The sequence below is a fragment of the Pleurodeles waltl genome, chromosome 3_2 (assembly GCF_031143425.1).
Source record: "Pleurodeles waltl isolate 20211129_DDA chromosome 3_2, aPleWal1.hap1.20221129, whole genome shotgun sequence".
Lineage (NCBI taxonomy): Eukaryota > Metazoa > Chordata > Amphibia > Caudata > Salamandridae > Pleurodeles > Pleurodeles waltl.
This window is the reverse complement of record NC_090441.1, coordinates 172,987,154-173,275,511: the sequence shown is the minus strand read 5'-3', so window position 1 is coordinate 173,275,511 and position 288,358 is coordinate 172,987,154. Positions and strand designations below refer to the sequence as shown.

General features: G+C 46.6%; 1 protein-coding gene across 1 annotated transcript; it reads right to left on the bottom strand.

The window, feature by feature from the left end:
- Window positions 1-95,456: 95,456 nt before the first annotated feature.
- Window positions 95,457-236,851, bottom strand: SLC11A1 (solute carrier family 11 member 1). Its single transcript, XM_069227100.1, has 15 exons — window positions 236,592-236,851; window positions 202,444-202,562; window positions 201,325-201,447; window positions 196,652-196,771; window positions 192,888-192,994; window positions 185,519-185,589; window positions 184,393-184,460; window positions 180,465-180,620; window positions 156,172-156,330; window positions 147,207-147,293; window positions 144,827-144,946; window positions 133,127-133,276; window positions 128,416-128,489; window positions 116,818-116,971; window positions 95,457-107,221 (listed from the first exon to the last, which is right to left on the bottom strand). Exons 1-15 carry the CDS (start codon window positions 236,611-236,613, stop codon window positions 107,096-107,098), a joined length of 1,656 nt encoding a protein of 551 aa, XP_069083201.1. The 5' UTR covers window positions 236,614-236,851; the 3' UTR covers window positions 95,457-107,095.
- Between the last annotated feature and the right edge of the window lie 51,507 nt (window positions 236,852-288,358).

Here is a 288,358-nt window from a genome sequence, read left to right as displayed (position 1 = left end):
CATCCATGGCAAATGCATAATCTCACTTCACCAAAAGACACAGGCCCTCATTCCGACCCTGGCGGTCATAGACCGCCAGGGTGGCGAATGACGGAAGCACCGCCAACAGGCTGGCGGTGCTTCATTCGTCATTCCGACCGCGGTGGTACAGCCGCGGTCGCCCAGCCGGGTCCGGCGGTTTCCCGCCGGATTTCCCCCGGCTGGAAGAATCCTCCAGGGCAGCGCTGCAAGCAGCGCTGCCTTGGGGATTCTGACCCCCTTCCCGCCAGCCTGTTTCTGGCGGTTTTCACCGCCAGGAAGAGGCTGGCGGGAACGGGTGTCCTGGGTCCCCTGGGGGCCCCTGCACTGGCATGGGCAGTGCAGGGGCCCCCTAACAGGGCCCCAGCCTGCTTTTCACTGTCTGCCTAGCAGACAGTGAAAAGCGCGACAGGTGCAACTGCACCCGTCGCACACCTGCAACACCGCCGGCTCCATTCGGAGCCGGCTTCAGTGTTGCAGGCCTCTTTCCCGCTGGGCCGGCGGGCGGTACCTTGGGTAGAGCCTGCCGGCCCAGCGGGAAAGTTGGAATGGCACCAGCGGTCTTTTGACCGCGGTGCGGCCAAATGGCCGTTCCCGCCAGGATTGCGGCGACCGCCGCCCGCCGGGGTCGGAATGACCCCCACAGTTTCTTCAGAAAAGGATATCACATTTGTTGAAGTCGTACTGCTCCTCTTTAAGTATGTATGGCTTCAGGTCTGGAGAATACAACAGTTTTAGTCTTGTGGCATTTTTCCACAATTTCATCTTTCGGATATTTGAGTCTGGGGAGAGGTGAAGGCTTTAGGAAGCAGCGCAAAGATGTTTCAATAATGTACTTGTTAAGACTGTCTCCCACATTGTCGACAGTGTCGCGTCTGATTGGAGGCTGTTGGGATGGAAGAGTCCATGGTGAGGGATGGGCACCTCCTACCCTGAGGGTCGCAGCTGCAACGTTATCTGGATCCTTGGTACCAATGTTTGGTCAGGGGCGAGCACGGATCTTGCATGTGTGCCATGACTTAGGCCTGTGTGACGGATTGTGGTCTTTTTAAAGTGGGAGGGGCACACAATGAGCGGCCTTCATTTTTTCACAAGTGTTTTTTTAATTGACATTTTACATATGTATACAAAACAGGCACAATATACAAAGTATACAGGATACCCAATCCACCCAGTAAGTAGATATTGTAGGTAAGCTGGTCAAACTATTACTGGGTAATCAACCACCCAACAACGTCCCTTGTGCACCTCGATTACATTACAGGCCATGTATGTATCTTAACAAGTACCCCAATATGGGATTAAATGACATACCTGTCTGCTATTTAGAACCACTTGAAGGTAATGTTATAACAAAGCCAAGCTGGGGCACAAACATATAACCCCGGGCTCCGTGGAGAGCCCACTCCTTCGTTCATGTTATGGGTGGTAAATCATCTCTCTATCCCACAATCAACAGGAGCAACCCGGGGTGAGTTTTAGTAGGCAATGACATATTGATATCACAACATAAGGTCTGGATTTTGGGAGAGAGCGGGCTGGGGAGGGAGGCTATTGGGATGCCACCATAGTGTGGAATCCAGATATGTGTGCAAAAATTAACTTCAGTAAATGTAGTATGTAGTAGTCATGTGGGATTGGCAATAGAATTTGAGATGTTTCGGGCAGAGTGGTCAACCTGTCCGTCAGGGAAGCCCGTAGTTTCTCTGTCTAAGATTTTCATCGGAGTGGTAAATGTTCACGCCCAAGTATCGGAAGGTGTCGGGGTGTCATTGGAATGATAAGTTAGGCAATGATTCCCACTCCAGCTGATATAGCTGTCGCCAAGGGAACCAGACAGATTTCGCCCGATTCGGCCACAGGCCAGATATCCTCCCAAAGTAATTCAGTGCTCCTATGATGTCTGGGAGGGTTATTCGTACATCCCTGAGATACAGAAGCGTGTCTTCTGCGTATAGCGAGATGATTTCCCAAGAATTGCCACTCAATATCCCCCATGTGTGCCTTGCACGTAGAAGGCCCACAAGAGGATCTATAGCCAGTGCGAAAATGATCAGCAAGCTTAGTGGAACACACACTGGAGGAAGGGGAAGCCAGGCTCTTCTGTGCACTTTAAAAGGGGTCTTAGATTCTGTAAAGGTCATTATTCAGTAGGGCCTGGGCACATTATCAGAGAGATGATGGGGCTGTTAAGAACAGAGAGTCATAAAGAGCACAGCTGGGGTCTTTGTAAAATTGTTTTAGGCATTTATCAGTGGGAGTGCCATTTAGGTGTTATTCTTTAGTCATTCCAGTGGCCTGTGTTGTGGGACTACCAAGATTGGAGTTGCTGCTGCCAGTTTAGACTGCTTCCTGGACAAAAGGCAGGACAGAGGAGTGTGCACACTAAAGTAGGTAACACCCCCAGCACGAATTTCAAAGATTGAGACACTAAATCATATCTGTGCCTAGAAACGGATTATATATAGGGGAGATTGAGTCTTCCAAATTGTCATACTGTAGGTGTACATCACCTTGTTGGAGCTCAACACAACCTCTAGCTGTTGTGGAGGGTCATGGTCCGCTAGTATCTGTGTAGGGTGAGGGGACATCGCTCCCAGAAGAATCAAACCCACTTCCCCTGGAGCACCAGCATCTGGTTCCCTGCTAAGACCAGAGGATCCTGTGAGGAGGAGAGTACCTGGAGGAATGAAGGTCCTGTTAGGATCCTGTTGAGTGGACCTCCTAGCAAAATGTAAAATTCACAGCCCAGCTGTGGGCACCACACAGTGAGGCATAATGGCCGTCGATCTGGTACCTCCCTGTGACCACAGAGGACCATCACCCTTTGGACCCCTATGATCAGAAAGGGCTGTTTGTGACCCCTGTATGCCAGGTGGAGTTGAGAGAGGGCCCTCTACCCTGTGCCGCACGTAAAGTGAACCTTAATGGATGGTGGCCTGTGCAACTAGAGTACTCAACAAGAAGCCACTGCTGCAGCTAGAATCAGGAGGACTTACAGTGCAATCGGAGGAGTGCCGTGGATGTCTTGCCACCTTGTCACAACGAGGAGACAAGCACTCATCGCCTGGCATCTGCTTATGTTGACCACTATGCTCCCAGGCCTTCTGTATCAGAACATCATTGGGAGTGTGGCAACTATAAGGGAGCTATAGCAGCATAATAAGCATATTACAATACTGAACTGAATCCAGCCAATGAAAAGTTTGTCTTGCACCAAGCATCATGAAAAGAAGGCAAGTCAACTGACAACTTCTTTGCCAGGCAGTGAGAATTCACAAGCACTTGCACAGGCATGCCAATAAAGAAGTCTAATTGCAACTAATTCAAGGCTGCAGATCGTCAGCACTAGGGGCCAGATGTATCAAAGGTTTTTACCCATTCTATGTCTATGTGAAAACGTGTTCATACATATGGCCCTAAGACACTGCATAATGTGAGAACCTCTGATGGCACTGAATGACATACTTATTTTAGGAAGGTGCCACGAATTCCCTAATGAAAGAGGAGCAAACGTGGCATATGGGCTCGCACACATGAAAGTGAAAATAGAACCAGATGACAACAGAACATTCTAAACTGAGTCAAACCACACACTCAATGAAGCTTAAGCAGATGAGACAGCGGGCTCGGGAAAAGACCACCATGTGGATACAATGGAAGTGAGCCACACTGCAGCAGAAAGCCCAGTGCAAGATAAATCACAATGAGCACGAGGAAGTTTAAAACATTTTGCTAGAGAGTGGCAGAAGGGACTGCACAACCGGGAGAGGTTTAATACCAATGGTCCCAAGAAGAGAGAGTTCAATGTCAGAGGAACAAGAAAATCCTCCCCCCCCTTCTCTAGCGGCAAGAGTAAGACCTGAGGCAGGTGAGACAAGGCAGAGGAAGAGGATGAAGATCAGGCGGCGTAGGTTGGAGCCGACCTGCTCTAGTTTTCTTTGTTTTTCTTTTTCTTCCTGAGAGGGACTGCATACCCTTTCTGTCATCTGTTTGCATAGTATCACTAGACTGCCCTGTGCCAAAAATACAAAAAAGTTGGATGCAGGTCAGTTGGTGTTGTGTGACTGAGGGGGTTGGTCAGCAATGGGAGTCTAGCCACCTGTGGGGGGTTGGGCGCAGGGCCTGGTCTCTGAAGGCCATGCATGTCAGTGTGTTGGTCACTGGTGGGGGATTGGGCTCCCGGGGGGGTTGGGCGCAGGATTTAACCACAGGCCAGGCCCTGCGTCCAACCCCCACCATGCATTGCCAAAGGGCGAAAGATGTGCACAGCTGGGGATTTGGATAGTTAGGTTTGGTAATAAAATCTTACTTCATGTTAAAACAAACCTAGAAATGTACTGAAAAAAACAAAAGTTAAAGCAACATTTTAGTTGGGCATGGTAGTAGCTTACTTTACATGAATTTTTTTTAGAAATTCACTGAAAAAACATTAAAATTACATTACATTTAGGTGAAAAAGTGTCAGTTAAAATACCATTTTAAACTAGGTTTAGGAACTAGAAATACAAAATCAGCCCCTATATTGATATAACTGATAAACCAATGGTTAGTGAAGCTCTGTTTGGGTTCAATACTGTGCGCACCTTCTAGCAACTTAGCGTTTACCTCATGTGAGCTGTCAGAGTCACCTACTCTAAAATATTCAGAGGTACTGAAACAATGTCTAACACCAAACGCTCTAGATCTCAAAGCTGTAATCATATACTAATTTTAATAATAAATTTAAACACCAGTTTTTGGTAAAACTGTAGTGTCCTGTCTTTAGAGAAATCACAATTTCTGGAATATTGCAACCTCTGTGACAGGAAAGTCATCGGGTTACACTTTCTAAAACAATTCTTAAAAATGACCCTAGTAATCTTAGTTTAATCTTATTGTTAGATTGAGAGGGAAAATGACATTACAAATCATTGTTGGGCCACCTTCAGGAAAGGATTAAGCAAGCGGATTAGGGTTGGCTCATCAACCACAAATAACACGGTTGCACTAGAAAACTACCCATTAGCGGGTAAAACTTTATATCTGCATGGTAGATTACTCGGCAGAGCTAGACATGAGCTATTGTGGATTAAGTTAGTATGAATAGGTATCAGTCCAATTCTTTAAAAAATAATCCAGGTATTCTGCAGCAAAACAGGGGTAAGAGTCTATGATGGAAGAAGAGAAGCCAGCACAGACTGTCAACAGTCATAAGGTTGACTATTTAAAGTCTAATGAATACTTAGGAGTTCTATTTACTACAACTTTGTATTGTATTCCTCAATTTACAGCTGTTGTCTAATGAGCTCAAGCTATTACTCTAGACCCTAGGAAGATAAGAGCTTTGGTGACTGGTCTGAGGATCCTTTCCTACATGCCTTCTAGGAATGAGAAGCTTAGTATTGTGTGTCTGCAGTTCATACTGCACAGTTTATAGATGGTTATGGTGGATTGAACATGCTACATTGAGACATTTATTTAAGCTCAGAGGCGTGACTTGTCGTGCCATAGCCATGTTAATATTAGAACCGTGTAGCCTATCTGTGGCGTATGTTGCTGTCAAAACTGCACGATCCTGCAACCTGCAAATACAACAGGCTGAACAAAGCTCACTGTCTGACTCAATCCAGTCAGAAATGTATTGCGGATAACCCAAAAAGGTTAGTTTACTACAAAATAAACAAGAACTAGCCAGGCCGTTTGACTTAAGTTCTGTTTCTGAAGATGCCAGATCTTATATGAAGAAGTATTTACTGTTAAAACCCCAAGGATATGTAAGACCTAAGGACCTTGAAACTAAAAGACTTCTGGAGGCTAATCTCCATTAACCTGTCTCTGTAATTTTATTGTACTACTTCAGGTTAAACTTTAGTTAACTGAGCTATATAAGTTACTGTGACATAGTCATTAATTTATCGTAATTTTGTGCATGGAGAACCGACAGAAGACATTCAATTTATGTGTTGCATTTAAATATTTCCATGTTTAAACCAGGCTACCTTAATTTTATTTTGCTGTATTGGGTTTTGTAGTTAAGACGGCAAAATAAAATTCAGTTCAATGTATAGCTTTAATAACAGGCACCAGGGGAGGATGTAAAACAATCTCTGCATACTGCCAGACTGTCTGTAGCTGGAGGTGCAGGATCCAAGCTCTTTCCATACGTCAATAAACAAAAAATCAGCCAACATTCGGAAGCCTTGCATGAAAAGGTACAACCTTACTGGTTCTGTATCAGCTGAGAAGGTAATTAGAAATGAATACTGCTAAACATGTGTAATTGATTAACTCATAGTCAGAAAGGGCTACCACATGTGTATAAAGTCTGAAAAATTTTCATTTTGGTCTAGACCCCTCAGGTTTGTGATATCATTTTTTTTTTTTAAACATCTTGTTTATTTTTTTCAGCACAGATACTTGACAATAAATTCTGCTAATGCAATAACAGGATTCAGCTGATCTGTAATAACATGATACATTAACAACAACCTAGGTCTAATTACATCTATCAGGATTCACATTCTTTAGTACACAACTGTATCAAGAGTTGTAAGTAGTGCTGTGAACAGCAGCTTTTTGATGGAAGTAGTTCCCCTTTTTTCACAATCAACGTGTGGCGGTGGGGTGCAGTGTAATAACTTGTGTTATTGCATGTGCTCCGATTGTTTGTTTGTTCCTTGTGGAGCGCGCAAGCCCTGACCTTTCCCCCATCATGTCTGGTACCATAGATGCGCGATCCCGCAGTGTTTTTAGGGCCCATCGGCATTCCCATCTCAACCTTGCCATTTAACCCTTACTGTATGCTGGGTCAATGTCAGTCTACTGGTGCATTCTCGCTGGGTGTATTTTGTGTGATTATTTTTCTATGTGTGCGGGGCGGTGTTCGGGAGACCCTCCTCCCCCGGTCTTTGTATTATTATCGGGATTCATGGTGGGCGCTCGTCATTTTTTACCTCTAACCTAGCGACAAATGTTTCCCAAGCATCGCTTCCCGTGTGTGTCTGACCTCTGTCTTGCAGCCTGTGTAGTACTTGATGCTCCGTTCGCGCCCAACGCAATGTCAAGGCCCGCCACATTTTCAGTTCTGGTGCTTTAGGGGCTTTCCAGTTCATTGCAATCAATCTTTTGTACATTATGAGAGCTAGGTCTGCAAACCTATGGATGTATCTGTGCTTTTTTTCCTTTATTCTAACACCCAGTAAGAAGGATCTGGGGTCTAGCGGGAATAAATGGTCTGTTATTTCTGAGATATCAGCTACTACTTCCCGCTACACCTCCTCTAAAGGACCACACTCCCAAACCATGTGATAAAAGTGGGCTGACGGGGAACCGCAGCGGGGGCATAAAGGGTCAGACTCAAGGAACATGCCCCTCAGACGGGCTGGTGATAGGTACGTCTGATGGATTTAATTGAATTGGGTGTAACGGAACCTAGGGTTCCTTGACACCTGTCGAGTGTGATAGAGGGCCTGCGACCAATCCTCAGGTGATAGCTGGTTCGGTAGAACAACGTTCCATCGCCCCCTTACATTTGCCAAACCAGTTTCGGGGATCTATTTAAGACTTTATAGATATTTGTTATGACTTTAGTTTGACTGTCATATAGCAGCATATGGTGTAGTGCAGGGGAGATAGCTGGTTCCCGGTCGCCCGACAACCATGCCTTCTTGGTTTAATGGCATATAGAATAGTATGCTATAAATTGACCTGTTCCCACTGATGTGAGGTCTTTTATGGACTCAAATGACATTAATACGCCTTCCTCAAAGCAATCTCCTACTGTTAATATCCCTGCTTCTGCCCAAGCAGCAGTGGAGTACGTTCTGGATGTGTTGACCATACCAGGGAGTTGCCCTAGGGGAATAAGGGGAGAGTATGGGGACTTCATGCGTCCCTTTTGTATATACCGTTTCCAGCATTCATGTGCAGCTATCATTAAGGGATTACTGGAGGCACCTTTCGCTAAGTTATTCGACAGCCATGTAATCAGCGGCACGCCGTGCAGCGCGTGTTGATCAATACAGATTCTGCTGATTTGGGTCTGTGTATCCAATTTAATATCCATTGCAATTGCTCGGAAGCAAAGTAAAGTTCGAAGTTAGGGGCGCCCAACCCACCATCACTTAATGGTCGATGCAGGGTGGTGAGTGCTACTCGAGTCCTGCCCTTTCCCCATATAAGTCCCAGTAGTACTGTATTTAATTAGCGGAAAAAGCTTTTAGGCACTGCGACCGGTAATGCCGCAAAATAATAAAGAAGGGAGGGGAGTAATAACATGTTCGCCACCACCACTTTGCCTAGCGGCGACAGCGGTAATGAGCACCAGAAGCGCAGGGATCCCTTCATGGAGTTCAGCGCCCGGCCCAGGTTGCCATCTCTCAAATCCCCGGGTTTATGATAGATGTGAAATCCTAGGTATTTGAATGTATCAAAACACCACCTCAGGCGCCCCTTTGGAGCAGTCTTCCTCGCCTCCATAGGCCAATCAGTCAGTGGGAACACACAGGATTTATCCCAGTTCACCACTAATCCCGATATTCTCCCATAATCGTCTATCAGGGAGATCACTGAAGGCATCGTTTCGCTTCCTCTATCCACGTATATCAATACATCGTCTGCATATAACGAGATAATGTGACGAATTCCAGTTCTGTGCAACCCCCATTGCTCCCCCACCGCTCGCAACCTAGACACCAGTGGTTCCATCGCAATGGCGAACAACATGGGAGATAGCGGACACCCCTGCCTGGTTCCTCTGCTAATGGGGAAGCTATCGGATATAATGCCTCCCGTTTTCACTCTAGCCCTGGGTTCAGCATATAATGTCTGCACCCAGCGTATGTAGCTAGGGCTGAATCCCATGTCATGCATAGTGGCAAACAGGAAGTCCCAACCTAGTGTGTCAAATGCCTTCTCGATGTCTAATGACATTGCCACATTATCGTATGCCCCGGCGGAGTATCCCCAATGATGCTGAGCAGTCTACGGATATTTAAGAATGTATTGCGCTTTGGGATAAAGCCGTTCTGGTCTTTGTGTATTAACCTATGTATTATGGGGCAAGCCTGTTTGCCAGAACTTTACCCAAAATTTTGCAATCTAAGTTTAGGAGAGAGAGCGGTCTATATGACCTAACGTCTGCAGGGTCACGGCCTTGCTTAGGAAGGACCACTATCATTGCTTCTCTTTGTGAAGGCGGGAGCAGACTGCAAGACCACGCCTCCTCAAACACTGCCAACAAGTGGGGTTTCAGGTGTTTCGAGTAAGTGGTGTAATACTCTATTGGCAAGCCATCTATTCCCGGCGCTTTATTTCAGGACATCTGTGCTATGGCCACCTCAAACTCCTCCATTTTTAGAGGAGCCTCCAACGTCTCTTTATCTAGTTGTGACAACTGTGCTAGGGGCACCCCCCAAGAAAAGACCCCAGTTGTTGGGTAGTGCATGTAGTTTGCCCTCTATACAAGCCTGTGTAGTAGTCCTTGAACGCTTTATTGATCGCTTCCTGGCTGGTGGCCATAGTTCCATCAGCCAGGCGTATAGTCCCTATAGGAGCTTGCTGACGATCCTCACGAAGGAGCCATGCCAACAGTCTCCCCGATCTGTCACCTTCTGTTTGTAAGCGTATCAGGTGGTAGTTGTAATCGTGTCGGCGAAGCCATAAATCCGCCTCGTCATATTTTGTGCGTATATCTCTGAGTTCTGTGTATGGTGCCCCGTTTTGAACTGTCGCAACTTCCAGCTCTCATTTCTTTCTCCAGCTTGGCAACCTCAACATGGAGGGTGCGCCGCACTCGCCAAGTAGCCAATAGACAATAACCCCGAACGATAACTTTATGAGAATCCCACTCCATCGCTCTTGTTTCTGTAGAGCCCCTATCTGTTTCCCAGTAATGTCTTATTGTTGTATTCAATTCTTCACTAAAAGCCTGATCCTGGAGGGCCTCCACCTGCAAGCGCCAAGTGGGGATCACGGAACGTCTCCTACCCCATTGTAGTGTCATCATTAGCGGAGAGTGATCAGATAGTGTTTTGGCCAAGTATCCAGAGTCCTTAATTAGGGAGCATATATCTGGGGTCCCCCGTATAATATCTATCCTGGGGTATACCTTGTGGGGTGCAGAATAGAATGAGTATTCCCTTTGCGTCGGGTGTCCGATGCGCCAGATATCATATAGTCTCATGTCTCCCGCCCATGTCAACAGTGGACTAGTGACTCTCCCATGTGTCAACCTGCCCAGGGGTGGAGTTGATCGCTCCAGCAATATATCCGGTGTACTATTAAAGTCGCCCCCCCACACGGCCGGCGCTTCGGGATTCACTAGCAATGCTGGTGTCAGTGTGTGTAGAAATTCAGTTAATGCGCTGTTAGGGGCGTAGATCCCTATTATCGTGAGTTGTCTGCCATCTAATTGCCCCTCTATTACCACATATCTGCCCCCTTGATCTATCCTATGGGTGTGTTGGACATAAAGTACCCCCTGTGCTATCCACACCAGTACTCCCCTGCATAGGCCGAGTACGATGTGCCTAAAATCTGTCCTCCCCAGCGCCCCCTTAGTGCGCCCAAATCAGCCACCAATAGGTGTGTCTCCTGTAGGATGGCAATATGTATCCTTTGACGTTTGAGGTGGGTGTGAATTAGGTGTCTCTTGCCCTGCGCTGCCATACCTCGCACGTTCCACGTGATTATGTTGTATTCATGCATAGGGTGGATTGCACCCTGAACCGTGTACTGTTGTAGAATGTTTGTGCGTGTGTTATGATCCGGATTTCAGTTCCACCACAAATTGTTCTGTTCCATTACTGAGATTCATTGTAAACTAACAGCTGTAGTAGAATACTTTGCAATTTAGGTAGACCTAGTGAACATGAACAAAATCTTTCCCACCCTCTACCCACCCCCTCAAACCCTCAACAACTATGGTATACTTGTACTTTTCTAACTGCCATCTTTGATAGCAAAAAACACAGCACACTTCTAACATTGAAAAACTGTATCCATATGGATAACTTCTGGGGAGTCATGTTAATATTTGGAGGTGGCCCTCATAAGGGGCCCCCAACATTGAAGCAGAAAATGAACGTGTCGACGCTCCCGGGGTGTCTGGCCTCTCTATCACTTTGGGCTCAATATTGTATGCTACAAGTGTACAGAAAGAGAAGTCTAACCAGCTAATACTTATATTTAAAGGCAGTGTCTTTCCTGTCTTGCTCAGCCCCTCAGTCTCAGGGTTCCATTGTAATGCTGTGGAGCTCAATAAGGAATGAGGCAGTTCCACCGTTCTTTCCTCTGGACAATCACAATGCATGTGCGGATCTGGGTGTGAGCTTCGGACCCCTCAGCGCCTCCAGAACCGTCGAGTTGGAGCTAGCCGAGTCTGAGTCCATATGGTCAATTAGATTAGCCTGTAGCACACCAAAGGAGTTTTGCGTGTGCAAAGTCGCTTCCTTCAACACCTTTGCTCTCTTGGCCGCAGCTTGTTTTTCGGAAGGTTGTGCCTTTGAGCGCTTCCTGGGTCTCCTCTGTGCCGGCGATGTGATCCATGCATCACAATCCCCTGTCCCCTCCTGGGGCTGTGCCATACCTTTGGCGTGCATCCATGTCCAAGCATCTTCAGGGGTGGTGAACACGTGTGTTCGATCATCCGAGATCACTCTCAGTTTAGCAGGAAACATCAGGGGATATTTAATATTGTGCTTGCGGAGGCGCTGTTTGATTTTCATGTAGGAATTGCGTTGTCGCTGTACTTCTTGGGTGAAATCCGGGTAGGCAGTGATAGAGGAACCCTCGTATTGAACAGGGCCTTTACTGCAAAAATGTTGAAGTATTGCGTCCCGATCTCTGTAGTTTAGGAATCTTGCAATCATCGGTCTAAGCGGTAGCCCTGGAGCTGGTTGTCTCCCCGGGACTCTGTGTGCCCTTTCCACGGAGAAAAACTTTGATGGGGCACCATGCAGTACCTCTTTGATCAGCCATTGCTCCAGAAATAGTTCGGAGTTTTGCCGTTCCGATCTTTTGGGAAATCCCAAGAAGCAGACATTATTGCGGCGTGACCTGCCTTCAGCTTCCTCAGCACGTCTCCATAGGACCTTCACCTCAGAGTCCAAGCGTTGGATTTGCTTCTGGTTCTCTGCGACCAATGGGTCCAGCCCGCCCAGCGTGTCCTCCACTGTTCCGACTCTCTCCATCAGATTATGGTGATCCACCCTTAGTAGGTTAAGGTCTTGGGATACTGTGTCAATTCAATTTTCTAACGAGGATTTAGTGTCCATGATCACTTGCGGAATTTCTCGAATTGGGTCGAGTGGGCTTGTAGCGTGGTTTCTAGGGATTATAGGCTAGGCATTGTTTGCTGCCCACCCGGTAGTACCGCGGGTACAGGACGTTCCTGGGCCTTAGCTGTCTTGGACTTCCCCGCCATGACCTCCGCTCAGTATCTCTCCACCGTGGTCTGGATCAATGCTCCAGTGCGTGGTTTGCGCATCAAGTTTCCCCAGGAGATCTGCACCCACGATCCAGTGGAAAATCACTCCATACGGGCCAGCCCACTCCGCATCAACAGAAGTCACCACGGATAGTGGGGTTCATAGTTCAAAAAGCGCCCTTTTTTGCGACAACAGTGGTCAGTGTTAAGGCCGATATCCCTATCAAAACGGCCTAATCATTCTGATTAGTTTATAGTATTGGGGGACATCCCAGTGCCCCAGTTCGGTGAACAGAACGCCCTCTCCGTTTCCTATGTGGGCCAGTGCCTGGGCCCCATCCGGTTAGCCATGGTAGCTCGGTGCCTCCACTTCAGGCCCTTGGGTCCACGTGTGTGCTCCCCGTAGTCTTGGTGTGTTCAACGAAGGATGAAGGGTGGGGAAAAGATCCACACTGCGCCACTGTGCATTGCTCCAGGGGCTGTTGTAGTGCCCTGTTTGCCTCTACCTCGCTTTTCCCCGGGTCCCTGTCGCAGGGTGTCTGGGGGGGGAGAAGGGCCTCTTAGCTGGTGTCAGCCCCCCTTGCTGGTGACCCCACCGGCCACTCACCGCACCCCCCTGGTGTCCGAAGTCGTCAATTCCCTGGGTCGCGATGAACCACAGGGTTCCGCCCCTTGGCGTCCTCCGCGTACGCGAGTCCCAGGCTCCGGCGGTTGGCAAGGCCTCTTCTGACCCGGAGATCCTTGGGGACGTGTCCGTCACTCTGCGACGCCTCTCCACCCCTCAATCGGCTCCCGAGGGGCTCCGCTGGACTGCGCCTACGATCATTACTCCTCCGGGAGCACCGCACAGGATTTTTCATTGGGCCCGGGACGGAGCCTACGTTTCAGGCATCTGTCGTGGCCGCCATCTTGGCCACGCCCCCCAGGTTTGTGATATCATAGTATGCTTAAGCCAAAGGCATCGCTGATGCTCTCGGATAAAGAATGTTTGCTGCCTACCAGCCAGGGATGAGTTATAAAGCCAGTTCCGAACAATATGAAGTCCATCTTTACACACAGAGAAGGATTATTTACAAATGAAGAAAGTTCAAGGTTGCCAATCCACCCTGAAGTGCAAGCCAGGAAATTCACCCAAAAGTCAGATCATATAATAGAGATTGCAAAGAACCCCAAAGTAATATCCAGGGATGAGAACGCCTCTGTCAACTCAAATGTTAGAGTTCATGATTCTACCATTAAGAAAAATCTAAACAAGAATGCGATTACTGGAGGGGTAGCGAAGGGAAAACATATTCTCTAAGAGAAGAATATTGCTGTACTTCTTAGATGAAGAACATGAATTCTACAGCACTATCGTCCAAAAAGATAAGACCAATGTGGAGTTGTTGCACCATGACCTAATTGCCATAAACCAAACCCTATGTGTTTGGTTTTCCTAAGGGAGCCAGACAGGGAGTAGTACCACGCCATCAGCCCTGATGATCACCAGGTATACAATCTGGCTCAATTATTGGTGTTGCACCAGTAATCCATACCTTCTGCATCAGCGGTAGTAGAAGGGCACCGAGATAGACAATGAGAAATTTTGTCTGAGGCAATCACTCCGAGGTTCATCAAGATGGGGGGCTCCTTTAGCAGTGACAGTTGACAAATACACAGAAACATATAATGGATCAATTCATAGATGAATAGATGGAGCTGCTGCCACCTTCCAGCACATAGCGATGCAGCACTTCACGAGCACCAGAGCCAGGCTCTGAAACCAAACTAATTTCTTAGTCCTCATAGTCACCACCCAGTATGGAGAAGGCAGCGCACTGTGTCCTGCGGGAAAGGGGAGGCTGTAATGTCGGAGATACATTGGGCCACCTCCCGTGAGAAGGTAGCAATCACCGGGCAGGCCCATACAATATGCAAGAAGTGAGCATCAAGCCACTGACATCGAGGGCAGACCACTCTGACTCCTGTGTCCTTTTTTCCCTAACCTATCTGGAGAGAGGTAGGTGTGGTGTATGTAATTGAACTGAGTGAAACTGAAGTGGGCATTCCTTGTAGCCGACATAATTGATCTCAGGCATCTCCTCCGGTCCGGTTCCGATAATTCTTTCACTAGCTGTTCTTTTGATCACTACCTTGGTGCGCGGGTGCCTGTGTTAATGTGATGACCAAGCAAGGCTCCGAAAAGACCAGATATTGCTCATCCCCTGGCAGTTGATGTCACATCATTTCCAACATTCCTGCCACTGAAGGTAAGCCACCATTGGGGCCCCACATCTCGCTCGTCATGCTGTGTATGGCAGAGTACAGCATAAGTTGTCCAGGGTCCAGGTTCCCACTAGACACCAGATCCTCAATGCGTGCATCCTTTCCTCTGACACCACATCACCCCACTTCATATAATCTGCCTCAGTCCAGTTTCTGACCAGGTATATCAACGGCAAATCCTATAACGCAGAGAAGCCCAGAGTGGCAATCCTGGCACCTAGGGCACCCCCTCCTACCTCGGTGAATGTACTTCCTCCAGCACCATCCCGCCACTTTCAATAGTACATTCTGGATAGTACAGTAAGGAGGATATCCTAAAAACCACTCCAGCACCGGTGTGCCCTGAACATCATAGCCGAGTATAGCCGAGTATCCCCCACTTAGGGCAAGATGTGCCGCTCAGCCAGTACAAGGGCCACTGGAGCCGTGCCGCAGCGTAATACAGTTCATAATCAGGCACACCTAGGCCCCCATCTTCCAAGGCAGAATACAGTGTGGCTACTGCAAACCTATGGCGCTTGTTTACCCAGATCAAGGAGGCTGGTAGCCTTTGTACTTTCAGAAAGCATGATTCTGTTAGCACTATCAGCAGCACCGCAAAGAAATAGAGAAGCCACAGGATGATCAACATTTTCGCTATGGGCACTCTGCCCATGTGTACAAAGACAACTGCGTCCAAAAAGCTTGCCATATCAACATAATCACTTTGCCCAGATTACTCTCTACCAGGTCATGTTCTCTGTGGTAGATCTGAATCCCGAGGTACGTAATGGACTCATATTGCCAAGTCAGGGGGCCTAACACTCCGTCTGATGCCTAAGTTCCGGTGTCTGCAACAGGGGGACAAACATGACCTGCCGCAGTTGATGTGAAGCCCCGAGAGGTACCAAAAGTCATCCAGGACTTCTATGACATCTAGAAAAACAGTAGGGTCCACCGTCTAATATACCAGGGTGTCGTCAGTGTAAATGAATACCATATGAGGACACCCCTCAACCCATACACCCCACCGAACAGCCTTGGCACACAACAGACAGGCTACTGGCTCCATTGCCTGGGCGACCAATACGGGGGATAGGGAACATCCCTGCTGAGTGCCCCACCCGATAGCAAAGCTGCTAGAAATGATTTCACACCCTGGCCAGTGAAGCCCAATACAGGATACCTATCCACTTATAAAACGTCTGCCCCAACCCTAGTTTATCCATCCCTGACTGCAAATAGGACCATCCCAGTGTATCAAATGTCTTCTTTATGTCTACTGATGCCAAACAGCAATGTGTGTCAGTGCGGCGTGCCTAATCCATAACACAAAATAAGCGCTGGATGTTCAAGAACATATTTCTAGCAGGTCTAAACCCGTTCTGGTCCTGGTGGACTACTCGGGACATGGGGGGGTCAACCTGTTCGCCATTACCTTTGTTGATATGCATAAAAACAATGTCAGTGTACATCATGATATGTGCCAGCATAACAATGAACTCACTTTGCTATTGCCGATTCCACCCAACCTGACCTCCCTGTCAACCCTGAGCCAAAAGTACATGGTTAAGCAGACCCTGCGACCCAGGGATGAAGCAACTGATTGACATATCACAAATCGGGTGACACGTAGCCCATTGGCAAACGTGCAAAACAGGAAAGACCCAGATCGATTCCCCAGAAAGGCAGCAACACCACAAAGGCCCGAAGAAATTGGCACAGTTGGACAGAGGTGTATGTGTTCCCAAAACACTTTATCAGTTGGTCGGATTTATGGCCTCATGATTAGGCCCGGATTCCTTTTTTGGAAGAATGTATTCAATTGTTTTATTGCACCTCAAGACAATTCATAAAAACACACTCAAAACTCTGTAAATTTGAGAGACAGTCATCAGACCCTGACTCTGTACTGTGCTCTCCTGGCCATTAGGTTTAATTATACAGACTGTTCCTGCTTTGTCAGATGCCTCTTGTCTTTCATTTATTTAAGGTAAATCTGCATTTGAGCAACACCTTGCCTAACACCTTGTAGTCAAAGTTGAGCTATTAGAGGGGGCGGTAAGATGCCACCTCTATAGGATCTCATCCGGGTTTTGGAAGCACTACGATCAAGGCCTCCCTCATGGAGTCAGAAAGCCGGCTGTGATCCCTGGCCTGTTCATATATCCGCAGGAGCCAGCTGCACGCGGTATGTGGTGTAGAACTCTATTGGCAGCTCATCAGTGCCCAGCGTCTTGCCCCTGGCCAATTGCTTAATGGCCAGTGTGATCTCCTCAAGCATCAATGGGGCGTCTAGTTCCTGTTTACTCAGAGGATCCAAGAGAGGTGTCCCAATTGCCGCCAAATAAGCCCCGATCTCCTCCCGGCTCACTCCCCCTGGGACCCTATACAGTTTCCTGTAGTATGCCTCAAATTCCATATCCATAGCTGGCTGAGAGTTGAGGAATCTCCGTCTTCAGCCCTTTCCTCACTGCATACTGTGTAGCCATGCATACCTCTCTTGTCATCATCTTGAAGGTGTCCCATTCCACCACCAGATCTGTGGCTGATCAAGTCATTGTCAGTAAAGTATCTGTTGATGTATTCCCCCACCAATGTCTGGAAGACTGAGTTCGCCAGCGCACTGGCTGCAAATACCATGTGGGTATCACCAGTCGGGGCTGCCCCCTCCCGAAAGACACCAACAGTGGATAGTGATGAGAGAAGGTCCTGTCCTGGTATTCTGTGTTATTGCATTTGCCCAGCAGAGACCCACCGCCATTCATCAGTTCAATCTATGTGTGGAGGGCATGCAGTACTGAGTAATGGGAGTACTCCCTCAAGTGTGGGTGTAAGACTCACCAGAAATCGACCACTTGCATGTTCTATGCCCACTGCTGCAGTTGTCTAGTGGTGGCATGCGACTGTGCTCCCTGTAGGAGTGGTGTGGATCTGTCACAGGTTAGATCAGGGATGCAATTGAAGTCCCCGCACTAGAAGACCGGGGACATTGCTGACCTGAAAAAGGATGGAGTAAAGGAGGTGAGGAAGAGTGGTTGTCCCACATTTGGGGCATGTAACATCGCCAGCGACAATGGCTCTCCATCCAGGGAGCCCATCACCATGACATAATGGCCTTCCAGATCTATCCAGGTATGTCCCATCAGGAGCCACCCACAGCTAGACACCACTAGCACAGGCAGAGTAATTAGTGCCATAGGTCATGCCTTGCCAACGCCTGTGCAGCCTAGTAAGCTCCCCCCGCCATCAGGTGGGTCTCCTGCAAGCAGGAAAACTGGACCTGGCACCACCTGAGGTGTGAGTGTATACTGTACTACTTGCGGTAGGGCTCCATCCCTCTCACATTCCAGCTCATAATATGGTATTCACATGTCCCCATTGGAGCTGCGTGTATCATGCATCTGCCCGCCCTAAGCGCATTGCGAAAGCTTGGTGGGTAAGGGATCGAACAGAGCACTGGGAAGAAACCAAACAAAACAACAATTTAAACAATCCCCAACTAACCCACAACCCTGGCTGCACCATCAACCGGTAACAGCCAATCAGTGCCTTTAATGATTTGGAAACCAGTACATAATCATCACTTGTTCGGGATGAGCCACTGACACCCCTTATCATCCTAATTCCCACCGATAAAATTGCAGAAACTCTCCCCTCGCACCACGTCACAGGCACACAGAGGCCCTCCACCCTGTACCCCTGTAAACAGCCCACCACACATCAGCACCCCTAAGAAAAAGATATCAAGTTGTTCATGAAGACACCAGCGAGTCAACAGTTATTGGTGTTGTAGGAAGCTGGCCTGGTGTGTGGTGGGTACCTATGGTACTTACACCTTATACCAGGTCCAGGTATCTCCTCTCAGTGAAGTGTAGGCAGTGTCTAGAAGCCAGGCTCTCTAGAGGTAGCAGTGGATGAGCAGCCAAGGCTTATCTAGGAGACATGCAGAGCTCATGCAATACCACTACAGTCACACAGTACTTACACACAAGAAAGAAAACACTTGGTTGTACAAAAATAAAGGTACTTTATTTTTGGAACACAGTATCAGGAACTACTAGAGAGGCAACCCTCCAATAGGAGGTAAGTAAATACTATATATATATATATATATATATATACACACTAATAAACAGTAAGGGGCATAAAAAGGTTAGAATACAATGTAAAATAGCAATATGCAATAGTAGCCCTAGGGGGAGCCCAAACCATATATTGAGAAAGTGGAATGCGAACACAGGGCCCCCACCTAGGTAAGTAAATCGTGTAGAGGGCAGCTGGGAGTACTAGGAAACCACACAGGTAAGTAATGCAGTACCCCCCCAGCGACCAGGAATGCAGGAGTAAAACACTGGATTTCCCCCAAACCACCCCAAAGGATGAAAAGAAGAAAAAGAAGACACCCAGAACAGCCTGCAAGAAATCAGCGGTGGATTACCGAAGATGGAGACCTGTGGAGAGAGGGGACCAAGTCCAGAAGTTTCTGTGAAGTCCAGGGGGAGTAAGAGATACTACCCACTTAGAGGTACCTTTTGGAGTTGGTCCACGAAGAAGGAATATAGGACAGCACTGCAGCACAGAAACTGGAGAAGAGTTCCTGATGCATGCAAACAGTGTACCACACTGGAAGCTGGATTGCAGATGGGTGTCAGTGAAGGATTTCCACCAACAAGCCTTGGCAAAGGTAAATTTGCGGTTGGAGGAAAAGCGGTGCTGCCGGGGACCAGCAAGGCCCAGAAGGACTTACCCAGGAGGGGGAGTCACAGGGAACCCTCTGCATAGCAGAAGGCCCACAGGAGCAGAGGCAGCACCCACAGGTGTCCCACAGGACAGGGACACAGAAGTCACAGAAGCAGCCCAGGCAGCACCACAGAAGTTGCTCCCTTGTCGCCGGAGGACCACGCAGAGGCCCAGAAGTTGCAGGAGGGAGTGCTGGGGCTACACGTCACCTGAAGTTCCCCTTGGAAGTGAAGCAAACAAGCCTTGGCAGCTGCAAAGGACACCGTGCACGGGGCTGCTGTCTTGTGTGGAGTGGAAAGGACTTACCACCACCACAGTGCGACAGCTGGTAGTGAGGACCAAGGGAGACTCTCTGGAACACCACCCATGATGCAGGACCCACGCCACTCAGGATGAGGGGAGATCCAGCCGGTCATCGATACAGCCAGGTCCCTGTAGTTACAAGGGAGTGATGCCTTCACCCCAAGGGAGATTCCTTCTTCTTCTGGTGCAGGCTGAAGAGTTTCAGTCTTCTGAGGATGCACAGCTAGGGAAATGTTACAAAGCTGGCAGGAGTTCCAGATACAATGTTGCAGAAGAGTCTTCCTCGTGGATCTGCAGCTTGTTGATTTCTGGAGGGTCCAGTTGAGGTTCCTGAGGCCAGAAGTCGAAGCAAAGGTTGCAGAGGAATCCTGCTGGAATCTTGCAAGCCAAATCTGAGGACCCACCCCAGAGGAAGACCCTAAATAGCCCAAAGAGGGGGCTTAGTCACCTAACCAGGTAACTACCTATCAGAGGATGCCTCTGACATCAACTGCCTGGCCTGGCCACTCAGATGCTCTCAGAGTTCCATGCCAACCTTGGAATCAAGATGACAGAACCTAGGGACCCACTGGAGGAACTCCGAGCACCACCCCTGGGTGGTGATGGACAGGAGAGTGGCCACTCCTCTTTCCATTGTCCAGTTTCACACCAGACCAGGGACTGGGGGTCCCTGAACCAGTGTAAACTGGTTTATACAAGGAGGGTACCAAATGTGCCCTTGAAAGCATTGCCCGGTGCTTGGGGAGGCTACCCCTCCCAAGCCTGTAACACCTCTCCCAAAGGAAATCCTTTGTTCTGCCTTCCTGTGCTTGAGCTTCTCAAGCAGCAGAGGGCAGAAACCTGTCTGAGGGGTGGCAGCAGCTGGGCTGCCTGGGAAAACCCTGTAAGACTGGTGGTAGCAATGCTGGGGGTCCTCTAAGGAGCCCCCAGAGTGCATGGGATCATACTTCCAATACTTGCAACAGTATTGGGGTATGATTCCAACATGTTTGATACCAAACATGCCCAGCTTCGGAGTTACCATTATGTAGCTGGACATAGGTAGTGACCTTTGTCCAGTACATATATAAAATGGTGTCCCTGCACCCACGAAGTCCAGTAAAATGGGGCTGGAGTTTGTGGGGGCACCTCTGATAGTGCAGGGGTGCCCTCACACACAGGTACCTGCACCCTGCCCTCTGGGCTGAGAGGGCCTACCATAGGGGTAACTTACAGTGACCTAGTGCAGTGACCTGTAGTGAAACTGGGTGCATGCACCTGGTTCACGCAGACTGCAATGACAGGCCTGCAGAACCCTTTGCATGGGCTCCCTATGGGTGGCAGAATAACTGCTGCAGCTCAGAGGGATCCCCTGGAACCCCAATACCCTGGGTACCTAGGTACCATATACTAGGGACTTACATGGGGGGACCAGTGTGCCAATTGTGGGGAGAAAAATTTACAATTTGGAGGAGAGAGCAAAGTTACTGGGGTCCTGGTTAGCAGGAACCCAGTAAACACAGTCAAACACAGTCACACACAGTCAAACATACTGACAACAGGCAGAAAATGGGGGTAACCATGCCAAGAAAGAGGGCACTTTCCTACGGGTGTAACGTGAGGGCCACCACAAAGTTCCGCCTGAATCTCCATCTCCCCGTCTGCCCCTCCCACCACCTCCTGAGCCTTGGTTGGTTTGCCCCAAATGTTCCTGGCAGAGTGCTGCCGGGACCTCTGAGTCTTCCAGTCTCACCTCTGGTCCAGTTGGGACATCTGCTGGAAGCTCCTTGCGTTTTTGAGCCATGTCCACACCTTGGTTGGGGATAAGTAGAAAAGCATCTCATCACCAAATAGGACCTTGAGCTTCACTGGATACAACAAGGTGTATTTGAGTCCCAGGGCCAGAGGTGCCGCTTTACATCCTGATATAACACTCTCTGTTTGCGGACATCCAACGTATAGTCTGGGAATATTGTGACATTAGTGTTCTGGATAGTGCTCTTTGTTCTGGTGATTTATAGAATATTGTCCTAATCATTGAAAGTTAAAGTCTGGTGACTACAGAACCCCGGTGGGGCTTCAGGCACCGGGGGGAGAGGTCCAGTACTTTATGCACTCCCTCTACTACAAAGAATGTGGATGTCTTACCCCATAACACATGCTTAGTGAGCCAAGTCTCCTGACACAAGTCCATGCTTGGTGCCTGTGCACCTACGGGCAGTTCCACTACCCTGATATTGTTCCTTCTGGAGCGGCCCTGTGCATCATCCAGCCTGGCCCCTGAAACCTCTTTGTGGGAGGGGCTCGATCTGTTGGTGATGCTCTGCCAGGTTCATTTCCACTTCTTGCACCCTGTCCCTCAGCTTCTTGTGGGCTTCTTGGAGGAACCCTACGTCGATCACAAGGGTGTCCAGCTTTGGCTCTAGTGAGGCCTTAAGGATAGTAACAGCAGTCAGATGTTCCGTAAATTTCTCTGTGTGGTCATGCAGAAGAGGGCATTCTTGATCACAGGTCGTGAAAGCATCTGAGATCCCTCCCTGACGCTGGCGGTCTTCACCTTAGACATGCTTGCGGTCTATTTTGGGATGGGCTTCTCTCCCCCTGCGCGGGTCCTCTGTCCGCCCAGTACTCTGCACAGGCATGTCCTTCTGATGAGCTCCACTGCTCACCTCTGATGTCAACCCAAGACCGTGTTCCTCAGCAAGGGAGGAGACAGCCCTGCAGTGGCCCGGCACTGTGGCCGATATCACAACACGTCTCGCTGTTACCTCTCACGAGGTGGTCTCCACCGGGTCCCTCACCAGTCGTGGGCCTCAGCTTCCAGTGTCACTGTGGTAGCAGTGCATTCCCGCTCACTCCAATGCCACCAATGAAGCAGTGCAGTTATGCTGTTTTCTTATGGAGGGCAATTATAGAACCTCAAGCTCACCAGGCTTCAGGAGCTGCCTGCACGCCTGCCAACATCGTCCACTCGTCGCACGCACAGGGCACCACCATCTCCACGTCACTCGGGCTCCATCACAGCCATCAACGGTATAAGCGGGGCCTTTTCCCTGCCTACACGATGCTGGTGATGGTCAGCGCCAACGAGTTATTCTAAGTGGAGACTATGAAGACATACACAATAAAAATCCATTACAGGCAGCGGCAGCAAGGACAATAGGTTTCTCAGATAATAATCAATCGGCCACTCTTAAGCACCAAATACCAAGTGTGTCCTGCCCACCACAACCTGGGGCGTCTGGCAGTGGTCTCCAGGCGCGCGCACAGTCTTCTCGCCTTACAGCATTTTGTCTCCAGAGCCGGTCTGTTCCAGACCCACTTTTCCTCAGTAGCAGTATTATGCCCCATTGCGGGCTGAGGCTCTCAGGCAGTCCTCCCTCTTGAGTTATCGCCCTCTGCACTCTAAGGGCTCTAACGAGTCTCACCTGCCTGCGCATTCCCAAGTTCAGCTCGCCCAGGCTTACGCAACCCTATCTTCCTTTAGTCTCGTCCGCCTGAGTCTCCTTTGAGTCTGGCTCCTCCCTCTAGAAGGCCTTGGTTGCCCTGATCATCTATGTAGGCCCCCTCTTAACTTTGGCTCGCCCGCCCAGAACGGGTCATGGTTGTCACACCATCAGGTTGCACCCACCTCTTCGACTCCCCTCTGGGGCTCAGGGATCCCCTATGTAGCAGCAGGAGGACAGGAGCCTGCTGCTGTGATTGCGCTGTGCTGCTGCACCCCTTCATACTGTCAAACCCTTTCCGCAACGTACTTCAGGTCGTAGAGTGCCAGTTGAGGGGGCACCAGGTTTATGGGGCACTGCATATGGCCACGATACGAGGGGATTTAGAATGGGTATCTTCAGAAGTGGGTCGGAGCTCACACTCAAATGACTGTCCGGTCCGCCATCTTAGACAGGCCCCATAAAGTGGACCACTTGACACTGTTTCCTGTTGCACAGGATATCATGATGGTTGCTCAGGGTTCCCAAAAGACACAGGGGGTCATTCTGACCTCGGCGGTAAAAGGCCCTTACCGCCGGTCAGAAGTCCGCCATACTACCGCCGCGGCCGCGGTAAACCGCCACGGTCATTCTGACCACCAACTGTGAAACCGCCAACAATCCAACATCCAAGGAAGGCCGCTGCATCAGCGGGCCGCGGAAAACTGGAGATGACCAAACCTCCACCGTCACGCCAACACAAACACGCCCATGCCATTCTGACCCACGAATCCACGCGGCGGTCTTTCAACCGCGGTATTCCATTGGCGGTACACACCGCCACGCTCAAAATACACACACAGCACCAAAACACAGCCACATTGGACAATTTGAAATACGCACACCTGAGACACATACAAACAACACTCCCACACATCCAATCAACTATAAAACACACACCCACATCACCCACAAACCCCCACTAGTTGGAAATCGGAGCGAAGGCGAGAGAGAGAGAGAGATAGAGAGAGCGAGCACAGCACTAGAAAACCCCAACACACACAGGAACCCAACTTCATCACCCACACCACATCTACGCACACATCACCACGCACATCACCACAAACACCACCCCACACCTCATCCACACCACCCCATGGCACCCCAAAGACACCCAAGGTTTACTGACCAAGAACTCCGGGTCATGGTGGAGGAAATTATGAGGGTTGAGCCCCAGCTCTTCGGCACACAGGTGCAGCACACCACCATAGCAAGGAAGGCTGAGCTATGGCAAAGGATCGTAGACAGGGTCAACGCTGTGGGACAGCATCCCAGAAATCGGGAAGATATCAGAAAGCGATGGAACGACCTACGGGGGAAGGTGCGCTCGATGATCTCCAGGCACAACATCGCTGTGCAGAAGACTGGCGGCGGACCCCCACCCACTCCACCCCAATTACTAGGCATGGGAGCAAGAGGTGGTAAACATCCTGCATCCTGATGGCCTCGCTGGAGTAGGCGGAGGAATGGACTCTGGTAAGTCGAATCTCAACTACTTCACCCCCCCCAACCACCAGCATGCCAACCCCCCCACCCCCCTCACCCCCAAACCCAACCCCCGAGCACACAACCTCCCTGCCAATGTCTCACCAGCACAACCCACCCTAAACAACACCAACCCCTGAATGCCAACACAAACCATAGACAGCCACCACCAAAGCATGACCATTGCACATACCCATACACCCCCCCCCCCCCCACCACCCTCACTACACCTCCCACAAGGGAATGCCAGCACTGGGGGACAAGGGCACTCAAAATGCACGACATGGCACGCACAGAAACAATAACCATACTCCTTTACCCCTGCAGGGCCCGAACGCCAACACACCGCCACGGAGGGTCCAGATTTGTCCATCCCACCCCCAGAACAGGCCCCCAGTGAGGACAGCAGCTCTGTCGACCTAGAACCTGATGACCAGCCCGGACCATCGGGGACCTCTGGACAGTCGGTTCCCCACACACAGACACAGGCCACAGCAGACCCAAACCCCTCTGGGAACACCAGCACAGCTCCCACCCAGCGGGCCCATGCCTCTGTCTCGCGGACGCGTCAATCAGCGGTGTGTCCGCCACTACAGGGCACCCAGGCTGACCCAACACCCCAACAACAACAGGGACCTGGGTGCAGTGGTAGTGAGCACACCATCCAGGGGACAGAGGCCCGGGGAAACAGGGCAACTGGGAGGGCTGCTGTGCGACAGGGGGGGGAGGACAGGCCCAGGGAACCGACTCTCCAAGAGGCCCTCACCACCATCATGGGAGCATACCATCACTCCCAGGAGACGATGGCGACGGTACTGGCCAGGTTCACCGAGATCCAGGCACAGCAGGAGGAACGGTACATGGGGTTCAGCAATGAACTCCGGAACATCGCTACCGCTATGGGGACCATAGTCCAGGCCCTCAACCGGATAGAAACCACATTGCGGGACCATGTGGCACCGCAAAGGGCCCCTATCACTAGCCAGGAACAGCCTACCACCTCCGCCGGCGCTAGTGGTCAGGAGGCCCCCACAGAACGACGGGCCACCAGAACCCCACCTCCTGCTGAAGAACAACCACCCCGCAAGAGGAACCTGAGATCTCAAAGGAAGACAGAGTAGGATGCCAAGTCCCTCGCCAGCCTAATATCCCCCCGGATGTCATTCCACCGTCCCACAGTGTCACCCTGTCCAACCTTGAACTGCCCCTGCTCCATCCTTCCACAGGCATATGGACAATGCACCTGTGCGACCGAGAACTAGACTCTGCCATGGACATAACTCCACCCTCACCCATCACCGTTTTAATATCATGTACCAATATCTAGCACTAAAAATAAATCACTCATTGCACTGAAATCATTCAGGAGTCAGCCTGTATTATTTACAAATGTATAACACATTACTGATCAATAATGTTCTGTTATTCTTGTGATGACAACATACCAGTGTCAATAAGCATTAGTCCATGGGCCAACCAAGCAGAAGTCACGCAGTGGGTCATACAGCACTGAAAAGGGAAGGGAAAATCAAACATCAGTTTAAAGGAACTGGGGAGAAATACACAAAGTAAAGATGCAGGGGGCTTTCAGTAAATGTTAAATGGCGTGGGTGATTCTTACCTGTGTGCTACTGAAAATACTGTTGGATAACTCTGTCCCTGTTGTCTGGGTCGTCCTCTTCGTCTTCCTCCTCTTCACTCTCCGCAGGCTCCACAGCTCCTTCAACACCACCATCTGGACCATCCTCCTGCAGGAAAGGCACCTGACGTCGCAATGCCAGATTGTGAAGCATACAGCAGGCCACGATGATCTGGCACACCTTCTTTGGTGAGTACATCAGGGATCCCCCTGTCATATGCAGGCACCTAAACCTGGCCTTCAGGAGGCCAAAGGTTCTTTCTATGATCCTCCTAGTTCGCCCATGGGCCTCATTGTACCGTTCCTCTGCCCTGGTCCGGGGATTCCTCACTGGGGTCAATAGCCAAGGCAGGTTGGGGTAACCAGAGTCACCAATTAGCCACACACGGTGTCTCTGTAGCTGTTCCATCACATAAGGGATGCTGCTATTCCGCATCACATACGCGTCATGCACTGACCCAGGGAACTTGGCATTCACATGGGAGATGTACTGGTCAGCCAAACAGACCACCTGGACGTTCATCGAATGGTAACTTTTCCTGTTTCTGTACACCTGCTCATCGTCTTTTGGGGGTACTAAAGCCACATGGGTCCCATCAATGGCACCAATTATGTTGGGGATATGTCCAAGGGCATAAAAATCACCCTTCACAGTGGCCAAATCAACCTCCTCAGGGAATACAATGTAGCTCCGCATGTGTTTCGTCAGGGCAGATAACACTCTAGACAAGATTTTTGAAAACATAGGCTGAGACATTCCAGATTACATGGCTACTGTTGTCTGGAATGAGCCACTTGCCAAAAAATGGAGGACTGACAGAACCTGCATTAGAGGGGGAATTCCTGTGGGTTGGCGGATGGGGGACATCAGGGCTGGCTCCAGCTGGGCACACAGTTCATGTATAGTGGCTCGGTCAAGTCGGTATCGTAGTATGATATGGGGTTCTTCCATTGTCGACAGGTCCACCAGCGGTCGGTACACGCGAGGATTCATCCGTCTCCTCGCAAGTCCCAGCGGACGGTGCCTAGGAAGGACAACATGGAGCACAGAGTCAAGCAAATCACAGGTACGTTCACCACAGCATGCATAGCACACGATTATCTATGTATTGAAAGGCGTGTATGAGTGGCAATGCTAGGCCTAGGCCTGTGTGACGCAGTACAAATTATGCCATGTGGGCCCTTGAAATGGCGGTTGCCTGACCTGTGAAGTGGACAATGGGATGTGAGGTCAATGCGCTGGCGTGGCACACCGTGGCGGTAGGCGGTCGAAGACCGCTATACGAAGCCGCATTGGCTAACATTGAAGCCTATGGGTTTCAGGAGACAATGACGAGGTGCGCCGGCGGTCGCGGTACGCACCGCCGCGGTACGCACCGCCGCGGGCGTGACCGCCATTTTCTATCTGCTTAATCACTCGAGACCTGATCATCCACAGGAGAGGACCTATACTGCAAGTGCTGCTGTGACCTCGGTCTGGAAGTGACAATGGCTGCTGCGACTGGGGAAAGGGCCCCTGCCTTCACGTCTGAGGAGTTGGAGAAACTTGTGGATGGGGTCCTCCCCCAGTATGCGTTACTCTACGGTCCTCCAGACCAACAGGTAAGTACACTGGGTGCACATTGAATGGGCTAGGCCTGTGTGGAGTGGGGTGGATGTAAGTTGGTGGGGTGGGGGGCGAATGAGGAGTGCAACGCACGACAGATGAGAGCATGTGCCATATGGCAAGGTTGGGGAGGGGGGGCCAATCGCATCTAGCATGCAGAAAATTTATGAATTTTTCCTTCCCACCCTGTACATGTCAAATAGGTCAGCGCCCATCAGAAAGTGGACATTTGGCGTGCCATCGCCAAGGAAGTCCGGGCCCTGGGGGTCCACACAAGACGGGGCACCCACTGCCGCAAGAGGTGGGAGGACATCCGCCGCGGGACCAGGAAGACCGCCGAGTCACTGCTGGGCATGGCCTCCCAACCTAGGAGGGGTGCCAGTCGTACCCTGACCCCCCTGATGTCCCGGATCCTGGCGGTGGCCTACCCTGATTTGGATGGGCGCTTGAGGACATCACAGCAGACACAAGGGGGTGAGTATCAGCACATTCTGCTATATCTCTGTGCAGTGGAGGCGTCTGGGTGGGGGAGGAGGGTTGTGGGTGACATTAGGCCAGGGCGCTTTCTGTAGTGTAGTCCTCTCCTTTAGGCATGGCCCTGTGCTCCCGGCCCCCAACTCTGTAGGGTGACAAGTACAGCTATCGATGGTCCAGCATCACACATGTGCGCGTTTGTCGTCTCTAGACCTGTTGTCCTAGTCAGAAGTACTGAGTAGTGTACCCCGAATGCGCGGCTTAGTGCATGAGGCTCCTGTGTCTGTCCTCTCCGCCAACGGTGTTGACATTGCATGCACTCAACCTGGTCTTCGTTTTTCTCCCCCCACCCTTCTTCTTCATCTTCTTGTGCATGTGTGCATTAGCATCATCAGGCGGAGGAGAATTGGCATCGGAGCACGAGGGAGCTGCAAGTCACAAGGCCCCGGTGGGACCAGGAACAGACACCGAGGGCACCAGTGATCCGGAGGGCGAGGGGAGCACCACTACGGGGACCGGTGGTGACACCAGCGACAGCGACACGTCCTCGGATGGGAGCTCCCTAGCGGTGGCGGCAACATCCGGGCCCCCCGCCTCTCCAGGTACAGCCGCCACCCAGCGCACCAGCCCGCCCTCCCAGCAGCCCCTCAGCCTATGCTCCGTGCCCGCTCGCCCAGGAAGGTGGGCGTCTCCTTCGCCCCAGGCACCTCAGCCCCTGCCCCTGTTACCCCTGCTGCCCTCAGTGAGGAGGTCATTGACCTCCTTCAGACCATCATTGTTGGGCAGACTACCCTTTTGAATGCCATCCAGGGGGTAGAAAGGGAGGTGCATCGGAGCAATGCCTACCTGGAGGGCATTCATTCGGGTCAGGCTGCCCATCAACGATCGTTCAATGCTCTGGTCTCAGCACTGACGGCAGCCATTGTCCCTGTTTCCAACCTCCCTCTTCTGACTGCCTCCACCCTTTCTCTGTCTCCTGTTCCTCAGCCTATCCCATCCACACCATCAGACCAGCCTGCACACACCTCAACACCCAAGGGCAGCTCATCCAGACACAAGCACCACAGAACCCACAAGCATTCACGCAAGCAACACCCAGATGCAGACATTCCAACAGTCACTACCACCTCTGTGTCCCCCTCCTCCTCGTCTCCCTCCTCCCTCCCTGTGACGTCTACACTCACACCTGCATGCACACCACCATCAGCCAGTGCTTCCATCACCAGCACACCCTCCAGTCCAGTCCGCACACGTGCAGTCACCACCCCCACTACCATTTACACGTCCCCTGTGTCCTCTCCCACTGTGTCTGTCACCCCCTCTTCCAAGACACACAAACGCAGGCAGACACTCACCCAACAGCCATCCACCTCACGACAGCCTCCAGCACAAGCACCTGCACCCAAAGACAGCACACCTGACTCTCCTGCAACCACATCCTCTTCCTCCACTCCCATCACCACTTCTCCTACCTTTTACCTTGGTCCCAAGAAAGTTTTCCTGGCTAATCTTGACCTCTTTCCCTCCACTGACCCACCCCCTCCCTCTGCAAAGAGTCCCAAGAGCACCTCAGCCACCACCAGCCCAGCTTCGAGTGTCACTGTTGTGCATGGGTTCTGGAGTCCACCCTTTGCCAGCAGTGACACTTCCATCAGCAGCAAGGGGACAGCCAGCCCCCCACCAGGCAAGAGGACCAGGAAGCTAAAGGGCCGCCGTGAGAGGACTGACACGGCTGCCCCCAAGGAGCAAAGTTCGCCCACTTCACCAGCCACAACATCTAGGGGAGGCAAGGGCCCGAGAGCCCCATCTAAGGAGCGAAAGGGCAGCAGGGCGGAGAAGTCAGCCAGCAGGAGCGCGGAGCAGGAGGGGCCCACAAGCCCCATCCCGGGTGTTAGGAAGGACACCAAAGGGCCCAGGACTCAGTCACCGAAGGGTCCAGCAACAGCACGGTCGGAGGGCGACTGAGCAGGGAGTCCAGGCCAGGTCTGGGTCCCTTGACCAACTGGACGAGCACCGCTGAAGAGGGCCCCGCCGGGCAGAAGAGCACCGCTGAACAGGGCCCCGCCGTGCAGAAGAGCACCGCTGAACAGGGCCCCGCCGTGAAGAAGAGCACCGCTGAACAGGGCCCCGCCGGGCAGAAGAGCACCGCTGAACAGCGCCCCGCCGTGCAGAAGAGCACCGCTAAAGAGGGCCCCGCCGGGCAGAAGAGCACCGCTGAACAGGGCCCCGCCGTGCAGAAGAGCACCGCTGAAGAGGGCCCCGCCGTGCAGAAGAGCACCGCTGAACAGGGCCCCGCCGTGAAGAAGAGCACCGCTGAACAGGGCCCCGCCGGGCAGAAGAGCACCGCTGAACAGCGCCCCGCCGTGCAGAAGAGCACCGCTAAAGAGGGCCCCGCCGGGCAGAAGAGCACCGCTGAACAGGGCCCCGCCGTGCAGAAGAGCACCGCTGAAGAGGGCCCCGCCAGGCAGAAGAGCACCGCTGAACAGGGCCCCGCCGTGCAGAAGAGCACCGCTGAACAGGGCCCCGCCGTGCAGAAGAGCACCGCTGAACAGGGCCCCGCCGTGCAGAAGAGCACCGCTGAAGAGGGCCCCTCCGGGCAGAAGAGCACCGCTGAACAGGGCCCCGCCGTCTCAAGCACCGCTCCGCTGGGCCCCGCCGTCTCAAGCACCGCTCCGCTGGGCCCCGCAGTCTCAAGCACCGCTCCGCTGGGCCCCGCCGTCTCAAGCACCGCTCCGCTGGGCCTTCCTGTCAAGCACCGCTCCGCGGGGCCCCGCTGTGTCAAGCACCGCTCCGCTGGGCCCCGCCGTCTCAAGCACCGCTCCGCTGGGCCCCGCCGTCTCAAGCACCGCTCCACTGGGCCCTTCCTGTCAAGCACCGCTCCGCTGGGCCCCGCCGTCTCAAGCACCGCTCCGCTGGGCCCCGCCGTCTCAAGCACCGCTCCGCTGGGCCCCGCCGTGTCAAGCACCGCTCCGCTGGGCCCTTCCTGTCAAGCACCGCTCCGCTGGGCCCCGCCATGTCAAGCACCGCTCCGCTGGGCCCCGCCGTCTCAAGCACCGCTCCGCTGGGCCCCGCCGTCTCAAGCACCGCTCCGCTGGGCCCTTCCTGTCAAGCACCGCTCCGCTGGGCCCCGCCGTGTCAAGCACCGCTCCGCTGGGCCCTTCCTGTCAAGCACCGCTCCGCTGGGCCCCGCCGTCTCAAGCACCGCTCCGCTGGGCCCTTCCTGTCAAGCACCGCTCCGCTGGGCCCTCTGTCTCAAGCACCGCTCCGCTGGGCCCTTCCTGTCAAGCACCGCTCCGCTGGGCCCTTCCTGTCAAGCACCGCTCCGCTGGGCCCCGCCGTCTCAAGCACCGCTCCGCTGGGCCCTTCCTGTCAAGCACCGCTCCGCTGGGCCCTTCCTGTCAAGCACCGCTCCGCTGGGCCCCGCCGTCTCAAGCACCGCTCCGCTGGGCCCTTCCTGTCAAGCACCGCTCCGCTGGGCCCCACCGTCTCAAGCACCGCTCCGCTGGGCCCTTCCTGTCAAGCACCGCTCCGCTGGGCCCCGCCGTCTCAAGCACCGCTCCGCTGGGCCCTTCCTGTCAAGCACCGCTCCGCTGGGCCCTTCCTGTCAAGCACCGCTCCGCTGGGCCCCGCCGTCTCAAGCACCGCTCCGCTGGGCCCTTCCTGTCAAGCACCGCTCCGCTGGGCCCCGCCTGTCAAGCACCGCTCCGCTGGGCCCCGCCGTCTCAAGCACCACTGGCACAATGACAGTGCCGGATCTGTCTCGAGCTACTGTTCACGGTTCACTGTGCCCACCATGCCTCCTCCTTGACCGGTGGAGACTGTTATCCACCTGATGGACTGTGGCTTTGCACTCCCCAGGATGGCAGAGTGGGCAAGCCACCCACTGTAGAGACTTGAGAGACTGTGGCTTTGCACTCCTCAGGATGGCAGAGTGGGCAAGCCACCCACTGTAGATACTTGAGAGACTGTGGCTTTGCACTCCCCAGGATGGCACAGTGGGCATGGTGGCCCCTTCGTGGATCTGGCGTCGTGGACTCATGTGGCTGTGGTGCCCCCACCCTTCCCTTCCCCCTGAGGTGCCTGTAGTTTTGTCATCAGATGCCCCTGCAGTGTTCTCTCCAAAGGACTCAGGTCTCCTGTGTGGGCTTTGCCCTTGTGTGGATACACTTTGGCCCACGGACACTTGGAATATCGTTAGATGTGCAGGACTTATTGCCTCGGTTTATCGTATGCACTGGATATTGAATTGATTTTTTGGAATTGTTATTGCTATTTGACAGTGACTTATCAGTGGTTTTTATTTCCCATAAATTTCGAGTCACAATTTAATTATGTCCTTGCTTTTTTTACGGGGGTTTGGGTGGTGTCACTGTGACTTGTTGCTCTGCATTGGTGTGTACATGGTTTGGGGGGGTGGGTGTATCGCGTATGTGTGCACGTAACCTTTCGTCCTCCCCCCTCCCCTGTGTCGTAGGTGCAGTACTCACCGTTGTCGTCTGCGCCGGCGTTCGTACTCGTGGTAGATGAGCTGGTAGACGAGAGCAGGTAGGATGTTTAATTCGGGTTCCATGCTGTCCTCCTTCCTCGTGGAGTGCGTAGAGGTGCGCGTTTTCCCGTTCGTAGTCTGTTTCCGCCGTGTTTTTATCGGCGGTGCTCCCGCCCCGGAAAAGGTGGCGGATTGGCCGGTCAGAATAGTGTGGGCGGTACATTGTCTGCCGCCTGTCTGTTGGCGGTGACCGCCGCGCTGTTTGTCGGTCCCGCCGTGGCGGTCGGAGTGTTAAGGTGGCGGGCTGTGTTGGCGGTTCCCGCCAGGGTCAGAATTCCATTTTTTGGACCGCCGGCCTGTTGGCGGGTTGGCCGCCGCTTTATCACCGTCCGCCAGGGTTAGAATCACCCCCACAATGTGTTGCCATTAGCTTACAGTCAGAAAAGGATTACTGATGAAGTGCTTGATGTGACACAACTATAGGTGGTCTGCCAGATCTTGTCTCTGTAATGGAGTCCCTTTCTCTGTCCCTGTATCAGGTCGAGGGCAGCCCTCATTTTCTTCAATATGATGGTGACATTCTCCACAGAAGTAGTTTGTATATATTTGTGTAGTCAGCAATTACTGCTAAAAATGTAGACTGTCAGGGAGACCGCCACAGTCTATGGTGACCATTGCTCAAATGCTACACAAGGAACCTTGACTGACTACAGGAGCAGGAATGCAAAGGGTACCAGATTCACGTGGCACATTCCCTCACCAGAACCTCGACTAGGATGCCTCGATGCAGAAACCAAACTCTTCCCCAGAGACAGGCTTAAGACTTCATGAATCGTTGATGCCCAGTATTGGCAAGCTGAAGAGCATGGCCTAGTAAGGTATTAGGGATTACCAGGCTGGAACCCCACAGTGAGAGTTTTACTGGGTGATGGCCAGTTCAGTAAGGGTTTGGCTGTCTCTTTGCAAAAGGTTTGGTATTGCAATACCTGTCTACAGTTACCATCACAGACAGTATTGGTGGCAATTTGTTGATGCAAATCATCTTGCAATGATGTGAAAATGTCTGACAGGGACATGGGAAGAGACGTTCAACCTTCTACTATCGTCCTCAGATATTCTTCTATTCTCCTCTTCTTAGCTATCTTCCAGGTGGAAGGGCAGGGGTGATTGGACAGATATCTGAATTTCAAGCTGAAGTATTCACTTTTCCATACCTGGATATGGCTTTGAGGCAGGGCCTTGAACAGAGATACTAGTGTATTGTGGCCTGTGGTGATTTCAGATAATTGTCTATACGCACAGAGGCATGTTATGGCATGTTTCTCAATCTGCGAGTAGCATTGTTCCACTGGAGTGAGAGCTTGACTGATTAATCTGACCAGGAACCACTTAGTACATTCTTGCTTTTACAGCACAAAACACGCAGCCTATTGGGGCTTGCATCTACAACCAGTTCAGTAGGCTTCTTAGCATCATAGTATTTTAAAATGGTGTCACTGGAGAATGCTTCTAAGAATGCTTGTTGGTGGATCTTGTACCACTCCAAGCGAGGGCTATAGTCTTAATGTGTTAATCTGAGATCAATAGGAGACTGGAGATACCCGTTCACCCCAGGCTGTTGGTGCAAGTAGTGCAGGTCAGAAAGGTGCTAGGAAGCCAATTGCTATTGGGTGTCAATGGAATGATTTAGCAAGGGTTTGGGCAAGGACCTCCTCTTTTTTTACTCTCCCATGCATACCTAGTGGATTTAAGGGGTGAGCTAGATGAGTTAGGCTGGATAGTTGAGTGGAAACGTAGCAGTGGGCTTGTCAACTGTTATAAGGTAGTGTAGACACATAGGTAGTGGGAAGGGCTTTTAGTGTGATATAGGGTAGAGATGAATAGGTGATTTTGGAAACCCTATGGGTGTTACAGGAGGAAAAGTAGAGTGACTTGATAGCACTGGCAACAGAGGTAGAGGAAGGGACAGTAGACTTGAGCAGGCACCTTTGACGTTGGCTCAGGCGGTGTGTTCACCTCCATACACCTGCATCACATCTGGTAGATGGGAGTCAGACAGTTAGAAAGGCAAGGGTCTTTGTGGCTGTGGCATGGCTCAAGGCTGGATTGCAGAAGAGAATGGAGGACAGGGCTGGGAGCTTCCAACCCAGGGCCAGCTGGATCTCTCACCTAGGGCCCGGTCAGAGCTTCTTCTCCTGGACAAGCAGAGGAGGCCTGCCTGGGTCTTTGGGTCCTCGACAGGGGCACTTTGAGACATTGTGGGACAGTTAACGGAGCCCAAGATCTTCCATCCTAGATCCCACTGGAGCTCTGACCCAGGTCCTCTTCAAACCTTCTTTTCCCAGGCAAGGAGGGGAGACCTCACCAGGCCTGTGGGTCCCGGTCTATGGCACTCTGAGGCATGGCCAGTCAGGGAATGAAGCCCAGGGGTGGGATTATCCACCCCTTTGCTCCCTGGCACTCTGACCTGGAGCCGGATCAGAGCTTTTGAAGCCGGATAAGCTGGTGAGATTTCCCAGGGCTGGTGTGTGGCCCCGCCCTGGGCACTTTGCGACACAGCAGGCCAGAGAATGGAGCCTAGGGTCTTGTGCTCCCACTGCTAGGCCCTGCGGGGCTTTCTCACAGGGCCAGGCCAGAGATTCTGAACCCAGATAAGCAGGGGTTGGCCACTCCGGGCATGCATGTTCCCGTCCGTGGCACTTTGAGACACAGCGGGCCAGCAAACGGAAACTGGGGCCAGGGTCTTCCACCTCTGGGCCTTCTGTGGCTCAGTTTCTGAACCCGGACAAGAAGAGGAGGTCTCCCCAGGGCTGCCGGTCTCCATTCTAGGCACTTTGTGACACAGCGGGCCAGAGAAAGAAGGGCAGGGCTTGGGTCTTCGATCCCTGGGAACGCCACAGCTCTGTCTCAAAGCCTGGTCAGCGCTTCTGAACCCAAACGAATAGATGAGGCCACCCCAGGCCTTCATGTCCCTGTCTGTGGCACTTTGAGACTTGACGAGCCAGGGAGTGGAGCCCAGGGCCAGGGTCTTCCACCCTAGGACCGGGTGGGGCTCTGACCCGGGTCCTGGTCACAGCTTTCAAACCTGGACCAGTAGGGAAGACTTTCTTGGGCTGTGGGTCCCCATCCTGGGCACTTTGTGACACGGCGGCCAGGAGAAGGGAGCCCAGGGGTCGGGGTTTCTACCCCCCTGGCCAGCCAGAACTCTGACCTGGGGGTCCTGTCAGAGCTTCCTATCCAGGCAAGCGGGGGAGACCTCCCTCAGCCTGTGTGTCCGAATCGTGAACACTTTGCGACATGGCACACAGAAACCGGTTGCTGGGATTTCCTGTGCTCTAATTGGATTCAAACTTCAAATGAGCCCTCATTGAGACTTCCAGGGCAGCTTGCAATTCTGAACACTGAGCAGCAGATACCATGTTTTGTTTATTTATTTTAAGTATAAAACCATTGACTCTGTCATCGCACATTTGCACCACCTTTGTAGCCGTGGTAAAGGACCCCTAATTTGAAGTACACTGAGGCCTTCTGGTAAGAGTAGCAGAGTGGCTGGGGAGTGGAGGTATAGGAACTTATTGTTGCTTTCCAACTGTGTGTTCTAGAGGTGATTGGCCAGGGAGATGGGGCAAACGTGGTGTTGGATGAGATCCAAAATGGTAGGCAAGCTGCAGAATGCGCCAGTGCCTTTGGGGCCCGCAGAGATGCACAGTGAAAGTGCCCATGCGGGAATGATGTGGCTCCTCTAGTTTGACAGGTGAGGCTGCAGGGCAGGTCATGTAGCAAAGCTGCAGATGGTGAGTATGGAATCAGTCTAGGGCAGTGGTCCCCAACCTTTTGACTTCTGTGGACCCCCACTTTATCATTACTGGATCCCAGGGACCCCCACTGAATCATTATTGGAATCCAGGGACCCCCCACTGAGTCATTACTGAAAGCTGGGGACCTAATCTGTTAATATTATTTAAGTTTCTAAGTAGTTACAGACCCCCTAAGGAGGCTTTGCAGCCCCCGAGGATCCCTGGACCACAGTATAGGAACCACTGGTCTAGGGGATTGAGGGGGTAGGACAGGTAAAGGCTGGAAAGGTGTGGCTAGGGAAAATATGGGAAATGTGAGAAAGCTGCTTATGTGCTAAAGCAAAACAGAAGTCAGAGGGAGGCGGAAGTGAAGTAATTAGGGCAGGATTAGAAAGCAGAAGTTTGGAGTGGAAGCCAGGTGGGGGCAGTTCAGGAAAGGAGTTTGAGCATGTTAAAGGCTTAGGTAGATGGGTTTGGAAAATTAGGAATAAAAAGACAGTAGGATGGGAGAGTAGAGAGTCTGAAGCTGATAGAGGGTCAACTGGGTACAGGGATCTGCCAGGCCTCAAAGGGACATATGTGGTTGGAAGAGAGGAGCAGGTAAGTAGGTGGAGAAGCGATGGTTGGTGCATGCCAGCAGATTATGGGGTGGCTCACTTACATTGGCCCAAAGAGAAGGATAGGTCTGAGCAGATTCACGCAACCAGCAGTAGCTAACAGATGTGCAAGTTTCTCGGATGTTGAGATTTGTCGGGGCTCAATAGAAGAAGGGTTACCACAGCAACAAGATGGGGCAGTGTCAGGGGTTAAGCTGGCATCCCTGAAGACAGGGAAGAATGATTATGAGAATTAAAATGGAAAAAGGAGAGTCAGAATTGAGGATCTAAAGACTAGAGAGAAAAGGGCAAAGGAAGGGTAAAAAATATTCTTAAATGGGTTTCACAAATCCTTTCGGGACAATTTAATGTAGGCCACTAAAGAGAACTGACATTTAAAGTTGCTGCACAAAGATGTTATGGCAAGTAGGGGTTTAAGAAGTAGGAGTTGCTATAAGCATCCATATACAAGGTACTGATGACAAAAAAGAAAAAGTATTCTCTGTGCTCTTTAAATAAATGGATGTTATTTGAAAGGCTTCTGTAAATGTTGGTGGTTTACTGTCGGTGGGATATGATGAGGAGTTCAGGGTGTGGATGGCAGAGGATGAAGTGGTCTTGTGCCATGAGTTGGATCAGGACTTGTGGGTGCAAAGGATGGCACCTACAAGTTTGGTAGTGATTTCAGTGAGTGGACTGCCACTTCCCTAACAGCCGTTTCTTGTGTGCTGGCAGGTCTGCTACAGAAGTGGCCAGAAATGGACAATGTAAAGTGGAGAGTGCCGAGTATCTATCAGGGGCATTTGAAATAGGTTTTGTGGCAGGCGTAGATCTCCCCAGGCCTGGAAGTCCTCATCTGTGGCCAGTCAGGAAATAAAGCCCAGAGTTGGGAGATGGAGCCTGGTCAGAGCTTCTAAACAGGATAACCTGGGAAGATCTCCCAGGGCTGGTGGGTGACCTCAGCAGGCCACAGAATGGACCTAATTGGTCTAATGCAAATCTGGGGGTTGGGAGTGGTGGGATTGGTCATGGCAGCAGAGAAGAGGAAAGTGTTTCAGTGGTGTTGAAGAAAAATGCTCCTACTCTGGGTTAACAATATAGTTTGATGTGAAGGTTGCATTACTGTCTGAATAAAGTAGCAAATGTTGTACGGTGGGGAGGTTTTATATCTGGTGTCAGACTGGGCTAAAACAGTCTCTGAATAAATACCTCGGGCAGTGAATTGAAACTCTGTACGTACATGGCTGGAGGTGGTTAGGAATAAGTTTGGGAAGGACATTGGGCCAAAGAAGGTAGTTAGTCCATGTGGTGTGTGGATGTGTAAATTTATCTCTCCATTGGGACAAGTGCTCAAATCAAGAGGGCAGCTTGGTCAGATGTGCTAGTGTGTTGGTTGCAATGATGTTGGTCAGACATTGCAGTATTGGTGCAGAGTTTGCAAAGTGTGACATTAATTCTTCATATTGCTCGTCCATTATTGCTGGTGCATCTTCAGTTGGTGGGTGTTCAGTTTGATGGACAAATTTACATGCACGAGGATCTGGGTTGCTTGATTCTGTGCATTATGTTTGAGACTTTTACATTTTACTACAATGTGTTTTCACTGTTTTGGTCTGGTAACACATTTGGATGATTTCTATTTTGTGGATAAGGTGGATTCAGACGATTCTGTGGTAGTGTTTGGGGCATTTGTTGAGACGTTGGAGCATTTTTGGGTGCCTTGTGGCTTCCTTGCCTATCCACGATGTCAGGACCTGTGATATTTATCACTCCATTAAGACTCTTTGCCACATGTCCAGCCCAGTGTACAACCAGTGTAGCCCTAGTGTATTTGTAAAACCCATGTCCAATCAAAGGTCTACATTGTGTGGAGATATATCACAAAACTGTAGGACACATACCTTCTAAATTTATACACAACAGGCTGTTGTCCCCTTGGACACCTAAACCGTGCAACACCATTGGCCCTCTTGCAGGTTTCGACCTCAGCACTCTTAGTTGAGCCATCTTGTGGTGCTAATTTCCTATAGTTCTAAACCAATGGCAGATTGCTGAACTCTTGCGAGAAGTGCGGTGCAACAGGTATTTAAATCACACAATTGCTCAGCTTTGTGTCCCATCTGAAGATGATCTCACATTTGTAAGCTCCTCATCTACCTGATGTTATTGATATTACTGGTTTCTCTCTGCTCAATAACAGGAGTCTCTTGGTTGGTTTCGCATGGTTCCTACCGTGAGCTTTGATAGAGAAGTTCTTTCCGGTTTCAACATCCAAATTTTATGGACACAAAAAGACCAAGGAAGTTCAGTGATCATCTAGAAACTAGAACACCGGCCTATGAGGCATGCATGCAATCTATAATACAAGGAGTCTGGTTACTAATGCAAAGGATACCATTGAACGGCGAACCTGACACCGTGGTGTACAGTGCGGTGACTTCAGACCTAATCATACTACTCTTGGAATACAAGTGATATAGAATAACAGAAGAGAAGTACCTGTGGATTGCCAGCATTGAGCCTGGCACTAATGTTGTCTCTCTTCAGTAAGACTGTTGAATATGAAATGGTTCAACCTCCTTAACTCAGAGACGTTGTCAGTGACATTGCACAACAGAACAAACAGGTGTGTGAAATGGGTATTTCAGAAAGTGTTCCATGATAGGTGATTGCCAGATCTGTGAAAATATATAAGATATAACCTTGATGGATATTCTCTTATTTATCTTAACCTTATGCTTAGAATGGAAGCTGACACGGTGAGAACTTCATCAGGTGATTGATCCTGCATCCCAGGGTACAATATGCCATTGAGAGCTGTGAGAAGGAACAGGCTTCCATCTTGAAGACATCCTCCTCCCCTTCCCTGCCCCTCCCCGCTTCTTCTAGGGTGGCAACTAAACCTTGGAGCAGCATCATAGAAGGATAGGAAGGCAGCTGGAATCTACATCATGTTTGCAGCATAGGCTCGCAGGTTAGTGGTACAGGTCTGACAGATGCCCAGCAGGTGCTCAAGCACAGTCCTTCAAACTCAAACATGCTCCACTCGTGCTGGGACATGTTTGTACCACTTGGTGAAAGGCTTTGTGTCTCTGGAGACTGCACTACAATAGGTGCATAAACCCACATTTAGAAAGCTACATTTCCTATCAAGGCGCAGAACTCTTGTGATGTTCGGACATGCTGCTCGCCGTTTTGCGATTTTGAGTATACTGTTCCTTGTGGTTCTAAGCATACTTCTAGGCAATCAAGATACTTTGTTGCTGGATCTGAGACCTTCTTTGAAGTTGAAGCTGAATATAGAGAAGTGTTTCAAGGAATTTTAGTGTATTTGGAAATTAATTTGAATAGTTTAAAAAACGGAGACACCTTGAAGTAGTATGAACATATTTTTTTGCACATTTAAATACTAAACTACTTGAGGAACGAGAAGGATCCACAACTCCTTTAAAGACTGTTTGTAATTTCACAATGCATTTACTCTCCTTAAGATAATGTTGTGTGCTTAACAAAGTCATTCATTGGTATTAGTGTCAACTATAGGATCCTGACAAATGTTTGTTTACATTACTGATAAAACATAACATTGAATGTCTAGCAGAACCAGAGAGGGAGTAATTACAAAGCAGTAGGAAATTACCTTTATTAGAGAAAGGGGTGAGATAAAGCCGAGCTCAAGCAATGACAAATACAGACATATTCATTTTGTGTCAGTTCCAGGAATGTCAGACTTTCATCAACAGCCTAGAGAGTTGTAGGCATTGGAATATTCTGGAGGTATTTAAAAAATATATATTTGTTATTGGTTTATCAAACAACAAACATGAACAATTGCAGACCTATAAGCAATGTCATGGGGGAGGGAGTGGAATGACATCCATCGGGCACTCCACAGGTCACAGCAAAGTACATGAGTATTTTAAAGTTCAGGCTGCAGTCTCACGAGGACAAAACATCCAGCTGGCCCATCCCCAAAGGGACAAGCCATTCTTATGGGGTAGGCTATTGCCCGCATGATACGTGACGGTGTGCGGAAAAATAGCCACGGTTAATTCATCATATAGTGCTCTGCAGTATAGTTTTTTTTGTTTTGTTTTTTGAAATATTTTTATTGTTTTCAAACAGCACAGGGTCATAAACCGATATCAGTTGCGCCATTACATTAAAAAAAATAGTGGGATACAGTTTCACAGCTGTAATAAAAGAAATAACATCATATATCCATTAAATAGTGGCATCTCAAACCTCTGCAATCAAACACATATCCTTTTAGGGGTGGTGGACCTGTGCTATATTCGAAGTATAAATAGCCGTCTATTAAGTCAGTCCTGCCAAATTTCGTTGCCCTCAATCTTATCTTCATTTACAATGCCATTAGATGACTTCACTTATTGTAAGGCCCTTGTGCAGGAAGTGAGGGGTTAAAAAAAAACAACAACTAGGTGATAGAAGGGGAACGAACAACAACTATAAAACGTGCTTGGTGTATATGGATTAAGTCAGTAACAGCCTTTAGCCAGTTCTTCTTTGGGACTCTAATCTCTAGATGCAGATAGGGGAGCCAGGGGAACAGGTGGGTGGGCAGTTCAGGATCTGCACCTTTTATATAAGGGTCAACTTGTATTTACCGTGTGCCTACAGGGTGACTGATTACCAGAATCCCATAACGATCTCAGAGGGCACTGGGAAGCCAGCTGGGGTAATATATAGTGTTCAGACGGAGAGGGTCATAGTTGGAAAGAATATCCGTGTGTGATTGGTCGTGAGAACTTATTGTGTAGTGGCGGTTTATGTAGTGAGTGTGCCTATTACCGGTTGGGACGATCTAATTTTGTTGATGTTCCCATTCTCCCATGAGGTCAGTTTGTCTTCCAGTTTCCCTAAATAGGTGTCTCACAGCGTTACCCTTCCACCCTCACCTCGAGTACGTCTATCTTGTTCCAATGCATTAGCTTCTGCTCGTAGCCAATCTTGTATATTGGGAGGTCGGGGTGCCTTCCACGACATAACAATAAGCCGCTTAAACAGCGCTAAGGCGAGGTCTACAAATTTCAGATAGTGTTTAGTCTGTTTGCTACAGTATAGTTTGTAATGTAGTTGAGTGCACGCTTGTGAGATATATCACTTTGTATTGCTAATATGTGAGAGTATGTAGATAAAGAGATGTCTCAGTGTAAAGTAACCCCTGTCATGATGGGTAAGTGTCATCCTTAGCTTCTCATTTCGTCACAAGCGTGTCCCAGCTTTCACTATCCGTATGTAGTTGGCCTTTATCCCACATTGAGCGTATGATGCTTGCCTCTGTTTTTACCCATCCCAGGACTGTATGGGGTCATTTAGCAGTGTCCGGCAGAGTTTGTGCCTTCAGGTGCGTGGCTATTTGTCTTTTGAACAAAACAAATGCCAGATCAACGAATCTGTGGAGATATTTGTCCTTTTTGGCTCTGGGCCATGCTCCCAGTAGGCATGATTCAGGAGTAGGGGTCAGTGGGTGCTCTGTGATCTCTGCAATCTGGGCGGTAATAAGGTGCTATACATTCAACAGTGGGGGACACTCCCAGACCATGTGGTAAAAACCCTCCATTGCTAACCCGCATCTTGGGCATTGGGGTGTTGAATTGGGGACCATGCGGTTGCTGCGGTGGGGGATAAGTAGGCCTGATAGTATAGTTAAACTGTGTGAACCTAAACCGGGGGTTGCGGGAGACATCCCGTACGTGGCGCAGTGCTCCTGCCCTTTTGTTAAGGTTAATTGGTGTGGAAGGACAGCATTTCACTTGGCAACTGCTTCCTCCATGAGCGCCCCAGTGTTGGTGTTCAATTCTGTGTACAGTAGTGATATAATTATTTTCTGGCCTATATCCGAAAGCAATGTGTGCACAACAGACGATTGCAGCGGTTCCGCATCCGTGGCTCCCCGTGTCTTATGTAGACATCGACGGATAGCATAATAAGTCAGGAAGTGGCCTGGCCCCAAGGAGGCAAGCTCCATGATGTCCACAGAGGAAATGATAGTTCCGTCATTGAAGAGATCCCCTAGTGCCGTGATCCCCCATTCGATCCAAGGGACTAGGTCATGTTGTGCAGTTAGGTTGGACCGACCTGGCATCTCTGATATGGGGATCAGAGATGAATATGGAGGGGCGCTAGTTGTACCCCGCAAAATCGGACCCAGCACTTTCAGGCAATCCACATCATATGTGGGAGTGCCACCCAATCTCTCTTGCACCATCTTTTGTTCTGCACTAGGGGAGTCACTAAGCCATCGCAGGTGCCACTGCAGTTGTCCCCCCTCCGCAAGTGGGCGTTGGATAGTAGTTAATGTCACTCGCCGTCGGCCCTGTCCCCATATTAATTCTAGTAATGGGCCATTCAATTCTCGAAAATAGCTCCTAGGAAAAAATATAGGAAGGGCTGCAAAAAGTAGAGCAATCTAGGCAGCATTAGCATCTTAGCTATTGCCACCTTTCGTAGTGGCGAGAGTGGTAAGGAGTTCCAAAAGGGGAGAGATCCACTAATCAAGCGAATCGCCTGGCCCAAATTGCCATATTTAAGAGCCTCTGTAGTGTGGTATACTTGGATGCCCAGGTATTTAATGGACTCATGAAACAAGGGCAGACAATGCTCCGGCTATACATCCCTAAGGTGTGAGGGAATCAGAGCCAGAGGGAATAAACAGGACTTCGATCAATTCACCGTAAGACCTGAGAGCCGTCCGAAGGTGTCCAGTAGGTTCGTCAGGTTCGGTAAGAAAGTATGTACATCTCTAAGATATATCGAAGCGTCGTAATATTCTGGAGGTATATCATTTGTATAGCATGTGTTAGATAGCTTTATGTAGGCCCTCAATAGATGTCTCAATCTTGTCTTTAGATACCAACTACAACCCAGTAGACATCAGTGCCTAGCAGAGCATCCAGTATGAGTGGAGACTTCCAGTGCCTCTGTTTTCTATCATAGCCTATTCTTGTTTTCCCCTGGTCTAATACTAGCCACATATTCCTATTGTTTAGGTTTGGCTGTCGATACCGATAAGTGAGGATGAGTTCCTCACTTCCATTGAATACTGATTTCAGGTTAGGTCATTCTGGCAAGCTCAAGCCCGCATATTACTTTATTGTGTATCAAGCAAGTCTCCATCAAAATGGAAGCACAATTACACAATGCACCCTCCTCAGCTCCTTGAGACCCTCACGGGTGAGTAGTGCGCTTTACAAATTTCTGATTGATTGATTGATTGATAGAGACAAAGTGCAAGTGTTGTTGCACTTGATCACAGAAGATTTAAGTGTCAAGAATTATGGAGTGGAGGAAATTACTGAGTTTACCAGGGCATTTGAATTTTGCATCCCATCTTGTTGGGGCTGTTGGAATATTTTCTGGATGGATCAGTTTGGCGATTTGTGGATCGGTTCTGCCACATCGTGGGGTGCGATTAAAGCTGGCAGTAAAGGTGAACTTGTGGATTTGGGCAGCATTTCTGTATCATTTCAATGGTGTCACTAAGTGGACATTGATTGATGGAACAGGGCTGAGGATTGAAATCCATGCACATGTACCAGAAGCAGGGGTTTTCGGTTTGTATTTGCAAACAAAATAGTGTAGGGCGCAATGGTCGAAGGAATGGCTGAGGCTCGGGCACAATACAATTTTCTTTGAATTGTTTCTTCGTTGCATTTGGTTTTGTATGGACCAGCACAGGCCAAAAAGGTCACCTTTAACATGGGTAATGTGACTGTGGTGCTGGTGGTGAATAGGCAGACACTGTGGCATGAAAGGTTGCTGCAGGTGTTTGTTTTGGGGCGCAAGACCCACAATATTTTTGATATGTGAAGAATTACATCATTGGAAAACACACAATCATTTAGTGAACCTAAGCATTAGCCTGAAAGTCTAAAGTTGTTTACAGAGAGAGAGTCCCTTCTTAGGGCGTGAAACCTTCACCCACCAGTGGTGGCATGCTTCATCATCGGCTTCCCTCTTCGTTCAGAACAGGTATGTCACCCATTCGAGCAAACTCCCAAGGACATTTTATTGTTAACATGTGAATAAAATCACCTGAAAGCTGGCCTTTTTCCCCTTTATTCCGGATGCCCTTAAGATTAACAAGCATTTACAATGCAATGGGTCTCGCGTTTGCTCGAGTTAGAGCTATTATTGCTGTAAATTCCTAACTGGACTTTTCTTGTCATGCAAACTGAAAATAAAAAGTAAAACAGTTGACATAAGCAAGCCGATTCAAAGCGCCACCCCCACCATGAGCGCGAAGGACAGACACAAAAGGAAAAAGAAGTTCGCTCGCAGTCAAACGTATCGGCAAACATGCAATTATCCATGTGACAGGGTCAATGTCCAAGGCGGTAACAAAAGCGCCCCAAGGTGGGACAAACGTAAAGCATTTCCCATGATAACAAAGGATTTTTGAAAGGCAATCTCATGAACAAGTGATAGTGATGGGCGTGCCGTAGGCGTGGTTAAAAGCCAAAATACATACCAACGCGTCAGAAAAACAGCGCTTGAGCACGGCTATGCTCGACCTAATCATGAGAAATAACGTTGGAGGACATCTGCTTTGTCAACAAGTTTGGGCCACTACCACAAGCCTCAAATTAATCTATGGCTTGTGTCTGGACCCTAGGATCTCTAACCTCTGACCCGCCTATCTCTAATCTGATTTGTGTGCCATATAGAAAGAAAGTGGGAACTCAAAGATACAAAGTGTGATTGTTATTACGACTCATGTCTAAGGGCCTCATTATGACCCTGGCGGGCGGCGGAGGCCGCCCGCCAGGATCCCGCCCTCCAAATTACCGCGCCGCGGTCAAAAGACCGCGGCGGGTATTACGAGTTTTCCCCTGGGCTGGCGGGCGGTTCCAGTTAAACCGCCCGCCAGCCCAGGGGAAAACGACCTTCCCACGAGGATGCCGGCTCGTAATCGAGCCGGCGGAGTGGGAAGGTGCGACGGGTGCTACTGCACCCGTCGCGTATTTCACTGTCTGCAAGGCAGACAGTGAAATACATTTGGGGGCCCTCTTACGGGGGCCCCTACCGTGCCCATGCCATTGGCATGGGCACGGCAGGGGCCCCCAGGGGCCCCGCGACCCCCCCTACCGCCATCCTGTTCATGGCGGCTTTCCCGCCATGAACTGGATGGCGGTAGGGGGGGTCAGAATCCTCATGGCTGCGGAGCGCGCTCCGCAGCCATGGAGGATTCCAATGAGCAGCGGAAAGTCAGCGGGAGACCGCTGACTTTCCGCTTCTGACCGCGGCTGAACCGCCGCGGTCAGAATGCTCATTGGAGCACCGCCAGCCTGTCGGCGGTGCTCCCGTGGTCGGTGGCCCTGGCGGCCACCGACCGCCAGGGTCAGAATGACCCTCTAAATGTCTAAATAGTAACAGGAACAATTACTAAGAAGACACTTGTACTACGTGTTGAAATGGATGTACCTTCTTGTTAATAAGTGTTTCTTTTACTATTTTTCCAGGTCTGTTCCACAGTGCATGTACCGAAATGCGAGTGTCTAATAATTACGCTTTGCCTATTTAAGTTCCCACCTTCTCCCTACATGACATTAGGAATCACAAAGTCCTGGCAAAGGCCACAGATGCATTTTAGAGTTGCAGACGGGGCCGAAACATGTTGACCAAACAGTCATAGGCATCTATGAGTCTTTTCTCCAACATTGCTTCTGCTTCTTGCAAGGGCTACTGGAATAAAGATGAATTAACTTACCTTTCAGGTAGTTTTATTCTTAAAAAAATATGTTCACTCTCCTATGGATTCAGAAATATAGGAGTTTGTGATAAGAGCTCCTTGACAGCCTTTTAGGGGTGGTGACATACCCGTTCCAAAGTAGGTGGGAACCCAGTGATGAAGCATGCCACCACCGGTGGGTGAAGGTTCTGCATCCTAGGAGAGGACTCTTTTTCTGGAAAAAAATGTTGACTTTTAGGTTAATGTTTAGGTTTGCTGTATTCCTGAGTGTTTTCAAAAGATTTCATTCTTCACTCCCCACAAATGTTGAACCCAACAAACTATATTGTGGGAAATGCACCCCAAAGAAACACCTGTAGCAACCTTAGGAGTCTTTCATCCCAGCAAAACAGTCATGGCACCATTCACATCCTAAGAAATGACTCTTACTGGAAAGCCCTTGTGACTTCCAGCTCAGTGTTTAGGCTCACAGTATTCCTGTGTGTTTTCCAATGATCCCATTCCCCCCTCCCCAGAAATGTTGTATCCAATAAAATATTTTGTGGGACATACTCCCAAACAAACACCTGCAGTAACCTCAGGACTCTTTCATCTCATGACGTCTGCCTATTCACCACAAGCAAAACAGTCCTACCACCATTGGCTGGTCAGGGTTTCACACACTATGAAAGGATTCTTACTGCTAAACTCTTGTGACTTTTAGCCTAATCTTTAGGTTCACTATATTTCCTGTGTGTTTTGTGGTGTATTTTTCTAGGGCGTGTAGTGAACCATTAACGCCTCTTCTCCCGCTTTTTGTGAGTAAATAGCATGAAATCACTGCTCATGATCTCATCTGAAGTGATAGAGGTTCTCTGATTTGATGTGGGAGGCAGAGCAGATGAGGATATTGATGTCAGCAGAGTTGTGGGTGCAGGTAGAGCGAGGATGTTCCATTTGATCGTCAGATCTTTACTGGAATCCATGAGGAGGGCTTTCTGGCAAGTAGATGAGAAGATGTGTAATGGGCTGGGATGCTGTGATGAGGAGGGATGATGCAATTTATTTTATGTTACAGTTGATTGACAAGAGGTTGTTACCAGACACAATTCTATGGAAGTTGGAAGGGATGTCCTTTTATAGTTTGCTCAGGAGGTGGGGAAGATGGGCGTGGTAGTGCATCATTGCTAGAAGGCTAGGCCAGGTAGACGGTGGGCTTTAGGTTGAGAATGTCTGTAACAATAGCAGGTTTGCTGGGGGTGATGAAGAGTGCATGCTCATGTGGCTGGAAGATAGCCATGTTTAATTATGACATATGCTGGGGATGTTTTTTAGGGCCCTTTGGGTCCTCAGAGCTACCAGAAAGAGAGCAGAAAGAAAGGGTGCAGATAGGTGATATTATAAGAGGAGACCACAATATACTAATGCAGTGGTTTCCAACCTTTTGACTTCTGTGGAACCCCATTTTATCATTAATGGAACCCGGAGGCCCCCACTGAATCATTATGGGAATCCAGGGACCCCCTTCTAAATCATTACTGAAATCTGGGCACCTAATCTGTTAATATTATTTAATTTTCTAAGCAGTGGCGGACCCCCTGAGGAGGCTTTGCAGACCCCCAGGGGTCCCCGGACCACAGGTTGGGAACCACTGTACTAATGCATTTGAAGAAGTCTAAGATGAATCAGGTGGGTTGACGTAAACATATGGTCCTGTGGGAGTCGGGGAAGCAGGGATGTCCTCTGTGATTAGTTTGTTAGAATATTAAGCTGGATGGGTGAAGTAAGGGGGCCAATGGGCACACAGTTGCTAGTTTCCAATCATGAAGGGCATAGATGTTGGGGTTGGCAAGGCTAAGGCTGTGCCAAGATGAACTGGGGATGTACTCTTTCTGCGCAAGGGCTGCGACGGAGGCCTGTAGAATGGGACTTTCAGAAAGACAAGTTAGGGCTGTAAGGCGGTAGAGGCCAATGTGTGCATTGTGGTTTATGAGATTATTCACGGTGGGGAAAGGGCAAAAGTGATGGTTTCCATCATTTAAGGCACCGACTTTGTGTATCTCTTTGCTGTGCAGGTTGTGGTCAAGGCCCAGAAGAAGAAGGAGTTAGTGTTTGGATTTGCAGACATTGCTTTGTGAAGTGCGCAGCACGTCAGGCAGAGAAGCGGCCACCCAGGGGATAGTCGGGCTGTGCATAGAGAGGATGCGAGTAGATTGGTAGGGCAAAGGGAGATCTTTGGGGTCAGCTTCTGCTTACACTTATTGAGCTGCCGGGTTTGTTTCTTTTATACTTGGGGGATAATGATCTGATGCAGTTGTGGGGCCTGGTGTTGCTTTCAGTAATGAGGATGGATTTGTTGCAGTCGAATAGGCATCAGTAAGGGACGTGAATTGTTAGGATGCATCTGGTCCTGAGGTGGAAGTGGTGCTGGGTGTGAGAGCCAATGACCATAGACAAGATGAGTGGGAAGGTCATTAGGGATAGAGGACATTCTGTAGATCTGAAGGGTTTCAGTTGTGGGGGCATAAAAACATGATGGGGCATATCTATGACTTTGTCACACACCTTGCTGTGCTGCACTGACTGAGGGAAAGGACAGGAATGCACCGTATTTAAGTCAATACAGTGCATTCCTGTCCTTTAACCCTGTGCTGGTGCCCTTTTGACAGCTTAGCACCAATGCAGTCACCCTTACACCATAGTGCAAGGGTGTCTGTGTTGCATTTAGGATTATTTTTGTGAAGGAAGGGGCACTTTCCTGCACAAAAACAATCCTCTGAGGCATATTTCGCCATCTATATGTGTTGTGGAATGCAGCACACACCGAAAGAGGAAATAATGAAGAGAAATAAATATATTTCTCCTTGCGCCGCCCCCCCTCCAAAGGTGCAGCATTTTGGCACATTTCCAGGTTACTAGTTCTGGTAAATCTGAGAATGCGTCAAAATCCATGTGAGTTGCTGGAGCCAGGCAGGGCCTTGCAAAGTTGCCTTAAGTGGCTTCATAAATCGCATTTAAGGCTTGCGTCACGCATGTACCACATTGTGTGGTGCAAACACTAGGCAAACCTGCTCATAAATGTGCACCTAGTTTGAGAATTATAACATATTCAGCGACGATGAGGTACATTTCTCCTTTTATGGACAATAGAGTATAAATGCTAGGTACAAGGGAGGAAGAGGGGATGGGGAGTTGGAGGAAAAGTTGTAGGGCTAAAGCTGGGGCAAAGTTGGGGTCAAAAAGGGGTGGTGGCACACCCGTATAATGCTTTTCCTGAGCGGCCTTTTTAGGAGAAGGTAATGGGGTGATAGAAGGGTTGGCCGGCTTCCAGAGTGTGGGGAGCAGTGGAGGGGGGCAGAAGTAACCAGGGAGGCTCTGAAAATTGAGAAAGAAGGTTAGACGAAAGGGAGAAAGACAGGTAAAGACAAAAAAGGACTTAGTTATTGACTGGTTTGGTGGTGTTGGGGGGAAAAGGTAGTTTTAAGGGTGAGGGGAGTTAGTGATGTTAATTACGCTAGTGAGCTGGGAGACTTGATATCTTTTCACATCAAGCTAGCATTTCTCATATTTATGCCGCCTCTCCTGCGGTGGAGGTTCAGCTCACCGGGCCAGCCTGGTCGTAACGGGCATTGGGCATTTCTCCAGGTGGCTGGAAGGGTGGGGGGGGTCGCTTTTGTTACTGGGGGGGCAGGTTTGTAGCAGTGCAACAGCTTTAAAAGCACCGCAGAGTTCCTTCTATATTCATCAGTTTTCAGGCAACAATAAAAGTGCCAAGATAGCTCAGGTGATTAATGTACCTGCTGGAGAGAAATCTGAGTTTTTGTCTGGTGGCAGTTTTAATACACGATATTTTATGTGCATAGCTGAATGGAATACTGTTTTTGTCACGGAGATCCTTTTGTTACTGTTCAGCTCATAAGTTACAATCATAATCTAGCACAGGGAGCTATGAACTGCATGCGCTGCATGCAAACTGCATGGTAGAGATGAGAACATTATGCATTGCATTCAGGATTGTTTTTGTGCAGGAAGGGACACCTTCCTGCACAAAACAATCCCCTGAGGCATATTCTCCATCTATGTGTGCTGCTGAATGCAGCAGACATATACAGGGGAAGTGATGAGGAGAAATAAATATATTCCCCCCCATTTTCCTATTGTCTGAGTATTCTAATTTTGATAAAAAGGGTTGGTCTGGTTCGAAATTAATTGGTATTAGTAAAGTCAATCCTAACCACTGTTTTACATTGCAAATGCTGAGTTTATGCTTTCCTAGACCAGGCACTCTTAAAAAATGCTTACCAATATGGATGACGTTAATCCTATACATTGTAGTCCCCTTTGTCTTATGTAACATTTTCTATACACTGATTTACACATATATGATGCATTGTCTCTTTATGCCTGCGTGATGTAAAGCGCTCTGACACCCTACACTGGTAAGAGAGGCGCTACAAAACAAATGAAGTCCATGTGAGACAGGGACCATGGGGAGATGAGAGGCCTTGTTACAGGGTGATGGTGAGGGAATCATGGAAGAACCCCAATAAAGATTTCTGTATCCTGTGCACTGTAAGGATATCATTTACTGGGGTTTAAAAAGTAATACACTTGAATACATAATGACAAATGTGTTGTAGAATGCACCGTTTTTGCCATTTGTTTTACAAAAGGTTTTGGGGAGGAGAACCCCTCCAAGCCTCATTGTAGTGGTCATGCTCGCTCGATGTGCCCCCTACGGGGCTGGTCTGGCTGCTTTGGGTTCCATGGTCCTGGTTGTGGCCTGCACTGAGTAAGTTCCTGGACACCTCAGGCCTGGGACAGAGAGGCCAGTGCGGTTCATGGACAGCATGGACTTGGGTTCAGATTAGCACTGAGGTCTGAGCTCAGGAAGTTCTCTCTTGCTGACACTAGGCCAGGTCTGTCTTCAGGAGGGGCACGAGAGAGGCGTCCTAGAGTGCGATCCTTAAAGGGCCAGCAGCTCGGAGTGAGAGTGGACACCACATAGCCTCCCCGGTGTGGCTCTGTCCAGCGCTTTGACTGCTTAGAAGCCTTTTCTTGAAAGGAGGAGCCCCTTGAGGTGCGTGAAGAAACTGCAGTGCACACAGCGGAGGTCTGCACCCCTCTCAGGCCGATATATTCCCACATTCATTCGAGACACCTGCATATGTTATTTGTTTTTATTTGTTAAATGCATGTTTAATCCATTGTAGGCTAAGTATATTAGGAAACAGTTATTTTGAGCATTTAGTTTCATTTTACTAAGGGTATGTCTCATGGTGTCATACACCATAGGCGGCATCAGTGCAAGCGCGCCACACATGGCAGTTACTGCACCAGCGGGAGCCCAGGGAGCTGCCACTGACCGTCTTTGAGTTCTCTTATCAGATGCCTTCAAAGTCAGCAAAGAGCGTCACACCATGATGGGGCGAGCAAGAGAATTGTTGGTGTGCAGAGGAAGAGACAGTCCCAGCAGAAAAGAAAACCTTTTTTACTGCACAGTGTACAAGCTACTAGTCAGGAGGACTGAACTCACCTGGAGTTCTGCCAGAAGCTCTGGAGACCTCAACTGAATTACTGACTCAGATTTTAGTGTGCCCTCTGAGGCATTGCTACTGTATTTAGAGGCCACATGCACTATACTGTACCCAGTTCTGCTGGGCTGTCTAGGGTACTATGCCAAGTATTGGCTTCACTTCTTGATGCCTCACCCAGAGAATACGTACTACATCTAGAGACCCTATACTTCCCATCATGTCCCCCTTTGGAAGCCATCTTTTGAGTTTTAGTATTCAATGAAGGAGTCTAACTCTGCCATGTTGAGTCCCAATTCTCCCCACCTCTAGCATATTGCGTCCTGTATTGAAGTCCACATCCTGAGTGTTGGGTACAGTTTTAGAGACAAACTCTGGTCTATTGTGTCCTGTTCCGAATGCTCACTCTGACGTATTGTATTCAGTCCAAGAGGTCCCCTCTGGCACATTTCAGTAAGTATCCCTTCAACCATTGTGTATCATTTGACTTCTGCAACCTTTCAGTTGAAAATAATCTACATTTAAGACCCTCTGTCCTCTGAAGAACCTGGTACCCAACGGATGCTGAATACAGACCTTTGTCCCTACATGCCGAAGTGTGGACACAGTGTAGATGACGTCAAGCTGTAACACCAAGGATGCTGCACACCCCAATTAGCCCTGTGGATGTGAGAAATAATGATTGACAGGTTTCTCCAGTCTACATTTGTGCTACGCATGGAGGTCAGTGATGCTCTAAACTCATTTTCTAGTGTGAATTTAACACCTGTAGCCTCTGGGCCACCTGCTTGATTAAACTTTTAGAAATGCTGCATTTTTACTCCTGCGGGTACGTATGATGCATAGTCAAGCAGGCATCATAAGCAAAACCTTTTGAACTCTTAGCTTCCTACACTTTGAAAACATCAATTTGAAACATGTTCGAGTGGGACTCAACTTGATGATGTCAACATTTGCACACTGGATGTATGGTTGGCTCCTACCTGTTGGGCCTCAGTTTGTGAGTAGGCACTGCTAAGTTGAAATGCAAAATCCTAAACAGGCTGGCAGTAAAAATAATGGGATTTTGACCCTGGCGGTTACCGCCATCCAAGACCGCCACTTTAACACACCGACCGCCAGGGTGGTAACGGCTGCTGGGCTGGAGATTTCAGTCTCCAGTCCGGCGGCCGTCACAATCTCACCCTCGGGATTACGACCTGGTCTACCGCCATGGTTTTCGTGCCAAACTTACCGCCACCAAAACCATGGCAGTAGGCACTATCACACAACCACACGCGCACCCATATACACACATGCATACCCACACACCGCAACACACACCAACATACCTTGTCACACACATGCATTCACAACACACAAAACTCACAATCACTCATTCACGCATGCATCCAACGCGATTCACACCCGCCTGCACCCCCCCCCCACATACACACAACACCCCCCACCCCTCTCTCCAGTCAGAGAACCCGACTTACCTGCTTGCAGGGGGTCCTCCAGCAAAACACCGCCAGGCCGTATCATTGGTCATGATATGGTCGGCGGTGTTTTGCTGGCGTGGCGGTGCTGCTGTCAGCAGCGCCACCTTACCGCTGTCCGCCGCCGTGACCGTTGGCAGTGTTCTGCCAGCATTCTGGCGGAAACCGTCGGCGGTCATGATACGTGTAGACGGCTGGTAGCCACGGCGGCGGTATGTTGGCGGCCGTCGCCTTGGTGGTAGGCGGTCAATACTGCCAATGTTGCAATGAGGGCCATAGTGATAGCAGCTGGCGAGGAAAGAATGCGCAGCCAGAGATAGAGGGGAGTATTTACGGTTTATGGCGCAGAGCAGTGTATTAAGTCACCCCTTCTGCACTGCCCTACGTCACAGGAAAGGGGGAGGAATGAAATGTATCTATGGCATATGACGCATTCCTGATCGGCAGCCTAACGCCAAAGCAATCACCCTTGCACCATGCTGCAAGGATGCCTGCGTTGCATGCAGGATTGTTTTGTACTGAAAGGGACACCTTCCTGCACAAAACAATCCTGGGAGGCTTTTTCCTCTTTCATATGTGTGCTGCAAAATGCAACTCACATAGAAAGAGGAGAAAACAAGGAGAAATAATTATATTTCTCCCCTTTGTGCCTCCCCCGGGAGGTGTAAGGCTTTGGTGCATCCACAGGTTCACAAAGTCTTATAACTCTGGGAATGGGACAAAATCCATGGATGTTGCATGGAAACACCCACTGCAACGCCCATGGAATGTCTCCATAACGCTGAGTAAGGGAATACAGTGATTTGCGCTGCCTTGCCTTACTCCATATTTATGAGGTCATGCAAAGCTATGCAAAGTGGCTTTGAGTCGGCTCATAAATACCTATTAGTGGTTTGCATCATCATTGTGATGCAACAGTGGCACAACGGCCTCACAAATGTGGGCCACCGTCTCTTCTATACCTAGTGGAGCTGTGAGGCACAAATGACGTACTACCATATGGGCTTCAATAGGTAAGCTTGAAACCTTTAGTGCAAAGGTGTTCTATGAGAGGGATAATTCATCCACTGCTTTTACCCTCCCACTGCACTATCACTTCTGGATGGGTGTAAATAAAGCACTGGCATCCTTCTGTGTTGAGTGTGTTACTTGTTTCTCTAGAGCGTGATGGAGGATTCACTTCTCATCCTGGCTGGAGCTCTCCCTTCTTCTCCAGAGCTTTGCACGCTAATGAATCAGATACTGAGGGTCGCCATCACCCGGATGGGACATGAGGAGCAAACACGACCTGACTGAAAACTGCAGACTACAGGGTTCACTTCACCGTTCAGAGCACCTGCCCACAGACTGGCACTGCCACTTCCTCAAGGATGTATCATTGCATGGTGCATTGCCAATGCTTATTAGACTGTCACTGATGTACGACCATGAGCCAGACATGGGCTACAGAACACCTTCCACCAGTGCTCAATTTGTTAAAGAATAAGTGCTAGGGATCAAAGTTTTTCTCAGAAACCCGCAGCTGGCACTATCAAAAGTCAGGTGGTAGGGTGTGTGGCCGAGCCAGCAATAGAATCGGACGTGTAGTTCAGAGATCCCCATCCGAATGCTGTAAATGTGGCCAATATCCTGACCCTGCGCTGAATGGAGCACTTCTCGCTGTTGCCCTCCCCGCCGGAGGACTCATCGATGAGGAGAAGACCAGCTGTGGACCTGTGACGGGCTAGATTGGTGGGAAGTTTGTCCCATGGAGGAACAAAGATGGCAGCTGACTCCTGTGACTAGGGCAGCTGCTGTGGGAAGCGCCGATTTTAAATACTGTGATGCTGGCCCGACTGTCTTGGAGATAGCACCTTGGGGGCCTGACTGCCTGGGCTGACACAGTGCCCAGAAGATCTTGGGCCTTGCTCCGTAGAGACACCTGCGGAAGCGAGGCGCCGAAGGAGGAGTGGCGGTGAACGAGCCACATCGGGAGGCCAGACTTACCTTCTGGAGCCATTCCCTAGCAACAACAGTGGAGCTGAGAGGAGTGCAACATGTTCCACCCCCGTCCTTGCTTTAAAGCCCAGTGAACGCCACAGAGGGGCCCAGATGCACCATAAAGACAAGAAGGTCGCCGCTGGGAGCCTTTGAGGTGGCCGCAGCCACGGCTGCCCTGCAAGGACGGGCCTTCCTCTGCTCAGCGAGGCCGAGGACCCCAATAAAGGTACTGTGGGGGCGAGAAGGTGGTGGGAAAGGGGCTGTTGTGCTACCGGCACAGGTCAGAGATCTAACTTTAAGAGGCTGTGCACTAGAAAATTGTACCCTCACCGGGAAGAGAACTTCAAGAGGAACCGCTGAGGGCGAGGACAGACTAAACTGTGCCCCCGTCAAAGCGACACTAAACATTGGGTCTTATCTGGGGGACTGAATGTTGCACTGGTGAAGCCACTGGCCTGGAGATCCCTGACAATTTAAGGTCCTCTCCCCCATGTGTCTCGTGTGGAGTCGTCTGAGGGGCAAGAAAGGGGCCCCAGTGTAATACTGTGCTTCCAGGGGCTGTGGTCAAAGCACGAGGGACCAGAGAGGTGCCCTTAGATGGTGCATCTCATGGGGTCACACAAGAGAAAGTAGAAGACTCTGAGCTTTGGCGGCTCACACCACCACGACATTGGATGCAATCAAGGATACAAAAACGACACTAGAAGCACCAATTGCGACAATAGTGGGGGAAGTGAGACTCCTCAGAGAGGATCAATGACAGAGACCGAGGGCACTTTAGAAACCAAGGTACCACTGGCGAAAGACCTCAGTCAGAGCATCACCACCATGGGAAAAGAACTGAAGACTTTGGTCATCAAACATGAAGATGCGGAGAGCAGATCTTGGCGTACAACGTGAACAGGTGTGGGTTCCAGAAAAAGTAGAGGGGCCATTACTGAAACTTTATGTTGAGGACTGGCTGAGCAGCACAGTTTTGGGGAATACTCCTCAAAATTCTTCTCTGTGGAACATGTCCACAGAATCCCAGCAAACTCTTCATCAGGGTACGCCCTCATTGAATTATTGCATTATTGATGAACCTCCGGGACCGATTGTGATTCTCCAGGCAGTGAGAAAATAGGGACGATGGATGATTGACAGCCAAGAAGTTAATCTATATCCTGACAACACCGCCTTGGTCCAACAACAGAGAGGTGCCTGTGTTCTGATGAAAAGAGCCACGCACCAGCTAAACTTGAAATACACACTCCTCTACCCATCAAAGCTGGGGGTGGAGCACGGGTGGAGAGCTCACTTTATGACTACTCCCCAGGAATCCTGGGCGTGGCTCAAAACACAAGGACTCCATCATGATCGCTTGTTGGAAGCACAACAGGGAGACAGGTGGAAGAGGCAGGTGGGCAAGCGCAGGAATACCAAGTGATGTATTAGAGCCACTCTGACGCAGAAATAGACCAAAGATGACACTGATGACGGCAGACCAGCTAGGCGAGACCGGTCCGGCACATGAATGAGCCTGATGTGGGCAGCCTGGTACTGAAGGTGGTCCCCGGTGGGGAAAGATCCTCTGGCCCACTTAGGAACGGGAGCTTGACTCTTTTTGGAATTACCTTGACGATGATGACAACTGGCCTCACCCCAGAAATTGACTCTTACATTGTTGAATTGTTTCTCAGATTTGGGGGTTATACATACCGTGAGTTTGGGGGGGTTGGTTAATTTGACAATCTCAGCACGGTAAGGTGGGGTGGGGGACAGTTGTGGGCTTTGTTTCCATCTTTATTTCCCAGTTTGTTTTTACACTACGGTACAGATGCAAGCTCAGTTCATTCAGTCACAGGTCTTAAGTGAAATGATGGGTTGGAGAATAGAGGGATGCAATGATACAACCTAAGCAGTTGTCAAAAGTGACATGGAATGTAAATGGATTGGGTAATAAGGTTAAAAGAGGACTGGTCGATAAAGCACTGTGTCGATACAAACCTGACATAGTCTACCTGCAGGAGACCTATCTTGTGGATGCACAACACCAAGGTATGGAACTAGGGAAGTATAAGTTAATCGGCCACCCACAGTATACTTCCGGCTCATTCATGGATCTCTCCTGTTCCACACGATTCGCCCATGGATAGAGCCACACGGTGCTATACCGCGATCCTGGATGAATATGATGGCATCTCTCTGCTATTATTTAATGTCTGGGCACCTCCTGGGTTACAGTGAGCCACGCGTCAGTGGGTGGGGGTTGTACTGACCGATGCACCACACGTACACACTATAGGTTGGGGAGACTTCAATTTGGTTTTCGACATGCACCTGGATAGGACCAGTACTAAGACGGGGGGGCTCTACAAGGGGCAGACTGGAGGGCTTTGTACAGGCATTGGGATTGTGGGATGTGTGGGGAGTCCTGCACAAACAAGCCAGGGGGTACTCCTTTTACTCTGGTTCCCATGGTGTCCACTCCTGGTTGGATTATTTATTCATGACAACGGATCTAGTGTCTAGTTTTGGGAAGGCACAGTATTTAGCTCGAGGCATCAGTGAACACTCCCCACTTAGAGTAAGACTGACCTTAGGGATGAGTGCAACCAGGAGACGCTGGAGGATGGAGACTTGGCACCTCACAAATGAGACCGTTGAGCGCCTGGAGAAGGCCTCTCAGCATTATTTTGATGATAATAAAGAGTTGGTGCAGAGCTGTGTGGTTCTCTGGGAGGCAGATAAGGCTACTATTAGGGGAGTCCTCATTGTCGGGGAGATTGGGACCGGAGGAAACAGCAACAGAGACTGACCACCCTGGAGGGCGAACTGTTGACACCAGAAAAGGAATACGCTGCCTCCACAACTCCCAAAGGAAAGAGGGCGGTGACCCAAAAAAGGAGAAATACCACGCGGCTGGCATTGATGAGGCCAAGACAAGATGCCTGGTAAAACAGAAACGCTTATATGAGGCCAGAAGCAAAGCCGGTAATCTGCTTTCATGGATAGGGAGAAGGGAAAGAGACAGCATGTTTATCAGAGAACTGTACGTCAGTCGCAGAGGTGGTGCAAGATAGCCATAGTATAGTGGAAGAGTTTGCGACACAATTAGTTAAGCTTTATGATAAATAGCTGATGGCTCCTGAAGGGGAAATTCAGAGCTTCACAGCCAATTGCCCTATGGAAAGATTATCCTCCACCAAAGCACAGAGTTGGAGGCAGACATATCAGTGGAGGAGGTGTCCCTAGCGATGAGTCAAATGCAAGCAGGGAAGACCCCGAGCCCTAACAGGTTTTTGGAGGAATTCTTCTGCAAATTTAATAAATGGATGCCTCCCCGCTTGTGTGCTGCCTTCGAGGACGCATTTAAGGTAGGAGAGCTCCTAGCTGACATGCATTCTGCAATGATTATCCTGGTCCCTAAGCCCAGTAAGCTCAGGGACAGATGTGAATCTTACCACCCAATCTCACTGTTAAATAGGGATCTTAAAATCCTGGCCAAACTCTTAGCTGACAGATTGAAGAAGGTAGTGACTACCTTGTGGCATTTGGATCAGGGCGGCTTTAAGCCGGGTCACACAACTGCAGTGAATCTCCACAGGCTCTATAACAACCTAGCTTTGGCAGAATCTTCTTCCACTGCTTGTGCTATTGTTTCATTGGAGGCAAATAAGCCTTTTGACTCTGTGGAATGGGCATTTCTGTTTGGTGTCTTGGAGAAGTTGGGCTTTGGTTTCAAATATCAAAGATGGGTCTGATTTCTCTGTGATAGAACCAGCACTAGATTGAAGGCTAATGAGTGAACTTCTCGGGAGTTCAGGTTATATAGCGGCACAAGACAAGGTTGCCCTTTGTCGCCAATGTTATTTGCATTGGCGAAATAGGGACTGGTGAACTGAATACCAGTGCATGCGCAGATATAGGTATGGCCGGGCTGCTTAGCTAGAGAGGAGTGAATTTCCCTAAATGCGGATGATATTTTGCAATATTTAATCCATGTACCTTCAACGATTCGATGCCTGAAGTATAACTTTCAGGTTTTTGGGAAAGTCTTGGGGTTTGCTATTAACTGGGACAAATCCTTACTGTTCCCAATGGACAACTGGGACCAGAATCAAACACTGACCCTACCACTCAGAGTGGAGATGGATAAATGTAAATATTTGGGGATTTGGAATACCAGACTGTAGGAGGCTGGACTGGCTTGTAGTGAGTACCAAGGGGTACTTGCACCTTGCACCAGGCCCAGTTATCCCTTATTAGTGTATAGGGTGTCTAGCAGCTTAGGCTGATAGATAATGGTAGCTTAGCAGAGCAGCTTAGGCTGAACTAGGAGACGTGTGATGCTACTACAGTACCACTTAGTGTCATATGCACAATATCATAAGAAAACACAATACACAGTTATACTAAAAATAAAGGTACTTTATTTTTATGACAATATGCCAAAGTATCTTAGAGTGTACCGTCAGTGAGAGGATAGGAAATATACACAAGATATATGTACACAATACCAAAAATATGCAGTATAGTCTTAGAAAACAGTGCAAACAATGTATAGTTACAATAGGATGCAATAGGGACACATAGGGATAGGGGCAACACAAACCATATACTCCAAAAGTGGAATGCGAACCACGAATGGACCCCAAACCTATGTGACCTTGTAGAGGGTCGCTGGGACTATTAGAAAATAGTGAGAGTTAGAAAAATAACCCTCCCCAAGACCCTGAAAAGTGAGTGCAAAGTGCACTAAAGTTCCCCCAAAGACAAAGAAGTCGTGATAGAGGAATAATGCAGGAAAGACACAAACCAACAATGCAACAACAATGGATTTCCAATCTAGGGTACCTGTGGAACAAGGGGACCAAGTCCAAAAGTCACAAGCAAGTCGGAGATGGGCAGATGCCCAGGAAATGCCAGCTGTGGGTGCAAAGAAGCTTCTACTGGACAGAAGAAGCTGAGGTTTCTGCAGGAACGAAAAGGGCTAGAGACTTCCCCTTTGGTGGACGGATCCCTCTCGCCGTGGAGAGTTGTGCAGAAGTGTTTTCCCGCCAAAAGAACGCCAACAAGCCTTGCTAGCTGCAAATTGTGCAGTTAACGTTTATGGATGCTGCTGTGGCCCAGGAGGGACCAGGAGGTCGCAAATTAGACCAGGAGGTAGAGGGGACATCAAGCAAGACAAGAAGCCCTCTTAGCAGCAGGTAGCACCCAGAGAAGTGCCAGAAACAGGCACTAAAAGGATGCGTGAAACGGTGCTCACCCGAAGTTACACAAAGGAGTCCCACGTCGCCGGAGACCAACTTAGAAAGTCGTGCAATGCAGGTTAGAGTGCCGTGGACCCAGGCTTGGCTGTGCACAAAGGATTTCCGCCGGAAGTGCACGGAGGCCGGAGTAGCTGCAAAAGTCGCGGTTCCCAGCAATGCAGTCTAGCGAGGTGAGGCAAGGACTTACCTCCACCAAACTTGGACTGAAGAGTCACTGGACTGTGAGGGTCACTCGGACAGAGTTGCTGGATTCGAGGGACCTCGCTCGTCGTGCTGAGAGGAGACCCAAGGGACTGGTAATGCAGCTTTTTGGTGCCTGCGGTTGCAGGGGGAAGATTCCGTCGACCCACGGGAGATTTCTTCAGAGCTTCTAGTGCAGAGAGGAGGCAGACTACCCCCACAGCATGCACCACCAGGAAAACAGTTGAGAAGGCGGCAGGATCAGCGTTACAGAGTTGCAGTAGTCATCTTTGCTACTATGTTGCAGTTTTGCAGGCTGCCAGCGCGGTCAGCAGTCGATTCCTTGGCAGAAGGTGAAGAGAGAGATGCAGAGGAACTCGGCTGAGCTCTTGCACTCGTTATCTAAAGTTTCCCCAGAGACAGAGACACTAAATAGCCAGAAAAGAGGGTTTGGCTACCTAGGAGAGAGGATAGGCTACTAACACCTGAAGGAGCCTATCAGAAGGAGTCTCTGACGTCACCTGGTGGCACTGGCCACTCAGAGCAGTCCAGTGTGCCAGCAGCACCTCTGTTTCCAAGATGGCAGAGGTCTGGAGCACACTGGAGGAGCTCTGGACACCTCCCAGGGGAGGTGCAGGTCAGGGGAGTGGTCACTCCCCTTTCCTTTGTCCAGTTTCGCGCCAGAGCAGGGCTAAGGGGTCCCTGAACCAGTGTAGACTGGCTTATGCAGAAATGGGCACCAAAAGTGCCAATGAAAGCATTTCCAGAGGCTGGGGGAGGCTACTCCTCCCCTGCCTTCACACCATTTTCCAAAGGGAGAGGGTGTAACACCCTCTCTCAGAGGAAGTCCTTTGTTCTGCCATCCTAGGACAAGCCTGGCTTGACCCCAGGGGGGCAGAAACATGTCTGAGGGTTTGGCAGCAGCAGCTGCAGTGAAACCCCAGGAAAGGCAGTTTGGCAGTACCAGGGTCTGTGCTACAGACCACTGGGATCATGGGATTGTGCCAACTATGCCAGGATGGCATAGAGGGGGCAATTCCATGATCATAGACATGTTACATGGCCATATTTGGAGTTACCATTGTGAAGCTACATATAGGTAGTGACCTATATGTAGTGCACGCGTGTAATGGTGTCCCCGCACTCACAAAGTCCGGGGAATTGGCCCTGAACAATGTGGGGGCACCTTGGCTAGTGCCAGGGTGCCCTCACACTAAGTAACTTTGCACCTAACCTTTACCAGGTAAAGGTTAGACATATAGGTGACTTATAAGTTACTTAAGTGCAGTGTAAAATGGCTGTGAAATAATGTGGACGTTATTTCACTCAGGCTGCAGTGGCAGGCCTGTGTAAGAATTGTCAGAGCTCCCTATGGGTGGCAAAAGAAATGCTGCAGCCCATAGGGATCTCCTGGAACCCCAATACCCTGGGTACCTCAGTACCATATACTAGGGAATTATAAGGGTGTTCCAGTAAGCCAATATGAATTGGTAAAATTGGTCACTAGCCTGTTAGTGACAATTTGAAAGAAATGAGAGAGCATAACCACTGAGGTTCTGGTTAGCAGAGCCTCAGTGAGACAGTTAGGCATCACACAGGGAACACATACCTATAGGTCACAAACTTATGAGCACTGGGGAACTGACTAGCAGGGTCCCAGTGACACATAACAAACATACTGAAAACATAGGGTTTTCACTATGAGCACTGGGCCCTGACTGGCAGGATCCCAGTGAGACAGTGAAAACACCCTGACATACACTCACAAACAGGCCTAAAGTGGGGGTAACAAGGCTAGAAAGAGGCTACTTTCTCAAACAGACGCTTGGATCTGTAGTGTGACATTACCTTGGCCCACCTACCGGTGCACTTTGACCAGGATGTGAGGCACTGGCAGTCATTACTGATTTCCCTGATGGGAGGATCGGCAATGTTTAAAAGGCTGGCTCTCTCCCATTTTCTTTTCATTTTACAAAACTCACCTTACATAATCCTGGGTGCACTCTTTACAGGAGTTGAGGTATTGGTGCGCATCCTGATTTGGGTGGGCAGACAGCTGAGGGTAGCACTGTGAATCCTCCAGAGGTTCAAATTTTAAGGGGGTATAGCACTGCCGAATATCTGCAAATTTGACTAGGCAGCGCAAGCCTGTGTGGTTAACCAGTAGGCGTTTGCCCACTGGGACGATGCAGCATTTTGGGCTGAGCATCTGGTCCTGGGTAATAGAAGTTATCTATGCTGGCTGTACGTGGTCAAAACATACTCAACAATATGCCCAGCAAGGGAGCTGGCGGTTTGGACATGGAGGAGGGTAACTGGGGAAATGGGTTGGTCTAACCGATTGACCCTGAGCACGCCATTGTGGGACGGGTCCAAACTCCCAACAGTAGTGGATTTGAAGGGATTCTGAGGCGGGGACACCATATGTATTTCCACTCTGGCGGAGGTGTGGGATGTTAAGGGAGTAGTCCTCTTTGGCCATTTACGGAAGGAATACCAGATACCTAATACACAGAGGCTGAAATATGCTCAGCTGAGGGCTGCTCTTCAGCTGAGTATCTCAGCGGATATGGAGACGCAGGAGGATTCTCTGCTGGAGTTGAGATTGCTGGATGGAGTAGTACAGGAGAAACTGATTTCTTTGACATATGGTACAGCCTCCCTTAACTGACCTGTGGGAAAAATGGATGCGAGAATCTGGTGACTTTGAAAAGGATGCTTGGCGGGAGGCACTTATGTTCCCGGCAGAGGCGGCCATTCCTGCATCTTTCTGCCTTATTCAGCTTAAAATTCTACATTGTGTCTACTACACCTGTAAGTGACTTCATGGGCTGGGTGGGGCGTCCAGCGCTGACTGCCTTCGGGGCTGTGAACAAGAGGGCACATTTTACCAAATGCTTTGGAGCTGCCTCAAGACTGAGACTTTTTGGGCGGTGGTAAGAGAGCCGTTGGAGAGTGCTACTGGGACCCCCGGGGTCTTCAGCCTGGTTTGGCACTACTGGGTATCTGGGAGCAGACTGACCATGCACAGTATCAAAAACTACTGGTTAACCTCAGCTGCATGATGGCACAACGAGATATTGCTAGAAAGTGAGGCTTGGGGATGATTCCTCAACATCAAGAATGGTCAGATGGTATGGACCATTGTCGAATACTGGAAAGGGAAATCTATCGGGGAAGAGGTTGCAAACGAAAATACAAAAGGATGTGGGGTAGCTGGGACACTGAGATTGGTTGGTGTGGGTAATCACACAGGGATTGTCGGTTGCCTCAGCTAGAGTGCATAACGCTGGGGAGGGGCCTCTTGGGCTGGAACTATGGACTGCTGGAAGTTTATTTGGGGGTGTAATAGGGTGCCGAATTGAATTGAACATGATGTATATTATGCAGTCAAAAGATAATGTACTGTGGGTGGAGGGGGAGAGTTTTTATTTTCTTGGTATGTTGTTAATTCGCTCTGCATATAACCAATAACAATATATATATATTTTTTAAGTCGGTGGTAAACACCAAGGCTTTGTAGTCTTGATTCCATCTCATGCCTCTTTAATCCTCTGCCAGACACTACCTTCCCTCTTGATCTCACTCTACTGAACTGTAGGTTCTTTTTCAACCGTGCTCTCTCCCTTTGCACGGTTTTTATGTCTGTCTCTTCCTACTTCTTTTCCTTTTTATGTTTCTCTCTCTCCTGATCTGGATGAAAGACTGTTGAGGAAAAATAAATGTCAGTCCCCAAAAATGAGTGCCCGTGTGTAGGAGGCTGACCTGGCTTGTAGTGGGTACCAAGGGGTACTTACACTCTGTACCAGGTCCAGTTATCCCTTATTAGTGTAGAAGGGGTGTTTCTAGCAGCTTAGGCTGATAGAAGGTAGCTATAGCTGAGCAGCTTAGGCTGAACTAGGAGACATGCAAAGCTCCCACTATACCACTGGTGTCATATGCACAATATCATAAGAAAACACAATACACAGATGTACTAAAAATAAAGGCACTTTATTTTCATGACAATATGCCAAAAGTATCTCAGTGAGTACCCTCAGTATGAGGATATCAAATATACACAAGATATATGTACACAATACCAAAAATATGCAGTAATAGCAAGAGGAAGTAATGCAAGCAGTGTATAGTTACAATATATTGCAATAGGGGCACATAGGTATAGGGGCAACACAAACCATATACTCCAAAAGTGGAATGAGAACCACGAATGGACCCCAAACCTATGTGACCTTGTAGAGGGTCGCTGCGACTGTAAGAAAACAGTGAGGGTTAGAAAAATAGCCTACCCCAAGACCCTGAAAAGTGGGTGCAAAGTGCACCTAAGTTCCTCAGAGAGCACAGAAGTCGTGATAGGGGATTTCTGCAAGGAAGACCAACACCAGCAATGCAACAACAATGGATTTCAGGACGAGAGTACCTGTGGAACAAGGGGACCAAGTCCAAGAGTCACGATCAAGTCGGGAGTGGGCAGATGCCCAGGAAATGCCAGCTGTGGGTGCAAAGAAGCTTCCACTGGATGGTAGAAGCTGTGGATTCTGCAAGAACGAAGAGGGCTAGAAACTTCCCCTTTGGAGGATGGATGTACCACGTCGTGAAGAAGCTTGCAGAGGTGTTTCCATGCAGAAAGACCGCAAGCAAGCCTTGCTAGCTGCAAGGGTCATGGTTAGGGTTTTTGGATGCTGCTGTGGCCCAGGAGGGACCAGGATGTCACCAATTGCGTGAGGAGACAAAGGGGGCGCCCAGCAAGACAGGGAGCCCCCACAGAAGCAAGCAGCACCTGCAGAAGTGCCGGAACAGGCACTACAAAGAGGAGTGAACCAGAGCTCACCTGAAGTCACAAAAGAAGGTCCCACGACGCCGGAGGACAACTCAGGAGGTCGTGCACTGCAGGTTAGAGTGTCGGGGACCCAGGCTTGGCTGTGCACGAAGGAAATCCTGGAAGAGTGCACAGGAGCCGGAGCAGCTGCAAATCACGCGGTACCCAGCAATGCAGTCTAGTGTGGGGAGGCAAGGACTTACCTCCACCAAACTTGGACTGAAGAGTCACTGGACTGTGGGAGTCACTTGGACAGAGTTGCTGAGTTCCAGGGACCTCGCTCGTCGTGCTGAGAGGGGACCCAGAGGACCGGTGATGCAGTCTTTTGGTGCCTGCGGTTGCAGGGGGAAGATTCCGTCGACCCACTGGAGATTTCTTCGGAGCTTCTAGTGCAGAGAGGAGGCAGACTACCCCCACAGCATGCACCACCAGGAAAACAGTCGAGAAGGCGGCCGGATCAGCGTTACAAGGTCGCAGTAGTCGTCTTTGCTACTTTGTTGCGGTTTTGCAGGCTTCCAGAGCAGTCAGCGGTCGATTCCTTGGCAGAAGGTGAAGAAAGAGATGCAGAGGAACTCTGATGAGCTCTTGCATTCGTTATCTAAAGAATTCCCCAAAGCAGAGACCCTAAATAGCCAGAAAAGGAGGTTTGGCTACTTAGGAAGGAGGATAGGCTAGCAACACAGGTAAGAGCCTATCAGAAGGAGTCTCTGACGTCGCCTGCTGGCCCTGGCCACTCAGAGCAGTCCAGTGTGCCAGCAGCACCTCTGTTTCCAAGATGGCAGAGGTCTGGAGCACACTGGAGGAGCTCTGGGCACCTCCCATGGGAGGTGCAGGTCAGGGGAGTGGTCACTCCCCTTTCCTTTGCCCAGTTTAGCGCCAGAGCAGGGCTGGGGGATCCCTGAACCAGTGTAGACTGGCTTATGCAGAGATGGGCACCATCTGTGCCCATCAAAGCATTTCCAGAGGCTGGGGGAGGCTACTCCTCCCCAGCCCTGACACCTTTTTCCAAAGGGAGAGGGTGTAACACCCTCTCTCTGAGGAAGTCCTTTGTTCTGCCTTCCAGGGTCAAGCCTGGCTGGACCCCAGGAGGGCAGAAACCTGTCTGAGGGGTCGGCAGCAGCAGCAGCTGCAGTGAAACCCCAGGAAAGGTAGTTTGGCAGTACCCGGGTCTGTGCTAGAGACTCGGGGGATCATGGAATTGTCTCCCCATTGCCAGGATGGCATTGAGGTGACAATTCCATGATCTTAGACATGTTACATGGCCATGTTCGGAGTTACCAATGTGACGCTGTACATAGGTAGTGACCTATGTACAGTGCACACGTGTAATGGTGTCCCCGCACTCACAAAGTCCGGGGAATTTGCCCTGAACGATGTGGGGGCACTTTGGCTAGTGCCAGGGTGCCCACACACTAAGTAACTTAGCACCCAACCTTTACCAGGTAAAGGTTAGACATGTAGGTGACTTATAAGTTACTTAAGTGCAGTGGTAAATGGCTGTGAAATAACGTGGACTTTATTTCACTCAGGCTGCAGTGGCAGGCCTGTGTAAGAATTGTCAGAGCTCCCTATGGGTGGCAAAAGAAATGCTGCAGCCCATAGGGATCTCCTGGAACCCCAATACCCTGGGTATCTCACTACTATATACTAGGGAATTATAAGGGTGTTCCAGTATGCCAATGTGAATTGGTGAAATTGGTCACTAGCCTGTTAGTGACAATTTAGAAAGCAGAGAGAGCATAACCACTGAGGTTCTGGTTAGCAGAGCCTCAGTGAGACAGTTAGTCATCATACAGGGAACACATGCAGGGCACACTTATGAGCAATGGGGCCCTGGCTGGCAGGGTCCCAGTGACACATACACGAAAACAACATATATACAGTGAAATATGGGGGTAACATGCCAGGCAAGATGGTACTTTCATACACTGTGGGCCCCACTTACAACCACCAGCTTAAATTGTGCGCAACCTACCACACAACACAAGTGGTCTGTTGGTTAAAAGGTGTATTGTCAGCCTACAGTGGGCATAGAGACCACCTATTTCTTACCATTGGTTGGCTTTACTGTCAGTATAATTTGCTTTCTTCTTATTCGTTAGCTTGTGAGGGCTTTCCGTCATCTTCTTCTGTTTGTCACATTTTACTGCTTGCTTTTCAAGGACTACTTTTTTGCTTTGAGTTAATCACTCCATGAAACTGCATGTGTTTTTCAGCTGTCTCCCTTGAGTACTTGCTCTCGTGTACTTCTCCCCTTCATTGCTTTCTCAAGCGTGTGCTTCTCCTCTGCTCACTCCATGTTGCTCTCTCATCAATTGAAATGAAATGAAGTTTATTATGCATAGTTATTAAAAACCGTAGTATACATCAACTCATTATAAAAGAAAACGCTATAGCATCTTACTGTAAAAAATGCCCATACATTACAAAGGTTAATATTTTTTACAATAAGAATAATTATCTACTGAGCTTGGAGAAGAGGACCTGCAGTTTAAGAAAGTAGGATCTCACAGGATTCAATTTTTTTGCCGCAACCTTTAAACATTTTGTAAAATTACAGTTCAGAGGAATGTCTGCTGCCTTAAGGCAAGCTATCACCTCTTGTCTGCATGAGCGAATGCCTCGCTGGTTACAAAGTACCCTCAGCAGACTCCCCCTCGCAGAAAGCAACCCCGGGGTGATGCAACTTAAATGAATACTCTTTTCTTCCCCCCACTACACAGTCTGCAGCAGACAGCTTTCAGACCCCATAGCCAGGTCATTGTGTGAGCAAGTCCAAGGAAAAGGCCAAAATGGTACCCAACGAAGGATTCTTTTAGGTGTTCGGGCCACCTGCTTCTAAATACCATTGGTGTTTAAGAGTTTTATATTTGTTTAGGATCATCCAAGTGTGTGATCCGGCTGAGAGGATTCCTTTATCTATTGAATCACATATTTTGCTCATACTCACCCTTCATTGCTTTTTTAAAGGGGTCAAATGACAGAGGTTTTTCCCATAGACATCAGGATCATCCTTTGCCAGATCTGAATACTGCGGGGATGTCGCCTTAGTGCTTGTTTGAACCTTTTCCCAAAGAGCTTGGCACAGTCGATTGGTGGTCAATGATTTTATTCTTTCCAGACATTGATGTAGGCTCCTTTCCTTGTGATTACTTGATTTAATAGACCAAACTCTAGTCTTACCTGGAGTCGGAGGGAGATGTAAGTGTAATCTAAATATTTTCATAAGGATCGCGTTTGTAGTTACTGAGGGCCAGATGTATCAAAGCTTTTTGCATTCGCAAACGGTGCGAATGTCAGTTTGCAAATGCAAAAAGCCAATTCAGAATGTATCAAAGGTATTCTGAATGCAATTTTAAGGAATCGCTAAAATAGCGATTCCTTAAAATTGCGACTCTGTTTAGAGAGTCACAAATTGCGACTCTCTAAATAAGAAATCACAAATAAGGAATCCTTATTTTCTATTTCTAAAGCACATGTATGAAGCAATTCCTTAATGTGAATTGGGCATTAAGGAATCGCTATTACCACCAAGTTGAACTTGGTGGTAACCATGTGCAAATTTTAAAATGCATTTAAAATGTATTTTTAAAATTTACATATAAAGCACACATGCCCTTTTGGCATGTGTGCACCTTACATGTTGTTGAAAAATGTTTTGGGGTGCAGCCGAGGGGGCCTTAGGCCCCCAGCACCCTGGACTTTGCATTTCCCAAAATTGCAAATTCCAGTTAGGAATTCGCAATTTGGGACATGCAAAATATTTGCAAATATGGGCCGACAGGCCCATAGATGCGAATGGGGGCTGTATCGCAATTTGCGATTCGGTAATAGCATTTGCGATTTTTAAGAAATCGCTGTTACCGAATTGCAAATATGATACATCGCATTTTGCGAATCAGAAATAGCGATTTCTTAAAAATTGCTATTTCCGAATCGCAAAAGGCCTTTTTCATACATCTGGCCCTGAGTCTCTACCTCGTAGCACCTTGCTGCCGGAGTGATACTCAAAGGAAGTTTCGCACCTATTACCTTTAGTAAAGGCAAGTAATTTGGTCCGTCTAGCGCCCTCTGCTGGGTGTGAAATGCAAAGAGTAGATTATCTCCCTTCCTCTGCAGGTCCAGCCCAATGCTGACAGAAGGAGCCCTTGTCATTGAATAGTATTCCAAGGTATTGGTGTGTTCTGCCCGACTCCAGTTGTTGCCCTCGTAGGTACCATTTGTGGGTTTTCTCAGTCTTGCTGCTCACTTCCATGGTCTTTATCCTATTCTCATTTACAGCCGTCCCACTGACTGTTGAACAGTGCGATGAGACGTTGCAAGCTGATTTTGGTTTGGCTTAGAGTATGACATCATCTGCGTAAAGAAGGCTGGAAATGTGCATATTGCCTAGTTTGGGGTTCATTTTGCACTCTGCTTGGGCACACATATTTTAGTTTAGCTTAGACCTGTGCCCTTTTACATACATATGGACTCTATTCAATTGTATTCATTTTTAGTTAGTCTGTTTTTAGCGAGGATGTTTTTTTTTCTAATCAGCTGTAACTTGAAAGCATAGCAATTATTATTTTGTGCACAACATTTCACCATGTACCCATGTCCAAGGTTGACGAGTCTGAGTACATGATAATCCAGCTAGCAATTGTTGCCACAAGAGTTTGTAAACAGTCCAACACTCAGGCACTTGCCCACGTTAGTCCTTTTCACGGAACAAAATATGTTTCTTATAAAAGCACTGTACAACCCAAGGGACAACAGGGAGGTAATTCCAGCCAGGATTCAGTCCATGCTGCTTGCCATTTCATTGCTGACCTCAGCCCTGTCTCTACAGCCTACCCCCGGAGATGGCAGGCAGATCCCTATCCTTCAGGTAATGGGGGTGGGTGCTCCTCTCCTGGGCTAAGGGCTAGATTTACAATAAACTGAAGCAGTGCAGTGCTGCACCTAAATCAGCAGTGCTGCGCATGTTTTGAAATGCAGGGATGTGCCGTATTTACAAGAATGTGGCGTACCCCATTTGTGTCCCCCTGTGCGGGTGATAAATTTAGCTGCCAGCGCCAATGCAGGCATTCTTGCACCATAATCCAAGGGCGTCTGTGTTGAGGGGATTGTTTTTTTTATGTGCAGGAAGGTGTCCCTTCCTGCACTTAAACAATCATTCATGGTGGTTTTGCTCTTTCTATATGTGCAGCAGAATTGGCACACATAGAAAAAGCAAAAACAAGGAGAAATGAAAGCATGTCTTCTCGTAGCGCCATGGTAACTCCACCCCTGGGGTGGCGTTAATTTTTGGCACTACCACAGATTTACATATTCTTGTACATCTGGGGCAGCGTCAAAAGCAATGGGTGTTGCAGTGGAATGCCCAAACAATACCCATTGCACGCCCTTCTGCCGCAGAAAACTGCGTCGGGCCCCATATTTACACTGGGCGTTAAGCTATGCTCTCACTTAGGAGCTAGGGGTTAGGTAAAGTCCTTCTATGTATGTTATTCCAATATGTTGGGACTGTTTATTTTCTTCTCCCTGGTCACCACCATGCTAATACTCTTATGCCTCATTGCCCTCATATAGTTTATCGTAGATTGCAGTCTTTCCAATAAATATATCGAAAGACATCCTGCATCTCCTTATTTGGCCTCTGTGTGTATGAGACCTTTTGCTACCAAGAGAAAGGGGTGAGACTTGTCGACCACGACTTCCCTTGAGAAGCCGTAGGGTGTCATGTTTCAGGCTGCCACAAATCACCTTTTCTTCCAGGTTTTGGTGAGGTGTTGCTAGGTAGCTGAAAGGGTTGGGCCGACAGCTGCCAAGACAGTGTGCGATTGACTCAGTCACCCACAAACGGTGCTGCTTCTGCCCCTAATCCAGTCGTCTCACCCTAACAATTGGAGTCCTATGACAGAATGTTCTGACCGACTCCAGTTGTTGACCTTGTAGGTTCCATTTGTCTGCATAGAGAAGGTTGGAAATCTGCATATTGCCTAGTTTGGGGTGTGTGTGCATTCATTGTGTCCAGGGCGAGGGACAAGTCGACTAAGAAAAGAGTCAACAGATAAGGAGTAAGGACATAGCCTTGCTTTAGGCCCTGGGAGGTTTCAATTCTCCTTAACATATAGGAACCATCTCGAATTTGCACTCTAACCCAGGTGTCCGTATGTAACACCTTTTAAGAGGCAGGCAGAAATACCCCAGCTTGACAGTTTCTTCCAAAGGAGGTTACGCTACACACAGTCAAAAGCCAACTTCAATTCAATTCAATTCTATTTGTGTTTTGGAACTCAACTGAGGTCCACATAAAAATAATCAATAAAGATAATGCATTCAGACAAAAGTGTTAAAACACATCAAGAACAAATACTGTGATAAAATTCCATGAAGTGCACAATGATGCTTGTCATAAGTGTTCAAATTGCAAATTGCAAGGATCCAATATAAAATACAGAAGACAAGAAGAACATAATAGGCAAAACTAAACTTTTCACAAATGACAAATTTGCAGGCTACAATGATCCAATATAAAGTGCAAAGGACAGGATTATAAAATAACAGAAAACAGGCAAAGTGGGAGCATCTTGTATGCAAGAGAACTAAAGCGATTTCATTACTGCAACCCAGATTTGTAAAATACTTTAAAAAAACATTTAAACATTTTTGCACAAGCCATTTCAGTGGAAGGGGCAAACCAACAGAGTTTAGCATCAGCAGCCGAAGTTATATTAAGTTTAAGAAAAATGGGTTTCAGGAAACAATGTAATGCAAATTGTAAATTTAGGCAGACAAAAATAACATGATTCAAATTTTGGACATGGGAGAGGCAAGGCTCACCAGACTTCCCCTCCCTCAGGTTTCCCTCCCAGGCTTCTATAATATTGTGTTGCAGAAGTAGATTCAGCTTTAATAATAAGATAACTCTACATTCCCCCACGCAAAAGATTCCATATGAGATATTGTTGAGGTTGTTTATAAATACTGCTACCAACTATTATTTCACTTCTCGCAGACTGACTGCAGAGTGAGATATCTCTACTCCTACTCGCTGCGAACAATGACCTCTTTAACACATTTTTCAACACAGCTTTCGGAAGAGGGAAAACCTCAACCTATGAAAGTTGAAACATTTCCAAGGCTTGCAAAAATGTGGTATAAAAAGTGCTTTTCCCTCTCATAGTTTGAAAATTTCAAGCTTCAAAGCGGCACGCAAAGGGCCAGTTTCCCCGCCCAATATATTATTCCTCAGAGCCACTGCCAACGTAAGCACAAAAGTTGAAGGTAACCCAAATTCCAACTGAATAGCTGAGGGGGAGGCCATGGAGTTCAGATTACAAATTTAGTGCTGAATAATCCCCTCTGTTTTTCAAAAAAAGCCCAATAACGAACATCCATCACTTCACAAGCATAACTCAAAGTAGGTGGAAACTTTACCTTGTACGCTAATAAAACATGTGAAAAGTGCCTCTGCCCACGGCATTTAAACAATCATCGAATGACAGAGGCCTGCGCCAGTGCTTTACTTCTGCAGTGATATAATGGAACAACACTACAATTACTAGAAGAAAGTCTATCAAGATAAGGGTAGAACTGCACTGTTTCCATCCCAGAATTTCCCAAAGTCCAACTGAACTTTTCTTTAGTTTCACTCTCCCAGTTTTAAAGATCATAACTTTGCTCTTTGCAACATTTATCTTTGAAAAATGCTCCTTAGATTATTTTTCTAAACCACCTGGCCGTCTTTGAAGACCTATTGGTGTTAAATCCAACAAGATAACATCATCCGCATAAAGGAGACAACGCAACTCGCATCAGCCCGAGTTTAAGAGGGTCTCCTTTTACGGAATCAACTGAGCGAGGCAGATCATGAGTATAGAGGGAAAAAAGCAGCGGCCCTAGCAAACGCCCCTGCTTTAAACCCTTCTGTGTAGCCATTATCTTGGATAACTCACTCTCTTCCCCCATCAGAACATGGGTCCAAGTGGAAGAGTGCAAAGCAATAATTAGCCTCAAAGGTGAGCCGGGATCCCTAGCACAGATAATTTTCTTCACAGTGTTGTCCGGTCTACCCTATCGAATGCTGTGGAGAAATCAATAAAGGCAGTGGCATATCCCTACTTTTGGGGTACTATTATATCAGCGTCTGAATGGCAGTAATATTATTAATAGTCCCTAAATTCTTTCGAAAGCCCGCCTGTTCGGTTGGAATAAGGTTATTTCCAAATGCCCAATCTTGGAGATGAGAAAGCAGACTTTTAGCAAATAATTTACCAGTCGCACCCAGAAGAGCAATTTGTCTGTTATTGGCCAGAGAAGACTTTGAACCTTTTTATATAAGGGGGCAATAATGCTACCTTTCCAGGAGGGTGGAATATCCCCTGACAGATAGCAATGAAATAGAGGACATAGAAAAGAAGCCGTACAGCTGACTCTTGTTTTATAAGAGTAATTGAGATTTCATCAGGGCCCATAGTTCCTGAAGTACAAGCACTTTTAAGGTATCCCTCAATCTCCTTTTGGGTAGGTAGGCCGAATAACTCCAGAGTTTCTGTTTTATTACTAAAAACAGGATGGCTACAATTGCTTGAATTACTTGCATATAAATCTGAGCTATACAATGCTGTGGCATCTTCCGAAATCAAGATAGCCTGAGTCGTAACTCTAGAGTCACAGTATCTAGCTATTAACTCCCAATATTTACAAGAATTACATGAGACGGCTGCTTCCCTCAAGCTAATCCGCTTCTTGTTTTCCTCCCTTCTATGCTCTGCTGTGTGTATTCTCGTTCTCACCTGCTTATGACAATTATTCTCCCTTTGTCTAGAGGCTAAAGCAAGCTTTAATTGTTTTCTCACAAGACAATTTTTTTATTTAGCTTTTTTACAGCCCACGTGAACCACAGATCAGGCTTAAGATGATGAATCCTTTCTTTACCCAGTAGAGTCTTAAAGAATACCATCTGCTCTTCAAAACCAGGAGACTGGATCACAAGAAGAGAAGACAGGTGGACGTGAACATGCGTATTCCAAATTTTGGCCCAAGAGCTTCATACCAGCATGAGACCGAAAAGCATGCACGTTAGTTTTATTATACTGTGCAGAGATTTGCATTAGATTCCAGTCATCTAGAGCCAGGAAATCTAAATCAAAAGATGCAGTGAGGTTTCCATGATGGCTCAAATCAGCCTGCAAAAATTGCAGTTCAGTACAAGCATTAAAAACTTGATAGGACACCACCATACAATCAATTAAGGACTGTCCTCAATGACAACAAAACATGAAAGAAGCTGGAGAATCATCAGGGCACCGACCATTCAAGGACACAAATTTGTTAGATCTCAAACTTTCTAAAAAACAAATACCCCTCTTATCGACTCTAATTTTTTTCGGGTAGGACCACATCAGGGATACCCCAAACCTCGTCCATTTCAGAATCACTAAAAGTCGTGCATGCCGAGTTAGACACCATAGGATTAAAGTTGCCAACAATTATTATTCAAGGATATTCCTCCATATTGCTTATGTTGCACACAAAGGAAAGCATAGAGTTGACTACCGAGTCTTTTGCCTTACCAGGGGGGATGTAAACATTTGCAAGCAAAAAGGATGACAACCCACCACCCCCATTAGTAGCTGACAACTTTAAAGAAAGGCATAGATTGGAGGGGTGCACACATACCTTTGGATTCCAATTAAAATAGTTTTGAAGCAACATGGCAATTCCCCCACTTGCATGACCTTCAGCAGAAGGAGTTGTTCCACATGAGTACACAAAGTAATTCTCAACTGAAAAATCAGTACAAACCCAAGTTTCCTACAGACATATAATTGACGGGATTAGGCGCTCAATAAAATTCAACTTTACATTAGATTACCCTAGGCCTGCCATTTTCCAGGAGGAAAATTTTCTGTAATACCTGGAGCTTAGCATTCATTCTAGCTCCATTCGATGAGCCGGCTAGCGAGTTCCAAGAGGAGGACTCATCTTCCCCCCGAGGGGTCCAACCCCTCACAGTCTCCTTTCCCACAATGCTTATTGCTCTCCTCCCCACGTCCTTCTCTACAGAGATGGTTATATCTTTCAAGGTAACAGATCCCATAGAACGGACATCCTGTACAACATTCTGAGAGTTCCGCAAGGAGTGATCGTAATTTAACTCTTTACACAATTCAACACAGATAACATCAATCCAAATCAATCCTTCTCTTCCTAAAGTGGTCAGAATTCTCCAAGATCAGTGATACCACGATCCTAGAGTAGAATGTTACTCTTGAACATGGGAGAGTGGCAGATGAATTAATGCACATGATATCAATATCATTAGTTGTAATCAATCTCAAAGCCTCATATTCCCACAGCGAGTGCAAGATGAATTGTCTATTCATAGGACCAAATTCCACATCAAACAGAGATACAAAATCCAACATGTTAGAGCTTGGACAGAACCTTCCTCACCCCCAATAGATTTACTAACCACTGACTGGGGACCAGCAAAGGAGTTTGGGAGTTGTGGAAAAAAGGGTTGCGCCTCACTATTAAGAGGTCTAGTGGCCGTTCGATTGTCCCAATTGGACCAAATCTCCTGATAATGTGCCTGAGCTGGCAACACTAAACCCTGACTTACCCCTGAGGAGGCCCTGCAAGATTTACTAGCGCAAGGGCCTTCATTGCCACCAACCACCCCACTCCCATAAACTTTCAATGACCTGTTTATGACTTCTCCGTGGCAGGCCCCCCTTTAGAGAGAATAAACCCCAATTCCTGGCGGGAAATGTTTAACCAGGTCCGTCCAGGCCAAAATTGGATTCAGGCTAAACAGGAATTTCTAGCCCACAAGGCACAGACCTTGAGTTGGGAAAGGCGTCATTTGGATTAAATGGGTTTCCAGAAGACTCCGAACTTAAAGGGTCGACTGGAACATCTGCAAACCTTAATTTCCTGGACTTACATTTAATAATGCGCCTTTTCTTTGTCCTTTTTCCCTTTAACGATTTACTCTGGGACCTGCTGGGTGGATCAATTTCCCCAGGGGAGCCCCGTTTGCAGAGGCTGGTGTTGGGGCAGCACCAGTGTGAAGAGGAGGGGATAGAACCCCCACCTCTTTATTAAAAATCGGATACACTGGTGAAGGCTTCCCCATTCGCTGGCCCATTAGGTCTTCCCGATCGGGCCCATGAAATATATATTTTAAAGAATACCCATTATAGTCATCTAGGGCCATATGTACAAACACATTTTCCCATAGACACAGAATGGGCAAAACTGCTTGCTACATCTGGCCCCCAGTTTTTTTTTTGTTTTTTTTAAAACTTTTTTTATTTTATTTTTTTAAAATATTTTTATTACATTTTTGCTTTAATTCTGTTTCCAACATTTACTAGTCACATTATATAGGTATATTAAATCAATAACGTTGCTGATACACAGTTTAACACATTAACTTGACAACTTAACTGAGGTCATTATCGCACATTAAATGAGGAGTACAGAAATGGTTCCTGAACAGTCGCTCGCCAAGATGTAAATATGGGCACTTTTCCACTACATCAGGTATATACTCTTGTGGAACTGGCGCTTATGCGCTGCGTGGGGGAGGATCTAGAGCGGAGGGGGTGTGCGTGTTGGGTGTGGGGTATATGACTTGCGTTTTGTTGTGGAAACACAGCTCCTCTGTGGGCGATCGTTATGGATCACCCTTGGCATACATTCAGGCGCAGGGAGGTGCCAATCATTCCGGTGATTCTCATTTAAAGAGTCCCTAGTTGGGCAGGGTGGAAGGCCGTCAGGGCTGACTACTATTTGCAGTTGTTCGTGTGCATTAGTTCAAGGCGGTTTCTCGTCGCTTTTGGCGTCTAGTCTATCTATCAGGATCTCCCACGCCTCACTGCCCGTCTGCCGGGGTCCCATTTTTGTGTTCCTTAGCACCATCAACTCTGCGCTGGCCCATCTTAGTGTCGTGTTGTGCCAGGACGTCAGGTCCGGGGCGGTGGCCGACTTCCAGTTCATTGCTATCAATCTCTTGTACATTACGAAAGCTAGATCAATAAACTTATGTAGGTGCTTGTGCTTTTTGTTTCTATTTCTCAGGCCTAGCAAACAGGATTTAGGCTCTACTGTGAGTGCCAGGCCCGTCAATTCAGATACCTTTTCCACTATTGCGCTCCACTTTACACGCATTAGGGGGCAGTCCCATACCATGTGGTAGAAATGTGCCAGCGGGGCTCGGCACCTTGGGCAAGCTGGGTCCGAGATGGGGAACATACTTTTAATCCTGGCTGGAGAGAGGTACGTTTGGTGTAGATAATTTAGTTGCGTATATCTGAACCTAGGGTTTCTCGATACTCCCTTAGTGTGTAGTAGGGCACAAGGCCATTCCTCCTGTGTGATCGGGAGTGGGAGCACCTCGTTCCACTTAGTTAGTGCCTTCCCCAAAACGGGTGCTGTTTCTTTATTCAGTGCTTTGTACAGGTTCCACACTATTTGCGGTTGGCTGTTGTATTGCAGCATATGGTGTACTGCAGTGGAGGTCGTGGGTTCCTGTTCTCCCGACCCCCACATCTTCCTTATAGTGTGGCATAGGGCATGGTATGTCATAAATTGCCCTAGGTTTACTGCTGTGAGGTCGCGTATTTCTTCGAAGGTCATTAATTTCCCTTCTTCGAAGCAATCGCCAACCTTCTCAATGCCCGCCTCTGCCCATACCGCCAAGGACCTTCCTCTGTCTCCCCCAGCCCAGCCCGGGAGGGCCCCTAGTTGCACTAGAGGGGAGTAGGGGAGCGCGCGGCGTCCACCCTGAATATACCTCTTCCAGCATGCATGCGCCACCTGCAATTGTGGTTTGCCAGCTATTCCCTTCGGGGCTCCGGCTGCCATCCATGCGACCAATGGTGTGCCACTCAGGTTGGCCAACGCCCCTGCCGACTCCGCTAATGTGGGTCTATGTATCCCGTCTAGTACCCACTGGAGCTGGGCAGCCGCATAATAACGCTCGAAGTTTGGGGCACCCATGCCTCCCTCGGCTACTGGGCGCTGTAGTGTGGTGAGGGCGACACACGTTCTGCCTCCTGACCAGATGAGTTGCAGCAGTGCACCGTTTAGTTCACGGAAAAAGCTCTTGGGGACTAGGAGTGGCAACGCAGAGAAATAATATAGGAGCCGGGGGAGTATCAGCATATTTGCTATTGCAACTCTGCCCATTGGTGACAATGGCAACTTGCCCCAGAAGCGAAGTGATCCCTTAATGGAGGCAAGTGCTCTCCCCAGGTTACCGTCTCTGAGGTCCTCCGATTTATGGTATATTTGGACCCCCAGGTATTTAAATGAATCAAAGCACCATCTCAGGCACCCGGACAGGGTTGTAGCTCGGTTTGACAGTGTCCGTGCGACAAGGGGAAATACGCACGATTTTTCCCAGTTTACTACCAGTCCGGACATTGTGCCGAACTCGGCAAGGAGTGTCATTACTGATGGTATTGTCTCGCTTCCGTTACGGAGATATATTAAGGCATCGTCTGCGTACAGAGATATTATGTGTCTCGTCCCGTTCCTTAGTATGCCCCATTCCTCCTCCTCGATCTCAGGCGAGTGGCCAGGGGTTCCATGGAGATGGCAAATAGCAGGGGGGATAGGGGGCATCCCTGCCTAGTGCCTCTTGCAATCGGGAAACTTTCGGATACCATTCCGCCTGTTCTAACCCTTGCTTGTGGCCCGGAGTACAATGTCTGCACCCATTGTATAAATTTTGGGCCGATTCCCATTTCCCGCATGGTATCGAATAGGAAATCCCACCCCAACGTATCAAAAGCTTTTTCTATGTCCAATGATAGTACCATTTCGTCATATGCCCCTGAGGGGGTGCTTCCCATCACTCCCAGTAGTCGGCAAGTGTTTAGGAATGTATTTCGTTTGGGAATGAAGCCGTTTTGATCTTCGTGTATCAGTGTGTGGATGACAGGGGCAAGCCTGTTGGCCAATATTTTGCCCAGAATTTTACAGTCGGTGTTTAATAGTGATAGTGGTCTATATGATTTGACATCTGTGGGGTCCCGTCCCTGCTTGGGCAGGACCGCTATCACTGCTTCTCTCTGTGCGGGGTGTAAAATCCGTGCGTTTAGCGTATAGGTTCGTGTAGTAGTCCCTGAACACCCTATTTATATCTGCCTGCGTGGAGACCCACTCATTGTTGTCTAGTTTTATAGTCCCTATTGGGGTCTGTTGCTGGGTTCCCTTTAGGAGCCAAGCCAGCAGTCTGCCCGACCTGTCCCCCTCAGATTGTTGACGCATTAAATGATACTTATAATCATGTTTGCGGAGGCGGGAGTCCGCTTCTTTGTATTTTATGCGTGTTTCTTTTAGTGTGGCATATGGTGCTTCATTACCGGCTATCGCCACTTCGAGTGTTCTCAGTTCCTTCTCCAATTTGCTTATCTCCGAGTGTAGGGCGCGCCTGACACCCCAAGTGGATGCCATGCAGAACCCTCTTACCACCGCCTTGTGTGCCTCCCATTCTGCTGCTCTTGTATTTGTGGAGTCAGAGTTGACTTCCCAGTAATGCTTTAGTGCTGTGCCTAGTCCCTCTGCGTAGGCCTGGTCTTGGAGCGCTTCTGGCTGCAGCCGCCATGTGGAAATTACCTGGCGGGTCGCACCCCAACCCAGGGTTATTTTGAGAGGGGAGTGGTCCGACAGTGTCGTAGCTAAATATTCTGACACCTTCGTCAGCTCGCATATGTCAGTGGTGCCCCAGAATATATCTATTATTGTGTGCACCTTGTGTGGCACAGAATAAAATGAGTATTCTCTCTGTCTGGGGTGTTGTATTCGCCAGAGGTCATGGAGTCTCATGTCGTCCGCCCATTTCTGTAGTGGGTTCTTGGTGCTTCTGGATATTACTGCTGATTTAGGAGGAGCTGATCTGTCCAACTCTACGTCAGGAAGACAATTGAAGTCACCCTCCCATATGGTGGGCGCTGCTGGGTTGTCTAGTAATGCCGGGGTGAGTGACTCCAAAAATCTCACCTGCGCATTGTTGGGTGCGTATATCCCTATGAGAGCTAATTGTGTCCCATCTAGGTGACCTTCCACTATCACATACCTGCCCCCTGTGTCAATCTTGTGCGAGGTTCTGGCAAACGGGACACCTCTTGCTATCCAGATCAACACCCCCCTGGCATACGCTGAGTGTGTTGTGCCTGTGACCTGCCTGCCCCATTTCGTCTGAATCTCTTGCAATTCATCTTCCATTAAGTGTGTTTCTTGTAGGATAGCTATGTGGGCCTTTAGGCGCTTGAGGTGTGCATGCACTTGCGCTCTCTTGCTCGGTGTGGACATTCCCCTTACATTCCATGTAATTATCTCATATTGTTGTGCGTGTGCGACGATTTGTTGAGCCATATTTCCCTGTGTGGTGTCGTGTTCATTTGCTCCCTCTTGGGTCCTATTTCCTTCCAGCTGTCTGCGCATTTTACTAGGTCTTTGTCTAAAGCTGGCGAGCGCGTTAGTGTACCCTGCTGGCAGTGTTGACCTCGTCTAACCCCTTTAACTCCCACTATCCCACCCGCCGTGTTTACTAATCCCTCTAACTGATTGCTACCACTCAAACTTAAAGAAAAAAGGAAAAAAAGTAAGAAAAGAGCCCCATCTTTGTTGCTTGGTGGGGTCAGTATCCGTTCGGACACTCGTGGGGGGGCACTCATTCGGGTCAGGTGTGTCACCTGTGCGGAGCACACACCCTTCCTCAGACCTGGTCTGTGAATGTGCACGTGCATTGGGGTGAGCACCCCTGGGAGGGCCCTCTCATTTATCCGTCCCCCCTCCCCCCTTTTGCTGCCTATTGCGCTTATACCCCTATGATCACTGGTGAACAGTTTAAAAAGATACTTTTCGGAGCCAGTGCGGTTTGTGTTACGATTCCTGCTTTAGCCGCTTTGGGATTCTGGACTCCTAGTGTCCTGTCCGGTTTCTGACAGTCTCGCTTTTACTGCATTGTCCAGTTCACAGTTCTTCTGCTGTTCTTGGAGTGACATCTGGGCCCCTGAGCGCTTCCGTGATTGTTGAGGTTGAGTTGGTCGATTCCGAGTCTGATGCAGATGTAGGGGTTGTCCGGAGTGTCTCAAAGGGGTTTTGCATGAGTATCGGAGTTTCTTTTAGTATTCTCGCTCTTTCTTTTGCCGCCTGCTTCTCAGTGGGCTGGCCCCTTGAGCGTCTATTGCTGCGTTTCCTCGTTGCGGTGGTGGTCCATTCCTCCTCCTCGGGTGCACCCTCGTTTGATTGCGCGATGCCTTTGGCGTGCATCCATGTCCAGGCATCTTCTGGGGAAGCGAACATATGCGTGTGGTCGTCTAAGCTCACCCTCAGTTTAGCTGGAAAGAGGAGAGCGTACTTAATGTTGTGCTCCCGGAGTCGTTGTTTGATTTTCACGAAAGAGTTCCGCCTGTTCTGTACCTCTTGAGTGAAGTCCGGGTATGCGTGGATCACTGCATCCTCGAATTGAAATGGACCTTTATTGCGGAAACGCTGTAGTATCAGGTCGCGATCCCGGTAATTCAGGAGTCTCACTATTAGAGATCTAGGAGGCTGACCCTGGAGTGGAGGTCTGCCCGAGATTCTATTTGCTCGTTCTACCGAGAAGAACTTGGAGGGGGAGCCATTCAGTACCTCTTTGATTAGCCATTGCTCTGCTGTTTGTTCCGGGTTTTGTTCAGGGGGGAATTCTGGGATCCCCACTAGGCGAATGTTGTTACGTCTGGATCTGCTTTCTGCTTCTTCGGCCCGTCTCCAAAGGATCTTCACTTCTGCGTCCAACCGTTGTATTTGTTTCTGATTGTCTGTTACTGTTGGACCTGTCGCTGTTAGGGTATCCTCCGTTGTTTTCACCCTCTCTGGCAATTTCCGGTGGTCCACTCTAAGTAGATGTAAGTCTTGCGTTACTGCGTCTATCTTTTATTCTAAGGAAGATTTAGTGTCCATGATAGCCTATAGTACTTTTTCGAATTGCGCCGAGTGCGTTTGGAGTGTGTTTTCGAGTGATTGCAAGGTTGTATTTTGCGGTTGTTCAGTGTGCGCCAGGCCCGGCGTATTTCGCTCCTGGTTCTTTGACGTCCTAGATTTCCCAGCCATTTCTTCTCCTTACGGATGTCGCGTTCGACCAGAGATGGAAGGACTGATTGGATATAACTTTCGGTGGCCGTGTGTTTTCAAGTGCGACTATGCTTCTTCCAGGATGTGGCGTCTTTTTTGCGGGGCTTCTTCGTTTACTGTGCGAGGCAGGCCCAAAGAGTGATGTGGGATGGCGCTGTGACTCCTACGGCAATTATGAGAGGGGGGGTGGGGGGGAATCGGCCCACACCCCCGGGGATGCCCCGGGCCCGCGGGTCCGGCGGGGCACAAGATATTGAGTGTGTGAGCTCCTCGCCCCCTGTTAGGTGCCCCTCGCGATGTCCCCCTATGGGAGGGGGAGACCCAGGGGGTCCGCGCTGTCTGCGTGGGAACGCCTCCGTCCACTCACGATTCGAGGACAAGTCTCTGGGTGCACTCCTGCGTGGAGGGGAAAAGGTGAAGAAAGGTCCGTCCCCGTGTTGGGCACCCCCAGCCGGTCCCCGCTGGGGCCGGGTGCCGTCTCCCACAATCCCCGCGTGCAGGAGGGGGGGCGGAAAGGGGATGTAGCCGCCTGCGTGCGGCAGGCGTATCGCACTTCACCCCGGTCACAGGTGAGCGCCCCTTATGCCGTGCTCCCCTATCACCGGGGCGGTTCCCCCTCACCAGCCCGCGGTCTCCAGACCGAGCGCTGTGGGCCGGGTCACAACTCCGAAGCCAGTTTCAGCTCCGCGCTGCAATCTGTAGGTAGGGAGGGGGAGCGGTGTGCGGCGGTCGGCAGAAGGAGGCAGAGGAAGTCCGCTCCAGTGTAGTGCCACGCTTTGGCAGCGGGTGCGTCGTCGGGGCCGCAGATGCCACCCAAGGAGGGGGAGGGGAGGGGGGGAGAAAGTCCCCTCTCTTTTGCTTGATTTCGCCGATCTTGCTCACAGCAGGATCGGCCCGGGTTGAGGCGTGGGGCTCCTGCTCTGTTCGTTGCTAGGTAGGGAGGGTGGGGGAGGGGGGGGAGCAGAGCGCCGCCCCCGGCAGCCAAGGGCCCAGGAGGGCCGGACCAGCACTTGGACCCCCACGTTTCACCAATGTCCCGGGGCTCTGAGACTTCCAGCCGCCGCAGCCCCCTCCTCACCTGTTCCCGTCGTTGGGATCGGGCGCCGCTTTGCCGGGCGCCTCCTTTGTGCCGCCGGAGTCCCACGATCGGGTCGACGTGGCTCCAGCCGCGCTCAGGCAGCGATTCATCTGTTCCTCGGGTCCAGGGCCGCCCCGGGGGCCGGCACGTATAGCCCTTGTTGATGCGCCCTGCCCGGGGGTGCCCACCAGGATTTATCATCCAGGCCCGAGTCGGAGCTCCTTTCTCAAGCGTCTGACTCGGTCGCCATCTTGGCTCCTCCCCCATCTGGCCCCTAGTTATTTACTTGTTACTCCATTAAAAAAAAATACCATTTTCTTTTAACCTCCCGGTACCAGCGCTACTAACTTGAATAGCCTGTGAGGTCAACTCTTTTGCCCTTTAGCCTTGCATATTGCCGCAGCCTAAAGTAGTGAGTTGTTGAACCATCAACAGTATAGAGAACAGCACATCCAGCACATGGTCAGAACTAGAGACAGACCTTTCCAGCAGGGATAAAATAGATGACATAACTTTCTCAATGCAGAACATAATTTCAGATCAACCCTTCCCATTACCTTCCCCAATTTCTGTCAGATTGCTGTGCAAATTCTTGTGGACCTTCAAATACCATGGAATCACAATTTACTACATTCAAGGAGTTCATTGAGTGCAATGCTTATGAAGAGTTCACCAAAACCAAGGAATGCCCTAAAGATGGAGTACTACAATACAGTGCCAGCGGAGAGGGGCGGCTGTGTGGACACTGCGAAGTCTGACCCAACTCGCCCCCCTCCAGGTCGGCAAGTGATTTCAGGCACGCTTCCCTCTGCAAATCTTTGTCATTTATGATACTAACATCAGGCAAGGTGTGTCTTCAGACATAGGGGGTCCTCAGCATGGCCCTCAATGAAGCTTCCACAGCCAGGGGAATTCAAGGGAGCTGGATAAGTAACTTGATCGTGCAAACAAACTGGCGATTCCACCTGGTCCCCTCTCAAAGCCAGTTCCAGTTTCTTTGGCGAGACATTTTTGGGGATGAATTCAGGGCAAGTGTTTATCAAATGGACTGACGAGCAAATAAATGATACAATCTCCGGTCTCGTAGTACCCGGCTCATGCTCACTGCCATGGTTAGACTCCTTTGAAACACCTCCTCCGTTTACTGTGCCAGAGGGACTGCACAGTTGTTCAGAATTCCACATTGCTGTACAAAGTTGAGCGGTTTGAATTCCCTCATCTATATGAAACCTCTGTGAGGGAAGAGAGTCTGAAAGTAGACCAACAGCTTGCCCTTTTTCCATGGCCTTCGTCTTTCCTTCCCCCTCTTTGGGATTTGATAATAAGAAACTTGAAATGTGAGAATAAGACTTCAAATAAGACAATCAGGAACTTCTTCGACAAATGTTTTTTTTTATCTCAAGGGATAGTTGGAGTCACCAATCAAATGGTCAGATCATAATTTCCTCACTGTCATTTTTCTGTTGCTCAAGAGAGGATGGATGTGTGAGTGGATCCAACAGCTATGGCCACAATCCCCTGTGCTCCACTCAAACATCCTCTGGGTCAACCTTGAGGATTTGTAGCCACTTGCTGCTTGCCCGGGTGACGCATAAGGAAGGTGGGGGCAGGACCCCCTGGTCAGGTAATATGGATATAAAGGGCAAAGGACAGAGGTGGGGAGCAACCATGACCTGCAAGCCACACCCGGACCTAGCCAGGCCTCTTCCGTAGACACAGGGCTCAACCACAATGCAGCGGTCACTAAACCACCTCTCCTCTATTTGCCCTTTGCTCTTCCTCGACCCCCTTCAACTACTTCAGGCACTCATTACACCTCCTTGAGCTACTCCTTATTCTGTTCCAAAACTTCCAACCGCTCCACGTGCTCCAAGTGCTCAAACAACATCGCAGCCCCTACCAAAGTCCCAAAGTTGAAACCAAGACCAGATACGCCAAGGAATGATGCCCACAAGAAATGATGCAAGTGTTATTGGAGTGATTTTATCAAGGCCCTCTCCTCCTTGGGGCCCAATTACGAGCCTCATACAAGATGCTTTCAAACTCCTTCAAAGTCCCATATCCATGGGCGGAATACCGCCAGAGCCAAAGCCACAAACCAATCAAAATTACTAGGACTGCGCCTGCCGCACACCACCACTCCAACTCTTACCACTTTGACTGTTTAGCATCTCTGCCTCTAATTTGCACCCGACGCCTAATGATAACCAATGGCCAGTACAGTGCAATGCATTCATTGTGTCCAGTGTCCAGTGAATGGCTGGTAAGAAGAGCCTCAAGAACCTCAGGGCAACTTCGTAGCAGAGGGCTCAGTAGCCAGTGACGGGGCAACAACCATCGAAAACAGGTACTCAGAGCCTTGGATAAAGCGAGTAAAATGTTGGTTGTCGTACCAGGTCCTTGTACAAACCCTGTCTGATTTGGAGGGATAGTATGTTTCTTTTCCGTCAAGCACAATAAATCCATTAGAAAAAGCCCTGCAAAGAGCCTTGCCTCAGTGTTCAGCAGCGCAATTAGGAGGTAGTTTTCCAGTAGATGACGGTCGCCTCCTTTAAAGACTGGTGTGATTATGGAACCTTTCCAGGAGTCCAGGATAGTTTTGAATTGAAGGGCACTGTTGAAGAACTGCGAGGCTGGCTGTCCAAAATGTGCGATCAGACGTGTACAAAGCTTGAGGATTTCCATTTGGGCCTGGTGTCCTGTCTCATCTGCTCTTTCGAATGTATGTACATATTTGTGCATCAGAGAATCCAGATGCAAGGTTGTCTGAAGTTGTAAAACTTATTATTGAGTCTTCACAAGCTAGCTGTTGGCTGGGAGAGGCTCTAGCCACTGGCAGTGAATTAAAATGCTTTGTCAAGAAGTCCACCCAACTCGAGTCTGCTAAGTTTGAACTTGAGACTGCCGATGGAGGCCTGTTCAGATTACTGACCATTCTCCAGAAGTCTCTTGAGTTTTTCTTTTTACTAAGGTACAGTGCTTTTGTCCAGAAACTTTGTTTTATCATTATTTTCCCCTCCCATATTACCCTTCAGTATATTTTGTTTAAAAGTTTCAGGTTGGTTTCGATCGCAAGGTTCCCCAGTTGGCTCCTGGCCTGTCTTAGAATCCTGTTGCAGTTGCTCCTTAGAATGTGGCTTAAAGCAGATACTTTGCTAATTTTTTTTTGAGTTGATAAGGCTTTGGTTTTTTTTTTGTCAGACAAGTCTCAATAATACCGCTCTGTAAAAAGTGACAGTTCTATTACCGGTTTGAGGAAATAGTTGTTAAAGCCGTGCCTGACGAGGCTGGAGGCGGTGGCCCCAGTTGACCCAACTGTGTCTTTCCACCAGTGAAACCTCCTTTAGTTTGTGGTGCCAAGATTTCCTCGCAAGGATTTTGCCTGCTGGTAGAGCATGCATTGGGTACTAAGTTCTATAAATTGTTCCCTGTGGTCGCTTTCCCCGTTTTTTTAACCTGATATGATGCGATTAGACAGAGTAGGGGTAGGCTTACGACTGTGTAATCGATTGTGGAGCACGAACTAGCAGAATAGAGGTTCACGCTGGTGGAGAGTCTTGTTGGTATCTCCTGCTCAGTGCTCTTAGGCCAAGAGATTCAAGGTCTTTTACTAGTGTCACGCCGTTGCATTCCTGGGTCTGCAGCTTGTCGGTCCGGCGGTCTGGTAGGCACTACCCAGAGAAGGTCCTGCCGCACTGTTTGATCCTCTCGGATGAAAGGGGACAGCAGGCTCATATTAAAGTCGCCTGTGACTAGGATTTCCAAGAATGATGGATCTTGTGGGCTTGCTAGTATAGTATTTACCAGTTCTGAGGGCATTATTTTCCTGGCTTGAGAGTGTGTGGTTGTAAAGGTTGTTCTGAAGGAGGGATGTCTGTGCTTCATTGTGCCATTTATGAAGTCTGACTATTAAAATGTTGTTGTCATCTGACTCCACCAGCTCGCTTTCCGTCTTGAGTACTGCTGCTATGAAAATAGTCAGTCCCCCCTTTGGGCGGCCAAATATCTTTGCTTTAAGCACCGGGCTGTAGTAGCCAATGAAACTGTCCATTGGGAACAGTCGAGCTGCCCATGTTTCTTGTAGGAGAATGATTTGTTGTTCCCCTGCGAGATTTATTAGCGGCTGATTGTGGTTTTGGTGTATGCACTGTTTATGTTCCATGAGCACATTTTCATGGTTGCTGTTGGCCTTGGCTTTGACGTTGATGCTTGCTGAGATGGCTGTACTTTAGTACAACAGGAGCGACTGCTAGCCAGTCTAGGTTTAGGTGAACAGAACTATATTTACTGTTTGGCAAGTGTATTTTTTGTGCCTGCGAACGTACGGGAGATGGGGGAACCATTTTGCCAATTGGGTTCTTGAGAATTGAGCATACTGGTTTGTTGTCATTTTGGTCTCGCACCGAGAAAGGCTGTTCTGGGGGGACAAGCAGAGCTGGATAGGCTATTAAGCGGGGCTTGCTAATCCTAATACCCCAGTTTTGGAAGCATTCTTTCTTCTGGAGAACTTTCCTAAACAACCGACTAGAGGCCCAAGTCACAAGTGTTGACTCTTGCATTTTATCTTCCATGGTAGCCAAGAATTCGACAGATTCGAAGTCAGTCGTGGAGGTTTTTCAACGATGGAATCACCTGTAGGGACTTTAATCTGTTACCTCAGTTGAGAATATCGTCTCTACTCCTTGACTGGTATGCTGGAGTAAAATTATTTGATTACCGTAAGCTAAGGGGCCATGTGGCTGACCGAGATTATGTGGGCCTGGACTGCAAGAACCCTTAGTAGATCATTTTCGGTCTTGGGAGAGGCCGATGATTTTGTCAGAGGGCTAGTGACTGCTAAAGTACGAGGCTGGGCCAGTTGGGATTCGTCAACCTTGGGATTAGCTGTTCTAAGTATAGGTTGAGATGGCTTGACAGTGATTCCTTCTTGGACCTCCTCAAGGGCTGCCTTAGGCTCTTGATGGGAGCATGCCTCCTTTCTTTGGGACCTACCACACAGGCCTGGCTTCTCTAGAGAACTCGAGTCTCTGAGAAGTGAGGCATGGGCTAGGATAAGGGCCCAGCATTATTCAAGGGGTGGGCCACTTCGAGGTATTGTCCCCGGCTTTTTGTCAAATAGGGGATAGGGTTTTATTTTTTTTTACAAGACTTTATAGAATTGACTTCTCATCAGTGGGTTTGAATTTCAATGTTGGCCATTTTGCTTGGGCTTGTGAAGGAGAAGGAGATTGTTACTAAAATGCTTTTTATTTTGATTCTGGCCTTGCACTGTTTCTTCCTTTGTGTTTATTTTGTCATTTGTTTCTCTAATTGCTCTGGGGCGGTGGCTAGGAGTTATGGCAGCCTCGTATTTAAATTAAGGGCCTCATTGGTAGAGTTGCCTGGCTCCTCCATAAGGATGATTTGTTGATGAACTCCCCCGTGCCTGTTTATCCTGTGTTTATGTTGCTGTGACCACTCATCATGCCATGTTCTTGAGTCGATTGTGCTAGAGAAGCTTGGTCCTTTTTACTGCGTGGGATATCCAGGTTTAGTTTTAAATCTTCCATTAAGGAGGTCAGAACATCTGGGATAGTAGCAAGCTTTTTGATCAAAGGGGCACAGATACAGTCAATGTAGGTTGTTGCAGCATGGTTTTGTACCCGCATTATCAGGTTAAGTCAACCAGCTTCTGGTCAATCCCGGATACCGATTTTGCCATGACATTTAGCAAGTGTACATGGAGGTCCATTTTGTTTGACTGTTGGGTGAACATGTCCAGTGTCAGTTGAGATGTCCTGAATAGAATATCCCATACAGTCCCAGCTCCTGTTGCTAATCTTAACCTTTGCCTTAGGGGGGACACTGTGTTGTTTTTATCTGGGCTTTTGGAAACTGCAGGGGAACCTACTTGAGAACCAGGGTCTCTTTTGAGGGATGTGGTTTTGAGCTTTCTTTGTGATAGCATTATTGGTTGGCCATGGGGTGCTCCAGCAATTGGTTTCCCCCCTCCTCGTGTGGGAGTGTGTCATTTGCCCCCTGCCCTGGCCTTGCTGGAATTGAATTACAAGAGTATGAGTCGTTGGTCATTTGCGCCCTAGATAAATTAAAAATGGGTCAAGATTAGTTCAATATGAGCCTGGGGCTTGTCTGCTCCAGTTGCCCTGCTGCAATGTGATGAGCGTGATTTTGATCTTCCTGGTGTAGTTGTGATTCCCGCCTTTTGCCAATTGTTACTCTGACCTCAATTGGTGGTGGAGCACCATTTCTCAGTAGCGGTCTTGAAGATATTTGGGGTAGGGGTAACTGGGTGAGGTTTGTGGGGACAAGGACCTTAGTGAGAGCAACTCTAGGTCTGTTGTTGGCCTCCGATAGGCCTCCTTATTCTCTCCCTCCTCGGGGTTGGTTACTGCGGCCTTGGTCCCAACACTTGCTCCAGAGTTGTGGCTTAAGCCACGGCAGGAGCTATTAATGCTTATAGTTGGTGAGACTGGAGCTGGGAGGATATTTGTGTCCCCTGAGATGGAGAAGATAGCCCCGACTGGGTCCTTTAGAAAATCAAACGTATGTGAAATTTTTGTGGCTTTCTCAAACATCTGGGACACTGGTGAAATTGATGACTGGTTCTCCCATGCCGATATTTCCTTAGTGCTCTTTGCTGTTAACAGTGATTGTAGCTTTCTCTTTCTCCTTGCAGGGGTCTGAGACACCTTTTCATGCCCTGGCCGCATGTTGATCCTTTTGGAGGTTGCTGCCTTGTGGGCACTCTGCTAGGGTTGCCAGGGGTTTAAAGAGGTTTAAAGGGCACCTTACGGTTAAGCATTGGTTTTAGCTTCTCTTTCAGGGGCTTCCTTTTGAAACTTCATTCTTATTCAACCCCTAGGGGCATAATTACAAGAATGGGAGGATTATTACTTGATTGATAGTTTGATAGTGTAGAGCTAGCGTAGAGCCGGTAGGGTGACCAGGATGGCTGGTGCGCAGGGAACTGTGGTGAGATTCTCAGAGTTGCAGGAGGTGGCAGATTGTAAATTGAAGGATTGAAAAATCCAAAGAGGTAGATTTAATGCGGAGTGATATGTCAGGGCAGGGCAGATACCAGGTGCGCACAAGCTGCAGTGACCTATCACAACCCACCTTGTGTGCTGCACAGTGCCCACAGCCTAGAGCAAGTTTGCTGCCCGTTACCCTCTTCCAGGCATCTCGCGCCAAGCTCCGCTGCTGCCTGTCAAGCAGATATGTAAAATATGCCGCCTATCGCCAGTCGCAAGTTGGTCAGGTTGCGCCCCACTCCTCATCAATCTTCCTATTGATGTGCTTGGTCTTCTTTCCTTCCTTTATGCTGGAGGCAACGGGGAGGGTTCCCGAGGGGGTAGCTGTGCTCTGTACATGGCACGGAGCTTGCTGGTTGTCTGCTGGTGGGCTTAAATGCTACAGAGTATCTGGGTCATCGTGAGGGCATACAGGAGGAGGAGGAGGTTGAGGTGCAGACTCATTAAGTAGACTCTTAGAGTGGGCTCAGGGAGCGATGGGCCGCTGTTGCTTCTGCAGGTGCTGCCTTCTCCCCGTGGGCCGTGCTGCCTTCCCAGCACGGGCTGCAGTCAGCAACAACCTGCACTGCGGGGAGGACCCGAGCACACTCACTGTTTAGGTGGACACTGGCCGCCGGACACTTTATGGACCCCATGCATCTCAGCTTTTCTCTCGGCATCTCTCAGCGTTGTTCTTCCTATGCTCCGTGGCTTGCTCTGACAGCTATGAAAGTTCTGCGTGATCTGTGTGCTCTGCTCGACAGACAGTTTGCACATGAGTTGCTTTTTCCTTTCTACCACCGCCCTCCATGTTACTCCCATCCCCCGCCCTGTGTGTTGTTTTCCCCAACCACACCCTCTGTGTTGCTTCCCCCCACCCATATCCTTTGTAATGCTTCACCCCACTGCGTTCTTTGGGCTGCTTCCCCCACTCATGCTCTCTGTATTGCTCCCCCACCTGCACATCAAAAAAGTGGTAGCTATCTTATTTTTTATTTACAGGTCCAACTTGGTAAATAAAAAGGTTTGTGTTATTTTGAAGTCACACATGTCACAGCCGCCACATCATCTTTATTCATGCCACACAACTTTGGGGATGCTGCACAACATTGCTAAAAACCATTGGCAAAGCCAATGGGTCCCAAAGGCGAACCTATGTCCTTGGCAATGCTTGTTATAAATATAATTTTAATTTCAGGAAGACATTCGTGTATAACACATTGCATTTGTGGGATGAGGTTGGGCTCTGGGAGAGGAATTTCTATCTCCCCGAGACAAACACAGTCATTGAAGGAATCTTCCCCACCCCACCAGCCTCTGTAATGTTTTTAATACGCTCAAAGTCTGATGAATGTTCTGTCCAAGACCCCAAGCTATATATCTTCAGATGTTCTGGAGATGCTGTGGTCATGTAATTTGTCAGACAGGATTCCCTGTTTTGAGCAGTCAGGGAGCATTACTTGATAGATCCAGCCCTCAAGCTCCAATGCGAAGTCTGAACATTTCCAAACCTGTGTGCTGCACACACCTCAATATTTGCCAATTTGTTGAAAATATCATCAGAAAGGTGCAGGTGCCTGAGAAGGAAGCAGAGTTATGTACTTGACCTGGGAAACCTCTGGGCATCATTCTGAATGCCCCAGGGAAATGATGCAGTAAAACTGCACCTGGAATTACCATTCAAAAGGGTTTGGAGTTTGCAGTAACTTGTGCAATCACTTTTCCTCTAACATGGAAATCCTAGACCATTGAAAGACATCTGAAGGGGGTCTCATGGGATGAGCTGTTTGATATGGCAAAAGAACAAAGCCACGAGACCTGAATAATGCAGAGCCAACAGACAAACCTTGCGCGAGCAACTGCTCAAACAAGTTTTGTAGGTCAGAATGAGGTATACCATGAACAATCAGAAGTTTGCACACTGATTTCTGCATGTTTTGACTTTCTTAGCAGTTTTCCTGTGCATAAGTCATCAGGTTTTTACTTGTTAAATGTGAACAGAGAAAATGACCTGATATGTGGGTTTTCGTGCTCAATAGGTGATCCTGATTCAGTTGGAGATGCAATATAGTCTCCTACACAACCACAGTGGTCACCACAGTACCAGGCTCTCCACTTAAGAACAGTAATTTGACTGTTTGGAATATGGCTGGCAGTCCACCATGTCAACACAGGCATCTGTCACTGTCGTTCTGGCAAACGTCTTCCTGCCACACCTGACGATTACAGCCAACAATGCGGAAATAGTCTTTCCAAAAGTGCTTCGGCGGGTGCGGGTTAAGCCTTTTCTTCAAAACCCGAAATGCCGACTCGCTGTCATGCATGGCAGATGGTGCCCATTTTTAGGGTCGAGCCTGCTTTGCATGCGCTCACGCATGCGTATAGCAGGGAGACTCTTATGTATTTAGAAAAGGGCTCCGAGCCCTGTCAACTTCACGTCAGTGCTTTTTATTGGTTCGTGGGCTTCCCTAATTAAATCGGCTTTCTTTCATTAGTCGAAGGCACGCATACGTCATGCCTTTTCCGGTGGCTAGCCCTCCTCGAGCGCAGCGACCAAGTACAGAAAACATGCGAGGCTCGCTGTTTTCCATCGGGCTTGTGGACTTTTTTTTAAACTAATTTACGAGCCCGATCTCGCTTGGCAGAAGTCGAGCGCTTTACCTACTTGATTTCACTTTTTCGGGTTACGTGCATAAATGCACTTTTGCCCGATAGGTGAAAAGTCGGGTTAGGAGTTTACAAGGCAATCGGCTCTAACACGAGCAAACGTGAGACCCGCTGCATTGTAAATGCTTGTTTGTTTTGTTGTTTTTCTGTTTGAGACTGCCAGGCTTTTCCCATGTCGAGAGCAGGATAAATACACAGTGGAAGGACCGCCATGCATGATACGGACCTTCTGACATGCATTGACCATCAGCCAGGAAGCAGGCAACCAAGGTTTTTTTTTCCGGCTGAAGCTTCTCCAGCAGAAACCTGGTGCTTTGCCCACCTCTAAGTGGAGCAGGAAAACCACGTTTGATGAACATGGAATCTCTCGCTTTTTTACGGATGCCCCCCATATTCAAAACACCACATGATCGAATATATTTTTCATTATCTTCTGCCTGGCCAATGCAAATATCATAATTCTGAGACATTCAGATCTAGGCCCATATTTATAATGGGTTTGTGGTGCTCTTCCTCCACATGGGGGGCTCAAAACCTAGAATGGTATTGACCAAACCATGCAAGGCCACCTTGCGTGGCCCTGCGTGGCTTGATAAATGTGGAGTAACTCAAGGCAGCGCAAGTTGCTGCCTCACGTTACTCCTTCCCAGTGATGCATTCCATGGGTGGAGCGTGGGTGTGTCTACGCATCCACCCAGGATCTTTGGCGCATTCCCAGATTTACCATAAGAGGTTGACGTGAGCGTGCGTCAAAATGCACAGAGTAAATGTAAGGAGTAGAAAAATGTTTATTTCTCCTTGTTTTTCCTTATTCTACTTGTGTTGCATTCTGCAGGACACACAGAAAGAGGAAAATACCTTTGAGAATTGTTTTTGTGAAGGAAGGTGCCCCTTCCTGCACAGAAATAATCCTGCCTACAACGCAGGCACCCTTGCACCATGGCGCCAGGGTGCCTGCGTTAGTGCTAGACAGCACATTGTTCGCCAGCGCAGACAGAGAGTAGGAATGCCCTGTATAATTTTAAATAAATCCAATGCATTCCTGCCCTTTCACGCAACGCAGCAAGGCGGCTTGCTGCATTGCCCTGCGTGAAAATTTGATCAATATGCCCCGAAACATATAGGGCTTCCAATCATCTTATCACAAAGCAGAGTGAATCCGGATGGGTCTTGAGATCATCTGTGCAGGTTACAATCATATACATTATAATAACAACATGTCATTTGAATTTCTGATGAGTGAAATTAATTTACAAACTTACAGCACATGCTGGTTTGGCGCAATCAACAGAAAAAATACTCCATCTCATTTCCAAACTGTAGAATTTACAACCTGTTTTGAACTTTCCATTCCTAATCACCACACAGCCAAACCTTCTCACAATACACTTTATTTCATGATAGACAGTTCCTTGTCTTAAATTGTCACATACAGATATTGCACTCAATGAGTATTCTGATGTTTAATTTATCTTTGGTGTATTGTTGCACTGCCATGTCTTACTGATACATTGTTGCAATACTGGCTTTTTATATTGCTGCAGTGCTCATTGCTGTATTTCATATAATTCATACTTTAAGTGCTTTAAATTAAGATGATTCACAGTTTTGATTTTTGCTGCCTATTTCTGGTTACTGATGTGTCTTTTGATTTACTTTCCATGAGTTTTTAGAGTTCTTTAGAAATTGTGTCCTTGTCATATTTATTTTGGTTACTGCGACACTTGCCATCGTGAGATCTATTATAATGCATTCATTAAATCACAAGTGCATGATTTCCTATCATGTTCTATGATAAACAATAAGGAAGTTATTTATAGATCTGTTTCCAATATATTCATTATAACATATTTTGTTATTTCTTTTTTTTACTTTACCTCACCACAATCAGTGCTTTAAATGGAAATAAAGAAGTGCAGGTACTCTTCTTTTGAAATTAAGGAAGTGCAGGTACTCAGTACCGGAGAGCACCTGCCCTTTCAAAGCACTGACCACAATTGAATCATTTTGCTATAACTGCTGTGAAATAAGCTTCTGTTACTCTATATTGAATGCCGCAGTCTAAAACCCAGGGCCTCGTTTACAAGAATCTGAATCATCGGCTCTGATGCATCAAATATTTTGCGCTGTCCTACAACCCCCCAACGACGCCATGGATGCGCTGTATTTACACTACAGGGCTCCATGGCCCACTTTTTCACAGAAATTCTGACGCATCTGTGGCACTAACCTCATGCATTGCTGGACTAGCGTAAAAAAAAAAATGACGGTACTCCAGCAATGCCAGAGGACCCCCATTGAGAAAAGCCCTGCGTCAGTTTAATACCTGCTCTGAGCAGGCGGTAAAATTCTGATGCAGTGAAGTCACAGAACGATGCAGCAAAATGTAAATTTCACTGCGTCAGTTCTGAGTGTTTTTTTGCCCAGGAATGCCTACCTTACATACATTATACCTGACACAGGTATTATGTGACGCAAGGCTTTACAAATAGACACATTGGGCCCAATGCATCAGTTTGTAAATGTGGAGCAGTGTGGAGCACTGGGTGTGCCACCGTTGTGTCAAAAAACAATGACACAACGGTGGAGCAAAGGCTTTGTAAAGGAGGTCCCCAGAGTTTAATAAGCAGTTGCTCTGGAATCCTTCATAACTGAACTTCTGAACAGCATTAACTGCTACGTGCTCTTATTATCCGCTTTCAAATACGGACGTCAAGGCTAAGCGCTGCCTCTGTGTTGGTCGCCGCTCTAATAAAATGAGCACATCTGTTCCCTGGCCGCTGCCAGAATGGTGCTCTCGACATCCTCGAGCCGAGCGTGTAACTTGCGCTAGTACTTATGAGGTAAGTTTGGGCTGAAAGGTGGGTGGCGTCTCTACATGCGGGGGAGAAAGCATATGAGTTCAGCATCCAGTGCGTTGTTACACCCCAGGGACCTTTTGAGGTCTCTTTAATGTTTTTTTTAACCATGATTCCAATCCATTTATCGCTATTGTTTATCCTGGTCAACTATATTTATTCCCAAGGCAATATCGTGGACTAGTATTTCCTGAGTGAATTTACGGGGAAAACGTAAATCCCATTTTCTAGGACACAACATCTTTATCAGGGGTCAGTAGAGGTGGACGTTAAATCCAGAGATTAAGGCAATTTTGCATATGCAGCCTACCTCACTGCCTGTGGTGTGACAAATGCTACGGTTACGTTGTGGCGCAATCCAGGTCTCGGCTAACGTGGGGGTGGCTGAACCCGTCAGCCATGGGGATAGTGGGTCTTCTCTTCTTGACATGCCACTGCTTGAAGTGGAAGCAAAGTAGCAAATGCTCATGTCCCTTCCTCTGGTAAAACACCCAGGTCATGAAAAGCTGAAGGTGGTGATTAAAAGGGGCGTGGCAATTATCATGAGTTCTGTTTTATATGTCATTTTAAGGGTCACTGCTCCGAGGAGGCTGGAATCCTGATTTAAGTTATAGCGTCTCTTGCGGCGCTGGTATATCTAATCTAGGTGCGAGGAGACGGGACTTAACTCAGAAGGGGTGTGGCCATCTGACAGTTTTGAGTTTGATGAAAGATACCTCTATTAGCTACTGACATTGACCATAACATGCAGTAACACAATGTACTGATAATGTACATCACATGCAGCTATTTGTCCAGGTATGTCAGTCTAGAGTAAGAGCTCAGATACCCCCTGTCTGCATACCAGTTTTGACATTCAGCATTAATGGATGAGTTCCATGATGTCTTGAGATTGTCAGACTGATGCTGCCAGCAACTTCAATGCTGTGTCAAGTGGGTACATATTCATATAATTGTCATCATCAGGTTCATTTCCAGCACTAGCTCACCTTGCAATACTTCAAAAAAGATGGGCAATAACATTTACAAATATTTAAAATAAATATTAGATCTGAAAATAAATGGGACCCTTAGGACTGGGTACTTTATATTTTCAAAAGTTTAAAACATTGTCTCTAGCCACTTCCTGTGCTGCAAATAAGTGAGCTCCTTTGAGGAGACTCCTTCTTAGGTGCTAAACATGCAGTAGGTTGTGTGGTACTCAAACAACGAAGTTATTCTGCAAACTGATATTTTTTCTCAAGAGCCTGAATATAGGTTTGCTGGGTTTGGCCATAACTATGGGAAAAGGCAGCGCAATTGGCTGACTCAGCTTCACATTATTGTTTTTTAAACTTTGCAAGCTTTGAATGCTGAGATGCTTAGTTCAAACATAAAAAAGAGTGATGCTGTTGGACTTGGTCCTCTCTGCAGGGTCACCCCAAATGTTTTTCCTTCACCCCTCCTATTTTCTGAAATTCGTTTTTGTTGGCTTCAAGACTCTGTGCACTGTACCACTTCTAACCAGTGCTAGAGCGCTTGTGCTCACTTCTTTAAACATGGTAAAATGGGCTTACATCTGATTGACACATTTATTTTACTCATAATCCCCTAGTTAAGTGGCACTGCATGTACTCAGGGTCTGTAAATTAAATGCTACTAATGGGCCTGCAGCACTGATTATGCCACCCACTTAAGTAACCCATTTAAACCATGTCTCAGGCCTGCCTCTGCAACTTTTGTGCAGTTTTGAATTTCCATTTCGACCTGGCAAATAAACCTATTGTCAGGCCTATACCTTCCTTTTTAAGACATATAAGTCACCCCTAGGGTAGGCCCTAACCAGTCCTCAGTGCAGGGTGAATTGTATTTAAAAAGTTGGACATGTACATTTAAGTTTTACATGTCCTGGTAACTAAAGTGAGGCCTACCTCTTATATAGGATAACATTGGGTTACCTTGTTACATTCAATAAGTGATAACGTTTGTTTGGGAACAGGTAGAAATCTCAAGTTGTAACTGAAATTAATTGTAATTTAAACCCCCTCTTTAATGGTAAAGTTGGAGTTTAAATCGCGATTCTGAAAATGCCACTTTTCGAAAAGGGGCATTTTCTTGTTCTAACCATTTGGTGCCTGCAGCCTGTATCCCGGGTCACATGACTAGTTTGGCAGTTGACCTTTGTGTATTCTTCCCAGACATTGACACTAAGGAGGACTAGATGTTGGCAGGATGGGCCAACCTGCCAGGATAAGAGGAGTAAGGCTGTGCACGGCCCCACTTACATTTTAAAACAGCTGCTTCAGCACATTTACAAAGGGCTTTGCTCTAGCCTTTTGTCACCAAAGACAACCTGGTAGCAGGGCAGAGGGGAAGGAAATTCCAGAACCATCTAAGGGGGTGGGGCTGCAGAAGTTTCTCCAACTGCAAAGCTGGTACCAGGTATAAAAATAAGACCCTGAGACCCACTCTTCAGTTCATTCCTGGACATGTGGATACTACAGAAGAAGGACTGCCCTATTGCCAGAGGACTGCCCTGCTGCTTGAGGCCTGTCTTGCTCTCTGAGATTGAAGACTGGACCTGCTTCCTTCATCCCAGGCAGAGTGACTCCAGTGGTCACGTGGCTGACCTCCTGTTATGTGCTACAGACACACAACAAGGTCCAGAGGCCTCCCTTCAAATGCTCCTCTGACCTGCTGCACTGATCTATCTGAACCTTGGTGGTGTTGGAAATGGCCTTTCTGCAGGGTCACCCCAAAACCCTTTGCCTTCCACTTTCTCTTTTTCTGACCTCATTTTTGCTGGCTTTAGGACTCTGCACACTTAATCAGTGCTAAAGTGCATTTGCTCTCTTGTTAAAACATAATGACATTGCTCATACCCAATTGGCTTATTTAATTTACTTGCAAGTCCCTAGTCAAGTGCATTACATGTGCCCAGGGCCTGTAAATTAAAATGCTACTAGTGGTCTGTAGCACTGGTTGTGCCACCCACATAAGTAGCCCCCTAACCATGTCTCTAGCCTGCCATTGCAAGGCCTGTGCGTGCAGTTTCACTGCTACTTCGACTTGGCAATTAAGAGTACTTGCCAAGCCTTAAACTCCCCTTTCTCTACATATAAGTCACCCCCAGGTAGGCCCTAGGTAGCCCATAGTCAGGGTGCTATGTAAGTAAAAGGCAGGACATGAACATGTGTGTTCTATATGTCCTGGTAGTGTAAAACTCTTAAATTCGTTTTTACACTGCTATGAGGCCTGCTCCTTTCAAAGGATAGCATTAAGGCTACCCTCGTATACTGTTTGAGTGGTAGATCCTGATCTGAAAGGAGTAGGCAGGTCATATTTAGTATGGCCAGAATGGTGATACAACATCCTGCTTAATGGTGAAGTTGGATTTTATATTACTATTTTAGAAATGCTACTTTTAGAAATTGAGCATTTCTCTACACTTAAATCCTTCTGTGCCTTCCAATCCATGTCTGGCTCGGTTTAGTTGACAGCTCCCTTGTGCATTCACTCAGACAACCCCAAACACAGGATGCTCAGTCACACTTGCAAACATCTGCATATTGAATGGGTCTTTCTGGGCTGGGAGGGTGGAGGGCCTGACACTTACATGTCAAAGGACAGTAGCCTGCCCCCACACAAAGGACTGCCACCCCCCTACTGGGACCCTGGCAGACAGGATGGGAACTGAAAGGGGACATTGTGCACTTCTAAGCCACTCTTTGAAGTCTCCCCCACTTCAAAGGCACATTTGTGTATTTAAGCAGGGTCTCTGACCCCACCAACTCAGACACTTCTACTTCACAGACACTTCTGAGGTAGACACTCTACTTCATCAAGACACTTCCTGGAGAAGAACCTGAACCAGAACCTGCAACCTGTCAAGAAGAACTGCCTGGTGGCCCAAAGGATTCACCTGGCTGCTTTTCTGAGAGGGACTGCTGCCTTGCTGTTGCCCTGCTGCCTTGTTGCTCTCTGGCTGTGCTGAAGACGTGCTCTCCAAGGGCTTGGATAGAGCTTGCCTCCTGTTCCCTGAAGTCCCAGGACCAAAAAGACTTCATTCCTGCAAGAGAACTCCCTGTGCGACGAAAATCGACGCGCAGCCTGCAAGAAATGACGCACAGCCTGCATTGTGGTGAGAAAATCACTACACGCCAAAATGGAACGAAGCAGCCCGACTTCGCAAGGAGAAGAGCGATGCAGCGCCAGCATAGCGTCTGGAAATTTGACGCACGGGCCACTGGATCGACGCAAAGCTGAGCTGGAACGACGCAGCCCGACTTCCTGCGAGAAATCGACGCAACGCCTGCCGTGTGATAGAAAGTTCCACGCAACGCTCACCGGATCAACGCAGCCCCTGTGACTTCGTCCTGCCAGCGCCGGATTTCAACGCATCGACCCCATGGTGTCCGAAAACCCCGCAACCTGAAGAGGATCCCAGTCTACGTGCCAGAAATTAATGCAAAGCCTGCCCTGCGTGAAAACTCAACGAGCATCATTTGTGTGCGCTGGAAAAATCAACGCACACCTCCCCGTTTTACACGCACCTCCTCCTCTGCGGCCCCTTTTGGAGAATTTGAACGCAAACCAGGTACTTTGTGCTTGCAAGAGACACTTGTTGCTTTTTAAGACACTAAAGACACTTTATATCATTTTGCAATGATATTTCCACATATACTTATTGCATCTTAATTGTTTTGACCTGCATCTTACCAGATAAATATGAAATATTTTTCTAAACACTGTGTGGTGTATTTTTGTGGTGTTCTACTGTGTTATTTCATGATTTATTGTACAAATACTTTACACATTGCTTTGTGTGTTGAGCCTGACTGCTCAGTGCCAAGCTACCAGAGGGTGGGCACAGGATAATTTAGATTGTGTGTGACTTACCCTGACTAGAATGAGGGTCCTTGCTTGGACAGGGGGTAACCTGACTGCCAACCAAAGACCCATTTCTAACAGGTGGCATCTGTTGGAGTGAGTTCCTGATCCCTAAGTGATGCCTCCCCGTGTCCTGTACCCTTTGCTGACTTCAGTTGAGCTCCCTCTATGAAGAAAAGGAGAAATTGTGAAGTGTTGAGCTCACCGTGACCATAAATGGGCCCATTGTCGCCAAGATCTTGATCCCCATGACGACTGCATAGCAAAGTCCTGGTATACCTGACTCTTCACGCTGCAGTGACCGGCAGCAATGGCTGGCAACACCAGATCTGCATTTCATGCTACAGCGACAGCAGCCCGTGGTGAATGCCAACATGAAGCTCCAACATAAATAGTTTACACATTCACTCTAAGTGTGCCCTGATTGTTTTTGTTCCAAGCTATCAGAGGGCTCAGTAATGACCGTCCATAACTCCTCAAGAGTATATTCACGCTACAACAATAAGCGTCTCTGACTCCTGCCTGCTCATCGTGCTACAGCAACGACCATCTGCAAGGTTGTCCTTACTCCTTGCAGCCTGCTCCACTTCAAACTGGACTCTCCGCACCGGACTTTGTGAAGATAACTTTTTCAGCTGGACTAACCTACTTCGTGTATCCGGCCCTTCCAGTCCCTTCAGCCTCAGCTTGTGACGTTCCCCCGGTGTAGCACAACCAGATACCCACGAGTGGCGCTTTATGCTTTTGGGCACTATACTTACCTAAAACTTTGAAATTGCATATCTCCTGTTCTACTGATTGGCTCTTTGGCGTTTTGGTCTCATTTTATTTATTAAATTTTACTCTATGTTTCTAAGTTGGTGTGGGATTTTTTGTGGTGTTTTCACTTATTTATTGTTTGTGTGGAGCATAAATAGTTTACGCATTCACTCTAAGTGTACCTTGAGTGACTTTGTTCTAAGCTATCAGAGGGTCAGTCACAGGTTAATTTAGTGACTTTTGTGGTTCACCCTGACAAGGATTGTGGTTGTTGTTTGAGAGGGTTCTCACCCCCAATCAATTATCCAATTCCTCATAGAGGCATTATAAAGAGGTGGGAACCAGCAGTTTGTGGACCCCTCCTCTGAGCCGCCTTTTCTCAGAGCCTGTTCCGCAGTTGACACATTGCATGATGGAGATGGCCAGAATCAGCAGCACATTAGTTCATGTCCCAAGATATCCAGGCCTATGTGGCCGCACATCCTACAGCAAGAAATCACCACCTGCGGTGGGCAGGCTAAAGTTCACCGCAAAGTCTGAGAATTTTGACCACATTCGCAATAGATGAATGCTCGCAACTTTTTAAGCAATTTGTAAGCTTTATCTGCCCCTGATCCTTAGGCCTAATGTGTTAAGATGCTTGGTCCCGAGACTGGAGTGTCCAAATCCCAATCTAAGTTCTACAGATGTTGCTGTGCAAGTGTGTGGGCTCTGTCATGCCAAAGCATTCTTAAATGATTCAGGGGCATTTGTAGTTCATACTGTTTTCCACTTTCAACTAGTAAAGTTATTGTGATTCAGGGACATGGTGTGTACCACGAAGTCTAGGGCAAATGGCCAAAGCCCTTGTTCTGGGCTGACTGAGCCTTACCCGTAAGAGCCTTTGTAACACATAGATAAAAGCCTTGCTGGAGTTGAGCTTTCAGTTACCCAAGGGGCAAGCCACCACCTTACAAACGTCTGGAATCATGGCATGAATACCCTATCTAAGAGATTTCTTTGCATCATTTCTTTCAGCACTTTTAACGCCTGCTCAGAGTAGGCATTAAAAGGAGCCTTCCATTGGTTACAATGGGCCTTTTGGTGCTTTGCAGGATTAGTGTCAACATTTTTTACGCTAATCCTGCGAAGTGTCGTACTAGCGTAAAACATTCTGACGCTAGTTCCCTAACTACCGCCAAGGGCCACCGTATTTTAAATATGACGCGCACATGGTGGCATTAGGGGGGTGCTAAGGGCGCAAGAAAAGTGGGGCTGCACTGTATGCAGCCCCACTTTTCTTAAATATGCCTCTTCTTATGCAATCCGCCTCAAAGTACAATGATTGAATGTCTTGGGGGTGTTTGAGCTGTAACAAGCTCTCAAGACACTACTTTTCAGTATTATGTAGGGAGGTCACAAGGGCACTGTATTGGTCTGTACATCTGTGAGAATTACAATAATGTGTGTGTCCTCAGCTTCTCAATGAGAAATCAGCCTATGGCTTAACCCACTATATCAGAGATGCATAGGGGTCCAACAGAATCAGTTGGGCTACATAGCCCTAATCCATGATTTCAGGGAGGCGTCAACCTCATCCAAGAGTGACAGCTTGGTCGACAGAAGCCAGAATGTCAGCAAGCTTAATGATTTAAGATAGGACTAAAATCCCTTTCTTGCATTCTAGTCTATTTATCAAATACCCCAGTGTTTTCATCAGCCAGAGTGATAGATGTGTGCATTAAGCCTTAAGTTCAAAGTTTCTGATCTTGGTCAAGTGAATCTGCCATTCTCCATTCAAAGATCGATTAAAGGAGTACCATTGAGTTGGGTCATAACAACAACTACTGTTTGAGCATGTTCAGAGCATTCAGGTTGTGGTGACTGAGTGACATTTTTATCATCTTGTAATGACTTTAGATGGCTAATTATCTCTTTTTGTACTTACAATGTTGACCTTCGCTGAACATGGACATTTAATGCTCATGACTATCTTTTATTTAATGGTGGGTTCAACTATTTAAAGAACCATCTACGCTGCACTGGATTTGCTACTCAGTCCTCAGAGATAAGCCTCCAAAACAGATCAGAACTGCTTTGTCTAGTTTCATCGCTACATCAACATCCCCTCACAGAACACAAGGTGGTGGCTAGATTGTTGGCTCTGGGTCCATGAGACCTGCCTGGTAATCCCAGCTACCCAATTTAACTACATTTTGACATGTTACACACACATCTGTATCTACCCGTGCTTCACTTCCCGTATGTTGCAAAATTAGTAGCACTGCGACTGACCTTGTCCCAATTGTACCTAGACATGTGGAGGTATTGGTTTGTCAAAATATCTCTCAGTAGTTCAACTGGCCTTTTTCTGTGGAATGGACCTGTTGCTATTTGTCCCAGTTTCCTGATAGACTTCTCCTCCTCTGGCTCAAGTTCAAGTGCAGGCATGAAGGAGACAATGGCCTTAATTTGAAATTTTCTCCTGAGGTAGAAGGTGTATGCCCTTGAGAATGAATCAAAAGTGAACAAGTGGCCAAGGTGACACCTAGTGGCCAGTCAGAGTATTGCACTGAGTGTGGTTTAGCAAGTCTGCAGTCTGCCTCTCCACCATAGAGGTCACGGTGGTATGTCTTACTGCTTAGAACGTAAGGGGTGGAAAATGGCAGCTGTCACACAAATATCAGGGACCCTTGAAGGGCAGACTCAGTCTATCATCAATACAGTGGTCTGTTACGGAGAAGCCAAGGGGCAAAGTATTTTTTGGCGTCGGCTATAAAACTGGAAACATCATATATATTTGGCATTGGATTCTTACATTGACATCTCCTCACAGAACCCAGCTACCTGTTGACTGTATCTTTGCCTTAGACCCCGTACAGCACTCCACTGCTTTTGGCTAGGTTCACACTATAGAAATATCATATACATCCATACATCGTGTGTCAAGGTTGTTAAGCTAAACACTCACAGTAGCTAGTTTGCTGTAATCTGATTGGCGTTGACTACTTGGCCTCTTGGCGCTGTTGTGATGTTGCATCTTTTCCTTAATATTTAGTAGCCTAAGCGTAGCGCCAAGTGTATTATGCATTATTAGTTCTGCAGCATACAGTACACCTGTGTATTGGTACATCGGTCTGCCTGTGCCTGGTGGATAGTGAAAGGTGTTACAGAAGAGGCGGACGGGCCTTGCAACCTTCCACCCAATCTGTGCCCCTGTAATGTTTGCAATGATTGCAGATACTGTCATCTACTCCTTGTGTGAGTCTTCTTAAACTGTGAGCCATAGGTAGCCATTGGAGCTGTTCCAAAGCTGGGCGCGGGGGGATCGGGCCTTGCAGCCTTCTGCTGATCCCAGTGTGGCCTCCATGGGTCATGCATCCATTGGTGTGTTAGATCCAACATCTACTGGGTGCATGTTTGTCTTCGGCATGTGTATGTGCAGGTATCGCCTTGGCTGATGGAGTTATTCGCTGTCCTGCCACTGAAGCTTGTTAGACCGCACATGGCACAAGAAGTTGGTGTAGTGAAGGTTGTGTGATAGTGTTGGATGTTGCTATGATACAGTGTCAAGCTTCAGGTCTGCTTGAGGTCTGCAGCATGGTAGAGGATGTTTATAATAATGTAAGGTGTTTTGTAGTGAGAATATCACTTCCAGTGGCCCCCTTCATTGTGGGTGAGCCATGAAGGCTTAGGTTTCTATACATGGTGTGCAGTAGTGCTGTGATCGGTATTGTGCATGATGTGATGTAGGGCCATGTGATTGGGTGGGTGTCAATATGTTTTCCTGTCCATGGTGCAGTGGGATTGGATCTGGTGATGTAGTGTGTGAGATGTGGTGCCCTGAGTTGCCTTGAGCATGATGATGCTGCATGGGGTGGGGTAAAAGTGTTTTTAATATACCTGCTCCATAGGTCTGACTGTGACATGAAGGTCACTTTTTTTGAACATTCATTATAGCAACTCAGATTTTTAGCCTTTTGAGATCAGCCCAATTAGTAATGTTTAGTTGGGTAATAGTGCAATCTCTTTTTAGTGCCTAGATACCCTGAGTTCATGTGTCATTTAATTTGCTGTGATGTCATCAGGTGGCTGAGGAGCATGTAATGCTGCTTCTGTTACTTTGGTGAACTGTATGCCACAGATGTTATAATTACATTACTATATACATGTTGCTATAAAGCCGCACAACAGTGGCCTACAGGGTTATAAAAATACAATGATTACAACCTCTTTAACATTCATCTGCAGCAGGTCACTCCACCATCTTGTTTCAAGGGCATTCTTGATCTTTGTGCCCTTGAAGTCCTTATTTAATTTCTGCCAAACTGCTCCACGGTCTCCTTTTTGTGTTTTCTGGTGCTCTTGAGGCAGCTTGACTCTTGCCAGAGAATGCATGGGCTTAGAATCCATATTCACTGCAGCCATTGTTCAGTAAAATCCATCTGTTTCTAGTCCACAGTCCCACCACTTAAATGTCTGTGGCTGAGGGGGGCGCAGTGCTTCTGTGGGGCTGAAGGGACAAGGTGTGTTCACAATCCGGATGGTTAGTATGCACCTGCGACACCGTCCTCTGTACGCACAAGCGGCTCTTGGTGGAGTCCGTATATGAACTGAGAATGGCACCCAAAGGAAAGGAAGGTGGCTCCGTGTGCTAAGCAGCAGATCCACAACTGGAGAAGGCAAGAGGGGAAGAAGTCAAGAGGAGAGGGTTAGTGAACAGGTGCTGGAAAAGAACCAACTCTTAGGGCTCACAGGCATGTCTGAAAGGTCACACATTTCTTTTAACTTTTCTCTCATCTCCTAGTAACTAAGGCCACTAGGGCATTAAGGTTTATGCGCTGCAGCACGTCTTTGGCCATACCCACTATCTCCGTGATGACCTATATCAAGAAACTGGGTGGGAGTCCACACAGTAGACAAGTGTATTGGCGAGCCACCAACATGGCAAAGGCAAGTCAGTCTGCACCCGTCCTTGCCCGGATGTGCCAATCACCTGTCATTCTGTTCCGATTCCAGCTCAGTTGTCAACTCACCTCACTTAGGGCCTGATTTATACTTTTTTAGTGCAGCATTTGCGTCATTTTTTGACACTAAAGTGGCGCAAAATTACAAAATTCAATTATATTTTGTAGGTTTGCGCCACCTTTGCGTAAAAAAATGACGAAAAAGCGGTGCTAAAAAAGTATAAATTAGGCCCTTAATGTTCTAGCCGACTCCACAATTTCAGGCCCAAAGTTAGATCTTGCGCTAGCCATCATCTTTTTCCAAATCTCTCTACTGTGAGCTCTCTTGTTTTTAGTGTCTTTCTTCCTTGAACAGTGGTTCTAGCAAATTTGCCTCTCCCTTTTCCACAATCAATACAATACAATGCAATGCAATAAAACTTATAAAGCAAACAGCTGCCAAACAGGCATCCTGGCTCTAAAAGCAAGGAAGAGAACCCAACACTCCTCAGTTATTGAATAGCCAGGTCTTTAATTGTTTCCAAAATTGGCACTCATTAGAGATGTGACTCAGGAATAGAGGGGACTCATTTCATGCCTTTATGGCTAGATAGGTGAAAGAACGCCCACCCTTGGTCTTATGGCAGAACCTGGGAGTGGTAATCAAAAGGTCATCCCTAGATCTAAGCTCATGAGGTGGCTTATAAGGAACAAGCCTTTTACGTAAGTAATTAGGAGCCACCCTGTGAAAGGAGCGATAAGCAATGGCCAGAGCTTTGAAGATGATCAGTTTCTCAATCGGGGGCCAGTGTAAGTCTTTGGGACGAGCCAATAATACGTGGTGTCTTGGCACATTCAGGATCAATCTAGTGGCGGCATTTTGTTCAGTTTGCAGATGTTTAATCAAATAGCCAGCAAGGGCTAGAAACAAAGCATTATCATAATCAAGACGTGACATGATTGTTGCGTGTACAATAGTTTACCACGATGCAAGCGGGGCAAACTCTAATGACTCTAATGAAAGAATGGAGCTCCTGAATATACTTTTTAACCAGCGTGGACTTTGGACATGTAGGCAGGCTGTGATGGCATATTGCAAGTCAACCGACACCTTGTTGAATTGTAATTTTACTACGTTATTAGTTGCAGAGCCGAAAAAATTGAATAATAGTGGAGAATAATTTGCTCTGAAAAAAAGGTTAGGATTAACAATGATTGCATTGTAAAAACTGGTTTTATAATGGGGCTTTATTGATTTTCTTTGGCAGAATGTGTTTTTATATTATATTTGCACTTTAGATAATATTGGAATGCACTTAAGAAAGCTCCGGCCGATGCCTGAAAATTGTTGTTTGAAAATTATTTCCTTATGGAATGATTTTTGGAAAAATGTTGGATTTGAGTAACTGTGGTACTGTAAGATTTTAATCAATCAATCAATAAATATTTATCTTTATTTTTATCTAATGTCTCCTTCAAAGAACGTAGCAACAAAAAACACACCCCTGCAAGCGATGTAATATGGAGGGGGGAAGGAAAGCCTATTGTCAATATCAACTCCTCTCCTTCTAACTGCTACCTTACTAAATGCAGAGCTTTTTCCAAACACCAAATTGATCTCTTCAATTTTATCACCTCTGCTCAACCTGATGTTTTATTTTTGACTGAGACGTGGCTACATGGCGCCTCACCCTGGATATTGCAACAACAGGGCCACTGGGTTATGCCTTGTCTGGCCAGAAACACACTGGGAGGGGGGGTGGTGGCCTTGCCGTCGTTACCCGATCATCTATTAGCTGTGTGATAACACCCTAACTTTTCATTATCCACTTGTAGACATTGGTATTTATGCTCAACTTAGCTCTACCTTCTCACTTGCTGGGGCTCTGATTTACCGCCCACCGGTCTTAAAGATAATTTCTCTGCTAAGCTCCTGACCCTGCTAGCTCCCTTTATTCTTGCACTGGCTATGCTCTGATTCTAGCAGACCTGATTTTCCACTTTGACATTGAGGCTAGTGTTAAATCCTTCAATAGTCCCCAAAACAGGAACATTATGTTTTATGCCTCAGACACCACATCCACATCTGGTATCCACAAGCTGCAACCAGTAGTGGCCCAGCTTCATAAGATGTGTGGAATACACAACATCTGAAAGTTCTGCCAACACATCCTTAGAGCATGGTTACCTCAAAACATTTGTAAGTGCATGCCAGATGCCATAAATCTACCCTTTATACAATAACTTAAAATGGCACATGCACAGGTGTGTGATCAATTGGTCTACATAAAGAAACAACACTTACAAAATAACAAAACTAACAGTACATTTTCTATACATTTCTACTCTTTCATTGTTAATCATTACAAGTACTACAAGAGTACTGGAACAACTTGGAATAAGGGTAGCTTTGTTGCTCAAGCAATAGTGTTTTAAGAATGTTGGAGTTTTTACAACTCTAACACCTTTCTTTGGTTCCACACCTGTCTGAGCCTTCTCATCCTCTTCAAAACCTTAAGCATACTTCACAACAACATCAGATCTTTCATTCTCTGCAACCACAGCCCTGCTACGATGTCAAGTTCTCAAATCCTGTGTCTTTACTGCAATTGTAAATAATTTGATCACACAGGTTTGGAGTATTTGGACCCATCTTTCAATCCTTTAAGGTTCTTTAATCTGACCATATCACCCACTCCCAGCTCTGTTACTTTTACAACTCGTTTCATGCCAAAAAAAAAAATCATTGAATTATCTTCAACCTTCCACTCTCTCTCTCTCCAGAAATCATTCAATCCTTTATTCCCACACTTCTCATTCATCCATGAGGGACATAACATTGAATTAGGTTTCCTTCGCTTGAGCAGTTCAAAATAACTCTATGCCTGAATGTGGGGGCAATCTATATGCGTCTAACCTCAGCAAAAGTGACTGCTTCCAATTTTTAACACATGTTTTAGATAGCTGAATATTCTCAGTGAGAACACTATTAAACAGTTCAACCATACCATCAGCCTCTGGGTGATGCAGAACACACTTCTTATGTCTTATATTAATCTCCTTTAAGAAATCTTCCATCTCTTTAGACACTAGTTCCACTCCATTGTCGGTTAGGATTATTTTCGGTAGCCCCTCTCCTGAAAACTTCACTGAATAATGTAATCACTGTCCTTCTACCAACATTATTGACTATACAAACCTCTGGCCATTTAGAGCCATATCGAACAACACAGTTATATATATGTTGCCTTTTCTCCTAGCTAAAGGTCCTAGAATATCCATCACTACATCGTGCCACAGCTCTTCAGGTGCACTCCTAGTTCTCATAGGCTGTGTTCTTGGCTTGCAACTTGTGTCACTTTGTAGACATTCTATGCATTCTGTAACTGTTCTTTCCACTTGAATACCCATTCCTGGCCACCGATAATTCAATGTCAATCTGGTCTTAGTTTTACTGATACCAAGGTGTCCCTGATGTGCCACACTTATAAACTTATCTCTGACAGCACCAACTAATTTAGATCCTCTGTAATATCAACCCATCCTGCTCAGCCATTTTGTTTCTTACCTCCTAAAGTTTTTCACACTGTTGGCTGCATTCCCCTTTATTTCTCCAACCTTTTTTTATTTTATTTGTCACTTCCAATTGCACTTCATCTTTGCGTATCGCTTCTTTCCATTTTTCTTCACTCATTACACCCTCCAAGATTTTACATACTTTGATATCCTCACTAAATTCACTATCATCTTCGTCTTCTACCTCATCATGACTAACTCCAGCCAGACTAGATAAGCAATTGGTTACACAATTACATGCTAATCTTATGTATTCCACTGTAAAGTTAAAATACTGTAATGCTGTGGCCCAACTAGGTATTCTTCTTGAAATAACACCAATGTATTTCCTAACAAACACTTGTGATCAGTCTTATTGCAAATATGCCACCCCTAATTAATTTTTTTTTTCGTCACTGCCCAGAATATGCATAAGGCGTTTTTCTTGATGATGTAATATTTTAATGTAGCTCTTCTCAAGCTCCTAGAGTAAAACATAATAGTTCTTTGTGCCAGAAAATTCATCTTCGCTCTCTTACCCACTCAAATCTAAAATCTTTTAAGAACAATCTCTTATGCTTTGTATGATCAACAAATCTGGGAACAAACTTATTATAATATTTAGGCATCCCCAGAAACTTCATCAGTTAATCTTTGCTCTCTGAACTTGGTAACTCACTTATTGTCCTCACTTAATCAACTTTAGCTGTAATCAAATCCTTAAGGTAAATTAGTTCTTGCCATTTAAAGTTATATTTAGAACTTTTCAATGTGAGACCTTTATCCCTAAATCTAGTGAGAATTTGCCTGAGTTTCTCTTCAGTAGAACTTCCATATATCAAAACAACCTCCTGATGAATTTTGATGCCCTGGATTCCCTTCAGCACATGTTCCATTGCTCTTTGGAAAAATTAAGCTGCCACAATAAGACAAAAGGGCATTTTTTATGAATACTGCTAAAGGAGTAACAAATGCTATGAGTTCTTTGGGCACTTGTGATGTTTATTTGATGAAATGCAGGGATTAAATCCAACATCAGAAATATTCTGCCACCTTTTATAGAGGATACTAATTCTGATACACTTTGGAGCAGATACCTGTGGCCTTTAACACACTTGTTTAATCCTCTGATATTGATACATAGTCTCACTTCACGTGAGGATTTGCATGCCACCACCATATCGGCCAGCCACTCTTGCCTCCACCTACTCTATGATGCCTATCTCCTTCAGTGTCTCTAACTCCACTAGCATGGCATTCTGTACTGCTACCAAGACATTTCTTACTTTACTCAACACTAGAACAGCATCATCTTTCAACACAATCTTATGGGAAAAAACTCTGATACTTTCTAATTCATCCCTAAACACCTCAAGGAATTCACTAAAAATGCAAATGGTTGTGTGTTCGGTGAAGTCTTTATCACACCTCACCTTACTGACTTTCTCTAAGTGTCTTAGGCGGGTGACTATTGGGATCTAAGATCAGACACATTTCTTTTTTATGGATTCAGCTAACAATGCTATCAACTTTAGAGAAAACGTACATTTTCTCTGTGGTGTATCTCCCATGAAATTCTAACTTACTATTAAAATATCCTTCTAGTTTTATAGGTATGCCCCATATGCTGATGCTCATGTATCTGGTTTGAAAAGCATGGTGGTATTCTTCAACTTCCTTTGGTAGATCATTTTGGGAATTAGTTATCTTAGCACCAAAATCAAAAAGCATTTCTACATCTGCACCTGAAACTTTGGCCACATCCCTGGGAATATTTGTGTTCCGACCATCATTTGCAATACGATTTCTCCACAATAAAAATCATTACATGAGGTCTCGTTCTCAATTTCAATCTCTCTGATTCCTTCTTTGTACCCTTTTATTCTACACTTTTTCGCATAATGTCCTTTCTTTTCACATGTTCTGACTGTCACATTCTAAGCTGGACATTATATATTGTCAGCAAAGTGTTCAATACTCCCAGTCCTGTAACATTTATGTGTACCTTCCTTTCTGTCCCTCTCTGTAGAAGTTTTTTTTTAATGCTTTGTACTTTTTCAACATGCCCATCATGTTGTTTGATCTCCTCCACACATGCCATTAAATGATTGATTTTCTGTGTTAGAAACAATACTTCAGTAAGATCAGGATTGGGTTTTTTGGGCATAACTTATTTCTCACCCTTTCTGTGTTGTAACTCATAATAACTTGACCATCTATCCTTTCTCCTTGCAAGGTACCATATTTACACAAGAAGGGTAATTTTTGAAAATCAGTGAAAAAACGTTCAATCGTCTCAACGTTCTTATGTAGTTTCTTACCAAAGTGGTACCTCTCAAGTATTGAGTTATCTTTGGGTAAGTAATGGAGGTCAAGTTTTTTCATACAAATATCATACTCATTAAGACTGGCTGACTCTTTATTGCTCAAATGTGGAAGATGATCAAAAACACCCTGTCATTCTGGTCTGAGACAATGTAGAAGTAGTGACGTTTTCCTCTCAGCACTCAGGGAAGTGCCACATACTCTAGCATAATGACAGAACACTTTCTTACACTTTGTCCATTTGAATATGGGTTCTCTCGGCGAAGTGAGAAAGAAAGGCTGAGCTGTAACATGTTACATGTTGCTCAACTGTACAGCAAAACACTATCAACCAAGATTATGAAGATCCTTAATAAGCAAAACAAGGTAAATATGAAAATCTACTAATTCACAGGGACACAGAATGACTAATTCACATATCAAAGTTAACTATGGTATGTTATAGATCTCCTGCAGACAAATTAATCTGACACTATAAAACAAAGGTGAGTATGATTAATCACCACATTCATAGACTAAACAGGATTTACATACATACAACTATTCTGACATTATACGTAAATATGGTCAGTATGAACATCTGGGCTCCACAAGCTGCGACCCAGTACCAGACCGTTCTCATAAGATGCATTGAATACATAATATCATGACATTCTACCAACACATTCTTAGCGCATGCCAGGTTACCTAAAACACATTCTTATGTGCATGTTAGATCCCGCAGATAGCTCTGACACTACCACTTTAAAGACTTAGCCTCAACACTTGGGCTTCCTCTTCTTCTGAAGCCCCCACCCACAGGGACGGACATCCTCTAGATCCCCCCTTCTGTAACCACCCTTCCATTATTGCAGAACCCCTATTCCTCTGGGATGGACTAATCATTTAGCCATTGCTTTTCTATTACCAACTTCACCTGCCCCAAAACCCATGGTGGCCAAAAATCTCACAACATGGTGTAGACCTTGGTCCCAGAGTTACTCTACTAACCTGATCTCGGCACTCTACTCCATTCCCTTAACTTACCAAATGGACCTCTTCGTATCTGCCATCTCTTTCAACATGTGGATACTGAGAGCCCTTAATACTATTGCACAGTGCAAATTACAGGTGAATCATTGTACACACACTTCCACCCCTTTACATTCTAAACCACCAACCACCAAGTGCGACTGTAAGAAGTGGTCACCCTGCAGCTAAAGCATTCTATTGAGCCTCCATAAAATACAAAAATAAATAAATCCCTGTCTTATTCTTCAAGGCAGAACTAGCCCTGAGGGACTACCTTGCTTTCTTTCTTCGATCCTCTTTCTGACAATGTAATTCATACTCTCCTTTCCACCAACACAGGTTCTATTTTGGATTCCTACCCACCTCACATCTTAATCTCCATCTGGTTTCCAGCCTAAGCACAATATAGTCAAACTTGTTGCCTGCCACCAATCACCTTAGAATGTTCTTACTTAAAGACACTCTGTTGCCCTTACCCTGCCTGATCTGCCAGCAAATTTCATCATGATTTCCCACTCTTTCAACTAGTTGTCTATAGGAAGGCTTGCTCGTGATACCCTGAAACCGGTCCGAGGATACTTGTTTCCAGTCCATGGAGGACCTGGCCTGGTTCGGGCTGGAGTAGCCCTGACCGATCTGATTTACATATGGCTGGGTCAAGACTGATTTATATATGGCTGGGTCCAAACTGGGGTGGCATGGTGAGCAAAAGAATTGATGGATTAAACCCAGATCTGTGACTGAGGGTGAATGTTTGATTAGTTCCACATTCTGTCCCTCATTTCTGTTTGTTTGCTTCTGTTTAAATTCAGGTCATTCATAGTCATGTGGTGCTTCTCAGGACTCGTCCCTGGGATCCATCCTTTTCAATATCTACATTTTCCCACTGGCTGCCCAAGTGCAATCTTTTGGTTTCAACTTGAGGCCAGATTTACAAACCTTTTGTGCTGGGCTTGAGGTGCAAAAATGTTTTTGTTGGATTTAATTTCCAGCACAATACAAGGAAAGTTTCCTAAAAGTAATGCAAAGCAACGCAGAGCATCAGAGGGGCATTAAATGGGCAGTACATGGGTGCTCCTATGCTACCACCCATGCTTTTTGATGTAAAAACACTATCTATTAACAATAGACATGGTTTTGTACAAGATAGCAGCACTTTGAAGCAGGGGCCAGAAGGAGAGATACTTTTATTTCTCCTTTCTTTTCTGACTTTGCATATGGGCTGCACTGTCCAGCACACATACAAAGTAGGAACAGTTTTGCAGTTTGTCTAGGCATAGTAATTTATATTGGAAATGTTTCCTTCCAGTACAAAGCCTTGCTAAACTCATGCAGACACCCTTGCTCTATGGTACAAACGTGTGTGTATGCCAAGCAGCAGCCTGGTTGTGTGCCGGTGCTAGGGAGGGTTACCCCTGTTGAGGTAACATTATGCCAGAGACGGTCTCTACTACACCTAAAAGGTCATACTTGTACCAATGATGTCAACATTAAGACAGTGAGAATCACCTTATGCCGAGGCTGCAATGATGCCCAATTTGTCCACAATACACTCAGGGGACACTTTGTGCCAGAAATTGTTAGAGTGCCCACAACATCCCACTCTGCCCCAACACATGCCAGGGCCATCTTTAGGCCTACAAACCTCACAATATTAGAGGAGAGGACTACCTTATGTAGGGGCACCACAATGCCTAGAGTGCTGGCCACATGAAAAACCTTAATCTAGTGGTTGAATTTAGATCCCACGCATTTTCCCCAACCACCAGTGATCTAAAAGGATATAACTTTTGTGGGTTTTCAGTATTATTTAAGGTTGGACTAGGGAGAGGTAAACACACTAATCGACTGGTTGCAGGTAATCCTGATAGTTACACCTGGAGGTACTTAAACTATTCTTCTCTCTGTTTGTCTGTTCTGCATCGTCTTTCTCAATGCTTAGAAAAGTGGCAAGGTCATAGATTTCACCTTTGCCACAACCACCTTTGATATTCAGTGGTGACTCTTGACTGTCTGATTGCTCATGGAGTGGTGTAAGTCTCACGTACATCTAGCTTAACCATTTCATTTACTAGGTTTTATTTGTTTTATTACTGACATAAACCTCCCTATTTGCATGCTATTGGTATATTTTATTAGGCATCAAGTTGCATCCTTGCATATGGGCAAAGAGAATGCTGTGCAAATAAAATAGATAGTGATTGATAGTCAAATAACTTACGTACACTCACATGAATCATAAGCAACAAGTGAGACACCCATAAAAAGATATTGGAATACACATATATTGTTGCCATGCCATCAATGGGCATGTAAAACGCAAAGGTGAGAGAATGACCTTTGTCAATTTCTCACTGCAGGACAGAATTAGGGTAATTACATGAATAGGTACCACTCAAGTCCAACACACCCCACACATTAACATCTCATACCAGGTAGATGTTGAAAATCAGGTAGAAGAAGAGGATGAATCCAGCAGGGATGTAGTAGGCGATGCTTCCCAGCTCCTGGATGTAGACCACCACAAAGTACATATTGATGACAAGGACCAGAGAAATGATGAGGCTGGCCACCACTTTCCCAATACTGTGGAGAAGAAGGCAGGAGTAAGAAGAAACATGGTCACCATACACCTTTCCAACCCTCCCGCAGAACTTTATCAATCACTACTTCTGTGGTCACTGTCAACAATGTGTGAATGTACAACCACCCCAAAGTCCTTTAAATAATAACCAGCACTTCAATGGTTTAACATAACCAACATGCAAACGTCCAACCACTTCTAAACGTTAAAATAATAACCACCAACTCTATGGTCGCTGTTGCCACCATATGAATGTGTAATGACCCTGAAGACCTGTAAATAAACACCAGCACTGTGGTCACTAGCACCACCAAACAAATTTTCAACCACCTCGAAGACCTTTGAATATTAATTGCTGCTTCCATTGTCATCATCACCACCATATAAATGCCCAACCACACTGACATCCGATAATTACCACAACCATTGTGGTCACTAATCACTGCCATAAGCATGTCCAACCACCCTGAAAATGTTTACATAATAATCGCCTCTTCCATAGTCATTATCACCATTGTAAGAATACCCAACTTCTCTAAGGACCTCTAAACAACCACCACCTCTGTGGTGACTATAGCCATTCTACAAATATCCAACAAACTGGAAGACCTTTAAATCATAATCATTGCCCCTATGGCCATTATCCCTACTATACAAATGTCCAACCACCTTGAAGACCAGAAAATAATCACCACCATCTGCTTCACCATTATCCCCACCCTACAAATGTGCAGTCACCCTGAAGAACTTTAGAGAGTTACCAACAACGCCTGGTCACTATCACCACCGTACAAATGTTCAACCACCTTCAAAATTTTAACATAATCACCTACAGCGTCATCATCACCACCATGCAAATTTCTAACCACACTCTAACAAATAACCACTGCCATCATCATCACATAAATATTCACACAGTCAGAAGACAACAATGACAACAGCATATGCCACAATGTTCACACTCCCTGTTGGAGACTTAACAAAATTACTTTCATCGGCAAAAACCTCTTCGTGCCAGAATTGAAGGGTGGATTTTTGTCATTTTGCCCCTGCTTGAACATTTTGATATCCTTTGGAAATTTCTCTTTCGACAGAAGGGATTTTTCTGTGCAAAAGATAATGCAAAATAGGTTTCTTTGTTCAAATGTAATAAAAAGGCACCTTCAATATTGCCACGAGCAAAGAAATTGTTCGAAAATGGTGTAAAGTTTATTTAGGGGTTTTCAGTGCAAAAAGCATAGACGTTTTTCTCTGTGCTACAGAAGGTAGGACATTTTACAGTTGTAGGAGGCTTGCTTGGCTTATAGTGGGTACCTAGTGGTACTTACACCTTGTGCAGGTCAAGTTATCCCTTATTAGTAGATTAGTAGTGTTATAGCAGCTTAGGCTGATAGAGGTAGCTATAGCAGAGCAGCTAAGGATGAACTAGGAGACATGCAAAGCTCCTACTATTCCACTTATATCACTTAGCACTATATCATATGAAACCCAATACTCAGAGTTACTAAAAAAAAAGCTACTTTATTTTAGTGACAATATGCCAAAAGTATCTCAGAGGATATACTCCCTTAGGAGGTAAGTAATATACACAAAATATATACACAAACCAAAATCAGGCAAGTAAACAGTTAGAAAAGTAGTGCAAACACTGTAGGACACAATAGAATGCAATAGGAGACAATAGGCCTAGGGGCAACACAAACCATATACTCCAAAAGTGGAATGCGAACCACGAATGGACCCCAGGCCTAGTGTAGTGTGTAGAGGGTCACTGGGAGTGTAAGAAAACACTAAGGGTGTCCAAGATACCCCACCCCAAGACCCTGAATAGTAGGAGTAATGTTACCCAATTACCCTAGAAAGACAGTAAAGTCGAGATAGGGGATTCTGCAAGGACAACAACTGACTGCAAAGCACTGAAGACGGATTCTTGGACCTGAGGACCTGTAAAGGAAGGGGACCAAGTCCAAGAGTCACGCAAGTGTCCGGAGGGGGGAAGGAGCCCACTAAACCCCGGATGAAGGTGCAAAAGGGCTGCCTCTGGGTGGATGAAGCTGAAGATTCTGCAACAACGGGAGGTGCCAGGAACTTCTCCTTTCGTCAGAAGATGTCCCATGGCGTGCTGGAGGATGACGAGTTATTTTCATGCAGAAAGACCACAAGCAAGCCTGCTAGCTGCAAGAGTCACGGTTAAAGGTTTTGGGCGCTGCCAGGGCCCCGGAAGGACCAGGAGGTCTCTCCTTAGAAGAGGAGACAGAGGGGACGCTCAGCAACACAAAGCGCCCACGCAGAAGCAGGCAGCACCCGCAGAAGCACCTGAACAGGTGTTCAGAAGATCTGAGCATGACGGTCGACTCAGCACAACAAAAGGGGGTCCCACGGAGTCAGAGTCCAACTCAGCGAGTTGGGCAATGCTGGACGGAGTGCTGGGGACCTGGGGTAGGTTGTGCACGAAGGAAGTCTTGCAAAAGTGCACAGAAGCTCTAGCAGCTGCAGTTCACGCAGTACACAGGATTACTGTCTGGCGTGGGGAGGCAAGGACTTACCTCCACCAAATTTGGACAGAAGGGCCACTGGACTGTTGGGGACACTTAGACCCAGCTCCTCTGTTCCAGGGACCACGCTCGTCAGGATGAGAGGGGACCCAGAGGACTGGTGATGCAGAGGTTTGGTGCCTGCATTGGCAGGGGGAAGATTCCGTCGACCCACGGGAGATTTCTTCTTGGCTTCCAGTGCAGGGTGAAGGCAGACAGCCCTCAGAGCATGCACCACCAGCCATCAGGATGAGGCGCTACAATGTTGCTGGTAGTCTTCTTGCTACTTTGTTGCAGTTTTGCAGGCGTCCTGGAGCAGTCAGCGGTCGATCCTTGGCAGAAGTTGATGAGGGAAGTGCAGAGGAACTCTGGTGAGCTCTTGCATTCGTTATCTGGTGAGATACCCACAGGAGAGACCCTAAATAGCCCTCAGAGGAGGATTGGCTACAGAGAAAGGTAAGCACCTCTCAGGAGGGGTCTCTGATGTCACCTGCTGGCACTGGCCACTCAGAGGTGTCCATTGTGCCCTCACACCTCTGCATCCAAGATAGCAGAGGTCTGGGACACACTGGAGGAGCTCTGGGCACCTCCCCTGGGAGGTGCTGGTCAGGGGAGTGGTCACTCCCCTTTCCTTTGTCCAGTTTCGCGCCAGAGTAGGGCTGGGGGGATCCCTGAACCGGTGTAGACTGGCTTATGCAAGGAGGGCACCATCTGTGCCCTTCAAAGCATTTCCAGAGGCCAGGAGAGGCTACTCCTCCCAGGCCCTTCACACCTATTTCCAAAGTGAGAGGGTGTAACACCCTCCCTCAGAGGAAATCCTTTGTATTGCCTTCCTGGGACCAGGCTGCCCAGGCCCCAGGGGGGCAGAAACCTGTCTGATGGTTGGCAGCGGCGGTAGCTGCTGAGAAAACCCCCGAAAGTTAGTTTGGCAGTACCCGGGCTCTATGCTGGAGACCCGGGGATGCATGGTATTGTCCCCCCCAATACCAGAATGGCATTAGGGTGACAATTCCATGATCCTAGACATGTTACATGACCATGTTCGGAGTTACCATGGTGACGCTACATATAGGTATTGACCTATATGTAGTGCACACGTGTAATGGTGTACCGCACTTACAAAGTCCGGGGAAATAGCCCTGGACAATGTGGGGGCACCTTGCCTAGTGCCAGGGTGCCCACACATTAAGTAACTTTGCACCTAACCTTCACTAAGTGAAGGTTAGACATATAGGTGACTTATAAGTTACTTAAGTGCAGTGTAAAATGGCTGTGAAATAACGTGGACGTTATTTCACTCAGGCTGCAGTGGCAGTCCTGTGTAAGAATTGTCTGAACTCCCTATGGGTGGCAAAAGAAATGCTGCAGCCCATAGGGATCTCCTGGAACCCCAATAACCTGGGTACCTAGGTACCATATACTAGGGAATTATAAGGGTGGTCCAGTGTGCCAATCAGAATTGGTCAAATTAGTCACTAGCCTGCAGTGACAATTTTAAAAGCAGAGAGAGCATAAACACTGCCTAGCAGGATCCCAGTGACAAAGGCAAAAACAAACATATATACAGTAAAAATGGGGTTAACATGCCAGGCAAGATGGTACTTTCCTACAACAGTGTCTCGTGTTATTCTATGGGCTGTACTGACCTGCCTTGTGGGAATATCTGTGTCAGTCAGCTGGTGGGTCAGCAGTTAACGATTAATGATGTTACAGGGTCAAGGGTTGTATTTACAGTTCGGTGAATGGAATACTCTGTCACAAATGTGGCGGATCTCACCCCGCAGCATTAAAAGTACAATATAGCCTATATCACTCGTAATATGGTGGACAGGATATCTGACTCATTTAGAAAGATAATTGTGCCCGCCAAACAATAAATACGACCCCCTACTATGTTTGATGATGTCAATATAATTTGCAAATACTTTTTTTCACTTTATGCTGTAGATGGCGATGGCGAGGCCGTGTTTATATTTAAATTTTTAGCAAATGGTTTTTCATGCTTCTTAGAGTTTTCTTGCATTGTGCTGCTGGGGAGGGAGTGTAATTGTAGTGCATGATGTACACGTTTTATATTTTTTAATTTTTTTGTGTCAGTGATGTGGGTACAGAGAAGGACTTTCAATACCAATGTATATAGACTGGCTGCAAAACAAAGCAAAGTGACACCCATAGTAGGGTTAGTGCAGAAGAAGGGAGAGGGGGCACAGAGAGGGGTGGGGATATGACATGACAGGCCAGCTTGTTAATGGAAATTGACCATGATGTGCTAATTAGGTATAATGGAAACTGGTCAAGAGATATTAAGAGATATTTAGCTCAATAAAAATCAGTTTTTCCTATAGACAAGTTATCAAGTTGCTGTTCTATTGACAAAACGATCCTTCATGTAAAGTATGGATCTTATAAAATCAATATCTGGAAGTGCATCTATTCACATATGACTACAAGTAAAGCAGAAAACATTTATTTGCAGGCGTGCTGCCAGTTTGATCAGCAAATGATAAGTAGTGATTGATAATTTTATGGATTGTTTTTATCTTTGAATAATAAAAATTACAAAACTTACTTAAGAGCCTAGGTCCCTGATTGCAAAAAGTTGGAAAATCCATAAAGAGATTCCTGACAGCTGGAATTATTGTCACTCGCCAGTATCTCCACATGGTATTCAATCTGTTACAAGTTTGACCCTTCGGAATGGGGAATAACTTCACAGATATTGGAGAATTCTGCAGGTATTCCTTACTCCAAGGTATTTAACGCGCCCATTTAGCACCTCCTCTATATGCTCCTCCCTTGCTGTCGAAAGAAGTCGGACAGGAACAGGGAATGTAGCAATTTTACCGGCCACAGTGGGCCTGGTGCTCCCGCACTTGGGAGAATTGGGTGCAAAAACACTAGTCGGAGGGAGATCATGCACTGTGTGGCTCGTAATCAGACCCTAAGGGCATTAAACAACAGGTGACAATGATTAAACACCCCTCAGTACTAGTTTCATAATCTTTTTATCATAATAATATATATCAGTGGGGTCAGGAGTCTCTGGTATGATTTTTTGGTAAACTTAATTTTCTGTTTCACAGAACTGATAGATCAGAGCAAAAATATTTCCATATAGGTAATCCTAGGTTCCTTTATGAGACCTGCCACCACCGTGAAGTAATGTGACTGAAGAATATATTAACCCTGCACCACTTAAGTGCAAGTTATAGCTCGTAGCTGACACGTTTTCAGACTGCTCATGTGTGACATTTCCAGAATTTAAGGGTAAGCATGGGTGACATTCTACTATCAAATTGTTGACACCCTGAGTGACACCTTAATGCATCTCAAACTAAGCAATGAAGTCCAGGTCAAGAGATAAATACCAGAAATGACCCCCTTTTGACCATTCTGATGCTCTACAAAAAAGCCCTGAAACTGCTGCAAACAGGTCTCACATTTGCTCAAGTTAGAGCTATTAGCGTTGTAAACTCCTAAACGGACCTTTCTTGCCACATAAAATGAAAATGAAAAGTAAAACAGTTTTCACATAAACGAGCCGACGGCCACCGTGAAGCGTGAAGGCACAGAAAAGGAGTCAGAAGTTCGCTCGCAGTCAAACGTATCGGCAAAAGTGCAATTATCCATGTAACAGGGCCGATGTCATTCAAAGCGCTTGACTAGTGCCCAGCGAGATACCGCTGCCTACGAAATAAAAATAAAAAGTAGTCCAGAAACCATACGGAAAACATGGAGCCTCATATGTTTTCAGTAGTTTAGCGGTGCGCTCAAAGAGGGCTGAACACCTGAAAAGGGATATTGTATGCATGCCTTTCACAAATTAAATCAAGCAAATTGTAAAAGGTAAGCCAACGAACCAACCAAACTGATGGGTGTGCGGTGGTTGTGGTTAAAATCCCACAGAGAGATTACAACAGGGACAGAGCACTAAAAAGCAAGGTAGTGACTTCATAATAAAGGGAGCAGGAAATTAGATTCAGAGGAGTATATTTCAGGGTTGATAGGAGTGTGTGAGGTGTGGAGGTGAGAAATAACCATTACCATAGAATTGTTAACCAATCAATCAATCAATCAATCAGTATTTGTAAAGCGCGGCTACTCCCCCGTGAGGCTCTCAAGGTGCTGGGGGGGAGGCACTTCATCCGAAGAGCCACGTCTTGAGGTTCTTCCTGAAGATGGTGAGCGACGGGCTTTGTCTGAGGTGCAGGGGGGGGTTGTTCCAGGTCTTTTCTGCAGTGTAGGTGGAGGATCATCCCCAGCGGTGGTTTTGCGGATGCGAAGGATGGTGGTCAGGGCCATCTGGGCAGAGCGGAGGGATCTGGACGGGGTGTGGAAGGAGACGCGGTGGTTCAGGTAGGCTGGTCCTGCGTTGTGTATGGCTTTTCACTTGTGGGTGAAAAGTTTGAAGGTGATTCGCTTCTCGACCGGTAGCCAGTCGAGGGTCCTCAGGTGTTGGGAAATGCGTTCTCGGTGAGGGAGGTCCAGAGTGAGTCTGGAAGTGGCATTCTGGATGAGTTGTAGTTTTTTGATGTTCCCAGTTGAGATGCCGGCATAGAGGTAGTTACCGTAGTCAAGCTTGCTAGTGACTAAGGCGTGGGTGACCGTCCTGCGAAAGTCAGCTGGGATCCATCTGAAGATCTTTCGAAGTTCGCAGAGTATTTGCCAGCAAAAGGAGGCAACAGTGTTTACCTGGCAGGTCATGGATAGGGAGGAGTCGAGGATGATTTATAAGTTTGTAATGCTCAGTCGGTGCAGGGGGGGCAGTGAGGGATGTGGGTCGCCAGGAGTCGTCCCAAGCTGAGGTGGCATTTCTGACAATGATGAGCTCAGTCTTGTCAGAGTTGAGCTTGAGGCAGCTTCCTCTCATCCAGGTGGCAACGGCTTCCATTCCTGAGTGGAAGTTCCTTTTGGCTGTGTCTGGGTCTTTGGTGAGGGAAATGATGAGATGTGTGTCATCGTCATATGACACGATGTTCATACCATGGCTTCTGACGATGGCAGCGACAGGGGCCATGTATACGTTGGACATGGTGGGACTCACTGAGGATCCTTGGGGGACTCCACAGTTGACTCCTGTGGATCTGGTAGTGTAGGGCGGGAGTCTGACTCTCAGCGTCCTCCCGGAGGGGAAGGAGTGGATCCATTCCAGGGCTCTTCCGCGGATTCCTATGTTGTGGAGTCTGGTGCGCAGATCGGCCAAAAGTTTCTTCAGGAGAGGGCATATTTTGGCATGTTTCCAGGCTTCGGGGAAAGTGTCCGTGTTGATTGAGCAGTTGATTGTGTTCCGGAGCTCGGGGCGATGGATGCGCTGGCTCTGATTTATATGTGGTGCGGGCAGGTGTTCGAGGAGGGTCCGGAGTGGGTGCTCTTCATGATGTTGACTGTTTCCTCTGTGGTGAGCGTGGACCAGCTGTGGATGGTCTGGGTGGGTTCTGGGGGGGTGGGTTGGTCACAGGTTCCGGTGCCTGGATTTTCCGGGAGGAAGCTGTTGGAGATGTCCTGGATCTTGTGGTGGGAAAAGGAGGCGAGTCTGTCGCAGAGGTCCTGCGACGGGGGATGCTGGTGACTTCAGAGGGGGGATCTGTGAATTTGTTGATGACTGAGAAGAGTTCTTTCGAGTTGTGTGCAGAGGAGTTGAGGTGCTCCTGGAGTGTGTCTTTCCTTGCGTTCTTGATTTTTCATTGGCGGGCGGCGGTTGTGGCTCTGAATGAGGCGAGGTCTTCGCTGGTTTGGCTGTTCCTCCATTTTTTCTCGAAACATTTTGTGGGTACGCTTTGATTCTTGGTTTCTGGTGGTTAACCAGCTGGCTTTCTTAGGTATGCGTTTGGCCGATGTCAGCCGAAAAGAGGCTAGAGTGTTGGCGCAGTCAGTGATCCATGCGTTGAGATTGCGTGCCGCTGCGTTGGTGTCGTCGGAGGGAGGAGGGAGGGATTTGGCGAATGATGAGGTGAGTTGCTTGTTAGTGATTTTGTTCCATTCCCTGTGGGGGGGCGGGGGGCGCGGGTGCGGCTGCTGGGTGCAGTGATTGTGAAGTGTATGCAGCGGTGGTCTGTCCAGTCTGGGGTGGAGATGGTCTCGATGGTGATTCGGTTGCTTGAGATGAAGATGGGGTCCTGTGTGTGTCCTGCGATGTGTATGAGTGTGGAGACCAGCTTGTGAGGCCAAGGGTGGCGAGGTTGTCGAGTAGAGCATTGGTGTTTGGGTCGGTAAGGTACTCGAGGTGGAAATTCATCTCACGAGGAGGTAGTCGACTGACCCAGGGCCTGGAGGGTAGCGATGTCTACAACGTCATCTATGAAAGCTGGGCGGGGGCCGTGTGGCCTGTAAACCAGGGTGCCACGGATGGAGGAGATGTAGTTGGAGTGGACCAGGAAGTGAAGGTGTTCCATGGTGTTGCAGTGTTCTTCTGGGACAGCCTTGACACGTAGTGAGGACTTGTGTACGATGGCGAGTCCTCCGCCCGGGCGGGAGGGAGGTCCCTCCTTAGGATGCTGTAACCGTCGGGAATGGAGATGGAGATGGCGATGGCTGGACCCGAGGTGGGTTTAGTCCAGGTCTCAGTAAGGAAGGCGATGTCCAGTCGGGCGGTATTGATCAGGTCCCAGAGTTGAGTGGCGTGTTTGTGGAGGGAGCGGATGTTCAGGAGCGGGCAGTTGATGGGGTTGTGGAGGTTGTTGGTATCTTTGTGTGTGGAGAGTACCTTCGGTTTGTTGAGGCTGATGCTGAAGTTGCAGTTCCTGCAGGTGAAAGGTCCATGGGTGTCCTTGGGGGAGATGGTGCAGCAGTTATTGAGACGTCTGGTGTTGAGGCGGAGGAGGGTCTCGGAGTCGTAATGGAGGCAGTCCAGGGGGTGGTTTAACGGAGATCCAGGGTTCGTGGCTGGGCGCGGTCCAGGCGCAGACGGGCTTGCCTTTGGCGCGCCAGTGGTGCGCCCGCTGCACGCATCCACCATTAAGAAGGGGAGAGGGGTAGGGGGAGCGGTCATCTGGGAGGCAGGAAGGTGGGAAAGGTGCTTTGCGGGGGGTGATGGGCAGAGGAAAGAGGGGAAAAATGAAAAAGGAATAAAGGAAAAACAAGAGAAAAAAAGAGACAAGGCGGAAAAGCAAGAGTGAAAGAATGACAGAGAGAAAAAAATATTTACTTGAGATGGCCACTAGACCACTAGGGATGAGGCGCCGGGATGAGCCTGCGGGTGGAGGAGGGCCTCGAACTGAGTCAGGAGACTCAGTTCGTCCCAGCAAAAGGCAGAGGCAGCAGTAATAGCCAGAGGAGCTTGGGAGGGCAGCAGACGCCCTCTAACAGCACTGCGGCCGCCATTAAGAAGGGGAGGAGGCTGAGGGGAGCAGTCAGCTGGGAAGTGGAAGGGCAGGAAAGGTGCTTTGCAGGGGTGGGGGGGCTGAGGAAAGAGGGGAGAAAGGAAAATGAAATAAAGGAAAAACAAGAGAAAAAAAAGAGAAAAAGGCAGAAAAAGCAGAGTGAATGCACCTGATTGCCCATGTGCTAGGGAAGACATGAGGGGGTGCGTGGGGCAGCCGAGGAGACCCTCTTGCACAGGCTTCGAGACCTAAAGCCAAGGAATTGCATAACTCCTTGTTCACATTATCCTAAGGAATTCGGTATTACAGAATAATAAAGAGTCATTCAGTTCAAACCTAAACCCATACCTCATAAAATTATCCCCAACGAGGGAGAGTGAAAATGTGCTTATTAATAGACATAACTTCCAAGCAGAAAGCAAAACCGCAGATTCTCAGACAGCTTAAATCTGCAAATACCTGTTCCGCCACACCTGGATAGCAGGCTGACTAAGTTAACAGAAACAGGAATGTTAAAAGATCATTTATTAATCTGGTTTGATATAATGCAAATGCCTCATTCATACATGAGTGTGTGCTTTTATTTTTAAGAAACAAATATGCCAGTGATGGGGGGTGCAAAAAGTAATTGACCTCCCCCAATGTTGGCCTGACTTGTGGCAACTTAAGTAAAATGTTAGTGGTACATGTGTCCAGTGTCACTGCGTGCTGCTGTCTCCACTTGTGCAGTTGTGGTTGAGGAGGGCGGGCCGGGTCCCTGGACAGCAGGTAGTGGGTACTGTATAGGAGTTTCATTAGAGTACATAACATGACCAGGCCCAGGCTCAGACGGCCTCTATGGAGACCCAGCTCTCCTTGACCTGGGCTCTGCTAGCACTGGTTGGCTACCCAGAACCACCACTAGAACTTAAGCTGTAGCGCCTCCTCTGGCATACTAGGAGCTAGCGTTTTTTGTGCCGTGATGCATACATCAGCACGATCTTAAGGATTTTGGGGGCCCTGGGCCAAACCTATTTTGGTGGCCCCTATTTGGAACAGCTTTGGATTTATTATCCACTTTTGTGCCCTCTTTGTCCACATCACTGACAGTGCACAGGGGCACTCCTCCAAATTATAAATGTGTTTACATCTAATGTTCTGGGATAGTGACATGTTCTTTCACTATTGTAACACAGCAGCAGCTCACTAATATTACTGCAAATAATCTCTGTGACCCCTCTCGTTTGTCATATGTGAGGTCCTGGTTGATCTGAAACCAAAAAATCTTAAGGATGGTACATGCAAGCGAAGCATAGTATTTCTCTGCAAAATGTCTGTAAAAGACTCTCACACATTATCTGCATTTAAAATAAAGGAAAACGGGATCTAAAACAATCAGTTTGAGAATTATTCAAGGTCATTAGAACCAGACTCTTCCCAACAGAGCTGGCTCTATGGGGGCCCCCTGAAAAGCTGGGCCCTGTGCCAGAGGCCACTTTGCCCATGCCTTAAAAAATCTCTATCCAGCACTAAAATGCGTTACTCTAACCCGTGATGCGTGGTATTGGCAGGACTGCCCCCCGTTCCCTGCATCCCTCTCTTCACTCTACTTACATCCCGTTGGTGAAGTCGTGCATCAGGGGCCGCATGCTCGTGAAGGTCAGAATCGGGAAGAGAGCGAAGGGCAGCTGGGGGAGAGAGCAGCAAAGGTCAAAATGTGTAAAATCCTTTTACACCATGATAATAGTCAACAATATTACTCAGCAATAGTAATTGTGGTCTTTATTTCGTCCTTCAACCCCGCTTCAGTTATGCAAGTCCTGGAATGAAAAATGTTACTACTGGCCAACCCAATTCTACTTATTTTACTTGGGGCGGCGCCTTCGCAGTGGTGAAGCGTTACCCCACTGGCTCGGACAGGACGTGGTAATGCTGATAGCAATAACAGGGGGAGTGAGCGTGCACATGCAGCAGGCAGGACGTGGTAATATTGATAGCGGTAACAGGAGGCATCAGCGTGCACATGCAACAGATAGGACATGGTAATACTGATAGCGGTAACAGGAGGCATCAGCATGCACATGCAACAGATAGGACGTGGTAATATTGCTAGCGGTAACAGAAGGCGCCAACATGGACATGCAACACATAGGACGTGGTAATATTGATAGCGGTAACAGGAGGCATCAGCGTGCACATGCAACAGATAGGACGTGGTAATATTGATAGCGGTAACAGGAGGCATCAGCGTGTACATGCAACAGATAGGACGTGTTAATACTGATAGCGGTAACAGGAGGCATCAGCGTGCACATGCAACTGGCAGGACGTGGTAATATTGATAGTGATAACAGGAGGCATCAGCGTGCACATGCAACAGGCAGGACGTGGTAATATTGATAGTGGTAACAGGAGGCATCAGCGTGCACATGCAACACATAGGACGTGGTAATATTGATAACGGTAACAGAAGGCATCAGCGTGCACATGCAACAGGCAGGACGTGGTAATATTGATAGTGGTAACAGGAGGCATCAGCGTGCACTTGCAACACATAGGACGTGGTAATATTGATAGCGGTAACAGAAGGCGCCAGCATGGACATGCAATGGACAGGATGTGGTAATATTGATAGCAATAACAGGAGATGCCAGTGTGGACATGCAGCGGACAGGACGTGGTAATATTGATAGCAGTAAGATCAGGCCCCAGCGCGGATATGCAACGGACAGGACATGGAAATATCTTGATAGAAATAACAGGATGTGCCAGCGTGCACATGCAACGGACAGGGAGGTGGTAATATTGATAGCAATAACAGGGGGCACCAGCATGGCCATGCAACGGACTGGGCGTGGTAATATCAATATCAATTACAGGAGGCGTCAGAGTGCACATGCAACGGACAGGATGTGGTAATATTGATAGCAGTAACATCAGGCAGCAGCGTGGATATGCAACGGACAGGACATGGAAATATCTTGATAGAAATAACAGGATGTGCCAGCGTGCACATGCAACGGACAGGGGGTGGTAATATCGATATCAATTACAGGAGGCGTCAGCGTGCACATGCAACGGACAGGACGTGGTAATATTGATAGCAATAACAACAGGCACCAGCATGCACATGCAATGGACAGGATGTGTGTAGGAGGCTGGCCTGCGGTGTGGTGGGTACCTATGATACTTACACCTTATACCAGGTATCCCTTATTAGTGAACTGTAGTCAGTGTCTAGAAGCCAGGCTCTCTAGAGGTAGCTGTGGATTAGTAGCGAAGGCTTAGCTAGGAGATATGCAAAGCTCATGCAATATCACTGTAGTCACACAGTACTCACACACATGAAAGAAAACACTCAGTGTTACAAAATTAAAGGTACTTTATTTTGGTGACACAGATACCAAAAATACCATAGAGGCTATACTCCCTTAGGAGGTAAGTATTACACAAATTATATACACTAGTATGCAGAAATAGGCATAAAAACAGATAGAAAACAGTTCAATTGCTGTAAATCACAATAGAGAGAAATAGGCCAAGGGGGAGCACAAAACATATACTAAAAAATTGGAATGTGAAAGTCGGTCTCTCACCTACGTAAGTCTAGTGTGTAGAGGGGAGCTTGGAGTACTAAGAAAGCCTAAAGGTAAGTACTAGGAAAGCAGGAAGACATCACAGTAAGTTTCCTAGAACACACACAGAGAAGAAAATAAGAATTATGCAAAACCCAGAAGAGACTGCAAGAAACCAACAGTGGATTCCTGGACCAACGGACCTGTGGAAGAAGGGGACCAAGTCCATGAAGCACAGAATAGTCCAGGAGGGGCAGGAGCCCCTACCCAGCAGACTGACGGTGCAATAAGTGAGTCGATGTGGAAGAAGGAGAGTCAGCACTGCACCCAAGAAGACGAAGTTGAGTTCCTTGAGGATGCAAGTGATGTCCCACCTCAAAAGGAGTATTGCAGTTGGGTTGGCGACTTCGGATTCCGCCAACAAGCCTTGGCACATGCAAAACTTGTGGTTAGCAGAAAGTGGAGCTGCCAGGGACCAGGAAGGACCAGTTGGACTCTACGCAGGAGGGGAAGTCAGAGGGGTCCCTCAGCAACATAGCTCACAGAAGCCCAGGAAGCACCCACAGGACGGGGACACGAAGGTTGAGGAAGAGACCCACGCAGCACTACGACAAAGAGGAACCACTCAGGAAGCTGTACTTCACAGGATGGAATGCTGAGGGCCAGAGCTTCAAGATGCCTGAAGATCTTGTGGAGAAGTTGCCAACAAGCCTTGGCAGCTGAAAGGGACGAGGTGCCTGGGGGTACTGTCCTGCGTGGGCAGGCAAGGGCTTATCTCCACCCAAGTTGAACAGCTGGAAGAGAGGACCGTCGGGACCACTTCAGTCCACCACCTGTGATGCAGGATCAATGCAACTCATCAGGAGAGAGGATCCACACAGCCAGTCTTCAATACAGTTGGTGCCTCCTGAAGCAGGGAAGTGACTCCTTCACCTCAAGAGACATTCCTTCTTCCTTCTGATGCAGGCTGAAGACGGGCTGTCTTCAGAACTTCAGAGGATGCATGACCGGGGAAATGTTGTAGTTGCTGGAAGGAGCCATGGATACTATGTTTCAGAAGGCATCTTGCTTCTTTGTTGCAGCTTGCCGGGTCCTGAAGCGTACAGATGCAGTTTCTTCGGTCAGAAGTTGAATTGGAGGGTGCAGAGGAATCCTGCTGGAGTCTTGCAATCCGAATCTGAGGAACCACCCAAGAAAGAGACCCTAAATAGCCCTGAAAGGGGGATTGGTCACCCAGCTGGGTGACCACCTATCAGGAGGGGGCTCTGACGTCACCTGCTGGCACTGGCCACTCAGATGCGCCCAGAGTTTCCTGCCACCCTTCAGTCCAAGATGGCAAAACCCAGGGACCCTCTGGAGGAGCTTTGAGCACCACCCCTGGGGTGGTGATGGACAGGGGAGGGGTCACTCCCCTTTCCTTTGTCCAGTTTCGTGCCAGAGCAGGGACTGGGGGGTCTCTGAACCGATGGTGACTGGTTTATGCAAGGAGGGCACCAAATGTGCCCTTCAAAGCATTGCCAGTGGCTTGGAGAGGCTACCCCTCCCAAGCCTGTAACACCTATTTCCAAAGGAAATCCTTTGTTCTTCCTTCCTGGGCTCGAGCTTCTCAACAACAGGGGGGCAGTAATATGTCTGGAAGGCAGCAGCAGCTTGGGCTGCTGGGAAATCCTCAGAAGGCTGTAATGGCAATACCGAGGGTCCTCTAAGGAGCCCCCAGAGTGCATGGGATCATACAACCAATGCTTGCAAAAGCATGGGTGTATGATTCCAACATGTTTGATAAAAAACATGCCTATGTTCGGAGATACCATTATGTAGCTGGACACAGGTATTGTCCTATGTCCAGTACACGCATAAAATAGTGTCCTCGCACTTACGAGGTCCAGGAAAATGGGCCTGGAGTTCGTAGGGGTACCTCTGCTGGTGCAGGGGTGCCCTCAGACACAGGCACTTTGCATCCTGATCTCTGGGCTGGAAGGCCTTCCATAGGGGTGACTTATAAGTGACCTGGTGCAGTGAAAAGTGGCAGTGAAAGGGTGCGTGCACCTTTTCACGCAGGCTGCAATGGCAGTCCTGCATAAACCTTTGCTTGTGCTCCCTATGGGTGGAAAAATATATGCTGCAGCCCATAGGGATCCCCTGAAACCCCAATGCCCTAGGTACCTAGCCACCATATACTAGGGACTAATAATGGGGCACCAGTGTGCCAATTGTGGATGAAAAACAGAGTTTTGGGATAGAGAGCATAATCACTGGGATCCTGGTTAGCAGCATCCCAGTGAACACAGTCAAACACACTGACATCAGACAGAAAAAGGGGGTAACCATGCCAAGAAAGAGGGTACTTTCCTACAATGTGGCAATATCGATAGTACTAACAGGTGGCCTCAGCGTGCACATGCAATGGACAGAATATGGTAATATTGGTATTAATGACAGGAGGCACCAGCGTGGACATGCTTCGGACAAGATGTGGTAATATTGATAGGAATTACAGGAGACGTCAGCCTGCACATGCAGCAGACAGGACATGGTGATATTGACAGCAATAAAGGCGAGGTACCAGCATTATTAGGCAATAAACGGGAGGCGCCAGCATGCATTAGCAATGCAACTGAGGAACCACTATTTTCTGCAATAAAGAGAAAGTGCCAGTATTCATTGGTGATGGGCCAGAGGCACTATTTTTGCTGATGATGAATGGAGGTGCCACACATATAGACAATGGGCACTGAGGCCAGGAGACTCACCAGAATGCTCTGCAACACATTCATAAGGTCGTTCAGCTCCGTCAAGTGGTTCATATCTTGGAAAGCAGCCACCAGGATGGTGGGCAGAATGGCGCAGGAGCGGGTGAAGAGGACGCGGTAGAACCGAGACCACTTGAGCTTCAGAAAACCCTGGGGGGGGACACAAAAAGAGCCACACGCTATAAACCAAGAAAGGAACCAATAACACAATGAGCCCTGCCAGTGATACCCCAGTCACAAGTCAGTGAGTATTGTGAGGCGATCAAGCCTTCAATAATTCCACATCACAGTTTCAATAGTATTATCAGTCTCTTGCATCTGTGTGGGGGGGGATGCAGCATGAGGTCGCTGGGCCTGGTCAGAACTAGCAAGACAAGAATCAGGTCAGTAGCATCCACATGCATATCTCTAGCCAGACACATTAGCTGGTTGGTTCATTTAGTTCTTCACTGGTCATCAGAGGGACAACTCTCTACAAATTACTTTCTCTGTGACAAAAAGAACAACTGCTATTGTGAGTGGTGTTGTGACTGACTCTTCCTCAGCCTTAGCAGCCTTTTAGATACATCAGGACATTCTAAAATATGCTAATGTTTCTGTAGGTCAGGAGGCATCTGCATCAACCTCCCATGCCTGACTCTGCTGCTTCTTGATTGTCCTCGTCCAACAATCCTGACCAAAGATAATGTTCTCTGGGATGAACAAGCGTCAGAGAAACAGATCTGGGAGCATCAAGGTTCAATCATCCATTTGTCCAAAGAGAGCACCAAACTGGCTTCTTTGCGTCCTGATGTCATGAAGACTAACATATTCAAACTGCTTGAGTAGTTTGGTCAACCTGAGGGCCACATTACAAACAGGCTCAAGGATCTGTATCCAGGCAGCCAATCAAAACACAACACTGCAGGGCCATGCACTGCCTGATCTCCTACTGTGACAATTTGACCCAAGTCCATGGATTGTACGAATAACTGAGCATCACTGACAGCACATACCTTAGCGTGAAAGTAGAAGTATATCCCTGCGGTTTGCTTAGATGTGCACAGAACCACAGCAAAGAAAAGACCTGACATCTTGGAACTGGGGCTTGGCTCGGAATTCCCACTTATGTGTACCACTAAGGGTTCGAACCTTATATATTTCCACAACATGGAACTTTATGATTCCGGTGAGCAGACTTCTGCCCTCCCACTGACCAGTTAAACCTTCCCTCCTGACCTCTTCTTTACCCCAATGATGATCTGTGGAAACTGAATGAGCAAAAACGAGTATACAAAAACTTGAGTAGGTGTTAATAATCCCAGTAATTACCGGGGAGATTTCTGGATCCCCCAAGACAGCCCATGGTGGGGCTTTGATCAACAGGATGGAAAGAAAGTGGCCAAGGGCCTGATTTAGATCCTGGTGGAGGGGAATACTCTGTCACAAACGTGGCAGATATCCCGTCTGTCTTATTGCGATCCCATGATATCCTATGGAGGTCATAACAGGGTGGATGAGATATCCGTCACGTTTGTGAAAGAGCATTCCCTCCGCTAAGATCTAAATCCAGCCCAAAACAGTCTTTAACCTATTTCTCTTCAGTGACTGAAGACAGATTGCTCAGAAGATTGTCAAAGAACGTTCTAGCTAAACTCTCAGTGGCTGAAGGGGATCTTGCCATGCTTCAGATTCAGTGACTGAAACTGGTCTGCCCATATTCCAGATTCAGGGTCTGAAGATGCACTACTTTGAAACCGGTCTTGGGTTGCTTGGGTCCTCACCTGGCAGTTCGGGTTCGACTGTTCCTACTGGAGCAGGACCAAGACTGATTTGCACAAGGAGGGCCTCTGTCTAAAATGGCACAGTGGGTGAAAAATTATGGCCTGAAATGCGGCCCAGAGCAATTGTCAGTGGATGAAATTAATTCAAGCATTCCTTCCACCACCTTGTTGTTTTTGCAGAATTTAGTCAAGGCAGGCCCTAGGCTCAGTAAGATAAATTAATCGGTTTTAATAACTGAAGACATCCTTGAAAGATTCTAGTGCCAGTTAAAAAAGATCTGAGGACTGTAGATGGTCAGGACGGGTCCTAGACTGAAAGTGACTAAAGGTTAAGTGGTCAAAGTCTAGAGTCAGTTACAAAAATTGTTTTTCATGTGCTAGTCAAAGTGACTGAAGATGGTGCGTCTGAAAGAGTACTGCCATGGTTGAGTCCTAGTCTTGATGACTGGAGATGTTGAAATAAGTTCCAGGGCTCATATTTATGAGACCCGTGTGCCACCGTTCTGTCACTTTTTGTGCAATGGTGGTGCAATCCACAAAAATTATATTTATGAAGTTACGCAAAGCCACTTTGTATGGCTTTGAATGGCCTCATAAATATGGAATCAGGCAAGGCAGCACAAATTGCTGCGTTGCCTTACTCTGCGCTAAGGAGGCGTTCTATGGGTGTTGCAGTGGGTGTTCCCACACAACACCCATGGATTTTCACACATCCCCAGATTTACAAGACCTTGTAAACCTGAGGATGTGCCAAAACTAAAATGAGGAGAAACATCACTATTTCTTCTCAGCTTTTTCCTCTTCCCATGTGTGCTGCATTTTGCAAGATTGTGTTTGTGCAGAAAGATGCCCCTTCCTGCACAAAAACAATCCGGCCTGCAAGTCAGATACCCTTGCACCAGGGTACAAGGGCACCTGCGTTGGCGCTGGGCTGTTAAAACGACTCCAGCGCAGGGGGAATGGACAGGAATACACTGCATTGTATAATACGGCGCATTCCTGCCCTTTCGCTGTAGCGTAGGGTAGCGCTGCAAGGTCAGCTGCTGCGCTGCACCAAATCTCATAGATATGCAGCCAGGTGTTTGGAGGTCCTGCTACACCCCAGCTGCGGCTCTGCTTTACTACCCGCCCAGACAGCAGGTAGGCCCATTTTGCTTGCTTGTGTTAGGGCTTATGCTCAGCTTGCTATGCCACTGTCTGTTGTGCAAAAAGAGGGCGTGGCTTAGCAATGGGCCGAGGAGCTTTCATTTCACTGATTTGCAAACAGTTGCTAGTGAAGGGATAATTGTCAAGTTTCAATGGAATAAATGCGAGGTTGCATTTATCCTCAAACTCAGTGACTGCCAGCCTCAGACATCACGTGCTCAAATGTTCACAAGAGGGAAAGCACCTTTCGGAGTAGAGAACACGAGAAGACCCATGATTCTGCTTCCTTGACATTTTTGGGTGTAGATGATTTTGTGTTTTATGGTTTTAAATGCATGTATTTTTGGACTTTGGTGAAAGACTACAGCAGATAGCTATGATAAAAATGGAATAAATGAATGATTCAATCAACCATGCGTTAAGAATGGAAAGGACCTTTAAGTTTATATAAGTACTGTTTTGATATACCCAGAATTTCTGATTTAAGAGCTGAAATATACAGTAATCTAATGGGTAGCATCTTCTGACCTTCCCAACCCAGAGACCAAGAGAAATGTAACAACATCTGTGGGTGTTTGTGTGTGCGTCTGACATTACACAAATTAAGCTGGAATTTTACCCAAATAAGTGTTATCCTTGCCCTGCAGCCTCATTCTCTGATTTCAGAAGAAACCCTTACTGCCTTGTTGCAATCGAGCATGGGAAAGTCTCAAAATATCTGCTACTGTGTATTATCCTTTGAGGCCAATGGATGGCGCCATTGTCCAATGCTGAAGTTGTCTATGCCCCTCATGTCAGTACTCTGCAAGACCTTCATTACAAGTTCCTCAGAAAGGTGTGCTAACTTTACAATGATTCATTTACCTAGACTTACAGTTCCATCACATTTTTACAATGCAATTTTATTTCATTTTTTTGCATGCTTTCACTGTCAATAATGTTTTTAACTATGGTGTATTCTAGTTAAGGGAGGAATGTGTTCTACTTAAATAATATCATTAAGTTTACAATAAGGTTCAAAAAGTGATATGAGGCAAAGAGTGGGAAGCAATCCAGATAATTAAGCATTTCTGATTTATCTGAATACTAATTTGATTCTATTTATTCTGGGATTATTAAAGTGCCATGGCGCAAAGTGTGAGAAGAAACGTCTATAAAAATTACATTTTTCTAATGTATTATTGTTTCTTTTCTTGCAGCAATTCTTTCACAGTTGAGTTGAAATGGACCAAATAAATAATATGGGGGCACAGGGTGGACAGTAACTGTATGTAACATGTAATATTTATTAGATGATCATTACGTTGTAGAACAGGTGATTAAATTAATATTTATTTGAAGTTCAAGCAATTTAAGAATGGGTAATTAAATTGTTAAGAGGTAAGGGTGTTGAGTAATTTAATTAGAAACCATTAAGTATCAGAAAATTCAAATAACCATGCAATTTTTGTTTAAATTAATTTAATTTATGTTAAGTATATTTTAAGAAATTGTGTTCTATTTATGAATGGGTTAATTAAGTGATATAAGTGCAAAGGGTGGGTAGTAATTTAACTGGAGCATCTTACTTATATTGCATTCTATACATAGATTTTTTTATCCGATTTTTGGACAATTAATAATGTAAATATAGGGGCAAAGGTTAGGTAGTACATTAATTTAGAATTCATTACTTAAAGTTAAATTAAAAAATAGAATCCTACTTTTTTTTGTTAAAAAGAATATTGTTCCGTTTTGATCCAGGATAAAAAAATATATAAGATTTGAAGATAATGTATTAAAGCATAATATTGTATTTACAATTAAAAAAAACAGTATATGGTAGTGTTTTTTTGTACAAAACATCCTTAAAATGCACTGCTTACTGACTCTGAACACAGCTGTAGAATGTGCACATAGAATTTTGTCAACATTGTCACCGTTGTATTATATTACCTACTGTCATTCGCTACTAGGCACTCATAATTAGAACCTAGTTTCCATAGGAAAAGTGTTTTTTGTTTTGCTTTGGGGGGAAAACAAATGTCTAACTGTTGAAATACTTAGCACAAGCCTTGGTAATGGCCAACGTAAAGAAACAGCTGTATAATGGTGACACATTAAATAGGCTTAAAACAAAAGCTAACTGATATGCAATCAGACAACTGATAGGCGGATATTGTATGGACTGTCATGCTAGAGTGCATCACCTGATAATTGATAACAAGGCCAACACCACCACCCAATGGGCCACTGCTATTATCAGATATCTGCCGCAATTTATTGGACTGTGAAGTGCACAAACAGGGCAATCCGAAATATCCATGCACCAACAATTCTTGTTGATAAGCATAAAGCATGGCTCAACCATTTCAACAGGAACCTACAACTTCCAAGTGCACCTGCTTGTGTAGTGTCCAACTCTCCTTCAAGTCGTAGCCACCCCCATGGAAATCACGCAGTTGTGGCCGATCAAGCTGAGGATGGTCGAGTTAACCACCTCCTCCATTGCCTGGTCCAGACTGTGAGCCGTGTGTTGCAGGGTGTGGTAGCCACTGCAGCCCACAGGCAGCTAGGGGTCTGAGACTGTAGCTGTGGGTAGGGTGGCTGGGCAGCAGGGAAAGCGGGGCCGCCGCTGTCATGAATCCTTCCCTGACTCCCCCTCCCTGAGCTGCCGCCGTGTTGCGGGGACAGGGGTCAGAAATGTGCTGCTACAGCTAACAGAACATGCGTAAGCTCCAGAGTCACCAGGGGGCGGGTTCAAAACCAAAACAGAGATTGGTCGGGATTAGGCGTGGCCCAGAAGCTAAATGACAGATACAGGTGAGAAGAGAAAGAGCAAACGTGTGATCCAAGGGAGAATGGGCTGATTAAAGCCTGGGACTCAGAGCTGAGTGAGGAAATTAGCTGAATGCATCAGCCAACAGGGACGCAGAGTGAGCTCAAGCTTATGAACTAAGTGAGCTGAAGAATGGAGAACTTTGGGGTGACGTTTGGCAAAACTCAGGGAGCTCTGTAGCTGGAGTGGAGCTTACCGTCCACCCATACCAGGAACCCCATCCCCTGAGGCCGTGCCAAAGTTGAAAAAGGAAGGGGGCACACAGCCCCCCTCCCTGAACCGCTTTCTGTCCCGGGGACCGCATCCCCTGGGTCCCGGCCATTTTAGTAATTGGGACAGGAGCCCTGGGGACTCCATCCCCTGTGGCCCGGCAGCAATCTAAAAAGGGAGGGGCCCACGCAGCCCCCTCCTGGAGCCATTAATGGCTCTGGGGAACCCACACCCCAGGGCCAGCTCCTGCTATGTCCCTATTGCCCACCCCCAGGACATAGCGGTTTCCCTGCCCCCATTGGCATAGGCAGGGAAACCTGTGCTCGCTCTCACTTGACAGGAGCAATTTCAGCCAAGCGAGAGCAAACATGAAGTACGCTCCCAGCTGGCGGGAGCGTGAAAAATGCCCCCCACCCCACCTGCTGGAAGCGGACTTCAGATCTGTTTCCCTGCCCGCAGTGATGTGGGCAGAGAAACAGATCTGAATACTGTTCCCACCCACAGGGAGCAGCATTTTTAGCTGCTTCCTGTGGGAGGGAGCAATGTCGGCTGCTGCTGAAGACGGAGCCTGCTGGAGCTGTGGGGGCCTTGGGGTTCCCCCTGCAGCCCCCAACAAGAATATGGTGGGTGCCCTGGGTGGGCACAAAGTCACCCAACTTTAATTGGCTGGGCCCCAGGGTATGAGGTCCCCCGGGCTGACATTGACTTGGGAAAGGGGGCTGTGTGCCCCCCTCTCTGCTTACAATATGGCCAGGCCACGGGAGATGGTGTCCCTTGGACTGAAATATGCCAGGGGAGGGGGGCTGATGCCCCCTCCCCGTAAATCCTGTGGTGGCCCAGGGAGGGGACCACATACTCCCCTCTCTTAAAAATATGTACCGGGCCGCGGGGGAAGGGGTCCGGGAGCCAAATTCATCCCAGAGAGGGGAACACATGCCCCCCTCTCTCATAAAATGTGCTGGGTCACAGGGGATAGGATGCCTGGGAGAAGAAATAGCCTTGGTGAGGGGGGCTGCATGTCCCCCTCCCGGGGTGGCTGCCTTTGTGACTTTGGGGGGTTTGCCACAGGGCCTGGCTACAAGCCAAGCCTTGCGGACAACCCCCTGCTGTGCACGACCAAAGAAAGTCCACGTAATGGGGTTGGCTGCATGCTGCGGCCAACCCCCCACTGTGCACTGCCGAAGGCAGTGGCGGTTGGATTAACGTATTGTAATTAAATATTACTTTATGCTAAAGAAAACCCTAAGATAACTATAACAGGTGCCCTCAGAATGCACTGCTAATTACCACAGTTATTATATCACTCGTGACATCTTATATGACATCATTGATAATATCACTGCAACACTTGCAATAAAATTATTGATGAGAAAACTATGCATGGTGGGAGCGGGTGGTATAGTTACTGCAGGGCACAAGTTATAGTTACTTGAGATAACGCTAACTATAACTGATGAATTTCTATGGTTTTGTGTGTGTAAAATCCCAACCTAACTCTAATGTCCTTGTAACCTTGGTTTTTTTCGTGAATTTCTATTGTTATGGGCGAGCACAAAGCGCTCCCTCCATTCTGTAATCTCTCTTTAGGCTTGAAACCACACCCATGGCACATCAGTCACTTACATTGGTTCATGGGCTTGCCTTTTAAAATCCCCTTGCTTTCATTTGTGAAAGGCATGCATACGTCAAGCCTTTTCCGGTGTTTATCCCACCTACACAGCACCGGTAAAGTACCAAAAACATGCGAGGCTCAATGTTTTCAGCCTGGAGTCCAGACTACTTTATCTGTTTATTTTCCACGCAGCTCGATCGTGCTGCATTTTACATAGCGCTGCATTTTTTTTTGCTTTACAACGCTAATAGCTCTAACTCGAACAAATGCGAGACCCGTTGCATTCAAAATGCTTGTTTTTTAATTCTAATTGCAAACTATATTGTTCCTGTAACCTTTGGGTTTTTCAGTGAATCTATAAATAGATGTTACCTACTGGCGGTCGTCAGTAGGTAGTTATGGTTAGGGCCTAGTTTCCCTTGAAAAAGTGTTTTTGACTTGGCTACATCTTTGGCATCGTTTGACGAATCTTTATGAAATTTTCCAACAAAAGTGTGCTCCAGGGTCTTGTTGTGCATGGAACCTTTCGGAATGATCCGTTAAGCAGGGGCTGAGAAAAAGTGTGGGTCAAAAAAGTGTGTTTCCCTTGTTAATTCCCACATACTCTTTAGACAAACCTGCAGCCTGAACCACTGGACGGAATTACAACACATTTGGCAGAAAGGTAGCTTTTGGTCTGCAAATCACCTGTTCTTTATTTGGTGTACATCCATTCCATAGTTGTAGAGAAAATAAAGGAAATCCAGATTTGTATATCTGGGCAGAGGCTAACCACAGATCTCATGGCGAGATCTGATTGGCTGTCAGCGCTTCAACCAGGAAGTGGGCAAATATACATGGTACGCATGTGAAATGCATCGTAGTGAATGGCAGGTTTTGAGGGACACAAAAAGGAGAACGTATAAAGGGTGTAAATAAATTTTAATTACAATAAAAATCATTTGTTAATGGTAACATACTAATTTTAGGAATTGTGGTGTGTTCCAAGGTGATTTTACCCTGCTGTTTTCTCATGATTTTCCCATAGAGGTTATGAAAGGTGCTTTAGAAGCTAAAATTAGAGCATATTTTGTGTACGTTCACACTATCTTTCTCAGCCATATGAGAAAGCAGTCAGACATTCTCAGTAAAACATGTACTTCCAACAGGAGCAGCCTATCAGGTGATTCCCTTGTGCTCTACTGCAGCCTCCCGGAGTGTTCTAAAGAACAACTAGAGCGCTAATAGTGTTACTTATGACAATAGTGTGGCACAACAGAAGCCATCTTGATTGAATCAAACTGGTAAAACTTAAAACATTTAATATAGAAATGAACAAAATGATGGGGTTAATTTTGTCATAGAAATGATGGTTAGTGCTGTAGAAAGAAATAACAGGACATGTTTTAAGTGAGTTCTCAAATATCTTCCTCTTCTATTTCATTGAGACATTCTGACACACGGACTGAAACATTCACTTTCAACACCAGCAGCAGACTGCCAGTTACCTCCCAGATGGTCAGCAGCATAAGGTGTTCTAATGTGCAACTAGAGTGCTAACTTTCTGAATTTATGCCAAAAATGTGGCAACTCTGAATGCTATATTGATGGAATCAAAGTGGAAGACTGAAAGCGTTGTCTAGTGACTATACTCCAGTAAATAAGGAAATCAGGGCGCTTCATAACAAAAAAGTCTCCCAAGATGGCCACCAGAGAAAAAAGAGCCCAAATGCAGCACACATATCACCCAAATGTGGCCCATGTATAGCCCAGTGACAGAAGTGTGAAAATCACTTAATATTTTAGCTTTTTTGCAGTTTGATATAGCACAGACTTGACCCGAAGGTATTGGAGGGCTTTACATGGGCATCAGTTACATTACACAAAGACACATTTATTTTGGTGCATAAAGATAATAAATAATTTTAAAGTGCTTTTTCGCTATTTGAGAACTCAGAAATTATGTCCTTTTTTTAGAGCACTAACCATACTTTCTATGGGACTAAGACCCTCTCATTTTTATATTTTCTAAAGGAAATGCTTTAGGTATTACAGTTTTGATTACATCAAGATGATGTCACGTCTGCCACATTGTTGTAATAAATATAGAATGTCAGCAATCTAGTTGCTCATTAGAATACTGTGGGGAAGCGGAGGTCAGGGGCAAGGACTCGGATAATTGAGGGCAGGGAGAAGCATGCAGAGGCAGCAAGTTGATCACGTTGGGTAGGCGGGAGGGGCAGTGGCAAAACAACGGACTATGCAGGGCAGGGGAAAGGGGGGCAAGGGTAACAAACCAACCACGCAGGCAAGAAAGGCTGTGGCAATATAACAGACCATTGAGGGCAGAAGAGAGAGGCAGTGGCAGTACAACCATACATGCCAACAGACCGATTCAGGCAGGAGACGCCCAATGTGTTTAAGCCCAAAAGGGCTTTATTTTTGCTGTCTAAAATCTCCTCTTTTTCAATGTAAGTCAATGAGGAAAATCAATTCTGCAGTTTTTTTTTCTAAATCTCCCTCTTACCAAGTTTAAAATGTTGTCAAGTATGGTATTTGGTACATTGGATGACGGAGGGCAGGAGGGATGGGATAGGGACATGGACTCAAATAACAGAGGGCAGGAGGGAGATGGGTAGGGGCACCAAACTGACCATATAGGGCAAGCGTCTGAGGTTGCACTAGTACAATACACCACACAGGGCAAGCGGGATGGCAGTGCAGCACAACGGACCATGGAAAGCAATGGGGAGGGGGAAGGGCCATGCACATGGACAACAGAGAGCAGAGGGGGAAAGAGGCAAGGGCAAAAAGCTGACCATACCGGACTGACAGGAGGACAGTTGCAGCATCACAGACCATGAAGGGCAGGAGGGAGGAGGCAGCGGCAGCACTTCAAACGATGTAGGGCAGGAGGGATGGGGCTGGTGCATGGACTTGGACAACAGAGGGCAGGGAGGAGGTGGATGGGGCAGCAAGCTAACTGTTCAGGGCAGGCAGGAAGGGCAGCGGCAGAAGAACAGCCACACGGGGCTGTAATGAGGGAACAGGGGCATGGACTTGGACAAAGGATGGCAAGGAGGAGGGAGGTGGGAGGTGTAAGCTTGGGTAGTGCCAGGCCAGGCCCTGCATCCAACCCTCCCTCCCCACCATGCAATGCAATGGACATCTTACTTAATGTTAAAAAAACTCCTAGAAATTCACTGAAAAAAAAACAAAAAGTACAAGAACATTATCATTAGGAAATAAACCTTTTTTTTAAACTTAAAAATTCACTAAAAAAGCAAAGGTTAGACGGATGTTATAATTAGGTTCAGGTTTTACACACACAAAGCCATAGACATTGATCTGTTATAGATAGAGATATTTCAAGTAACTGTAACACGTGCCCTAAGGTAACTATAACTGGCACCCTCATTATGCAATGCTAAACACTCTAGTTATTACATCACTCGTAACATCTTCTTTGACATCATTGATAATGTACTGTAGCATTTGCAGTAAAATTACTGATGAGGAAACTGTGCATGGAGAGGGCATGAGTTATAGTTACCTTTGGGCACGAGTTACAGTTACTTGAAATGTAAAATAAACATAAAATGCTTTATTCCCAAAAGAGATGGTGCAGGCAGACAATTATTTTTATTAGCACCAAGCACTGTGCACCTCCCCAATGGTGTGCTTGATCGTCTTGACAGCTTTGTCTTGACAAATCCTATAACACAGGTTCACAATTTTAAAATGGTTGCACTACGTAATAAAAGCTGAATGCATTCTGGGATGAAGGAAATTGTGTCTTCATGATATGGAGATTAGCATATGTTTCTGTCGTCATAATATGGAGGTTAGCACATGTTTGTTGCCTCATGATATGGGGTTTAGCATATGTTTGTGTCGTCATAATAAGGAGAATAGCATGTAGTTTGGAGTTGCAAACATTCAGGTCGATTGAGACTTAGACACATTGCTGAGAGAGTGACTCCCCATCTCCTGTTAAGTACCCTGCAGCGCCAATGACCAAAGCAGGAAAGGCTCATTGTCATTCTTATGTTTAGCGCTAGTGCAGTGCCTTGATGACAGGAGTCATGGGAAACTCTGTGGCAAAAATAGCAACACAAACATAAATAACTAATAAAATGCATGTTAGCAACACACCTTTGGAAGACTCTCACCTCCATGACAAACTGACCCGCGTAGGTGCCAGTCATTGTTGAACTTTGACCCGCAGCTAGAATTCCAACTGCCCAGATGTAGAGGGCAGCAGGGCCGAAGACACACCCCAGAATAACACCCTGCACAAGGGGAAGAAACAGTGAAGTTACCCAAGTGACCCACACCTTTGTGGTGTGAGAAGAGGCATGCAATCACAAGACATAACCAACAGCGACAGGGGGTGACCAGCAAAGAGCTGAGGTCACCAACAGAGCCGTGAGATGGCCAGTACAGGATGTGACCAGCAGAGACATGAGGTGACCAGCATAGAGCCGAGGTGACCAACAGAGACAGAGGTGACCAGCAGAAACAGGAGGTGACCAGCAGAGAGCTGAGGTGACCAGTGGAGGTAAGAGGTGACCAGCAGAGATAGGAGGTGACCAGCAAAGAGCTGAGGTCACCAACAGAGGCGTGAGATGGCCACTACAGGATGTGGCCAGCAGAGACATGAGGGGATCAGAAGAGAGCCGAGGTGACCAACAGAGACAGAGGTGACCAGCAGAGATAGGAGGTGACCAGCAAAGAGCTGAGGTCACCAAGAGAAGATTGAGGTAGCCGGTAGAGACAAGAGGTGACCAGCAGAGACAGGAGGTGATCAACAGAGGGGTGAGGGGACCAGCAGTAAGGTGAGGTGACCAACAGAGACTTGAGGTGCCCGATAGAGAGGTGAAGTTATCAACAGAGACATGAGGGGTCCGGTAGAGAAGTGAGTTGACCAGCAGAGACATGAGGTAAAGAGCAGAGACAGTAGGTAACAAGCAGAGAGCTGAGGTCATCAACAGAGGAGTGAGATGACCAACAGGGAGCAGAGTTCACCCACAGAGAGGTGAGGTGGCCAGTACAGAGCCGAACTGACTAGCAGAGTACAGAGGTCACCGATGAACCTAGGAGGTAACCAGCAGGCAGCTGACATGAGAAACAGAAAATAGAGGTGAAAAAAAAATAGAAGAGATGAGCACATAGAGAGCGAGGTCACCAATAATGAAACAAGCATGCACAAAGGAGAAGAGGAGACCAGGAGGGGCTAGAGATAATGCAAAGAGAGAAGAGATGGCCCAGAGAGAAGATATGACCAACAATGAGAAGTCTAGATATAAAGGGAACAGGGCCGCAGATGCAGAATGACAGTTTGCAAAACGTGACGTGGAGAGGGGAGGTGACCACGGAGAGTTGAAGTGACCAGCAATTAGAATATAAGAAGCGACCTGTAGAAAGAAGCTAGGACTATCAGAGCAAGATTAATGGTAATCAGCAGAGAGATGATCTGGCTAACAAAGAGAAGGGGAGATAAGGAGAGCGAACAGGTGACCATTAAAGAGAATCTGAGAACAATAGAGAAAAGGAGACTCACGTAGAAGAGGTGATGAGCAGAGAGATGGGTGACCAGTAGAGAAAAGTGGAAATGAGTAGAGGCAAGAAGACACCAGCAGAACCAACAGGTGGATGCAGAGAAGGTGATATCAGTAGGAGGGGAGAGTAGACATAGATGACCCAAAGGAGGAAGGGACCAGTCAGTGATGACCAAACAGAAGCGGAGGCCACAGAGAGGTGGCCATAGAGAGGGTTCCAGATAGAGGAGGTGAACAAAGAGAGTGCTCAACCAGGAGATGTGCCCATTAGAAGATGATGATATAGAGGCAGCTAGACAGACGATTTGACCAGAGACAGATGTCCAAATAGAAGGGTGAGCAGCGAGAGATGCCCAAATAGAAGAAATGAATCTAGAACAGTGTCTGGATAGAAAAGTGACCAGAGAGAGGTGTCTCAGCTGTATAGGTGACCAGAAACAAGTGTTCAGAGGGAAGTGTCCACAGAAACATGTCTAGTCTGAAGAGATGAGCATAGAGAGGTGGACAGATAGGACAGAAGAGATGACCATAGAGAGGAAGACAAGATAGAAGAGATGACCATAGAGAGGCAGACAGACAGGATAGATGAGATGACCACAGAGAGTTGTCTGGGTAGAAGAAGTAGCCAGAGAGAGGTGTCTTGGTAGTGGCAGTGACCAGAGACAAGTGTTCAGACAGAAGTGTCCACAGATAGGTGTCTAGATCAAGATTACCTTAGATGGGGGTCTAAACTGAAGAGATGACCATAGAGAGGTGGACAGACAGTGGAGATGACAATAGAGATGTGTACAGAAAAAAGAGATGACCATAGAGAGGTGGACAGACCGAAAAGGTGACCAAAGAAAGGGGGGCAGGCAGAAGAGATGACCACAGAGATATGGACAGACAGAAGAGATGACTTTACATCACAGAATGGCATCTCGCTGACCCTGATTTCAGCGTTTGACGATTGTGTTTGCTTTTCCATCGCTATATCTGAGGAAGTACCTACCCCTTTATAGATATCCACCGAGAGTGTTTCATTGGTTGGTGGGAAGACCCCTTGGTGGGGGCTTGAGCTGTTCAGGCACATGTCATGCTGGAGGAGGAAAGAAAGAAAATGTGTTATTCACTACTCAGTCAATGACCCTTTTTCCAACAATATCAACCCTGTGGCCTTGTTGAGCCTTAGAGACGATGTCTCTCTCTATCCAATGGAGGTGGGCTGCACCCTTTTCCATTTCTACCTTGGTTGCCAGGTAACCAATTCCAAACCACAAAAGGAGCTTCTGCGTGAAAACAAAACATGTATTGATCAGGTAACAAAAGGGAATGGGAGAAGGTGGACAGTGGTAAGCCCATGGATGGGCCCTCATGTGTCCACAAATGCTGCTGGCTGGAAGAAGTGACAGCTACAAGTCTTTCAAGCAGGGCCACACACCAGTGCTAAGGGCATTTCACCAGTGCTTCTTGGTTCCCCCCATCAGATACCCCGCTGTCTCCCTGCGTGTCCCAACAGACACCTCACTCAGCTCCTGCGTGCCACACATGCCCCAGCAGACACCCTACAGTGCAGCAATACTAGACTTGAAGGCAAGTTGGGTGATGACTTGGTGGGGGCATCAATCTGGTCCATTAGCGAAAGAGTGAGCTGATGGCCTAGGCTACTGTTCAACCCTAAATCACATGATAACCCTGCCTGGATATTAGGATGTGGTAGAAATAAGGGCGTTATTCCCTTGTTGAGCAGCACAGCATCTGTGTAGAACAGATGCACACAGGCATATTTATTGGCTTGGTTCACACTGGAAAAAGACCCCAAGGAGTCCCAAGGGTCCCTTTTATTAACCTGGACTACGTCACAGAGCGTGCCCATGTGTAGCTCACAGAATGGGGAAAAACATGTATAAACCATGTCCGATTACGCATTAGCACCATGCACATGACACTATTTCTCTTAAGACAAAACAAATTAACCTTAGACAAACAAATCCTTCACTGGACATTGATGTGCCTGGGATGGTGCCTGGTTTGCACACAGATTGCATTGTGATCCCCTGGCACCCATCGGTACATAGCTGGCCCTGTGAAAACTGGGTTGCCAACCCATCATCAATGGAACCCGCCCTTCTAGGGGATGGGATTGTCATGAGACCTTACTCTAGAAGGATCTCAGTGCTGGCTGATCACCCCTCAACAGTAGAAGTAGGATCACAGACCATTGACAGACTGTCACCCTCTGCCACAGCTCCACCCTGAAGTTCCCGAAGAATCACACATTTCTTGTGATGGTCTCTGTCCCCTTCTTGACTGTCACTTGTGCTCAGCACACTTTCACCACGGTCCTCAATGCTGTTTCAGAAAGGAGTCAAAACCTGCTGCCCGGGTGTAGGACTTTCAGAAGCATTACATCTCCAGCAACCATGGCCGTCACTTTGTCTCTGTTTTGGGAACTGCATTTCTCATTCCGTTTATGTCTCTGAGCTAAAGTCATTAAATCAGATGGAAATTCCGTGACTCAGAATGGGTGGTGAGGAGTTCTGTCATGCGCCGTTTGCCTTGACTCAGATATATCGGTGGTGGGTGGGGTGGCAGCTGATATTGTCTCAGGAAAACTTTTTCACACATTTTGATCAGCAGAGTGAGAAATGCGAGCAGGTTTGCCGATGGCTTTGATAAATCACTCTATCTCGCCATTGGTCTCGGACCATCTTGGAGTTATCCTAAGACGTCTGGTGCCGGCTGATGCGAAGTATTCAGAATATCTTAGCTGTGAAACGGGGCCCCATTGGGTGTCCTCAGCTAAGTTATGGGCTCCAGGCCTGCCATGATTTTTTCTTATTTTGGAACTAGGTCATCCGCTGAGGTAGATTCTACAATTTCTACTTCTGGGTATGTTGATTAATTTTCAATGATAACTAGCAAGCGTAATCATGAAGTTAAAGAATCCACTTCTCAATCCAAGGTGGGGGTTTGGAAGGGCCTCTTTAAACAGCAGAATCAAAGGTTTGTGATCAGTGGTTACCACAAATGGGTGGCCATGCTGATAAAGGTGGAAATGGTGACAAACCAAGTGGATGCCTATGGTCTTGTTCTAAATGTGCAAGTACCTTTGCTCGGTGGGTGTGAATGCTCTGCGTGCAGCAGCACTTGGGGCCCGTTTGCTGCATGTTTGTTCTGTGACAGCACCGGTCCTAACCCTGAGGGCTGGCGTGCACTAACAATTTAGTGACTTGCGAGGAGCCAAAAGGGGTCTTCTCGCACAGAGCATCTTTTGTAACTTCTAATGATGTTTTCTGGGCACAACCCTCATTGCCTTTGTGATGCCAACTTAATGAGTTCCCTCAATGGCTCAGTCACGGCCATGAGGTTGTGTATAAATCTGCCACAGTGGGTCACCTTCACGGAGTAGTTCTGATATAGATGTTGGTGGAGGGACTATTTTGATATCTATCACTTTTGCTGGATCAGGGGTGACACCTTGATCAGGGGGTGATACTTTTAGAGCTTTTTCTAAATGTGAAAATTTGGGTACTTTTTTTTTTATATCAAAGATTTTTATAGTGAATACCTCTGCGATCAATGAATTAATAATGTTGCAATTGAAATTAATTTATTTAGAGGTTTGGAAGCATGTTTGGTAATGAAGTTTAGTTATGCCTAATTTTCGTAGATAAACAATTTTATTAAAATGGATGCTGTTTTTATGTTCTGTTCATCGTGCGCCTGCTCATATCCCTCACAATCAATGCCCCCCTGCATGTCTTCTCTTCCCACAACTTTCGCTGAGCATAGGACATTGTGACGCTATTGGTAATTTTCCTTGTATAGCATGTATTGTGAATGATGCTTTCTTTACATTCCTAATAAAACTTTCTGAAGGACACTCTAAGCTGAAAGTTTCCATGCAGGCTCGCTATTGCACAGGTGTATGAGTCTTTTGTTCAAAATGCTTCATATTGTGTTGTACATCTACTGTTGCTGTGGAAGTTAATGGAAGATTTCCTCTGTCTTAGAAACATGTTAGTGCTATAATTTTTCTTATGACAATCATGATTCTGATTTGTCCAACATGTATTATCACTAGTCGTGCCATGCTGAATTTACAGTTTTTGCTTGTTACCTATTCGTAAAATGTTTATCACAATCCTTAGTTTTAGGGTGAGACAGAGGCTTTCCCTTTTATACTGGAAGTGTTGTCGGCATTCTTTGTGAATTTGACTGTTAGAGGTTAGATAACTATCCAGTTCTTCCCGAGACTCTGCCGTTCCTTTTCTGATTACTTTTGTTGCTTATTGGGTCTCATTTCTGACTATGTATCTGTATATGAGACTTAATGGCATTTATTTTGCATTCCTCTGTATTGCCTATTTCATTATAAAATCCTTTAACTTTCATTAGTCTAGAACTTAGTTATTGAGTGGTCCCAGTTATTATTTATAACTCTGCTAATTTGTTGGGCCTGATATCGAGGATGTCTTGTTGCAAGATCAAGGGTGCTGGAGCTGAATCGCCAGAGGTATATTTTGGGATGATTAAGATAAACAGGTGCAGTAAAAAAATGGGGTTTGGCTTCCACAACACCTTTACCTCCAAAAAAACTTATGTCTGATTATAGGAATTCACATTTACTTTTTGTTGAGCACAACATGTGCTAAGATGTTTCAAGAGGCACCTACGGTAGGTGTAGTGTTCCTCAATAGTGGCAGCATCAGGTATCAATAGTGAAGGTACCAGGATGTTATCACTTACATGTATCACTAGTACCAGTCCACCTAGTATCTTCCTAATGGCTTTTTAAAATACTTCAGCAGCACCGGATATGTCAAATTTAAGTATTTTGTACCAAGAAAGCACCAGGTGAGTAGACAAGGTGGTGATGCACCTGGACCGGGAGTCCATGAGCAGATGGTTGTACCCCAATCTGAGGTCAGCTTTCAAGAACCACTCTAACCCATCTACCTCTTCCAGCAGGTCATGCACAATTGGGGTCAGGTGTTCATTTACTCTTAATCGTGACATTCTGTAGCCTCATGTCAGTGCATATTCTTACTTCATCAGGCTGTTGAGGTTTACAAATGACCAAAATGGGTGATATCCAGGGGGTAGGCCTTTCTTTTTACTTTTTCTATGACATTTGCCTTCTCATCTTTCCACAGTTCTTCATCTCCCTTGGGCCTGAAATGGAAGACAACCCTTTGATAGCAGAGGGTGACTGGTTGAACTGAATGATATATATGCAGTTTGACCATCTTGCTTCTCAGCCAGCTAATCTCCTCGAATAGATCTTTAAATTCTAGCAGAAAAGAGTCTAGATCATTTGTGTCTATGCTGTAGGCAGAATGTATGAGCTGCAATTGTTCTACAGTCTGAGAGTTGAGAAGGGTGTTGTCCCCTTCTTGCATGACATAAACATTCACGGCCACTGAGTGCTCGCTGAGTGCAGCGTAGTGTGGAAGACCCCAAAATGGGCCAACCATGTGGAGTTTGCATACACAAAAACTCTCACTTAGGTCATTTTGATTGTCAGCTTTGGTGTTAGCTATTTAAATTAGCCCTTGGTCATGATGTTGATGAAGGCATCAGTGCCAATTAGACCCATTATCACCTGTCTCCCTTAGTGCACTTTGCATTTTGACTGTGGTCGCCCTTGTCTCTTTAGTTCCATCATGTTGACCACATGGACTGCTTCTTCATCTTCCTGATCATCATCATTCATGCCGTTGACACCGGGGTTGTTGTTTGAGTCTATTGCATTGACTACTTTCATCACTGAAGGTTTCCCACCCCTTGTCGATGTACACTCTGTCTCGAAATCCACACCTGTGGATTCCGTTTTTCCACAGATCCCACATCTTTTCCCATCCACTGCACATTTTTCTAGGACGGTTAAAATGCCTCAGCACTCCCCGCAGGGTCTCCCTTTTGCGCTTCTGTAAATCCCTTTGGCAGTGCTGGCCCCTTTCGTTACTAGGTTGACAGAGTCCTCTTTTCTAGGTTTATTAGGCGTCATTTTCATGCGTGATGCCCGGAAGCTCAACAGCTCCAAGGATCTCCCCAAGGTCAGGATGCCCTTCAGGAGCTCGCCAGGCTTGCATATCACTTGCCAGCACAGCATCGCAGATGCGCATGTTTATATAAATTCATCTACTGATTCTTTAGGCTTTCTTTGGCTTGCCTCAGGAGGAACCTTTCATAGTCCTGGTTGGCAGGTAGGGCAAAATGGACATTTAGGGCTGTGCCTAAGGTGAAACGGGGAATGGTGGCCCAGCCTCACCAATGGCGCAGCTGAGTTTAAAAATACTTTCCCTGCTAGGTGAAGTACAAGTCTCTTCCCCGTTCATCTGGAACCGCAGTGGTAGAACAGAAGGCCTCGCTCCTGTCCACACACAGTTCCATGTACTACCCTGGAGCAGCTCAAGAGGTGCTTCTGCGGGCACAGAGGCCCGTGTTTGGGTCACATGGAGTTCCAGTGCATTGTTAGAGCCCCGCCAACCTGGTGGGTACACCTCTGATGAGAACTTTCGTTCGCGAGCTTGCAGTGCTTGTGGATGTCAGGCAGTGCACTTTCAATGATAAGTCTTACGAAAAGATTAGATAAAGATGGCGGCCCTCACTAGATCAGTGGTTCCCAACCTTTAGACTTCTGTGGACCCCCATTTTATCAATACTGGAGCCCGGGGACCCCCACCGAATCATTATTGGAATCCAGGGACCCCCACTGAGTCATTACTGATAGTTGGAACTTAATATTATTCCATTTTCTAAGCAGTCGCGGAGCCCCTGAGGAGGCTTTGCGGACCTCCGGGGTCCCCGGCCCACAGGTTGGGAACCACTGCTCTAGATGTCTCACTGTTGCTCCCACTAGTTTTCTTATAGCCTTCAGGTTTTCTTGGTGGTGAAGTCTTTCGTTTTCAATGTTATCTGTGGATATGCTGCCCTCTAGTGCAGGATTGGGGCACTGCAGCGCTTGGACTGGCAGCCTTTCTCCCGTGAAAGCTCTGTGGCAGGCGGCTCCATTGACTCACCGGTTGTGGATTAGAGCCGGTGGTTGTGGTCACTTGTTGGCCAGGACCTGCCAGTTAGGGTTGCTACCTTTCCCAAAGAAAAATGTCGGCCAGGTGTTCACTTTTTAGGATCCTGCAAAGGCCTGAACATTATATTAAAAAAAAAAAAACTTTATAGAAAACGTTCTGTATTCATTTTAACCCGGTCCTTTTGTCTTCAATTCTTTTACTTATCAGTTAGGGATCAATAAAGCACCTCTAGAAGGCATTTATTTTAAAGTGTGTTTTTATGATATTGGCTGTTTAAAGTATGCACTCATAAGAGGGGACAATAGTGTCTTTAAGTGACTTTCCTAGTTTTTGTACCAGCAACACTGCTTTAAATGGGCAGGTACTCTGGTATTGAGTGCCTGCACTTCTTTAATTTGAAAGAGAGTTTCTGAACTTCTCAGCAAGGCTGCAATACATGTAATGTGAGAGTGCTGGCACTTCTCAGGAAAGTGAGCACCAGCGCTCTTACATTTTCAGTTAAAGTGCTGAGCTAGCAGGGACATTAAAATACTGGTCATGCCGATAAAAACCTGGCCAGGTGACAACCCCACTGCCGGCTTTATTGTGCAACGGGAGTGTGGCAGCGAACAGGAGGGTGACTGCCTGGTCGCCACCGTGAGGTCTCCCCTGAACACTGGTCAGGCACCTGGGCCCTGCACATAAGAGGCACAGACATTCATCAGCTCGGCCCTCTGTGGAAAAGACCCCCAGGAGTCCTAGGCGACCACTTTCATTATCTTGAACCTATGTCGGAGAGAACGGGGGAGACGTGTATAAACCATTTCGGGTGCAGCACGGGTGACACCGCATGGTAACTGGTTCATACAAACAAGTGGGTGGAAATACATTATGGAAGGCAGGCTGATGACGTGCATTAAGCAAAATAACAACAAGACACATTCAGAAGCCAAATCAGGCATACACCTACAAGAGAGGAAATCCCCCACACCACCACCTCAAACCATCGATCCCCACACCACCACCGCAAACCATTGTTCCCCCACACCACCACCTCAAACCATCAATCCCTCACACCACCGCCTCAAACCATCGATCCCTCACACCACCGCCTCAAACCATCAATCCCCCACACCACCACCTCAAACCATCAATCCCCCACACCACCACCTCAAACCATCGACCCGCCCACACCACCACCTCAAACCATTGTTCCCCCACACCACCACCTCAAACCATCGATCCCCCCACACCACCACCTCAAACCATCAATCTCCCACACCACCACCTCAAACCATCGACCCTCCCACACCACCACCTCAAACCATTGTTCCCCCACACCACCACCTCAAACAATCGATCCCTCCACACCACCACCTCAAACCATCAATCCCCCACACCACCACCTCAAACCATCGATCCCCCCACACCACCACCTCAAACCATCGATCCCCCACACCACCACCTCAAACCATCAATCCCCCACACCACCACCTCAAACCATCGACCCGCCCACACCACCACCTCAAACCATTGTTCCCCCACACCACCACCTCAAACCATCGATCCCCCCACACCACCACCTCAAACCATCAATCCCCCACACCACCACCTCAAACCATCGATCCCCCCACACCACCACCTCAAACCATCGATCCCCCCACACCACCACCTCAAACCATCGATCCCCCACACCACCACCTCAAACCATCGATCCCTCACACCACCACCTCAAACCATTCATCCCCCCACACCACCACCTCAAACCATCGTTCCCCCAGACCACCACCTCAAACCATCGATCCCCCGCACCACCACCTCAAACCATTGATCCCCCCACACCACCACCTCAAACCATCAATCCCCCACACCACCACCTCAAACCATCAATACCCCGCACCACCACCTCAAACCATCGATCCCCCACACCACCACCTCAAACCATCAATTCCCCACACCACCACCTCAAACCATCAACCAGGAAGTCAAGGAAGTCCAAATTCGGTGCTCCTGATTTACAGGTAAACAATTACTTTTTTAGTTAATCCTGCTGTTGTACTAGGGTAACAGATGCTGGTTAACATTAATACAACGTCCATTAGCTTAGTGGGGTGTTGTGTCTCTGCAATACCTTTACAATAGGTCAGTAGTTGTTACAGCAAGGTAATGGATTGCAGCAGTGCTTAATTTGAGGCGGTGGTTGCTGGTGGGAGGCACCAACACTTATTTCTGAGGCCGGCACTTATTTTTCTGTGTCCGAAATTTACTGCGAGCCAAAGACACATATGGGAAAGACAGAAGAAGAGAAAAACGGAAAAGCATCACAAAGCGAGAAAGCAGAAAGCTGCAAGAGTGAGCTGAAGGGGCAGGGAGTGGCTGTAAATGGATTAAAGAGTCCCGAATGGCTTTAGGATTAAGCTGCCTCAGTATTCTGTTCTCGCACATTTAATGCATGTTTCAAAGGAGGGCTTTGGACACCAGCACGTTTTTATTTACAAATTAAGCACTGGATGGCAGAGACCTGAATCACTGGATGCTATCTCCATCAGCCATGACACCAAAGCCTCTGGGCACCCTTAATTCCACCAGCATCGTTCTGATCCTGAGGCAAGCACTACAGTTACAGTGACATACAGAACGAGTGGAAATCTGGTCTATTTCAAGTGCTTACACATCCAAGAAACAGACTTAGCACTTCCAGTATGTTCGGTATAGCACTAACTTCAAGGTGCCACCTTATGGCCGCACAAAATTAACACAAAAAGACCTAAAATATTTGACTTTACACGGGGAGCGCTCAAGCGGGAAACATGCTATTTTGCGTGAAATGCCATACATTCCTACACTTTTCTTGCTATGAAGTGTACAAGCTGTGCACTGTGCTTTCTATTAAACAATTACTTTTTAGGAACCAATCACCCTCCCTTGGCAGCCCAACCACACCCATCAAACTTTACTTACTGCCTCCTGGTTGGTTTTATTGAAAAAGGCCTCTGCGAAGACAGCCATGACGAAGAGGTTGATGAGGAAGGACACGAAGAGGGCGATGCTGGACTCGATCATGAAGTACATATTGGCTTCCTTCACGTCGTCCTTCCTGGACCGATCCACACTTCGCGTCTGTGGAGATAATTAGGGAGAATTTAACTTTGCCATCTCGATACCCGCTGGTTGTAACCCCGAGGGGTAGTGGTGAGTTTGACTCACCTGGACACATCTATGAATTATAAGTCACAACCAACTTAGTAATTCTCGCACCCCGTTCTGGTGGCCACTGGGCAGGCAGACTCTACTGGGCCGCAGCCGTGGGGGCTGGAGTCATTTCCCTGTTGTCTCGGGACCTGTTCTGCTAAGGCTCTGCAAACTGGACCAAGTACAACCCTTTCAGCACTTGACTCTCACTGTAGCAACAGGAAACAATCACAGGGCTACCAGGGAGCTTAGTGTGCGGTCACTTGCACTTAGCACCTGTCCCCACCCCCTGCAGTAGCATAACACCGATGTCCAGCCCAGTGCTTCTTTTGATAAAAAACAAGTACCTCAACACAAAGAAAGCAAAACTCCTACACACTATGGGGGTCATTCTGACCCTGGCGGCCGGTGACCGCCAGGGTCACCGACCACGGGAGCACCGCCAACAGGCTGGCGGTGCTCCCAAGGGCATTCTGACCACGGCGGTTCAGCCGCGGCCAGAAAGGGTAAACCGGCGGTCTCCCGCCGGTTTACCACTGCCCTTGTGAATCCTCCGCCATGGGGATTCTGACACCCCCTACCGCCATCCTGTTCCTGGCGGGTCTCCCGCCAGGAACAGGATGGCGGTAGGGGGTGCCGCGGGGCCCCTGGGGGCCCCTGCAGTGCCCATGCCAATGGCATGGGCACTGCAGGGGCCCCCGTAAGAGGGCCCCACAAAGTATTTCAGTGTCTGCAAAGCAGACACTGAAATACGCGACGGGTGCAACTGCACCCGTCGCACCTTCCCACTACGCCGGCTCCATTCGGAGCCGGCGTCCTCGTGGGAAGGTCGATTTGCCCTGGGCTGGCGGGCGGCCTTTTGGCGGCCGCCCGCCAGCCCAGGGCAAATCTCAAAATACCCTCAGCGGTCTTGTGACCGCGGAGCGGTATTTTGACGGGGGAACATTGGCGGGCGGCCTCCGCCGCCCGCCAATGTTAGAATGACCCCCTATATTCATGTTGGTATACCAGATTCACAGGTGTAAGTCTTTGGTGTTTCAAAGTGGGTCCACTCCCTCTGGGGGCTAAACCTCCTTTCCCGTCTATCTCATGGTCTTCAGGGTGAAAGGCAGAGCTGCTATAAGCTGCAACACACTCCCTCCCATTTTGCTTAATTCACAGTCTGTCATCTCAGGAATGTCAGCAATACACTTCTCCCATCTGGGAAAGCAACCTCGCCTCATTCTTGTACACACGCCTTTGACAAGGGGCTTCCAAAATTGAGCCTCCTAGGTCTATGTCACTCGGATTCGTTCAAACAACTGTACTGTATAAAAGTGGTGGCTGGTGAGTTTTCCAAGCAGCGGGATGTAAAATTTGGAGGCAAGTTTGACTCAGCGAGCAAAGAGAGGATACCCAATTGACAAAAGTGGGGTTCGGCTGGTTCTACCCCTGGAAACAACATGAAAACAAGCATATGCAATGCAACAGGTCTCACGTTTGCTTGAGTTAGAGCTATTGGCATTGTAAATTCATAACTGGACTTTTCTTGCCACATAAACTGGTCACCCCTGCCTCACAATTTGGTCTTTTTCTGCCACATAATTCCAAGTGGCCCTGCATATAACTAAAGCACTTCAATTTACCTTCTTCCTCTATCTTCAGCCAAAAATGAAAATGATGCCATTTAGCATCCTAATTTAAATCTGCTATGCTAATTCCAATAGAATATCACTTTCACCACCCCACCCTCAGAGTTGCCTGCTGGGTAACACAATTCCCAAGACACCCATGGAGGAGTAACAAGAGAAATAAACTAGAAGGGTCACATAAACATATCAAGAGTGTTCAAACAGCCATAGTGAAATAAGGATGTTAAGTTGCCCTGAATCATGGTCATAATTACAATAAGGAGATATTAATAAAAACTATACAATTATCATATAAACCCAATAAAAACCTTTTATCAGAAATAAATGTTTGGACTCAACTATAATGCTCTGAACATCCCATGGAAGACACCACAATGGAAACAGCATTTGTAAGAAACATGGTCATGTTTCCACATAGTTAGCCCCTAGAATGCATAACCACATGAAAAGAAAATGACTGAAAGTTTTGCAGTGTAACCATATATTTAGCCCCTAGAGGGAGTAGTGCTTTACACATTTCCAAGACTCGCAGGCCTACTTCAATGATATTGCAAACAAGACCCTTAAAACACAAATTACTCCAAGCTGTAAAACAAAAGTTCCATCCACGAGAGAGGTTGAAAAGACACTGAATGGAGAGAGGGGTTATTATTTTGGGGGCCTTACTAACCTAGTAATCTAGAAAGAAAGAGCAGGTTGTGGTGATTGTTTTGAAGGTGGTCCAATTGTCCTAGGACCAACACAGGCTGAGTTATGAGCAAAAATGATTTGTAAAAGGAATACCTGCAAAGCATTATGGGACAACCGAGTGCAGCAAATATTGTAGTATGTTGACTGTAATGCTCAGAACAGCCCCTTGAGAGCACCACAATAAAAATATCATTTGTAAGAAACATGGTCATTTAACCATATAATTAGCCCTTAGAGGGCATAACCACATAAAAATAGAATGGCACAAAATATTGCAGTGAAAACTTATATTTAGCCCCTAGAGGGCGTAGTGCCTTATACATTTGCAGGCCTAGCAAGCCTACTGCAATACTAAGGCCCTAAGAACACAAACAACTCCAGACTGTAAAACAAAAGTTGCAGCCATAAGAAAGCTTAAAAAAGGACTGAATGGTGGGAGGGGTTATTATTTTGGGGTCCCCACTAACCTAGTGTGGGGACCCAGAGATGACCTAAACAGAAAGAGTGCGTTATGCTCAAAGGTTTGGTGGTGGTCCGATTGTCCTAGGACTACCATAGGCTGAGTTATGGGCAAAAATGTTTTGAAAAAGAATGCTTCCAAAGATTTAAGGGGCAACTTTTTCCGAGTGCAGTGAATATTGTAATATCGGCTCTCCCACTGTGCCGGGACAGCGGTGTTGCAGACTTTAGTGTTTTTTAGTAAAGCATTCATCAATTATAAGTGCTTTTGGGAAAGCTATGGCGCATGAAGGGGAGAACAATGTCACCAGCGCTCCAATACTGGTGGTGGAGTTTGCGATGTTGGCGCTGTTAGCGCTATGAGCACGAAGAGGAGAGACAAAAGGAAAAAATAGTTCACTCATGCTGAAGTATATCAGCAATTGTGCAATTATCCATGTAAAAGGATCAGCAACAAAACCGCCCCAAGGTGGGACAAACATAAAGCGATTACCAATGAGATCAAGGGATATTTGAAAGGCAAGCCCACGAACGAGTGAAAGTGATGGGCATGAGGTGGGTGTGGTTAAAAGTCCACAATACTTACAACAGGTCAGAGCGCTTGCACACTCGACCTAAAAATGGTGTATTTTAAATCTAAATTAGATAAATAATTTGTTGAGAAGGTTTATAGAGCATTTCTGAAGGTGTAGTCTTGAAAAATGTAAAAATTTGAAAGAGGCTCACAATATCTTGCTGCATTAATTAGTTTGAACAGTTTGAACAGTGTGCATGCAAATTGCACAGTGCATAGTGAGAATCTAAATGTTTTGTTTAAAAAAGTCCCTAATTGTTTTCTTACAGTTTAGTTGCAACATAAATAAACACGTGTAATAAGATAGTGATGTACTTGATCCATTCTGTCACCAACGCACGTCATAATTGGCCAGCAAAAACAGTGCTTAGTGCCTCATAGACTTCATTATTTGAATCCCTTTACAAGTGAAATTTACTAAGAAATACAGATCAAGGAGAAATAAACATCTAGTGACTGAATTGCACAATGTCAAACCATAAAACCTGGGGTTCATCCTGGCTTACCCGCTTCAACAAAATTGTGCGATAAAAGGCACATATTGTATTTCACAAGCATCTTTTTCTTCAAACCTGTACATTTAGGATGTGCACTGTAGAAAATCCCCTTATGTTTGATTTAACAGCGTACACGCTTATTTCATGTACAGTAAGCAGGGCCACTGCAATTATGCGATTGTGCAGCGATTTTCGCATAACTATAGATTTGCCGCATTTGTCACATAATCCATCATCTGCCGCATAATCTGCAGATTTTAACAAAAAAAATGTTTCTAGCTCAAAACGGTTCAAAAGTTTCAAACGTTACTGAAAATGCAGCAACACATGTTTTGCCACGCAGTGAAAGGCCCTTTGCAAAGCTGGACTGGTCACCTTTCTGTTGCTTATTGTTATATTTAGATATTGAACATATTTTAGTGGAGTGCAGCCAATACGCAGACAGTGCTACCAAGTTTAAAAATGGTGAAATAATGTGTAAGACTATTATAAAATGTGCCGCATTATGTCACATAATTTGGCTTGTCTTGCTGCACAATTTCCTCAACCCTTCCGCATGATTTGTCCCTCTTCTGCCACATAATTCCAGTGGCCATGACAATAAATTCTAGGCCGCGTACATAACAACTGACTGTCTTTCAGTTCCCTAATGGCATTGTTGGCGTAAGGTCGGGCCTGAATGTTTCAATCAATCAATCAATATTTGTAAAGCGCGGCTACTCACCCGTGAGGGTCTCAAGGCGCTCAGTGTCTGTACTAAGTTCATGTTTAAAAACTATATTTTTTAATAAATGCACTCATTGCAGTGGTATAACCTGACGTACTAAGGGGAAACACATTTGCTGCCTAGCGGCATGGTTCTCACTGCTCCCCCTTTCTCAGTATTTTTTTGTCCTTGCTCTCTCTGCCCTCTGGTCTCTTCCCCCTACTCTTTTCTTCCTCTTTCCCTTTCTTATCTCTCTGTTTCTCTAGTTCCCCTATCTTTATCTGTCCGGACTTTGGTACATTTTTCTCACCGGCGTTCCTGGGATTAGTCTCACGCACTCTGAACTGCCTAGATATCTCTGATTTAAGGCGGGCGTGGAGGGGACAGGGTCCAGATGCTGTTTTGTGAGGACTGTCAGTTTAAAAGATCTCAGTGCAAAGCTGTAAAACCCGTTGGTTAATTAATAAAAATGTTGGCTTTGGTGACACGGTTCAATAGTGGAACAAAGCTTGGGTTGCACGAGCACCCCTCCTCAGGTCTCATATGTTAACAAGTTGCCAACCATGGCTGGACTTCAAAATGATACTGGATACCATCAGACTCGTGCTAGGGCTTTGGGTACTTCTAAAAAGTCAGTGAAAGAAAATGTCTGTTCTTGCATTTTGCCGCCTCCTGAGTACTCAAAGCTCTGGGCGACCCTGTTGATGGCGTGTGTTACATTTGGTACCCCCTAGAGAATCCAGGGAGGTGGGCGCGGCGCTGCCCTATCGGAGAGCTGGGATCGCTGCACTGTAGCCCCGCCCACTCCAGGAGAGGTTACCTCAGCCCCGCCTTTCCATGGGCAGACCCAATCAGCACCAGCCAGCCTGTGCACAGCAGTAACTGCCAAGCACACAAGGCGTGCCTGGCTGGCTTTAGGAACGACGGGGTATATTTATGAGCCCGGTGCGCCGCCGAGCCGTCACATTTTGTGATGCTCCAGCGGTGCAGACTACAAAACCATATCTATGAGGCCGTGCAAAGCCACTGCGCGTGGCTTTGAGTGTCCTCATACATACAGAGTAAGGCAAGGCTGCACAAGTCACTGCATTGCCTTATTTTGCACCAGGGAGACGGTCCATGGGCGTTGAGGTTGGTGTTCTCATGCAACATCCATAGATATTGACACATCCCCAGATTTATGAGCGCTCGTAAACCTGGGAATGCCCTTCCTCCTCCCCAGGGCAGGCGTAACGGAGAAGTATTTTTATCTCTCCTCGTTTGTTCCTCTTTCCATTTGTGCTGGAATGCAGCACACATGGAAAGAGGAATAAGCCTCTATAGGTTGTTTCGGTGCAGAGAGGTGCCCCTTCCTGCACAAAAACAATCCTGACGACAACACAGACACCCTTGCACCAGGGTGCAAGGGTGCTTGCATTGGTGCTAGGCTGCCAAAACAGTGCCATCGCAGGGAGAAAGTACAAAAATGCATTGTATTGCATAAATATGGTGCATTCCTGCACTTTCAAGATGACTTACTGCACTGCCCTACGCCAAATCGCGGTGAATATAGCCCGACATGTCAGCCCTGTCTGCTGCTCCAGAGTGACCTGGGGTCCCAGGGCAGGGTCCGTTTAGAGCTGAAATACATGCATGACTCTTATTACGGAGTGCATTGAAGCCGCTTGGCTGGGAGTATCAGAGGAGGGCTGGTGGTGGCGCTGTCTGCCTCAGATAGTTAGGCGCATATTAATGAGTCCCTTGCACCGTCGTTTCAGCACTTTTTGTGACACAAGAGTGGTGCAAACCTTGAACTTATACCTATGAGGCCACGCAAAGCCACTTTGCACATTTTCGAGTGGCCTCGTAGATATGGACTAAGGCAAGGCAGCACAAATCGCTGCGTTGCCTTACTCTGAGCAAGGGTTGCATTCCCTGTGTTGCGCAGTGGGTGTCCCCGCGCAATGCCCATGGATTTTGATGCATCCCCAGATTTACAAGAACTCATAATCCTGAGATGCATTAATACCTTGTAAGAGAAAAAATCTTTATTTGTCCTCATTGTTTCCTCAGAGCACATAGAAAGAGTAAAAAGCCTCCCAGGAATGTTTTTGTTCAGGACGGTGCCCCTCCCTGCACAAAAATAATCCTATCTACAACGCAGACACCCTTGCACCATGGTGCAGGGGTGCTTGTGTTGACGCTAGGAAGCCAAAATGGGCCACTGCAGTGGGAAAGAGCAGGAGTGACCTGTATTGCATAGATATAGTGCATTTCTGCCCTTTGACGCAGGACAGAGCAGCAAGGTGACTTGCTGTGCTTTGTTGTGTCAAAAGGCCCAAAATCTGGGCCTAAGTTTCCATTTACTTCATTTACCTTACTTAAAGGCACCGTTCAGTGGCTGTCGTTGGGCGCTGCTGTCCATCCAAGTTAACATCTTCCTCGACCTTCTTAGAGACACGGCCAGGTCTCTCTGGTTCCACATCTAGTTCACCAGGACTTTCTGGAAAGGCCAAGCCAGACTCTCCCAGGGCAGCCTCATCCTGCTCGGGGGAGCCATGGCATGCCCCTCCCACAAATCAAGCCATCATTAAGGTTGGGCACCTGAGGTTTGGATAGATAGGCCCTGAGTCTGCAGTACTCCTGGACCCACTCAATCCCAAACTGGACACCTCAGGTTTGGATAGATACCCCCTGAAACTGCAGTACTCCCTGACCCACTCAGTCCCATGTTGGAAACCTGAGGTTTGGAGAGACACCCCCTGAGACTGCAGGACACTGACACCCACGTTGGGCATCTCAGGTTTATATAGATATACCTCGAGACTGAATGCCTTACTCCTGAACCTATTTAATCTTACATAGGAGAGATACCCCCTGAGACTGCAGTATTCCTGAACCCACTCAATCACACATTGGATACCTCGGGTTTGGAGAGATACCCCGAGACTACAATACTCCCGGACCCACTCAGTCCCACGTTGGACAGCTCAGGTTTGGAGATGTACCCCCAGAGACTACAGTACTCCCCGACCCACTCTATCCCAAGTTGGATAACTCGGGTACGGAGGGATATCCCCTGAGACTGCAGTACTCCTGGGCCCACTCAATCCCAAACTGGACACCTCAGGTTTGGATAGATACCCCCTGAAACTGCAGTACTCCCTGATGTAATGTGGGGCCCTAGGCCCTCATGCTAGTAAAGGAAGGGACGCAGACACGGTGGTAGGGTAGTACTGCACTGGCCTCAGGCACGTGCGCCCGGCCCCTTTTATTGGCAGGGTCACCTGACTGGTGACGCCTGTGTTGGGTGGGTGTGGGTTATACAAGTAAGATCAGCCCTCAGCAGAGTGGCTGACAGAAACACTAGAATGAGTCCAGCTGGACTCTACACCTGACTCACTCAGTCCCATGTTGGAAACCTGAGGTTTGGAAAGATACCCCCTGAGTCTGCAGTACTGCCCTGAGTGGGAACACTGGACACCGGGTTTGGAGAGATACCCTCGAGACTGCAGTACTCCTGGATCCACCCGTCACACAGGGAGCGCTCACTCACACCGTGGGGGGGGGGGGGGGGGGGGGGGGGGTGAGAGAAATGAAAAGACAAATTAGAGAAATCTGTCAAAAGCGAATGGTGCAGGATTAAGTTTAGTTCATTGTATTGTATCTTACTGCAATGTCATGATGCAGCACTACCTGCCCCTGATGAGGCGCTATCTGCCCCAGATGAGGCGCTACCTGTCTCCTCTGAGGCGCTACTTGCCCCCGGTGAAGCGCTACCTGCCCCTGATGAGGCGCTATGTGCCCCAAATGAGGCCCTACCTGCCCCTGATGAGGCGCTATCTGCCCCAGGTGAGGCGCTACCTGCCCCTGGTGAGGCGCTACTTGCCGCTGACGAGGCGCTGAAGCAGGTCGCAGACGGAAGCACACTGCTCCCTGCGGGAGTCGTGGATGGAATAGTGTATATTATTGCATTATATGTCCTATGTGGGCAGTGTGGGACCCCAGTGTTTATGAAGTGCCATCCATTAGCCACAGTGCCCCCTGATGCCACGGCGTGCTTCAGGCAACGGGAAAGACGAAAGTTTTTGTGTAGATTTTACATGGCCCAGGTGAGATAAAGTCTGTCCCGCTGTATCCTCCTTAGGTGGACTTTACAGCTCCCAGACGCAAGCACTCTTTGACGCAGCTGCTCCTAACTGGAGATGCTCCGTGACTTCAAGTCAGGCTTTGGCAAGACAAGAAATACATCTTCAGAATTAACCGCATACTGGTGTTAGACAGAGCTAACTGGACTTTATCAAATTTTTGAGCTGCTAACGATTCCAAAGCATCAGCCAGGGCCAGTAAGGTAGCAGAATGCCACAAGTCCTGGTGCAAAAAAATAAAATGGCCTCTTAGTCTGTTGTTGGGGTACTAATATACAGTAAGTATCAGGGTTGAATGGGCCAGTCAGGGCTCTTGACCCTGGTGCACTGCACCTAGGGTGACCACCCGTCCGTAAATTTCACGGACTGCCCGTAATTTCGCCCTGCTGTCCATTGTCTGTGATGGAAGGGTTAACGGACGGCATTTGTCGTAATTTTAGCCTTTCACCTAAAGGACAGAGGACGGCAGAGCGAAATTACGGGCAGATTAGTTTCCCCAGCTGGAGTGGAGGGCAGGGAGTCTCCTGTGCTCTGAGGGAGGAAGGGGCAGACAGATAAGAAACAGGCCTTCTTGCCAGGGGGTCTCCTTCCCTTAAAGAAATGCAAATGTGGGCAACTGGTAAATCTGCAAATGTAAAGGGGCTTCGAAACCTGCATTGACTTTAACCAAAAGGTGTCACTTGAAGCTTTCTGATGGCAAAGATATTTTCTTTTAGAGTGGTACAGTCATGGTGTTCCAAGGTGATCTGTGGAGTGTGTGGTTTTAATGGAGTGTTATAAAACATGGTAGTACTAGGTATAAATTGTATATTATTCAAATCTGTATTTGAGAAGCATTTTTTTATTTAACCAAAAAGTATTTGCGCATTTTGTAGCAGCCTATATATGATGTCATTGTATTTATATAGCGCTCACTATCCCTGACTAGGCATCGAATGCATGTTTAAAATAAGGACTTACACATTCACAGTTCTTTCAGGGGTCTCGGTACTTCATAGTACTAACAAACATTGGCAAAGCCAATAGGTCTAGTCTACGCAAAAGTTATTGGCTTTGCCAATGTGTTTTAGCCATGTTATACACCAGAGTGGCTGCTGTTCATGGCTAAAAGTTAGTGGCATAGTGGTGTGGAGTGGAGTAGAGCAGCATAGGAGCAGTGGCAGAGAGCCCAGTAGTGCAGGGTACAGTGCAGTTGTTTAGAGTGCATTGCCGTAGAGTGCAGTGGTTTAGAAAGCAGTGGCATGGGACAGAGTAGAGTGGCATAGAGTGCAGTGGAGTAGAGTGGCATGCAATAGAGTGGCAGAGAGTGCAGAAGTGTAGAGTGGTGCAGTGGCATAGAGTGCAGAGAAGACTTGTGTGGCAGAGAGTGCAGTGGTGCAGTGCAGAGTAGAGTATAGTGCTGTAGAGTGCAGTCGCGTAGAGTGGAGTGATGCAGAGTAGAGTGGCATAGAGTGCAGTGGCTAGAATGCAGTAGTACAGAGTAGATTGGTGAACAGTACAGTGGCGGAGAGTGCAATGTTGCAGAGTAGAGTGTCAGTGCAGTGATTTAGAGTGGCACAGAGAGCAGTGGCATAGAGTGCAGTGGTGCAGAGTAGAGGGCAGTGGCATACAGTTCAGTTGTTTAGAGTGTATTGGCACAGAATGCAGTGGCACAGAGTGGCATGGGGTAGTGTAGCATAGAGTGCAGTGGAGTAGAGTGGCATATAATAGAGTGGCAGAGAGTGCAGTAATGCAGAGTGGTGCAGTGTCAGAGTGCAGAGTAGACTCGTGAGATAAATGTAGAGTCCCAGACATACACTCTAGTGCAGAGTAGAGGGCAGTGGCATACAGTTCAGTTGTTTAGAGTGTATTGGCACAGAATGCAGTGGCATAGAGTGGCATGGGGTAGTGTAGCATAGAGTGCAGTGGAGTAGAGTGGCATATAATAGAGTGGCAGAGAGTGCAGTTTCAGAGTGCAGAGTAGACTCGTGAGATAAATGTAGAGTCCCAGACATACACTCTAGTGCTGTGAGACTACAGACAAGTTGTGGGTACCTCACATCCTGACATTTGGTGTGAGACTGTTGCCCACACCATCTGCCCTGCCTCTTTAATTTCTTTTTAAGTTGAAAGTCAATGGGCGGTTAAGGTAAGCAAGATGTTTTTGTTCAATGTGTTTAAACTAGCATAAGGTTAATTACCATAATGTTTCCCAAACTGTTTGCCAGGGGTTTTAAAATGTTCAGAAACATAATCAACAATTTGCTGTTACTTTTTCTTCAAGAAAGATTGGGTAGTTTTGGGCAGGATCGATGGCCTTGACACAGTGCTGAAGGGCATTAATTTACTACTGAACAAGGACGTAATGTGACACCGAAATGTAGCATACCAGGAGGCAATCACAAAAAGACCCCAGTGAATAAATAGTGCTATGTTAAAAAAGAGTAAATAAATGCACTGACAACATAGTGAGGCATGGCCTCTCTTGCGTGTGTCTGTAAAACTGATATTTGTTCTTGAATTTTTGTCCTGAATTTAACCCTTTGTCCTGAATTTTTGTCCCGAATTTTGACCCTTTGTCCTGACTTTTTTACAGTCCTGTCCAGAATTTGCATCAATGCCAGGTGGTCACCCTAACTGCACCTGCTGCACCAATGATAGCTATGCCCCTGGCCTGGGCTACCACTCAGTACATCATATAAACACATGCTGAGGCTGGAGAGGATGAGGCATTGAGGCGACTGCTCTCCCCTTCTGACACTGCCTTCCCTTGCCCTGTGCGCGAGGGGAAGTGCATTGCGTCACCCGCAAGATGAAAGAAACACGACCAATCACTGTATGGCTTCAAAACAAAGATGCACAATGATTGGTCTGGTTCTGTTATGCTCCCGCCCCGTGCTGCCTTTTGAGTGTGGGCCAGCCTGAACCACCCTCCCCAGAACCAATTCTTGCCCTGTTCTCATGCTGTTTGTAGTAGTAAATTACTACTGAATCATGAATGAGAGCAACAAGAGGATTGGCTGGGGAGGTGAACCCAACACTCTGAAGGAGGCAAGGGTGCTGTCCTGTGTTATCACCGGCTCCTTAACATAGTGCGGGTTCAAAAGGCCTGAAGTGCACATGGCTGGTCACAGTAAGAGACCTGTCCAACCTGACATGCGCACTGGACTTCATTCATGATGCCTGCCAGGCAGCCAATGGAGATGATTGGCCTCGCCCTGCCAGACGACTGAGGAACACAGCACTGTGGATGGGAAACAACATTAAATGCACTAAATGTAATTTTTTTTCTTCTTAAGACATTAGCATTTTATCTCATATAGTCCAAATATAGCAGGTGAGGGACAGGTCACAGTCAAATGTAAAAACAAATAGAATACGGTCTTCAAAGATGCCAGGATGCTCCACATTCTCATTAGTGAGTCATCCTTTATGAATCATGATTTCCATTTGTAGCCAAAGCCTGCGCATCTCATTCCCTAGAAACTTCTTCAGAGCTTATGAGTGGATTTGGGTCGTGGAGACACCAGCGCCGGAATTACCATTTCCAAGCGGTATCTCTGGACCTAGTCCACCCATCACATATAATTATACCCGGAATGGAGATTAATCATGCAGACCTGACAACACCGGGTACTTTTCTGCATGGCGAGGCCCAATTGCGGGGACAAATCCAGCTAGGTTTACCACTTACTTTGAGCAGGTTGTAAATTCGATTGGAGGGGTGTGGGAGGCAGAGGAAGCAAGCTGGGGAGTCAGGAGACCATCAGGGGGCAGGTTCTTGTACAGCTAGGATGAGCACTGTGTGCTCCCACTCTAGTGTAGCAGGGATTGAGGTGGGAACAGTTCAAGAGCAGTTTCACCAGGTGCAGATCCATGCCTGGTGCTCTTGCTTCTGACAAGCTTGTAGTCTGGCAGAGGGTACCACTTCACCAGACTCTTAAGGGAGGCCATAATACCTTAATTGTTTCTTTTGTGAGTTTCTCTACCAAATGCTGTATAGGTACAGCATGAACACTGTTATCCATCTCTGCTCAGTAGACTGGCTTTGAAAACTGGGACATGTTGCATTTTTATGGAAATTTGTCAGATCAAAACAAGAAAAATCTAAAAAGTTCCAGCAAATCCGGGATGTCGCGTCATCCTATGATGGGGCATCTTCCTTCCCAGACCCTTTCCAGCGCCACAAACAAAAGCAGGAGGTCCCGTTCTAGTGGTTCTGTCTCAGAATTTAAACCCAATATCCTGCGTTTCAAATGCCTGCTGCTATGTTCCACAATAGATGCACCGAAACACCTTCAATATGGCCAGAAATGGGTTTTAATGGCATAATATAAGAACAACACCAAATAGGTCCTGCCAACACCTTCATCACCCTCCAACTGTTGTTTTTTCTTCTCCCGGCATTCCACCTAAAACCCATGACATGGTAGCCACTATGACCTCATGGCATAAGTAAATGTCAATCTGAACATAACAGCCGTCTACCAGTTCATCAATTTGCGTGACAACAGTCAAGCCACTTTAGTTTCCATACTGGACAAACAGTGGTAGCTTCTGGATCATGGGTACTCGCAAACATTTTCCCAGGAGCTAAAGTATGTTTTGTGGTGTGACCGAGGGCCTCATTGATGCCTGCATGGTGGGAGTTGGGGTTTAAATTGGGCGTAGGGGAAGCGAAGCTTGCACATGATGTGAACAGTGAGTTGTGGAGCTATTTTGAGGGTTTCATCACATGCTGCCCTCTAAATGAAGCCCATGTCTCTAGAAGAGTTCCAGATTTGATGATAAAGAGTTATCTTGTATCCAAGTCACTATTCCTCTACCATGCCCTGGAGTAAGCATTCTGTGCTTGCTATTGCTACCTGCGGTGAGTCAAATGTACAAAGGAAGTAACTATTATTGAACTGAAATGAAATAGAAATGTAGGAATAACAATTTCCTTATGCATTAAGGGCCAGATGTACTAACATTAGTGTTTGTGAGTACCAAGTAGCAAATTTTTGAGATTCGCTATTTGGTAGTTGCAATGTACTAAGGTACTAAAGTGTGTTTTACACTTTTTGTGGTTCCTAGTGGACTGCAAATAGACCTACGTCATGAATATTAATGAGCTAGGTCTCAGTATGTGACCTATATGGAATCGCAAAAATCACATGGATGGTGGTCTGCTGGGGTCAGCAGATGACCATGTCTGTGGTTGCTTTTAAGTATAGCAATCTTTTTTTTTAATGCAGCTCATTTTCTTTAAGAAAAAATGGATGCATTTAAAAAAATAAAAAAACGTTTTCTTTAAATTTTTTGAGAGCAGGCAGTAGTCCATGGGACCTGCTCCCATTTGCAAATGGGTTACCACCAACTTTTGAGTTGGTGGTAAAGTGTGACTATTTTGCGACCGCATTTCGGCTGCAAAACATTTGTACATACCATTCCAATTCGGTATTAGGAAAGGACACCCTCAGCATGCCCCCTTACAAATACTGAATCAAAAAAGCTAAATTGGGATTTGATAACAAGTTACCAAATCGTAATTTGGGCTTTGTACATTCCAAAAAGCATTTTTCCAGTTACAAACGGCCTGATTCTGCAAATCGGGCCATTTGCGAACAAAAAAAGTGCTTTGTACATCAGACCCTTGGTCTCCTATCTGCAAACATTAGGTGTGCTTGGAAACAGGCCCAATTAAGGTAGCGAGTGCTAATAAAAATCCTTGACAAAAAACCCCTAACAAGGTGTGCAATTCATTGAGATGGGCAGGCGCAAACACCCACCCTCCACCACTAGACATAGGGCAGTGGGAAAGTTTTAACCACAGCATTAGGAAACTTGATTTTTAATCCTGTCTTTACCACTCTGTCAAAATAAGCTGGTTAAGAACTCTGTTTAAAGTCTGGAGAAGTAACACAGTACAGTGGCATGCAGTTGGATAGAGTAGACCTTTAGTCTCACCATCAGAACCACTCACATCCCAGTCGTTGTGTAATGAGCAAGATGGTACTCCTGCTTCACCAAATCATTTCATGATGGTCAATCTTGATCCTTTCTATTCCTTTGTCCCCTTATTTGCCATTATATGATAGTGATGGGTGAGCCACTGAAGGCTCGAGACAAGTTTGAGCCACGCTGTGGCACAGCTTGAAGTTATCTTAGACCCTTGAGCCCAAAACAAGCTGAGCCTTCATGTAGCTTCTGCCTGCAATGCACACCCTACCGTCGTGGGCCAAGGATTAAAAAGAAAGCATTAATTTTTTATTTAAAACAAGAGAGAGAAAAATGTACCCATCTAGTTGCTGAATTTCACAATGTGAAACCAGAAAGCCAGGCATCAATCCTGTCTTCCCTACTTGACCAAGTTGTGTGATACCAGGCAATTGTTTTATTTCACGGTGCTTCCCTTTTCTTCGTTATCAGATATGAGAGCACTTGAAATACACAAGTACAGAATCTGTGTGGTTAAAAACCTCTCATGTTTGATTTAATAAAGTATAATGTTTCCATGTATAATAACAACCCAGGCCACACAGAGGATACACATGACAACTGACTTGCCTTTTGGCATTGTTGTCAGGGTGGGGGCAGAGACATGAATGTTTCTATTTTTATGTTTGAAAACTATCCCTTTTCAAAGTTTCCTCTCAATGTGGTGATATAATCTTATGCACTAAGTTGAAAGTCTTTTGCATTTTAAGGAAATTCATTTTATTTTTTATTTTGAAGAGACACTATTATATTTATAAATGTTTGTTTCAAGATGTCTTTAGAAATTAAAGGTGCTCCTAAGGGCACATAGTGCAGGCCACCTTCTTACCTTCTTTTCCTGTGCTTACAGTAAGCTTGTGCATCAATGCTTGCCAGTTTATTTAACTTTGTACTGGCGGTTACTACTCTGCCAGATAAACAGCGCCTCAGTGCTGCTGCTCATCAGAGGGCCACATCTAAAAGTTAGGAGGGCCGCAGGCGGGCCTTACGTTGAGTATCACTGTTCCAGATGGAGGTGCTCAAGCCAAAAGTGCCCCCTCAAATATCCAAACTTTTTCTGCATTTGTCTTCACACGCACCAGCTGCAGCGGAACATCTCTCGCATACCCCAGCGCATGGCCGTCAGGTTGCAGGTGGATGGACTCATGCAAATAATCTCCTAAAAAGAAGCCCTGTAAGGTCATTTTTACTTAATATTATTACTTAATATCATTTTTAGGTTTGGCCTTTGAGAGAGCTTTCGCTGTCTAGCCCGACTTTTGTTTTTTCAAAAATCCATACATACTACACATACATGTAGGGTATTGTTGTCAGTGTGCAGCGCCACATTTTTTGTGCTCTTTAGCGCCCCCTAACGCCACCAAGGCGGTAGTCACGGAAACTAGCATCAAAATTTTTTACACTGGTTCAGAGCTGTGCAGAATTAGCGTAAAGGTTTTTTACGCTAATTCTGCAAAACTCATTGAGACCCATTGAAAACAATGGCATGCCTCCTTTTAACTCCTGCTCTGAGCTGACGTTAAAAATGGTGAAATAAATGACGCAAATAAATCTTTTTGATTTCTTTGCGCCATTTTTCCAGCCCCCCTAAAGGAGGAACACCCCCTTTGCATACATCATGCCTGGTGCAGTCATAATGTAGTGTAAAGGATTACAAATGCATGCATTATGCCACTTTGTGGATTTGGCGTGCCGATTTTGGCCTTGATTGGCCACATTAGCATAAAAATAATGACACTAATGTGATGCAAGGAGGCGCTAGAGGCACTTAAATCAGCCCTTTAATGTATTGATCTTTTAAATTGACATTTACATTGTATTTCTGCACGCCACTGCATACAGCATGGGGCGATGGGTCAGTCACATTACTCTCTGGCAGCCTTCACTTTGAGTAACTCCACAAAGCCTGTTGACATTGTTCACATCTGCCTAAAATTAGTTCCTTTCCCCGCAATGACAAAACATTTTCAAATTGTGTTTTTTTAATTAATTTATTTTTTGTCTTTAAATAACTGCTATTTATTTAAAGACATTTTGGATGCCTACACTCTGGGGGATGTATTTCCATCTCCTTTTTAAAGTTGATGAAAATACATAATGCATTTTTAAATTTACTTTATGTCTTTAAATCATTATTTTGCCTGCACCTCAGGTGATTTATTTTCTGACTCATTTTACGCATGTTGCTATAAATTGTATTAATGGCATTGCAACTCTGTAGCTGCCAGTCTCCTTCACAAATACTAATGTTACAGTGTATGGTGCAACTGAAAGGCTCCTTATTTAAAAACACTACTAATAAAACGGCCACATGAGCAAATAGTTTTTAGATGTCAATGTTTTTATTGCCAGCACAATGAAGCCAACTTTAATTGCAGAATATCTTTTTTTGTTTTATTTTTGTGAGACATCTTTGCAAAAATAATACAATTATAATTAACTGTTGCCAAGGCCAGACCTTTTGGCTTTGCTAATGCTTGTTTTCCTACTAGATCCCAATCGTGTTCTGCTCATAGTAAGTTCTAAAATTTCACCTTCAATGGCTTGTGCTTATACAAATGTCATAAGTTGTTATAAGTTGAATTTTCACATTGATGGAAAGAAAGCAACTGGTGACGAGCAGTAATTAAATGAAATTGTGGAACCTACAGCAATCAGTCAACATGAATATTGAAGGATTATTTAACTTGCGCTGACTTTAAGCATCAGCAAATAGTAGCTGATTTACAACTGTAGTGATTTTATGTGCAGTTGAGGTCCTTATGTGTTCCTACATAAAGCTTGAATAATTGTTGGTACGTGCAGAGCTGGGAAGCAGGTATATTTTTTTTGGGGGGGGGGCTTATGAAATGTGGCATTGTCACTACATCCTGCAAAGTCCTGTGTGCTTAGCATGAAATAAATTGCACATGGTAATGTAGCCAGGCTTTAAGGCTTAGGGGCATATTTGCTAACATTTAATGTAATGCAGCTGACCAGTGAAGTTTCATGTAATGCAGCTGACCAGTGAAGTTTCTGCACTGCGGTGCGTGAATGGGAGAGAGCATAACACCTTCCTGTACAAAAACTACCCAGGGAGGCCTTTTCCTCTTTGCATGGAATTCCCAAGGAGAAATGAAGATATTGCTTTGTGTTTAAAAATCTTTGTACATACAGATTTGCATCAAAATACATGGGTAGATGTACAGGAACGCCCATGCACCATTCATGTAATGCATACATGATGCACGCTGCCTTGTGTTACTGTTTTTTTTTTTTACAAAGCCAATCAAATCGGGATTTGCGTGTCTTTGGAAGTCCCAAAATGTTTTTTGCGTCAATGTTTTGCCAAAGAGCGACAACAACCTCAACACAAAATCTTAGTAAATCTGAGCCTAGGTGAAGTCAAAAATAAATGCTGCAGTGCCGATTTCTACCACCAGAGGGAGCATACGGCTCAGTCAATTCCAAAAAGAAGCACCAAGTTGCGAAATTGGCGAAACCCCGAAGGGATTAATGAGTGGACTGTCCCGGGTCCAAAGGTACATCTGTGGCGGGGAAAGTACCGGGGCAGGTTGTACAGAATTCCCAGGGCGTTACATTCATGCCAGCTCACACAGACAACAACACCTGGGCTGTACCTTTGGTGGAATGAGGAAGCGGCGCAGAGGGAAATAAAGTGATTTATCCCGGGCCCTGCATTCTTATATTATGCGGCATTAGGTTACATCTCCGCATAGCTCAGTAGGCCGAGGCACCAACAGAGGATTTAGGTGTAACCTGCAGGCCACATGTTTGAAACCTAGCTGCCTGGCTGAGCCCTTTTAAAAGCCCTTTTAAACATGAATACTGAACACGTCAGCACGTCCATTAAACGTAGGTGAATAAACCAGTCATATCGAGGGCCAGATAAGGTTAAAGGTGGGTTGCAAAATCAGGTATGTTGACTACACCGTCCGCGCAAGAGGTGGTGTTGAGGTCATACATAGGGACAATCTGAAATTCTCTCTTCAGATTCACAGTTCTAAGCCTTTGTGAAATTTTTAGAGTTCCATTTGCACAAATTATGCGAAATTTTAAAAAAATGGCACGAAATTACACAAAATGCTGTCCAGGCATTTCTTTAGCACGAAATTAGTCCTCATGTTTTATTTTTGCATACATGGACACACTTCAAGCTAAAAAATAAGTGCAAAATCGATTTGACAGGAACAGTAGCCGCTTTCATTCTGTCTGTTCATGTTCTTCCTGTGCTCACGCAATAGGAATTTTAACCCAACACAACTGAAATCATGCGACGTTGCCCAATTGTGCAATTTCTTACATTTTGCATAATAGGCATAATGTGAAATGCCAAGATTATGGAACATTATACCGGTGTAAACACATTTTCACCTGGGCCTCATAGTCACCCACAACTGAATTTCACTCAGTAAAGGTGTCACCGAGCAGTTTCTTCTCTGTGAAGCCCTTCTAGTATAGCGCCTTTGTGGTCCCATAGGCTCTTGGTATTACTTTCTGCCGGACTGTATTCTCCAGTAGTAGATGCTGCAATAACCAATATCTGGATACCTTGAACCTCTGAGAGTGTTTGTCTTCAGTGGGGAATCCAGACCAATTCTTGGGCGAGACCAGGATTGATATATGGTGGCACTCTTTCCCTTGGGTAATCATGTGCTCTGGAAATACACAAAAGCAATAGAATAAAAAGCAAAGTTTTCTCTCACCTAGCTCTAAACCAGGCTGCTAGTGCTATGTTTTGTGGTGGGGTAGATAAAATAGCCCTATAGCCTGACGTCGGGGGCTATACTGGCCATTAAGGGCCCGCTCCAGTGTTAAAGGCCGGAGCCGAAGGGCCTGCTATGAAGGGCTATAAGGCTATTACAACATTCTGCCACTAGAGGGCAGAATGTTCTAATAAAGCAAAGGCCTCACGGAGACCGAGGGGATTAAAATACCCTCATGCTCCCTGAGGACTTTATTCACAGCAACTGCAATGGCCAACTTTGGAATGTTGGATCTCCGGGCTTCTACCGGCCATTAGAAGCCAGGAGCACTCCATTGTCTTCAATGGAGCTCCCAACATTTCATTGTTCTAATTTTTTTTTAAAAATCTGGTGTTTCCTCATCAGAGAAACAATGATGAGTTGGTACAAGCTGCTCCCAGGCCTGAAGACACCAGAAGAGCATTCTCCATGGAGTTGCCACCTCGCCAAATTTGCCCTCAAACTTCACAACTTTATTCTTCATGTGTGTCTTCTTCCTGGCTTTCCATGGTGAGTTATAGAAAGTCAGTGACAAGAACCAAGCCCAGTCAGCAGAGATGGTCGAGGAGGCAGTCAGTGACATGATTCACATGTGGTCACTTCGTTTCTAATTGGTTCATAAATGCTGACCAAGCAGATAAGTTTGCAACCAGGGGTCATTTTATGGAAAAAAATCAGAGGCCACTTTCTGAGCCCTTGGGCACTTTGGTATTCCAGATGAAGCCACCCGGGGGCGCACTGACTGGGCAATACGTTAAGGTGGTGCGCAGCCCCTGCATCACCCTGTGGTGCTCCTTAAGAGACAGCCACTAGATTGCACCTGCACCGGGAACAGCATATTTGCTGTAATAATATGCGCTGTCCCAGTGTGCACCTGGTGCACAGAAATAATGTGTGCACTGAGCGCAGAGCAGGACAGTATGTCGTATCCATAATATGGCCCCCGGGATTTGAAGGAACTATGACAGAGGGCCTGTCTGGCAGCTAGAAATGTCCTATGCTCAGTCTATAGCTAAAGAGTTTCCTGCTAGAGCTTGCAGAGGACACCCCACTCTCAGACTCTAACTCTCAAGGGTGCTGGAGAGAGCACCTGCTGCTGCAGCAAATCTGTGAACCATTCCTTCAGTGTTAGCCATAGCAGGCCTCTATGACAACGAGGTCAGAAAGGTGGGCCAAAACTTTCCGCACGCGTTGGAGGTCAACGGCTTCCAGGTGCATAAGAGGTCCTCATACAGCGATGACCTATTGCCCCTGGTGATGTCCTCTTGATCTGAGGATGCTTCTAGTCTACAATGGGAAATCCAGAAACCTTTAACAGCCCATCACCTCTTACTTGTCTGCAGAGAGCCAGCTAGCAGCGGGACACTTGCTATGACTCTGCCCCACCAGAGGTGAGCCAATAAAGAGCCAGCGCTAACTAGGTAATATGCTTAGTTAAGGTCCATAGAGTAGGATTGTTTAGTTGAAATTTTAGTGACTAATTTAGAGTTTGCTGGACAGGTTACTCAGACACAGCGGTGATGAATAACCCCTATATTTTGGCGGACGGGATATCTGTCGCCGTTGTGACGGAGTAACGCACCCCCCAAACTTTAAATCAGGCCTTTACTCTCTTCAGTAGTGAGTGGTGGCCAATACTGTGTTAATGGGGAAAGTACAACGTTTTTTTCCCTTGTTGGTGTTATATGGTGGGAACTAGATTAATGTCAGTAATATTTTCTATGTTGGTTGCAGGGCGTGACAACCCATAGGAGGCCTGCCAGGAGAAGGTGATAAAGTTTTAGTAAATTCGGGAATTATGGTTCATGTCTTGTCTTTTATGGGTTAAAGGGTGAACCCATTGAGGGGAAGAACACAGGACCCATCTATGCAGCAGTGCATGTGTGTTTCAAGGCCTGGTTGTTCCAGGGGCTGGCCGGGGTGATGATGTATTTTGCATTGAGGAAATGTTAATTGATATGAGTTCTCCTTGAAATAAAACCACCTCTTATCTGAAATCGACCACAAGCTCCACATTGTGCCCTCATGTGCTAAACTGAACACAAGATGCTGCAAGACTACAAGGGCCGGTTCACAAAGGGCCTCCACACTCGTGGTGGAGGCCCTGCAGTCTTAGCACTCCTGGCGGGACCTCTACAATGACTAAGTGCAGTGTGGAGGTACCACCACAAGTGTGGGGCCTCCGCCACGACGGGTGGTCCCCCCGCACCACAAGTGCAGAGGCCCTTTGTGAATTGGCCCCACACTGCCTTGCTCTTGTACAGTGCCATGGTGCGAAAAATGTCTGCACCCATTTCCAGTGCTGCGTTACCTCTAAATAAGGGAGAGTGTTTTAACATGTTAAGCTTAACATTCAACTATATGGAATACACAGAGAAAATGCATCTTCAAAACATAAAAATGAGAGCATGGGAAATAAGTCGACACCTTCCAGCTTTTGGAAATGGTCAGCTGCAGATTTAGGGCCTGATTAGATCTTGACGGATGGAATACTCCATCACAAATGTGACGGTTATCCCGTCCGCCATATTACGATCCCCATAAAATATAATGGGATCATCATACGGGCGGACATTCGTGACAGAGTATTCCCTTCCGCCCAGATCTTAATGAGGCCCCAAGGGCCTGAATTAGAACTGGGCAGAGAAGTTACTCAGTCACAACAGTGACGGATATTCAGTCTGTCGAAATCTAAACCCCATAGGATATAATGGGATTTAGAGATAGCCACGACTGCTGTGACCGAGTAACCCATCCGCTGAGTTCAAAATCAGGCCCCAAGTTCTTTATGCAAATATCAAACATCTAAGAAGTGTGAGATGGAAAATCTCAAAAGGGAAATTAATAGGAACAAACCATAACTGCTTGTTCAAAACATGTGAGTCATTTAACAGAAATAGAAAGCCTATTGCCAGATCTATTAAGGAAGGGTACCCGAGCAGTATCTGAAGAAAACCAGGAAACATGTACAAGGTCACTCCTATGCTAAAAATAAAAAGTAGATGAGAGCAACCAATGACATTTAAAAGTAAATATAGTGAAGATAAAAAATGGATATAGAAATTAGGTTACGCCATTGGAAAACCTTAAGGCTACAAAAGAATGCAGCAGAAATGACAAATCCTCATTCTGAAGTCATAGTTAGTAGGACAGTAAATCTATTAAGTAGAAGCCATCTGGATAATAAGGAGAGATGACCAAAGGATTGGCTTCCAGACAAACCAAGAGGGGTTTCATGAATGCAGCCTATGCTTCCTATTACATAGATAGGATTAATGCACCGGGATGAAAGGCTGCAAATTAAATGGAATCTGCTAATTCAATCCTCTTATGTAGCATCCTGCAATTAATCCTGGTGGTATGATGAACTGAACACTGAGAGCACACAGAGAGAGCAGAGAAGTAATGGTGGTACAAGATTTGTCTGTTCATCATCATGCAAAGGATATGTACAAGTCAGTGCCCTTCCACAGCCTGTCACACCAGAACACACTGTGATTCACGCCACATAGCTGCATGAGGGTAACCTGAGTCACACTTTCACATCTTGGTGAGTAAGCTTAGCCGTCAATTTTTCAAGGCTGATAAAGTGAGTAGCATGTGTTGAATAATAGTAGTAACTAATATTTACAGAGCTACAGCATACAATCTTTGACAGAAAATGCTCTCTGCTTGTCATGTAATGCACTAGACTCCTTGTAACTTCAGAGTTGCAGGTTAAGATTAAGGGAGGTTTACTTAAACCTTTCATTTTTCTGTTATTTTACAAAATGTATACCATATCTTCTACGGAAGAGTAGAAAAAATGCCATCATTTTTTAGGTTGAGCATAGCAGCACGCAAGCGCTGCTTTTCCGACGTGTTGGTATCTATGTGGGCTTTTAACCACGCCCACCTCACGCTCATCACTTTCACACGTTTGTGGACTTACCTTTCAAAAATTCTTTGTTATCATTGGTAAATGCTTTACGTTTGTCCCGCCTTGGGAGGTTTTGTTACTGCCATGGCCATCGATCCTGTTACATGGATAATTGCACGTTTGCCGATACGTTTGACTGAGAGCGAACTTCTTTTTCCTTTTGTGTCTCTCCTTTCCGCTCATGCTTATGGTGGCCGTGGCACTTTGAGTCGGCTCGCTTATGTCAACTCTTTTACTTTTGATTTCAATTTATGTGGCAAGAAAAGTCCAGTTAGGAATTTACAATGCTAATAGCTTTCACTTGAGCAATCCCAAGACCCATTGCATTGACAAAGCTTGTTTTAATAGTCAAAAGCACAACAAATTATTATGGGATGTAATATGTACCGCTTTAGATGAAGTAACCTACGGCAAGTAGACATCCCATCATAGGTATTCCATGCAGTCTTGGAGAATGTGGTTCCTTCCCATCTAGAGTGCCTCGTGGAAACTCTGCACAGTTGCTAGTCTAATTTACACCCTCAACATGGGGTGGCGTGATACAGGTGCCAGTCTGACTTTACCTCTTGGCACTAATGGTGGAGGTGCCACTGTGTTGCGATCAGACAGCAAGAGCTGAGATGCAAAGTTTTGAGGGTGCAGGAGCATTGAGGCAGGCATTGGAAAGCCCAGTCTCACAACCATGTGAAGCTGAGCTTTGATCTTGTGCCCATCCAATCTAACAATGATTGAGTTGATATCCATGCTCTCACCTACCTTCACCAGAGAAGAGTGGAGGTATATGTTGTGTGGCATGATGATGGCTCCAATGATGCCCACAGCTTGCAGAAGCTCTGCAGATCCACAGCCGGGGCAGTATGGGATGAACATACCCTTCAAAACCTCAACCTGGTCTGGCTTTACCACTACATACTGGCAGAAAAAAGAGAGAAGCAAACATAAAAAATGCATGTCGTAGGATATCATCTATTGTTTTTTAATATGACAGGCCTTTCTTACATAAAGATACCTAGGCTCTCAAGCATAACTTCACATTATATTGACAATCCCAAATTACGTTTCCTTATACTTGAGTTAATCCATAATTATATTGGAAAAGAACAGTCTGAAAATCCCTTATATTTTTACATATGTTAATTTGTTTTACCATATAGACACCACAGTTTCTCAATGTATCACATACATCTTACACTAATACACATAAATATATCCATCACACATCTAAAACATAAATTCATTCATAGAAACTAAAACCAAGTCCACCAAGATATTTATCAAAATTCACACCCATTCCCTTCTTTCTCTGGCAAAGAGAGAGGTTTAGAGAATAAAGACCAATGAGACTTATTTTTTTAGATTAATTACAATTAGGCTTTACACCCTATGTCCTCCTCTTCTTTTAAGTCACTTGCTGTCCTCCCTACCATCTACTCAGGCTGCCCAACAAGGATCCTACTGGGACATCTGAACTCCTGACTTTGCACAAGTTTAAGCTCATGTCCCAAACACTCACAACTGTATCACAGTCAAAATATCAACCTACTGATATATTAATTCATCCGCGACATCACCTGCTACTACATTATCGAAGTAATTCTAGGTGAGTGACTCTGAAGGTAAGAAGAGTACATAAATACTTACCATGCTGACTATAGTGGCTACAAAAGGTTTGAAGGCTGATATCTTGACTGTGATATAACAAGGTCCAACCTCATGTCCCACATTGCTCTAGAGGAGAGTCTTCTCATTGTTCCAGCGTTCAAGGAAGACTTATCTCTGACTCCCTGGCTCACTCCTGACAGGTCCCAGGACCTCCCTGCTGAATACTGCATCTGCTCGAGTTCCCATCATTCACTTTCCTTTTAGGGTATATTCTAATTCCTAAGCCCTATTGAAGGTCACCACTCATGCCTTCGATTTATAAATGATGCGCCTTCTTCATATTTTTGTGGACATTCATCTTCTCTTCCTTCTTCATAGATCCTCATGTATTGCACACTTCCTGGGAATCAGTATCTCTAGCCTATCTCTTGGAAGTTTATCTTTGTCTCATTGTCTCTATTCCTATAATTTGCCCTTTTCAACACTCAGGAGGTTTTTACCTCATATATCTATATATAGGAAAGTTCCCATTTGCAATCCCTCTTGGTGATAGGGGACTTCCCTTCTCATGTGCCTTTCATGGAAGGATCTCATCTGTTGTTTCTTTGTGAAAGGGATGATTTTCTTATTCTCTGCATTTGTTTTAAAGTCTTCTCATCTCATATGTTTTGGATAGTTCTTATCTCATGCATGTACCTCTCTTGATGTATTACATTTTTCAATATCTGCTTTGGAGAGGTTCCTCCGCCTTTATAACTGTAATCTTATGTATGTCTCTTTGAGGGATTTTCTAATCACATACATCCTTCTTGGTGGATACTATTTTTCGATAGCCCTTTAAAAAGGCTCCCATATTTCACACCCCTCGCCAAATGATTCAGTTGCCTTTATCACTCCCAAAACAATCACATGTTTTCAAACTTTGTCTGAGAGTTATCTTGCCCTGTCTTCCTTTTTGAGAGTTCTATGTCTATTGTAGTTTGCATATAGGATTCAAGCACCCTTCTTCCAAGGTTCTCATCTAATTGCTCCTACTTGGATGATTCTCATCTCCTCTAGCCCTCTTGGAATGATTTAATCTCCTGTATCCCTATTGGTGGGTTCCCATTTCCTGTACTTCTATTGGGAGGTTCTTATTTCCAGTACCTCTGTTGGAGTGTTCACCCCTGTGACACTTTGTCATGGTTTAATCTCCTGTATCACTCTTGTAAGTGTCTTGTCGCCTAAACCCTCTTGGAAGTTTCTCATTGCCTGTATTCTTTTTGGAAGGTTCATATTTCTGGTATCCCTGTTGGATGATTCTCATCACCCTTATCTTTGTTAGAAGCCTCTAGCTCTCCAAAATGTTCTCATCGTGAGGATCCCTGCTGGAAGATTCTCATCTCATTTTGGAGGATTCTCTTCTTCTTTATCCCTCTTAAGGGTTCTCATTTTATTTCTTAATGAAGGATTCTTATGTGGATTATTTCTGTTCGAGGGTAATCATCTCCTTATGAATGGGAAAGTTCTACCAGTGTAGTGAAAATGCCACATTCGCCTAGTGGATTGTTCAATTATCCTGTGCTCATCTTCCATGTCTTGCATCTTCTTATCTCTTGCAACCATCCTGGAGGGCTCTAGTCTCCACCTAACTCTTGGAGGTTCTCACTTCATTTCTCCACTCACCTGTATTTTCTGTTGGAGATTTCTCACTTTCTCTATCTCTGTACTTGGGGGGGGGTTGGGGGGGGCTCTTTGTATCTCTCACAGAGTATGCTCTTCTCTTATCCCTCTCTTAGAAGGTCCTATTTATTGTTTTCCTCTTGAAGAGCTCTTTCCTCCTGTATCTCTTTTTCCTCCTGTATCTCTTATGAAGGCACCTTTTCTTAGGTATTTCTCCTGGAAGGTTCCTGTCTCTTTTCTTAGAAGGTTCTCTTCGTTTGTATCTTTCTTGGAATGCTCTTGTTGCTTTTATTTTCTTGTGGATGGGGTATTACTATACTGTATCTCTTGAAAGGTCTACTTCTCTATTCTTGTCTTGGAAGGTTCTTTTCTTCTGTATCCCTTTGAAATGTTCTTATCTTATTCCTGGGAGTGTGTGGGGAGTTTGATGCTCTACCTCTCTAAGAAGGATCTCAGCTCTTTTCTTCTCTTGGAGTCTTCTCTTCTCCAGAATCTTTATTGAGGTGTTTGCATCTTCTGTATGCCTGCTAGTATGTTTACTCTCTTGTTGTACACATTGGCCCTCATTCTGACCCCGGCGGTCACGGACGCCGGGGCCAGGGTCGGCGGGAGCACCGCCAACAGGCTAGCGGTGCCCCTCAGGACATTCTGACCGCGGCGGTTCAGCCACGGTCAGAACAGGAAAACCGGCGGTCTCCCGCCGGTTTTCCGCTGTCCTGCAGAATCCTCCATGGCGGCGCAGCTTGCTGCGCGCCATGGGGATTCTGACACCCCATACCGCCATCCTGTTCCTGGCGGGTCGCCCGCCAGGAACAGGATGGCGGTATGGGGTGTTGTGGGTGTTGTGGGGCCCTGTTGGCATGGGCACTGCAGGGGCCCCCGTAAGAGGGCCCCACTATGTATTTCAGTGTCTGCTTTGCAGACACTGAAATACGCGACGGGTGCCACTGCACCCGTCGCACATACCCACTCCGCCGGCTCCATTCGGAGCCGGCTTCCTCGTGGGGAGGGGTTTCCCGCTGGGCTGGCGGGCGGCCTTCTGGTGGTCGCCCGCCAGCCCAGCGGGAAAGCCAGAATGGCCTCCGCGGTCTTTCGACCGCGGAGCGGCCATATGGCGGCTCCCTCCAGGCGGGCGGTTCCCGCCGCCCGCGGGGGTCAGAATGACCCCCATTATCTGTCCAACTACTGCCCACTTTTCATACCCCATCGCTCTTGGAGGTTCCTGTCATCTTTCCCAGCACATTCCCAGTTGCTCTGATTTTACATTTGTATTTTGGAATCACCTTCTCCGTCATCCCTTTGTGGCTGCAGATTATTGCCTCCCTTATCCCTCCTCTACCACTTGGGCTGCCCTATTCTCTGCCCTCTTGTTTTAGCTAATCTCACAAACAACAGCAAGGGAAGTAAATGGTTTGTGTACCTCGTAGCCAAATGTCAAAGCCATGATGGTTATCAGAAAAGCAAAGAATGCTTCCAGCTTTCTAAGGCCTGAAAGAGAGGAGACAGATGTGAGATGAATACAGCTAGTTCCAGAATCATGATTTCCAAATTACTTCTTTTCAGCCAATCGTACATTCAAATAAGATATCCTTTCCGTATACTTTTTAGCAGACACCAAGGAGAGAGCCAGTACGCTGTTTCTCCCCTTCAGAATGGGAGATGAATTACAGAACTACCTAACTCCACACGCAGATGAGCTTATTTATTTATTTGCAGAAATTGTTTGGCACCCTCAGCAATTTCCCTCCTTCCTGTCTTTTAATTAGGTAAATATTTCAGTTTTGGTAAGTTTAGGATTTTAATATTGTCAGAGTTGTTTTACATTATGCTTTTCCAATTTGTTTCACATTAGCATTTTGGTCAGAGTAGGGACTCCGTGAATGTTTTATTTCAAGATTTATTTTCATATTCTTTACTTTGTGGATTCTGCTTCCACTGATGCTCTCTGATGATACTTGTTCTCTGTGCCACATTTCATGTCACAGGAGAACCCTCTGCGCCAACTCCTGATTGTTGTTGTGTGTGCAGAGACAACAACAAAATCAATCAAGGCTGGGGCACACTCCATCCAGACCTTTTCCATCCCAACATAACCACACTCTGAATGCCCACGGTGGCCTCTTGGATGCAATTATAACACCTTATATCTGCAGCTAACTAACAACTGGCACTGTGGAAACTCATACCTATATGATTTACTCTTCACATCCTGGAGCAGGGCAATACCCACTTGCTGATCCAGACTTAGGGCCTGATTTAGATATTGGCAGACAAATTACTTTGTCACAACAGTGAATGATATCCCACCTCCTGAAATCTAAATCCCACTATATCCTACAGGATGGAGACTTTAGCGGGTTTAAGGTGGGAGGCAGGGGGGGCTTTAATTTGCCATCCTTGCATAATTCTTCCAGGTTTTAATTAGCATTTGAGACGAGCATGTCATTCTTTAATGTATGGTTATGGAACACTGTAACATTTCCTTCACAGTCCTAAACAAATACAACATTATCTTTGAGGGAGGGTGCATCAAACTCCAAGCTCACCATAGTTGTCGAGGAAGAGGAAGAAGACGGTGTCGATGATGGTGATGAGCACGCCGCCCCACAGAGGGATCCTGCAAGGAAGAAGAAGAAGGATGTAAGCTGTGGTCAGCCCTGCCTCATGCCTGCTGTTCTGCTGATGGTGAATCACTTGGCACCAGCTCACCCGGGCTTGCACAACCCTGGGAAACACATCTCTTTCACTTTTGCTGTTTGCTGCATGTGCAGTCAGTTTCTCGGCAGGGCCTGTTGTCACACAGGAAGTGAGATCATTTGTTTGCACTGAGGTTCAGCAGAATTAAATCAGATGAGAGGCATTTGTGTGGATGATGTGAACTTGGACACACTGTAGGTGAGAGGGTGAAAGTAACCATGGGACAGATGTACTAACATTAGGAATACCGATTTCCTAATGTATGAAACTCTTTTGAGTTTCATTAGCGATTCGTAATGGGTCACAAATAGACCTACTTCATGCATATTAGTGACATAGGTCACAATTTGTGACCCATTAGGAATCGCAGCCATCACAGGGATTGTGGCCTGCTGAAGTCAGCAGACCACCATGTCTGTGACTACTTTATAATAAAGCCATTTTTAAAAACACAACCCGTTTTCCTTAAAGAAAAAGAAGATGAGTTTAAAAAGAAAAAATGAAAAGTTTCATTTTTATTTTTTAAAAGTAGGCAGTGGTCTGTGACGCCAGTCCCTGCTCTTAAAAATGTTTTTTGAAAAATTCTCAAAAGGGAAAGAGTCCCAAGAGGACCACTTCCCATTTGTGACTGGGTTACCACCAACTTTGAGTTGATGGGTATGTGTGAATGTTTTGCGACCTTAATTCATGCATCCCAATCTGATTCGGTGTTTGGAAGCGCTGCCCTAACATGCCCCTTCAGCGCTACGAGGCCCGACTGGATAGTTATGCACTATACAAATACACCTGAACTAGCACCAGAACTTCCAAATACCGAATCAGTATGTATTCGCAGGTTCCAAACTATGATTTGGTAACATGTTACAGAATCGTAATTTGAGATTAATATACCCCAAAATGCATTTTTCTGGTCGCCAATGGCCCGATTCTCGTATTGGGCCGTTTATGAATGGAAAAATGCTTAATACATCTAGCCCCATATCTGCTGTGCACCCTCTCAAGCACTAATAATTATTTTCCTGTTTTACTGAAATTTACAGTGTGTGCCTTGTATAGTTGGTATTTGGAGTTTGGCACTCATTTGTTTATCCTCTCAAGAATTAAAGGCTCCTGGAATTCGAACCTGTGACCAGCAGTTTACACACATGTCTGCAGTAGGTTTACCTCACAGGGGCATCCTGCCACCATATGCAACCATCAGCAGGAAGAAACTGCAGATGAAGAGTCCTTGAGCATGTTTTTTACAAGCGGGACATTGAGCTATGGTCTTTGACATCACCACAGAAGACATCTGCTTAAAGTCCCCCTATTAAATGTCTTCGGAATTGTTTCTTCAGGTTAAACTCACGAGTTGAAGAGCACCCGCCCCTACTGGGAGGCACAGTTCAGGAAAGAAAAGTATTTATATAAAGTTATCAAACTGGAGAGAATGTCACAGCTATATAATTGGGTACTCAAGGTAAGTACAGTTCACTTTGATTGATATCTTCTCTTCGTAGAATGACGGTGGCATTGAGTTGGAACTCTAGTAATGGAAGGATTAGTCTAAATCGCCCATTTAGAGTTCAAATACAACCGGGATGAGTTCATGGCTCCTTAAAGGCCTCTAGAAGCTTTGCGCCTATACATAAGCCACATAATATAGAGCATCGGTCATTTGATTGGTCAGATGAAGGGTTTTCAGCTACTTTGTCACAACCTCGCATCTCGGCCTCCCTTCGTGAGTTTACTGTTCCAGGCAAGGTTTGGTTTAATGTTGTCAGTAGCTGGCTTTGGCTTCTTCAGTGGTTTCCTTGTTCCTACTGACCCACCATTGGCTTGCTACAAGCAAGTGGAGTCTAGAAAAGAGTAGGTGCTGAATTTGGACTCCAAATTTAAGGGCATTTAGGCACAACAGTGAATGCCTTGATAGTGCCTCCATCTGGAGGTACCCCTACATTATCAACTGCTCCCCTTAGGAAACATGGGCCAATTGCAAAGTCTAGTGGGGGCTCTGAGTTTCCAAAGGGGTTGGTTGGAAGGGTGAGCTGATCAGCTGGTCACCCACACCCTGTAGCCCAATCCTGGCATAATCATTTACGGGCTGTAAACGGTGTCAGTCAAATGATGCTCCAAGCAGGGATGGTGAGCAAATCGGTTCCCTGGGTACCAGTTTGGTAAATTTACAACTTTGTATTCAGCTGATGATCATGTGCTCGCTTATCACTTCTGCAAACGTTTCCCAGTGACAGGGCACTGCTTGGCCAACCAGGGCACATTATCGATCCTAGTCTATTAATGTCCCAGGACATCTGGAGCCCAACAGTGACCTTTCAGTCTTTATTGCACAGAAACTAGGAGCTGGGTTTGATATTGGAGGGATGAGGCTCATTTTCCCCTTCTTTATGGTTGTATGATCTTTGCTTATGGATGGGTTAGTGCAGGTCAGAGCTGCTGTATGGCCACCTCCTAGACCAGGGAATCATGATCAAGGGGGGGAAAAGAACACCTGATGCCCACTCATGAGGCTGCTTGCTGTAATATGTGCTCAAAGGTGGCTCTCCTTTATATCTGTAGGCATGACTCTTTCTAGTAATATCATTGGCAGTGGGAACTGGACAAGGAAGAACACTTCTGAGTTGGGGTACATTTCTCATAGGGCATGATCAATTAATAGTCTGATCAATTAATGGTCCTTTTGGCAAGGAGGGCGTCATTAATTATGTCAAAAGAGATCAATTTTATGACCTGGAGAACCTTCCTTTGATGTTTCATAAGCCTATTCGTAAGGTTTTGAGCTAGGGACAGAGGCTGGTTAGAGGAGGTCCAGACCATCTAGCCATACCCTGGGGTGGCCCCCATATGATATTTAACAGAATGTAATTGGTGGTGGTCACTTAGTGCCCCAAGTAGGGAAGGTGTGGTAAATGGCTCCTTGGTTACTGCTTCTCTAAATATACAAGCTGCAGGTCTTGTGCTTCTTTGAGTATCACTTACGCAGGCGTGTCCTGATAGCGGGGACCTGATCTGAAAGAGGGATGTAAATATTGTAGGTGTGTGATATTTTTTTCCAACTTTATGTTTGAGGTAAATATATGTACCTTCTGTTATTCAGTGTATGCATATGCAAATGATCTGTACCGCTTCTCACATGGACCTCTATTGTATATTTAGAAGTTAATCTAAGTCACGCTCTACCTACCACAGTTCTGTTTTTGTAATTGGTGGTGTGAAGGGTGGGGGCTCCCTACAACGTGACACTCATCTAGTTTCCAACTCGAGTATGCAACTTGAAGGGTGACCCATCCTGCACAGATGCTCAGTGGCCACATTGATTGTATGAGACCTTCATGTAGTCCACCCACCCTCCCCACTAACCTCTGGTAACCGACAGCACTCTGCATCCAGGAAGGTCTGGTTTCACTTTCAACATTGACAGTATGGGCTGAAAACCCAATATGCAAAGTGCTGTTGGGGAATAAGCCAGGAGAGGGCTGATGGTGGCACACATGGCTAGGGGCCACTTTGCAGTTATGAGGTTACAAGATGATGACTTCTGGGACAGTTTCAGTCCCTGGACTTTTTAGAAGTTATTGTTTTCATCTGCTTTGTCCAAATAGTTAAATGAAGATCAATCAAAGTACAAATGACCATAGGTTGACACAGGAAAGCCCAGCACTGGAAAACGGCATCCCCATGAGATTAAGGGCCTGATTTAGATATTGGCGGAGGGCTTACTCCGTCACAGTGATGGCAGATATCCCGCCCATTATGTCCAATGGGATTTAGATGTCGGCAGACGGGATATCCGTCACCATTGTGAGGGAGTAACTCCTCCCCCAATATCTAAATCAGGCCCTAGGTTGTGTGAAACTAATCCATGGACTTATTCTGAGAGCCCGCCACCTGTTCTGTGTGAGGAAGTTTAGTGCAACTGCCCAGGCTCCTTCTTTCATTTTTTTTTAAAAATCTGTTTATTAAACATGATACAGAAACAGCAGTACATTCCACTTATTTGAGAAAGAGAATAAACATCTTCCCTTCTCATGTACATTTACACGTATTTGTAGATTTTGTACAATACGGTTTCAATTTAGCGTACTGGCGTACAACTTAAAATTGTGCAACTTGTAACAATAGTCAAATCAATTATTATGCTTAAGTATATATATATATAGTGGCGTCTTAAATAATAGAGGTAACATTAGGCTGTAGAGGCAAGAGAGGTACCTTTACTTTATGTGTGTATAATGTAAACAGTAGTACGGTCAGGTCAGGGCTAACAGGTTAGTAGTACCTGATCTTGTTACCTAGAGTCTCACCAGGATAGAGCTCCACTGGTCGCTTAATTTTATGTTTCAATTGGGTATGATGATGTCATGCTGAAATAATAGGAAAGGTATGAGGGATCAGGTGTTATGAATATTGAACAGGGAATCCACTATCGGGTCTGATGTCTCAGGGAGGGTACATGTCGTCTCTGGTTTCTATTTTTACTACAAAGTGATCCCAGACTTCAGCACCCTCTTGTATCTGACCCTTATATTGCAGTTGTCTTAATGTCTGAGCCTCTGCTAGTGTGCGACTGTATAGGTCGCTAAGTCAGGCGGAGTAGGGAGGGGCAGTTGGGGCCTTCCAATGTGTGGCAATCAAACGCTTGTATACCACGAATGCGAGGTCTATAAACTTGTGGAGGTGTTTGTCTCCCTTAACACGATGCCGTATACCCATTAAGCATGATTCCGGGGTGGGTGCAAGCGCGTGAGCAACAACGTCTGCTGTAGTTTCCGTGATACGACGCCAACTGGTATTTACTGGGTGGCAGTCCCAGACCATGTGATAAAAATTAGCTGCAGAAGTGGCACATCTAGGGCACTCTGGTTTAGAATTTGGGTATATTTTATTGATACGGGCCGGGAACAGATATGACTGATGAATGTAGTTAAATTGTGTGTATCTCAGTCTGGTGTTGCGGGAAACGGACTTGATCGTGGTGAGGGCTGCTTCCCAAGTTTTCTGGGTGATTGGTGTAGGAAGGCCGGAGTCCCAGCGGAGTTTAACCTGAGCTAAGTCAGTGTGGGCACCTGTCTGAAGTATTTTATATAGTTTATTGATGATGCCTTTTGCATTGCCCATAGTGAGTATTGTGGTAAGTAAAGGAGGTTCGCTGGGTTCGTAGGGATTGCGTCCCCAAAGGTTGTGTAAGAGTGTGGTGATGGCACTGTATGTCCAGAAGGCCCCAGGTTACATAATTTCAGCGGATACCAATTCTGCGAAGGAACTCACTTTAGAGCCAGAGTTAAGGTCCCCCATGTTCAGTGTTTTAGTTACGCGTATATCATGGTAAGATGAGAGAGCTTGAATACCCGGCACTTGAGACAGTGGCAGTGAAGGGGAGTAAGGGGGGGGGTTGGGGTTCTGCCCTGGACATATCTCCGCCAGCAGAGTCTTGCTGTATCCAACAGGGGAGATTTATTTAGTGGGTAGGGGGGTCCAGCTAGCAATGATGTTAGTATTGTTTGTGGTGCCGTGTATGCGTTTATTGCTGCGCACTCTGGAGTGGGCGGCTCGCTAAGCCACATAGTTACCCATTGAAGCTGGGCTGCTGCATAATATAATTCAAAATTTGGCATGCCTAGCCCGCCTTCCTCTTGTGGATATTGTGTGATGGCTAGTGCTACCCTGCGTCTGTCCTTGCCCCAGAGTAAATCAGTCAATAGAGAATGTAGTTTATGAAAGAACAAGCGTGGCAGAGATATCGGGAGTGCAGTAAAGTAATATAAAAATCTCGGTAGGATTAACATTTTGGCTATGGCCTTTCGGCCCATAGGGGATAAAGGGAGCGAGCTCCAAAATGACAGTGAGCCGCGGGTAGACCGGAGCAGTCTGTCTAGATTGCCCTCTCTTAGATCTGCCATGGAGTGGTATATGTGAATACCTAAATACTTAACGGTCCGGTCTGCCCATGGCAACTGGTGTTGGGGTAGTGTCATGTGCTGCTCATTGGGTATACATGTAAGAGGAAAAATACATTATTTAGTCCAGTTGACGTGTAAGCCAGAGGCGAGGGCGAAATTATCCAGAATTTGCATTACCCCTGTTATGGAAGCAGTATGATTGCGCAGGTATATCAGGGCATCATCTGCGTGTAAGGATACAATATGATATGTGTTAAATTCTGGGATGCCCCATTTATGAGCATAGCTACGGAGCTTAATTGCCAGTGGTTCCATGGCTATTGCAAATAATAAGGGAGAGAGCGGGCAACCTTGCCTAGTGCCTCTGCCAATGGGGAATGCCTCTGAAATAACTTGAACCGTTTTGACTCGGGCTGTGGGTTTGGAATATAGTGTTGTGATCCAGCAAATGAAGCCGTTCTGAAAGCCAAACGCGCTAAGAGTACGAAAAAGATAGTTCCAGCCAAGCGTATCAAATGCTTTTTCTATATCTAGGGATATAGAAACTGTTTCTGCCTCTGTGACGCTATGCATTCTGCAGATTAATCGCCTTAGATTTAAAAAGGTATTTCTACCTGGGATGAATCCCGATTGATCAGGGTGGATTAAGCTTGGTAGGTGAGGGAGTAGTCTGTTTGCTAGGATCTTCCCTAGAAGTTTGCAGTCAGAATTTAGAAGGGCAGGCTCCTTCTTTTCATATACTGTGTCCATATCAGTGTGTTGGTTTGTCTATGACTGTGCATTTGTCAGTATTTGCTTGTCTGCGGTGTTTGGGTGTATCTGCCCTACACCTGTGTACAAGTGCAAGGGGTGCTTGTCTGCATACAAGCATCTGAACCGTCTGACTATCCAAGGAGCTTGAGCATAAGTGGTTTTGCAAGATGATCTCACTGAAACTAAAGTTATTAAGGGATATTCCACTTATTTTGGAAAGAGAAATTGATTCCAAGGACAGGGGCCATAGGGAGTGGGCAGCAAACTCCAAATGAGGGTGAGTTGAGAGCTAAGGCTATATAGGATGTGTGTTTGTGTGTGCGTGCACCCATGCAGGTTTAACCCACACTGTGAGAACTGGATCAGCCCTCGTAGTGTTAGTAAACCTTGCCAGAACCAGGCAAACAGTATCTCTGTGAGGACCTGTCCCGTAACTTGTTTAGGTACTTTCGCGCGAGTGTATGAAAAATCTAAAAGTGTAGTTGTGTGGGTGTGTGTGTGTGTGTGCATATGCGTCCACTAGTCTATGCTTGAATCTGGGCAAGTAAAAAAATAGGGATGGATTTACCGTCCAGATGAGAGGAGGCTAAATGCAATGGCTGTCCCAATGACTTCCTGCATGTCAGAGCCGATGATGGCGATCTCCACCAGGATCCAAAGGAAGAGTCGCGGAACCTAGGAGGAAAGGAACAGAGAGACTGTAGTATCCAGGAAGATGCTTGTGTGAGTCCATTGATGAAAGTGACATTGAATCATTGTACAATCAAAAGAGTCACATAGAAGAGTTAACTGCCAGGTTTTTTCCATGGGGTGGAAGCCCACTTACTGGCAGATTTAATTATTCGGTCCACAGGGAGACAATGCACATATATAGTCAATGGGGCCACAGTGTACAGCCTGATCAACAATCAAGTTCACAGTTCATATTAGAACCAACTCAAGCATAACAGGAGGGGTGAAGTGGAAGTCGCGTATAGATTTTTGGCTCCTTAGCTCATCTAGATACATGAACTGGGAACATTTTAAGATGACAGCTGGTTTGTCTGCAGGATGGCCCTGGCAATCATGCCCTCTGCAATGGGGACGCTAACAACACTGGATTTAAATGGGCCTTTTCACGCAGTAGAATTGCTGCAGGTGTTTACCCAATGAAGGTGCAAACTCTTGACAAAAGGTCCTGTGCTACAGTCAGGAAGGGATGGTCTCTTCACCCAATATACTGATTGTCTCTGCTTTCCTCGGGTACCCTATTGTTCTCAGGCACAATCTACCTCTCAGCGATACAGTATCCACCCTCCGAATTCTGCGTGTCCACAGGAAAATGTTGGCAGATTTCTTGGGGTGGATAATTTCTGGAGCTCTGCAGTTTAGGTGTACTATATGTTCTATGAACACCACTCAATTTTTTCTGTGGAAATTCTTGCCTTCATCAGGGTTCATATTTAACACCCAAGCATTCATCATACAAGAGTGATGTTCAAAACCACCATTCAGCCCCATATCACCCTGGGCACACCCTGCAGTGTTAACCACCTACCCTGATGGTTAAATGGAGCTCAGACCACATCCAGCTATCCCCTCTTAATGCTGCCCTATAACCTGCACCAACCAGCGATATGCATTGACATGAATCTCCATGATTGCAGGTCCTGCTAATGATTTATAAATGACCGCCAGCTTGGCGGTCATTTATAAATTTGGTCGGAGGTCCCTCCAGATTTACTCCATCCCCCTGGCAGAACAACGGGCCTTCCGCCATAATATCAATTGGGTCCTGAGCTATTAACATCCCCAACAGTCTGGTAACAACATGTTATCTTATGGTTTGCCTGAACATATCCAGATGGAGATGCTTGCACTGGGAGGAGAGTCTGTAGGATGTAATATAGTGTAGTGGTACTCTAGCGAGGGTATGCAACTTCTACAGGCCCGGCATCATATGCTGTCTCATCTACTTGCAGACCACTACAGCCAAAACATCATTTTTCGGAAGCACTACACATCTGCTACTTCTGGGATGTCAGGCAATCACGCGTTCCTCCACAATCATGGACTTCAGACCTGTGTCGTCTAGAGCCGGATGTCAGCCATCTTGTAAAGGACTTCCTACTGTAAGCAGGATGTGGCTGGTGAAGAACAGAACCAAAGTCACATCTGTTGTCCACCTATCTGTGCACTCTTTCTCGGGTCCTCTGGCACTCAGAAGTTACTTGTATATTTTGGTACTTAATCGAAAGAAGATCAAAGTGACACAAAGGGTAGCAGCAGTGGATGAAAGATGGACTCAACTGTATTTACCAAAGCTAGGGGCCAGATGTAGCAAAGGTTTTTACACATTCTGTGTCTATGGGAAAAAGTGTTCGTACATATGGCCCCTAGTGTGGTGTTGTCAAAGAAGGGACTCATCTGTTATACAGTCCCTATTGTGCTAAGCTTTATAGATTCCAGGCCAGTGTCAATTGAGTCAGGCTGTTCATGTGTCATGCTTTTCTAACTGGCTCTACAATAAATATCCCTTTATTCCTACTTTGATGCGGTCTTCATCTTTGTGACACCGAGGTACTATAGCTGGAGAATCTAGATGAGAAAAGAATGCAGAATGTTGAAAGAATAACACTGAAAATACATACACTCCTAATTTTACACACTAGATGAATATAACCCATATTTTATTTCTTACATTTTCAGCCTTATCATTGCAACCAAAATGTATTTCTACATTTTGATTTCAAACATTTCACGCAATACCGTTCCAGGTCTTTACAGGGTCTTTACAGGGTAATGAAGGCTTGTGGTCTCATGCGTCAATCATTCCATTACCCCTTCTCATAGGATCTCATTTAAAAGGGAGATAAAAAGAGGTGATAGGTGGATCCAGAGAAATACAAAAAAAAGGAGAAGAAATTGATCTGCAATGTTGGCAAATTCAATTAACGCGTGGTGGCTTTGATGCCACCAACACTGTGGAAAGAATTACAGGAAATATGTGAGGTGAAGTGTGGCAATCATTGGATACACAAGTCACATTTGAAGGAAACCACATGAGGCTGGGTTGTCACATGCTGTGGTCGTCATGGGGAAGAGAAGTGTCAAAGGCCTGTTTAAAAAATTAGCCTTCAAAACATCCACACCCTTATCCAGTAATTAAGTCGCAAAATAAATAAATCCGTTAAGGCAGACATAACTACATAAGCCCTTTATTCAATATTAACCCTACCCCAACACATAGAGAAACCCACATTGTGAATACGGCCTTCACTCAGGGTATGGTACTCTGGGCTTCTGCACAAGCAATGTAACCTCACTGCCTACAAAGGTGGACACGGACAAGAAGAACATGGCAACCAGCATCCTATCCACTCCTAGAGTCACAAATTGAATGAAGGTTACTCATGAAATCCGGCTCTACTGCGAAGTGAGCAGCAGCCTCACGGGCCCTACACAGATATTCCCTCTTCTGTTAAAATTAGAAGAACTCTTTTATGTTGGGCAGGTAAAATGTGGTGGATCCATTGAGCTATGATATACATGGTCCATTTGACCTCTCTGGTAGAGTGGCTCTTATAAATGGTCCCGGGTGAGCAGATGGCTCCTGGCCGCTTCATCCCACTTTATGCCTCCCTCCCAGCATGCATCGATAGGTCAGCGGTGGTGAGTATTAGGGGCACACACAGTGACCAGAAAACTGTTTTGCAGAAAATAGAAGGTCGTGTCATTACCTGGAGTTGTGAATGTATTAGTCAACTTCACTTTGCTCTCAAGATATTCTGCAGTACACATAGAAACAGGAAAACATTAGGAGAAATAAATATATTTCTCCTGGTTGCGCCTCCCCTGGAGAGGCGTAAGGTTTTGGCGCATCCCAGGTTTACAAGGTCTTGTAAATCTAGCGATGCATCAAAATGAATGGGTGCTGCGTAGAAACACCCCCTGCAACGCCCATGGAACGCTTCCCTAACTCAGAGTAAGACAACGCAGCAACTTGCGCTGCTTTGTCTTACTCCATATCTATGAGGCCACCCAAAGCCACGCAAAGTAGTTTGACAAAAAATATTTTGATGAAGAAATGCGTATTGTGCTGCCATTTTCTTTCTTCTGGTTTAATATTTATTAGCTACTGACTATTGTATATTTTTCGGGCAAATGTGTGGTCAGCCTGGAAAAAAGTATTAAATGTATTATTAACAAAAGCACTGAATATGATTCAAACGCATCTGGTCAGTTTGGAGCCGTGAAATAGAAGACACCAGGTGTGCAGAGGCCCTGGTAATGGATTGAGGACAGCCCAGTGAACATGATGGGACCAGGATGGGATCGCTTCCAGCAGCTTACCTTGGGGTAGTAGATATAGCAAATCTCTCCCAAGTCCTTCCCTGTGACGACACCCAGGCGCACGGCCAGCCGCTGGCACAGGAGCCCCAGGACTGTGGACCAGAGCAGAACCCAAACCAGCTGAGGAAGAGAGGAAGGCAGAGGAAGTGATGTGAGAGTGGGCACATGTGTCGGGTCAGGGTAAATACACATTTCCTACCACTCAATCCCATTCTACACTCAGCACTTGAAAAGTGCTTTCCTCACTCCACCGGTCCCACGGCCACTCATCATGCACTCCTCACCGCTCACCACAGGATACAATCGGGCAGTACTTCATTTGTAAAAAACATAAGTGCCAGGGCCATTCTCAGGAGGCCACTGCAGCTTGCAGAACCCATCGCCCCTGCCAGTGCCGCCAATGACAGTACCATCACAACTCACCATCACGCTCATGCAAGTGTGACAATTCAGACTGTAAATATACATTTAAAATGACTAATACATTCCGCCCAAGCTATTCTTATAGCTTTGGGTGGCAGGTGTTAGTGATTTTAATGTACATTCAATTATTAAACAACTGTTGTTGTGTTCCTAACAAAATTATACAAACATCTGGCAGGCTATCTTAAGAGCTGGTGTTGATAATAACCTGGTGTTGAGCACCGGAAACCACTGGCTCAAATTAAGCAATGCAACCGGTGAGAACTTCGAATACTGAATGAATGAAACTTCTCTTACATATTAGAGAGTGCAAGTGACTGCTTTAATCTGTTTTGATGCCGTCTAACTGACATTTTGTGATGCTTAAAAACAGGCGCGGCCCGTCCTTTAGGGCGTAGGGGCCTCGCCCACCCACCTTTTGCCCCTCATGAAGAGTGTCTGTCAGGCTGAACAAAGGTCAGCCTGACAGACACTCTTCATGCTCAGGTCAGGCAGCCAGGAGCAGACATGCGCGATTTGCGCAGACTCCTGGCTGCCTGAACTGAACTTTGCTGGGCTGAGGAGGTCACAGCTCCTATGGACGTGACCTCCTCGGCTCAGCAAAGGTGCCTCGAGGCCCTCCCCTGGGTGACGAGGAAAGCGTCACCCATTGACTTTGAACTGGGCGCTTCAGGTTTAAGCCCTGAAGCGCCCAGGGCGAGTGTCAATCAGTGACACTTCGTCACAGAGTGGGGTGGGGTCAGTAGTCTCACTGACCCCATCCCACTCTGTGACGAGGCTGGGACTGCTGCCTTCCCTCATTGGCTAACCTAAGCCAATGAGGGAAGGCAGCAGTCCCAACCCTCCTGGGACCTCCAAGGCAGAAGGTAAGAGTGTGTGTGTGTGTGTGTGATGTTTTAAAATGAATGTTTGGCGCGTGCATGCATGTTTGAATGTTATGAGTGTTAATGGATGTGCGTGCGTGCGTGTGTGTGTGTGTGAAAGAATGAGTGTGTGTGAACTTTTAAAATGAATGTTTGCCGTGTGCGTGCATGTTTGAATGTTATGAGCGTTAATGGATGTGCGTGCGTGTGTGTGTGTGTGTGTGTGTGTGAAAGAATGAGTGTGTGTGAACTTTTAAAATGAATGTTTGCCGTGTGCGTGCATGTTTGAATGTTATGAGTGTTAATGGATGTGCGTGCGTGCGTGTGTGTGTGTGTGAAAGAATGAGTGTGTGTGAACTTTTAAAATGAATGTTTGCCGTGTGCGTGCATGTTTGCATGTTATGAGTGTTGTTAATGGATGTGCGTGCGTTCGTGTCTGTGTGTGAAAGAATGAGTGTGTGTGTGTGTGTGTGTGTGCTTCCCGTCCGCCCCCCTCCCTCCTAAAGCTGCCGGCCGCCACTGCTTAAAAAGGAGACAGAATTTATCAGGTTTCCAAAACTTCTAATTAAAGTAAGTGAGGACATCATAGTAAATGACATCATATGATCATTGACATTTGATGCACAGGAAATTGCTTCAAAAGACCTTTGATCCTGATCACATTGACATGGCAGTGTCAACCAGATCCTAGTATTTTGAACTACTAGTGACATGACATCTAAACAAGCAAACAATACCAGTCTGGCAAATGTCAGTCCCAGCTACACTTAAAAAATGGCTACTCTCAGAGGCGCTTCTTGATGACGTTCGGACTTACTCAACTCTTCATGAAGTCTAGACGCACTCAGTTCTTGCTGAAGCCACTCACTCCGGTCCTGATGTAGACAAAAACTCACTATCTCTCTGTGACGCTGAGGCTCACTCACCCTTTCATAAAGACCAGACCTACTCAGCGGCTGCCGAAGACAGACTCCATGTTGCCCTCACCCAGCCCAATGTATACAAAACTCACTCAGCCCAATGTACACAAAACTCACTCAGCCCAATGTATACAAAACTCACTCAGCCCAATGTATACAAAACTCACTCAGCCCAATGTACACAAAACTCACTCAGCCCTTGATGGAGTCCAGGCTTACTTGAGTTTTGATGACGTCTTCAGTCCTCCATCACTTGATAAAGTTCGTACTAATTCAGATTCATGAACTCTATAATACAGTCTAACAAAGCTCTTGAAGAGTCTGAATATATTTAGTGCAGACTCATTGCGCTCTGGAGTAGTCCAGATGAATTTATCTGAGCTTCACTGAGCTTTTGTTAATGCCCAGATGTATGTAGGCCAAACTCACTGAACTCCTGATAGTATTTATATAGCTGAAGCCCAGACTCACTTGATTTTTGATAATGTCCAGATATATGTACACAACACTGAGATCTTGACAAGACTCATAAATATGGACTCAGACTCACATAACATGCAAATATTGTGACAAGTCACAGGCCCAGCTCTCTCTCACACTTCCCACTAGGCCTTTAGGTTACTTTTTCCTTTTTTTCCTGTTAGTTTTGTTCTTTTTTTTTTGGAAACACTAGTGACTCTCCAGAGGGGTTGGGCCCACTTTCCCTTGTGGGTACATCTATATTTATGTTGAATGTCCGGTTTTACAAAAATTTAAATATACTAAATCTCCTAATGGTATGTTCTCGTTTACTTGTTTATGTCCCAGGTACATCAAAATGAAAACCACTGATGAACAATTATTGGTATGGCCAAATTGCTTTTATTCATTTCCATGGTATTTCCAAAGTTTTTTGCATGTTATTCATATTGGGTTGCAATACGGCACGACGGACCGCAGAGACTTAGGCTACATTTCCTTTCTTGACACAGAATAAGCTACACTATATACCAATGATCGTTGCACCATTAGCACAAACTTGGACACTAGGAATTTCAGTTCATTAGAACCTTGCATATAAGCCTTGAGAAAGCTCTGGCCTAACAGGCATTAGAAAGGGGCAAAACACGTGTTGGCTGTATCAACCCGGTATGAATAACATGCAAAATACGATGTGATACCGGCCCCATTCGCAGCTATGGGCCTGTTTGCCCATATCTTCAAATTTTTTGCATTTCCACAATTGCGATTTCTGAACCAGAAATCGCAGTTTTGGAAATGCAAAACCCCAGGGTGCTGGGGACCTAAGGCCCCCTCTGCTGCACCCCAAAACAAATTTGGGGACATGTCAGGTGCACACATGCCTAAAGGGCATGTGTGCTTCACATGTACAATTTAAAAATGCATTTTGAATGCATGTTTAAATTTTGCACCAGGTTACCACCTGGTTTCTTTTCATGGTATTTTGCATGTGCAAAATGCCATTCTGCGAAAAATCACAATTTGCATTTTTTTGCTGCATCTCCTTGCGATGTGGATTTTGCAAAACCAGGTTGCAATGCAAAAATCGCAATTTTTGCGATTTCTTAATTTTGGTCTGCGAATGCCTTTCATGCATCGCAGAACACTTTTTTGCACTCGCAAACGGACGATTTTTGCGATTCGCACCGTTTGCGAGTGCAAAAAAGTTTCATACATCTGGCCCTTAGTACCTTTCAGTTTTCGGAAAACCTGACACCCATCATAAATTTAGACTCACATAACGCCTGACAATGTCTAGATATGTCTAGCCCCGACTCACTGAGCCCCTGATAGTATCCAGATGTCTGAAGCCCAGACTCACTGAACTCGTGATAAAACCCAGATATATGTATCCAAGACTCACTACTCTTTTGATAAGACCTAGATATATGAACTCAGACTCACATAACACATGAAAATGTCCAGATATATGTATCCAGGAGGCACCGACCTCTTGCTTAGTGGAGAAGTGTGGCTCAGTGGTTAGAGCGGCAGACCCTGATGCAGAAATCTGGCCTGGGACCAGGGTTCAATTCCCACCTCAGCAGGTCTTGGGCTCAATTTCCTTGGACCTGATTATTCTTGCATTGGTGCCTAATTTAATTCATGGGTCCCACTCTGTAACTCTGGGCAATAGCTTGCTTAATCTCCACAACGGTCCCAACAGCACTGGGATGCCTGGCTTCACCTTGGAGGTTGCCCAGGAGTGGGCATCTCACAGGGAAAAGCCAGGAGGGGTTCCACAGCGGTATGCGTACAGCGCCTTGAGACCCTAACGGGTGAGTAGTGTGCTATACAAGTACGAAGTTTATAGTTTTGCTAGAGGCAAGTTCCCACATACAATCAGCTCTTGTTGAAGCATGATCTACCCAATATAAGAATCTTCCTCCTGTTTAAGTGTGGTAGCAGAATCTTCCTCAGGTCCTAATGGAGAACAGCCCCACCCAGCACAGTACCCTTGGCGTACCTTAAACCCGGCGATGGCCCCACTCTGCAGATCGGACTCTATATTCCCAGGATCCAGGTAGGCGATGCTCATCAGGAAGCCAGGCCCGGTGAACGCCCAGAGTTTTCTAAAGCTGAAGCCGGACTGGGTGAACAAGAGGAGAAAGGAAGAAACACGTCAGTGAGATGACGTTGACACCAAAGCAGTTTAATAGGGTGGGCGGACTGGTGGGTCGGCAGAGAGGAAGACCAACTGGAGAAAATATGAGGATGGTTCAGTGTGGCTGTGAAGAGTGGCATAAGATACAATCTTTGTATTTGTTTGTGTACGTCATGAAACGTAGTACACCAATTTGCCGTGAGTTATTAAAATATAACGCTATACAGAATTTAGTGATATATAATACAGCCTGCCTTCTTCCTCTTAAAATTAAATTTCTATAGTGGTTATAGGGGTATTGGCTACTTCTTAGGGTAACTCAGTACACTTATTTATTAGACCAACTTAGGGCTGCGTGGTAATTTTCTGTTTTGATTGTACGCTGCAACTGTTTTTTATGTTTTACTTGTGACTTGGAATGCAATTCAGAACTATTGGCTTTGCCAGTTGCTGTTGGTTTAGGCGTTTCTCCTCTATAAAATAATAAATGAGGAAATCGATGCCAATGTTTTGAGCTACATTTTGATGAGATGTTACTATGGTATTGATGAGGTAATTATGAGGAGTTGTTAAAAGGAAATAAAGCTTTTTTCATATTACATGACTACGTTAGTGGTATTTAATTAATGTAGACTGTTGATATGTCTCTAGGCTATTCGTGAAATGCTGATGACATATTACAGAAATGCCATTTGTATGGTGAAGTAATATTATTGAGATATTGATTGTATTGTAATTATGTTTCTAAGGTGATCTATGTCATTAACAATTTGGCAATATGACTTTATGGGGGTGTTCTTGGAATGTTCTTGGGTTATTTATAAGAGATTAACAATATCTTAAAATTCTTGATCCTTTAAAATGCATTTGTTGCCCAACTGAGGTCCATATACTTCTGGTTTGCGGTAGCAAAGCCTAGACCCAGGTGGATAGTGTAGGTAGCATATACAAGGTGCATGGAACATTTAGATTGGCACTCACCATCCCAGTATGCGGGATACTGATCCTCTGATCCAGGTTGTTCTGGCCCTTGGGCACATTTTCAGTATCCTCCGGAGGATCAATGGAGCCATAGCGAGGATTACGCTTCTTTAAAAGGTCTTAGCATCCGAAGAACCAAACAAAAACAAAATTGAAAAAAGAAAAACTTTGATCAGATTATTGGTTACGTTTTCACTTTCACCTTAAACATTATTGGAGGCAAGTTCCCCTTTTGTCATGGTTACCCCCACACACTTCTTGCCTGGTATCTGATACTATATGACTGAGTGTGTGCTGGGATCCGGCTAACCAGGTCCCAGCACCAGTGTTCTTTCCCTCAACTGTACCATTGCTTCCACAATTGGCACACCCCTGGCACACACCTAAGCCCCTTGTAAAAGGTACCAGTGGTGCCAGCGGTATGTGGCCAGGGAGGGTCCCTAACAGCTGCAGCATGTATTATGCCACCATAAGGGACCCCTCACCAAACACATGCACACTGGCATTGCAGCTTGTGTGTGCTGGTGGGAGAAAAAGACAAAGTCGACATGGCACTCCTCTCTATGTGCTACACTCACAAACTGTGGCATAGGTGAGTCACCCCTCTAGCAGGCCTTACATCCCTAAGGCAGGGTGTGCTACACCACAGGTGAGGGCATGGCTGCATGAGCAATGTGCCCCTACAGTGTCTAAGTCCACTTTTAGACATTGTAAGTGCAGTGTGGCCACATTGAGTACATGGACTGGGTGTTTGTCATTACAAACTCCACAGCTCGATGATGGCTTCACTGAAGACTGGGAGGTTTGGTATCACACTTCTCAGCTCAATAAACCCACAATGATGCCAGTGTTGGATTTGCTGAAAAATGCACACAGAGTGCATCTTAGAGATGCCCCCTGTAATTCGCCCAACCCTTTAGTGTAAAGCTGACCAGTCTGTGCCAGCCTGCCACCAACAGACATGTTTCTGACCACAAGGGGTGAGAGCCTTTGTGCTCTCAGGAGTCAGAGACAAAGCCTGCTCTGGGTGGAGGTGCTTCACACCTCCCCCCTACAGGAACTGCAACACTTGGCAGTGATCCTCAAATGCTCCTGCCTCCTGTTACACTGCCCCAGGACACTCCAGCTATTAGAGATTCACCCCCCCAAGACTGGGCCCCACCTTTGGTGGCAGGTCTGGTGGGAAAATTAGTAGACACCAGGAGGAGTGTCCACCCCAGCTGGGACCACCCATAGGGTGCCCAAAGCTGAGGTGAACCCCATCTGGCAGAATCCTCTATCTTGCTTTGGAGGGTGTTAGCCAATGGGGTTAGGAACGTGCCCCCTCGCCAAATAGAGAGGGCACAGGAAGGGTGTAGCCACCCTCAGGGACAGTAGCCATTGACTACTGCCCTCTGGCCCCTATAAGTCCCCTAAATCTAGTATTTAGGGGCACCCCTGCACCTTGCTCTTCAGATTCCTGGTGACCTGAAAGAAGAATGATTGAAGAGCCGCACCAGCAGAGAAGACTCAAGGTTGCACTGGTTTAGAGAAGGACCCCAGGCAATTCCGACCTCAACTCCACCCTGGGTTGACCCCTCCTGACCCACATGATGACGCCTGCAGCCTAAATCCAGAGGACACCCTTGTCCGCGACCGGATCCAGTGAAGATTTCCCGACGTACCCCTGCACCTGCAACCCTCTGGCCTTGGGGAATTCAACCAACAGTCCAGGAATGACCAGTGGGCTCCCTGCGTATTTGTCCAGCAGTTGGTTTTCTTCAGTCAACTCCCTGGACCAAGCCTGCAGCATCTTTGTGACTCCCGGGGCTCCTCCATGAAAACCATTGGGCGCCCGATGCTGTGTTTATACCCTGCATCCGCCCGCCCCTGTGCCTCTGAGGGTGTGTATTTGGTGCTGACCTGTGGCCCCTGGTGCTGATCTAAACCTCACAGGTCTGTGCCCTGTAGTTACGGGTACTTACCTGCAAGCTGTTTCTTTCTGAGCGCCCCCTCACTCCATAGGATTCCATTGGGCACCCAAAACCAACTTTGACCTCTGCACCCGGCCGGCTCCCTGTTGCTGGTGGTGCACCCTTGGTGTCCTCCTAAACTTTGCCCTGTGGACACCTTAACCCCAGAAGACTGGGATCGTAAGTCGAGTACTTACCTGCAAATTGTGTTGTTACTTTTCCTCCCCTAGGACTGCATTGCTTTCCATGAGAAATTGCACCGTGTCCACTTTTTTGAACTGAAAAGTATTACCTGTAAACTGTTTTACCTGTGAATTCTAAACAAAGTGCATTTGATACTTGAAAGTGATACATTCTTGAAACTGTACTTACCTGCAAAAAATATTCTTTTGTTTTAGAAATAAAGTAACAAAGTATATTTTTGATACATAAAACAATTGGCCTGGAGTTAGTCATTGAATGTGTGCCTAATTTCTTGACTCTGTGTACAACAAATGGTTAGCCCGACCCTCTGATAGGCTTAACTGCTCGACCCTACAAAAAACACAAAAGAGGGCATTAGCATTATCTTCTTTAGCCTCTGTGAAGCTTCTGGGGATCCCCTGGACTATGTGCACAGTATACCTTACTTTAATATAATATATACAGAGCCTGCATCATACAATTATGACTGAAGGACTCACAAGAAAATGGGCCCTGGACTCATTGAGAGAACATACGAAGACTGTTTTCCCAATCCTTTTCTGGCATAGCGACACAACTAACACCACATTCTAGCCTCACCTCTGTTTGCATCCTTGGATCTCCCGGTCTCTGTGCTGCCGCTGAAAACACTGTCTGATATATATTTCACACCCATCCCTCCTAATGTGCAATACTTGCTTATTTATTTATTTGTAGAAGAGCAGCAAGAGCTGTTCAGCAAATCTGCAAATGGCAATAGGGTTTGTGGTGAGTAGCTCAAAACACTTTGTTTGTCAGCAAATAGGATGGTGTTGTATTGTTGGCAGATGAGTAACAATACAAGATATTGCATACTTTACAAGACATTATATGCATGAATATATACCGCGCTGCGGTTGGGGCTTCCAGCCAACAGAAAATTTCACATCATCTCTTTATACACGGATGATGTCCTTATCTGTCTGCGCAATGCAGATGCCTCTCTACCGGCCTTGATGGTCCTACAAGAGGAGTTTGGGAACATCTTGACCATTAAAGTCAATTGGGCTAAGTCCTGCTTGTTTCCCCTGTCCTCAGGTACGGTCTGTAATAGGAGTACTCTACTTAGACACTGAGTTAGCTGAAGTTATGATATGTTCAAGTCCCTAGTGGTGCAAATTTACCACTCAGATGCAGACCTCGTAGATGGAAACATGGGAAGAACTGTGAGCTCCATTCGTAGATCTCTTCTGTTCTGGCGGGCCCTGCCGCTGTCTCCTCTGGGCAGGGTGGCCATCTCCAAGATGCTCATTTTGCCCTGGCTGCTGTACTTTTTTGCTGCCCTGCCGATAATGCTCTCTAGGTGCTTTTTTCAGGAGCTTGATGGTCTTCTGTTGGACCTGATTTGGGGCTTGGGCAGGAAGTGAGTGGTCCTCACCATCCTCCACTGTCTACTCCTACCGGGGGTGGTTTCAGTGTTTTCGGTTACGAGCTCTACTATGCAGTGGCGCAGCTGCAATGTCCTATGCCCTGGATTGGTGCAGCCCCTTGGCCACAACGGGCATCTATTTGACGGGTTTTGGATGGGACTCACCTGCTCACGTGGTTGTTAGATCCCTGGAGACCTATGGCAGAGTGGCAGATCATTTCTTGACCTCTCATGCGATGCAACACATGCTGCTTAACCAAGCACATGCCCAGTTCTACACGCGATCCTATCGCATGGGGGTACCAGGAAACTCATCAGGGTAGGTGGACGGCAGACCTGCAGGCACCACCCACTGATGCCCTTTGGACCCGAGGGTTACAGCATGTCAAAGTAGTTTCATGCAACCCACTTTTTTGCTTTACACAGTTCAACTTCTTACAGCAAATGTATCTCACGCCGTAGGGCATTAAGCGGATGTTCCCTTGATCCTTACCTGACTGCCTTAGATGTCGGTTGCCTGAGGCCGGATTTTTCCACATTGTGTGGGACTGCTGGGTGGTGCAACGGGTCTGGGAAGAGGTTATGGGAATCACTGCCACCTTGGTGGAGCGCCTGATTCTGCTCTTACCTGAATCATACTTACTCGGTCTCCCACCAATGGCCAAGGAAGATAAATATTTTCATAAATTGATACACCTTGCCTTTGTCCTCTTTAAATGGCAAACTGGAATGTCTTGGAAGGCTCCAGCAGGCCCGGATGTACAGTGCTGCCTTTCCCCCCTGCTGAGGCGGGCAAGGGCCGAGCACCACATCCTCCAAGTGATGTGCACGAGCCGGGGGCAGGGGGTGCTTGGAAATGTACATTCGCAATAAGGAGGCAAAAAAATGATACGCACCCACCCTGAATGCCTTCCTGGCCTCCAGTAGTTCCTCCTCTTTATGTTAAGTGGTGTTTACAGGGTACATTCAGGAACTGGTGAGCACCCCTCTGTGTCTTCTTGTGGTGGCCGAAGACTGAGACTGAGGTTTGGGGTGCTCTGTCTGGGAAGGGACTTGTAATGATCCCCTCAGATCAGGAAACTCCATGCTGGGGTCCTGCTTCCTTGGCTTTCTTGCTCTCTTCTCATCTACATGTATTCATTGCCATTGCAAGCGGGTATTCCCACTAAGAGCCATGTTCCCTCGAAGGTCTAGGTCATATCATGGTATACTGCACCCCACGCCTGCATATGGGGCCTCCTACGTTGTTGTCCTACCACACTTTTCGCAGAGGGAGGGCAATACCCAGGTTTGAGGTGACTCAGCTGTGCTTGCTTTTTGGGGTGTTCAACATTATGGTTTGATGTATCTATGCCAGGTTGATGCCAGAATTGATATGCTCAATGACTTTCATTTCCTATTTGGTTTTCTCCTATTTGTTTTTCTGTGATAAAATTAAGACATTCAAAATATAGGACAGCCACAGCCCTTTAGCAATGTAGGCTAGGACACCAGACTCCTGAAGAGATGAGAAGGTTGTCTGGATGTTGTTTCAGTAGATCTCTCCATCCTCTGTGTCATATCACCCCTGCGGCCACCTCGACCGGAATCATAGAGAACTTCACAGTTCCTTTGCCCGCACCGCCCTGTGTTACACTTGGCAGCTTTACCTGGCACATGTGATATGTACAGAAGCCTACACTTCATACATATATGTATAGATTTCTTTATAGTGGGTACTTCAGTAGTACACTGTGTTATTCACACTGCTCTGGGGCTTTGTTCATCATGAGGTGACGACAGCCCTGGTGGTGCTAAGGCTGTTAGAGCCGCAGGAGTCTAGGGGAGCATAGGGGACCTTATGAATGGGATGATGGCTGGCCAATATCTTAGATGTGGAGCCTTCCAAATTTTTATATTTGATAGGATGCAAGGCACACTGTAGGAAGCCTTGGGGGGAGAGAGACGAGGCGTCCTGCCAGGAGTGTCGGTGCTGTGTCCACAGAAGCAGCCAGTGCCCAATTTGTAAAACAATGAGGACTGGCACCCAAAATGTGGCTCAGAAGCTTGAGCTCTTGAAGGTCGGGGTAGAGAATACCAAGGCTACATAGTCTTGATTCACATCATGTCGCTGTAAACCCTCGCCAGACACTCCCTGCCCTTTATCTCTTTATAATACATGGGATTCTACAACCCCTGTATAAACGGCAGTCACTAATTGCTTCATAATCGGCGACTTGTGAAGCACCTACTTGCAGATTATAAAGAAAAGACGTCAGAACTGAACTATTATAAGTTTTCACAGTCAGGTTCTGGCATCACAATGCCTGCTGCCAGGGTCGGCAGCCGAGGTGAAAGGCAGGTCAGGGAGCATAACTGAAGCAGCTGTTTAAAGCAACCGAAAACCAAATGCTGCTTTTTTTATTCTGATCTATTTTAATAGCTTACAATGACAAGCAGAGAGAATATGTTTATTTTATACACTCATTAGAAGAAAGCTAGAAGGTTTCTATATGTTTCCACACATTCCGAGCTAATGCGCCTTCTTTTGTTTTTAAAAAACTGACTTATATTGTACCATTTCTAATATCTGTATGCAACAAATATCTAACAGGTTTTTGATGAGTTTAGTTTTGCATAGAAGTTTTATTTTTATTCTTCATGTTTGCAAACATGTCCGCTCTTTCATATGAAAGAGCTACGCACCAAGGTTTTAAGTGGTTTGTGGGAAAGGTGATGGTTTGACCATGTATCATATGGGATAAAGTGCCCCCTGACAAACATGATAAGGATATTGCAAGTCAGCTCAAAGTTCCATAACTTTGCAAAGGAACTCACCCTTTGGCCTCATTCCTCTATGTGGTAATGAAACTCTTCAGTGACTTGCAATATCCTTATAATGTATCACAGGGGATATTTCATTCCTCATATCTCACTGTTTCAGGTTCAAGGTTTAAGGTTTTTAATCCTTGCCTCCTTTCGTTGTCATTGTTTCTATTGTTCTCTCCCTCCTATGTTCCTCCTTGTGTGTTTTTACTTTCTCTAGAAGTCTGATGAGGAATAATAAGTGCCAGTCCCCAAGAGTCAACCCTTGCCTCAGTGAGATATGGGCAGTCATCACAAACTAAAGTGCTCTGGCTCTGCTAACTTTTTTGGGGCGCCAGTTGCTGGGGAAATCACACAATTTCCCAACTGGCCAACTTACTTCTGCTTGCAGTTTACCCAAGGCTGGGGTGCACCCGACCACCAGCAGGTTTTGATTTGGGGCAGTCTATCCTGAACTTGGTCTGGTGATGTATGCATTTTGTCCAGATGAAGTGATTCTAAACAGAAAAGATTATATTTAATTGTATTTCTCTTCCCATGTACATTCGGATTAGTTTTAAAGCCATAGATAATGATACATTTTATTTCTATTTTTAGTTGGCAAATTCAAAATGTATGCGTTGCTTTACATGTCCACACTGCTTCGACACACCCTGCAAACTCATTATTTTATACATTTGCTTGCTTGTGATTCGTGATTTTTTTGCTTGTTTAAAAAAAACTGTATGGTAGTTGGCAATTCTCTTTTAGCATTATTGAGATGAACTTAACAACCGACACGTTTCGCTCCACGAGAGGAAGACCTCCTTGGAGCTTTTTCAGGGTCTGAAGAATAGTATACATGGGTATAGGAATTGGTTGAGGTCATTAGAATTCCTACAATTAGGCAGTCTGAACAAGGCTAGTCAGTAGCCCAAACCATTCCCTACTTTCACACCTGTGATGCAGCATCTGTGACTGGTTCTGGGGTAAAGAAAAGCCTCTCATTATGTAGATTTTATTAGGACAGGGTGGTAGGGAACGAGAGCAGCCACACATAGCAGCCATTGGTATACAACAGACATGCACTTGTTAAAAGCCCTGCCTGCGTTCACTTTTGTCCATGTCCTGGGCACAGATCTGAGTTTGGAGTTAGGTCGGCTGCACTCTAATACCCCATTCCATAGACGTTTTAAGGCATGGGCAAAGTGGACTCTGGCCCAGGACCCCAGCCTTTCAGGGGTCCGTTGATGTTCTCCAAAGCAGTGCTACCCTGATGACCTTGAATGATTCTCAAACATGGATTGTGTTAAAAACCATCTTCCTTTAATTTATATTTCAAGACAGGGATGTGTGGGAGTCTATTACAGACATTTTGCAGAGAAATGTTTGTTTGTCAACACCATACAACACCCTCAAAAAAGTTCCTTAGATCAGAATAGGGCCTCATTTATGAGAAATTGTATCCGGGCCAGAGATTATTTGTAATAATATTAGTGAGGTGTACAATTACAATTACAAATACAATTTCAAGTACAAATACAATTGCAGTATTGAAAACACACATCACTATACCTGAACACTAAATGGAAATACATTTAATATTTGGCCGAGTGCGCCTGTGCACTGTCAGTGACCTGCCCAAAGAGGGCATGAAACAGCTGATAATAGATCATAAATTCGAAGCTGTTCTGAACAGGGGCCCACGAAATATGTTTGGCCCAGGGCCCCCAAAATCCTTAAGATGCCCCTGCCCCATTCAGTCACAATTATTCTGCTAGCGGCCCTGGAGAGCAGTAAAGTCAGAGTCCAGGAAGTGGAGCTATCCGAAGTGGGTAACATGGCTCAGTATTTGAAGGTGAGATGTTGTGCTTCTTGTGGGAGCAGGAATGGTCAGGGATGTAGGGAAGAGATTGCTCGTTCCTTGATGGCAATGAGGTCCCTTGCCAAGGTTTATCACCTGACCCCATTCCTCTACCTGGCATCACTTTTCGTGCCTAACAGTCCATGATGGCATGGATGCTGCCACTCCTTGGATGTTCGGAGACTGGTGTGATGGCAGAGCTGCCTCCTAGAGCACTAGCCTGGCACAGTAGCAGTTCCATGGTGCTGAGGGGCAGCGGTGCGCTGTTTCCCCACGTCCTGCCTCCCCAAACACTACTTAATGGCAGAAGCTGCGCAGCTGTGTGCGCTACTTCCTCGGCGACCTCAATTTCCACCTGGACAACCCTAACAAACACAAAATTGCATCCCTACTAGAGAACCTCACCACCATCAGACTCAAACAACTGTTAAACTCTCTAACCCATTTAGCAGGACAAACACTCAACCCCATCTTCATAGCAAGCAACAACATCTCCGTCAGCCACATCTCCAAACTACCATGGACCGACCACCACTGCATCCACTTCTACTTCACCAAAACCACTGTTCGCCACCACGTCCACTGCTACCTAGGCAGAAGCTAGAACAAGGTCACCGGAGACCAATTCACCAATGACCTCAGCAAATCCCCTCTGGCAGCCATGGACGCCAGCGCCTCAGCCCAAAACCTCCACCTATGGATCTCCAACTGCACCCACACACTGGCCCCCCTCAAGAAGCCATCAGGCAAGCAACCCTCCAAGAAAGCCAGCTGGTTCTCCCTCCCCCGCCAAGAATCCAGGCGCACCTGCAGACAGCTCGAGAAAAGATGGAGGAGCAGCAAGACCTTGGCTGACCATGCAGCCTTCAAGACAGCTGTCACCACACACCACCACCTCATCAGAACAACAAAGAGAATAGCCATTCAGGAATGGATCAACGCCAACACTCACAACAACAAAGAACCCTTCACTGTGGTCAAGGAATTTGCCAAACCGCGTACAGAGACATTAGACATTCCCCCTCACAAGATCTCTGCAACAACCTCACCACCTTCTTCCACCGCAAGATCAAAGAGATCTACGACAGCTTCGGAACCAAAGTCCCGCCCACCCCACCCGCAACCCCCGAACCCAGCAGCGCCAGACCCCCGCTGACCCTCTTCAATTGGACCACTCTCACCACTGAAGACACCCTTATAATCATGAGTGCATCCACTCCAGACCCCCCTCAGACCTTTACCCTCATCACATCCTCAACAGAGCCAGCACCTCCATCACACCTGAAGTCTGCCGTACCATCAACTGCTCCATCGAGACCGCCACCTTCCCTAAAGATTGGAAATGCCCAGTAATCAACCCCCAACTGAAGAAACCCTCTGCCAACCCGACAGACCTCAAGAACTACAGACCCATCCCTCTGCTCCCCTTCTCAGCCAAAGTAATTGAGAAGGCCATCAATGCCCAACTCTCCAAGCACATCGAAACTAACAATCTGGTTATCTGGCTTCAGTACCAACCACAGCACCGAGACTGCCCTCCTCGCCACCACAGACGACACTTAAACCCTCCTCGACCCAGGCAAAATGGCAGCCCTCATCCTCCTGGACCGTTCGGCTGCCTTCGACACCGTCTCCCACCACACTCTTTGCCCAAGACTCCACGATGCCAGCGTCTGCGACAGAGCCCTACAATGGATCCTCTCCTTCCTCACCAGTAGAACAAAGAAAGTCAAGCTACCACCATTCCACTTAGAACCCATAGAGATCAGCTGTGGGGTGCCTCAGGGCTCTTCCCTGAGCCCCACCCTATTCAACATCTACATGGCCTGCTTGCAGCCACTGTCAGAAGCCATGGACTCATCACCATCTCCTACGCCAATGACACCCAGCTGATTCTCTCCCTCACCGATGATCCGGCAGGTGCCAAGAGCAACTTCCAAAGTGGGATGAAGGCACTCACTGCCTGGATGAAGGAAAGCTGCCTCAAGCTCAACTCAGACAACACCGAAGTCCTCATCCTGGGCTCCACCCTCTCCACCTTGGATGACTCCTGGTGGCCCACAGAGCTCGGAAGTTCCCCCACACCAACAGACCATGCACAGAACCGCGGCATCATCCTGGGTTCCTCGCTCTCCATGAACCTCCAAATCAATGCCGTCTCATCCTCCTGCTTCCACACACTCCACCTGCTTCATAAGATCTTCAAGTGGATCCCGACCGAATCCATGCTTTGGCCATCAGCAGACTTGACTATGGAAACCCACTCTATGCCGGCACCACACAAAAAAACCAAGGGAAACTGCAGAACATCCAGAATGCCTCCGCCAGACTCATTCTGAACATCCCCTGATGCAACCACCGGACACCTGAAAGACCTCCACTGGCTCTCAATTGAGAGAATCACCTTCAAACTCCTCACGCACTCCTACAAAGCTCTCCACAATGCAGGACCCGCATACCTCAACCACCGCCTCTCCTTCAACACACCCACCAGACAGCTCTGCCCAACTGGCCCTAGCAACCATCCCATGGATCCATAAGACCTTGGCTGGAGGAAGATCTTTCTCTTACCTCGCCGCGAAGACCCAGAATTCCTTGCCCCTGCATTTCAGGCAATCACCATCTCTGCCACAATTCAAGAAGGACCTCAAGATCTGGCTCATCGACTCAACTGCAGATGCTCCCACACCCTTCCCCCCCAGTGCCTTGAGACCCTTATGGGTGAGTAGCAGCGCTATATCAGAATTCAGATTGATTGATTGATTGGAAGTGGACATGCAGTCATGGGGTGATGTACTGCAGAGGATGGTGGTGTTATGTTGGTGGTTGGTGGTGCCTACCACTGGTACTGTGACTGTGCTATTGCTGAACACCAAGGCCGCCTAGTCTAGATTCCATTTCATGTCTTTTTCTTATCTAACCACACAACGCCTGCCTCTAGCTCACTCCTGGGGATGCTGTGTCATCTCTACCTTCTCACTTTGTCAGTGTTCTGTGTCTTCCTCCCTCTTTCTCCCTTGTCTTCCTTTGTCTTTGTTGCTTTGGGTCAAAGTCAGATGATGAACAACAAGTCCTGTTGCTTATAAATGAGTTCTTGCACCCACCACCTGCCACCACTGCCACAAAATAGTATCTCATTACAGAGCTGCAGGATGGGTTGTGGTGATGCAGTATTGAGGTGGTGATGTGGTGGAGACGATGCTGGTGAAGTGCTTGGGGGTGTAGGTGCAGCCCTGGTGGTTGATGGTCCCAGGTTAGGGGGGTTGTTCCTTGTGGATCTGCGGTGGGGCAGTGGTTTGCAGGTGGTTGGTGTTGCAGTGTAGTGCGGCTATGGGTAGTGCCAGGGAATGGCATTACATTAGTGGTGGTAGCTGTGTGGTGCTTGAGTGAAGGTGTGGCACTTATCTTGCTATATCTATGGCAGGTGCTAAACAAAATTCACCTCAATCTCAATGTCTTGGGTTGGACTTTACAGGCAGTACTCATCTGGTTCTTTCTTAGACACAGATATGACACCAAGGCCCGTATTTATACTTATTTAGCGCCGCATTTGTGTCATTTTTTGGAGCAAAAGTGGCGCAAATGTACAAAATACAATTATATTTTGTAAGTTTGCGGCGCTTTTGCGTAAAAAAATGACACAAATGCAGCGCAAAAAAAGTCTAAATATGTGCCCAAATCCTTTGTAAAAGCCAATTGTTTAAAGACAGCACAGATTCTGTTAAGGTAGCTCAGTACACATGGTGCCCATGTTCAATCCACCAACGACAAACCTAATGTGCTTAACTGAGCAACATTAGCTCGGAAGACAAATAAAGATCTCCTTAGCCAGTCCTAGAAAAAGAGGTGACTGAAGATGTAACATCGCCTATTGTCTGGAATAAATGGTTTGTCTGCATAAAACTAGTGCTGGCCATATGGGTGTTAGGTCGAGCATAGCAGCACAAGCGCTGCTTTTCCGATGCGTTGTTATCTATTTGGGCTTCTAACCACACCCACCTCACGCCCATCACTATCGCTCGTAAATAGGCTTGCCCTTCAAAAATCCCTTGTTATCATTGGTAAATGCTTTACGTTTGTCCCTTCTTGGGACGGTTTGGTTACCGCCTTGGACATCGACCGTGTTACATGGCTAACTGCACTTCTTCAGATACGTTTGACTGCGAGCAAGCTTCTTTTTCCTTTTGTGTGTCTCCTCCACGCTCATGCTCACGGTGTGGCGCTTTGAATCGGCTTGCTTATTTGAAACTGTTTTGCTTTTCATTTTCACTTTATGTGGGAAGAAAAGTCTGGTTAGGAGTTTACAATGCTAATAACTCAAACTTGAGCAAATGCAAGACCCATTACACTGCAGATGCTTGTTTTAACATAATGCTTGATTCTGACAGCTCACTTCTTAACAAGCATTGGCACAACCAATATGTATGTGTAAACACATAATAAAAAAATTTTGTTTGCTTATGAGTAGTGTACATATATATTTAGAGGGATGTGTACAAGAACATGATTACTTTATTTGTACAGCTACCTGACACACCATTGCATCATTGTCAGCAGGAGGGACCGACTCCTGCTTCTGCATCTGGTGCATCATCTTAAATAGCAAAATGTTTCATCATAATACATTCTACTACAGTAGAAACAAAGTACCATAATACATTCTACTACAGTAGAAACAATGTGACAAAATACATTCAACTACAGTAGAAACTAATTTACACAATAACATAAGTATTTATAAAGTGCACGTTCACCTGTAGGCCTCTTGGCGCTGAATAACAGATGTTAATTTTTACCCAGCTCAATGGTACTCATTTTATTGACCTCAGAACTTGGATGAAAGGCTGAGTGGACCTGCCGGGATTTGAACCTGTGACCATGAGGTCAAACACAGGCCCCTCCAGTGGACTCATTAGTCCACTGAGCCACCAGATGGTATAATATATTTTATTTCAGGAGAAACAAAGTGAAAAATACATTCTACTACAGTAGAAACAATGTGACAGATACATTCTACTACAGTAGAAACAAAAAACACAATACCTTCTACCACAGTGGAAACAAAGTGAAACAAGCATTTGCAATGCAATGGGTCTTGCGTTTGCTCGAGTTAGAGCTATTAGCGTTATAAACTCCTAGCCTGACTTTTGTTGCTATGTAAACTGAAAATGAAAAGTAAAACAGTTTCACATAAGCGAGCCGACGGCCGCCATGACCTCGAAGCAGACACACAAAAGGTAACTGAAGAACTGAAAATGAAAAAAGTAAAACAGTGTCAAATAAGTGAGCTGATAGCTGCCATGAGCACGATGCAGACGCACAAAGGGAAACAGAAGTTCGCTCGCACTGAAACGTATCGGCAAAAGTGCAATTATCCATGTAACTGGCAAAAGTGGGGCGATGTCATGCAAAGCACTCGACCACTGCCCAGCGAGATCGTGCTGTGTAGGTAATAAAGAGAAAAAGTAGTCCAGAAACCAAACGGAAAACATGGAGCCTCGTAGGTTTTCAGTTGTTGGCCGGTGCACTCGAGGAGGGCTAAACACCGGAAAAGGCATGACGTATGCATGCCTTTCACTAATGAAAGCAAGCAGATTTTAAAAGGCAAGCCCACGAACCAATGAAAGTGATGGGTGTGGTTAAAAGCCCACAGAGAGATTACACTAGGGACAGAGTGCTTTGCATGCTTGACTCTAAAAATACAGTAGATACAAAGTAACATAACACCTTCTACTACAGTAGAAACAAAGTGACAAAATACATTCCATTACATTAGGTAATACCTTACTCAATGTTAGACTACTATTGTACCTACTACTACAACAAACACACCAATGCGCTAGCATACTAAGGCTAGGCTTATTGGCCTTCTCAATAATAGGGGCTTTAAGTGTGAAAGGGATTTTAGTGTCCAAAAGCTAAATGATCTTTTTCCATTTTTAGGCCAATTTGGAGCTATCTGGGGGGCACTGAATCCTGGGTCCTGAGTAGCTGTGTGCGGAGGAGGTGCAGTGCAAAAATACATCCACTCGCATCAGAGTCAACCGGTGTGTGTAGCCACATCAGTCTACTCGGAGCCTGTCCTCCAGAGATGCTGGCTGCTGCACAGACTGTGACACAAACCCCTAGTTGCTGGCTCGTTTGTTTTTCTTTACTCCTACAATATTATTGTAGTGTGATGCGTTCTTCCGCAGCTGGTTTGTGTGTGTGGGGGAGGGGCTGGGGGGGAGCATGAGTGGGTGTGTGTAGTACTGCACTTCTGATGCACGCGCTGCTGTACTTGTGGTGTCCGCTGAAGTGAAGGAGCAATGATTTGCTTTTAATGTATGATGCTTCAGTGCACTTTTGAGACGTCAAATGGTCCCTCATGCATTGCACTGCGAGCCGCCCATACAAGGTGCAATGATAATGGTAATATTCTGAGATGAGGAGGAATACTCCTCTGGGTGGGACTAAGCAGTTTTGTATAAGTTAAAAAATTAACAACAGCAGGTCTCAAACCAGACCTAAAAATGGGACATAGATGTTTTGATAGGTGAAAAGGAGGTGGTGATTTTAAGAAGTGGGTGAAGAGGGGGTCTGGCCCTCTGCTCTTACTCAGAAACCGTGCGACCTTAGAGCCACCATCGTGACCCTTGCCCTATCCCAGATGAAGTCGGGCCCTAGTTTATCTCATGCTGTGCGGGGGGTGATCACATGCACAGTGCGTGCTGATGCACAGCACGAGGCGTGGCAGAAACTTACCGTGACGAGCTCTCACTTCTGCTTTGAGGACTTGTTGACCGTAGCTGCCAGACACCATCTGATTGGGGTCCCAGCATGCACCTCGGCTTGAAAGATGCTTCATGCGGAAGTAAGAGCTTCTGCTAAGTGGGAACACCTTTCTTGCACAGAGCAGCGACCCTGGGATAACAGTATCTGGGAGACCCTTCAGTCTAGCCGGAAACATCTTTTACAACCAGGGTTTTTAGGTTGGATATGGGTTTTGAGGTGATAAGGGCATTTTTAGGTTTTAGGTTGGTATGGGATTTAGGGTAGTAAGAGAAATATTAGGGCTTAGGGTTGGTATGGGTTTTGGGGTGGTAAGGGCATTTTTTTACATTTTTGGTATGGGTATGGGTTTCGGGGTGATAAGTGCATTTTTAGGTTTTAGGTTGGTATGGGATTTAGGGTGGTAAGAGAAATTTTAGGGCTTAGGGTGGGTATGGTTTGTGGGTCGCAACGTGTGTGTGTGGACACATAAATATATATAGATGTGTATGTAAATATTTACATAAATATATGTTCTACAAATATATATATAATATATATGTAATATATTTAAACATATCCACAAATATGTACATAAAATATACAATATATATATGTTTCAATATACACACAAACATATATATATATATATATATATATATATATATATATATATATATAATATATATATAATCTTAACATTTTATTTTCTACCATGCATATGTCTTTACCAACCATGCTTTTACCACTGAATGTTCGTGGTAAAGGCATTTTCGTGGTAAAAAACTTTCCTAGTAAGTGCATTCATTGTAATGACAGATGTGTTGTAATTACCACGTTGTAAAGGCATTCATGGTAATTGCACTCGTGGTTCCGTCATACAAGCCAGTCTAGCTGTGTCTCCTCTGGAGGGACAGCCATGTCATTCATGCACTATGGTGTGTTTTATGTGCTATTCTCGTCGCCCGCGTTTATGATGTACTTGTGCCATAGTCTGATGGGGGGCAGGTTCTCTTGCGAAAGGAGCTGCCTCTGTGCCTGGACACAACAGGGCATATTTAACAAAGAGTTGCGTCACTCTTGCACCACGCAACTCTTACGTTAATTTTATCAAGCCACCCAAGGCCACCTTGACAACTGCAATTGAAATCTGCTGTTTAAAGTGATGTGGGTTGTGCCACCGGCAGCGGACCAGTGAGTTATACCTTGAGCTCTGGCACTTAATTGTTTACAAATTAAGCACTGCCCCACATAATCTCTCAGTCGGGTCTCAGCCCAGGAGTGACAGTCGGGTGAAGTTGGACACCATCCACTCACAACTGGGGGGGTTTCCTAGCCTGGAAGTGCAGGAAGCAGTGCTTTAAGAGGAGCAGGTGAAACCGACTGAAGCTCGTCCCCACTGGGCCTTATATTCATGTTGTTGACTTTACTGGAAAACACACAGATGAATTGCTCAAACATGACTGTAAAAACCCCTCAATGTAATCCATGTCAGCAATGCAGTCTCTATTTAGATTTCACCTGATTTACTTCATCTGGCATTCCCTAAGACTATTTGCTTTTTTATGTTGTGTTTACCTTGTTTTTTCATGTAACACATGGCTCGTGTGTAGTTGGAACTGAGGCGCCTCGGGGTGTATGGGTGAGTGCCGGTTGTGGGTGGGTGTTAATGATGGTGGACTATTGAGAACTCTGGAGCTGAGGCCCAAGTCAAGACAAGTTTCTTATAGTGCCTGTCAATGGGCCATAAAGGTGTTCAGACTACATGCACATTCAATCCTTGGACTCTCTGCAGAGCGTACAGAGTGCTGGTCATATATATGTCAAACGTAATTGTGGAAAACTATGTGAGGGTATCCAGCAGTTGCAATATGGTCAATATGGTCAGTGCAAATGGAAAAGAAAATGCAATGCAGACAGGTGAGTGAGTGGATTCTGTGCTTGGAGGCTGATGAAGTGGATAAGATGAAAGGAAATATGTGCACGAGACAGTGAAAAACACAGTGGAAAGATGATGTTTGAGAAATGCTGTGGAGAGAAAAAGAAAGCGACGTGGCGGGAGAACGGAATTGATCGAGACACTGAAGACCACTACGTCATCCAGAGACCTCAGTAGTGCTTCATTCACAGTCTCATATTTCCAAAACTAAAACACTCTCAGTTCTAATTATTGAACACAAAATCATTGCTGTCGTGCTTATTTATTTTGTGTAGCTGACGAGAATCGACAAAGTCAATAGGTCTGCCTTGTTTTTGGCATGCTGTGCTACATCTGTGGATGCAATAATGGAAAACTCACAGAGCAAACACTAGTCAAATGGTGTAGTTGGTGAAGCACAGGATTTACCAACCATGTTTTAAGACAAGTACTTAATGACGTAGGTCACATCTTTCAGAAAGGATTTCTAGTTATGCTCCTGTGGCATTTCTCTTTTAGAGAGACCCCCACACCTTTTTTGTCCCACTTCAAGCACTAGCAGGCATGGTCTAGAGCTGTCGGGCACTCTCTAATTTAAAACTGCGTACCCGACCGCAGGCCCTTTCCGGGCGCTCAGTTTGCCAGTGCCAGGGTGACTCCAGTGACCTGCCACACTCATCTTTGCCATGGGTCTCAGGAAACAGTGCTGTTGCAGTTGAAGTTAAGTCCTTAACTCCTCTCAGAACTACCCCACTGTCCGAACCTGTCCGCTATCCTTTTGTTACACCTGACAGCCTTGGAGTGGTCTCTCCTTCCAGCTTTTTGCCTACTCCCTCCACTTTTCTGACCTCTTTTTTCCTGGTTTCAGGACTCTTTACCACTGCTAACCGGTGATAAAATGCTCTTCCTTAAACATGGTAATAGTGGCTTATCTCCAATTGGCACCTTTAATTTACTTATAAGTCCCTAGTATAGTGTTACTGCATGACCGCAGTGCATGTAAATGAAATGCTACTTGTGGGCCTGTAGCACTGATTGTGCTACCCACTTACGTAGCCTTTTAACCATGTTTCAGGCCTGCCAGTGCAGAGCCTGTATGTGCAGTGTTACACTGCCATGTCGACCTGGCAAAATAACCCTTTTCCTGCCCAAACCTTCCCTTTTTATTCAAATGTCACCCCTGAGGTAGGCCCTGGATAACCCAGAGGGCGGGATGACGTGTAATTAAAAGGCAGTACATGTACTTTTAAGTTTTGCATGTCCTGGTAGTGAAAACTCCCAAAGTCATTTTTCACTACAGCCGGGCCTATCTCTCCCATAGGATAACAATGGGATTACCTTATTACATTTTATAACTGTAATTCACAATCTGGACGAGAAAAGTTTTTCGAGTTTGGTGTCTATGGAATCATAATTTAATTTTACAATTTATGGAAAGTCAGATTTTAAATTGTAATCCTGAAAATGCCACTTTTAGAAATTTGGCATTTTTTAACTTTAGGCATTTGGTGCCTGCAGCCTGTCTCTGATCACTTGTCTGGGATGGGTGACAGCTGGGGTTTGCGTATTCCCCCCAACAGCCACCTACACTGTGAGGTTAAGTGTGCTTGATGGGCCTTGACAGGCCATCCTGGCAGGATGCCAGGTGTTGGCCACAGCCTAACTCACACCTGAAAGGCTGCATAACCCCCTGTAATGAGTCTGGAGTCAGGACAGGAAGAGCAGGACCTCTGTGCCCTCAAAGGACAGTCTTTGAAGTCTCCCCAATTCAAATGCCTAACTGGGTATAGGTTCTGGACCTCTGACACCACCAACTCAGCACATATCTGGACCTGGGGGTGCTGTGCTGCTGAAGGACTGCCACTCTGCTGGACTGCTGCTTTCCTGGACTGCTGCTTTGCTGGACTTCTGCCTTGCTGTGCTGCCCTGCTGCCCACTGTTCCCCTCCCTGGGTGAGATGGATTGGACCTGCGGGGCCCTTATTTTTGAGGGCCGGGGCTTATTTTTCTGCTTCAAGCATTTACTGCGAGCAAAAGACACAAATGGGAAAGACAGAGGAAGAGAAAAACTAAAAAGCCTCACAAAGGGAGAAAGCAGAAAGCTGCCAGGGTGAGCTGAAGGGGCATGGAGTAGTTGTAAATGGATTGAAGAGGCCCAAAATGGCTTCAGGATTACTCTGCTTCAGTATTGAGTGCTGGCACATTTAACTGCAGGAGCCGCGTGTTTCAGATGTGAGCTTTGGGCACTGGCACGTTTTTATTTACAAATTATGCACTGAAATAACTTATGGGTTTAAAAGAACGTGAACTTCAGTGAACTTCCCTGTGCCTCCAACATTCTCCATCAACAATATAAATGTCAAGATAACCCCGTGCTTATTGTTCTTGCTGGTGAGAGATCGGTGTTTTGTCTAGGGGAAGTTTTGACTCACCATAAAGTAGCGCAAAGGATTAATGTGCCTACTGGAAAGAACGTGTACCATGCAGATCACAGAACTGAGTGTGAGTGAACTATGAGAAGCGCTATAAAATAAATAAAATGCATGTCAGAGAGAAGCTATGGAGAGAAGAAGGGCTCTGTTGTAGAGTGATAGTGAGGGAATTTGTGGAGAAGAAGGTCATGGGGTGCCAAGAATAACAGTCACACTGGGTCACTAGCGCTAAAGCCAGGTACTCAGTTTAGGCACTACCCGTCCTGCTCATCTGGTCACGTCTGAGTGGTGTGTGACATATTGTACAGTTGATTGCACAATATTCTACTGGTAGACCCAAAACTGCTTGTAGAGACCCCACCAGAACCCACAACCGCTGGTAGAGACCCCCAGAACCCCAAACTGCTTGTAGAGCCCCTCCTGACAGTGCTTAATGTGAGCCAGTGGCTTCTGGTGCTCAGCACCAGCACTTAATTGTCAACTGCAGCACTTGTCAGCTGCCACATGGTGGCGCTGTTTGTATAATTTAGAGATGAGAAGAACAGCAATTGTTTATTAATTAATTATATATTAAAAACAACTAATACCTGTCGCTCAAGCCATTTTCAAAGGCTTTGGGGGCCTGTAATAGTCTGAGTTGTCACACTTGTAGCAGAGTGCAGGTTAGCAGTTATGTTGGTGCGGTCATTGCCAATGCTGCGGTGGCAATGGGTGGTGCAAGCTGCAGAGGCCTGCTGACAAGGGCCCTGGCACTTCTTTTTTTTTTTTTTTGCAATTGAAGCACTGCCTCCTGGACCCCAAAAACTGCTTATGGAGCCCCCCTGGAACACACACCTGCTTGTAGAGCCCCTCCTGGATCACATAACTGCCTGGGAGCCCCTCCTTGACCCAAAAACTGCTTGTAGATCCCCTCTTGGAACACAAACCTGCTTGTAGAGTCACTCCTCGAACACAAAACTGCGTGCAGAGCACATCCTGGATCACATAACTGCTTGTAGAGCCCCTCCTAGAAACCAAAAAACTGCTTGTAGATCCCCTCCTGGACCACATAAGTGCATGTAGAGCCCCTCCTCGAACTCAAAACTGCGAGCAGAGCCCCTCCTGGTTCACATAACTGCATGTAGAACCCCTCTAGGAACCTAACACTGCTTGTAGAGCCCCTCCTAGAAACCCCAAAACTGCTTGTAGAGCCCCTCTTAGAAACCCCAAAAGTGCTTGTAGAGCCCCTCCTAGAAACCCCAAAACTGCTTGTAGAGCCCCTCCTAGAAACCCAAAAACTGCTTGTAGAGCCCCTCCTAGAAACCCCAAAACTGCTTGTAGAGCCCCTCCTAGAAACCCAAAAACTGCATGTAGAGCCCCTCTTAGAAACCCAAAAACTGCTTGTAGAGCCCCTCCTAGAAACCCCAAAACTGCTTGTAGAGCCCCTCCTAGAAACCCCAAAATTGCTTGTAGAGCCCCTCCTAGAAACCCAAAAACTGCACGTAGAGCCCCTCCTAGAAACCCCAAAACTGCTTGTAGAGCCCCTTCTAGAAACCCCAAAACTGCTTGTAGAGCCCCTCCTAGAAACCCAAAACCTGCTTGTAGAGCCCCTACTGGACCACATAACTGCTTGTGAGCCTCTCCTGGACCCAGAAACTGCTTGTAAAGCCCTTTGTGGAACGCAAAACGCTTGTCCTCCTGGAACACAAAGCGGCTCATAAGGCCCCTGTTGCAGCGGCGGTTCCTCCATTTGAGCGGAGGCGCGTGGCCCCCCACACTGCTGCAGAAAGGTAATTACATGATTTTGTTACCACTTTATTCTGTACTCTGCCAGAGTGTGGGGGCGGGGCCAGTGCCTCATTGGCTTTCACGCATTTCACAATAGCAAATCACTGACTCCACCTTTTGTTCTGAAGCCTGCTGCTTGTTCTTCACTGCATGTCCCAGCAGAGAGACGCGCCCACTGCGGGGAAGGGCTTAGAAAGAACAGTTGTCAAGATAGTCAAGTTGGGTCAAATGAATCACTATTCATATGAAAAGGAACATCACCTCACTCCAGGTCATTGCAGACCCTTCCAGTCCAGGACATGTCACCTGCAAATAATTGCTATCCGCTGTGATAGTCTAACTAGGAGAATTGACACAAACCAAGGTCTCAATAGCCAGATGACTTTTGGTGGTGACACCAAAATGCACAACTGGAATGTAAATAGCACTTACTACCTCAGGCAAGGCAATGAAGCACTTTACACCAGGCAGCACCCTGCTCTAGAACCCAAGCTCAGTGGTTGGTTGGGATCAGTCTTGTGCTCCCAAGGAGAGCATTCTATGCGCTTCCTCCGGTGTCCGTTTGGTGGTTTAAATTGATGGTAGATCATTCCCAGGAGTTATGTGAGTCCATGCAAGCGATTGGTGAGATTAAGAGAGAGACTAGAGGAGATTAGGTATTTTTAGGTTGCAGGGGTCTGATTTCCACGAAGGCGGGTTATGATCTATGAAAGGAGGAGTTTAGTTTTGTAGAAGGGCGATTACAGAGATTAGGGCAATCATGCATGTGACTTGGAGAGGGCTGATACCTGAGAGAGGAAGCTTGCAGAGGACGAAGAGACAAAAGAGGGCCATGCTGAAGAAAACAGGGAGAGACAAAAGTTGGACATTTTAAGTCAAGGTCAATGTTTCAAGCAAGGTTTTAGGAATACAGAAGATGCTTTTGAGATAGCAGCCGATATTGGGATGTAAAACTATGTTGTTTACCTGTGAGTTAGTGGGATATTAGGTATTTCGATAAGCACTAGTAACTGTGGACAATATTTCAGCTACTAGAACTCCTCTGGACCATTCTAATCAAATACCAGAATACCGTGTCAGAGAGAGCATCGTCTGCAGACCCCTTTTGTGTCACTGACATCCTTTGTGCATGTTGAATGTAAACTTCACACTTGTATAGCGCACTACTCACCCGTAGGGTCTCAAGGCACTGTACGCATGGAACCCCTCCTGGCTTTTTACCTATGAGGCGCCCACTCCTGGACAGCCCCAGGGTGAAGCCAGGCATCCAAGCACTGTGAGGGCAGTTGTGGAGATTAAGCAAGCTATTGCCCAGAGTTGCAGAGTGGGGCACATCAATTAGATTAGGTACTGAGGCGAGAATTATCTGGTCCAAGGGAACTGAGCCCAAGACCCACCAAGGTGGGAATTGAACCCTGGTCCTGGGCCAGATCTCTGCATCAGAGTCTGCCGCTCTAACCATTGTGCCACACTTCCCACCCCAATGTGTGTGCATGTGCTGTGGGCATGTGACACATACTGTGGTAGAACTCTGCGTGTGTCACGTTGGAGGGTGAGTATAGCTTCCCTATACAGCAGAGGTGTATTGCCCCCATTCCTTGTCTGGAGGATGGAGATGCAGACACTAAAGTGAAAAGGATGACAACAGGTGTCCCTTTAGAAATTGTATGTGGACTTTGTTGCCAGGGATTCTGATAAGTCTTTGCCCGGCACTACCATCTGGTGGATGGTACAGGTGAGGGGTGGGACTGCAGTTTCTGTTGTTCAAGGAGGAAGTTTGTAGACCAGCCCTGCTGTTTTGCCTATCCTTAATTGCTGCTTCAGGAAGGCCAATGACAGCCACATATTTCATATCCCACACTTCATTGTGCCCATGTTGTGGGTATTCGGGCTTGGAGCCAGCCCCAGTGCTACCTGCTGTAACAAGCATCATGTTATACAAAGGCTGTGTCTTGAGAGCAGCTTGGGAAGGACACTTGAAACAGAGCCATCCAAGGAAAGGAGCACGAGATCGCAAATGTTGAATCAAATTTAGTACAGTGCAGAAGCCGAACCCGACCCCTTAGCTGTACCCATCTGCAAATAACATAAAGCCATTGCAAAATACTAAGAATTTAGCTGGATAAAAATTAGAGTTTCGCTTCTGTTGTGTTCTTGTTGCCCAGCATATGCAGTATAGGTAAAATAAACAATTTCACTACCGTTTAGCGGAAATGTTTAGCAAAAACCCATAGTTGCCAGAGTGTTTAGATGCCGGGTTACATAAAAAACAGAAATATATGGACTTGTGCAAGGCCAAATACGTAGATAACATCTTCACTTGCCACACAAAGTTTATAATACAGTGCTGTCATCTGCTTACTGCAAATGTTTCTGCTCAGTGTCCCAACATTAACATCTGTTATTCAGACTACAAAGAAACAAACAAGCACAGGACAACAAAAGTGAAAAGAACTCGGATTTTACAACAATAATAAAAACAGTTCTGAAATACTGCTGTAATAATATTTTGTGATTCACATGTTGCACGCTACAGATGTATGGAAGGGTAAAGGCATATGTGTGCTTATTTTACAAAAATATGTTGGACACTGACCTATCTTCACTTTTATTTTAACTAAGGTTAGGTATCTTCATAAAATCTGCATTTCATCCTCTTTTGGAGCCAGCACTGTATATTCATGTTGGCATATGCCCATTCTTCGCTGGAATTGGAAAAACTTTACTCCGGGAACCCATAAATTGGGGGTTAAGGTGTGGCAGTGGAAAGGAGTGGAGTCATGAGTAATGTAGTCTGACAGCCATCTTCTACATTCATTTTTTAAAACTCTGTCACAAAGAAAATGGCAACGAGGACACATGACAGAAATCTATTCTGAATTTTTTAATTGCCCACAAAGAGGCAGCATTTGTAAATATCTTATGGAGTTAAGGCGCGCTGAAGAGATCTTTGTGTGCCTAGCAATGTTCATTAAATAATAATATGACAGACATTAGCCCAATATTAGGTCACATACAGTCAACATGTAAATCCAGAGCTCCTCACACAACCCCTTGCTACATTACACCACAGCAAGAGAACCTCCCCACAAAACTAACCCTTACAACCCCAACCGAATCTCAACAAACAGCATCAACAACAAAGTCCACACGTGGTTCCAACATACTGCACTTATGCTGATGCCATGTAGGATGGTGCCAGTTGTGGGTTACCCTCATGGCCGAGGGTAGCCTGGCACATGATGGACACTGGGGTGCTGGGGACAGAGAGGGTCTGGTACAGAAGTCTCTGGCCCCAGACCAATTTCCCTTACCTTGCCAGTAGTTTATGATACATGTCCCTCCCCAGACCCAGCCCCTACCTCCGAGATGGCCAGAACTGTGATTACCAAAAGAAGGGTGATCGCATCTCCTGGGAAACCAGTCAACCTCACAGACAGAACCCGTGATGAGAAAGACCTTGTGTTGTCTGAGGACAGGAAATTAGGACGAGGAGACTGGGATTGTTAGGGGCAACAGATAGTGGGAAAATGGGATATGCCAGGACAAAGAGACGTGAGAGACGGAATTATGGGGTACAGAGTCAAACTGTGAGAAAAATGAGCACCAAGAGGGCAGGTTCAAGAAGACACACACTTCACAATCAGTGTGAATAAGAGGTCTCCATCAAACTCATAACAATTTATGGAGGATGCTTGCAATAATTCTAACCACTGGCAATGGCTGGCGTTCGCATTCTAGCCCATTTTTCTTTCTCCCAACATGTCACCTCAGTTTGGACCCAGCCACCTGCAAATTAGTCTTGACCCTGCTCCAACTGGAACAGTCCAGCCTGAACAGTCAGGCCAGGTCCTCCCTGAACTGAAACACAAGCACCCCAGGAATGGGCTCGCCCCGTTTGGAGCTCTCTAGTTGGGTGCAGCTTGGTGCCAGTGGTGCAATGAGCACAGGACCCACACCTAGGCGCTCTTTTGTCCACTTAGCTTGGACACTTTTAGATACAACTAATCTAAATGGGATTAGGTAGTTTGTGCTTCTTATGAAAATATGGCAAGGCAGAAGCACATACCCACAGTAAACAAGCATTGGCATTGCCATTAGGTCTTGCCTTTGGGGCCTTATAATGAATTAGCCACACAGTAAATTACACTGGCAGATGGAACATACCATAGCTGACATTGTGCAACCACTGGTGACCCTCTAAATGGTCGCCCAACCATATCAAGAGAGTTCAAACAGTCATAGTGTAATAAGGATGATACACTGGCATGAATCGTGATCATAATTTCAATATGGAGGGATACAAAACATATACAATCATCTTGTAAACCTAATAAAAACCTATATCAGAAATAAATTGTGTGTTTGTGCATTCCTTTATACACTTGGCATTAGACTGTAACGCTCAGAACGGCCCCTAGAGCACACCATAATGAAAATAGCATTTGGAAGAAACAGGGTCTTGTAACCATATAGTCAACCCCTAGAGAGCATAACCACATGAAAACAGAATGGCAGAATGTAATGCAGTGTGGCCATATATTTAGCCCCTAGAAGGCATAGTGCATTATACATTTTTAGGCCTACTAGAATAATATTACAAACAAGGCCCTTAAAACACAAACTACTCCCAGCTGTAAAACAAAAGTTCCAGCCATAAAACAGATTAAAAAGACACTGAATAGTAGGAGGGGTTATTATTTTGGGGTCTCCCCCAATCTAGTGTGGGGTCCTAGACAGAAAAAGTCTGCCTGAATGTTTTGATGGTGGTCCCATTGTCCTAGGACCACCACAAACTGAGATATGGGCAAAAATGTTTCGTAAAAGGAATGCCCTGTAAAGCATTATGGGGCAAGTTTCTGAGTGCAGCAAATATTGTAGTGTGACAGCATTTATTGTAGTATCTTGACTGGAATGCTCAGAACAGCTCCTGGAGGACACCACAATAAAAACAGCATTTGGATGAAACATGGTCAAGTGACCATATAGCCAGCCCCTACAGGGCATAACCCCATTAAAACAGAATGGCAGAAAGTAATGCAGTGTAACCATATTTTTAGCCCGTAGCGGTCTTAGTGCCTTACACATTTTCAAGCCTAGCAGACCTACTGCAATGATATTACAAACAAGGCCCTTAAAAACACAAACTACTCCCTGCTGTAAAACAAAAGTTCCAGCCATGATAGAGCTTACAAAGACACTTGATGGTGGGAGAGGTTATTATTTTGGGATCCTCGCAACCTAGTGTGGGGGCCAGAGATGACCTAGACAGACAAAGGGTGTTGTGCAGAACAGTTTGTTTGTGGTCCCATTGTCATAGGACCACTACAGGCTGAATTATGGGCAGAAATGTTTTGCAAAAGAAATGTCCCACAAAGCATTAGGGGGTGACTTTCCAAGTGCAGTGAATATTGTAGTATCGGCTCTCCCACTGTGCCGGGACAGCCGCGTTTAAGATTTCTGTGTTTTGTCTGTTAAAATGCGCCAGTTTGTATATTTTTCAACTGCTAAACTTGTACAAAAGTGGTACTCATGTGAAGCATTCCTCTGATCGAGTTTGCGCTATATGAAACTTAAAAAAAAAAAAAAAAGAACCACCCTCCTGCTCGCAGCTTTTGGGTGCAGACACCACAAAGAAACAGCGGCATGCCCAAAAACAAGGAAGAGGAAGAAACAACATATGGAGCGCGAAGCGGAGAGGCAAAAGAAAAAAGTAGTGCGCCACACTAAGTTATGTGGCCGATCGTGCAATAATCCATGTTACACGGCCAGTCTCCAGTAACAAAACAGGCTCAAAGTGAGACAAATGTAAAACATTTGCCTACAAAATCAAGGGAATTTTGAAAGGCAGGCCAAGGAACGAAAGAAAGTAATGGGGTGAGACGGTGTGGTTAAAGCCCACAGAGTAGATTACAGCATGTCGAGAGAGTACTGCATGTGTGCTGCTAGGCTCGACCTAAAAACTAAAGAAAAGAGCCCGTGCAGTCCACCACAGAGTAACCAGACACTATGGGCCTGATTACAACTGTGGCGGAGGGGGTTATTCCGTCCCAAATGTGACGGATATTCCGCCCGCTGTATTACGAGTTACATAGGATATAATGGACTCGTAATACGGCGGACGGGATATCCGTCACATTTGGGATGGATTAACCCCCTTCGCCAAAGTTGTAATCAGGCCTCTATTTTGAAGCTGATAAAACAACCAGCCTGGCGGCATGAGATTCTCAGGTAATACATTTCCACATTCTCAGTCATAAGAGATGCATCAGTAACCATTCATAGAGCTGCTGACAAGAGAGATTTTCACTTTAACTTATTGTCCGACGTTCTAGTGCCAAAAGGGCCAAATTGGACTTTCTTATCAGTGCTGCTTGTTGTCTTCAAGTTTTAACAATCAAGTCTTTTTAGCAATTGCATTTATTTAGAACATTACCCTCTGAGCTATTGGTTAATGTCCCCAGAACTAATTTGTGAGAAAACATAAACAGGAAAAACATAAATGGCATTTTGGCACTGCTTTATGAAGGAATCTGTCAGTATGGGAGGCCAGACATTAGGAGGAGATAGCACCTTGAGCTACCCTTGAGGGCAGACAGGGAAGCCTGATGGAGAGGATTGATTGAGGGCACTTGGGAGGAGATGTTGTTAAGTTTCAAGAACAATGGCCCCGATTCACAAAGGTAACCTTAGACCTTTGGTCTAAGTTCAGACCAAAAGACTAAGTTTACAACTTTTCAGTATTCACAAAGGTAAGTTAGGAGTAGGATCTTTACGTCCGCACTGGGGGTGAAATTTCCACACTCAGGATGGAATCTCGCTCCAAGAACGGAGATTCCACTCCACACCCAAAGTGTAATCACTGCACCCAAAGTGTACTCTCCGCATCCGGAGAGGAATCTCCGCACTCTGGGCAGATCTCCACCCCAAGTGCGGAGATTCTACCCTGAGTGCGGAGAATCTGCCCCAAATGCAGACGTAAAGATATTACTCGTAACTTACCTTTGGGAATACAGGAAAGTCGTAAACTTAGATTTTTGGTCTAAACTTAGACCAAAAGACCAAGTTTACCTTTGTGAATCAGTCCCCTAATGTCTCTAAATTGTGGAGAGGTGAATGCGTAGTCTTGAATCGTGCGAGTAGGTAGGTCCCAGTATAGCGAGTCCAGTAGGTAGAGTAATATTACCTGCCCATCATCCCTGTCTAATGTTGTAGTTACAGTGCAGTTGTGATGCCACCCCTTGGCTGTAATAGGACAATAGTATTACTGCTCTGCAAGTCACAATGTCTGCTGCCAGACAGGTGGGCAGAAATCTGCCGGCAGGTAGATACTTTGAACCACAAAGCTGCCTTTGACTTGGCCGACACCAAAATGCTCAATTTATTTGGAAACAATTTACAGCAACCATTTGCAGTGCAATAGGTCTTGTATTTGTGAGAGTTAGAGCTACTGTCATTGTAAATGACAATGTCTTCTACCTATGTGTTTTGGTTTGGAGTGTAGTGGATGTATGAAGGGTGCCACAGCAACCCTCCCAGGCCTGTCGCTGCAGGACAGAGGAAACAACAAGGCCGCCATCTTGGGAGTGTTTTTGCCTCATTCCTTCAGACTGGCTGTGATATTATACACAGGAGTCTAGGGGGTGATGGGGACGCGCTCTGCACCTGTGATAATGACTGTGGAGGGTATTCGAGGTGGGGCCTCTTCAAACAGGAAGCAGTGCTATTCGAGCGCTGTTATAGACAGTGCTTCCGGAAGTGGTATCTGCAAGGTCGCAGTAGCTGTGAGGGGACTGTCCTCAAAGCCATGACTCCAGTGAATTCTGACAGGAGGAAGTGATGGAGTTTGCTCCACTTTTGTGCCCTATGATACGCTGCTCCTCTCACTGTGGCACCCTTGTGTTAGCTTCTTTGCGCTACAGGGTTAGAAAATGGCTGCCTCTACTAAATAAACTCTATTTGAAGAGGCCCAATTTGCGTCCAAAGGCTAGATGTTTTTTGCTATCAAGCTTGAGGCCATAAAGTGCTTGGGTATCGAGTCCCGACTCCTTCTTCACAATTTTGGAGGCAACACCTTTCCCCATCTTCTTGCCTAGAACTGACCTATGTGCTTGGTTGGTGACCTTCCGGGTGGTTATCAAGAGCACGTGCTATCGCCTAGTGTTAAGCTCTACTCAAGTCAGTTAGTTAATGCACTCACTGCAAAAGTCTTGACAGAATGAGAATTTCACAGATTACAATCCTGACATTGCTTTTTCTCCTCTTCATCTCTGCAAGGTTGATGCAAATGAATTATAGTGATTTTGTTAAGAATGACACTTGCTTTGCAGCACTATGAAATGGCAGAACCTGTATTACCAAGCACTATGTAAAAAAATAGAAGAGTTATTCCCAGACTGCCCCACCACGCACCAGACAAAGGGCCTGAGAGGAGAGGATCTGACTTTGGAGCTAGAGAACATGGTTCGAGTCGTGGGACCGGCTCAACCTCCTGTAATTCTGGAGAAATCACTTAGGGGGTCATTATAACCCTGGCGGAAGGCGGAGAAGCGGCGGTAAGACAACAGGCTGGCGGTCTTTCCTCAGCGTATTATGACCATGGTGGTTACCGCCATGGTCATCTGCCGGTTCTCCGTTCCGCCCGCAAGGGCGGAGACGACAGCCGGGCTGGAGACCACACCCCCATGCACGCACACAACACACAACACCCCCCTCCCCTCACGGACGATCGACTTACCTGGTCCGACGATCCTCCGGGAGGGGACGGGAGCCATGGGGGCAGCTCTGCCGACACCACACCGCCAACAGAACACCGCCACGCCGAATCACAGGACGTGATTCGCTGGGCGGTGTTCTGTTGGCGTGGCGGTGGAGGTGGAGCAGCCCCCACTTCCCCGCCTCCCGCCAGTATGGCTGTTGGCGACTCTCCGTCCGTAAAAGGACGGAGAGATGCCAATGGTCATAATAGGTTGAGTGGCAAACCGCCAACACTGGCGGTCTTCCGCACGGCGGTCCCTCGGCAGTCTGGAAAAAAGACCGCTGAGGTCTTTGACCCCCTTAATCTCCCATTGCTACCAAAAATGAATATCTTCTTGTGTAATGTAACCGGTGCTCATGTAAAGTGCTCCAATACCCGCTATATAAAACTGCAAAAAAGTAAAGTGCTCCAATACCTTTGTGTCGAGTTTGCGCTACATAAAACTGTAAAAAAGAAAATTAATAAAAAACCTGCAGACATCGCAAAGAAACAGCAAGATGCCAGAAAACCAGGAAGAGGAAGAAACAACAGACAATCATGCGGTGAGGCAAAAGAGAAAAATAACGCACCCCACTAAGCTACATGCCCGATTGTGCAATAATCCTTGTAACAGGGTCAGTCTCCAAGGCGGTAACAAACCAGCCTGAAGGCGGAACAAATGTAAAGCATTTACCAATGACATCAAGGGATTTTTGAAAGGCAGGCACATGAACCAATGAAAGTGTTGGGCGTGAGATGGACGTGGTTAAAGTCCACAGAACAGGTTACATGTGGAGAAGAGCAGCCCTTTCGCGCTGCACATAAAAAGTGTTTTGCTCTGTTTCTTTTCACAGTACAGACCCTGCATATATTATAAATGTGCAACTTCAAAATAAATTGCTCAGGGACGGGAGATCCATATGTTAGGTACGCCCTGTGAGGGGATTTGGTGACCATGCTATATAAGCAGCCACGTTATGAAACAGTTATGTTAGATGTGTAGTGCGTCCGGATTTATGCGTCAATGGAGGTTCAACTTATGAGGAAGGATTGACTACATTATTCAGCAAATGAAAGGTAAACTATGCAGCAATTGTGCAATTAAACTCAGATTGTGTGGCATTATCAGCTCTTTTAATCACACATTGATACGGAGCACAGCTCAATGCTGTGCAAAATAGAAAGGACGGCACCGTCACTCAGCACAGCCTGTTTCAAATGTGTCTGTTCCAGCATGTAATCATGTTGTCCTGCTTGTATAAACAGGGAAAATCTTATTACATTGTCTTACCTGTTTCACAGTGTAAAATACCTTCTGCAACACATATACTGTTACACAAAGCAGAAAACAAGCAAAGTGCCTACATTTCTTGGACTGCAGGAAGTGTCTGGTTTATACTGCGAATGTAATTCAAATGATAAAACTCCTCCTCAGGCTGTGGGTACCTGTGTGCACTTTACTGCTCTGGTGCACACCTGCTCATTGAAAAGAGCTGTCACTCACACAGCACTGTACATCCAGATTCTTAGTCACGTGACTCACAGGCCAACATTCCCAAGTCTCAACACATCAGCGCTTAAAAGAGATGCAGGATGTTTGACGTTCTTCCCTCTGAGGCACCGTTGAAATAACTGCTGCCTTGAGAACAGTGCCTATCAAATAACGGCTACTTTCAGAACAGTGCCTATCAAATAATTGCTGCCTTGAGAACAGTGCCTGTCAAATAACGGCTACTTTGAGAACAGTGCCTATCAAAAAACTGCAGCCTTCAAAACAGTGCCTATCAAATAACAGCTACTTTAGAACAGTGCCTATCAAATAACGGCTGCTTTGAGAGCAGTGCCTGTCAAATAACAGGTACTTTGAGAGCAGTGCCTATGAAATAACGGCTACTTTAGAACAGTGCCTATCAAATAACGGCTACTTTCAGAACAGTGCCTATCAAATAACGGCTACTTTCAGAACAGTGCCTATCAAATAATTGCTGCCTTGAGAACAGTGCCTATCAAATAACGGCTACTTTCAGCACAGTGCCTATCAAATAACTGCTGCCTTGAGAACAGTGCCTGTCAAATAACGGCTACTTTAAGAGCAGTGCCTGTAAAATAACGACTACTTTGAGAACAGTGCCTATCAAAAAACTGCAGCCTTGAGAACAGTGCCTATCAAATAACAGCTACTTTAGAACAGTGCCTTTCAAATAACTGCTGCCTTGAGAGCAGTGCCTGTCAAATAACAGCTACTTTGAGAGCAGTGCCTGTCAAATAACGGCTACTTTGAGAACAGTGCCTATCAAAAAACTGCAGCCTTGAGAACAGTGCCTATCAAATAACGGCTACTTTAGAACAGTGCCTATCAAATAACTGCTGCCTTGAGAACAGTGCCTGTCAAATAACGGCTACTTTGAGAACAGTGCCTATCAAAAAACTGCAGCCTTGAGAACAGTGCCTATCAAATAACGACTACTTTCAGAACAGTGCCTATCAAATAACGGCTGCTTTGAGAACAGTGCCTGTCAAATAACTCCTGCTTTGAGAAGAGTGCCTATCAAAAAACTGCAGCCTCGAGAACAGTGCCTATTAAATAACGGCTACTCTCAGAACAGTGCCTATCAAATAACGGCTACTTTGAGAACAGTGCCTATCAAATAACTGCTGCTTTGTGAACAGTACCTGTCAAATAACTGCTGATTTGTGAACAGTGCCTATCAAATAACTCCTGATTTGAGAACAGTGCCTATCAAATAACTGCTGCCTTGAGAACAGTGCCTGTCAAATAACTTCTGATTTGAGAACAGTCTGGTAAATAATTCCTGCTTAGATAGCAGTGCCTGTCAAATAACTGCTGCTTAGAGAACAGAGACTGTCAAATAACTGCTGCTTAGATAACAGTGCCTGTCAGATAACTGCTGACTTGAGAACAGCGCCTGCCAAATAACTGCTGATTTGAGAACAGTGCCTGTCAAATAACTGCTGATTTGAGAACAGCACCTGTCAAATAACTGCTGCTTAGATAACAGTGCCTGTCAAATAACTGCTTATTTGAGAACATCGCCTGTCAAATAACTGCTGCTTAGATAACAGTGCCTGACAAATAACTGCTGCTTTGTGAACAGTGCCTGTCAAATAACAGCTGCCTTGAGAACAGTGTCTGTCAAATAACAGCTGCTTAGAGAACAGTGCCTGTCAAATAACTGCTGCTGTGTGAACAGTGCCTGTCAAGTAACTGCTCCTTTGACAATAGCGCCTGTCAAATACCTGGTGCTTAGAGAACAGTACCTGTCAAATTACTGCTGCTTTGTGAACAGTGGCTAGCCAACCTCTGATGCTTAGGGGACAGTGCCCGACATAAAACTGCTGTTTTGAAAACAGTGCCTGTAAAATAACTGCTGATGTTAGAACTGTGTCTCTTACATAACTGCTGATTTGAGAGCAGCGGCTGCGAAATCACTGCTGCTTAGAGAACAGTGATGCAAACATGAATGTCCATTCCCCGCTGTAATTCCTCCTTTGTAACGGAACCCCCAATCCTCGCTAACTCCCCGCCTCTCCCCGCAGAGGTACTGATGGGGGATGGGGTAGGGCAGATTTACCGGGATCCTGTGATGAGGCGCTAAGGAAAGCAAGGATGCTTCTGTGAAATACATAATTCTGGTGGCCGCAAAGAGAAGGTCTAAAATATCCCCAAATATAGGTTCTGAGGGCATCACAAGTCCCTGGTACATCTCATGACCATAAGAAAGGAACTCACCCTTCAGCCTCACTCATCTGTTTGATCAAAAACGTCTGTGTTTTACAATAATCTCATAAATAATTCAGGGGTTGTGGGGAAGGAGGGTATGACCCCAAATATGTTACCAGCAAGAATAACAAACATATATTTTCTATCTGGTGTTGCTCAATTCTAAACTCGGTATAGGCGCTGTAATAGATGATGACTTTCATTATCCAACTAAACGCCGACCTATCAAGGATGAAAGGCTGAGTCCGCCCGACCTGACACCCCAGGTCCTACATGCCACCTGCGGGCTCTAACTCTCATCCCTATTCTTTTTCTCGTGACCCCCGGTTTTGCTTTTCCTGTTGCGGACCCCGAAGCATCTGCACCAGGGTGCAGTGATGAAGCGCCACTGACCCCTGGCACCGCTTGAGACCTCTGACCTCCTCTGGGATGCGAAACTATCTGTGACCTGAAGGCTGCGCACGAACCTCAGGTGCGCGTGCAGGAACCCACTAGGCTATCCCACACCTGTTGTGTGCCCTCTGCTACCGCCTGAAGAAACATGCTATAATGCGCACTACCGTGCCAGCTTTGCATATTGGTAAATAAGAAGTAATTAGCAATAAACGGTACCTGCTTCTTCTGGGGGCGCCATCCTCGGGCACGGGGCACCCCGGGCGGAAGCCTAGGGAAGCAGTGGGTGCAGCGAGCCTGGCAGTGCCCAGAGGCTCTGACTGTGCCCTGGGGCTGCCGCTGCATGGAATGGTGCAGGGCATGCGAGGGGCGTGGGTGACCCCTGTCCTGGCACCGCAGGAGGAAGTTGGCTGAAGTGTGACGCGCATGTGTTTCCCGCCTGCTGTTCTTCACGGAGTCTCGAGGCAGACAGACGACTCATCTCACACCCAGGAAGGGAGTAAAGGGTCTGTGGAAAGCAGCCTGTGCGTGGGAGCAGAACTCGCCTCTGCCAAGGTCTGCCGTGCCCGCCGGGCGCGGGACTTCCCCACATGGCGCCCTCTTCTGTTTATTCAGCCTTAGAGTATTTCATCAGAAAGTTAAAGGACACCTTGCGACACAGGCTGCGTAATTAGAAAAAAATAAAATGCCAATAAAAAGTTAAATCACTCCAAATTCATCTCCATTTATTTATGCAGCATTTGTTCATCTGGGATATGTTTAAGTAGGTGTTCGTGCTTGTAAAATTGTAATGAACCGTTACTTATCAGTAATTTTCATTACTCTGACTGGGGAGCTGCTAGACCCGGTCCTCACCTGTGACCCCCGCCAGTGCCTTCCCACGTGGTCTTGGTGAACGACAATTAGTCCTTTCTTCGTTTCAAGGACCTCCGCTTAATCCTCCTCCCAGGCACCTCCTGTCTCAACAAGCCACATTTACCGGTGCCAAGAAGGGAGTACGTGCCTGGGCTTGGCCTAGGACCAGGAGCTCCTGAGATGGGAAGATTACAGGTGAGAGGTTCATTACCTCCTCACGTTCGTTCCTCATCCACGTCCCCACCTGTGGGGTATACTCAAGCCTCGCCAGGACGATAATATGCCACATATCTTTCATTCTGACATTTCCACTTAATGCACATTTCAGGAATTGCATACAAATACATCACTGTAGTTTTCAAACCCCGGTAACAAAGCTTAAAGAATCATCCTTATTCAATTCTAATGTATAATGCTGTGTGAAAGTGTTAGGAGTGGACCAGTGGCTGCCCCATATATTCTTGTAGGGACACCCTAACTGGCTCACCCCAAGGCTTAGATACTGTCCTGCTAGAGGGGCTTGTAGACCCTCTGGACCAACACAATCAGCAGAATCCTAAGCTTGAGTGATGGCCTATCCCACCCAGTGACTCAGAGTCGCTGTTGTCACCCTGATAGAGCGGAACGTGGTAACGATTTACCTGCGTTCGGACGCTCTTTAGGTCGATGAATCTTTTGACTATGTGGGAACTCTCTGTACTCTTAATCGATCGATCACCTTTTATCGATAATCAATAGCGAACATAAGCAACACCTTGAACAACATAACACTTAACAATTAATCCAGAATACATTTCGGCGAACCCTGACCTTTCAGCCAGGAATAACCACACCAGTTTATTGCAAAGTTAGTGAATTTATTTCCCTACATTAACAAAGCTAGCACAATATAAATGTGTCTCAACACCAAATGATAGACATATATGAACATTAATAGCTGTCCATAACGTCGAAACAAGTGTAATCTATGAAGCATTTGAATCACAAGGCATTCGATAATGGCAATGCAAAGCACTAATACGATAATCTGTAATGAGCTAATTGCGTACATTTAGTCAGCATAACAAGATCTCAAATTGCATCGTGCGACATATGGAATCCTCGTCTAACCTCAAATTAGCATCAGCATGTGGGACTTCATGCAAAACAATTTGGCAACATCAATTTGGAAAACTCCTAGCTAGGGTCCTTATCAAAATCAGCAGTTGGTTACCTAAAAGAAACACAATGCAATTTTACAATTTCCTTTCATAATTACCAATTCCAATCAGCAATCAATGAAGTCTTCGTCTCACAGGTACCGTTTCTCGATCAGCATGGGTACCGTTTCGATCAGCATGGGACGGGACAAAGGGGCAGGGGTGAACGGGGCAATTGCCTCACGGCAGCAAGTTGAGACTACTACTTCATGCAAAGGGGCAAATCAAAGTTAAAGTCTCTAGGGCAAGAATCATTAAAGTCTATTTCTCTCGATTAGAGAAAGCATCACAGTCTCTCAAAATGGCGTCGCAGCAAAGTGGGCCATAGTAGCTACGAAGTCAAAATGGCGGGATGTCCGAAGATAGAGAGCTTTCCTCTCGTGCACCTGGGTTTTATAGACAACAGTTCAAGTCCAGTAGGGTCTCCATTGGTGGGTTCATAGGTTAGCTTCAAATTGACCAATCAAAAACGACAGTTCTCAAGCTTTTACTTAAGCATACATTATCCTTGGAGATGGGTACGTAATTTGCAACATTGTCTCTCGATTAGCTTACTCTCAGAGCCTCCATTGTCCGCACCTGCAAGTCGACCTTGAATTAAAGAGAAAATATGCCGGCTGGCACTAACTTTAAGATAAGCATGTGAACAGTTTCTGTGGAAAAATACAGCTTCAAGCAGAAATACACGTTTAATAGCACAGTGGAAAAATACAAACATCTAAACCGTGAGACCAGGCAACTAGGCCAAAGCCTCCGCTAAAGTAATGCTAAGCTAAAACATTTCAAACAAGCAAATCGTAGCACACGTTTATGATTATGTCGGATTAGTGCAATTCTAATACACCACGTTATATAAAGCACGCGTATAAATGATGGCAAACTACTCTGAGGACACATTTTGTCCCCGTACAATCTTTATTAGTTTGGTTAATATCACACATGATTATTTCAGCACTACGTTTATGCGTTAATAAATCAAAACCTTCATTTTCTGCTTCATCAATCCCTCCTCTGATGACTACTTGTCATCACACAAATTTAGCCCACAAATTGTATCCCATTAAAATTCTGTCAGCTCCCTTTTCCTTTTAGTTCACCTAGTTTGCGCTTTATATTCTTCTGCCATTCTTTTCATTATTTTCTCCTCCTTTCTTCTTTTAATTATTTCCATAATCATTATTATTCCCCTTTTTATTCCCCAAATTCCAAATACACAAATTATCACTATTGATATCCCTTCTATTATTTTCAATAATATTCCATTCCAAATTCCCCCAATCCAATGTCCCACTGAAGCAAGTCCCTTTCCAACCTTCTCCCACACTCCTGGTTCTTTCAGTTCTTTCAAATCTGCGCTTTCTTTTGTTAGATTAGCAAGCATAGTTTTAATCTTCACACTATTATCAGGTATATAGGTGCAGCAGTGACGTGCACCAATCATTTTGCAAACGCCTCCATCCTTTGCTAAAAGAATGTCTAAAGCAAGCCTATTTTGAAGAGTCATAGCTCTTTCCGCTGCAAGTTCAGCATCCATCAGGATTATAGCACCTGAAAACTTTGTCAGCATGTTATCCACTATAGTAGACAACTTCCTTATTTTGATGGAATTCAGCACAACTCCCAATGAAGGAATCATAGCTCCAAATATATCGCCTACCACAGCAGCTGCGGTCTCTCTTTTCTGGATACGATGGGATCCAGGTGTCTTTTCAATCATCGATATGTCATCCAGTTGATAAACCTTTGGAAACACTATACCCAAATAACATCTTCCCCACCATCCCTTTGGAAGACGATAATAGGCATTATGCCCACAAATATAATACACCCCTGGAATGACAGGGTCAAGTCCGTCCATCATGAATGTCCATTTGGCCTTAAAAATAAACGTATGTTTGCATTCACTCGCTCCTACAAAAATATTGTCATAGTAAGATTCACCTCGATATATACAAAACTTCCCTACATGCCAAGCATCTAAAGCTATTTTCCCTTGTGTCTTTATAGCAGCAAAATCATAATTATCTACTGAAGTCCTCTTGTATAGCTCCTTTTCTAATTTCGCTTTCATTTGAGCCCTTCTATCATCTGTGCGATCTAAAAAGCTTATTTCTACAGCAGAGACGGAGCAAGTAAGGTTCTCCCTATGAGCATGAGCCGTTTCAAAAGGTTGCATTGGCTCGAAAAAGTCCCTCATAATTTTGTAATCCCAATATTTTGCAGTCTCGCTTAGCTGCGCTATTATAGGAACATAAGCAAAGGTAACATCAGAATTTGAGAAAAAATACTGTATATTAGATTGACCATAAAACCTAGACATTACTATACTACATGTGATCCCATATGTAAGAGGCATGTGGTGATAAGTCACCCCTTCCTTTACTGATGTCGGTATCTGGGTACACACATAACAATCTTTCGCATCCATAGTCTCAACATACTCTGTTAGTAAGCGATAGAAAACGTTATACGAAAGCTCTTTCTTATCGTGCAAGAGCCTCTCATCCAGTGCTAGTCTTTTCAATGGTGTTAGTTCAGTGACAGTAACAGGAACAATAGTAGAAGCAGTAATAGTCTCATTCTCACCCTTTCCATGCATTCCAAACACAATTGCCATTATTATTATTACACATGTTACTACCAAGCTTATACACACGTATTTACAATATTTCTTTCTATTATTCTGCATAACGTACCTAGGCATGATCTGTATAGAATCAGGGAGCTAGAAGCACTTGTAAATGAAACTACTTAGCAATTCAGTTACAAAGCTGAACGAGCACAACGTTCACACCGTCTTCTTCAAAAGGCCAGTCACTTATCGGTTAGCAGCATTTGTCTCAATTTGGTTTAGCAATGTCTCAGCTGGTTGTTTGTCTCACGTTATATTGCAGCAAGCGATACCATTTACTACCGTTTCAATCAACAGAGTCTATGAAACTTTTCTTTTCTATTGGTATCTCTTCTTCTTCTTCGTTCTCGATGCTTAGAGATACAAACTCATCAGTCCAATCATCGTTTACTGCATATGCCCATTCAGGACCGGAATACCTCCTGTTTGGTATCCTTTTCCTTTTCAATTTTGCTTCTCTTTTCGATTCTGCTTCGCTGGCACTCTCCTCCTTCGCCAAGTCTTTTTCTTCACTTGACGATTGTTCCACGACAGCCACTTCCTTTCTTTTCTCTTTCACTTTTGGCCTTCCTCCTTCGTTCAAACCTTCTTTACCCTTTTCTTTTATCGGTGAGATACTTAGTCTTCTTTTTGCACCGTGTCCGTTTGATGGACCTGCGATCCTTTCTGTAGAGGTTTGAGCTCTTTCGTTCTGCTCTTCTTTGTCCCCACCTTCAGGGGAATCAGTCACGTTTTCCTTTTCTTTTTCTGTATCGTCTGTTTCTGGGAAAGTCCCCTTCTGCTTAGGCTCTCCTGCTATCTCACTCTCTTCGAGCCCTTCGTCACCGTTACTTTCTTCAGGCTCTGTATCACTTTCAGCTGCTTCAGGTTCCTTGTCACCTTCAGCTGCTTCAGGCTTTTTGCTACCCTCAGCTGCTTCAGGCTCTTTGTCACCTGCAGCTTCGTCGTCGCTGTCTGAACTTTCTCCTTGGTCTTCCCCAAGCGAGTCAGACTCTTCGTTCTCCAATAATATTTCCTTTTCTCCTGCTGTTGCTTGTTCGCTTTCAGTTCGCTTTTGTTCTGTCTCAGCGCTCGGCACTGTTTTATCAGGCACTGGTAGTTTCAGCGCTTCAACTTCCTCATCTGTGGGACACAACACCTTCTTTGTATGACTGGCGTGAATCCAGTTGGGAACCCCCGCGCACTTCACAGCGGTAGTTGTCGTCAGGATCACTTGGAAAGGGCCTTTCCAACGGGGTTCCAGACACGACTTCCTCACGTGCTTCTTTATCACGACCCAGTCACCTGCTTTCAGTGCGTGTCCTGGACCTTGGATCGGTGGCAAGGTGGTCGCTTCCACCTGGTGAGAGAAAGAGCGAACCACGTCAGCCAGACCTTTGCAGTAGTCTAACACCATATCATCTGTAATATTCAAAAGCATGTTTGCGGGAACTGCAGGAAGTCTCATAGCCCTGCCCATGAGAATTTCGTGCGGAGACAATCCAGTTTTTCTATCCGGAGTGTTTCTCATTGACATTAGCACTAAGGGCAATGCGTCAGGCCATTTCAAATTTGTTGATGCACATATTTTTGCCATTCTCGATTTCAGCGTACCATTCATCTGCTCCACCAGTCCTGAGGCTTCAGGGCGATAGCTACAGTGCAGCTTTTGCTCAATGTTCAGTGCTTCGCAAAGTAACTTCATCACCTCGTTGTTGAAGTGACTTCCCCTATCTGATTCTAAAGAGATCGGGAATCCGAAACGTGGTATTAACTCCCTCAATAATAGCTTGGCAACTGTAAGGCTGTCGTTTCTACGTGTGGGGTATGCCTCAATTAAATGACTAAAAATGCACACAATCACCAACACATATCTTAAACCTCCATGCACAGGCATCTCAATGAAGTCCATCTGCATACGACTAAAAGGACCGCTTGCCCTACCAATGTGACTCGCGTTCACAACCGTCCCCTTTCCTGGGTTCATCTGTTGGCAAGTGACACATCGATGGCAAACTGCTTCTGCAGCTTGACGAAATCTGGGGTTAAACCAATCAGTTTTGAACAATCTTATCATGGCATCTCTCCCTAGGTGAGCTTGCCCATGATAGAACCGCGCAAGCTGTGATAAGAGACTATTTGGCAGAACAAATTTTCCCTCATGTGAAACCCATAACTCATCTTGTCTCTTTATACACTGTGATTTAATCCAGGAATCTCTTTCATCCTCCCTGACATTACTTTGTAGTGCTTTTAGTTCTTCTATTGTATCTACGACCTTCAAGGCAAATGCTTCAGCTGGTTCGAGTTCCGGTTCACTTATTGTATTCCAATCATCCCTTAACAATATACAGTTCAAGGCACAAAATCTTGCGACTTGATCTGCATAGGCGTTTCCCAGAGACACATAGTCCTGACCCTTCGTGTGAGCACTGCACTTTACCACTGCAACTTCAGCTGGCACTTGAATGGCATGTAACAACTCCCTTATTCTCTCCCCATTTTTCACTGGGGATCCTGAAGAAGTCAGGAAACCTCTCTGTGACCATAGTTGTCCAAAGTCATGCACAATCCCAAACCCGTATTGGCTATCAGTGTAAATGGTGACTTTCATCAATGCAGACAATTGACATGCTCTAGTAAGGGCTACAAGTTCTGCTACTTGTGCAGAATAGACTCCTTGGAGCCATCCCGCTTCCAAGACCCCTGTCACAGTACATACAGCATATCCTGCTTTCAAAATTCCCACCCCATCTCTTAGACATGAACCATCAACAAAAAGAATTTGGTCATTTTCATCAAGTTTTGTATTCTTGATATCCGGTCGGGGTTTTGTGCAAAATTCAGTCACCTGAAGGCAGTCATGCTCGACGTCTTCAGCGTTCTCAATTTCAGCATTTTCTCCAGGAAGCAAGGTAGCTGGATTCAACGTGGTGCACCTTTTCAGCTGCACATTCGGTGAGCCCAGAATAGTCGTTTCATATCTTGTGAGTCTTGCTCCAGTCATGTGCTGCGTTCGGGAGCGGGTCAAAAGTATCTCAACTGAGTGAGGGACCATGACTGTTACTGGGTGTCCCATCACTATTCCTTCACTCTGAGTGAGGCTGATACCAACTGCTGCTACGGCGCGCAAACACCCTGGGAGTGCTGCTGCAACCGGATCCAGAGTAGCTGAAAAATACGCTACTGGTCTGTTTACGCCACCATGGGCTTGAGTCAAGACAGACAAAGAACATGCATCACGTTCATGACAAAACAATGTGAAAGGCTTCGTGTAATCAGGCATACCTAAAGCTGGAGCCCTACACATGCACTCCTTTAATTCAACAAAAGCATCCATCTCATCCCCTTTCAGTTCGATCTGATCCAAGGCATCCTTCTGGGTCAATTTCAGCAAAGGCTTCGCTAGAGACGAGAAGTTGGGAATCCACTGGCGACAGTATCCCACCATTCCCAAAAACTTCCTCACCTCCTTCCTTGTCTTTGGTGGACTCATTTGAAGTACACTGGTAATTCTTTCCTTCATTATTTTCCGTGACCCTTTTTCTATTTGGTGACCCAAGTATTTCACTTTCTTCTGACAGAACTGCAGTTTGGAAGGAGACACATTGTGTCCATTCCCTCCCAAATGGTTCAACAGAGCAATGGTATCAGCTGTGCAGCCACTTTCTGTCTTTGATGCAACCAGTAAGTCATCAATGTACTGTACTAGGGTTGACTCGAATGGCAACTCTAACTCTTCCAAATCTTTCTTTAGGACTTGATTGAATATCGACGGTGACTCAGAAAACCCCTGAGGAATTCGACACCAACTGTACACTCTGTCTAGGAATTTGAAACAAAAGAGGAATTGGCTGTCCTCATGAAGAGGCACAGAAAAGAATGCTTGTGACAAATCGATGACTGAGAACCACTCAGCTTCACAAGGGATCTGAAACATTATCACAGCTGGATTCGGTACGACAGGGCAGCACTTGATTATGATGTCATTTATTTCCTCAAATCCTGCACAAGTCGGACTTTCCCACTTGGCTTTATTAGTCCCATTATCGGTGAATTACATGGGCTGCTTAATACTTCTTTTAGTACTCCCTGCTTTACGAATTCGTCAATAAGTTGGGTACCTTTCATGAGGGTATCTTGTGGCATGTGGTATTGTGGGGTCTGGGGAAAGATCGCATTGGGCTTTACCATCACTTTTACTGGTTCCACTCCTTTCATCAATCCCACCTCTTTCCCTGTCATGTCCCACACTTCCTTTCCGACTGTCTCCCGTAATTCTGCTGGGATATCTTCTTCAGTTATCATCGGTAAAAGACAAATCAGAGGATACTCTTCGTCGACTGTTTCTATCTCATCCCCTTCTACACTGTCCTCGTCTTCCCCATCATTGCTCGTCTCTATTGTTATTCCTTCGTTTGAACACATGATCGAGCAACCCAATTTACACAATAGGTCTCTTCCTAACAGTGCTATCGGGCTTGAGTCACACACCACAAACTGATGTACCCCTTGATAGTTACCAATGTTGACTGGTACCGGATCTGTTATTGGGTTCGTCAGATGCCTGTTTGCTACTCCCACCACTTGAACTGTCCTCCCTGAGAGTGGCAAATTTGGTACTTCACTGCTCTTAACAGTTGAACGTGTGGCTCCCGTGTCAACCAAGAATGAAACACGATGACCCATTACTCTTCCCTCTACGTACGGACCCCTTTGATCGACTTCCAAGGATGCCGCAAGCACACAGTCTCCTTCTTCTCCTGAACTTTCACTCTCCCATACGTTGTTTATTCCACTCTCACTGTGTAATGGGAACTGTTGTACTGTGCCGTTTGTACTCATTACCTGACCCGTTACCTGTGGAGGAACCATCACTTGCTGCTGACTCATTGGTGCCAAAGGTATTTGCATTTGCTGATTAGGTACCATAGGTAACTGCTGTTGCATCGGCTGCATCTGCGTCATCTGCACACGGGGCATCTGCATCTGCTGCGGCTGCATAGGTTGTAATCCCTGCAATTGATTTATGGTCTGAAAATTTGTGTTTGGACCTCTCATTTTCGGTCCTCTCATTGTCTGAAATGCATTGACATCATTATTTTGCTGACCAACACCTGCACCTGCACCTTCCTGCACCACCATCGGGCACTCGCGTTTCCAATGACCTACGTTTCCGCACACGTGACACGGCATCACCTTTTTCATTGCCTGCACACCCGTCACAACAGTGTTCAAATCCGGACCATTATTCACAAAACCTCCTCTACCTCTGCCTCTGGCCTGTGGCTGAAATGCCATGTTTCCTTGCAACTGCGGCTGCTGTTGCTGAAACGCCATGTTTCCCTGCAACTGCGGCTGCTGTTGCGGTACCTGCTGTTGGAACCCTTGCATCCCTGGCAACCCTTGCAGTCCTTGCAGACCTTGCAAGCCTGTCTGAGCCGCCTTAAGCTGCATCATCATCACCTTCTCTTTCAGCTTTTTCTGTTTCACCTCAATTTCGTCGCTACAGTATTTCGCATAAGTCAAGACTTCATCAATCGGTTTCGACTGCCAGCAGATCAAATGCGATTTTATCATCTGACTTATCTCTGGTTTCAGCCCTTCCACAAATCTGAACACAAAATGAAGCATATCTTTCGCCTCAATTGCTTCCGTGCCACTGTAATTCTTGAACGCCTTCAACAACCTCTCATAGTAACTATGAATCGATTCTTTAGCCTCTTGGGCAGTTCGATAAATTTTCTGCCAATCCACATTTTTCGCGGCAACCTTTGTCTTCAAATGCTCAATCACCTTATAGTACAGACACATCACCATAGGTGATGGTGCACCCGTCTCTCTGTCTCTCTCTGGTTCACTTGTCGGCCAACCTACAGCTCTTTTGCAATCCTCCCACAAATCTGCCGGAACCACAATCTCGAATAAAGTGTTCAGGTCTTCCCAGAGACATTTGGCAAGCTTCACAAACCTATCAGTCTGTTGATACCATTCGATCGGCTTCTCCCTCAGTTTGGGAAAATCATTCGTAAAAGACTGAATATCGCTCCTGTGCCATGGTACATGTACTAATTTTCCCCCTGCTGTCTCCCTCATGGGTAACATGGTTACGGTCTCGCTGCTCTGCGGTCTTTTCTCATTGTGCTCTGTGGCACTGTCCCTCCTCTTATCCTTCGTCTTTACCCATCTGCTTTCCCACTTGTCTAAGCACCTCCACACTTGGGCACTCTGCAACAATTCTCTAAGGTGTGCCTTCATGCCTGCTGATCTCATGTGTTCAAAATCTGTGGTCCCAAAATCCAACCTATAGCTCCTGCTCAAGTGTTTCGTTTTGCCTATGTCAATCCCGTTCCTGTCTGCTACTTCCTGCAAACTTTTATGTACCTTGTTTACCTCTTTCGTGATCTTTGGACATAGATACCTCAATTCCTCTTCCGTGTAGGATTCTAACCTGTTCACACCCATATTCCCTTCCACCAATTCTTGTGCTTCCATGTTCAGCCTCATCCTGCTCAAGTAATCGTCTCCTTTCCCACTGTCTGAACTTTGTGTGGAATTTAAACTGTTGAACCACTGTGTCAGCTGTTGCGCATTTACCCCCATCAGTGTAGCATTCACATCGACTGCCATCGATGGTTGCGGCAACTTTTCAGTGTTTGATGTTAATGGTATTATTAGTGGGGGGCTCGACCTCACCAGTGTTGACTGAGCACATATGGGACTAAATTCCATCAGGGACCCAGACCCAGTTGGCTGAGTCGCTATCGGAGTTATCCCTGGAGTGTTTTCTATGCACCTTCTTTCTGTCCCATTCTGCAGCATTGGTCCCTGACTGCCCATGCCTAAGTTAGGCTGACTATACAGAGGTACCACTGGACCTACGGTAATGGGCAGTGATATCGCATCTGGATTTTGTCCATTTCCCATATTCTGAGGCATGTTCATCCCCATATTATGGGCCATCATTGCCGGCATGCCCATCTGACTCCCCGTCATTTGAGCATGAACATTTCCTCCCTGCATCTGCTTTTGAGGCATCATAAACTGAGTTGATTCAGCTTGTGCCATTGTTGGGTTGTAATCATTCTGTACGCCCCTTACGGTCGGATCTAGAATCATTCCTCCACTGTTATCACTGCTGTAGTACCCTGGCATCTGCGGCTGATAATTTTCTGCTGGTTTCAACACGGGCACATCCGGATACATTCTCCTAATCTGCGGTACCTGTGGGGTGAGCAGTAAACTCGGATCCTTAGATCCCGATGGTGCTCCTGGATTCTGCTTTTCACTGTTCTGTACCGATGCCGGAGGGGCAGAACTGGTACTTGGACCTTGTCCATTTTCCGCATAAGGTGGTGGACGGTCGTTCAGCAATTGCATTATCAACTCCTCATCCTCTAACTCCTCTTCTCTTCTCAACTTTTCCTCGTTCTCTCTATCCTTGGAACATTTCCTGTCTGTCTTACAGGTAGCTTTCTTACCTGTCTCCTCTTCATCTTTAGTAAGTGCAGGGAACAATTTTATTCCCTGCAATACATCTGACCTCCACACCTTCTGCGCATTATCCCACCTAGCATCCGCTAGTGTCTTTTCTACCTTCCTCATCCTTGTTTCAAATTTGTTTTTCTGTTGCTGTCTAGCCATGAGTTCCCAGATTGCTAGAGCCTCAAACTGTGCTGGCCTTGGAGGCACCTTCATGTCATACATCGTGAATCTCAAATTCTCTAGGACCCTTATATTGAATGTCCCATGTATCGGGAATGCTACGCTCCCATGTTTCTCTGTCCACTTGTGCCATTGCTTTAGCCAAAGGCACGGAGCTACCCCTTTTTCCTCCATTACAATGTAAGCTGGTGTACCCTCGGGCGGCGTTTCCTCTCCTACGCTCGCTTTAATGTATGACTCTCCCTTCATCGCGCTCCTGAATGCTTTAAGGAATTTCATTTTCTCGTCTTTTAATTCACAAAGTTTATAATCAATAGGTCACTGTTATTCCACAAAATTTGTAATCAATAGGTGACTTTAATTCCCGGAATACTCTTCACCTGCCTTTCCCCTTCCAATCGAGTCCCACGGACTGCATCCAATCCGTGCGCGACCCTTCTCTGCAACCAACCTATCCCAGCGCGGCTCTTAGTGACGTCACACTCACACACACTGCGGCTGACAAAGCCTCGCGGCTAGTCCTCCTTCACTCAGTTCCTCCCGTAACAACTTTTTGCATGTATCGCGAGCTACCAAAAAGTAAAACAGATCTGTCGGTTTACTACAGGAAGGGTAACACAACCGCTTCAGGACCTTAGGGACTTTTCACTAACCTCGGCCACTATTCGATCTCTTTCACCAGCCTCGGTCGCTATTCCGTCTTTCTCAATCCCCACATTCGCAAGCAAATCTGACCCGCAGACCTACTCTCAACTTGTCAATGATCTGTTCTAGTGCACTTAGAATCTTGTCAAAGCCCGAAGTCGAAGTTTCTTTCACTCCCTAACACACGTACCCACTCGTTGACCACGCCCGATCAACCTACTAAACCGCCCAGACCACAACATGGATCAACATACTCCGGAGTCTCTTGACCTCGCAGGGCCCGTCTCAACAACAACAACCACGTGGACCTTTTTATGCACAAAGCGTCAGACGCACATGAAGTTCGACGACTTCCCTACTCTCACACTCGGAGCCGCACCTCCGATGTCTCTATGAAGTTCGACGACTTCTCTACTTCTACACTCGGAGTCGCACCTCCGCTATCCTTAAATGAAAATCCTCGCAACCTTTTCACACACCCTGCGGCAATAAGCTGTGCAAGCGCAAAACCCTAACTTCACTCATCCCATCACTAGTACCGCCAACGCTTTTTCCACATCTCCTTTCTCTCCATTCGCAAGCTCCGAGATCCCGGGAAAGTCGCGGTGGACCTAGCCCATCATCATCTTGTCAATTATTTTCATCCAAGAAAATCTAATTCAACTTTCCGAATGAGGCCTCAAATGCGTAACCGTTAATCCAACACCATGTACTCTAATGGTACAGGGTCCCAAAAGACGTAACCGTCCTCTGCTACCATCTACTGATAGAGCGGAACGTGGTAACGATTTACCTGCGTTCGGACGCTCTTTAGGTCGATGAATCTTTTGACTATGTGGGAACTCTCTGTACTCTTAATCGATCGATCACCTTTTATCGATAATCAATAGCGAACATAAGCAACACCTTGAACAACATAACACTTAACAATTAATCCAGAATACATTTCGGCGAACCCTGACCTTTCAGCCAGGAATAACCACACCAGTTTATTGCAAAATTAGTGAATTTATTTCCCTATATTAACAAAGCTAGCACAATATAGATGTGTCTCAACACCAAATGATAGACATATATGAACATTAATAGCTGTCCATAACGTCGAAACAAGTGTAATCTATGAAGCATCTGAATCACAAGGCATTCGATAATGGCAATGCAAAGCACTAATACGATAATCTGTAATGAACTAATTGCGTACATTTAGTCAGCATAACAAGATCTCAAATTGCATCGTGCGACATATGGAATCCTCGTCTAACCTCAAATTAGCATCAGCATGTGGGACTTCATGCAAAACAATTTGGCAACATCAATTTGGAAAACTCCTAGCTAGGGTCCTTATCAAAATCAGCAGTTGGTTACCTAAAAGAAACACAATGCAATTTTACAATTTCCTTTCATAATTACCAATTCCAATCAGCAATCAATGAAGTCTTCGTCTCACAGGTACCGTTTCTCGACCAGCATGGGACGGGACAAAGGGGCACAGGTGAACGGGGCAATTGCCTCACGGCAGCAAGTTAAGACTACTACTTCATGCAAAGGGGCAAATCAAAGTTAAAGTCTCTAGGGCAAGAATCATTAAAGTCTATTTCTCTCGATTAGAGAAAGCATCAAAGTCTCTCAAAATGGCGTCGCAGCAAAGTGGGCCATAGTAGCTACGAAGTCAAAATGGCGGGATGTCCAAAGATAGAGAGCTTTCCTCTCGTGCACCTGGGTTTTATAGACAACAGTTCAAGTCCAGTAGGGTCTCCATTGGTGGGTTCATAGGTTAGCTTCAAATTGACCAATCAAAAACGACAGTTCTCAAGCTTTTACTTAAGCATACATTATCCTTGGAGATGGGTACGTAATTTGCAACATTGTCTCTCGATTAGCTTACTCTCAGAGCCTCCATTGTCCGCACCTGCAAGTCGACCTTGAATTAAAGAGAAAATATGCCGGCTGGCACTAACTTTAAGATAAGCATGTGAACAGTTTCTGTGGAAAAATACAGCTTCAAGCAGAAATACACGTTTAATAGCACAGTGGAAAAATGCAAACATCTAAACCGTGAGACGAGGCAACTAGGCCAAAGCCTCCGCTAAAGTAATGCTAAGCTAAAACATTTCAAACAAGCAAATCGTAGCACACGTTTATGATTATGTCGGATTAGTGCAATTCTAATACACCACGTTATATAAAGCACGCGTATAAATGATGGCAAACTACTCTGAGGACACATTTTGTCCCCGTACAATCTTTATTAGTTCGGTTAATATCACACATGATTATTTCAGCACTACGTTTATGCGTTAATAAATCAAAACCTTCATTTTCTGCTTCATCACCCCCTTCCCTTTATGCGCCGGCAGGAGCGATTTTTCCCCTGCGGCGGAGCATCGTCGCCCCCGACAACCGCAGCAGCTGCAAAACTTGAAAAATAAAACCATAATGAACTATGTTTATTATCGTTTTATTTTTCTAGCGGGTGGGTCTATGGGGGGTGACACCCATGGGGGGAGGGTGGTATGCACTCCCCCAGTGCGCATGTGGGTTTGTCCGGCCTTCTCAGGACGGCCAAACCGACATGCTCACTGAGCTGTCTCCAACCCGAGCTGTGTTGCAGGGTTGGAGGCAGCAGGCACAGGCTCCCAGTTTGCCTGACAGTGCAAATCGAGGGTGCTCAGGCCAATCCTGACACTGCTCTCATGCTGCCAGCAGCATGAGAGCAGTGTCAGGATTGGCCGCAGGGCAGGCTGGGGGCCTGAGCCTGCAGTGGACAGTGGAGCCTGAAGAGCCAATACGACGATGCGGCGATGCAGCGGTAATTTTTTTGTTGTTGTTCTTGTTTTGGTCGTCCACCGCACTACTTTGTCCCAATACCAGGCGCGACTGTTCGCCAGACCATAAGCCGCAAATAAAGCATTCAAAGAATGGAATTTGTTGTTTAGCTTCAAATAAAGCAATAAGGCTCCCTTCACAACAAATGACCCAGGAATCCCCGAACCTGTGTTAGTCAGGCCTTAATAAGTAAACTTACAAGGGGACACGAATAGGTCAATGAACCTTTTGACTCTGTTCTCACAATAGCTCTAGTGCAGAAATCATTTAACTCAATAATCAATAATCATTAGTAATTAATAAATCAATAATCAATGGAGTCAGTAAAAGTCACTCACCATGACCTTTCAGTCATGAATAACCACACCTTTAGTAAAGTTTAGTAAGTTTATTTCCCTTATAATAACAATGCTAAAGCCATGTAGATTAATCTCAAAATCAAATGAAACACATATAAGAACATATGTGGTTGTCCACAGCGATGGAAGAAACGCAATCCAATCAAAGCTTGGATCACAACACATTCTAAAGTTACGGTACATATCAATAGCAGAGTCAGCTGCAATGAAGTAATGACGTACATAGAATTCAGCAAGATAACTCATCAAACATTAGTCCCTGTAATTCGTCAGTCATTATGTGAATACCCTCAACTATCCTCAGATTAGCATCAGCATGTTGGGCTTCATGCAAACAATTTAGAACACAAATTTAGGAAAACTTCTAGCTATGGATCTATCAAAACAGCACAGTTGGTACCTAGAAAGAAAAGGCATAAAATGCATAACAGTCACATTGTCAGATCTACCTATCCATGGTATGGGTCAGCAAGCAGAATCAGTCTTTGTCCTAAGGTCATCAATCGATCAGCAAAGCATCAGGCTCTCGGTCAGAGAGTATGAGCCCAATGACAGAATTAATCTCTTCTAAAGTCTTGTCTTCTCCCAAAACTACATCTAGAGCTGTCTAATTCTCCTTTCTTGTGTTGTTATATCAAAGTCACCTAAACTATCCCCTAATTCCCTATTGGTCAGTTGATCGTACTTTCATACTTTACCCAAGAATATTTCTATACCAAATCTATGAATTCTACTATTTCGCTCTTCTCATGAAGTTGATTGGTCCACTTTGCGATGTCCTTATCATCCAGCTCGTCAAGTAACAATATTGTTGCCTCTTCAGATCCAGTCAGTGTCTTCATTGTTCTCGTCCTGGGAAAGTTCATCTCACACACATTACACACAAATTGTTACTCTAGTGGGAACATCATCTCCTGTTAGTCTGTTCTCACAAAAAGCTTCTGTTAAGCACTTTTAACAAGACAATGGGCATTTCACAGTTTAGTTCATTCTGTCAGACATTTTATTAAACACTAAGGAATACAGCTTCTACATGAGGCCTGGCAAAATCGGCCAAGACACTCGCTAAGTTAAGGCCTATAATTAATAAAGCTAGAACATACTTCATAACCCTTAACATGACATATACTACATTAATCTAACACATTTTCAATATTTCATAAGTATTAATCATTAATTAGAACACTTTGTGAACATTGGTGGCCATTCTTCGAGGTCACATTTCCCAAATGCGTGCATTATTTCTCTACGTTATTTATTTTCTACACAATTCATTATTCAAAATACGTAAACACTCATTAATAATTTCTAGTTAAAACACCTCCTCTATCCTTCCTCTGATGACTAAATGTGTCATCACACTAATTACCACCCACAACTTTTATAGTTCAATTGCTTCAAAATTCTGTCTTCTTCTTGAATTTTCCCTGTAAATTCTTTCCCTTTTTATTTCTTCCCTCCTCTGATTATTTTTATACCTTTTCAATTTAATTATCTTTCATAATTTGCATAATCCTCATATCCCAATTAGACAAACCACTACAATTAACATTCCCTGTAATATTTTCAATTGAACCCCATTCCAAATGTTGCTGAGCCAATTTCCCACTGAAGCAAACCCTTTGCCAACCTTTTCCCAAACACCTGGTTCTTTCAATTCTTTCAAATCACCACTTGCATTAGTCAGATTAGTAAGTAAGGGCCATATGTATGAAAGCTTTTTCCCATAGACACAGAATGGGTAAAATCCTTTGGTACATCTGGCCCTAAGTCTCTTATCTCTTTACTACTATCGGGTATATATGAACAACAATGCCTACAGTTAATCATTTTACAGACTCCGCCACCCTTTGCTAAAAGAATGTCTAAAGCAAGACAATTTTGAAGAGTCATAGCTCTATCCGCAGCTAATTTAGTATCTATCAGGAGGATAGCCCCTGAAAAATTTGTCAGCATGTTATCCACAATAGTAGACAACTTTCGAATCTTGATCGAATTCAGGATGACTCACACTGAAGGAATCACAGCACCAAATATATCTCCCACTATCGCAGAAGAGGACTCCCTCCTCTGTCTCTTATGATGTAAGTCAGTCAATTTCGGAAACGTTTTCAAATCCTCCATCTGATAAATCTTTGGGAAAACTATCCCCAAATAACATGCCCCATACCATCCTCTTGGAAGATGGTAATAAGCATTAAATCCACAAATATAGTATATCCCTGGAATTGCAGGGTCCTGCCCATTCAACATAAATGTCCATTTACTCTGAAACAAAAACATATGCCTACATTCACTCGTACCCACAAATAAAGTGACAGTGCGCAATTTAGGCCTATATATACAAAGCTTCCCTACGTGTAGTGCATCTAAACCTAATTTCCCTTGCGTTTTAATTGCTCTATAAGCATAATCATTCTTTTCTCTAAGCCTTTTTCTAATTTCTCCTTCAGCGCCTATCTCCTTTCATCAGTATGATCTAAAAAGCTCTTCTCTAAAGGTGTAAGCAAACATGTTAGGTTATTATTATGTGCATAAGCTGTGCCAAATGTCAATGTAGGCTCAAGGAATCGTCTAAATAATAATATGTCATTATCCTTAGCTACTTTACTCAAGTACCTAATTATAGGAACAAACGAAAACACAAGATCATGGTTAGAATAGAAATATTGAATATACTCCTGGTTATAAAACCTTGTTAGTAACAGACTACAACTTATGCCATATGTTAGCAGCAAACTATGATAGGTGACTCCTTCCTCAACTGATGAGGGAATCTGTGTACACACAAGACAATTCTTCGCATCCATTGTCTCGACATACTCACTCAATAAGTGATAGAATACGTTGGAAGAAAGTTCTCCCTGCGCATTAGTATAATCATGCAAATATTTCTCATCTAATTTTAACTTCTCTAAAGCCGTTAGTGCAGTAATCGTCTCAAAAGCAGAACATCAAGAACAGACATACCCACAATCAACACCATAAACAATATCTCACACATAATTGCCAAACCACTGCTCATATATTTACAGCACCTAGCATCCCTAACCTGCTTATCAAAGTCAGCCATGATCTGTAAAGAATCAGAAAGCAGAAGTAATTTTAGAAAAACTTGCAGTAAAAATCAAAAATAGACAATTCTTCTTTCAGCAGTTCAGTTTCACTTCCAGGAACCCTTCTTCCGTGTCATAATCAGTTAGCAGCTTGTCATAATCAGGTTTTAAAAGTCAAATCAGGTTATCAATGTCTTTTCCGGTTACTTTCAACGATCTCTTTCTCAAAAACATTTCTCGCAGATTGTTTCAACAGTTCAGTTCATCAATCTTCTTCACATCACCTCAAAATATTGACTTGGAACTTCCCTATCAAAACAAAAAGACATAAACTCTTGCTGCTATTCGTTTGTAGTTGCATACACCCATTCAGGACCTGTGTATCTTCGACTTGCTATTCTCTTTCTCTTCAACTTTCGATCTCCACTCAGCTCTCCTTCACTTAATTCTTCTTTTCTCGTAGTATGTACCTCTTCCTTTATGGTTGGTTCGACAACCACCTCTTTCCTTTTCTCCACTTGTGATTTTGGCCACTTATCTCCTTTCCGTGGACCTTCTGTCAGTATTCTCTTCAAGACTGAACTCGAACCCTTTTCTTTTTCCGAGGTGTTTTCTCTTGATGGACCTGCAACCGGTTCAGGAGGAGTCAGATCACTTTGACCAGCTCAACTCCTTCCCCTTCTGGGTCTGGCAATTGCTCTTCTTGTCTCTCAGAATCATCTGCTTCTGGGAAAGCCTTCTCTTGGTTAGGATCTCCTGTTGCTTCAGTTGAGATAAGTTTGCTGATACTCTCTGGGGGGTCTCCACCCTTGTCTCTCACAGGAGTAACTAAACCGTCCTCAACAAGCTCAGATCCAGCCTCAGTTCCTCTTTGTTCTTCTTCCAGCCCTGAGATTTGTCTCACGCTTCTTCATGACCCAGTGGACATGCCACTTTCTTCGTGTGACTCACGTGAATCCAGTTCGGGATTCCAGCACACTTCAAAGCTGTCATAGTTGTCAGGACCACTTGGTATGGTCCCTTCCAACGAGGCTCCAAACACGTCTTTCTCACGTGCTTTCGGACAACAACCCAGTCTCCAGCTCTCAGGTTGTGTGCTGGGTCATGGATCAGTGGCAGTGTGGTGGCTGAGGAAAAGAGCAAACTACATCAGCCAGACCCTTGCAATAATCCAACACCATATCATCTGTAATGTTGACAAGTGCATTGGCTGGTACTGCTGGCAATCTCATTGTTCTCCCCATGAGGATCTCATGGGGCGACAGTCCTGTCTTCCTGTCAAGTGGGTTTCTCATTGACATCAACACTAAAGGCAATGCATCAGGGCATTTCAAATTCGTAGCTGCACTCATCATTGCAATTCTTGACTTTAAAGTATCAGTCATCTGCTCCACTAGTCCTGAAGCTTCGGGCGGTAACTACAATGCAACTTCTGCTCAATGTTTAATGCTGCACATAGCAACCTAATCACTTCATTTTTGAAGTGACTTCCCCTATCTGATTTTAAAGAGATCGGAAACCCGAAACGCGGTATCAATTCCCTAAGCAGCAGTTTCGCTACTGTGAGGCTGTCATTCCTTCGTGTAGGGTACGCTTCAATCCAGTGACTAAAGATGCAAACAATCACCAGCACATATCTCAAAACTCCACACACAGGCATCTCAATAAAATCCATCTGCATTCTGCTGAATGGACCTCCTGCTCTTCCAATGTGGCTCAAGTTCACCACTGTCCCTTTTCCCGCATTTAACTGCTGGCAAATGACACAGCGATGGCAAACTGCTTCAGCAACCTGTCTAAACTTTGGGTTGAACCCATCAATTTTGAACAGACGAACCATGGCATCCCTCCCAATGTGTGCCTGACCATGATAGTACCTTGCCATTTGAGACAACAGGCTATTTGGCAAAACCAATTGACCCTCCTCAGAAACCCATAATTCATCTTGTCTTTGAACACATTTCAATTTGCTCCATAAATGTTTCTCTTCTTTGTCAACATTACTCTGTAAAGATTTTAATTAATTTTAATTCCTCCAAAGTGTCAATTACTTTCAATGCATAACTTGTACATGTTGTATCTTCTTCAGGTAACAACTCCCACGTGTCCTTGAACGATATACAGTTCAATGTGCAAAACCTTGCAACTTGATCCACATATCCATTTCCCAATGACATGTAGTCCTGCGACTTTAGATGTGCACTGCATTTCACCACTGCAATCTTTTCAGGCAATTGAATTGCATATAGCAGCTCCTTAATTCTCTCACCATTTCTCACTGGTGAACCAGAAGAGGTCAGGAAACCTCTCTGCGACCACAATTGACCAAAATCATGAACTATTCCGAATCCATATTGGCTATCTGTATAGATAGTAACTCTCAACTGAGCAGAAAGATGGCACGCTCTAGTAAGGGCGACCAGTTCCACTACCTGGGCAGAATACACTCCTCAAAGCCAGGAAGCTTCCAGGGTACCTGTAATTGTGCACACAGCATATCCTGCCCCTCAGTGTCTCTGTATTGTCTCTCAGACAAGAACCATCAACAAAGATAATTTGGTCATTTTCTTCCAATCAGGTATCTCTAATGTCAGGTCTCGGTTTTGTGCACAACTCAGTTACTTCAAGGCAATCATGTTCAACATCTTCCTCCCTTTCAATTTCAAAAGTTTCACTCGGAAGTAAGGTTGCCGGGTTCAGCACTGTACATCATTCAGTGTCACGTTTGGTGATCCCAAAATGCTCGTCTCATATCTAGTCAATCTAGCACCAGTCAAGTATCGGGTTTTCATCCTTGTCAGTAAAATCTCAATCGAGTGAGGGACCATTACAGTCAGGAGATATCCCATCACCAAGCCTTCACACTGTGAAAGACTCCGACCAACTGCGGGAACTGCACGCAAACAACCTGGTATGGCTGCTGCAACTGGGTCCAAAGTAGCAGAAAAATATGCTACTGGGCGATGAGCACGTCCATGGACCTGTGTCAAGACAGACAATGAACATGCATCACGCTCATGACAAAACAATGTGAAAGGCTTTGTGTAGTCAGGCATACCCAACGCTGGAGCTCTGCACAAACTTTCTCTCAACTCAGTGAACGCTCTAATTTCATCCTGGTCTAGTACTATGGGGTCGGACACATCCTTATGAGTCAGCTTCTGCAATGGCTTTGAAATGACTGAAAAATTCGGAATCCATTGGCGACAATAACCCACCATTCCCAGGAACATCCTGACATCTCTCTGTGCAGTCGGGGGACTTATCTTCAGTATCATTGTAATCCCTTCTCTTGATATTCTTCTCAAACCTTTCTCAGTTTGGTGTCCCAAATACTTCACTACCTTCTGACAGTACTGCAATTTCAATGGTGACACTTTAGGACCATATTTTCCCAAATGGTTCAACAGGGCAATCAAATCATACTTACACTCGTCCCTTGTCCTGGATGCAATCAATAAATCATCAATGTACTGCACCAAAGTCGATTGGAAAGGCAATTCTAATGACTCCAAATTCTTTTTCAAGATCTGGTTGAACAAGGATGGTGACTCTGTATACCCTTGAGGAAGTCTGCACCAGCAATAGGCTTGATCCAGGAATTTGAAACGAAAGAGAAATTGACTATCCTCATGAATAGGTACAGAAAAGAACACTTGTGACAAATCAATGACCATAAACCACTGTGCATCACTTGGAATCTGCAACATTATCAGCACTATGGGACAACACTTAACTACAAACTCATTTACTTTCCTTGAATCCCGAATAATCCGAACCTTCCCACAAGGCTTCTTCAACCCCATTATTGGTGAGTTACATGGATTGCTCAACACTTCCTTTAGAACTCCCTGTTTCACAAAATCTGCAATTATCTGAGCCACTTTCATCAGGACATCTTGTGTCATGTTGTACTGTGGAAGTTGAGGGAAAACTGCATTCGGCTTTAAAGTAACCTTGATTGGCTCCACTCCTTTAATCAGACCTACTTCTTTTCCTGTCAAATCCCACACGTTCTATTGTGCTGTTCCCTGCAAGTCAGAATGGAGCTCTTTCACAGTGAACATCGGGAAAAACTAAATCAATGGGTACTCCTCATTTGCCATTGCACACTCTGTTTCTGGGGCTTGGTCTTCCTCATCGTCGCTAATTGTCTGAATCTTAATTCCATTATTTGAGCAAGAAATCAAACACTTTGTCTTACACCGCAAGTCCCTTCTCAGTAGGGATACTGGGCTCGAATCGCAGACTACAAACTTATGCAGTCCCTGAAAATTGCCAATCTCAACTTGCACTAGATCTGTGATCGGGTTTGTCAAATACTGATTCGCTACCCCCACAACCTGAACTGTTCTTCCTGAAAGGGGCAAATTCTGAACCTCTGCACTTCACACTGTAGAGCATGTAGCTCCTGTGTCCACTAAGATTGAAACTCTGTGACCCATTACCTTTCCCCTCACATAGGGTCCTCTCTGATCTACCTCTAAACAAGTCGCAAGCACACCTGGCTCCTCATCTGGACTGTCACTCGTCCATTCACCATTTATTTCATTCTCACTGTGTAACAGGAATTGGTGCACTGTGCTACTATTTCTGTTTTGCCTTTGATCTGTGACTTGTTGAGAAAGTATCATCTGTTGCTGCTCCATTGAGGCTTGAGGTATTTGAATTTGCTGTCCAGGTACCACGGGAACCTGCTGCTGCATTGGCTGCAACTGTGACACTTGGGCATGGGGCATTTGCACCTGTCGCATAGGCTGAAAATTCTGCACTTGATTCACATTATTTAGAAAATTTGGATTGGGACCCCTTAATCTTGGTCCTCTCACATTCTGAAATGAATTGATGTTATTACCTTGCTGAACAACACCTTCCTGCACCATCATCGGACACTCCCGCTTCCAATGTCCCACGGCTCCGCAAATGTGACACAGCAATAGCTTCTTCATCCCCTGCATATTATTCTGAACTACTACAGTACTCAAACCTGGACCACGATTCATATTGCCTCCACGACCTCTACCTCTCATCTGAGGCTGGAACCTGACATTTCCCAGCTGCTGCGGCATCTGCTGTACAAAATGTCCTTGCACTCCTGTTTGAGCTGCTTTAATCTGCATCACCATCGCTTTCTCTTTTAACTGTTTCTGTTTTAACTCAATCTCATTACTACAGTATTTTGCATATTGCAACACCTCATCAATCAGCTTCGGTTGCCAACAAATCCAACGGCTCAATTGCTTCTCTACCACTATACTCCTTGAACGCCTTCAACAATCTCTCATAATACGCATGTATCAACTCTTTTGCTTCCTGCACTGTCCTGTCAATCCTCTTCCAATCAATATTCTTGGGCGAAATCCTCGTTTTCAGAAACTCAATCACCTTATAGTAATATAGCCTTACCTCAGGAGACGGTGCACCTGTATTCTTAACTCTCTCCGGTTCACCTCTGTGGGCCAATCTACAGTCCTCTTACAGTCGACCCATAAGTCGGCTGGAACCACTATCTCCAGTAATGTGTTCAAGTCCTCCCACAAACACTTCACAAGTTTCACGAACCTGTCTGTCTGCTGATACCACTCTTCTGGCTGCTCTCTCAATTTCAGATAATCATTTGCAAATGATAGCATGTCACTCCTACTCCAAGGGATATGAACAAAATTTCCCCCTGGAATCTCCCTCATTGGTAAAATCTTTACTGGATCCTTGTCCTGTTGTACATTCTCAGTCAGCTCTTTTCCTCTTGTCTCTTTTCTTCACCCATCTGACTTCCCATTTGTCTAATGCTCCCCAGACCTGAGCACTCTGCAGCAATTCTTTAAGGTTTGCCCTATTCCAGCTGACCCCGTGTGTTCAAAATCTTTTGCCTCAAAGTTTAACCTGTAACTCCTCTTCAAATGTTTCATTTTCTCAATTTCTATGCCATGTTTTTCTGCCAAATCTGCTAATCTCTGATGTACCATGCTCACTTATCTCGTAATTCTTGGGCACAAGTATCTCAACTCTGCTTCTGTGGAAGACTCTAACCTATTCACCCCCATTGTTCCCTCAACTAGTTCACCTGCTTCCATGCTTAGTTTGAGACAATTCAATTGTTCTTCTCCCTTAGAGGCATTCTGTGGGGTGTTCAGTTTGTCTAACCACTCAGTTAACTGCTGAGCTATCAGTCCCTGTAACAAAATGTTACTCGCTTGGACCGGTGAGTCTGCAATGTCAATAATTTCAGGCTCTGCCCTGCATTTGGTCCAGTCACAGCATCTGGAAGTGCAACAAATGGACTAAGATCTAACAATAATCTTGATCCATCAGAGGTCTGACCCACGGAAGAGACTCCCTGAACTTGTTCATTGTGTCCTCTCCTCATTAGACTCTGAGCCACTGCTCCTTGTTCACTCACAATCGGTCTCTTTTGTGCAAATAATGGTAGCGCTGGACCAACAGTATTCAGCAGCAATATTGCATCCGGGGCTGCTCTGGCACCTACACTCTGTGGGAGAGTAACTCCCATACTCTGATTCATTACCGGAGTCAAGTCTGACTGTGTCCCTGGTGTAAATCTCGGCATCACCTGCGGCTGCACTTGGGGCAGCAAAATCGGAGTCGGCTCAGTCTGGACCAGCATTGGTCTCGGAACCACTTGCTCCGTTGGCACCACCAAGTTCGAAGTCATCTCTAAAATGGGCACATCAGGATAAATTCTCTCTATCTGTGGTGGCTGCATCTGTGTCTGTACTACAGGAGTAGTCTGAACATTAGAACTACTTTGCACCACATTCGGTGTCAGGTCAGCATTAACCTGCAGCGGACTCACTGTCCCCATTACCTGTGTCGGGGCTGTCAGATCAGCACTAGTACTCGGACCACTCTCGTGCACTGCATATGGTGGTGGTCGGTCTCTCAGTATCTGTGTAACAAGATCTTCAGCATCTGATTCCTCCTCTTCTACGGAAGACTTTCTTGCTCCTTTACTCTCAAACTGACTTTTATTAGTCTTTCTAGTCACCCTCCTCCCTTCCGTCTCATCCTCCTGTGTAATAGGTGGAAACAACTTAACATCCTGCAAAGTCACTGATCTCCATTTCTCCTGTTTCCAATCCCATCTCACTTCCGCTAAAGTCTTTTCTACCCTTCTTATTTTCTCGAATTTCAATGGCTGTTGCTGTCTAGCTACCAGCTCCCAAACTGCAAATACCTCAAACTGTGCTGGTCTCGGAAGGGGCTTTGATTCATATTGCGCCATCCGCAATTGCTCCAAAATTCTCAAATTAAACGTTCCATTCTCAGGAAACATGAAGCTCCCATTTTTCTCTGTCCACTTGCACCACTGCTTTAGCCAAAGACATGGGGCAATACCTCGCTCCTCCATTACAATGTAAGCCGGTGTATTCTCTGGCGGGGTAGGCTCTCCTACACTCGCTTTAATGTACGTATTTCCCCTTAGGGCACTTTTCAACGCCTTGAAAAACGTCATCTTTTCTACTTATTTTTATTCAAAATCAAATCAGGAAATGACTTTTAATCCCAAGATTCCTTTCACCCACGTTCTCAACCAATTGCCTCTCATGGACAGCTGCCAATCTGTGCGCGACCCTTCTCACTAACCAAACTATCCCAGCGCTGCTCCAATGACGCCACACTCACACGTACTGCGGCTGACAAAGTCTTGCAGCTCGTCCTCCTAAACTTCAATTCACACAAAACTAATGCAAAGTATTGCAAGCACTAATCAAAAACCAAAACAAACTTACTGGTTTACTACAGGAAAGGTAACACAATCGCTTCAGAAACCTTACGGATTTTCACTGATGGCTCTCTCGCGCATGCAGCTATTCCTCTTTCTTGGTCTCCCAGATTCACAAGCAAAATTCGACCCGCAAATTTTACTCTGTCCTGGAGCACATAGGACTCGCCAAATCTCAGTTTAAATTTTCTCTCGCCCACTTTCACTCACACACTGACTTGTTGACCAGGCCCGATCAATCTACTAAACCAGACAAATTACAACATATAACCAAGTGTCTCATACATTTTTCAATATACTCCGGAGTCTTAGACCACGCACGGTCCGTACATCAACAACCACGTGGACAATTTCTTAGCACAAAGCGCCACACACATGTGAAGTTCGACGACTTCCCTACTCTCATACTGCGGAGTACGCACACACCTACTAAAACTTCATTTGGAGAACGCAAACTCCCTAAAACCCTCACAATTCACCGCGATTTGCATAAGCTTAGGCAAGCGCAACCTATTCACTCACTCTATCACTAGGATGACAGGAACATACTCAACACCACTAGCAGGATCCAGGATCTGGGAAAGTCATTTCTAGGCTTAAGGGAACATCATTTTCTCTCCAGTTATCATTATTGAAAAACAAAAATAAAATCTCAATAATGCTGAATTCTTCAAATGGACCAACTTCAAACTGCTACCATGGGGGGCGTGGCCAAGATGGCGACCGGAGCGGCAGCATAAACTGCAGCTCCGATCCCTGGCCTGGTAAAGCATCCTGTTGGAGGCGCTCGGGCCCCCCCCAGAGTGGGTCCGACTGCCGTTAAGGGGGCTGCCCGGGGGCGGCATCGTTGAGCGCGGCCGGAGACGCGATACCGTCGCACGGCTGGCGATCAGCCGGGTGGAGGCCGGGATTGTGCTGCGGACAACGCGCTCGTGGCGAGCGCTGCACGGAGTCACTCGCGACCCGCTTTCAGAACACGGGTTTGCGTTCTGCTGAGGCGACACAGCACCATCGTTTTTTACCCGGTGGTGAGAGGCGCCGGGGTGCGCCATCTGGCCACAAGCACTCTGGAGGGGCGGTGCCGTCCAGGCCACCTCCGACACGGCGCCATCTTCTCGAGATAAGCCTTGCCGTAGCAGGCTTACCTGTTTTACACCCAGTGAATGGGGCTCCCCGTACTGTGGCTCTCTGGCTGATCTGCGACAACACACCGTTCCGTGGCCGACCTGGAGGTCGGGCCGCACGGGACACGCCTCCTGTTGGTGTGGCTTGGGGATCGCGTCGCAGGCATGGAGGGCGCCAGCGGGAACTCTACACAGAACTGTGTGCTGATGTGACGCGCCGGCCCGTGAGGAACATCTTGCAAGGGCGGCGCCGACTGGAGTCTATGCACTGCGGCGAAGCCCCTAGCGGGCCGAGACCTGTCGAGGTAGGCCCCCCCGCACCATAATTACCGAGGTGAGCAACCGGTGTGGATGACTGTGTCCTGGCTTCCTCCGCTTACCCGCAGCTACATGGCGCCCCGCGCTCCGGCTACTGATTAGTCCATCGCATCAACAAGCCCATCAAACGGCGGCTAATACTCAACACCTCGGCATCCTTTGTAAATAGCAGCGCCTAACTCTGTCATAAAAGGCCCACTGGCGCGTGGGTGGCGCTGTGCAACTGCGCGTCACATCAGGGCGCGCACACCGAAAACTCACTCTGCGTTGTTGCTGTGTGGCGCCATCGACCTGTGGCATCCCTGCTCCCTGCACGGAGCAGCCCGCGAAAACAGGTACACAAATTAACCGGCTCCAGTCTCGCAGGCCACGTTGGATGACTAATTGTGGCCAACTAAATGCACTGATTCAATGCGGATTGCTACACCAGCACAGGGGGCCACAGCCGCAGCCCCTACTGTACGGATCCTTGTCCTGCACTGGCCCGTGCTCCACCTCTAGGAGATGAAGGTATCAGGAAGTCAGCTATCTGGGAGTGGGGAAAACACATAACGGACCTGGCCGACTATAAGGGGAGTGCCTATTGATGACAGTTATCGTGTGGTAGGGCGCACACGCATGAATCATCCCTCTTGGGACACTAGTTACCATGTGCTGCTGCAACTTCCGTCACAATGCACAGCGTATTGCTCCCTATCCCACCAGTCTTATAAAGTCATATCAGCACTGTCATTATTAAGTGTCACAAGTGATAGCAAAAGTACCAGGCCCTTATCTATCTAAAGCCTTGCTTGATCCTGGCCTTGCTCCTCCTCAACGTCTAGGTTGAACTGGCAGGACACTTGAATAGGTCGTACATACTGCTTCGCGTTTTCTCAGCACGCTAACGCCTAAGAGCTCCTGTACTTGCCAAATGGTCAAACCAAAAACCCCACGTGCACCGCTGGGCAAGATGGAACACGCCACCTCATCCTCCTCAGAGCCCTATGCCACCACACAAGTGGCACTTCAGAAGCTAGAATTGACACTACAATCACACACATCACAATTTGAAAAGATACTACAAGCCATTCTAGACACTAAAACTACTCTAGAAGCTAAAATAGGTTCGGTAACAGAAGATCTTAACATACTTCGTACTGACCAACACGCACTAGCTGATAGGGTATCGGAACTTGAAAGGGATACTGTGGCCCTCCCCCGCTCGGTGAAAGATCTCCAATCGCAACTAGTTCACTTATCGACAGAGGTGGACTCTTTAAAACGCAGAGCTGAGGATGCAGAGGGTAGATCCCGTCGCAACAATATCCGTATGGTGGGATTTCCCGAGCGTGCCGAGGGCCTCAGTGCTGAACTATTTATAGAGAAATGGCTTACTAATACTATTCTGAAGGATAACATCCCGAAGTTCTTTTCTGTTGAAAGAGCACACAGGATCCCCGCCAGGCCTCCCCCTCCTGGCTTACAACCACGCCCGCTTATAGTAAGACTCCTCAATTATCGTGACACAGATCTTATCCTACAGCTATTCCGCAAATCTGGTCCGGTAAGCTTCGAAGATGGTGTGATTACAGGCTACCCAGATTTTACAGCAGAAGTACAGAAGAAACGCAACTCTTTCTACCATGTTAAGGCGTGTCTCCGTAAACATAACATTAAGTATGCGCTGTTGTTCCCTGCCAGACTCCGGATACAGGATGACACTCGTACACTCTTTTTTACTTCTCCAGAGGACGCCTGGACCTGGCTACATGCCAAGGGGCTAGCTGATCCGTTAGACACAAATGCTCTGGGAGCCGATAGACCCTCCTCCACGTCGGGTCGTAGACAGTGCAAAAAACAAGGCGCGAGGCCCTCGACTGAACAAGCGCAAACTGAACGCTCCCGTCTCCTGCGAGCCACATCCAGATTTGTTAACGCATCACCTACTGCCTCCTCTACACAAGCGGACACTGAGCAGGAACAAGATGCAAACTCTGATTCAGCTGAATCCATACGTGGCCCCACCCTCACACCACGCACAGCAGATGATATCTGCTAAGCAGCTGGGCCCTACTGGTTCTTACAAATCGGGGACAGCATCACAATACTATTACACCTCCTTCTGAGCGCCATCGGCATCTACCTGCTACGCCGCGTGATTCGATTGTGCCCCTGGGCGGCACACTCTTCACCACAAGTGAACAGGGCAGGGTAAACCCTAGACTCTGTATCAATGCTTCCCGACACCCCCCTGCTCCATATGGACCATTCTCTCATGCCAGCAATTGCTGGAATTGATTTCTATTTTTCAATTCAGTTGTTATTGTGTGTTGTTTTAGAGTGCACCCTTTTATTTAGTCGTTGGTTTTATCACATGTTAGTTAATTGCAAATGCAGCAGCAAATGTACATGTCATGATTATCATAGCAATAGGACTACAGCTCGCAATGTCGCAGGAACAAGTTACCTAATCTTAGAGTGCGCACGTCACAATGTTTTTATGTCATGGTCAGCAGACACTCATTCCCTTGGACATACGAAAACCACAAAAATATCATGGCCACTCAAACACATCAGAGTATAGCAAAATACAAGGTGCTCACATGGAATATTAGAGGCATGGCAACTCCACGGAAGCGACAGAGGGTTTATGCCTTTCTCAAGAGACATCAGATACATATAGCATTACTGCAAGAAACACATCTCTCTAAAACTACGCTAGAAAACACACGCTCAAAATGGAAGGGGCAATTGCATGGCACAACTTCTTCATCATTTGCCCGTGGGATAGCGATTTGGATCGCCCCCGGGGTTCCATTCACCGTGTCTCGCACACAATGTGACTCAAATGGTCGCCACGTGATAGTCGAGGGCATACTAGATGGATCCCCTTTAGCCCTAGTTGCACTGTACTCCCCAAATGCAGACCAATGCGATTTTCTATCTACACCGGCAACCTTAACGACCCTATGTTGGAATGCGTTTGGGGAGGAGACTTTAACAGTGTCTTAGACACTCAAATGGACCGCTCGTTCCCCCCGCTTACCTCAGCTCCTTCCAATCGTGCCTCTCAAGCACTAGCAAGTTGGGCTTTAAACAACGGCCTGAGTGAAGTATGGAGGACGGCTCATCCCGCCCAACGGGAATACTCTTATTATTCCCCTGTACATAAGTTGTATACCAGAATAGATATGGTCTTTGTATCTGCAACAGTGATTCAGAAGGTGTGCGGATCTGAATACTTAGCGCGCACTATATCAGATCATAATCCTTTATGTGTAACGATAGCTTGGGGACACATGCACACTCGCATACCAACGTGGCGTTTACAGCCGGAAGCCCTTTTAGATCCCCCCTTTCAAACAGATATAGCTAAAAAATTAGCTGATTATTTCCTGCTAAATAAAAACTCGTCATCATCCCGCTCTATAGAGTGGGATGCCCATAAAGTGGTGATACAGGGACACTGCCTTGCAGCCACGGTAGGGGTGAGAAAAGTACTCACTAAAGAGCTACAAACACTAGAGGTAAAAATCCGCAATGCGGAGGCTGCGGTTGTCAGGGACGAGTCCATGCTAACAACACTGAATTCGCTTAGGGCCGCCCATAACGAAGCAGATACTAGGCTAGGCAAACATGACTACAGACATTATATAACAAGACAGCATGCTGAAGGAGACAGATCCGGTAGACTATTAGCCTGGCTGACTCGACAGCCCTCACAGCCAATGCCTATCGGCGCGATACGCTTAAACCCCGACGCTATCGTTAACACCCAGTCTGGCATCAATGAAGCCTTTTTCATATATTATCGTACACTTTATACGTCCCCTCCCCATCCGCCGGAATCACACCTAACTGATATACTACAACTTGTCTCTCAAAACCAACTTATCCTCGATAACACTCATATCCTGGATGGTCCCATTACCGTTGAAGAACTGCGCTCAGCTTTGGCGCAAATGGCGCGCAGTAAAACCCCTGGATCGGATGGACTTCCGGTGGAATATTTTAACTCACATGCGAGTCATCTCCTGCCCCCGCTCGTAGAAGTGTTTAATAAGGCGTACCATAATTTGCAAATGCCAGACTCTATGCGCGAAGCTTTAATAGTGGTCCTTCCAAAAGCTGGTCGAGACCCCCTTGATGTTAAATCATACAGACCGCTCTCCCTCCTAAATACAGACTGCAAATTACTAGGGAAAATATTAGCAAATAGGCTTCTCCCCTACCTACCGAGTCTGATACATCAAGACCAGTCCGGCTTTATTCCTAAATATTAGGAGACTGCTTCATATAATGCATAACAACACAAACACCGAAGCGGTCGCCCTATCCCTAGATATTGAAAAAGCGTTTGACACACTAAGCTGGAATTATCTTATTTGCACACTCAGGGCGTTCGGCTTCGGACCTGGCTTCATAAACTGGATCAAGACGTTGTACTCTAAGCCCACAGCACGTGTAAAAAATGGTCGCATTATCTCCGAAGCATTTTCCATAAGCAGAGGCACCAGACAGGGTTGCCCATTGTCCCCCTTGCTGTTTGCCATTGCTATGGAGCCACTGGCAATCAAACTACGCAGTTTCGCGCATGTGTGGGGCATCCCGGAATCTAACACCTATCATATCATATCTCTATATGCAGATGATGCCCTGATTTATCTGCGTAATCATTCTACCTCCATGTCAGAGGTGCTGAAATTGCTGGACTCTTTTGCCCTCGCCTCTGGACTTCACGTCAACTGGTTCAAATCCAGTATCTTCCCTCTTATCTCCATTCCGGCTGACGCACATACAACACTTCCACAATATAAACTACCGTGGTCATATACAACAATTAAGTACCTCGGGGTGCAGATTTACCACTCTGTTATAGATCTAAAAGAGGGCAACATTGACAGAGTAGTGAGATCCACTCGCAGCTCGATACCCTTCTGGAGTTCACTCCCCTTATTCCCGTTGGGCCGGGTAGCAATTGCCAAGATGCTTATCCTCCCGAGGTTCCTATATTACTTTACTGCCCTGCCAGTGTGCCTACCACGCTCCTTCTTTAGTAAATTACATTCAATATTAACCGACCTACTCTGGGGTAAAGATAGACGCAGAGTAGCGTTGACCATAACACAACATCCACAGGAAATGGGCGGGCTGGGCATGCCTAACCTTGAAAGATACTACGCGGCCGCTCAATTGTCGTGGCTGACTGGATGGCTGCATGATGCCCCTTCCGCTGAGGGCGTACTGCTGCAGTCATGTATGGCCCCTAAGGGGCTGCTGCTCACATTGTTATCCACCCCTCACTCCCTACCCTCGAAACACATACTGATGGAAGCAGCTCACTTTTGCTGGTATAGATATGTCCATGGCAAGTCCCCCTCCCCCCCTTATTCACCCTTGATACCGCTGTTTCAATTGCCGGGCACCCAAATTATTTCAATACATTATAACACACGGGACATAAATACACTGAAGGTAGGCGATCTATACTCCCATTCCGCGCTGTACTCCTTTACGGAACTGGTGTCTGCTGGGGTGATGCACAATGGGGCCTTTTTGACATACAGCGCTATTAAACGGCTGCTAAACAAGATCTGGGGCCTCGGCAATAATATACCCCCTGAGTCCCCATTGCTCACCACTATCCTTACAATAGGTAGCGCAAAAGGTACCATAACTAAAATATACAAAATACTATTAGCAGCAGTTTGCACTACCCTGCCGCACGCTAAAGCACGCTGGGACATGGTCCTTCCTACGCCATTACCACAAAAAACCTGGATCGCAGCTCTTGCAACGATCAAATCAATATCCCGAAATCCTCGTTTACGCTACACCCAATTCAATTATATTCACCATGCTTATTTATCCCCAGCCCGCATTCTAAGAATATACCCGAACACAACTCCGTCGTGCCCAAGATGTGCTACCCCGGCAGCCGACTTTTACCACATGGCTTGGAGCTGTCACTCAATAAAGTCAGCCTGGCACCGAGTTACAAACGTTACAGCAGACATCTCATCCCTCGTATTATCCCCCACACCAGAGTCCTGCTTATTGGGCATACGTCACCGCACTAAGGAAGATAAACAGGCACACAGATTCATAGACTTAGCGTTTGTTGTCTTTAAACGTCTGATTGCAACACATTGGAAGGCTCCACATGTTCCATCCCACTCGGTTTGGCTGCGCGACCTACATAGTCGCTCACAGGCCGAGGCGCAGACACTCAACCTATTGCAACGTAAAGGTCTCATTGAAGTGGGCCCTGAAGTCTGGAATACCTTTGTGGTGGCAATAGAAGCGCGTGATGACTTGCACCCCCCGTGAATAGTGCACCATACACAAATTTTACAGCACGGTGGATACGATCAGCAGGATACTTGAACTGCCTCAATCTCAATTATAGACATTGCTGACACTCTCATTCTAATCCTCATAGTATTAACCTAACAAACCTGGCTGTTTCCACTGCGTACAAGACTTTACGCAGGTCAAACCCAGTTCGATCAATGCCAATTAGGCTCAACATCCCGCTGAACCCCACAAAACATAATCCTTGCCCCCACCTCTGTCCTTCGCTCTTCACACACTTACATATATCAGCTGCATTCCTTCCTCTAACCCCTCCCTACCTCGGCTTGAGGTAGCAAATATTATCAATGACATTGGTCGTGCTTAGCTGCATTGTTATTCGTCAAGTAGTTGTCGCACAGTATTTAAGCTGTATGTTTCCTTTCTTCCTGCTTTGTTAGCAATATCTTATGTTTGTTTATAATTTGATTTTTCTCTCTCTCTTTCATACCAGTTAATATGCAACAAGGCCGTGCAAGATTGTTTATGCAAGTAAATAATTCGATAAATTGTAAACAGCCAATGTACTGGTATGTGAATGTTATGTTTAATAAACAGATTTTAAAAAAAAAAACTGCTACCATAACTGGGGGCACCTGTCCATCAGTCTTTTACCATAACCGTTAACACCTGTCACTCTGTACCAGACGTCTATGGTGAGCTCCTAAAGAGACAAACCATCCTCTGCTACCATAACTGTTAGCGTGTCAGACCTTAATAAGTAAACTTACAAGGGGAAACAAATAGGTTGATGAACCTTTTGACTCGTTTAAGATGTTCTCGTCATAGCTGTAGTGCAGAAATCATTTAACTCAATCATCAATAATCATTAGTAATTAATAAATCAATAATCAATGGAGTCAGTAAAAGTCACTCACCATGACCTTTCAGTCATGAATCACCACACCTTTAGTAAAGTTTAGTGTCTTTATTTCCCTTATAATAACAATGCTAAAGTAATGTAGATTAATCTCAAAATCAAATTAAACACATATAAGAACATAACTGGTTGTCCAAAGCGACGGAAGAAACGCAATCCAATCAAAGCTTGATTCACAACACATTCTAAAGTTATGGTACATATCAATAGCAGAGTCAGCTGCAAAGAAGTAATGACGTACATAGAATTCAGCAAGATAACTCATCAAACATTAGTCCCTGTAATTCGTCAGTCATTATATGAATACCCTCAACTATCCTCAGATTAGCATCAGCATGTTGGCCTTCATGCAAACAATTTAGAACACAAATTTAGGAACACATCTAGCTATGGATGTATCAAAACAATGCAGTTGGCACCTAGAAAGAAAAGGCATAAAATGCATAACATTCACATCGTCAGATCTACCTATCCATGGTATGGGTCAGCAAGCAGAATCAGTCTTTGTCCTAAGGTCATCAATCGATCAGCAAAGCATCAGGCTCTCGGTCAGAGAGTATGAGCCCCATGACAGAATGAATCTCTTCTAAAGTCTCTTCCTCTCCCAAAACCACATCTAGATCTGCCTAATTCTCCTCTGTCGCGTTTTTATATCAAAGTCCCCTAAACTATCCCCTAATTCCCTATTGGTCAGTTAATCGAATGTTTATACTTTATCCAATAATATTTCTATACCAAATCTATGAATTCTATTATTTCGCTCTTCTCATGAAGTTGATTGGTCCACTTTACGATGTCCTCATCATCCGGCTCGTTAGTTAACAATGTTGTTGCATCTTCATCTCCAGTCAGTGTCTTCATTGTTCTCGTCCTGGGAAAGTACATCTCACACACATTACACACAAATTGTTACTTTAGCGGAAACATCATCTCCTGTTAGTCTGTTCTCACGAAAAGCTTCTGTTAAGCACTTTTAACAAGACAATGGACATTTCACAGTTTAGCTCATTCTGTCGGCATTCTATTAAACGCTAAGGAATACAGCTTCTACATGAGGCCTGGCAAAATCGTCCAAGACACTCGCTAAGTTAAGGCCTACACTTAATAAAGCTAGACCATACTTCATAACCCTTAATATGACATATTACCTCATTAATCTAATACATTTTCAATATTTCATAAGTATTAATCATTAATTAGTACACTTCGTGAACACTGGTGGCCATTCTTAGAGGTCACATTTCCCAAATACGTGCATTATTCCTCTACGTTATTCATTTTCTACACAATTCCTTATTCAAAATACGTAAACACTCATTAATAATTTCTAGTTAAAACACCTGCTCTAACACCTGCAACATCTTCCTTTGCAGGGAGACGAATTTCTTGCGAACAGTGAAAGTGTTTCTGGTCTTTATTCCTAACATGGGATAAGGTCTCAGAACTGTTCTATCTGGCAGGGACATTAAATAAGGGTAGTTTATTACCACGGTCTCTAGCTCCCCCTATCCTTTACATGATGTTACAGTGAACAAAAATACACCTTTGCTGAAACTCATGCCTTGTCTGCTATGTCCAAAGGCTCAGATGGTTTCTCTTGTAAACTTTTGCAAACAACAGAGAAGTCCCAAGTAGCTACTGGCATCTTTAACCTAAAGCTCTCCAATAACTTAAAGCCTGAGGAATAATCTTAGGAATATTCCCCCCGGATCTCTTAAACCTCTAAGTTCCGCCCACTAGGCTGAAAGCGTAGAAGGGGTGGCCCTAACAGGAGGCCATCTTTTGGGCAATGTAAGTGAAGAACTGATCCCAAAACATTGCATCCACAACGTTACCTTGGCACCAACTCTCAAAATGCTTCCAATGCCTTGGATAAACCATGATAGTTGAAGGATCCCTGCAAGCCTGCATATCAACTGCAACCTCCTCTGCACACCCTAAAGCCGTGGTTCCCAACCTGTGGTCCAGGGACCCATTGGGGTCCACAGAGCCTCCTCACGGGTCTAAGCAACTGCTTAGAAAATTAGAAAATATTAACAAATTAATAAAGTGTATATAAATAAAGAGGCTAAATGTACAATTGAATATTTTTTAAATGTGCAGTAAATGTAAAGGAATTTGAAATTGGAGGCTAAAAATTAAATGAGTATCCTCAGATTGATTCGTGGGAGCAGTGCAGGTGCATCAAACAGAATATAGTATGGACGATGTGTGGCTTCAATTGAATTTACAAAAAGTTTCAACCTCCCTATTAAATTTTTTATTTTTTTATTTATATTTGTTTGCAAATTAAATACGTGTTATGATTTGTATTTGTGTTTGATGGAATGCGTGTTTCTGTATTTTTTAAGTATTGTTTTGCGGTTCAAATCATCGACAATGTTTCGGTCTGTGTCCCATTAATGGCTGTTGGGGGGGGTCCCTGAATTCTCATAATGATTCATTGGTGGTCCCTGGGTTCCAGTAATGATAAAGTGGCGATCCACAGAAGTCAAAAGGTTGAGAACCACTGCCCTAAACCTCAAAGGGCCTATTAACCAGTATCTATGGGGTGAGATGCAAGGCCTGTAAGTGAGCCAGTGCTAGGGATGGAAATTAAAGAGGGGGCAGGTGAAGAGGAGGCTGACGATGCTGACCCTTCCATTACTGGCTCAGCAGCGGAAAACATGGACGCCGGAGCCAATTCAGAGCCACCAAGATCATGTTAACCTGGTTGCTCAGAATCTTTTGCTAGACCCTGGGAAGAAGCGGTATGGAGGAAAAGTAAACAAAATGCCCGAGGGCCACAGAAACAACATTGCGCCCACCACCCACACATCCTGACACCAAGTCTCTGAACAAAACTGTGGCAGACAAGCATCACTCAGGGAGTCAAACAAGTCCATCCATGGACTCCTTGATCTGTCCACTGTCGGTTGGATGGACTGCTTGCTCAGATGATACAAGACTGGGGTCAGAAGATTGTGGCTCAGTCTCTCTACTTGAATGTTTTCCAGGACAACAATATATGTTACTGTTAGTATTAACAGGTGACATTTTGCCCATGCGCAAATCCTTACGGCCACTTTTGTCAGGTCCTGCTCCTTGTACCGTCTTGCCTGCTCAAGTAAGCTTTCTCTACTTGATTGCTGCCCCTGAACAAAAGAGAAGAATTCTCCAGGTGAGGAGCAAACCTCTGAAGGACATAGCATACCGCCAGTAACTCCTTCCACTTTAAGGGGTGCATCTCCTCTGACACTGACAGCTTCCTTTTACTTCCAGCCCTTAAGAATGGCACAGGAGCACTTCCTCTTAGAAGTAGGGGTAACTAGAGCCCCAGGACTCCCTAACTATTCCTGTTTTTAATCATTCCGGCTGGGGTCCGGATTAAAGTGCTAGGGCTACTAAGAAGGTATTTTTAAAGAGTAACCCTACCCCACTCACTACCCTATTCCTTTTCCAACAAAGTGCTGCTGTGCACGTCACAGGTTGCCGCATGCCCGTTACAGAGTGGAACCGGAAGGAGCTCTATGATGAAGCATGCCACCAAGGGGACCCCTGGTGCGGAAGAGTTCTTTAAAGCAAAAGGATTCTTTTCTCCTTAGGTCGACAGGAGGGTTCTTAGATTGATGCAATCGATTAGTGGTCTATAGTTTGTGCAGAGTTCTGTGTCAGGGAAGGGTTAGACCATGTCCTACAGCACCCCTTTACTCCCCTTAATTTGTTCCGCCCAAAAGGTGTCCAAAGCAGTATCCAACAAGAATAGTGCTGGAAGGTCCATCTTTCTGAGAACCTCTGAAGGATCCTTATTCTCTTGCAAACAATCAAAAATATCTGAAAGCATTTCAACATCATCTGGGAGGCATATGCAGCATAAGTGATCTCCCCAAACGCAGAATGCAATGCTGGATAGCTCCTTTTGAAGGTACCTTCCATTTCCCTGTCCACCGCATCAGCAGAGGCCAAAAATGAAGTGAATGCCAAACTGACCAAAATGGTATTCATCTTCGGAAACTGAGGAAAATTCACATCAAACTGGTCCAAAGAATACCTTTTTAGTAGAAATCTGGAAAAAGAGGAATTCTCCAAACCCTTCCACTCTTTCAGGGTCACGGATGTAGCTGGCTCGTGGAAATGTAGAGCATCCGCGTGCAGGGCTGTATACTGCACAAAACCCCCACGTCATCCTGTTGGGACTTCTCGTGGAACTTTAGCAGATCTCCAAATCGCGCAGTCACCTCCCCCAATTGAGGCCTGTGAATGTTTTTAGGGCTCTCATCCAAGTCCCCATTCCAGCCGAGCCTCTACCTTTTGTCACGCGGTTCCCCCATTGTCGTCCTTACTGCGTCCTTGGTCAGAGACTCTAATTCTGATCTCCTAATGACTGTGTTTCTTACCGGTAATCTTCATTACCCCAATTAGGGGTCCTCCTCGCCCCAGCCCTCCTCCCTTCCCACACCCTCCCTGGTTGCAACTTGTGCCTATAGCTTGGTAACACAACAGGAGGAGGTGAGGTGGAGGAGTTTAAACTAAAAATAAGAAATAAAGAAAGGACTAGTGTGCTATGTCTGTCGCAGGCGGGGAATACCCTTAGTGTGTGTGGACTGGTACATGGGACGACCCCACGAGGGGGTAATGGACAACATGTCCTCTAGCACTGCTTCGTAGGCTATGTCCTCTTCACCCAGCGCAATGCCTTCCTCCGTCAGCACAGAGAGACCTTAGGTGAGTGGACCAGGTCAACCAGGTAGGTAGCTGAATTATTTAAGGGGGCCATAATTCATCAATTAGTAATTATTTTAAAAAGTAACCAATTACTCTGGGTTTAAATTGTCACCCAAACAATGCAGAGCCTTTATTTCCCTTGACCCAGCCGAGGACACTCCCTGAAGCCCTGTCACTGCCTTTGCCTACATTTAAAGCACACTCATGGCCCTCAGGAGTCAGCCTGGCTGAGCTGTGCTAACCGAAAATAATGCACTAACTTAGAGACCTGTGGGGTTAAATGAATTCACTTTACAACCCGCAAGTGCATTAAACATGCTGTGCGGTGTGCCAGGTCAGCCTATCATGCGCCAGCGCAGCCCATCAAGCACCAGTGCAGTCCATCAGGTGCTGGCACAGTCCATCATGCACCAGGGCGGCCTATCAAGGGCCAGCGCAGCCCACCAGGCACCAGGACAGCCCATCATGAGCCAGTTCAGCCTATCTTATGCTGGTGTAGCTCATCATGCGCCAATGCGGCCCATCATGTGCCAGCGCGACCCAACCTGCACCGGCATGGCCCATCATACACCAGTGCGGCCAATCATGCGTTAGCAAGGCCCATCATGCACCAGCACAGCCCATCATTCCAACAGTGCAGCCCATCATGTGACAGTTTAGCCCATCATGCACCAGCGGAACCTATTATGCACCAGCGCAGCCCATCCTGCACCAGCTTTGCACACAGGGGAGGCTCCTTCACAATGGCAAAGGAGCTATGCCCCCTGGCTAAGCCAGGAGATGAAAGATAAAACAATATTTAATTATCGTTTTATCTTTCATCTGCTGGCTCAGCCAGTAGTCTGTTCAGGGTGGGGCTGTGGGAGGTGGGAGGAGGGGAGAGTGCACTAAGTGCCCATGTGTGTTTGGCCTATCGTCTCAGGCTACGTTTTGCATGTAAGCAGTGCCAGGATTGCTGGGGAGCCTGTGCTGACGTCCCAGCGAATACCAGAGTAACATGGCAGGAGGCAACAGCGACGATGGGAAAAAGGTACGTTTTTTAAAATTATATTTTGTTTAATTTATCCCTCCTCCCACCTCTCCCCTTGAGATTTGCGGTTGTCACTGCTAGCTGCACATCATGTCCCAGCACAGCCCATCATGCACCAGCACAGCCAATCATGCACCAGCACAGCCCATTATGCAGCAGGATGGCCCATCATGCGCTAGCAATGCCAATTATGCACCAGCACAGCCAATCCAGCGACAGCGCAGCCCATCATGTGCCAGCGCGGGCCCACCATGCGCCAACGCGGCAGACCATGTGCCAGCGCAGCACATCATGTGCCAGCACAAGCCATCATATGCCAGCACTGCCCATCAAGTGCCAGCACAGCCCGTCAGGATACAGCTCAAAGGCCTAACACAGAACAGGTCGTTTTTCAGTTTTTTTAAGAATTGCAATTTGACCGCAGGTATCTATTTCTGCATCACTGCTCCTAATCTTAGGAAAGTTACTGTGGAACCAATTTACAAAGGAGATGTTCGGATTTATGACTGGTTTACGCGCGTAGAAAGCAGTAGTTTACGCTCGTGTGAGTTAGGCCACGCTTACAAAAGTTAAAGAAATGTTGTAAGTCCTTTAGTAAGACTTACGCACAACCTTTTAATAATAATCATTTTTCACAGCTGCTTACATTACAGTCTCAAGCTAATTCTATAAACTCGTGCGCAGTTCATTTTAAGGTCAAGCCAAGCATCTGTAATCACCCTTGCAGGAACGCATCCCATGCCGAGCTGCACGGATCCGCTGTGCCAGGGTGGCCACCCCCAGGAGGCAAGCATCCACTGCGCCTTGTGCCATGACGTCCAGTTCTGTGGTGCAATCTTCGTGGCTACCATCGACCCCCGGGGAAGCCCCAGCGGACTCCCGTTTGGCACTCATTCAAGAGGAGCTCCCTGGGTGACACTTCTGTGTCTTTCATCCTACCAAGGTGTCACTTGGGGGCGTGCCCAGGGGCGTGTCAGGGGAGCGTCCATTGTAATCTCATTCACTCGTGGTGCACCCCCATGCAGGTGTACCTTCCTGCCGCCTGGAGACGTCGCTGACCCAAGAAGCCGCTCTGTTTCCTTTCACCATCCACGTGTGAGAGTGCCCAGAGGCGATTTAGTGTGCAGTGCAGCGCTAGCTGAGAAAGACTTTCACTCGTGACACGTGGCTTGCAGGGTCTGCACGTCGCGTGCCCACAGCAATGTGTGAAAGAGAGAGGTCACACAATGTGAGAAAGATCTGAACAGCAACCTGGAGCCGGTGCCCGAGGCCTGATAAAGGCAAGAGGTTCATTTTATGTAAAACTTCATATGGGAAGTTCCCTGCGCCCAAATTTCTAAATTACAGAAAGTGAAAGAAGGCACAAGAAAGGGCTCAGGATCACACATTGATTCAGTGTCAGCAGCGGAGGCTCAGAGCGAGACCTTCTTATACTTCTAACACCGCGGAGGGGAGCCCCGGGCTAGGGTGTGGAGCGTCGATCAGTCACCCCGGCAGCCCCAAGCCGGGCGGTGCTGGGCGAGCTCCGAAGGTGGGGCCATGAACCACTCACCCAAGACATCCTCATGCTGGGGGGGGGGTCTGGGGGAGCTGTCAGGGGTGGAAAGTCTTTCGGAACAAGGGGCCAAAACTTACTGCATGGGGGGGGGGGGGGGGGGGGTGAAGGCCAAAGACTTTTCCTTGGAGATACTGTTACTGTTTCGCCTTCTTTAGAGAAGCTGTTGAAGGTGGGGCGATGCGACGGCGCCTCTTTAGCACGCGGAGATCTGAAGTTGAATTAATTTATCGATGAATGTGGATGCGTACATAGCACAGCACTTTGGGCGGCATTGCTTCCAGGCGCTACATGGTACAAGGCAAAAAATGCAAGAGCCCTGCCAGGACCGTGATCTCCTGCCTGCGGTCTGAGGCGGACCCCAAATGAAGGTTCCACAACAGAGAACTGAAAACTGCTTCTAGGCGCTACATTGCTCAGCAGAACATCTGCACTGCTGAGATGCCACAGGTGCGTGAGATGCTTGCGGGACGACTGGGTAGGCTGTGACAGAATTAATGACTACATGATGGCGGAAATAGTCTCCTGAGTTGAACTCCGCAGTAGAAAACTCCGGTTGGTTGAGATGCGCTCACCGAGTGCCTAACAGCCGCTAGCACCGAAGCAACCATTGAGTAAATGGAAGAATGAACAAGGAAGTGCATTGTGCAGGATAGTTCAACGACGTCCATTGTCTCAAGGCGCTGTATAGTACATTATAAAAGCTGTAGTAGTGAGATGAGATGGATTAGTGTGTGCTTAAATGAATGAATGGGAAGTGCCGAAAATGAATGAATAAATAAAACGAACGAAGAAACTTCTACAGCACAGCTAACCGAAAAAAAACTGTCCAAATAAGCAAATACAGTGAAAAATATCGTCACCGATCTAACAAACCTCATTGGCTATCTCACTTGAAAACAACGATTTGCAAAGTCACTGGAGTGGCAACATCACACATTCACTGGGTCACCCAGAGGCGAATGGATGAGTGAGTGAATGAGTTAAGGAATTAGAAGGAAGACTTGTACAGAACATCCGTTGTAGTCCAGGTGCCACTTTCCCCTGGGATATAACTTCATTGTGACAGAGATGTGAGATGATGCCATTGTTGGAGGGTTGAGGAAGGCTCTGGATGAATGGATGTCAAAAGAGGGTGACTGCATCACCTCTAGGCGCTACGGCGCTCAATTCAAGAACTGCCGTCACAAGATGTGGGCCTACTGACAGGGCGTGTGTGTTGGAAGTTTACAGAATGAATGTGTGCAACATTCATTTTGCGACAGCCGCAAGGGCGGAATGCCACACGTTCATTCCTTATTGGTGGCAGCATGAGAGAGACAGGCATCAAATGAATGACTGAATATGGAGACTTGCACCGGGCAAAACTACACACTGAACGGCATATGGGCGCTAGATGTATAATCCACCCAGGATGTGGTGATATGTCCAGAACTCCAGACTGTGTGTCTCATCTTGTGATTCTGGACAGATCATTTAATCTCCCCATGCCTACAAGCAATGCATGTGACCTTATGTAATGTAACTGGTGCTCATGTAAATTGCTGCAACACCTTCAGGTTGGGTTTAAGCTACGTTTAAAAAACTGCGAAAAATGCACGAAGAGGTAAAAGAAAGCTTTATCATTGGAGATATCCATTTCCTGGCTGATTTGTGCAAAGTGAAACCAGAATTCTGGATGAAATGCATCTTTCCTGCTTAAATTGTGTGATTTTAGGCAAATATTTTATTTCACCAAAACTCCTCTTTCCTTCATTATGGCGTATGAAAGCACTTTCAAATAAGTGAGTTCTGACTACCAGTTGTACAAAACTATCATTTTTAAGTAGTACTTCTCAGTGCAGCGCTATGATGTGCTCTATTAATGTCAAAGCTTCCACATGTAAAGAAATGCACTTATTTGAATTTTGAAGAGATGTTACCTTATTTTAAGTGATGTCTGTTGTGTGGTTTACATAGCAACTATTTTTGGGGCTCAGCTTGTGCACAAGCTCTAAGATCCAAGCCAGACCCTTGGCTCGGCCCTGGCTTGGCTCTCCCTGTTAATTTGTTGGCTCGCCTTCCTTTACTCATGTGACACACATGTGAACGGCCCGAGGGGTGAGGAACTGTCCAAACATTGCGAGACTCACACATTATGTAACTTTATGTACATTGTGCATAGCGCTCTTTTAATAGACGTGGTACAGCATGAACTGGCAAGAAACAACATACAGTAGAAAAGTAGATTAAACATCCGACAGCACACCCCCCCAATCTGGGGGGCACAACGCTTAGGACCTGGGGCTACCGTGGCCCGGGCCCTGATCGCTGCTCCTATGTTGGCTGGCCCGGCACTTCCTCCTTTTCACGAGAGCGAGGAAGAGCAAGAATTAGGGGGGGACGTCACTTCCGATCGCCGCCTGTGCCGCAGTATCTGTTGGGGGTATTTAAGTGGCCCCAGATCAGGCTTCAGCCTTTTCGAGGATGCAATGTGGGCGGCACGCACCGGTGACCAGCGTTCAGTCAGGCTGGAGCTGTGGAGGAGGGCAGCGGCAGAGGGCTGGGGCTCTGATGGGCCATGGCGAACTCGGGGTTGCAGTGGTTCGGGCTGATCATGGCCACCATTCTGCCCCAGTGGCAGATGGGCGCCTACGCCGGGGAAAGCATCATCATGGCCGTGGTCATGTGCCAGGGGCTGTGGATAAGCTGTGCCATCCAGAGCGCGGGCGGATAACGTGTGGGGTGTGCAGCAGCGTCCTCAACCTGCCCGGTGAGAGGGGGGCTGCCCCAGGGTTGGGGGGGCAGCAGGGTCCCGCCCGGGGTGTGCTGGGGTGGTGCTCGAGGAGCCCGAGGGTGGCTCTCTCGGGGGCCAAAGGATGCGCTTGTGTGTAGGGGCTGCCCTCCTGGGTTGTGTGTGCCCTTCATCTTTGGGAGGTTGTGAGTTTGTCACTTGTCTGTTGTAAGTTTCACGTTGACGTTGAAGAAACATTGGCCTGTTTCTTGAATTGTGTTGGAGGCTCGGCCTGCTGGGGACGCTGTGAGTGGAGAAGGTTTGACCAGGGGTTAGCTTGTTGCCCTCCTTTGGGAGATTGGGGCCTTTGGAGTAGCTTGCCAGCTGATGCCGGGCTATCTCCTTTGGAAGTGGGGAGTCATGGGTTTGCCGGTCAGAACGAGGACTCAATGTTTGTCGACGGTCGATGGCTCTTACAAGAGTGGCTATGTCTTTGTTTCGGACTGGCTCTTCTTGTTGGTCCGATGGTTGGACCTGGTCTCTGGAGATGTTGAGTGCTGGGCACCTCCCATGAACCTGGACTTCTCTTTGGAGGGGCCCGCGGAGAGAGAGACTCGCTCTAGTCTCTCCGCGGGTTCTTTCGGGAGAGGGAAGTGACGACGCAGGACAGGATAGGTAGATGGTAAGTGGGGATGGGTTTTAGGGGTGGGAAATAAAAGAGGGTGTGGGGGGAGGGACCGGCCTCTTTTCGGCGCCGCTCATCGCGCGGTTAGGTTTTGAGGCCGGTCCCTGGGAAAAGGGATTGTTTTCATCAGTGCAGGCAAGTCGGGGGTTTGCTATAGGGAGCTTTGCCGCGTTGGCAGGTTTTTACGTTGGGATCTGCGGTCGTGCGTTGGTTCCTATGCCGACGACCGGGTTCCTGCTATTTCTGTTGTGGGACACACGAAGAGCGGCCGCGTCGGCGCCATGGCAGCCAGTCATGATGCTGAGGTGGTAAAGGCCGTGCTTTGCATGTTAGGCGAAGCCGGCCGAGCCGACCTCCTCAGGCCTGGGGTTTTGGACCAGGCCTCGGTCGGAATGATGCAGCCTATGCGCAGCACTTCAGGCCGGGTAGCAGCAGTTGTGGCCACATGCTCATCACGGAAAGGGCTAAAAAGCCAAAAAAAACGGCGGTGGGGCGTGCACGAGGTGCGGCCTCCCCCACCAGCCAAATAGAGGAAGGGGAGGGCACCATCAATGATGCTGAACAATTTGAGGAGGGGGGCAGGAGATCAACAGGGGGAGGCCAGTGAGGGAACACAGGAACAGCCAGTGGGGGAAGGAGCCCCACTGTTGGACCATGGGGCCCAGGAGATGCCGGGGCCCAGTGTAGAGGTGGCCCCCATGGATCTGTCTCTTCCCAGAGATGGGGCCAACACGGTAGGAACCCCTGTGCCACCAGTAAAAAAGAAGGGCAAGGGCTCCAAACAGGGTGGTGGCCCGATTAAAGCCAAGGCAGGCACTGGGCAGTCCAGGAAGGCTGGGGGGGTTGGAGCTGGAGCACCCTCAGCTGTTTTGGAATATGGTGGGCCCAGGCAAGGCAGGTTGGACATGAGCGAGGCATGGGATTTGGAGTCTAGGATAAGGGAACAGCGCCACATAGTGGCAGAAACGGAGGACAGATGGGCCCAATTGTGCATGGACCGGGAGGTTGCTGGGGCAAGTGGCAGGCAGTTGAAGAGGCCAGCAGAGAGTGCAGGGAGCACAGGGCCCACGCCACAGGCACCAGGCAGGGGCAGTTGGGTTTGGGTACTGCAAGTGGAGAGTCGGAAGGGCCATGAGGCTGGTGCGGCCGGAGGTTTAGGCAGCGCGATGGGTGCCAGTGGGGCACACAGCCACGATTGGCGCGGAATGTCAATGCCAATGTCTGAGATTGGCAGTGAAAAGGTGAAGGGGCGCAACACGGCCTCTGCATGTTGGTCTGAAGCACTAGAGGGGCCTTCGGTGGCCTTCTCTACACCACAGGATCAGGGGCAGCGCAGAGATGGTGTGTGCCATGAGGGACAGGAGGAAGTTTCGTCAAATTACATGGTGATGAGTGGTGGTGTTGACAGCAGGTTGGAGATAGGTGAGGAGGATGTGTTGGAACTTGATTATGATGAATGGGAAGACGGGGAGATTCGGGAGGCAGAGGTGAGCAGTGTGAGAGGGAGGGGAGAGGACGCAGGAGCGGTGCAACCCCTCTTTCCGTTTCTATTTTGCAGGATCAGGTGATTGGTGATGAACAACAAGAAGGGCGGCAGGGGCCGGCACGTGGTCGAGGGGCCCAGAAGGTTTCGCGGCCTTTGGGGGCACAAGGAAGAGGTAAGGGGCAATGGTGGTTGGTTTGGAGGGATGGCATAGGCTTCGGCGGAGCCCCTGCACGTACGTCCATAGGGGTGGGTGATTTTTCAATTCTTGACACAGCAACAGACAAAGGCTCTCAGGGTGGGGAGAGTGGGAAGGACCAACAGGCAAATACCACAGCCGGGGGTGAAGGGGGGTCCAAGGTAACAGGTGAGGCTGCAGGGTCAGACGACAAAGAGGGTGGTGGGCACAAGAGGCAGCTTCCATATATGGGTTTGGCTATGCCTTTGGGTTCGCATGTTGCAGACAAAACGAAGGCGAGAATATGTAAGCATGAGTACGGGGATGTGTTTAAGCTCTTACACAGGGACATCCAAGCCAAGGAGGGCTCTAAAGAAGCGAAGTGGGAGCTAGCACGGAGACCGAGGGTTCCAATTACAATGGATAATTGGACCTCAGCATTTTTGATTTTCGCAAGTATATACTGCGAGAAGCTCCCGGATAGAGCCATAGCACTTTTCAAATATATGGATATCATAAGAAAAGCGCAGATGTACTTCGGTACCTTTGCCTGGTTGAGCTATGATGAGGAGTTCAGGGCTCGGGTGAGTGTCAATCCTGATAAGCCCTGGGGGGATGTAGATCAAGAGTTATGGATGCAGTGGATGGCGTCATCACAGCCCACTGCGTCTACGCATACCGCCAGAGGCCTGCCTGTGGTTTATAAGCCGTTTCAGGCCCGTCCCGCCCTAGGAGGGGAGGGCGCGGGTCAGCGAACCCCAACACCTAGGACAGGACCTTGCTGGAACTTTAACAAAGGTTTCTGTTCCAGACAGCCATGCAAATTTAAACATGATTGCTCCGAATGCGGGGGCCGTCACCCGGTTACACAATGTTTTTCGCTCGCTAGGCCAGCAGAGCAATGGAAAGCGTCCAAAGGCAGAGGCATGCAGGGCAATCCTGTACCAAAGGGCTCCTACTCCAATTAAGTTAGATTTTCTCCTGCCCTGGCTCCATACATATCCTGACAGGGCTGCGGCTTGTTAAGTAGCACAGGGTTTCCAGGAGGGTTTTCGGGTCAGCTATCAGGGACCGCGTACGAGGCGGTGGGCAGACAACTTGCGGTCTGCAAAAGAACTGGCACACGTTGTGAGAAGTAAATTGGATAAAGAGGTGTCATTGGGCAGAATTGCAGGGCCTTTTTATGACTGGCCGAGTCAAACTCTTATGATATCCCCGTTAGGAGCAGTGCCAAAGAAGGCGCCAGGTGAATTTCGGCTGATACACCACTTATCATGGCCGGAGGGCACTTCTGTCAATGATTTCATTGCATCAGAAGACACCGGGGTAGTTTATGCATCTGTGGACGATGCCATAAAATTGGTCAGAGGGTGTGGCAATGGAGCGGAGTTGGCGAAGTGTGACATCCAATAAGCGTTCAGGCTACTGCCCATACATCCAGAAGACTTTGACTTGCTGGGGATGCAGTTTGATGGGGCCAGTTATGTGGATAGGGTCCTCCCGATGGGTTGTGCTATATCTTGCGCCCGGTTTGAGGCATTTAGTACTTTCCTGCAATGGGTTTTTGTCAAAGTGAGTGAGCATTGTGCGGTGACCCATTATTTGGACGATTTTCTGTTCGTAGGGACAGTTGCTTCTGGGGCTTGCGGGAAGGCTTTGTTGGCCTTTCAGGAATTGTCACGACAAATGGGGGTGCCATTGGCTCCGGAAAAGACCAAGGGACCACAGTCGGTCCTCACATTCTTGGGCATCGAGCTAGATTCCATTACGTTGATAGCCAGACTACCAGCGCAGAAAGTCAAAGAAATGCTTGAATTTCTGTGTACTGTGAGGGACTCACGTAAAATCGAGCTGCGCACTGCACAGAAGCTGCTGGGTTACCTCAACTTCACTTTACAGGGTAGTCAGGGGCGGCAGGACCTTCTGTAAGAGGCTGGGTCCGGCGATGTCTGAAGCAGTACTGCCACACCACAGAATATGAGTGTCAGTGGGTTTTAGAGAGGATGTGAGGGTGTGGGAAACCTTTTTGATGCATTTTAATGGTGTATCCATGTTTTTCTGTGAGGAAGAGACAGTGTGGCAGGTGCAAATATTTTCAGACGCGGCAGGAGCCAAGGGTTTTGGGATTTTCTGGGATGGCAGGTGGTGTGCCAAAAAATGGCCTGCACAATTGATGCAACAAGGGAGGAGTATTGCGTTTTTGGAATTTTTTCCCCTCCTGGTGGCAATGGCAGTATGGGGGCAGGAGCTAGCTAACAGAACAGTGCTTTTTAGGGTTGATAACATGACAGTCATAGAACTAGTCACCAGACAGAGAGCAAGGGACCATAGGGTTTTGCGCTTGTTGCGCCAGTTCATGCTGCAGTGTTTGTCTTTGAATGTAGTTTTCAAAGCTGCTCACATAACAGGGGCATACAATGAGATTGCGGATTCCCTGTCTCGTTCACAGTGGCAGTGTTTTCGCAACTTGGCACCAGGAGCAGAGCGGAACAAGACTGCGGTCCCGGCAGATATTTGGGAGTAGGGGGCATGATGATCACAGGGCTGGTGGAGATGTCCTTAGCGGAATCCACTCGGCAGAGTTACCAGCTGGAATGGTTGGATTTTCAATCATTTGAGTTGTTTTCAGGAAATATTTGGTTGCAGAATGGTAAACAGTTAGATCTGCGTGTGTTGCGTTTTGTGCTGTTCATGATACAGAAAGGTTTGTTACCGGCGACCATTGGCGGTAAACTGGCGGGAATCTCCTTATACGGGAAATTGTTTTTTGGTCAGGATCCAGCTAGAGATGACCTGTTGGGGAAAATGTTAAAAGGCTGGGGCAGGTTCAGATCAGTTGAAGGTAGGGCGGCCAGAGAACCTATTGGTTTCGACCTGTTGCTGGAGTTGTTGCATGTGCTGCCAGTGTGTTTTGCGGACGACTATGAGTTGGTGCTGTTTCGTTTATGTATGGTGTGGCTGTTCTTTGGTGCTTTCCGTATGTCGGAATTGTTGGGGGTCAGGAGAGAAGTAGGAGTGCGGATCAAGGAGGTCTGCTTGCATCGTGATCGGTTGGGGATTTGGCTTAGACGATCTAAGACTGACCAGCTAGGGAAGGGTAAATGGGTGTGGTTGGAGAAAGGGGGCAATGTTTTGGCTTGTCCAGTACTGGAGTTGATGAGCTTTCGAGGTATGAGGGTTTCCCCTGGACAGGCAGGGATGTTTGTACACAAGTCTGGGACAAACTTACAAGTTTTCAGTTTCTATACGTTTTGAGGATGGCTTTGGGGCGGACAGGCCGTCGAGCTATGGATTTTGGCACTCATTCGTTCCGAATCTGGGCAGCTTCTGCCGCTGCACATTTGGGTTGGGACTGGGCTGAGATCAGGGCGATAGGCCGTTGGAAGTCGAGGTGCTGTGAGCGTTATGTGAGGCCATGAGGGTTTGACTAGGGGCATCAGCGTGGTTTTTGGCAGGGGGGTTCACTTTTGAAAACATGCTTTACAGATCTTTTTCCTTTGCAGGAGATGTGTCTGGTCCATCGAATGACAAGATGGTTACATGGCTTGTAGGCCATTCCTTTATCTATTGGGCAGCAAAATTTGCAGAAAAACAAATTTACGGTCGGGCCTTGGGACTTCCCAGTAATCAACATGAAGTTTTGTGGTGGGGAAAAAGCGGCATGAGGTGGGGTAACCTGCTTCCTTTCATTACATCTAGCTTGCCGAACTGGGGTTGTCCTGATTTGTTAATTATTCACTTGGGCGAAAATGATCTGGTTAAACTGTCAGGACTCACATTACTGCAGCACATGCAGAGAGACTTGGAACTCATCAAGCAGAGGTTGCATGGCATCTGTTTGGTATGAACGGAGTTTGTACCTCGTCGAGTGTGGAGAGGGGCAGTCAAGTATGGAGCCATGGAGCGGGCTCGCAGAAAGCTCAACAGAGCTATTCGGGTTTTTTGCTGGGCACAAGGGATAAAAATCTTGAAACACGAGGACATAACAGAGCAGGATGAGGCACTCTTCCGGGCCGATGG

Coding starts and splice junctions, on each gene's coding strand:
- SLC11A1 (XM_069227100.1), bottom strand. CDS start 236,613: ATGGCGCCCCCAGAAGAAGCAG. Junction 180,621..184,392: donor CTTTGACATTTGGCTACGAG/GTACACAAACCA, acceptor TTTTTCTGCCAG/TATGTAGTGGTAAAGCCAGA. Junction 128,490..133,126: donor ATGTGTTGCAGAGCATTCTG/GTGAGTCTCCTG, acceptor TCTCTCCCCCAG/CTGCCCTTCGCTCTCTTCCC.